The sequence below is a fragment of the Rhinolophus hipposideros genome (genome assembly GCF_964194185.1).
Source record: "Rhinolophus hipposideros genome assembly, chromosome: 19".
Lineage (NCBI taxonomy): Eukaryota > Metazoa > Chordata > Mammalia > Chiroptera > Rhinolophidae > Rhinolophus > Rhinolophus hipposideros.
The window spans coordinates 24,112,391-24,379,904 of NC_138065.1; the positions used below are offsets into that span (position 1 = coordinate 24,112,391).

Below are 267,514 nucleotides of genomic sequence, written 5' to 3' on the forward strand. Positions count from 1 at the left end.
CTAGAATGTTCTTCATAATACTTGCAGGTTCCACCTGGTCTTAGCACAAGGGTCATCTCTGCAAAGTGGCCTTTCTAAAATGCCTCCCACCCTGCACTGTCCTTTATTTCTTTCATAGCACTTACCACTATCTGAAATTATCTTGTATATTTATTTTTTAAGACCTGTTTACTTGTCATTTTACAATTGCTAGAATATACATTCTAAGAGAACAGAGCTTTCCTTATCTGCTTTGTTCACAAATGTATCTCCAGATCCTAAAATAGAGCCTGCTCCACAGCAAGCGCTGACTAAATGTTTTTTGATTGAGTGACTTACTATATGTATGAAGCATTATGCTGGATCTGGGATCAGAGAGGATCCCTACAGAGTCACACCCTACAGAGTGACTTCACATACTATATGCTTTCCTGTTCCTTATCTCTATTCCCTTCCAACTCCCATGAGCAAGGATCCTGACAGTTTTGTTCACTGTTTATACCCTCTGCCTTGCACAGTGCCTGGTACCTACAGGTTTTTTAAGAGAATGACTGAGATCATGAATTTGTGATGACTCTGATTACACAGTGTTGAATGGTTTCCCAGCAGGTCCCTGGAGCCAAGGTAAAGTATAGAAAATGTAAATACTTGATTACATCTAGCATAAGGATATTTAAGAGTTGAAATTAATAATTGGAGAGTCATGAAAGGAATGGACATTGCAGTGTAGACTTCTTCCTTCTGGCTTCACATTTTTAATAAAAAGCTTAGATGCCTCTTTTATAAGTGATAGTACAGTTATAAAAGTTTTCATTGTAGTAATTTTTGAAGAAACAAAATCAACCAACGGACACATCATTTTCTTATCCCATTCTTTACAACATAAATCCTAATTAGCATTTATTTTTTCTTATTACAATGCTAAGGAATCATTCACATTTCCCTCTAGAGCAATGCAGATTTACTTATTACTTTTCCTTGTATATAGTGTCTTGGAGAGTCCATTACTGATTGTAAAAGCCTGGAGTGGAACTTCCCTATAGGTAATTCCATCACCAGTCAGCTAAAGACCAATAAAGTTGCAGGAAACAATCAAGTGCACCCAACTAAGTCACAGACAGTAAACATTGTCTGAATAATTCCCCTATCCCATTTCATCCTGGCCTTGGCTCTGCATGAAGCCTACCAGCTAATCCCAGCAGTCCACATCTAGGGTCCCATAGAAATTTTATGGAAAGTCTGATTACCTAATTCTGAGTCAACCAAGGTGACTGACCCCATTGGTGGTAGCCTAGCTTCTCAATGTAATTGGAGGATTAGGATTTTTTGTTTTGGTGAAAGAGGAATAAATAGCTTACTATTTACATTTTCATTTGTCATCTATTCTCCTTTCTGATGATATTTTATTGTGGGAAACAAAGAAAATAGGTTCCATATTGGATACCATGATCAAGATGTTTACATTTTGCAATGGTTAACACTAGGAAGAATATTTTTAAAATCCACTTGGCCTCAAATGTAGTAGGAAAGTAAATCATTAAAACTTTATCTCTCCCCTCATAATGTTGCAGCACTCAGGAAATATTACACTCAGCCTTTTTGGCTAGGTTCATCATGGCAAGGAATACCATCTCCTTTTGCAAGTGAAGAGACAGAGTTGTAAACAAGTGGCCTTGCCCAAGGGCATAGAGTCACAATCAGAATTAGAATTTAAGCCATCTGCAAAAACTTACACAATTAAAACCAATATTCTAGAATTGCTGTCTGTCAGGAATTTTGCTCATAGCCTGCCATAACCTTAATTCTAATTACTATTACCATAGAATTTTGGAATTTGAAAGAAAAGGGGCCTTCATTTCACCCAGTTCAACTCCTCACTTTACAGATGAAAAAACAAAGGCCAGTAAGAGGAAAGCACTTGCCTAGGATGGTCGGTCACTACTTGGTGATAGTGCCAGACCTGTAATCAAAACTTTTGGGGTTTCCAGACTCCCAAAAGAAGTTTCCACCATATTACCCAAAACTTTCAAAGTCTGTGCTGAAGCCTGAAGAGCACTGAACTCCCACCACTTGTCCCATTCAGTGGGGATGGGTGAACTCATTTTTTTGGCCGTTAGGCTGAAGCAAAACACAACAGCTCGGCTCTGACTGTAGACACTTACCCAGGATAGGAAGTTCTGTGATCCAGGCAGTCAAGGATGAGTTTGAGAGCACCTCTCCCACTTCTCCATTCTCTAGCCATAGAATAATGGCTTCTGTGGTTAACATTCAAAAAAAAAAAAGAATAAATTTGTTTATCCTGGTTGTTCCAGGAACTCGGCAATCTAGCCAGTGCTTACTAAATATGATTTTAAGGAACTTAAACCTCTCAACCCTACTTGAATGTGTGTCTGTTTTGCTTTTGGTGGGGAAAAAAAGAAGCAATTCTCTCAGTATGTGTCTTGAGGATAAGTGGGAGACAGATGTGTGAGAGGAGAGGGCCTCCATATTAGAGGCATGGTGAGTGCCAGGGCTGGCAGATGAATGAGCAGGTGTAGACTGGGGCACCTACCTGGTGAAACTTGAATAGCTAGTTTGGTTTAAGGAGTGTAGACTTGGGAGTAGTATATTAGAAGTTCTGAGCAGGGCTGTAACATATATTGAAGATGTGTTTTAAAATGAGTCAGTCAGTAGCATGTGTGATAGATGGGCAGGGAGAGAGTGTGGTGGGAGAGACCAACAGTATGGCAGTCCAAGAAGGAACATTTAGAGTGCCTCTCCACTTCACCTCTTAATTTGTAAGCCAAAATTGGAAACCTCACACAATTATTGCAGCCTCCCTGCCCCTGTTCCAGGACAAACACTGGCTTCTGCTCCCATCTTTTGTCAACAATAATATAAATGGAGCCACTTTAAAATGGAATGTTAAAACAGGGCAAAATAACCTCTGGGCTGGGCCTAAAGCAATCTTGTGCCCCAAAGAACTGTTTGCAAAGGTAATAAGAAAGCAGTTATTATGAATACCAGACTGAAAATTAAAAAAAAAAATTGTTTAGAATTAGCGTCACTGGTAGATTATCTGTACCTGTAGAATGTCTTCCTTCTATTGAGGTGTTTGCTCTCCTTCCCTTTCTCATAAATACCCATTGCCTTTGTCTCCTAATCTGAACATTATTTGGGCTTCTGCCTAAAACATTATGCCCAAATAGTTATCCTTATTGATCCCAAACAAATGCTTGTTGCCTTTCGTTTTGAAAGGCCTTTTTATTTTCAGATTAGCACTTTGATATTTGCTCCTTTTCTCACCATCCAAAGACCACCTTGCTCAACGCTCTCCCCACTGCAGCAGTATCCAACCTCCTCATGCTAGACCTCAGCCAGACTCCACAGAAAGGCCTTATTTTCTGCCTCTTACCATCATCTCCAAACCTTTCTAAGCTCTTTGACTTGATAGGGCAGGCTGACACCACAGGAGCAATGCGTTATAAGGACAGAGTGGAGAGCCTGTAGGGCTGTGGGGAAACTATGGTCAGTGACCAGTCAGAAACCTGGGAGACACAGACACAGTGGTAAAGGCAAAACAGTCAGAAATGAGAGTTTAGTTTTTATGTTCAGTTTCTCAAAATCCGTTCGGCTCTCCCTCTGCAATATTATCAGATCTGGCTCTTTTATTTTCCTTCCTTGTCTTAGGCCATGCAGCAGCCTTAACCATCTTGCAGCTGCTTGGCCAGTTTCTTCATCTTTAATCTATTTCTGTCTTCCCGTTATCTGACACTGAGAATCTCCCTCAGATGGCATTTTAATCACATTACTAAGCCTTAAAGCTATACTTGCTCCTTCCTAATTGCTTGTTTCAAATTAAAGCTCTTACTAATAGAAGAGTCAGAAGGAACATCAGAGATACTTCAAACATTGTACAGATAATGAAACTGAGACTCACAGAGATTAAGATGTTTTTTCACAGTTCTCTTAGGCTTTCAAGCACTACACTCTTTGTAAATTGCTCTTTCCAACTTACAATTCAAACAAAATCCTACCCTCTTGTGCCAAATCTATTCATAACACCCTTCCAGTCCACAACCCAGTATCCTTTAAAAATCGCCCATTTCATCTTCTAAAACCTGTCATGATGAACCTGCCTGACACCATGAGTCACTCCAGGAATCTGAATGGTTGGGCAGCTGGATTTTGTTATCTACAACAGAGCAGGACGCAGGGCCTCCTGCAGGGCCGGGCAGCCCCCAGGACTGCAGCTCCATGAAAGCCTTCCACCTCATCCTTCCTGCCTCAGCATGGAAGCATCTGATTGTTGGTAGTGAGTGAAACACTGCTAAGATTTGCTCTCTTGCGCACACACACACTCCTACACATATACATGTACATAGAGGCATATAATGGATAATGTATATATTGCGTTACGTATATAAAAGACAAAACTTCTTATGCCAGGTATAGGAATTTCACTATATTCATTTTTCTTAAGTTCATGTCACCCAAATGCAATGTATGAGACATGTACATAGCATGTTACTTCATTTTCCCTGTTCTCTGAAGTCCTTTCTCCTTCTTTTTCTGTGTCATTCTTTCCAAATTTCAATCTCTCAAATTTTATCCCTCTTACGTTTCATTTTTCCCTACGAATCCTAGGTCTACATTGAAAGTTCTGCTCTGGGAATTTCTGGAGTGGTATCATCAATGATTTGGTAAAACTCCAAGATTAAGTGTGGCATAGAATTTAGCTGGAGGTAGGTGAAGAGAGGAAGGGGCCATTCAGCCAGGGCAAGGAGGACCGAGGAGCACTATGCCATGAATCGCAATGGGCCACTCAAGCACATGGGATATGCATGGGCCTCAGAGCCCCGTTTGCGGGGAGAACCAAGAACACCTGCCGGTTACTAGAACGGGGAAAACTCACCACATTGCCATACTGCTTATTTTGCACACGTTTAAGGACTACCAAAAAGGAGGGAAAGCAGAAAGTAAACATTGGTAGACTAGGGAATAGGAAATAAAGGGTGACTGGACTTCAAGACAGCCTGAGGGGTGAGACAACACCCATTTCCACTTGCCTAGAGGGACTCTGGGTCCTTGTCATTTTACCTGTGGCCCATCTCCACTGACAGCTGGGACTGCTATTTTATTTTTGAAATTCAGCTGTTCCTTTGCCAGTCTTTACACAGCATTTTCGGCATGTTCTGAAGCATGACTCATGCTACTCTCCAAAGGCCAAACCACTTCAGGATTCTGTTCCATCAGTACTCTGCTTCCTGATCTACTGGATATTCTCAGACCAAGGTGCAAGATTAAGACCACAGGCAATTTGAGAAGGCAGGAATTCCAGCCAAGACATTGGCATAAACCACTAGAGACTACATGAGAGGCCTAAGGGACAAAGGGAAGGAGATTAAAAACAAAACTGCTAAAGTTTTACTTAATCTAAAAGAGCCTATTGATTAGATAGCATCATTCCTTCTGCTAACAAGTGTGACTAAAATGTGTGCTATGCCTGTGGTTCACTACAAGCCCAGGCCTCAGGGAGAGAAGGAAGGGAAGAAGGGAGGGACGCTCTAAAGCATCTTGAAGGGTAAATATTAACTTTAGGATTCAGGTGCTACTGGAGATGATTTCATTTGAACAAGTAATTTTTATCATCAATCTATTCATTAATTACTATTAAAGGGTACACCTTGCAGACTCAAACCTTTGCACTAAATAATTGTGACTTTATTATTTTTCTTCACAAAATACAAAGCTTTGCACCACAGTCGTGTTCTAAAACAAGAAAATCCCAAAGTTTTCATTGGGGGGTAGGAGTGATTTATATATAGGATATTAAATTTATAAACATTCTTAATATTAAATAAAATTGTCTTGTCAAAGTAATGCCAATCTTGTAGAAAATGTAGATTATTGCTTAGAACTTGCATATACTTTAAAATGGCACACATACAAATATAGTATACAACATTTCAAAATATTAAGGGAATTACCTAAAGATATATATTAATCCTTCCACATAAAGCACAACCAGAAACCAAAATAAAGAATATAAGCTGCTATTTTAATTGCTTATAAATCTGAGTAACACTGATTTGTAAACTACCAAGGCTCACATTTTGTAAAGAAAACAAAAATTCTTTAAGCCTTCTGGAAACAAATTAGGTGTGTTCTCAAAATGTTAAATGTCTTTTGAAAGACTTCCAAAATCTTTATGACAATTAAATATTAATGTTATATATTCTCAGGGAAAAAAATGTGTATATATCACTCTAACTATTGCATGTACTTCAGTTTTCAAGTAACTTTTTCAAATGAAATCTATGTCTGAAAGTTATTATAAATTCTGATAATTACGACAAAATCTTCTAACTCATCCTAGTTACAAGTTAGTAAGAGAATATTATCTATGCAAAAAATCCTTGGAAGTAGACATAATCATACTAGAAGCCAACCAAGCAAGAAATGAAAATACATAGCATATTTTATTTAGTTATTTTTAGGCTTCATTAACCATGAAGTAGCAAACAACTTAATGCACACTTCATTACAGAAAAAATTACATAAAGATATAAAGAAATAAATATACAGATGATATTAACAACTTTTTATCCAGAGGTATTATATTTATATATTTAAGATTTAGAAATATTTCTCATTGGTTTTGGTCTTAAATAATACGGCCTGATATTAAAACTGTCTACTCCTCAGAGGAAATCAGTATAAACATTTTCAACGAAAACACACCAATCTTTAGCAGCTGCCTTTAGTTCTTCCCTGCTTTCCAAAGTACCTTCTGGTAAGGGTATGACTTACTATCAAAGCTAGTGGAGGCAGTTTGAGGTCTGGACTAGAAAGGCCTGGGGCTCAAGTCCATGGGTGTTGTACTTCAGAAATATACCCTGAGTAAGCCACTTGCTGGCAAGCTTGTTTTTAAAAGAAACATGACCATAACTAAGTTGGCTTGATTAAAGAGCAGGGCTCAATAACACTGCCACAGACCAGCACCCACTCCTTGTAACATCCTCAGCACAGCCACCTCAGTTCCTCCTTTTCCTGTCATGAGGTCTAAGGAAAAACATTTAGATAACTTATACACCTACAATGAATCCCCAGCTGAAACATGTTATAAAGCTCTTATTGCTAAACTAGTTTAAGAAAAAAGAAATACTGCAGGTGTTACTCAACAAAACCATAACATTATTAGCTTTGTTTCATGTTGTAAACAAGTATTTTAAATGCTAAATGGCTTCCTGAAGCCTCTTAATAAATTATGGTTTGATCGCTATTTAAACTTACTTCAATGCTTTTTTTCAATGAAAGAACCTACTTGTAAACTTTTAAATTTGCCACAATAGATGGGGAAGCTTACAGGTATGGGGAAGCGTCAAAAATTGACATAGAAAGGTGTTGGCATAAAGAAGGGAGGTGCTGATGAAATGTTTAGGGTATTAGGAGGAAGAGATGGAAGGGTTGGAAGGATTCAGAGGGATAACTTCTAGATTGAAGGAGCATCATGGCTTTTAAAGGAAAATCAATCATGGTGTCTCCTCCAACACAACGTCCTGTTGGCTTTTCATTGTTCTCATACATACCACATGTAATTCGTGTCAGGACTCTCTCTCAAGTAGTTTTAGTGTCTGTCGTCGACCAGCTGTGGTTAAGGCTAGAAAGGTATGTGTGCACCCCAGGCCCCTCCAAGTAGGAGGGGTCTCACTACTGTGCTGGTACCTGTTAAAAAACACTGTGCCACATTTCTGATAAAATTATATGAGTTTGCTTCTTATGGAATCCAAAACACATAAATACATAGTCTTCTATGAAGTATAACTGATTATGTCAACAATTACATGGACTTTTCAGTTTCATGTCACAGACTCAACCACTTAAAGCCAATTCAAACATAAATTTACATATTTGGAGTTAAGAGTAACCTAGAAACTGAAACTTGTGCAAACATTTATTTTAATAGTGTCTTTGGGACATGTTTATTTCCCTTAAAAATGAAACAGAACAAACATGAATATTACAACATACTTTCCCTATATATCTCCATGAGAAGAATATTTCTAAACACATGATAACAAATGGTGTGACCAACAGTTAAGCTGGCTCTTCACAGCAGTAAAGAACCATTCTCCAGAGAAAGTGTACAATTTAAAAACTAACACTTTAGCAAAAGTTTGATTTGAGTCAAATAGATTATTAAAATTTAGAAAAGAATTAGATAATAACACCGATAAACTAGGCAATTTTTAAAAGTAGATCTTTACAACAGTAGTGGGTCATTCATAGTATATCAGTCACTCTTAGGAATGGTAAAGACATTATTATTTTTCTTAACACAGGGCTAGTCCATAAAATATAAAATAACAAAATTAAACAATGGAATAAAACTGGTATTTCAACTTACTATAAGGTATCAAGACACAATTTAAGCAGGAGTTAATTTCTTTGTACTCATATGTAATTCCATTTTGAGTTTTAAATAAATGCAAACATTACTCATTAAAAAGATTTTAGACATGAAAATGCAAATTCTATAAACTCAAGCTCATAATTTTTAAATTCTCCCGAATAAAATATCTAATGCAAAATCTATATTACATGCTCTTCAGTTGATCTTCAATCACTTTCAAAATTTTGTAAGAATATTTACTTTCTAGACTACTACACATTCAAAGAGTATCTTTATAGTTAAGGTTGTCACTAATCTTTTTCTACAAAAATGGATTTGCTTAAAAATTTGTACCAATTTATTTTCTATAAATATTTTAAGAGTTGTTAAATCACAATGCCAAATAGAATCATTTAAATTAATCCATAAAGTCAAAATGTTTAATATGTAAAATGGCTAGCAAAAGGTTGTCGTTTAATAAATGAAAAATTCATTGTTTAATAAATGATATGTTCCATCTTTAATTACTTGTATCTTGGGGAGGTGGATACAGTCATCGAACAGCAAAATACAGCTCCTGCAAAGATCTGACTTAAAGTATTATGGCAGTTTGTAATGTCTTTTCCATTTCATGCCTGTTGTAGGAGGAAATACTAGTATGTAGAATCTACTTTTGGGTATTGAATCTGGATGCTGAATGGATTGTCATGGAGCCAGCACAAAATAAGAATTGCTGACTTAGGGAGTAACAAACTTTAGTTCAAAACATTGATATTTTAAATATACTAATTTAGTGAGCAGCTATACTAATGAAAGATGCTGTCAACAAAAGTAAAAATGAAGTTTTAAGCATGAAATAACAACTATAAAAACTGAAACTGCTATATGGAAACTCACTAAACTTCATTTTGACGATGGGTTTAAAATCTGTGTTCAGAAACTATAGAAGTATTCAGTCACAAATATTTATTTCAAGTTTTATTTCTTTCTAAAGGAATGAATTTCCAAAATAGTTTCTAATATAAATGTTTTCCTTTTAAAAAGCGAGTTTTCTTGCATTAGAGCAAGAAAAGAAGAAGATGCTTTTATACCCGTCTAAACAACTAATACATGCGTAAGTGCCTATAAATTGGAAGGCACTACATTTAGTAACAAATTATCAATGTAATATTAGTAGCTTTAAAAAAATACCAATATTTCACATTACTTTAAGTCTTTCAAAAATAGGTGTATCTAATATGAGCCAATCAATCTCATTTTATCATTTGGTTATCGACTGAAATTTCAATTACCTTCTTTAAATGTTCTAAAACTTAATTGGGCTCTATCTGCATTGGACAGCCAAATCAAATCAAAAGTCTTGAAATATCTGGGCAGTCTCTCTTCATCCTCATAACATGAGCAATGAAAATGAGTTAAACATTCTCATACAAACTGAGAAAGTGAATGGATCTTTTGGTTTGGGTTCAATTAAATTCAAGTATTCACCACCGGTTAATTTTGTTTTCCTTAGGTAAAAACAATCATTAAAGTCAAGTACTTGCGAAAAACAAGTAAATGCAATAATAGCTAACTATATAATTCTATATTCAGGTTACAAGAAACAAAGCAAAAGCAAAAGCAAACACACACACACACACACACACACACACACACACACATACACGCATACAGCTAGAACCACCATTGATCGTCATGTAAGACAATAATATTGGTAACCAGAATAGTTAAATTATCTGGGTTTTTTCCCTGTAGCCATTCAAGCACTCAAAACGTTGACTAAGCAAGCATGGGTGTAAACTCTGAGTAAAATATGAATACTGATTTCTTTTTTTTTTTGTAGTTTCGGTCTCATCAAGAGACCTATTTTAGGAGTATGATAAATACATATTATATAAGACTTTGGTACTGATGATGTTGGGTTTTGAACTCAGGGCACGTTTTGCAAATAGAAATATTTTTCATAGAAAAGCTACAAGGGAAACAGAGATAGCAATGTTAAAGCTTTTTCTTAATTGATTCCTCCTATTAGCCTTAATCATCTATAAAATGCATTTTTAGGTGGAATTCATCTATTAAGGAGCTCTATAAGATCTGTCTTAAGCCTTACTGTAAGCTAAAAAGGCAATGATTTGATAAAATGCTAAAAAAAGAAATACTAAAGTGATGTTTGAAAAATCAAAAAATGCAGAAAGTATTTTCCATGACTGAACTAATTAAATATGCCCAAAGTAAGTAAAATGCTTCATCATTAACAGATAATAGCACACCTAAGTGCAAAATACATCACTTTTAATAGCCTAAGAACATTTCAACAATCTAGAAATTAAACCCTACACAGGCAATGACAGCCATAATACGAAATAAGTACAGTACAACAAAATGTTGAGAGCTATTTACAAATTTAAAAGTAGTTCCGATTCTTTCAGCAAAATTGGTAACATAAAACCAAGTGTGCCAAACTGGCATAGTCATCTTTCCACAGAGAAAAATCCCAATGCAGGTTAATAGATTTCTGAAAAGATTCCCCATTATATTTATAACTTTTAATTTAATCCTTTAAGATTTTATCCATGCTTATAAAGCAGAAGAAAATTGGGAAAGAAAACTTGGGATAAAGATGAAATTTTAGTTTCTCTTTTCTAAATGTTAAAAAAAAAGAAGACACGGAAACCCTGGAAAACAAGTATAATTAATAAAGGAACACAAGAACATGCCAAGAATTCATCCTATCAGTAGATATAATACAGGTAGTAATGAAGTATGCTTGTCAATAGCCCACTTTTAGTCAAGTTTTCCATTCTGAACACTGTTTTTGGCTTTCTCTTGACTGATGAGAGAGATGACTTTGATGCACCCCTTTGTAATTTTGATCATCCACATGACATTCATCACATCCAAAACAACACAAGTAGATATCCAGGAACACTGGATTAAAAATCCAAGCCTCATGTAGGCCTCTGTTCCTAACACAGAATAAATGTAGCCATAGAAAAGAGGTATGGAAAAAATCCGCACAATGAAGAACACCACCGTCATGAGTATTCCATTGATGACGTTAGCCTTGGAAAATTTGGGATACTTCAGAGCTTCAAAGAACCACCTGGACAAAAATGAAAGAAACGTCACATTTACTCTGCATCTATGAGAATTTACCATTTTAACATAGTTTTTAAAATTCAGTGAACATCCCCCTAAGATTTATATGAAGAGGCCAAGGACATACATAGAAATAATTTTAGATGTATGTGAATTCAAAAGTTAGTGTATTTCCAAGTTGTCAGCTGGAAGGCATAGAAACAATGGTTCCCAGGGGCACTGAGCGAACCCAGGGCCCAGATCTTAGTTTCTAACACCATTCTCCAATAAAAGAAACCAGGGCTCCTTGAGAAATGGGAGATTCTAGGGCTGGCACAGAGAATATACAATACTAATTTAGAGTAATTTTTAGCGCCAAAAAGCAAGAAAATGCTCAAAAAACAAAATGATGAAGTTATGTCAAAGGGATGCAGAAGCCAACTGAAAGAGCTCCCAAAAGCAAAAACTGTAACAATCTGAATAACCAAATAAATAATGCAGTACTGGATTATAACCCAAAGTATAACATAAATATCCATGAAAGCATAGCAATATAAATGAATGAATGAAAGAATGAATGAATGAGAGAAGAGACAAATATCCTCTCCAGAATAACTGCAAATAGTTTGTGTAGATATTGTACCCTCAAAGAGGTGAAGCATAACTCCCACTCCTCAAGACGGGGCTATGAATAATAACTTCCTTCCAAAAGAGTTCAGTATAGAAGCCAGGTGGGTTGGAAAGAGTAATTAAAATTAAGAAATCTGACAAACCGTGCCTCAGCCACATGAACAAGGTAAACTTCAACAGTGACAAGTCATGTTTACAGCACGCAGTCCTGATATAATGTGATGAAAACAGCACTCTATTTTGTGGTTTTCTCCAAAAACTGCATAACCTGAGTCTAATCATGAGAAAAATACCAGACAAACCCAAATTAAGAAATATTCTACAAAACACCTGACCAGTACTCCTCAAAACTGACAATCACCAAAAATAATGAAAGTCTGAGAAATTGTCACAACCAAAAGGAATCTAAAGAAATATGACAACTAAATGTAATGTAGTGTCTGGATGGAATCCTGAAACAGAAAAAAAAGACATTAGGTAAAAATGAAGGAAATCTGAGATTCTAGATGGAAGGTTTAAGATGGCGGATTCGGTAAATGTTATGCCTGCTGCCTCCCAGGATCACATCAAAATTACTACTAAGTTATAGAATGGCCAACCTCAAGAATCATGTGAAGAACAGCTGAACAGAACCACTATAACTAAGGATACAAAGAGGCCACATTGAGACTTGTAGGATGGGCAGAGACATGAAATGGGCTGACCCCAAACCCACAAATAATGGTTGAACACCAGGGGGGACACATTGGTGGTAAAGGTGCCCCCTGAAGAGGGACGGATCCCAGCCCCACACTTGGCTCACCAGTCCAGGGGTCCTGTGCCAGGAAGAGGAGTTCCCACAACATCTGGCAGTGAAAATCAACAAGGACTCTATCCAACCCAGTGAGACCAAAGGTGGCTGGAAACTGAGGCATCCTCTTAAAAAGCCTGCATACACACTTACTCGCTTGCAAACACTCACCTTGGCTCCAGTGAAGGGGTGGCAAAAGAGGCACCAGAGACATACAGAGAAAGACTGAGTTGTGTAGCTCAGGGCGAGGGCAGGAGGGACAGCTGCCTTTGTCCCTGTGTGGAGCCTGCCTCAGATGTAGCCTATAGAAGGGCACCATCTTTTCTATATTGAACCCTCCCACAAACCTGAGACCACTTTAGTCTGGTAAAATCCACATGTGCACACCGCCTTGGAGATGCCCTGCTCGAGGTGCATTGCTGGTGGCACTCTCAGCTCCTTTGCAGCTGGCTTTACCACACAAGTTATGGAAGCCTTTTACAGTAGTTGACAGCCTACAGCAGCCTGGAAAACTTTTGGTAGTGGGCAGTCAACCAGAACTTGTACTACAGCCTCTCTTGGGAAGCTCTCGGCAATCTGTGGGAACAAGGTGAGCGGTGGTTGGCTGCAGTGTTCTCAGGGCATTTTGCAAAGTAGTCACAGGCCCAGCACCGGCACAAGAACTGAAGTTGCATTAATTGTAAAAACAACTGGCCATGCCTCGTGACTCCCTGGGAACCTACCTCACCTAGGTAGTATTGCACCACCGGAGACACTTTCAACAGAGGGTCAACAGGCTCAGCCCACACACCTAAGGATGCTCTTTCAACAGCTGAAACTTATGGGAAGCTGGTAGATTGCAATAGGCCTAGGGGTCCCTAGGCATTTTGCTAAGCTGCCCCAGGCCCAATACTGATGGCAGCCAGCCTCAATTCAAAGCAAGGCCATCCCCAGATGTCCCCAGGTCCAGCACAGGCAGTAACCAACTACATATAGCTTTGTAGGTCCTACCAGGTAGTCTAGGGCTGGTCACAGGCAAGGCTGAAATTGGCCTGCATGGGAGCCCCTCCCATAAAACACCAAAAACAACATACCCAGAGGCCAGCTTCAGACCACATTAGAGCACTACCTGGTTAGTCTTATATGTGGCACACCCAAAGGGCGGTTGCAACAGGCATGAGAGCCCACTGGGATGTATCCCCTTCTGAGGGGTCAGCCCCACAGAACAGTTCATACACTGTGGGCATAGCCAATCCTCACTCAGTCAGCCTGGCAGTCAATCCCACACACTGATACACCAAAAGCAATCAAAGCTCAGTTACAACAAGAAAACACACACAAGGGACACTCCCAGAAAACACGCATAGGTGATCACGGAAACTGCACCACTGGACCACATAGGACACCTACTACATAAGACCACCCAGGGAAGACTGAGAGACAAAGGAGACCTACCTAATATATAGAAGCAAACACGAACAGGCAGCCAGAATTAGGAAACAAAGAAACATGTCTTAAAAAACAAAAAAAAAAACAAAAAAAAAAAACAGGCAAAACCTCCAGAAAAAAAACTGAATGAAATGGAGCCAACCAACCTACCAGGGACAGAGTTTAAAACACTGGCTATAAGAATACTTAAAGAACTTAGTAAGAACTTCAACAGAGATAGTAAGCATAAAAAAAGACAATAGAAACCATATAAAAGGCCAGTCAGGAGTAAAGAATACAATAACTAAGATTAAGAATACACTAGAAGGAATCAATAGCAGATCAGATGAAGCAGAGGATCAAATCAGCGATTTAGAAGACAAGGTAGGAGAAAATGAAAATCGGAGGAATAAAAATAAAATAGAATTTTAAAAAAGATAGCTTAAGGAGCTTCTGCAACAACATCAAGCATAACATTCACATCGTAAGAGTACCAGAAGTAGAAGAAAGGAAGCAACAAAACAAGAACCTACTTGAAGAAATAATGACGGAAAACTTCCCTAACCTGGTGAAGGAAATAGACATACAAGCCCAGGAAGCACAGAGAGCCCAAACAAGATGAAGCCAGACAGGTTCATACCAAGACACATAATAAAATGGCAAAGATTAAAGACAGAGAGGAGAAGGGGTAAAAATGGCGGCGTGAGGTGAGCCTCTGTAGCGCACCCCTGGAATTTACAGCAAATCGGACAACAATAACTCCACAAAGTACTCCCTGAACAGCAGACAGACAAGACGAAGAGGCCCACTACTGAATTCACCTCCAGGTGGGTGAATCGCGCGAGTTGGGGAGGAGGGAGAGGAGAAGTGCGTAGACGGAGCCGCGCCAGCACAGGACACAGACCTAGCTCAATGCTCGGTGCTCACTGCATCCCGGATCGTCCGCAGCTGCGGAAAGGGAAAGACTTGGACTGCTAGGGCTCCGCTTACGGCCCACAGGGCTGAAGGGGCAGCATACAAAACACCTGAACCCAACGCTCGCTCACGGCAGATCTCGAAGCAAAGACAGAGGATAGAGGGCTGAAATCGGTGGTTTAAGCCCTCACTGCCGAGTGGAGAACGGAAGCCTTAGGCACAGAAGGAGCCGCCCCTCCCTACCCTCCCAGAGCTCGCCCCGCCCCCACCTGCCCGGTACTAGAAGCGATAAAGTAGCAGTGTCAGATCAAAGGACAGAATATTTGCTGCTCCGAGAACTGTGGACCGCAGACACAGATTCGCAGCTCAACTAGTTCCGGCAAAGGGGAGGGAGCTGTGGAAGCAGGACTGGCTGTGGTGGTGGTCGCCACCATTGCTCTGGGCCACCTCTCACAACTCACCCCGCCCCTGGCCCCACCTATATGGGCGGATCCCTGCAGGAGTAAACAGAACTGCTGAAACAAACAGGCTCTGAATCTGGTACAGAAAGAGCTTTGGAACTTCAAAAGCTCTTCGCATATCTATCAACCTGTTGCAGAAGCCACTCCTGTAGATGTCTAGGAAGAGAAATAGTAAATCAGTGATTGCCATGAATAACCAAGGCAACAAGATAGCTCAGAAAGAAAGTGAAAAGTCTCCAGAAAAGGAACTTAGAGATATGGAAATATGTGATTTAAATGACAGAGAATTCAAGATTGCAATTCTGAAAAAACTGAACGAGATGCAAGAAAACACAGAAGGCAGTTTAATGAACTCAGAAACACAATCAAAGAACACCATAAGCATTTTACAAAAGAGATTAAATTTTGAAAAAGAACCAAATAGAATTTCTGGAGATTAAGAACTCAATGGAAGAAATTAACAATAAAATATCCAGCTTAGGTAGTAGAGTTGACCAGGTGGAGGAAAGAATCAGTGACATCGAAGATAGGAACCTGGAATTTACACAGATGGAAGAAGAAAGAGACTTGAGACTTAAAAGAAATGAAAGAACTCTACAAGAACTTTCTGACTCCGTCAGAAGGAGCAATATGAGAATAATGGGCATACCAGAAAGAGAAGAAAGAGAGAAGGGAACAGAGAATATATTCAAACAAATCGTCGATGAGAACTTCCCAAACTTGTGGAAAGAACTGGATCCTCAAATCCAAGAAGCAAATAGAACACCTAATTACCTCAAAATGGCACACATACAAATATAGTATACAACATTTCAAAATATTAAGGGAATTACCTAAAGATATATATTAATCCTTCCACATAAAGCACAACCAGAAACCAAAATAAAGAATATAAGCTGCTATTTTAATTGCAGAAAGGCAGTTTAATGAACTCAGAAACACAATCAAAGAACACCATGAGCATTTTACAAAAGAGATTGAAATTTTGAAAAAGAACCAAATAGAATTTCTGGCGATTAAGAATTCAAAAGAAGAAATTAACAATAAAATATCCAGCTTAGGTAGTAGAGTTGACCAGATGGAGGAAAGAATCAGTGACATCGAAGATAGGAACCTGGAATTTACACAGATGGAAGAAAAAAGAGACTTGAGACTTAAAAGAAATGAAAGAACAAGAACTTTCTGACTCCATCAGAAAGAGCAATATAAGAATAATGGTCATACCAGTAGGAGAAGAAAGAGGGAAGGGAACAGAGAATATATTCAAACAAATTGTTAATGAAAACTTCCCAAACTTGTGGAAAGAACTGGATCCTCGAATCCAAGAAGCAAATAGAACACCTAATTACCTGAATCCCAACAGGCCTTCACCAAGGCACATTGTATTCAAGCTGTCTAAAATCAGTGACAAAGAAAGAATCCTCAGCAGCCAGGGAAAAGAAGACAAAGGAAAGCCCATTATATTATCATCATATTTTTCAGCAGAAACTCTACAAGCTAGGAGGGAATGGAACCAAATATTCAAATTATTGAAAGAGAGAAATTATGAGCCAAGAATAATATATCCAGCAAAGATCTCCTTTAGATATGAAGGAGGAATAAAGACCTTTCCAGACATCCAGAAGCTGAGGGAATTTTCTAATACACGACCTGCACTACAAGAAATACTAAAGGAGGCTATTAGACCACCATCAACAGGGACAACTTGTGGCCACCGAGACATAAAAAGGGGAAGCGTAAAGGCCTGAACTGGAATATGGGAATAGAGAAAGTAAGTGTACTGTAAAAACTGGAATACTCTAAATATCAAACTTTCTTTTACATAAACTTAAGGGTAACCACTCAAAAATCATCCAGAACTGAAATATATACTGTAATAAAAGAAGAAACAGAGGGAAACATCATAGAATACCGCCACACAGAAATAATAGACAACAAGAAAAAGGCAAAGAAACAATGGAGACACAGCCTTACCAGAAAACTAAAGATAGAATGACAGGAAATCCTCACATATCAATAATCACCCTAAATGTAAATGGACTGAACTCACCAATAAAGAGACACAGAATAGCAGATTGCATCAAAAAACTAAACCCAACCATATGCTGCCTACAAGAGACACATCTCAGCTACAAGGACAAGCATAGACTCAAAGTGAAAGGGTGGAAATGGACACTCCAAGCAAATGGTACCCAGAGAAAATCAGGTGTAGCCATAATGATTTCCAATGAAACAGACTTCAGGGTGAAAAAGATAACAAGAGACAAAGATGGACATTTCATAATGCTAAAGGGGACTATACAACAAGAAGACATAACAGTCATCAATATTTATGCCCCCAATCAGGGAGCACCGAAATATACCAAGCAACTACTAACAGAACTAAAGGGAGAAATTGACCAAAACACAATTATACTAGGGGACTTAAATACATCATTGACAGCTATGGATAGATCATCCAAACAGAAAATAAATAACGAAATAGCAGCCCTAAATGACACATTAGATGAAATGGACATAATTGACATATATAGAGCACTTCATCCTAAAACATCAGACTATACATTCTTTTCTAGTGTACATGGAACATTCTCAAGGATAGACCATATATTGGGGCATAAAAGCAGCCTCAGCAAATTTAAGAAGATTGAAATCATACCAAGCATATTCTCTGATCACAAAGCTTTGAAATTGGATATCAACTGCAAAAAGAAAGCAGGAAAAAACACAAATACATGGAGATTAAACAGCATACTTTTAAAGAACGACTGGGTCAAAGAAGAAATTAGAGGAGAGCTCAAAACATACATAGAAACAAATGACAATGAAAATACATCCTACCAAAATTTTTGGGATGCCACGAAAGCAGTTTTAAGAGGGAAATTTAGTTCATGACAGGCCTATCTCAAGAAACAAGAAAAATCGCACATAAATAACCTCATGTTACACCTTAAAGAACTAGAAAAAGAAGAACAAGCGAAACCCAAGGTCAGCAGAAGAAAGGAAATAACAAAAATCAGAGCAGAACTAAATGAAATAGAGAACAAACAGACAATAGAAAAAATTAATGTGACAAACAGCTGATTCTTTGAAAAGATTAACAAAATCGACAAACCCTTGGCTAGACTCACTAAGATAAGAAGAGAGAAGACACTAATTAACAAAATTAAAAATGAAAAGGGGGAAGTTATCACGGACACCACAGAAATACAAAGGTTTATCCAAGAATACTATGAAGGACTATATGCCACCAAATTTAATAACTTAGAAGAAATGGACAAGTTCTTAGAAACATATGGCCTTCCAAGGCTGAATCATGAAGAACTGGAAAATCTAAACAGGCCGATCACCAGTAACAAAATTGAATCAGTCATCAAAAACCTTCCCAAAATCAAGTCCTGGACCAGACGGCTTCACTAACGAATTCTACCAAACCTTCAAAGAGGATCTAATACCAATCCTGCTCAAACTCTTCCAAAAAATTGAAGAAGAGTCAGTACTCCCTAACTCATTTTATGAGGCCAACATTACCCTGATACCAAAACCTGGTAAGGACAACACAAAAAAAGAAAACTACAGACCAATATCTCTGATGAATACAGATGCTAAAATCCTAAACAAAGTTCTAGCAAATCGAAAACAACAACGCATTAAAAAGATTATTCATCATGACCAAGTGGGGTTCATCCCCGGGGCACAAGGATGGTTCAACATCCGCAAATCCATCAATGTGATACATCACATAAACAAAATAAAGGACAAAAATCATATGATTCTATCAATTGATGCAGAAAAAGCATTTGATAAGATACAACATCCATTTATGATTAAAACACTTACTAAAATTGGTATAGAAGGAAAATACCTCAACATAATAAAGGCCATATACGACAAGCCCTCAGCTAATCTCATAATTAATGGTGAAAAGCTGAAGCCCTTTGCTCTACATTCAGGAACACAACAAGGTTGTCCCCTATCACCTCTGCTTTTCAACATAGTGTTGGAAGTCCTCGCCAGAGCTATCAGGAAAGAGAAAGAAATAAAAGGCATCCAAATTGGGAATGAAGAAGTTAAATTGTCACTCTTTGCAGATGACATGATGCTATATATAGAAAACCCTAAAGACTCCACCAAAAAGCTATTAGAAACAATCAATGAATACAGTAAAGTTGCTGGCTACAAAATCAACGCACAAAAGTCCATTGATTTCCTATATACCAACAATGAAATCTCAGAAAAAGAGATAGAAAAAACAATTCCTTTTGCAATTGCAGCAAAAAGAATAAAATACCTAGGAATAAACTTAACCAAGGATGTGAAGGATTTATATGCTGAAAACTATAAGACATTTTTGAAAGAAATTGAAGAAGACACAAAGAAATGGAAAGACATTCCATGCTCATGGATTGGAATAATCAACATAGTTAAAATGGCCATATTACCCAAAGCCATATACAGATTTAATGCAATCCCCATCAAAATCCCAATGGCATTTTTTAAAGAAATAGAACAAAAAATCATCAGATTTGTTTGGAACCACAAAAGACTCCGAATAGCCAAAGCAATATTTAAAAAAAGAACAATACTGGAGGTATCACACTCCCTGATTTTTGCTTGTACTACAGGGTTACAATAATCAAAACAGCTTGGTATTGGCAGAAAAACAGACAGGTAGACCAATGGAATAGAATTGAGAACCCAGAAATAAAACCACATAAATATGGACAGATAATTTTTGACAAAGAAGCTAAAAACATACAATGGAGGAAACACAGCCTCTTCAATAAATGGTGCTGGCAGAATTGGATAGCTATGTGCAAAAGAATGAAACTGGACTGTTATCTGTCACCATGTACCAAAATTAACTCAAAATGGATCAAAGACTTAAGCATAAGACCTGACACAATAAACTGCATTGAAGAAAACATAGGTGCTAAACTTATGGACCTTGGGTTCAAAGAGCATTTTATAAATTTGACTACAAAGGCAATGGAAATAAAAACTAAAATAAACGAATGGGATTACATGAAACTGAAAAGCTTTTGCACAGCAAAAGAAACTATTGACAAAATAATGAGGCAACCAACTGAATGGGAGAAGATTTTCGCAAACAGTGCCTCTGATAAGAAGCTAATATCCAAAATATACAAGGAACTCATGAAACTCAACAACAAAAAAACAAACAACCCAATTGAAAAATGGACAGAGGACCTGAAGAGACATTTCTCCAAAGAGGATATACAAATGGCAAATAGACATATGAAAAAATGCTCAACATCGCTAATCATCAGAGAAATGCAAATGAAAACCACAATGAGATATCACCTCACCCCAGTCAGAATGGCTTTCATCAACAAGACAAATAGTAACAAGTGTTGGAGAGGCTGTGGAGAAAAAGGAACTCTCATACACTGTTGGTGGGAATGCAGATTGGTGCAGCCGGTATGGAAGGCAGTGTGGAGGTTCCTCAAAAAATTACGAATAGAATTACCATAGGACCCAGTAATCGCTCTCCTGGGTATCTACCGAAAAAATCTGAAAGCATTTCTCTATAGAGACACGTGTACTCCAATGTTCATTGCAGCTTTGTTTACGGTGGCCACGACATGGAAACAACCAAAATGTCCTTCGATAGATGAATGGATAAAGAAGTTGTACATATACACAATGGAATACTATTCGGCGTTAAGGAAAGATGATATAGGAGCATTTGTGACAACATGGATGGATCTTGAGAGTATAATGCTAAGTGAAATAAGTCAGACAGAAAAAGCAGAGAACCCTATGATTTCACTGATATGTGGTATATAAACCAAAAACAACAAAAGAACAAGACAAACAAATGAGAAAGAAAAACTCACAGACACAGACAATAATTTAGTGGTTACCAGAGGGTAAGGGGGTGGGGGGTGGGTGATGAGGGTAAGGGGGATCAAATATATGGTGATGGAAGGAGAACTGACTCTGGGTGGTGAACACACAATGGGATTTATAGATGATATAAAACAGAATTGTACACCTGAAATCTATGTAAATTTACTAACAACTGTCACCCCAATAAAGTTAATTAATTAAAAAAAAAGACAAAGAGAGAATACCAAAACCAAGATAAAAACAACTGGTTACTTAGAAGGGAGCTTCCATAAGACTGTCAGCTGATTTGTCAACAGAAACTTTGCAAGCCCGAAGGGAGTGGCAGGAAATATTCAAAGTAATGAAAAACTAGGGCCTACAACCAAGATTACTCTACCCCTCAAGGTTGTCATTTAAAATTGTAGGACAAATCATGAGCTTCCCAGACAAGAAAATGCTAAAGGATTTCATTACCATCAAGCCAGTATTACAAGAAATGTTAATAGGACTTCTTTAACAAGAATAAGAGGAAAAAATAGATAAAAATATGAATAAAATGGCTATAAATATGTACCTATCAATAATCACTTTAAATGTAAATTTACTAAATGCTCCAATGTATACAAGAGACTCACCTCAGATCGAAAGACACACATAGACTGAAAGTAAAGGGATGGAAAAAAATATTTCAAGCAAATGGCAATGAGAAAAACCTGGGGTAGCGATATTTATATCAGACCAAACAGACTTTAAAAACAAAACTATATGGATGACATAGGAATGGCGGCAGCAAGGTGGGCTTTTTGAGTTCTCCTCCGGAACTTACCACAAACTGAACATCTATAACCCACCAAAGGACTCTCTGTCATCACACAGAACAGCTAAGAGACTTGCATGAGGATTTCCTTGAAGGTGGGCAAACCCAGCGAGCAGGGGAAGAGGGAAGGGAGCAAGGGAAGGGAGCAGTGTGGAGACGCAGCCCACATTTGCGGGGGGATATGGGGTCGGGGGGATATTGGGGGGTTTCAGGTCTCAGACCAGAGATTGCAGCAGCTGGGCTCTCTCCCTGTTTCCTACAGCTGATCTCTCCTGCTGAGAGGTCAGTGTATCCAGCTTGTGGGGCAATAACCAGCTTGTGAGACCTCCAGCTGGGCCCTAGGTCAGACAAAAAGCAAACTCCACACCCGGTTCCCTCCTCCCACTCTCCCAATCCTACCCTCACCCTTTCAGAGTCTTAAACTGGTCCTTGAACAGAGGAGTAGTGTCAGATTACAGAGGAGCCATAGCGCTCAGGATCTGGAAAAAGCCCAGGTTTGCAGCTGTGACCTAGGGAAGAGGCCAGGCTGGGAGACAGAAGACTCCTCCCTCCCCAGTCCCCACCTTTTCTGGTCTGCCTGCAGCAGGGCAATAATAGCTGCCTAGACACACCCAGGGGTCAGCAGCAGGGGTGAGAGGCAGCTCTGGGCTTTCGGCAGCTCTGGGCTTTCAGCAGCTCAGAAATCTCACACCCCCACACTGTCTGATGGGAGAAGTGCCCTAAGACTCAAGAGACCTGGGCACAGGAAATAAACCCACCTCCAAGTGGCTGGTTGTGATGCTCTCAGCACATTTGTGCAGGAAAGAGCAGAAACTGCACTGACTTTGTAAAAACTGCCAGCCATACCCCATAGCCCCACTCATCTAGAACTGCATTGCCAGGTTCACTCTGGACCTGGTGGCTGGCTCTGCCTCCACAAGACGCAGAGGAGTTTTTGTGCAGCAGAGTAGAACTTGGAGATAGCTTGGTGGGCTCAAGCCAAGACTGCCACTGCATTTTTTCCTTCTCTCTCTTTTTTGTTGTTTTAGTATTACTATCATTTTTAACACACACACACACACACACACACACACACAAACACACATTTTCCCCTTTCTCTCTTTTTTCTTTTCCTTGCCCTACTTTTCCTCCCTCTTTCCATTTTTCTGTATCAATTTTTTGTTTGTTTTTTCTTTTTGTTTGATATTTTAGCCTGTGTTGCATGTTATCAGTTGTTTTTACATGTGAGTATATTTCATTTTTTTCTTTGTTGTTGTGCTTGTTGATTTGTTTTGCTCTGAAATTGCCCTATACCAGGGCCCAGATCGAGAGGCACAGGATTCAGCACACCCAGAGGCCAACTCCAGACCAAACCAGAGTATTGACCTTCAAGTAACACACCCAGATGGAATTCTCTACAGGCACAAGCGCCCATAGAGGCCAAGCCTCATCTGAGGGGTCAAGCCTCACACAGCAGCTCATCCACTGTGGGCATAGCCAATTCTCACAACTAGTCAGCCTAGGAGTCATCCCAACTACTGACAAGCCAAAAGCAATTAAAGTTCAACCTTAATGGGAGAATACACACAATACAAGGGTCACCTCTGGAGCACATGCATAGGAGAAAAGGGAAGCGGTGCAAGTCAAATATAAAGGACACGTACTACATAAAACCACCCAGCAAAGACTGAGAAGCCTAGGGGATCCACCTAATACATCGAAGCAAACACAATGAGTCACCCAGAATGGGGAAACAAAGAACATGTCCCAAATAAAAGAACAGAAGAAACCTCTAGAACTGGAACCAAATGAAATAGAGGTAACCAACCTATCAGAGACAGAGTTTAGAACACTGATGATAAGAATGTTTAAGGAGCTTAGTGACGACAAAAAGAAGAAAAATCATAAAGAACAAGTTAGAACTAAAGAATACAATAACTGAAATAAAAAACACATTTGAAGGAATTACCAGCAGGTTAGATGAGGCAGAATATCGAATCAGAGATTCCGAAGACAAGTTAGCAGAGATCACCCAAGAGGAACAACAAAAAGAAAAAAGAATAAAAAACAATGAAAATGGTTTAAGAGACCTGTGGGATAACATCAAGCACAACAACATGCACATCGTAGGAATACCACAATATTCGAAGAGAGGGAGCAAGGCATCGAGAACATATTTGAAGTAATAATGACCAAAAACTTCCCTAACCTGGTGAAGGAAATCGACCTACAAGCCCAGGAAGTGCAGAGAGTTCCAACCAAGATGAACCCAAACAGGTCAACACCAAGACACAGTATAGTTAAAATGGCAAAGGCTAAAGACAAAGAGAGAATCCTAAAAGAAGCAAGAGAAAGACAGTGGGTTACATAAAAGGGAACTCCTATAAGACTATCAAATGACTTTTCTGCAGAAACTTTTCAGGCCAGAAGGGAGTGGCAGGAGGTATTCAAACTGATGGAAAACAAAGGCCTACAACCTAGATTGCTTTATCCAGCATGGCTATCATTTAAAATTGAAGGAGAGATAAAGAGCTTCCCAGAAAAGAATAAGCTAAAGGAATTCATTACCACCAAGCCAGCAATGCAGGAAATGTTAAAAGGGCTTCTGTAAACAGAAGAAAGATAAAAACAATCTAACTAATGAAGACCAGAAATTCAAATAACAAAATGGCAATAACTATGTACCTATCTATCAATAATCACTTTAAATGTAAATGGATTAAAGGCTCCAATCAAAAGACATAGGGTGACTGAGTGGATAAGAAAGCAAGACCCTTGTATATGCTGTATACAAGAGACTCACCTCAGATCAAAAGACACACACAGGCTGAAAGTGAAGAGTTGGAGTAAGATATTTCATGCAAATGGAAATGAGAAAAAATCTGAGGTAGCAATACTTATATACTTATATCTAAAGACAGAATAGACTTTAAAATGAAGAATATATTAAAAGACAAAGATGGGCACCACATAATAACAAAGGGATATATCCAACAAGAGTACATAGCCCTAGTAAACATCTATGCACCCAACATAGGAGCACCTAAATATATAAAACAGATATTGACTGACATCAAGACAGAGATCGACAGTAACATTATCATAGTAGCAGACTTCAACACACTACTGACAACAAGGGATAGGTCCTCCAGATGGAAAATAAAAATGGAAACAGTAGCCTTAAATGACACATTGAACCAGTTGGATTTAATCAATATTTTCAGAGCATTTCACCCCAAAGCTGCAGAATACACATTCTTCTCAAGAGCACGTGGAACATTTTCCAAGATACATCAAATGTTAGGCCACAAAACAAGTCTCAATAAATTTAAGAAAATTGAAATCATATGTACTGTCTTCCCTGACCAGAGTGCTGTATTAGAAATCAATTACAAGAAAAAAAAAACTGAAAGACACACAAATACATGGAGACTGAATAACATGTTACTAAATAATGAAGAGGTCAACAATGAGATCAAGGAAAAAAATCAAAAGATATCATGAGACAAAAATGAAAACACAATGACCCAAAAATCTATGGAATGCAGCAAAAGCAGTCCTAAGAGGGAAATTCATAGCAATGCAGGCCTACCTAAAGAAACAAGAAAAATCACAAATCAACAGTTTATACTTACACTTAAGGGATCTGGAAAAAGAGCAGCGAAATAAGCCCAAAGGGAGTACAAGGAAGGAGATAATAAGGATCAGAGTGGAAATAAATGAAATAGAGAGCAAAAAGACAATACAAAAGATCAATGAAACCAAGAGCTGGTTTTTTTTGAGAAGACAAACAAAATTGACAAACCTTTAGCCAGACTCATCAAAAGAGAGAAAGAGGATCCAAATTAATAAAATCAAAAATGAAAGAGGAGAAGTGACGACACCACACAAATACAAAAAATAATTTAAGAAATTACTATGAGCAGCTATAGGCCAACAAATTAGACAATCTGGAAGAAATGGGTAATTTTCTAGAAACATGCAACCTCCCAAGGAAACTCAAGAAGAAACAGAAAACCTGAATAGACTGATTACTACCAGGGAAATTGAATCGATAATCAACAAGCTCCCAACAAACAAAAGCCCTGCACCAGATGCCTTTACAGGTGAATTTTACAAAACATTCAAAAAAGAATTATCACCTATTCTCCTCAAACTATTCCAAAAAATCCAGAAAGAGGGAAGGCTCCCAAACACTTTTTACAAGGCCACTATCACACTGATCCCAAAATCAGACAAAGACATTACAAAAAAATAAAACTACAGGCCAATATCCCTAATGAACATAGATGCAAAAATCTTCAACAAAATATTAGCAAACAGAATTCAGCAATACATTAAAAAGATCATATACCATGATCAAGTGGAATTCATTCCTGCCTATGCAAGTTTGGTTCAACATCCACAAATCAATTAATGTGATACACCACATTAACAAAATGAAAATAAAAATCATATGATCATATCAATAGATGCAGAAAAAGCATATGACAAAATCCAGCAACCATTTATGATAAAAACTCTTAAGAAAGTGGGAATAGAGGGACCATATCTCAACATAATAAAGACCATATATGCTAAACCCACAGCTAACATCATATTCAATGGGGAAAAGCCAAAACCATTCCCCTCAAGGTCAGGAACAAGGCAAGGTTGCCAACTTTCACCACTTCTATTCAGCATAGTTCTGCAAGTTCTAGCCACAGCTATCAGACAAGAAAAAAAATAAAATAAAAGGCACCCAAATTGGTAAGAGGAAGTAAAATTGACACTATATGCAGATGACACAATACTATATATAGACAACCTCAAAGACTCCACCAAAAACTACTAGAACTGATAAATGAATTTAGTACAGTATCAGGATACAAAATTAATATTCAGAAATCAGTTGCATTTGTATATACCAATAATAAACTATCAGAAGGAGAAATTAAGGAAACAGTCCCATTTACAATTGCTTCAAAGACTATAAAATATTTAGGAATAAATTTAGCCAAAGAAGTAAAAGACCTGTACTCAGAAAATTATAAAACACTGAAAAGAGAAATTAAAGAAGATACAAATAGATGGAAATACATACCATGCTCATGGATAGGAAGAATTAATATAGTTAAAGTGTCCATACTGCCTAAGGTAATATACAGATTCAATGCAATTCCTATCAAACTACTAAGGATATTTTTCACAGAAATAGAACATATAATCCTAAAATTTATAAAAGACCCCAGATAGCCTCGACAATCTTGAAAAATATGAACAAAGTGGGAGGTATCACGATACCTGACATCAAATTATACTACAAGGCTATAGTAATTAAAACAGCATGATACTGGCATAAAAACAGACATGTAGATCAATGGAACAGAACAGAGAGCCCAGAAATAAATCCATGCCTATATGGCATTTAATCTACGACAATGGAAGCAAGAATGTACAGTGGGGTAAAGTCCATTTGGGTCATTGTGTTTTCATTTTTGTCTATTCAATAAATGGTGCTGGGAAACCTGGACAGACACATGTGAAAAAATGAAGCTGGACCACCTCCTTACACCGTATACAAAAATAAATTCAAAACAGATTAAAGACTTAAATGTAACATCTGAAACCATAAAACTCCTAGAAGAAAATATAGGAAGAAATGTTGCAGACATTACCCTTAGTAATATTTTTACTGCTATATTCCCTCAGGCAAGGGAAGTAAGCGAAAAAATAAACATATGGGATTATGTAAAACTAAAAAGCTTTTTCACAGCAAAGGAAACCATAAGATATTTGTCAATAATATATCTGATAAGGGGTTAATATCCAAAATTTATTAAAAAACTCATTCGACTCAACACCAAAAAATCAAACAACCCAATTAAAAAATGGGCAGAGGACATGAAGAGACATTTTTCTAAAGAGGACATACAGATGGCCAGTAGACATATGAAAAGATGTTCAACATCATTAAAAAATCATCAAAGAAATGCAAATAAAAACCACAATGAGATATTACCTCACACCCATCAGAATGGCTATCATCAATAAATCAAAACAATAAGTGCTGGCAAGGATGTGGAGAAAATGGATCCCTTGTGCACCGCTGATGGGATTGCAAATTGATGCAGCCACTATGCAAAAATAGTATGGAGGTTCCTCCAAAAATTAAAAATAAAACTACCTCATGACCCAGCAATTCCACTCCTGGGTATTCATCCAAAGAAATCCAAAACAGTAATTCCAAAAGCTATATGCACCCCTATGTTTACTGCAGCACTATGCACAATAGCCAAGATATGGAAACAACTGAAATGCCCATCAACAGACAATTGGATAAAGAAATTGTGATACTTTTATACAGTGGAGTATTATTCTGCCATAAAAAAGAATGAAATCTTATCATTTGCAACAACATGGATAGACCTAGAAGGTGTTATGCTAAGTGAAAGAAGTCAGACTGAGAAAGACAAATACCATATGATCTCACTTACATGTGGTATCTGAAAAACAGAACAAATGAACAAACAAAACAGAAACAGACTCACAGATACAGAGAACAAACTGATGGCTGCTAGAATGGGAGGTTTGGGGGGGATGGGTGAGAATGGTGAAGGGATTAGGAAGTTCAAATTGATAAATACAAAATAGTCACAGGGACATGAAAAACAGTATGGGAAATATAGTTAATGTGGTAAAAACTATGTATAGTGTCAGTGGGAACTAGATTTATCAAGGGAATCATTTCATAAATTATATAAATGCCTAACCACTACATTCTACACCTGAAATTAATATAATGTTGAATGTCAACTATAATTTTAAAAATATACAGTCATAGGGAATATAGTCAAAGGTATTGTAATCGCTATGTATAGTGTCAGATGGGTATTTGTTGGGATTATCACTGTGAGGTATATAAATGTCTAATCGCTATGTTGTTTTGTACACCTGAAACTAATTAAAAAAAAAACTAAGGAAATCTGAATACAGTATAGACTTTAGTTAATAATAATGTATCAATACTGGTTCATTAATTGTGACAAATGTAAAATGCTAACAACAGGGGAAGCTGGGGGTGGGCTCTAATGGAGCTCTCAAAATCATCCTTGCAACTTTTCTGTAAATCAAAAACTAATTTCAAAAGTTTATTTTTAAAATATTCAGTGAGTAACTGTTCTACTTTTCTCTCTTTAAAAAAGACTGTCTTGCCTAATTTTACCTCATTATTTTGGAGCTTAAATTGTAAATATAGTAAAATATATCCATAAATCGACAGGGATATATGGGTGGGAACTGAGTTATCTGGCTTCAGGACGAGGACTGGAGGAGCTGCTTTCTCCTGGACAGAGGATTGCCAGAAGCCACTGTTTCTTTATTGAGCCCATGACTTTCCAGTGTGCAGATGCAGGCAGCCACCATATCTGAGTCTCCATCAAGCTGACTAACTCCGTTTGTTCACCACACCCTGGTGATTTGAGGCCCTAACTCATGCAACTAACACCCAAGATTCCAGTGGTTTTTTCTTATAATCTGCCTGCCTTGGCTCATGCTGCAGACTTTCCTAGGGTCTCTCAAAGGTTCACAGAACCCAGACAAGGGGCATCTGACTTGAGCATGTCCTGTACCTCTGGCTGAGCAGCCCTAAGCTCGGCACTAGGGGCGGCCAGCCTTGGTACGAGCCTTTGCCTCTTGAGGTGCATGCAAGCACAGCAAGGGCAGTGGGCATCTGCAGATTTCTTTCTGGCTCCTGCCATAAGGTCCTGGGTAGGGCACAGGCTGCAGCTGAACTTCACCTATAGCAGGTACCCTCCCAGGTGTCCCTGGGGCCGGTGCCCACAGTGGCCAGCTTTGTAACAAACTGGAGCATCACCTAGCCAACTCCAAGGACAACACACCCAAGGGGCAGATTGGGAAGGCACCAGAGCCCAGCAGAAGTGGATCCTTCTCTTAAGGGTCAGCCCCCAGCACCACAGCTTCTCAACTATAGTCACAGCCAGTCCTCAAAACCAATAAGCCCACGGGTCACTCCCTCCCATTGACATGCAAACAGCAACCAAGTCTCAACTTCAAGAGGGAGGCACACACAACCTACACAAGAGATACACCTGCAGTGCATAGCTCAAGTGACCAGGAAGACTGTGCCACTGAGCCCCACAGCACACCTACTATATAAGGCCACTCTACTAAGACTTGGAGACATAGCAGCCCTACCTAATACATAGAAACAACCACAGGGAGGCAGCCAAAATGGGGAGACAAAGAAACATATCACAAATAAAAAAAACAGGACAAAGCTCCAAAAAAAGAACAAAACAAAATGGAGACAGGTAATCTACCAGATGCAGAGTTCCAAACACTGATTATAAGGATGCTTAATGATCTCAGAAGGAACTTCAACAGAGAGATAAGTAGCACAAAAATGGAGATAGAAAACATAAAAAAAGACCAATCAGAAATAAATAATACAATAATGGAAATGAAGAATATATTACAGTGAATCAACAGTAGATTATATGCAGCAGAGGATCAAATCAGCAATTTAGAAGATAAGGTATCAGAAAACACCCAATCAGAACAGCATAAGGAAAAAAATAATTCAAAAAATTGAGGAGTTTAAGAGCCTCTGGGACAACCTCAAGCGTACCAATATTTGCATTATAGGGGTACTAGAAGGAGAAGAGAGAGAGCAAGGAATTAAAAACCTATTTGAAGAAATAATGACGGAAAAATTCCCTAAGCTGGCAAAGGAAATAGGTATTCAAGCCCAGGAAGCATAAAGAGTCCCAAACAAGATGAACGCAAAGTGGCCAATACCAAGACACATCATAATTGAAAGGTTAAAGACAAAGTGAGAATCTCAAAAGCAACAAGAGAAAAGCAGTTAGTTACCTACAAGAGAGTTCCCATAAAACCATCAGCTAATTTCTCAACAGAAACTTTACAGGACAGAAGGGATTGACAAGAAATATTCAAAGTTGAGAGTGAGGTTACATAAATGGCCGCGTGAGAAGTGCTTCTTGAAATTTCCCTGGAAGTTACAACAAATTGAACAGCTATGATTCAACAGTGATTCCCTGAGCAACACACAAGAACATCTGAGAGATCCATGCATCAAATCACCTGAAGGTGGACAAATCAGACAAACAGGGGAAGAGGGAAAATGAAAGTGCAGAAACACGGACCCCAGGATGCAGACTGGAGCTTACTGTGGTCCCTAGAGAGGAAAGATGCAGGCTGCAGGTACCCACCCTGTGGCCCACAAACCTGAGGGATCAGCATATAATACGGCTGAACCCAGAGCTCGTGGCAGAGACCTTGGAGCAAAGACTGAATACAGAAGGCTGAGAACAGTATTTTAAGCCCTCACTGCCAGGCAGAAAACAGAAAACAAAGACAAGGAGCCTGGCCGACAAAACCCCCTCTTTACCCCGGCCCCCAGAGATCACCCTACCCGCCTCCCTCCCAGTGTTAGAAGCAGGTTCCAGAAGAAATGGTAGCAGCGTCAGATTGAAGAGCTGAATATCTACAGCCCTAAAACTGGACAGCCACTCCTGCAGCCACAGACTCACAGCGCAACTACTTCCAATGAAAGAGAAAGAACTGTAGGGGAAAGGCAGCTATGGGCTGGTAGTTGCCATTGCTCAGAGCCACAAACACCAGCAGCTTTTTGTAGCTTACCCTGCCCCCATCTTTCTGGGCGGATCACTCTGGGGGCAACCAGAGCTGCTGACACACACAGACTCTGAATCGGGCTGCAGGAGCAGCACTGGGATTTCAGAAGCTCAGAACTCTATCACCCTCCACATCCTCCCATGGAGGCAGTGCCCTGAGACCCCACCATCTCTTCACAGAGGAGAAGGCCCCCATTCAGGGAAACCCCAATCGTGTGAGAAGCCAGAATAGTGCAAGAGAAAATATAACGCTATAGCATGAGAGAAAATAAACGGCTGCAGCAGCAGAGAAAATAAGATAGTCCAGCAACACCTACAGGAAAGAAAAAGAAAGACCTCTTCATATCAACCTGCTCCAGAACCCACTACTGTAGATGCCCAAGAAGAGAAATAATAATTCATTAATTGCCATGAAATATCAAGGTAACAAGGCAGCTCAGAAAGAAAATGAAAACTCCAGAAAATTAACTTAAAGACATGGAAACATGTGATTTAAATGACAGAGAATTCAAGGTTTCAGTTCTGAAAAAATTCACAAGATTTAAGAAAACACACATAGGCAGGTTAATGAACTCAGAAAAACAATCAAAGAACAAAATGACCCTTTTACCAAAGAGACTGAAATTTTAAACAAGAACCAAATATAAATTCTGGAGATAAAGAACTCAATAAAAGAAAGGAAGAATAAAAAAGAAACTGAGGTAATAGAGCTGACCAGACGGAAAAAAGAATTCGTAATAGGAAAGATAGAAATCTGGAAATGACACAGATGGAACAAGATAGAGACTTGAGAGTTACAAAAAATGGAAGAACTCTACAAGAACTTTCTGACTCCACCAGAAAGAGCAAGATAAGAATAATGGGTAACCAGAAGGAAAAGAGAGAAAGAAGGGAACAGAGAGTATATTCAAACAGTCAAAGAGAACTTCCCAAACTTATGGGAAAAAACTGGATCCTCAAATCTAAGAAGCAAACAGAACACCTAATTACCTCAATCCCAACAGGCCTTCTCCAAGGGACATTATTGAAGATGTCGAGAATTAATGACAAAGAAAGAATTCTCAAGACAGCCAGGGAAAAGAAGATTGGGTAACCTAAAAAAGAAAGCCCATTAGATTATCACCAGATTTTTTCAGCAGAAACTCGACAAGCCAGGAGGGAGTGCAATCAAATATTCAAACTATTTTTGAAAGAGAGAAATGAGCCAAGAATAATGTACCCAGCAAATATATCCTTTAGATATGAAGGAGGAATAAAGATCTTTCCAGATATACAGAAGCTGAGGGAATTTTTTTAACACATGACATGCATTACAAATATACTGAAGAAGGCTATTTGACCAGAAACAAAAAATCGTAAGAATACAAAACCATGAGCAGTATTATGAACAGACAGACAGAAGCAGGAAATGGCAACCACTGCACAAAATAGGGCACTATACACTTAAACAAAACATAAAGGGCAAAGAAGAAAAAATTTAAAAAGAAAAGGAAAAAGAAGAAAAAGACAACTTGCTACTGCAACTCAGAAATCAACTCACAGCATAACTAGGGATAACAAAAACATAAAAGGGGCGAGAGTAAAGATCTGAACCTCCAAAGGGGAACGGGGCAAAGAAGCATGCTGAAGAAAAAGGACTACTGTATATATGAAACTTTCTTTTACATAAACTTAATGGTAACCACTCAAAAACAATCCAGAAGATATATGACATAAAAAAGAAGACATGGAGGAAAGAATCATAGAATACCACCACACTGAAATAACAGACAGCAACAAAAAGGCAAAGAAACAATGCAGACACCGAGCCACCAGAAAACAAAAGATAGGATGATAGGAAATCCTCATATATCAATAATTGCCCTAAATGTAAATGGACTGAACTCACCAACAAAACGGCACAGAGGAGCAGACTGGATCAAAAACAAAACCCAACCATATGCTGTCTCCAGCATCTCAGCTACAAGAACAAATACAGACTCAAAATGAATGGGTGGAAATTGATACTTCAAGTAAATAGTATCCAGAGAAAATCAGGTATAGTCATACTTGTATCAGATGAAACAGACTTCAGGATAAAACAAGGTAACAACAGACAAAGATGGACATTACATAATGATAAAGGGGACAATACAACAAGTAGACATAACACTCATCAATATGTATGCCCCGAATCAGGGAGCACCGAAATATAAAACAATTATTAACAGAACTAAAGAGAGAAATAGACCAAAACACAATTATAGTAGGGGACCTAAATACATCACGGACAGCTATGGATAGATCATCCATACAGAAAATAAGGAAGAAAATATCAGCCCTAAATGACACCTTAGACCAAATGGATGAAATTGATATTTACAGAGCCCTTCATCCTAGAACATCGGACTATACATTCTTTTCTAGTGTACACGGAACATTCTCAAGGATAGACCATATATTAGGACATAAAACTAGCCTCAGCAAATTACAAAAGACTTAAATCATACCAAGCATATTCTCTGATCAGAATGCTTTGAAATTAGATATCAACTGCAATAAGAAAGCGGGAAAAACAACAAATATGTGTAGATGAAACAACATGCTATTAAAGAACAAGTTAGTCAAAGAAGAAATAAGAGGAGAGATCAAAAGATACATAGAAACAAATGACAATGAAAATACATCCTGTCAGAAATTATTGGGATGCAGTGAAAGCAATAATAAGAGGGAAGTTTACATCATTATAGGCCTATCTCAACAAACAAGAAAAATCCCAGATAAACGACCTAACATTAGAAAAAAGAAAAAAAGAATAAAGAAGAACAAATGAAACCCAAAGTCAGCAGAAAGAAGGAAATAATAAAAATCAGAGCAGAACTAAATGAAATAGAGAACAAAAATACAACAGAAAAAATATTAATGCAAGAAAGAACTGATTCTTTGAAAAGATTTTAAAAATTGACAAACCCTTGGCTAGACTCACTAAGATAAAAAGAGAAAAGACACAAATAAACAAATCAGAAACGAAAGAGAAGTTACCACCGGACTACAGAAACACAAAGGATCATTCAAGAATACTATGAAGGATTATGTGTCATCAAATTCAATAACCTAGAAGAAATGGACAAATTCTTAGAAGCATATAGTCTTCCTAGGATTTATCACGAAGAACTGGAAAATCTAAATAGACCCATCAACATTGGGAAATTGATCAGTAATCCGAAACCTTCCCAAAAGCAAAAGTCTAAAATCTAGCAAAAGTCGGGGACCAGATGGCTTCATTAGTGAACTCTACCAAACATTCAATGAGGATCTAACACCTGTCCTCCTTAAACTCTTCCAAAACATTGAAGAAGAGGCAATACTTACTAACTCATTTTATGTGGTCAACATTACCCTGATACCAAAACCTGGTAAGGATAACACACACAAAAAAAAATTACAGACCAGTATCTCTGATGAATACAGATGCAAAAATCCTAAACAAAATTCAAGCAAATTGACTACAACAATACATTAAAAAGACTATACATCATGATCAAGTAGGGTTCATCCCAGGGGCACAAGGATGGTTCTACATATACAAGTCGATCAATGTGATACACCACATAAACAAACTAAGAGATAAAAATCATATGATTATATCAATAGAGACAGAAAAAGCATTTGACAAGATACAACACCCATTTATGATTAAAACACTTAATAAAATCAGTATACAAGGAAAATACTTCAACATAATGAAGGCCATATATGACAAACCCTCAGCTACTATCATAATTAAAAATGGAAAAAAAAAAGAAGTCTTTTGTTCTACATTCAGAAACAAGACAGGGCTGCCCCCTATCATCACTGTTATTCAACATAGTATTGCAAGTCCTAGCCACTTTTGCAGATGACATGATTCTTTATATAGAAAACACTAAAGACTCCACCAAAAAGCTATTAGAAACAATAAACAAATACAGTAAAGTTGCTGGCTACGAAATCAATGTACAAGAATCCACTGTATTCCAATATACTAACAATGAAATCTCAAAAATTAAACAAAAAAAATTCCTTTTGCAACTGCAACAAAAAAAATAAAATATCTAGTAATAAACATAACAAAGGATGTGAAGGACCTATACACTTAAAACTAACAGACAATTTTAAAAGAAACTTAAGAAGAAACAAAAAAAATGGAGAGACATTCCATGTTCGTGGATTAAAAGAATCAACAATGTTAAAATGGCCACATTACCCAAAGCAATATACAGATTTAACACAATCCCAATGGCTTGGAATCACATAAAATCCCAATGGCATGGAATCACAAAAGACCCCAAATAGCCAAAGCAATCCTAAATAAAAGAACAAGGCTGGAGGTATCACACACCCTGTCTTCAGTTTGTACTACACAGCAACAATAATCAAAACAGCATGATATTGGCAGAAAAACAGACAAGTAGACCAATGGAACAGAATTGAAAATGCAGAAATAAACCCACATAAATATGGACAGATAATTTTAAACAAAGGAGCCAAAAACATACAATGGAGAAAAAAAAAAGTCTCTTCGATAAATGGTACTGGGAAAATTGGAAAGCCACATCGTGCAAAAGAATGAAACTAAACTGCTATCTGTCCCCATGTACCAAAATTAACTCAAAATGGATCAAAGTCCTAAACATAAGACCTGAAACAATAAACTACATAGAAGAAAGCTTAGGTACTAAATTAATGGACCTTGGGTTCAAAGAGGATTTCATGAATTCAACCTCAAAGGCAAGAGAAGTAAAAGCTAAAATAAATGAATGAGATTATATCAAACTAAAAAACTTCTGCACAGCAAAAGAAACCATCAACAAAACAAAGAGGCAACTAAGCAAATGGGAGAAGATATTTGCAAACAACACCTCTGATAAGGGGCTAACATCCAAAATATACAAGGAACTCATACAACTGAACAACAAAAAGACAAACAATCCAATTAAAAAATGCGCAAAGGACATGAACAAAAACTGCTCCCAACAAAACATACAGCCAACAAATACATGAAAAAATATTCAACTTCACAAGGTATTAGGGATATGCAGATCAAAACCACAATGAGATATCACCTACCACCTGTTAGAATGGCTATCATCAACAAGACAAATAATAACAAGTGTTAGAGAGGCTTGGAGAAAAAAGAACCCTCACACACTTTTGGTGGGAATGTAAAGTGGTACAGCAGCTATGGAAAACAGTATGGCGGTTCTTCAAAATATTAAGAATATAATTACCATAAGACACAGCAATCCCTCTCCTGGATATCTATCCAGAAAATCTGAAAATATTTATCTGTAAAGATATTCAAAATATCAAGAATAGATTTCAAATTCTATTCTTAATTAGATATTCAAATAAAGATATTCAAAATATTAAGAATAGAATTACCAAAGACCCAGCAATACCTCTCCTAGGTATCTATCCAGAAATTCTGAAAACATTTATCTGTAAAGATATATGTACTCCGATGTTCATTTCAGCATTATTTACGGTGGCCAAGATGTGGAAACAATCAAAGTGTCCTTCGATAGATGAATGGATAAAGAAGATGTGGTATATATACAAAATGGAATGCTACTCTGCCATAAAGAAAGATGAAATAGTGCCATTTGCAACAACATGGATGCATCCTGAGATTATTATGCTGAGTGAAATAAGTCAGACAGAAAAAGTCGAGAACCACATGACTTCACTCATATGTGGCATACAAAACTGAAGGAAACAAAGGAACAAGACAAACAAATAAAGACACAAAAACTCATACACATTTAGCGGTTACCAGAGGGTAAGAGGGGGAGAGGGGATGGTAGAAGAGGGTAAAGGGGATCAAATATACGGTGATGTAAGGAGAATTGACTCTGGCTGGTGAACACAATGCAATATATAGATGATGTATTATAGAATTGTGCACTTGAAACCTATGTAGTTTTGTTGACTATTGTCACCCCAATAAATTTTAATTTAAAAAATATTTAAAGTGATGAAAAGCAAAAACCTACAACCAAGATTACCCAGAAAAGCTATCATTTAGAATTGAAGGACAGATAGAGCTTCCCAGACAAGAAAAAGCTAAAGGAGTTCATCACCACCAAACCACTATTACAAGGAATCTTAGGTGAATTGTTTTAAGATGGAAAAAAAAAAAGAAAAGGAAAATCAAAAGTATGAATAACAAAATGGAAATAACTACATACCTATCAACAATTACTTTCAATGTAAATGGATTAAATGTTCCAATCAAAAGATAGGGGAGCTGAATGGATAAAAAAAAAACAAAAAAAAACAAGACCCTTCCATACTGTGTTTCCCCGAAAATAAAACCTAGTCAGACAATCAGCTCTAATGCATCTTTTGGAGCAAAAATTAATATAAGACTCGGTATTATGTTACATATTATATTATATCAGCCCTGGTCTTACATTATAGTAAAATAAGACTGGGCCTTATATTAATTTTTGCTCCAAAAGACACATTAGAACTGATTGTCCGGCTAGGTCTTTTTTGGGGGGAAACAGGGTACTGCCTACAAGAGACTCACAGAGTCTCTTTGTGTGAAAGACACACAGAGGCTGAAAGTAAAGGGATTGGAAAAAGATATTTCAAGAAATTGGAAACAAACAAACAAAAAAGCTGGGGTAGGAATACTTATACTAGACAAAATAGACTTTAAAACAAAGACTTTAAAACAAGGGACAAAGAAGTACCTAGTACTCCCACTTCTGGGTATTTATCTGAACAAACCCAAAATGCTCCTTCGAGGGGACACGCTCATCCATATGTTCATTGCAGCATTATTTATATAAACCAAGATATGAAGGCAACCTGGTGTCCCTGAATGGATGAATGGATAAAGAAGTGGTACATATATACAATGGAATATTAGTCAGCCGTAAAAAAAAACAAAAAAAACAAAATCTTGTCATCTGTGATAATATATATGGACCTACAGGGTATTGTGCTGAGTGTAGTAAGTCAGACAGTGAAAGACAAATGTCATATGATTTCACTTGGAAGTGGTATCTAAAGAACAAAACAAACAAATAAACAAAACGGTAAAAAGTAAAACAGAAACAAACTCATAGATACAGAGAACATTTTGACGGTTGCCAGGTGGGAGGGGTAAGGAGTGGGTGAAAGAGGAAGGAATTAAGAAGAACAAATTGGTTGTTACACAGTAGTCATGGGGATGTAGGGTATAGCATAAGGAATATAATCCGTAATATTGTAATAACTATGTATGATGTCAGATGGGTAGTAGATCTATGGGGTGATAGATGGGAGGGGGATTAGGTGCAGGGTGAAAAAGGTAAAGGGGTTAAGAAATACAAACTGGTAGTTACAAAATAGTCATGGGAATGTAAACTATAGGGAATATAACCAATAATATGGTAATAACTATGCATAGTGACAGGTGGGTACTACTCAGGCTGATCACTTCCTAAATTACATAAATGTCTAACCACTATTCTGTACACCTGAAACTAATATAATATTGAATGTCAACAGTAATTGAAAAATTTTTAAAGGGGGAAAAAATAAAGAATAAGAGGTTCAAAGTTCTAGAGATAAAACAAGTAAGTCTTGGGGATGTAACATGCAGCATAGAAAATATAGTCAATATTGTGACAGCATGGTGCAGTGTCAGATGGTTGCTGGACTTATCATTATGATTACTTCTTAGCATAGGGAGTATAAGGAATAACATGGTAATAACTATGTATAGTGCTAGGTGGGTACCGCTGAATAACTATGCTGTGCACCTGAAACTAATATAGTATTGTATGTTAGCGATATTTTAATAAAAATCTTTTTTAAAATAAAGGTGCTTTGGAAACTATACAATCTCTGTAACAACTAATAGACTCTGTCTTTGCAGTATAAAAGAATTCACGGTAAACAGGTGAACGTGGCGGTGCACCAATAAAGCTTTTATTTAAAAAAGGCAGAGAGTTTGACCCTCAAACCTTAGTTTTCTGACACACACACCCACCCACACACTCTGTCCAAAAGAATTTTCTGCAACAATGAAGATGCTAGAAATGTGCCACATGGGGCTGTGAAGCACTTAAATGCTACAAGTAAGACCGAGAAACTGAATTTTTAATTGATCTAATTAAATTCAGTGTAAGTAGTCACATGTGGCTTGTGGCTACTCTACTGGGCAGTACAGGGTTAGAGGCTGGTACAGCAGTTTAGGCAAGAGATGATGAACAAGGGCACTGACAGTAGAGTTGGAAAGGAGGAGGCACAGGCAAGAAATATTTAAGAGGTAATATGGTAGGACCTGATGATGACCAAATACAGGTGAGGGAGAAACAGTCAAAGATGATTCCACCTGTCAAGCAGGCATAAGTGAGAGAACAGCTGAGCCACATGCTAAACAAGGGAATACAGAGGGAAATATGGTGCATTCTATTTTAGACATATTGAATTTGATGTGCCACCTGGGAGGAGAAAATAAAGAAGCAGGTAATATTAAATATGCTCTCTTTATAGAGAAAGTAACTTGCAATATAGGGATGTTAAATAATTTATCCAAGGTCAGAGTAAGGAAGTAGAAAGGTAGAATTGCAACTTGAGTCTATCTGATTCTAAAATTCATGCAAAGTCCAAACCAAAATGAGCAAACAGGTAAGAGCTGAAACCATGAAAGTAGAGCTTGCTCAGGGAAAAGCACAGAGTAGATCAGTGTGAACAGAAGAGAGCCTTGGGGAACACCAGCCTTTGTGGAACTGCTTCTTACAAAGAAGACAGAATAGTCAGAGAAATACGAGAGTGTAGGGTCATGAAAGGAAAGGGAGTTAGGTATTAGAAGAGGAGGTGATCAACAGCAGCAAGTCCACAGAAACACAAGAAGACAGGCACCAAAAAGAATTCACTTGTGCCACTAATGAAACATTTCCAGCAAAATGACAGAGGAGGAAATTTAATTTTAATGGGTTAAAGGGCAAAAAAATAGGACAAAATAAAGAAAGCAAATATAAACCATGCACTTCCATGGTTTACAGTGCTGTACATGGTGACAATAATTCATATCACATGTTTATTTTTATATAGTAGCTTTAGGATTTGGGGGGGGGGGAAATAATTTCCCCAGACTAAAAATAAATGGCACAAGTTTAAAGTAATTAATGATATTAGTAACCTACCGCTGATTCACAAAGGGGCTGGAAAATTCTGCGAGTAAGCGGAAATTCCCAATGTATCCCAGCACGCCATCTCTCTGGGTGTTGAACATAAAACACAATGTCAGGGATAACGTTCTCATCAAGATTTCCAAATATTGAAAAACCATTCAATAGCTTCTCAGCATAAAATAACAATTAACATCAAAATAGACCAAGTCTGCTAAACTTATTTTTTCTTTACGAGAATTTAGAAATGTCACTAGAATTCTACAATATTTTTCAAAGACAAAAGTGTGTTGTATACTTATATTCACTTATGCATATACTGTTCACTTATAAAAACAGATTTTAAGCAATTATGTTATGCTGAACTAAGGAATTCAGAGTACCATCAATCTAGAAATGAGATTTGTGAACAAAATCCACCCTACATTTAATAACTATTTGCTTAACTTTAATCATTCAAGGTTTTTGACTATTTACTTACATGACAAGAGTTGAGGTTTAAGCTAACAAGATTAGATTGCCAAATCAGACTCATGAGAAACAGTGATCTTACTTACCTAGTATTAAGCTTTAATAAACATTACAAGGATAGAGGCTATCAAATAATTCAGAGGAAGGGGAGAGAGGTCTGGGACATCAAGGGGACTTTGGGGTCAGTAATTGGCAAGCCAGGTCCTTCCTGTGTTGAACAAGAGGCTCTGGCACAGAAGATATGAAGGATCTACTAAGTGAGGTTCACAAGCTTCCTCACACAGCATGAGAGGGTGACTTATAACCCTAGAAAGTTCTACAGCCTGCATGACATTCTCCAAGAGCCACGCCTCAGATATCCTGGGTTCTCCTTACTGTAGGGAAGCGTTAGCCAGGGACATCCTAAGGGAATGTCAGAGTTAAGATCACTTCCTCCTAACAAACGCCAGTACTACTGACCCAAAAGTCCCGTTGACAAGAAGATTAGACCGGAATTACTTGCCTTCTTTTCTTCCCCTCCCTTCTCCCAAAGAAGTGAACGGATTTGCAGGCCAGCTGCTTTCACCCCTTCCTTCCACAGTTACTTAAGAAGTTGGTGACATAACTTGGCTTATTCTTACTTGCCCATTGCCTAGCTCTCCAGGATCAGAATTAAATCAAATCATTTCAACAAAACAGTTGAATGACAGAATCTCAGAACTTTAAAGATGATGTAGTGCAAGCTCCTACTCAAAGTGTCTACTTTGTATGTCTATCTGATTGAAGATATCTTAGGATAGAAGAACGACTTTAAAAGGCCATTGTTAAGATCTTCTATTCACTGGGGATGTCTCTTCTGTAAAACAGAAGTCTCCCCAACCTCTCTTTACCATTCCATTGGTCCTAGTTCCAACATCTCAATTAATCCAAAATAAGTCTACTCTCTCTTCCACTTAACAGTCCTTCCACATTTCCAAGGACATTTCAAAGCCATGATATATCCTACAACTTATCTTTTCTAGGCTGACCTTTGTGGGTCCTTTAATTGTTTGTTTGTTATAGGATAGTTACCTAATCTAATCTCCCCTCTACAGTTATCTGGCAGTCGGGACTCCAGCACATGCAAGTTTAGGGACTGCAGATGATGATGATTTTGGATATGGTCTAACCAGGAAAACTGTCATTTTGTTTACTACTGTACCTTCCCTAATAGTCTAAATTTGAAAACAGCTTCTTTTTTTAGCATATGTGACATGCTATTGGTGCAAGCTATATACCGTTTTTCCCCGAAAACAAGACCTAGCCAGACCATCAGCTCTAATGCATCTTTTGGTGCAAACATTAATATAAGACCCGGTCTTATATAAGACCCAGTCATATTGTATTATATAAGACCGGGTGTTATGTTATGTTATGTTATGTTATATTATATTATATTATATGTGTATTATATTATATAATAATATAACATAATACATTATATATTATGTTATGTTATGTTATGTTATGTTATATTATGTATTGTATTATAGTAAAATAAGACCAGGTCTTACATTAATTTTTGTTCCAAAAGACGCATTACAGCTGATGGGACCAGGCTAGGTCTTATTTTCAGGGAAGCACGGTATAACCTATAAATACCCAATAATACCCTAAAGTCAAAAGAATCTTACTTTCCAATTTTTCAACTACACTATCCTCAAGATTTAAGCATACATTTAAAACTCACAGGTAACTTACCTCTACTCTTCATTTGAAGTCTTATTTAGTTGCAATTAGAAAATCTTTTAAGGAAAAAAGCTTACTACAAACAACTTAAATCGTTGCACAAGTATCAAAGTGCTTTCCAAATACCAGTTTTTATTATATAAATGATAAAAATACTAAAAGTCCATACAAAATAATAATTATTACAGTTGTTGATGTTACTATTATTATTATTATTTTGTTAGCCTTATTTAAAATGCACAAAGTGGCCTGGGAATTCACTCATGGAAAAAAAATTTTCTTATATTCAGATCAATAAATGAAATAGGATCACTATATCTATAAACAATTATTATTTCATAATTTTTTTTATTTTGTTTCCCTATAACAGATTCACTTTAATTACATAAATTTATTTCATACCATTCATTTATTTCATAAAATATAACACAAGAAGACATATCAAAAAGCAACCATCTCTAGAAAAAAAGTTGCAGTTAATTTTTTAGTCAACTTTATGAAATAAGGCAAAAGATGAGTTCTTTTTTAAAAATCCAGCATGTACTTGCTGATTTATTTATAAAGGCATAAAAGTCCAAAGAGAAAACAGTATTCATCCCACATGATTAAATATTCAACTTGCCAATCCGTGCACTTGCCAAACCTGTGATTTCAGTGGCCAAGAGCAAAGAGCAGGTCATAGTATATTTACAAATGCATTTAAGTGACCTGTTATCTTTCACTAGCTTGTATTATTTTCATAGTGCAATGATTGCTTGTGACTTGTGTTCAGAGAACATATTTCTAAACAGCAGCATGACGTTAAACTCACATGGGTGCTCACACACATTCTTCCCAGAGTTAACCAGTATTTTATTAGTCAGTTTCCATGTCTTTTTAGCAAAAGTTTTAGGAAACAAAATGCTTGTATACCAAATACTGAAGACATAGTTTAAAAAGTACAAGTCTGTATTTTATAACTACCTACCTTTACTCTATTAAAATACAAAAAAGACAAAGAAATAAACAGTAGGAAAGGCCAGTAAAAATAGCCTATTGCTTCAGAAAAATAAAATGATTATAGATAACTTTCAGGATACATGAGCACTTATTTATAACATTAAAACCAGCATAGTTTTTAAAACATTTATATTGTGCTATTTAGATTTATGACTTCAAATGAGTGATACAGAGAGATGCTTTGACATATCTGATTTTTGCAGAAATATTGCCAAATACATGTCTTATTCACCAGGTATCTTTGTGTGGGTCAACATAAGAAAAATAGAAGAATATTATTAATACACATTTATATGAATTTTTTTAATCCTCCATATAGTCACAAATGTCCAGTAACATAAGGATTTTAGTAATACCAACTAAGAAAAAAAGGCAGTGATTACATTTAAGTTTTAAAAGACAGAAAACATCAAATGGTATACCATATCTATTACATAAAATTTATACTATCCTTGTTTACATATATCAATTATTTCTAAAAATCTATCTTGGGCTTGTTGGTATATCTAGATTGAAAAATAATTCATTATGAAGCCTAACAAACATGTACGGGATATAAAATTGCTAATTTACAAATGTATAGAAAAAGTAATTTTAGATATAGAATTTAATAGGTAGTACTGCCAGAGATTTGCTGTGAGTACCCTGTGTTAGCCCAGTCATAAAATTCTGATGAAGTCTCTGAGCAAATTTCCACACTGCTCTCACAACACCTAAGTTTAATTATGCATGCACATGGAATTATACATGGAATTGAACAGAAAAATTTTACCTGGATGTACAGGACTCTATACCTAGTTCTGGCTAGACACAGGTTCAATCATAAATGATCTAGAAAGACAAATATCAATAGCTACAGGGTCCTAAAGGTTTTAAGTGAAAATTCAAGAAATTAGGGTCATCTGCCTTTCTCAAAGTTTATGAATTCAAATAGACACACTAAAACAGACACCCAAGTAAAGTTATTACTTTTGTTAACAAATAAGATAGCATATCACAAGAGGGACTCTGAATAAATTTTCAGTTGATCTTGAAAAATTGATAATTTTATGTTTAGATTTATGTCAACCCTTAAGTAATTCCTCCCACTCTTGTCTGCCTGTTAGGCTGTTGTAAAACCCGGCACTTACCAGTATAAAAAAGTAGGCATACAGCGCTGTGCAATGGTGAATTATAAAATATTTGTCACCAATCACTTTCCAATACAAAATGAGAATCAACAAATCTGTAAAAAAGAAATATACGTTAAGTTTTTACACAGGAAGAAAGTTGCATTGTTGTTGTTTTTTTTTTTATGTGTATTTAACTCTCTCTCCTGACAATTTGTCACAGTACACTCTGAGCCCACAGCATTTTGTTTATACCTCAGTTGTCCAATTACCCAGTTTACCATAAAGTATCAGCTTGTTTATAACTGTCTCCCCACTCTACTGTAACTCCTCCAGAATGAGGACCAGTGTGGGCATCTATCACAGTGACTGGCATGTAGCTATGTAATATATTTGTTGAAAGAATAAATGAATAACATGTTTCCAGGGTTTAGTAAAGTGAAAACTTTACTGAATAAAAATAATTTTAAAATAAGTTTAAATTACTGATTTCCATCACTACAATAATTCAAATAGATGTGATGGTCACAGAAAAGGTAAATAATGACCAACTCATTTGTAACACAAATTCAACATAAAGTATTTAAAAATTAACAAAGGACGTGATTAAATATTACTTCAAAATAGCAAAAGCCATCAAGAATAATGACTGTTAAAAAGACACACCAAAGAAAGAGGTCAAGGCATCAATTTTCTTTAAAAGATTCTGAATCTAAACACCATGGTTCAGAAAATAATTTTGTTTAATAAAACAGAAACTTTTCAAAATGTTAACACAACTATTTTCTTTACCCAATAGTTAAACATGAAATTTAGACATGGAAACAAATGGCTATCATGTATGGAAACTAGGGGAAAACTGAGGTTTTATGGGGTCGGAGATTATAAAGTATGGAAATCTTTTATAAAAAATAAAAAGGTACTAATATAAAACTAGATCTAATATAAAACTAGAACTATTTATAAAGAGAAAAGAAATCATCAGATTACAAATTTTAAAGAGAAAATAAATAGCACAAATGTGGAAATCAAGAAAATATAACACTATTAGCAATTAACTGCCTGGTACTCCTGTTAGGTAGATTTTCCCTACACATTTTTGCTGTGTACTTTTTAGTCACCAATTATTATGGTAATGATCTTGTAATATTTTCCAAAGAGAGAATAAATAGAATTCACTTTTCATTCAGCTTAATTTAAGTTTAAGTTTTAAACTTAAACTTAAGCTTAATTTAATTTAAGTTTTAAAAGAGAGAAAACATCAAGTTTAGAAAAGTTCAGAACTCTTATTTTTAAGTGTTTTGGATCTTATCTTATTTTGGGAAACCTTTACCAAGTTTCTTTCCTACAAAATTTCCTGGGTAGTGACGACTCTCTGAATTGACAATGTTCATTAACCAGTGTGTGAGATATATTATAAATTTTGTGTTATCCTTGTCAATGACAGCATTATGTGACAAATGAGCAAATTTTTTTCAATGTGTCTACATGATTCACTCTTCTTTCAATTGGGCCATCAGATAATAGCCTATTCATTATTTCTCTTCAAAATTTATTTCTTCCTTTTAATGAATTACATGTTTTGGTATAATCTAATATTTTAATCACTTCTTGATGGCAGAAAATTTTCGATTGAGTCCATTACCCATCTTTATCAATTTTGCTTCATATTCCATTATTTTTATTTGGATTTTCTTTCAGCTATTTATTAAATTTGAAAATTATAAAATAGGTCTCCCTATATAAATGCCCAAGTAAGAGATCTGTTATTTTTCTCTTATTTTATGAAGACAGTCCAAAATATCTTTTCAAAAAGCAATTTAAATGGCATATGCTCAACTTAACTTCCCCTTTGTCTAGTTGTATCAAAGGCTATTCCAACCGTATCCAACAGAAGAGGAAATGTGACAGGGAAATGTGGAGAAGAGTCTGTGACCTTAACTAATTATGGCTAAAATAGTTTGCTTTTGCAAATTTCACCAAAACAATACAAAACCATGGCCATGGGAACACATTTCAAAGTCAATTGAAGCTTAAACTTCATTAGCTTCACAGTAATTCCACCTGAGAGGCTCGTTAGGCCAAAATGAACCATCGCTATTAAAAACTGTCCAGGCCCCACTCTGCAGCTCTGATCTTCAACAAGAACCAGAGAGCCAACAGGAAAATGTTTCATGTTCTACGATCACAGCAAGCATTTATTCCCACTGCATGGGTCCTAAAAGCTACTTCTCAAATAAATAAACCAAAAGCATAGACTGTATATTCCTTGCATAATTCCACGAATAACTTAGAAACAGTGAACAACATATCACATACCAGAAATGAGGTAGCCTGAAGAAACAGCAATATTCACTTTTACAAGCGATGAATCACCCCTATAAATATTTTTAAAAAAGTATCTTTTTTAGCACATAGGTTATAGATGACAGCTACTTTTTTCTATTGAAATTTAAATATAATCAGAATGCTTTCCATAGATTCTCAAATGGTAAATTGTCATTTGCACAAGGTACTGTGTTAGCTATAATACTTGTACTTCTAATTGCATAAATAATAATTTCTTATATTTATTAGCTAAAAGTTTTAGGAAAATAGTTTTATCAAAAGACAACTTTTTATAAATGTGTTCTCATGTGATTTGTTTCAAATAGAATTCAAATAGAATTCCAGATGCTGATTTTTTTTTTTATTCCTTATTCTGAATCAGAGACTCAAATAACCTCAAGAAATTGTCTAGCCTGCCCCTGATTTGAGGCCATATACTATTATCATCATCACTCTACTGCATACTGGAGGGACTTGCTTGTTTTCATACATCAGTACATGTCAGGGTTGGAGCAAGACTGCTTAATCCTGATGTTTTGACCCCTCCACAAATCAAGATCCTGCACCTTAGCCCTACTAATGCTCTTCACTCCAAGAAACAAATACAAATTATCAGTCCTTTATCATCTGATTTATGATGTGAACTACTGGTGAAATGAACAGAAAACAAAATTGATAACAGCTAAACTACAAATGAAAAGACTCAGCAGAAGTTATATTTTCTTTATAAATTCTGATCTGCAAATATGATCCTGGAAAATTGGACCTGGAACAAATTATGTCATCAAAGAAAATGTAAAAATATCAAAAATTATAATAGGTAAAAGATTGATATGGACAAAAACTGACCAATAAATCAAATCTTTGTTATAAAATTTACTTTCCAAAAGAACTGGTTCTATTAACAATCATGTTAGTAAAATAAGAATATGAAAAGAACAAAGATAAAAATTGTTTGGGTAGATTATATAAAAACTTGGTCAAGGAATTAAATTCACTAAATAGATTCACTTTGAAAAATATCTTCCCAATGAAAATTGATCAATACTGGTATAATTCTAATGGGCTTTATTCCATACTTATGAATGAAAAACATCAAAACATTATTGCAGTCAAACAAAGATGGTCCAAGTCCTGGTTAAATTGCCCCACATCCCCATGCAGCGCTTTCTCAAAACATACCTCATTTCTCAAACTAAGATGAACCCAGGAAATACAGTTTGTAAAATTTCTGCCATTGGAATGACATTTAAATTTTTCAGAAAGCACCGTGTTACAAATTATCCTATTATTGATGAACACAGTTATCATTAGTACTTCAAATTTTATGTAGTACTAAATTCGTCTTACATGGACATCTATAAGACTAATTTTCTTATCTTTGGTATCAAATGATGGGTCAAAATCAAACATAAATTGGAAGACTGAGTCTTAAGTAGATGTTATTCAAGTTGACTATCCTACCTCAATAATAACTTATTTTTGCCAGTGGTTATCATAACTTGGTTTTACTAACACAGTATAAACATTTACTTCATCGTATTTTCCTTGTTTTGGATAACAACAGCAATACTAAGGCAAAACAACCCTTATTATTTGCATTCAAATCTAAAATCATTTTAATGCACCTTGCTGAAATACGTTTATATACAAGCATTTCAATAAATCATACACCATCAATGTTTTCTACTTTAAAGTGATGTTCTTATTAATAATTAATATTAAAATGTAAATCAAATTGAATATATTGGAAAGAAACAGCTTACCAAAGTGGATCAGCAATTGTAGCCTCATCAAACAAAAAAATGTAAAGGCCAAAAACCCCAACCAACAAAGAATGGCATGTAGATCCTACCCTGAAATGAAATGAAATGAAATGAAATGAAATGCACACAAGAATTTCAGATTCTTTGCAATAAACTTTAATTCTGACAAAATGTCTAACATTCTGAAGAAGTTAAATCTGGAAGCATTTAAATACAGGAATATAACACATCTGAGAGTATGTATAATATGAAATTGCCATTTAGAAATCCAAGGGCCACAAGTTTACTTTGGAATTAATAATAAGAAAAATACCCAGGTCTACAATTTCCTGCTAGAAAATTGGTGAATCACTTAATTGGTTTAAAATTCTGAAACAGAAGCATCTCTCATGATGGAGTTGAGCTTTGTGCAAACAGATGGTGACTGGTAAGCCCACCACCCTACACTCTGCTCAGATAGAGCTCCCTCCCCAGCACTATCACTGTGTGATTTGGTTCCTGCTCCAATCAGAAATGACTTCCAAATCTTCGGGCCTCAAGCAACTCCATGTCCTGAATCAGAATTGGAATGGACCATGAAACACACATTCACCTGAATTATTGCACTCGATTCTTGTAACAAATCTATGACAAAGCTAGGGCAACTATTATTAGTGTCTCTTCATCATTAATATAAAAGCACTTCTAAATAGAAAAACTGAGGACCATGAATGTACACAGAAAATCTGTTTTTAAAAGAAATGCTCAAGTGAAAGCAAAAGGTTCACAACATCCAGGTCAAATTTTTCTTTTATGGAAGGAATAAGATTTAGATGAAAAATATCAGTTTCTATGAACATCTCTTGCTAATAATTTAATGACTCAATCAATATCCAAGCTCTGTGATATGACCTAAAGAACGGTATATAGGATACTCTATATTTATTCACACACAAAAAAGTATACAAGTAATGAAGTTTCTTTTCTCTTCATTAGAATAAAGGAATAGCAAATTTCCTCTTTAGAAATTAATGGTGTGTAATGAATTTCTCTCTATAATATGAAACCAAATCTTTAAAAGTGAAATGTATCAACTAATATAAAGTTTGATATTAGAAAATCTTATTGTAACTTGAAATATCAATGCACTTGATCTAATAGATAATGTGGTCCTAAATAGCTGTGTCAAGTTCAATCAAATCATATTTTAAATGATCAAAGATTCACGCTGATATAAAGGCATTGACAACGAATCCTTTGTAATACAAAAAAATCATTTTGAAGTGTGAATAATTAACCCAATTTATCTGGTTTACAAGCCTGGAATTTTCATGCCAAGTAACCCTGTATCCCATTTGAATACATATGGGATAAAACTGCAAGATCCTTTATCTCAAATAGAATACTCCATCTAAATAATGATAATACCAGTTGTGTGTTGCCATTCAAAAATTCTTTGAAAAGAAAAAACATAACCTCTCACAAACCTGTTTCAGTGTTTAATAACCTTACATCAAAAAGTTTCCTTTTGGAAAAAATCTAACTTTTTGTTCCTGATGCTCAGGCCTCAAATTCCCTTCTCTGTTGAGACATTATATGGTTAATGGAAAGAATTACAACCCTCGGTGATGGAAATGGGATATAATTCAAGAGAGAAAAATTAAATATAGTTGGATCAAATTGCTCCCACTACCATGAACAGGAGAAGCAAACACTCTGTGCTTACATACTATTCTGTATTAAAAGTCTATTTGTTTAGCAACTTCTGTTAGTAAAAATTCCATCTTTCGTTCTTTAAAATCAGGTTCCTGACAAAGTGAAATATAGATGCCTTAGTGTCTAAAAAGAAAAACTATGATGCTACCTAAGATAAAATACTTCAATTTTTTTCCAAAAGAGGGTTAAAAAGAAAACGTTTGTGCTTATAAAAAGATAGTGCTTTATTTTTAAGGAAATAATGACCATTTTAGAATAGCAATTTAATCATTCACAAGTAGTATGAGTATTACCAATAAAAACCAGATAGTTCAAACAGACAAAACAGTTCAATTTTGGAAAAGTTGATTTAAAAATTAAGAGTATTTCAACACAATAGGACTTCCTATACCGTAGGAAAGCAAGTAGATATAAGAAAAAAAATTTTAATTATGATATAAATAACACCTATAAATATATGTGTTTTCAGAAAAGGAACCATTAAGTATAGCAATTTCTTACTTATAATTAATTAAACTGCTATCTCTCAGGTATGAATTTTCCAGTGAGTTTTTTCTTCCTGTTATTTTTCTACTAGATGACTTGGACTACTCATTATTCAGAGACCTTCCTGACTGCTAGGAAGAATTATATGTGTTATGCTGATCTGTTTAAAGAATGGAGGCTGGATTTCAAGACAGATATGTGTACTTTGCTCAAAAGCAGCAAGTTTTTTTTCCTTCTTTGCACTCACCACCTCACAGTTTAAGTCCCATTTAAACCCAGCTGATGTGAGAAATAGGAGTAAATTTGAGGGACAGAAAAGGAGAGAGAGAACACTACTTGAATAGCATAATGAATCTTATATAATCCCAGACTCCTTTTTCAAATGGGAACTCAGTTTCCCAAATGGGGATTCCATGCATTACAGAATGGCAGTGATAAGACTAAATAATGCATAGTATTTTTTCGTTTCATCATTTCATTTCATTTTCATCTTTGCTCCTATTTCTCTGTGCCCTCTCTATTTCTTTGGCTTGCAACTCTTCAAGATTCAAATGCCTTTACCTCCTCAAACCACAGTGAAAATAGTTCAAAATTTAGCCACAGAAAATGTATTGCCCCATGTCTCTTCCTTCTCTTTCCCACTAGTCTATCTATCTTCATATTAGAAAGGTTTTTTAAAATAATGTTTAGTACCTTTAATATCCGACATTTGATCTTTGTGCTACTCTTAAGACAAATCATGCCTCTTATTTTTCAAATATACATGGAGAAAGAATTCTCACTTTTTGGATGAAAAGAGCTGTATCATGTATGAACAAGACAAATCAGTGTAAGATGCTGAAGAAAATAACTAAGGTCTTAGTCACAGTCTGAATTATAAAAGTAGACACTTGCAAAACAATTTGCCCCCCCAAAAAAGGGGGGGTTTTCAGGTTAAATATGACCATGCTCAAATAAATACTTAGACTTTGACAGAAGGTCTTTAATTTTAAAAGAAAATTTCAATGAAAACTGATTATAGTAACTTTAGAGACCTGCTGAATTCATTTTATAGTTAACATTAACTTTAAATAATGACAACAAAAAGTATTCCCATAGCTGTTCCAATTCACTGAGGTTTGAAAATGCACAACGATGTCTGGGCACCTGAAAGGCTCTAAAGTCAGTGAGGCAGTCATCAGAGTCATTTTGTGTTTGAAATCCTGTGAGAGATTAAGGAGTTGCAAACACACAAAAATGTGCAAACCAACTAATTAAAAGTATCACAATCTTCTATATCGTTACATGTCTCATTCATTTTCTATTTAAAAAAAAAATCTAAGAAGCAATTTTTACTTTAGGATTGTATAATCAAAAAATAGATTCTGGAAGGCTCTGAATTGTAATGAAAAGTTCATTAAAAGAGAGACACAGATGTGCTAATCATACACCATGTTCTCTGATATGTGGCGTTTAACTGCTCCGGTTGGGCTAAGCCAGCCAACGCTATATATAGGCTCCTCAGAGCCCCAACTAATGTTTACGTCTGTTATCATTTCCAAAGACCATGTGTTTGTTGTCATAAATATTGCAGAGAAGAATGCAAAACAGCACTCTTCCACAGTCAGCTAAAATCTAGTTAACCTTCCCACACTTCCCCAGAAAGTGGAATAACTTTTTCCTACCATCTTTCAATATAAAAGCTTTTAAATTTTTCTTGTGTGAGATTTATATACTTGTCTTTTCTTTCATTGCTAAGGTCAAATAAAAAAATTGATGTTAGATTTTGTAAGGTCCTAAATGAAAAACTTTTGGGAAGTATTTTAAATCATTTAATTTCATAAAACTAGCTTTTTAAAAAAATCAATTACATTTTCATAAGCTTTACCTTGAGTTCCATTCAATCTTCTTTTCGAAGCTGAGACGGTTAAAACCTGGAGAAACTTTTGCTGAAAACCAGTAACTTATAAAGTGGAAAAGAAGCTGAAAAGCGAAAAAGCTGGTAAAAACAGTGCTGATGACCAGTTTGGTATTGGTGTCCATATTTCTTCAATCTGTTAAGAGAAATAAGGGCTATAAATTGCTTTAAATTGCTCATGATAAGCTTAAATTAATTTTTTATATTAAAAGAGTGTGGTTGTATTTTTACTAATTTATTTTAATTTAGCACAAATGTAAGAATACAAAGAAACTATAAGAATTTTGAGCCTGTAGTAATGATTTGTCATATATCTTATATTTGTATTTAAAATAAAAGAGGGAAAAAATCTATTATCTTAAAGATCTCAATGTTATAAATTTCAGGAGACAAATTTAACATCATGCTATTCAAAATGATCTGAGTCTTAGAGTTTAATATTATGAGGGAATTTCAAGTGCTGTAACTGCAGGTATTCTTTTAGTAATATTTTTAATTAAACTAAGGCCAAATTACTTAATTTCTCTATAACTCAACTTCTTCATTTATGAAATGAGAGTTGGTTAGATAATTTCTGACAAACAATTAAGCAATAATAGAACTAACATTATCTGCAATAGCAAAACAAAATAATTACATAATAAAAACTAATTGTACAGTGGAACAAACACTACAATTTAAATCTTAAGGAGAATAATACCATCTTGGAAAATAACCGCACTACTGTTCTGTTACTGTTTAAATCAGTATTTAATTTTAAAACAATATTCTGTAATCACACATATCCTTGGACCAAAACTCCTCCATGGATTTTTATCTCAAAAATAAAAGATTTTTATAAAAGAGCTTCAGGTTTTAAGGATTAGAGTTAGCAAATAGTAATATGCATACATGTACATTCACAGTATGTTTTCTGTCTTATTGAGCTGAACTTTATTTTGCTCCTAAAAATCTTAGGAACATTTAGGCCAAAAAAGGACATTAAAGCATTTGCTCATATCCAGCAAATTCATTTCTATGGCTTCTTCTTTGATAGAGCTAATCCTCAAATGAAAAGGAAATGAATCAATAGACATTTCCAGCTTCCCAATGTGAAAAATAAGGTCACCTACTGAAGCCAATTCACTAGAAAAACAGCCAAGTCACTGGCTGTACAAGCGATACCCTCACTTCATTCCCTTCCAACCAGGATATCATATTAAGAATCAGTCCCTCACAGGGGCCCTTCTGAAAGAATTTATGTGTCTGTAATGAATTCGTTCCTCATTCTTTTTTTTCTGGTGTGTGTGCTCAGCAAAAAATATTGATATTACAATTCTTCTCTGTGAGATTCCATTAACTTTACTGCTCATTTACTTTTTTTCTTAATTTAACATGTGTTTATTGGGCATTAAAATTTTTAGTCTGTGGTCTTTTAGTTTAATATTAACCAAATAATACATAAAAGTAAATTTTGTACATAAATTAAACATCATTATGATTTTCTAAGTGAGATGGAAAAGTGATGTTTTTCTAGGATTGAAGCAAATAGGGGTCAAATAATAGATAGGTTAGATAGATAGATAGATAGATAGATAGATAGATAGATAGATAGATAGATGAGAGAGAGAGAGAGAGAGAGAGAGACAGAGAGAGAGAGACAGAGAGAGAGAAATGAAGCAAGCAAACAAGCAAATAGGGATCTGCAGGCCATGTAGTAGAGAGTCTAACCTTATATACAGGGGGTGCCAAAAAATGTATACAAGTGGACACTTTGGTCAAAGTTGCTCAAGCAGTAGTTTGCCATCATCAGAAGTGTCTGGACAGTGATGGTAACGACTTTGAGAACCTTGTGTAATTGCAGAAGTCAAACGTGACTTGTATTCATCTTCTGTTATCAGTATATATTGAGTATTACAATTCTAATACAGTTTTCCTTTCTTAAAATGTGTATACATTTTTTGGCACCCTCTGTATGGTTAGATAAATAACATGAATAATCTTAAATATGATGACAGTTTGCCCTGGAGGGGTTGGCATGTTTCCTGTGGGTCCTGGAGGGTGGCCGGGCATGAGCTGTTCATTTACTTTTATTAAAATTAAACATATATAATAAAGCATTTATTTTATGAATGGTTGCTAAAAGTTCTGTCATAAAACTCAGTAGGAATCATGCAACATTAACGATTTTATAAATTGTTAATTTAACCAATACATTTAAAAAAGCACACCATTAAAAAATTTATCATTTATTTTAAAAAGCTAGTTTTTATTAAGTCTTTGTTATACTGGATATTTGATGTTTTCAACAGACTTACTGTCAGTTAACTGGAGTCTATCAGGTATATGTTGAGCATTTTCTTTTGCAAAAAAAATGTTCCATTTAAAACTAAAGAGCTCCATAAAGTCAAGTTGTGTCTTCCATTAAAGGCTCAACAGGCAGAAGTTAATTAAATCATTCTACTCCCAGCTTTGCTTCCTATTAAGCAGCTGCTTGCTTCATCGGTCATGCCAAATCAAGTACTATTCTAGGGATATTTTACAAATTTCCTCAGAAAACCCAGGCTTCTGGTAGGTAGCAATTGTCCCTATTCATTCACTGAATCATGCAAGATGGTAAAATAGGTAAAACCAAACAATGATCATGACTCACATAGATTAAGGGCCTTTGAGAGTTTGGTAATTATTAAATACAGGAACACACAGTAAAAGTAGAAAAGTATTAGATTTAGTTTATATACCTCCACATGTGGCTAGTAGTTAGCAGAGACTGGGATACTGTCCCAGAAAGGCTGAGCCAAACTTAAGAGGAAAATATTTCTGTGGCAATTTACAAGGCGAGTGTCCAGACATGAGCCTTCAAAAGAATTAGCCCTTCTTGATTCAAAAGAATTGTGGACACCAAAGAAACTCTTCCAGAGACCTCTTGAATACACCGTTTGTATATCCCCCAAGATTGTTTCCATAGACTTGAATTCAAGCTGGTTTCTTAGTAAAGAAGAACATAAAAAGGTCTGAAGTACACCTCTCCGCCATCAGCTTATGAGACCCCTCCTCCAGCAGGAGGATTCTCCCAGAGGCAGGGCCACCAGAAATAGCACAGCCAGGCTAATTCAGTCTTCCTTCAACCAACAGTACATCCAACATCTGTCACATGTACACCATGAGCCAAGTGCTATGCAGAAATTCAGCATATAAAATGAGGGACGTGCCTGACCACTGCAATGTACACCTGAAGCTGACGCTGAATAATAATGAATGTCAACGATAATTTTATATACAAACACACATACGCAGACACACACACACATAGGATGTGGAGTACAGCATAAGGAATAGTCAGTGGAACTATAACAGCTATATACGACATCAGAGGAGTAGTAGGTTGGGGGAGAAGGGTTATCACTTTTTGAGAGATATAAATGTCTAATGATTACATTGTTTTGTACACCTGAAACTAATAAAAAAAAATAATAAATAAAATAAAATAAAATGAAGGACGTGCTTATGAACTAGTAGCAAAGCAAAGAAACAGATCACCACTATATATAAAGTGGTAAATTCAGGGTGCCAAAGGGCACTCCCTGCTTTCCAGGGAGTAAATACCTAGCAGAGAGGACACGCAAACAATGAGGAGACACTGGCGGTATTCAAGGTGAACCAAGAGGACATCTTTTTGAGCTGAAGCCCGAAGGACTCAGTTCCATCATCTGAGTCTAGAACTACGAACCTGGGAACACAACTATGACTCTCATTTCCCTGTGCTTGTTACTCCCTTGTCAGAACAGGGATTCCTTAGGGAGCATGTCAGAATCACTAATGTCAGTTCCATACACACGCACAACTGTATCCCTTCATGCTCTATAGTTTCAGGTGAGAACTACGCTGTCCTGTTTAGCAGTAAAAGACCTTTAAAAGAGGGAAAAGTCTTGTGTGGTTTGTTGTCTTTAAGGGCAGCAAGAAAGTGAAAAGCTGGGAAGAATGTCCTACTCATGCTTAGCACTCCTTTCCCATCCCTGGTAAGATCCCTTTCCTACTCCCCACATTGACTGCAAACACTCACAACTCTCAAAGCTCCAGTGCCCTCTCCCTTACAATAGAGATTTCTTCCCATTGCATCAAAATATGGAGGCTATCGGGCATGAATGCTCTCAACGTAGCAATGTTGACTACCCCCTGCCACCCTGACCCAGAATCTCTTCTCTGAACACTATGGGCTCTGCCTGGGCATGTGCCACACACCTTCAACACAGCTTCAGTCATATGCAACCGGACCCCACCTCCCCCAGCACATAGTCTGGACAGTCAGCTACCCTCTGGATGGCTCCATATGGGAATCCTGGAGGCCCTACAGGCTCTACATGACCCTAGCCAGTCCTTTCCCCAGGGCTCCATACCACAGAGAATGACACTATCATCCACAACACTTCACCATCTTCCAGTCTAGAACAGCTCAGTCACCCTGGACTCCTTCCCATCCCTCACTCCCACTGCCAAATCCTGGTGGACTGAAGAATCCCAAATGAAGGATAACTTGAATACAAGGAAGTTCTGAAAGTTTCTCATGATAGCCTTATGGATACTACAAAGAAATGTGACTGGATAACAAAATTAGGTAAATCCAGAGCTTGTTGGAAAACTAAAAGCAGCATGTAGATCAATGATCTAAAGTAGACTTCAGAAATATTTCCTGCTGTCCCATAAGGACCTCTGTTTTTGGTCTGCTTCAGTAATATTTTTATAAATATTTATATTTTTACTCAATCTACATATAAAACAGAGCTGGGAAAGATAGGTAGTGTAATAGGTTAACAGAATCAGATTTAAAATTATCTTCATTAGCTGAAATAATGCATCCCAATCAGAAAGATATGATAGGAACAAATTTTTAACAGTCAATATTACACACACACACACACACACACACACACACACACACACACACCACGGGAAACCTTAGTGTGTGGAAGTGTACCTTTGGATCAAGGCACATATCAGTCCCACTTTCCTCTAAATTAATTATATACCAAAGTACCTTTAGAGTACTGTAACTAAGATGGTGATTTTTAGAAACCATACCCTATTGTAACGTTAGCTTGGGAACAAGATTACTTAGAGAGGACTTGAGAGCATTCTTCTAACATCTAAAGATCTGTTATGGAAAAGTGAAAGAGGGAACTTAATTCTGCCTTCCCCAAAATGGCGCAAATGGGCAAAAATTACAGGGAGGAAAGAGTTCAGCTTAATTTAAGGAAGAACCTCCTAAAAATTTACAAGTATCCAGCATCTACCACAGAAGTGGTAAAAGGAACACTAGAAGGGTTGGTCCACACAGGGGGTGGGTGCTGATCTAACATTCAGAGTAAGACTCTGAGATTCTAGGACTGACCTTAATTTTGGCATCTCAAGAGGCAATTTTGTGTCAAATACTACATTTAGCTTCTCAACAGTCTGTCCTTTATGCTTAAAAAAATCAAAATTTCACATGTAAGAAAACATTAAGTACCTATAACATGGTGGGAAGTACACAGGCTTAGTCACAGTCTTGAGTTTGAATCTCAGTTCCACCACTTGCTGGCTGTGTGACATGGGACTAATAAGTTACCTTAACTGAACCCCAGTTTTCTCACCTGCTGAATGGAGATAACAACAGTACAAACATGACATGGTGGTCACAGGGAATAACCTATATAATGTGTTGGGCCCTTAGAACAGTAACTGTCATAAGATGTGCATTCAGTAAGTTTCTGCTTCCACCATCATCCATCTCCAGCAGCACACAGGACACGTGATTTCTGGGTCTGTCATCACTCTAGCCAAGGAGAACAAAATCATTCTCTGGCCACTAGGCCCTAAGCCCCTAACTAATCTCTGTTTACGTTAGCCAACATCCAAATGTCGGCAGCCTCCATGCAGAAATCTATCCTCTACCATCCCTGTCATCATCCCAAGTTCCTTCCCAGTCACTGGACCTAGCCCAGCCCCCCTCCACCTCCAAACCCTTCCACTAGGTCCCCTGGAATTGCTGTGCCACACCCAGTAAACAGTACTGGGCAGGCAGGGGTTCCCTAGTCCTCTCACACTGAAGAGTCAGGAGGTGGTCCTATATCCTCTTTGCTCCTCAGGGTCTCCTTCAGGCCTTACACCTCCATTCCCTCACCCCCAGTAATGTTTTTGCCTTGCTATTGAGTTATACCACCCTCTTCCTCTCCTCACTGGTATCATATTCCAACTTCTCAAACACATCTTCCCACCCAAAGACTTAGACCCTCATTCACTGATGTCCTCAAGCCCTGCCATCATCCTGAGTGATTTCCTACCTATGTAGAAGGCCCAGGTTTCCTTAACAACTCAGTCCTTTTATCTTGATCTGGAACGGCTCCTCTTCCCTGTCATCTCAACCACCCATGGACCTTTACTCACTCGTCATTTTTCTGCCTCCAAAATAACATTTCAAGTATTCCCTTTGTTGACCTTTACTTCAAGTGTGCTCAGTATTACATCATTCTCAAGTCCACTGACCTCTCAGCTTTTCCCCAATTCATTAGCCCTTTCCTCATTTTTTGCTTCCTTCTGTAATCAGCTTAAATCCTAGAGGCCATCATTTCAACAACACTCTCAGTACTAACACCCTACCTTCCCTTTTCCACTGCCAAAAGCTGGCAAAACACCAACCCCGGATATGCCCAACTATTTACTCCACAACGAGCCCTGAACAATCAGAGCACTGTTGGAAAAAGTCATGGACCAGAAGAGGGAGTTTGGCGAGTGTGAAATTACAGAGGGATCACACAGCCCTCAACACTGCCCTGTATTCTACATCCTTGCAGAGTCCAACCAGTCCTTTCACGCTCTACGACTAATTTTCCAAATTGTCCCTAACTTTTTGAACCTCCAACCATCCACCCCCATTCTCCACAGAACCCCACTTCACAAAAAAGTAGAAGCCAACACATGAAAATTCTCAGTATCTCACTGTCAACCACAGATGACCTGCACCTTCAAGCATCTGCTGTCCCACTCAGACAACCTCTCACCCATCATTTTTGGCTCCTTTAGGAATTTTTTGCTCCCCATTATCCCTTATTGTCTCCTGACCTAGATTTTCTATTTGCTTTTAACCAGGCTTAAGTTCCCAGTAAAAACAAAAATCAAGAGAGCCACCACGTCTTCTTCAAGAGTATAGTGTGCTCTCTTTGTCCTCTCTCCCTCTGTCTCTCTCTCCCTCTCCTGCCCACCCTCTTTAAGGAAAAAGTTCCTATGGTTTATCCATACCATCATCATTTCTCAGCTCTCTCCTCCTTCAGCGCACTGCATTGTTGTCCCCACCCTCATCACTGCCCTGAAGTAGCTACTGCTAAAGTCAGCGACAACCTGTACGCATGGTCTTCATGTTTCCTCACCTCTCGCAACATGGGCACTACTGACCTTTTCTCCTTGGAGCACCTTCTTCCTCATGCCTCCGTGACACCATACTGCTTCCTCTGCCCGCCACTAAATGACAGAATTCCCTAAGGCTTGGTCCCAGACCCTCTTCTCTTACTTGTTCCCTGTGTGATTTCACCTATACCTGTGGCTTCAGTTACCACCTATATGCAGAACCATCTCAAGTTTAAACCGCCATCCCAGATCTCCCCTCTGAGCTCCTGACCTGTACAGCCAACTGCCTACTTGTCAGTACTACCCAGCATTTCAAAGGCATCTCAAACCAAACTCATGGCCTGACCCCTAAACTTGGACTTTGCTTGCGGCACTCCAGCTAATGACTTCTTTCTGTCCCTTAAAGATGCCATGTTCCCTCCATCTACAAGGCCTTTGCATAGCCTGTTCCCCCACTCTTACCCCTGTCTCTCCACATCTCATGCTTCTTCAGCTCTAGGTCAATTCTCACTTACTCAGGGAAGCCTATGCTCTGAGCTCCATCAACAGGTCAATTCCCCCCTTATGAGTGCTCATAGTATTGTGTCCCCCTCCTTTACAGCTGAAATTTAACTGGATGTCTCCTCTAGCCTTTGGGTGCTAAGCACACAATGGAGTATACAGATATAGTACTATAAAGTTGTACACCTGAAATTTATATAATGTTATTAACGAATGTTACCCCAATATATTTAATTTTAAAATAAAATAAAAACCAAAAGCATTTTTAAATTTAAAAAAATAATAAATGGATAACTCCTTCCCCCAGTGAAACATGAGCCCCACGAGGATAGAGAGATTTCCCTTTCTCCATGTGTCCCACATGTAACACAGTGCCTGCATACAGTATATGCTCATTAAAAGTCTATTGAACAAAATAGTGACAGTAATAGACATTCATATTCTTACATGTGCTTTCCATTCAACTCATCAGTTACGGGTCCCTCATCTTACCAGTATAATCCGAATATTGGAATAAAGAATTTTCTAGATTGAAAACCCTAGTATTACAGCATTGTGGATGAAAAGGGGGTTCTGTGAAAAATAACCTGACAGGATAATCTGACCATAGATTCCTAACTGGCAGGTCATGGTGGGCAGTCACACTCCAGGGATGTAACTTTTTAGTAAAGGTTTATCTTTGCCGTAAGCAAGCCCTGTCCATTGTTTCTGTGCATACAGGTTAACACTTAACCACCCTCTAGGGGCCACATAATCTTGTTAACTATTTTATAATCTAATTCCTACCTGGCTTTCTCCCACCTCCATGTAATCTTCCTTACTTTCCCTCCTTAATTCCAAATGTATAAAAGAAAACTGCAAAACTGTCATTCACCAGAGCATTTGAGAGCTTGCTTCCTGGCAATTGTCATCAGTTTGACTCAAATAAAATCTTATAAAAGTTCTTTAGAGGCTTCAACATTCCTATGTTAACAGCATGAAAACATACTGACTTCAAGAAAATTCTTACCTCTAAATGCCCCAAGGCAAAGAGCATCAATATTATACATGGACTAGTATTGACTACGATGTCTTAGTCTGTTTGCACTGCTGTAACAAAATATCACAGATTGGGTGGCTTAACGTCATCAGAAATCTATTGCCCACAGTTCTGGAGCCTGGAAGTCTGAGGTCAGGGTACCAGAATAGGTGGGTGAGGGCCCTCTTCCACGTGGCAGAAGGGGCTGGGGAGCTCTGTAGAATCTCTTTTACAAAAGCACTAACCCCATTAGTGAGAGCTCCACCCTCAAGATCTAATTACCTCCCAAAGGCCCCACTAACTAATGCCACCACGTTTTGGGGGTCAGGATTTCAACATATGAATTTGGGGGATAGGGGCAGACTCAAACATCCAGACCATAGCAACATATTTGATTTGACTATCCCAAACTCTTACAACACATAGTATGCATTTCAAAGTTTTCATGAGTATATGTAATTGTAATCTGCTCTGTATTTTCATACTCTTACCAAGTACAGAAGTACTTATTGATTGATTTATCTACGTCAGCAGCCCAAACACATTTAACAAGTCTCTACTTGCAAACTGTGAATCATTTGTAAGTAAACATATGACTGTAGAAGATATTTACCAAACCAAACAAACAAAAACCCTATCAAAAAAGAAGCATATCTGCCCCCCCCCACACACACACACACCCATTCTGAGTTTTGTCTGCATTTCCATATGGGTGGTACATTGCAATTATCTGTCTAAATACTCTTACATGTCAATAATTAACCAGAGACATTGAAACACCTTAATAAAGATTTACAATCACACTCCCTACGTTTGACATTTCATTCATATGAAAATTGTTAAGCCTCTAATGAAATGCATTCAACGCTCTCAGCTAACTGCAATTACAGTTTTTGTTTTTCACTGCTGTTTTTTTTTTTTAATTCTGCATTGAGAGCTATAGTTTTTTTAAAGTTAGGAAAATTATATGCAGAAAACACCACCTCTTTTTCTTTTCTGAGTATCAAGGTCAAGAAACATTAGCCTTAGTGTGAAAGTCTATAGGAAGCCAGCTGCATAAAAGTCAGCCTAACTTCTAAAAATCTTCCACGACTCACAGTACTGCTCTTTAAGTGGGACAATGGGAAGAAAACGAAGACTAAACCAGGAAAGGCTAAGGAACCCTGATTAAGTTACATTCCCTTTCTTAAATAGATGATATTATTTAAGATTTCACAAGGAATTGCTCGTAACTATAGAAAAGATACCTCTATGGTTCCTCCCTGGCAGTTAAGAGACACTAAACTTCAAATAAGGGTATCCTTCATATTTTTCCCATTCCTTCAACCTTTTCTCTCCAAGAGCAGAATTCAAGCTAAAGAGAAACTGTTGGATTCTGCCAGTTACAGACCCTGGCAACTGACACTTCCCAGAAACAATATTTTTGGATTATAAATTATATAAATTATATAAAATTTATTATATAAATTATATAAAAATTTAGATGTTTTAGTAATAAAGTATAAAACACTTGGGGCTGGGTGAAAAAGGTGAAGGGATTAAGAAATACAAACTGGTAGTTACAAAATAGTCACAAGGATGTAAAGTACAGCATAGAGAATATAGTCAATAATGTTGCAACAACTATATATAGTGCCAGGTGCGTACTAATCGGGTGATCACTGCATAAATTACATAAATGTCTCACCACTATGCTGTACAGCTGAAGCTAATATAAAATAATATTGAATGTCAACTATAACTTAAAAAAAGAATTTAAAAAAAAAGAATAAAATATTTAAAGTTGAATGTTCATACAGTTCTAATTGGTCTTTGTTTTTCCCAGAATTCAATATAATAGTTACAATCACAGGATGTCAGGCCATGAAGGAGGCTAAACTGTTCCCCAACCTGGCTCTGTACCAGTCACCCACCCCCAGCAGGAAGTATCCACCCTCAGGGACGGTAGGGTGGCCCGTTCTTGCTGTCACAACTCGGAGAACTATTTTGAAAGTTAATTCATATTGCTGCAGATCTCTTTAATCCAAGATTTCCCAAGATCTTTCATATTCCTATCTGACACAATACTTTCCCCCCAAACACAATACTTTCTCAGTATATATTCTGCTTATTCCTGTCAGTGAAGAAGATTCCGTAGTCTTCCTTTCTATAGTTTGTTTTCTGGGGGGAAATAGTTTTCTTGATATTTTCACATAACCAAGAATCCCCACCAGAAGATTCTGACATAGCAAGGGTCGGGGTTATTCCATCTCCTGAAACTTCCCTGAGAATTCCTGCTCTTTCAAGAAATAATTTCTCCCCTGGTTATCAGGGGGTCCTTCTTGTCTCCAAATAGTCACACTTGATCAGTAATCCCTTCCATTATAGGTATTTTTAATTAGAATTTTAACAAGATTTTTATTTTTATTTTCCTAGTCCAGATTTATTTAGTTTTTACATGTTCTAGCTATTATCTTAAAATTTAATTTAATTTAATATAGTTAATCTATGTCATGTCAACTTTGTCTGTCTTATTTGAAATGTTTTATTTCATTTTACACTGACTATCTGACTTTGGATTTGTTTTTATAATGCCTGACAAGAAGTGTGGCTACAAGGGAACTGACAGTGGAAAAAGGCCTCCTTCCCCAACTTCCCCTACTGCTCTGCTGCTTCCCAACTCCCAACCCACTAAAAAATTCTCCCCTTAGGAAATTCTGGAGTTCACTCTGTACGGAATTCAGGCTCAGAGTACAGATGGCATATTTTATTTACTTGATAAATGTTGCTTCCTAGCATCTCGCCCTACTTAAACTGTTATAAAGAAGTCTTTGTTTTTGAAACCCATGAGTCCCAGTGACAGCCACTGGATTTTGGATAAACCAGAATGTCTCCAGCCAGGAGACAAGAGTCATTGGAAGGTCACACAAATACAGAACCTGACACAGTACAAAATAAGGGGTTGGAAGCTTAGACAATTTGAAGGCCCATCTTTAAGAAAATCAACATTTCAATGCAACACCCTCTCTGAACTCAGAAGGGGTCTCTGTGAGTGAGGGGCCCTGATGCAGAAGCAGGGACTGGGTGGTGCCACCTCGCCTGGGGGATCAGGAGGAGAAATGAGATTCTGCCCAACTTCTGATGAATTAGTTTCCATAGCCCTGCTCTTCCCTTGCTGAAGGGATCACAGAAAGAGCCTTTTGGCTTGGGACATCTCTTGGCTTTCTGCCAACACTGTGAAATCAAGGAAAAGCTAGACAGAGAAAGATTGAAAAATATGTTTTGTTTTTTTAAAGGAATCAGTGGGACACCTGCCAAGCAACCTAGGAAGTCAGAACCTACAGAGACAAAGAGGTCCTTCTTGTCTCCAAATAGTCAATCTGATTACCGCTGAGAAAGGGCCTACAATGCAGGCAAGTGGTTGAGGCAGGCCTTTGCTGGCCTGCCTTCATTTCTCTCGTTTGCCTGCTCCCCACAGGAAACGAGAGTACTTAATAGGTTATAGGGGCTAAATAACAACTGAGTAAATCTCTCCCTCCTGTTAAGTTCTTAAGACAAATTCCATTCAGGTAGCGAGAGACTAGAATCAAATCCTAGTCCCAGTATTTACGAAGTGGCATTGGGCAAGAAGAACATGACCTCTCTATGGTCTCATGACCTCAAGGTCTATGAAATGGGGATAAAAAGGCCTACGGTACAAGATGGTTTTGTGGCTTAAATGAGATGAGTTAAACGCACCTAGCACAGTAGCTACTGTGATAAATCATTTAATGGCCATAATTTTTTTTGCAATAGGACACTGCCACTCCTGTCATCCAGAGGTGAAGTCCATGTCTCTGCCCCCCAGGAATGTGGGTTGGCCTTGCCACCTGCTGATAAATAGAATACACCAGAAGAGAGGCTACACAGTTCTGAGGCTAGGAAAAGGAGTTAAGGAAGGCCTCAAAAGACCTTGTAGCATCTGCCTTTCATTCTCCTTTAGTGTTGCCTTGAGACTGTCATGTAAAGAAACTGTCTCATCTACTGAAGGATAAGAAGCCATATGGAGAACTGAGGCTGCCCAGCTGACACACTCAATCCCAACTGAGGCAACACTCAATCCCAACTACTGTGTTTCCCCGAAAATAAGACCTAGCCGGACCATCAGCTGCACCAAAAGAAGCATTAGAGCTGATGGTCTGGCTAGATCTTATTTTCGGGGAAATAGGGTACCAGCCACATTGGCAAGCCATCTTGCATCTTTCAGCCCAGTTGACCCTCCAGCTGAATGCAGCCACATGAGTGAGCCTATAACCAAATGAATAACTGCCTAGCCACCCACAGAATCATAAGAATTAATAAATCATGGTTTTAAGCCACTAGATTTTGGCACAGTTTGTTATTCAGCAATAGATCAAAACACCACTCAATAAAGGATAGTGCTTATGATTACTACCTTCCCTTTCCTAAGCAAGAAATGTTATACCTACCTCTCTGATGGCAAGTCATAGAGGGATAGGACAGTCTGTATCTAGAGCAACGTGATCACCTCTCTCCTTTTAACCTTTGACCTAGAACCCCTGAAGCTTATCTGCACCTATGATCTGACGGGGGAATTTGGTGGCTTAAATGAGAAGACAGCAAGGAGTTTTAAATTTTTCTAGGTGGCCCTTAGCTTTATACCTAAGGGACACTTAAAACTCTACCCAAGGTATCTTGAAAGTGGTTTCCCTTCTGATCTCCTCCCATAAGGCTGCCATTGCCTCAAATTGATTCTAATTGCACTATTTTCCAATAAACATGGTACTTGTCTACCTGATTCAGTATCTGGTTTGACTCAATTAGGTAAACAAAAAATCTAAACACACTGACATACATGTTTCCTTGAACCATTTCACAGGCTAGTGAAGTGATGTGTAAATCATATCAGATATGGCTTTGGGTGGTCTCAAGTTTAACATTTACTATAAACTTCATGTTTCAACTCATGGTAAATCCTATAAAAGTACCTAAGCTTAACCCATAGACTTGGTAATAAAGAACTGTCCGGGGCATTGTTCCCAAGGCAAGACTTAAATGGATGTGGTCATAGAAGCTCAGATTCAGCGGCTCATGGGAGTCGAACGTTTTCCCAGATTTATGAAATTGGGTCAAGCAACCCCAGCCAATAGACCCCTAAGTCCTGGTAACACTCTCACATTCTACAACCTATTAACAATTTTAAGCTTGGAAAGACTTCTTGGAATGGTAGCTCTGACCCTTTCTAACTTGTGGAGTTAATTGATCCATGTGAACAAGTACCATCCTTTCTGCATAGACCAAGTGCAGAGTTTTGTTCTTTTTTTTTTTTTTTTTAAGGAAAATACTTTGTTCAGTCATTATTATAGTTCTAATACATTAATGCCTTCTACACAGCCTCACTTCTTGGTTTGTTAGTTGCAAGGCTAGTATCCTTGGGCAAATATCCCATTAAAAATCTACTTACAAAAATCCCATTAAAATGATATATTCTGTATTACCTAGGGGGAAGAAAGTGTCCAAAACCAGTATCAGATCGCTCTTTACATTGGTCATGTAACCCTTTAGGTCCTCATAAAGCTATTTCTGATTTAAACACATGAACTTACACCTCAGCCTAATCTGAGCAGTGCCAAGGCATAACACCCCTAGCCAGTAACAAGGAACATAATGTGAAATGGTTCAGAAAGCAAAGGCACTAGAATTACTGTACTTTACTAGGAGTGTCATTGAGAATGCTGGCCATTGTAAATGCAGTGTTTTCTTGATGAAAATCCAAAGGAGAAATTTCTCCCCACTCCTAGAATCAGGACTAGATGGGTTTCTCCAATTTGGTTTCTCTTCTGGACATCTTGAAGCATGTGATGGATTGTTGGCCTCTTCTCTTTGGCTGCTAGAAATCTTATCACCAGCACTTCCAGGAAGAAGATAACAGTACTTCAGAGTACACTAACCAAACTCACTCCTACCTCCATCTTATTTTCCTTTGATGGAGGAAAATAAGAGTATATTTTTTCTACCCTAAATTTACTTTACTTGTCACACTGTATGCATCTTTGTAAGCCATTCCAAATTGGTTTTGGAACAAAGTAGAATATAAATAAAACTAAAGATAGTATTGTCAGCGTGTATGCTTCATCCCCCTACTCTAGACAGGAACCTCTTTATAACAACAGCTGCACATTACCACACTTTGAAATTCCTACTGTCTAGTGCTGTTTTTACTACTGAGTGAATATTTGGGGAATTAAATGATAGAATATGCAAATCTTGATAGCACTATGTTACCTGAATTTTAAAATAAGCAGTCTACTATGTTATCTTTTATCTTCAAAATAAATTCCCATACATGTGAAGGGATGCATGTACATGGGTGTTTACTACAGCTTTATTAGAAGAAACCCGAAGGTCCAATGATAAGCAAATGGTTAAATATATCCATACAGCTACACCATCACAGGTTATACAGACATTTAAATGAACAAGCCGATACAGAAGAATGCCCATCACATACTGTGGAGTGAAAAAAACACAGTAGGCTGTGAAATCATAAATTTTTCATAAATACATAACTGGACACATATTGGCATTTGTAGAGAAAAAGATCGGAAGGGCTATACCCCCCAAACTGGTAACTGATTGTGTTTGGGAGTGATACTGAAGAAGATGGGAGTTGAGGGAAGAGTATTGGTTGTTTGTAATGTTATTTATAGAGAGCAAGTTTCATTTTTGTAATTTAAAAATTAAAAAACACTGAAGAAAACATTTAGAGACTTGAGGCTATAAAGCATTCTCAAGTCCTCAAAAAATGGCCAATGCCTTAAGAGTTTGGTTCAGAGATACTAAGCTAGGATATACTCTGAGCAGTTTTGCCTTCCCTTCAGACAACTCAGCCTCCCATCCTACAACCTTTATCTTGCCATGATTCTTCCACAAAGCATGTAAGAAACTGATCTGCTACATAACGCTCCTGCAGGTTTTTAAAATATGAAAAGGCCAAGAATCTTTCTCAACTGGAGCACAGCTGTAGTCTTTATAAGTCTTTAAAATAGCATATAACAAATTATAAAGCATTTCAATTCATAATTGTCTCACTATTTTTATGTTTTAGAGCAAAATAGTTTACTGAGCAAGACTAGTTTAGGAAATTATGTCCCTAAAATGTAACACTTTGTAAATGGTTTTTTAAATTTTTCATCAAATGAAAATTCCTTCTTCCACCTATTCCACAAATAAATACCAAATAGAGAGAAGTTTTCTATGCCTCAAAATGTACTGTTTAAAAGTTTTTAAGGCCTATTTGGAGAAAGCTAATTAAATTGACAAGATCGTTTCTCCATGTCCCCAAAATTTAAAAGTTAAGTCAAAACAAATGTATGAACCCATCAATGTACAGTTATTTCTAGGGTGGACACAGCAAGATGCAGTGGACACTAATACAGCACAGGCTGAGATCCAAACATGGGCTCCTTAGGAATAAGCAGGCATACACCATAAGTCCAGGGCTCAAGATAACATCAGAGAAAACAGAGGTGAAAGTAGCAGATAGAGATCAGAGAGTTGAGGAGAGTAAAGTTAAACCCTGAAAACATCAGCTAAGGTAAGAAAATCAGACAAGGAAGGGATGGGTCAATGGGAGAATCCAACTAGGTCAGCATGTGGATGATAAAAGCAAGCAGTAACCAAGCAACTGGGTGAACTCTGATACCTGTGTACATTTTCCTCCAGGCTTTGTTGTTCTTGCCCACGGGTGAGTGTGCTAGGTGTAGGAGTCAGATATTAATTGTTATAAAAAGGAAACTAAAGGCCTGCAGATAAACTCTAGCCTCGATTAACTCCAGTGCACAAATACTAGAATTCACTCAAAGATGCTGAGTGCTGCCTCACCTATTTCTCCAAGAAGCTTTTTTGGCAATCTCAAAATCTATGAGTGATGATTCCAGTTTGATTGTAGCTCTTGAAATAGATGTCTAAGTAAGCCTTGACAATCCAATCCTTATATAAAATGTAATGAGAATACTATGCTTTTCCAGTTCCCTGTGAGGCAAGCAACCAACTTCCTAACAAGTATGATCAGCAAATGGGCTTTGGAAACAACACATTCCACCCTTTTCTTCTGCACAAACTTCTCAAAGCTGGACGGGAAGCTATGAGCCACCCCCCACCAACCCACTCTGCACCAGGAGCCCCTTTGCTCCCAATCCGGCTGATAAAAGTAGATGTGGCCTACATCCATCAGCCAATTTGTCCTGGGTCTCAATATAAAAATGCATTTTGTCCTGTGATGTAATCCAAAAATGTCTGAAACACTGCTTTAGACAAGCTTTATCCACCTTCTACTCAGACCACCCCATCGCTGTTGGTCCCACTGCTCAGCGACTCCTTTCCTCATGTTGGCTCAAGCTCTGAACAGATTTCCAGCTGCCTTATTCATCAACCGTTTTCACAAACCTAAGCCTTTTACAGTGATTACAAGCTTCTTCTCATGAGTCCACAGGACTGCCTTCTCCTTGAATAGACCAATGTTCTAAGCAAAAAAAAAAAAAGAAAAAAAATCCTTTGCTATTCCTGTCTTCTTTTAAGGTCTGGGAATTGCTTGTAGCACATCCAACTGTCTCACTATGAATAACAAAACTCAGAGCCGTAGGATTCCATTTCTTTGTGAACTACCTTTCATCTCCAACAAGAAAAAACACCACCAAAGTCACTCTGAAATGCCTCAGATTCTCTTACACAAGATTTTCTTGCTTTTACGATGTAACGCATTCTCAGGGATAACACATTCAGTGTCTGGTACCCATACCAGGTGAACACAGCTCATCCCTAATGCTGACCTAAAGTCTGTTTCCCATCATGTTTCCCTCCACCTCATCCTGGTATACTCCTCCTCTCACAAGGCAAATGGAAAGAGGGAAAGCACAACACGGTGAGGGTATGAGTGTAGAGGAATCCTTTCCTCCGCAGAGGACAAGGGTACAAGCTGTCCAGCACAACTCCGCCCCAGTCCTGCCTGCCCTTTTTCAGTTGCCCGCAATTCTCACCCAATTAATTCACTATCTTCCTCTACAGGGAAAAAGAAATAGTTCTCTGTATCTTCTTATGGACTTTTCTCAGCCATCTTCATCTATAAATATAGGACAATAATTTGAGAAAAAGGGTGTGGGGACACACCAGCATCTGAAGGATTCTTAGGAAGTAAACTGCTCAGTTCCACCTCCCCTACATAGAATGCCAGCTTTGAGGGAGGGACATAAATGCTGGATCTCTTTTCCGAGTCCTCCATCCCCTCCCAAGTCACCACTTTCGCCTCCCCACTCCTATGCTGGGAACTCTTAATCAGTCTAGCACCGAGTTAGATTTCTGATAGCTACTTGCTCCCAAGGCCTCCGTTTACCTTGATAATCAAATCTCTCCAATAGAGATTCTAGAAAACGAAGGAAAAAGTAGGCCACCTCTCACAGCCATACTCCAGGGTCCATTCAGAAGATCCCATTTCTTTGAAGTTTGCTATAAAGTTTCAGCCCCTTGATACTGCCATTCCTAGGTACTCCAAGTACATGCTTTTAACTGCAGAGTCACTATTCTTTCCAACATGGTAAAGAAGGCTTAGAGTGAAAGGAATAGGAATAGCTCACAGCGCAAATAATTCTGACTGGCTGAGCAGCTGGGTATGAGACATCCAGCTCTAGACAGATAAAACTCATACAAGATCACACAGTAAAGATTCGAACTCTGGAGGGAGGTAATGTGGCCGAAGAAGTTGCAGGGATAGGGAAAAAGAAGCACCCTCAAAATAGAGTATCCTATGGATCATTTGATGGCGCAGGAAGGAGGGGCAAATACACTAAAATCTGGGATTCCTCCTGCCATTGTTTCCAATCTTCTAGCTGACAGGGATACACTTTTCTCATTTAGTTTCACCCATAGAATTTAAGGAAAAGACAAACAAGGGGAATACATTCTCTAGTTGACATATAGCACAGATGAAAGAGAAATGGTATTCTCCACGGTTATTACCTTAACTGACTACACAAAGAGGACGCTGCAGCCTGATCTATATTATGTGCTCACACAGCAGTATCTCTTAAAACACACACAATCCAAGATCCATTCTTCTCAACTCAATTTATGACTGAGTAAAATTTTACTAAAATGGAAGCTTTTTTTTCCTACTGCACACATCAACTCCTAACATCCACACAAACTTTTCCATCTTGTCCCCAACTGCTATCAGATTAATTTAAACACAGTTAAAGATCACTTTTGGAGAACAATTTTATAATTTCACATAAAAGTGTGCACCACATTAACACTCAGATGTGCACAACTAAGAAAACACTGGCCAGTAACAGCTACCCTTTCATGAACTTAGATAAAAACTCAAAGTTTTCATCGAGTTTGTCCTACCTTCTTGGGGCTGTACGAAAAGGCTAGCATTATGGATCCCATTTCATGGCCAGGTAAACCGAGGCGCTTAGTTTAATCAACTTGCCCGGTGTGACAATGGTAGAGCTGGAAACAGAAACCTAATGTGTCAGCCTCGGACTCTGCGCCCAGTCCCTTTGCACTAGACTCTTTAGTGCGCGGTGGCTAAAAATGAGACCCACTTGAGCACTGCCACGGTGAATAAAAGCTTCCTGTTTTATTTAGTAGGTAGAGATAGAGGAGGGAGACTTACCCACTTGATGCACCTGACTGTGTACTGGCTTCTACCAAGAAGGCTTTCCCTGATGCCCAAAGCACCCGTCCGTTTGAGCTGAGACCCAGGAGGCACTCCAGGCAACCCGGGAACCGCGAGTGGGACTCACGGAGGCGTCCGGGCAGGCGGGGGCTGCGGGCCAGGACCCCACCTGAGCAGGAGGCGGGCCAGAAGATGCTGAGCCGCCGCACGCACCTGCCGGAGCCGCCGCACGCACCTGCGGGCGCCGCCGCAGCCCCACGCTCTTGGAACGCCCCCGGCCTCTAGAGCCCTGGCCGCACTAGGCCCGGGCGGAGACCCGCGGGGCCAAATGTACTCGCCCTCTTCCCAAAGCCCTGAAAACGGCGTCACTTGTGCCGCGTCCCGGGGCGACTAGCGTGCGCACGGCGGCTGCGTGCGGTCGAGTTCCAGGAGTCCGGTCCTCCGGCCAGGCCCAAGGGCTGGCGCCGGCCAGAGCCCGCCCGCGAGATGCTCGGCGGAGCCGGAGAGACGTCCCGGGGATGCAGCTGCCGCCGCGCCCGGACTGCGGGCTCGGGTTACCGCAGCGCGGCTCCTTAAAGGGGCCGCGGCGGACCCCGCTCCCGCTCCGGCTCGGCGCGGCTTCGAGCCCCTGCCAGAGTGGGCGGGGCCCCGAGGCCCGCGGCCCGCGCTGGGCCGATTTTGGGGGGCTGGAACCTGGGTCCCGGGAAGGACTCAGAAACGAGAGCCGCCGTGGCGGGCCGTGGAGATCCTAGAAAAGCACCCTCACCCGGGAAAGAGCGGACGGTGCCTGGCTGTACAAAGCGAGTAACAGCCCGCAAGTGGGGACCGGCCTGAGTCTGTTTCCACAGCGGTCAGTACCTGGACTCGCCACGTCACCAGAATTCCTTTCAGGTTATGAGTTTACATGCTGCCTTAAATTTCCAAATCCTGCCCAAAAGAAGCGTATGGTTTCATCATCAGAAAGGAGAGGACGGCGCAATTACTGATTTTTCCGGACACGTCTGACTTGGCCAAAGGCCGTCCCGCCGCGTTCTTGCTTGGGGCTGCATGTGCCTTCTACAGCGGATAGGGGGCGTGTGCGCAAGCGGCACGTTCTCCGAGCAGCCTCCTCAGAGGGCCTGAAAACACCGTGGAGAACGCACCAGCACTGGGTCTACACTTGGAGCCCCTCTGCTGTCAGGGTGGGGAAGTAGGATTTGAATTTGTGGTGCTAGCTCTGAAGTTCAAGTTGCCCAGAGCATAAAGTTTCCCATTAAATAGTAGCTCTTCTGACGGGCTAAATATACGCTCAAAAACGTCCAAGTGTTCTGGATCAACAAGATAAAGTTGTTTTTTAATAAAACAAAATAATGAAGAGGTATAGTTAGGCTGTCATAATTTACAAAAAGTGATTACAAGTCCTTTTTTGGAAAGAGGTAAATTCTAGGTAATTATTTAGTAAACACCACTATTAACGTAGGACAGTTATTTGTAAGAAATGTCTATCAATAAAGCTAATATATCTTACCTAATACATACCCAGGGTACCAAAAAATGTATACAAGTGGACACTTTGGTCAATGTTGCTCAAACAGTAGTTCGCCGTAATCAGAAGTGTCTGGACACTGATGGTAACCACTTTGAGCACCTCTTGTAATTGAAGAAGTCAAATGTGACTTGTATTCATCTTTCATTATTGGTATATATTGAGTATTACCATTTTAATAGTTTTTCCCTTTCTTAAAATGTGTATACATTTTTTTGGCACCCTCTGTGTATTACTCATACATGCACACATACACACTTTAGCTAATTGAACCTCACTGGGCTCAATTTCTTCATCTGTAAAATGGGGATAATAATGCATAGTTACCTCTGAAGACCCCAGTCTTGGCAAGTGGATTTCAGCCTGACTTAGAAAAGACAAAACCCTATAGTCAAGCAAGAAGGAAAATCTTGCAGCCCCCCCCTAAAAGTGCATGCTCCCCTTTTTCTCCCCAAGACTCTAAGGACACACCAGGGCACAGGTGTCCTTTGACCACAACGTGCACAGTCCTTGACAAGTTTGGTTTGCCCCATACCTGCCTTATGCACTTATGTAGCTACTTCATAACTCTCCGTGGGCAGGGCAGTTGTATATGCACAACTGTAGGGTCAGCCCTGCAAGTACAGATTGCACATATCACCTCAGGAACACGCATCAAGACTACCTCCTCCACACTTGCACCTATGCTTATCTCCAGGGGCTGGCATTTGCTCTGTTTTTCCCTAATTGCACCATCATTATCTTTGATATGCATATTCTCTAACACCCACAGCAGTTGTCAAGGCCAAGTAAACCCACAGAAATCCAGTATACTCATGTTCCACACTATTCCTTCAGGTTAGTCTTCTACAAATGCATCATCAAATCCTCAGGGTTGTTTTGAAATTATACAGAGCATGTAAGTGAATACATCAAGGACAAAGCCTGAGAGATAGGAAAGGAATTCAGTAAATATTAGTTGAATTTTGAAAATTTTAAATTAATCAAAACTCAATGACCTTAGGAGGTAGAAGAATATAACAACTGCATACTTGCCCTTAATATTTTAATACAGCTTAACTTTTTAAATATCCATTTCATTATTCACATTTAAATCTTTAAAAAATTTTAATTTTGTTTTATCAGTACTCCCTTTCCAAGGACAGTTCCCCCGATTCTGTATTTACTATCTGAAGTTTTTCTGCATTTTAAATGTATCTAAAAAAAATTGCACTTTTATATTTTTTGTTCATTAAAACAGTCAAAGAAACAGTTCAGAGAAAATAAATTATACATCCATGCTCAAAGAGAAAAAAATACAAAAATTCTTTTGAGGCAAATTTCTTCATAAATTTGCTTCCAAAAATTCCTGAACTTCTAAACAGAGATAATTGTTTGGGAAACTGAAACCAAAAGCTGCTTCTTTCTCAACAGGATAATTAAAGCATTTTAGAAAACTGCCTCAATTCTCCAATCTTCTCCATTAGTGAAGAGATAACCAAAATGACACCAAAACATTTTGATAAGAAAAGTTGACTTAGTCACAAATGAATAACCTCAGATATGACTTTTTTCTTTATTGGTAGTTATAGTGTATCAAGAATTTTTTGTAAGGTTTTTTGAATATGTAAAAGTACTTTCATTTGTTTTTCAGAATTTTTCAAGAAGAAACTATTTCAGGATATTAACAGTGGTTATCTCTGAGTGGGTGAGATTCTATGTCTTTTGTGTTCTTTTTGCTTATCTTATTTTGTGTGATTTTTTTCCTATAACATAATTTAATATAAATTATTATAAATTCTAAAGAAAGTATAATTAATGTATAAATTATGAAAATATAATTTTTATTTTTAATGAAAGTAATACAGTAAGTGAAAATTCAAGTGAACATATGAACTATCCTAAAAATAATTAAAAAGAAAAATCAAGAACAATTTTTCATGACATTATTTTTAATATACAAACATTTTTCTCTTATATGTCCCAAATTGATCTCCTAATGTTACTATAACTGTTGTTCATGCAATAATGTTACTATAAACCAACCCACTCCATACATTTAAATTATGTTCATCACTAACTGAAATTTCTGTTTTAGACACTCAATATGAGAAGTTAGAAGTATCAAGAATGACAGTTACGATTATTATTTATATAGAAAAGAAATACGCTGCATTCAGATCTTCCACTTAATCTTGAGGCCTGTATTCTTTGCATTTTAGTAAAAACAAAACATTTTTGCCTCTAGTAATTAACAGTTTTAAAAAATTACTCATTGCCATTTCTTTTCAAAATATTTTTGTTATATTTTGCAATATACTAAGAAGCTTTTTATTTTAAAAAGAAGACAATCTAGTTTTAATTTTTCTAAAAAAAAAATCATCTTGTGGGGATTTATTTTCCACGATGAAAAGTATGGTTCTAGTCTCAGATTTTAAAATTTTCCTTGATAGAAACTACCAGGTAGATTCTCAGCTGGTCTGACCAAGACCCCTGAGCGCCAGCCATATTCCCCCACACAGCCCCATTTCCTCTCCAGCAAGATGAAAGAAACTATCATGAACCAGGCGAAACTTGCCAAACTGCAGGCCAAGTGCACATTGATAGGAAAGGAACTGCTCACAGAAAGAAGGTGATTCACAGAACAGCTACATCAAATGATAAAAAACTTCAGTTCTCCTTAAATAAGTTAGGGGGTAAACAATATCTCTGGTATTCAAGAGGGGAAAACGTTCACAAACCAAGGAACAGTGATCCACTTTCACAACCCTAAAGTTCAAGCCTGTTTGGCAGCAAACACTTTTCACCATCACAGGCCATGCTGAAACCAAGCAGCTGACAGAAATGCTACTTTAACCAGCTCGGTGCACACTGTCTGACTAGTTCAAGGAGACTGGTCCAAGCTCTGCCCGAACAATCTGTGGATGGAAAAGCACCACTTGCTTCCGGAGAGGATGATGATGATAAAGTTCCAGATCTTGTGTAGAATTTTGATGAAACTTCCAAGAATGAAGCAAACTGAATTGAGTCAACTTCTGAAGAAGATAAAACTTGAAGTTACTGGGAGCTGCTACTTTATATTATGACTGCTTTTTAAAATTTTGTTTATGGATCTGATAAAATCTCCATCTCTAATATTTTTAAGCTCAAGCCCCTTGGACACTGCAGCTCTTTTCAGTTTTTGCTTAGACACAAATCATTCTTTACAGCTAATTAAGGTGAAGAGGCTAGGGAATAAAGTTTGAAACAAAGGTTAATAAAGTTCTTTGCCTAGTAAAAGAAAGAAAATACCAGGTAAAAAATAATTTTTGGAAGACTGTTACAATTAAATGTCTTCCAACTTTGTCAAATATATCCCATAATAAAATGTGGACTATCCCAAAATGCTAACATATTGTTTAATAGCCAAAAAGTAGGGAGAAATGGATTGTGGGGTAAGGAAAAGTTTAACTATTAATACTACGTAGGCATAACATTAAAAACTATAATATCAATAATGGAAAGACCATCAGGATAAGAAAATTTAACTTAATCTATGAATTCTCCCAATCAAATACAAATCAAGCATTTCACAATATACATACCAAATTAAAATGAAGTGTCAGAATTTTTTTGCATAGAAATGACTTGATATAGATATGAAATTCACTTTTTCTCTAAACATTTAGAGACAGAAATTGGGGTCTTCAAAATCTGGACCTTTGGCATAACCAGTTTGCATATGAAATATTATTAGCAGTGGTTCTCTATCTCTCTGCATGGCTACATGACCCCCCAAGCACCACCAAGGACTGGGAGTCACCTTTGACTCCTTTCTTGGCCAACAGAAGCATTCTGTGTTGGATCAAAGCTACCACCTCCAACTAGTCTTCTTTGCTCCAGTCTTGTTCCCACATCTAATTTACCTCTCTTGCTGTCATTAGTCAGAAAACAATAAATACTTTCTGAATTTAGAAATAAATGAAATCACATGTTCATCCAAAGTTCAGCTTTCTTGAACAAGTGCCTAATTATCAAAGCCCACCACCAGTAGAAGAGACAACATTATTATGGTACATCAGAGTCCAAAACAGTTGAAAGTCTCCAAACTGTTCTGGGTGTTAGATCAATGAACACACCTGGATTTCAAGTTGCTTGAAGACAAGGTTCCTATCTTATATACCTTTGCACGTTACACTACACCCTGCCAAGTGGGTGCTCTGCATCTATTCTCCCCACACGTATTTTTCCCACTTTTCTTAGCTTGTCAAGAAACTCATTCAAGAGTTTGAAGTTCTATGGCTAGGGGAGAGTCTTAACTGATACCCTACATTCCAGAGAGGAAAAGAGCGAAAGAATGATATATTTCCCCTCATTTTTTTATCCAAAGCAATTACGTGAAGTTAATAAAAGGGAATCAAGTGAGTTCAAGAACTGCTTTGCCTTTCCTTTTAGAGATCCTCAGAAGAACTGCCCTCTGGTTTGTACAGCAAATCCTGTACCAGATGACATTTTAAAAATTATCAGGATTTGACTTTTAACAGTTTTATGCACACAGAAAGAGAAAGTAGTCCTAATGTTCATTGCAGAAAGGGAAAAGTAGTCCTAATGTTCATTGCAGAGGTAAAAGGCACTCAGTTTCAATTCACTTTGTCTTAATCCAAATTGTTAATTCTTTCAACAAAGAATGCAAATTCTAAGAGCATCATGGGAAACTTTTAAAACAATTGCATAAGTTCTGATTGATAGCCATACAAAAAATTTTTGGACTATAAGTAAATATAACCAACAGCTAAAAACATTCAACATTTGTTATATTGATTTGAAAGGGGGAGGGAACAAATACAGTAGTCCCCTTTATCCACAGTTTCATTTTCCGCAGTTTGTTGCCCGCAATCAACCACAGTTCAAAAATATTAAGTGGAAAATTCCAGAAATAAACAATTCATAAGTTTTAAATTGCATGCTGTTCTGAGTAGCTTGATGAAATCTTACAAGTCTCATTCTGTCCCACCCTGGACATGATTTATCCCTTTGCCCAGGATATCCATACTGTATACATACCCACCCATCAGTCACTTAATAGCTGTCTCAGTTACCAGATCATCTATCTCAATATCACAATGCTTGTATTCAAGTAACCCTTATTTTACTTACTAATGTCTCATTCGCCTCACTTCATCTCATCACATAGGTATTCTAACATCTCACATCACAAGGTGAGTACACTACAATAAAATATTTTGAGGGAGAAACCACATTCACATAAATTTTTATTACAGTATATTTTATAATTGGTTTAATTTGTTATTGTCATTAATCTCTTACTGTGCCTAATTTATAATTAAACTTCATCATAGTTATGTTTATATAGGAAAAAAACCTAGTATATATATAGTGTTGGGTACTATCCACAGTTTCAGGTATCCACTGAGGGTCTTGGGACATATCCCCCCACAGATAAGGGGGCACTTCTAAAGAGCTAAAGTTCAAAACCACATGTCTCCTAAATAATTTAGATATGGTTTTTTGTAGATCTGTCATTCTTTGGTTTGTGGTGACCATTATAACAATAAAAAAAAATCGTTCTTTGAATTTGGAAGTCAGTATAAAAATACAAAGAGTTAACTCACTGATAGCCCTGTTAACGTCATCACTCTGAACTCAAAATTCAGCTCTTCCACTAGCTTCTATAGAAAATTATTTCCAGAATTTCATGATTTCCCCCAACTTTACATAAGATGAAGGGTTTCCCGAGAAGTTGAGTGACCAGCTATGTTCCTCTTTCTCTTCTCCCATACATGGGAATTAAATGTGTGTCTACTGTTGCTTGAACTTCTTGGAGTTTCACTGCTTACCTAAAGTAGTTCTTCCAAACAAATACAGCACTATCTCTAATATAAGTCCTGGGAAAAAATTTCTTTAACTTGATTCACCTCCTTTGCTCTCATTCCTCAATGAGCTCTTGCATTCTCTTAGCCCTTGATCTTTTTATCTCCAAGTTTTGATGACTCCTTGCACCTAACATAGGGGATTTTCTGCTTTAAATATGACCACTAAATTTTGCAATTAACCTTTTGCTCCACCCATTCCAGTTAATGGCCTCATCCAATTTGAACCTGATCTCAGCTTTGGCTTAACTCTGTCCTCCCTATTTCCCCAATATACCAAGGAATATCTGATACCAACTCCACTTATACAATAGCTGTTTAAAACTCCCTTTCTTGAGCTCCAGATCTATATTCCCAATATTCTACTATGTGTTTGCAGGTTCTTCAAATACAATAAAGTGTAACTCATTATCCATCCCCCATCTTCTTTCTCACTTTTCTCCATTTATAGAGCCATCATGCCTCTAATCACCCAACCCATCAATTTTCCTAGACTCCTCCCTTTTGCTTAGCCTTTCTGTATCCAAGTAGACACCAAATTCTGTCAATTCTACTCCTTAAAGATCTTTCACATATTTACCTCCTCTACTTTTCCCTTTCACTCACCAAGTTTAAGCCCATATACGTGCTTTAACTTGGTGTCTCTCCGACATGTTTCCTCTTTGAGCTTTTATACACAATGTATCAGGATAATAATTTCCTTCCTATCTTCTCCCAGTGCTTAGTACCATATGTTTCACACACAACCAAATATCAATATTTATTAATATTCATTAATTATAGAAGAGACTTCGAATCCTTGTGACTGCACATCTTTCCTTTCCTGATTATTCATAGACTGCCTCTCTCTCCAACCTATGTTTCTTAGGATTTTTCTAACCAACTGTTGATTATCTTCTTATCCTTTTACCTCCAATCAAAGTTTGCTATTATTCTTTATTGCCTATCAAATAAATGCATGGCATTCAAGTCCTGCATTCTAGCTCAGACTTACCTTTCCAGGTTTATCATTCATATTCTGCCTCTCACGTTCTTTGCTCAATCTAGCAAATTTCAACCACAAGTTATTCCAAAACAAAATGCTATGCATTGTCCTGCATCCTTGCTATTTATTACTCATGCTGCTTCAAAACACAGAATATCTTTCCTTCATCTTTCCCTGTCAAAAACTTTGCTAGTTTTGAGGCCCTGATCGAATGCCACTTTCTTCATAAAACTTAGATTCCTCCAGACAGAATTTCTCTCTTCCTCTTCTCTCCTTCTTTGAAATTTAGTTTATAAATTGCTTTGTACAAGTATTTTATTTCTCCTACTGAAAAAGTACTATCATAGAGTCTTTCAAAGCAGTACTTTTCAGACCACCTGCAACAGAATAACTGGAGTTTTGTTGAAAACAAAATAAAACCCTAGAATACGATATTCTTGAGGTAGAACTCAGAAACTCATTTTAAAAGCAAGCTCCTCAGTAAAGGACATAGAGTTAAAGACCCTTGTGCTGAAGAAATAGGCCTTTAAATTAGTCAGACTGGGAGTTGCATTTTAGTTATATTTCTGTTAAAAATAATTTTCAGAAAAAGCTAAAATCATGGCTCTGGATAGGAAAAAAAAAAAGTTAAACATTTTATTTAACTCATTCAATACAGGAACCAGGCAGAACCAAGAAGATGTTATAATCTGTTCAAAAGAGAATCTGAAAAACATACATTTACATAGAGTTGTAAAATGGCTCAAAGAGGTCGGAGGGATAGATGGGGGGAGGGGGTTCACAGTGTGAGGGATATAAATGATGAACGTCTAAGTATTACCTTGTCTTGTACACCTGAAACTAATGAATAAAAATAAAATAAAATAAAATGGCTCAAAGATGATGAAATGTGACAATTCTGAATTATCTAATTCAGAATAAATGTACAATAGATCAAAGATAGTGAAAGGCAGGAGTCAGATGACCTAGAAGTCGTCCTCTAGGCAATGCATATTTTTCTACTGAAACACAAATATTTTTCTATAGCTTACTAGTTATGTGACTTTGAGTATGTTACTTAACTCTTTGAGCCTCAGTTACTTTATCTGTAAAATGGTAACAAAATTTCATAATTTTAAAAAGTTGTAATGGAGATAATACTTATCTAATAGAGCTGTTATGAGAATTAAATGAGTTCATGAGTGCCAAAAGCTTAGGACAGTGTTGGGCATATGATACTCGATCAATATTACCCAATAGTAGTAGTACTAGTGGTATAATGGTAGTAGTACTACTAACTATAAATTCCTTGAGACTCATTCTTGTTTATCAATGAAGGTACTCATTCAGTCAATCAACCAATGTGGGTCAAATACCTATTTGCGCTAGGTTTGGGTGGGTAATAAAACATACTTGTCTCCAAGGAGTCCAGGCTATTTGAGGAGATGAGACCTTCACGTCAGTTTCTAAGTTGCTCTCCTAGGTATGCCCTTCTGCTCTGAGTTTAAGTAAGGAGACTAAAAAGGAATATCTTCTCATTGATGACAGGGATTGGTGAGGCAGGAAGACAGCAGGATACCACCCTATCTTAGTGGTACAAGACATATACCACAGGTTCTACAATTCTCATCTTCTAATCTAGGGAATTAACAAAATGCTGGATGCTATAGATCTTTTAATTGTCTTAATTTTTTCTATTATTTAACTACAAGGTATAGATCTCTTAGTTCACACACAACTTCTATCACTGTAAACCAGCTTGTATGTTTTAAAAAAAAGATCTCAAGCAGGATGCTTTATACTGTTGCCAGACCCTCTTCTGTGATGGGTAATGCATTTGATTGTTTGCAATTTTGTTTTTAAAAATTTTATCACATGGCTTTTTGCCAAATAAAAAAAATAAATATTGATTCTGGTGAAGATGGTGGAGTAGGTAAAAATTGTGCTCGCATCCTCTCATGACTGTAGTCACACAACAGCCTAGCCAACTGTCCCCCCGTGTCTTTCCTTAAGGAAAGAAGAGTCTGTGAGACTGTGCCTTTCTGGGACTCTGTTCCATTCTTGTGTTTACACCTTCTTTCTCTCTGTCTGGTCCCAAAAGATGGTTTGCAGCCAAAGACGGGTAAGATATCTCACGAGAGATACAACCTAAGCCAGGCGGAACCGAGAGGGGAACCCCAATGAGCTGCCTTAGAAAAATATAGAAAGGGGCCTTGCGGCCCCTTCCCCCTGCCTGGGAAAAGCTGTTGCAGGCTCTGGCTTTTCCCTTGCACCTGTTTGTGAGAGAAGTCATGAGGACAATAAAGATCAGTTCTCTCCACTTATCTCAACGGAGCTGTTACAATATGACAGACTTGACCCTGAGAGGGTACATACCTTAAGTAAGATATCATGGGACCTTGTGCTTCGGCTGTTTACAGACAAAGGGTGATTGGGATCAATATTTTTCTGCTATGATGTATGAGTCTCACAGACCATGTAAGAAACAATGTTACTTTCTTGTATTTGTATACCTATCAATAAAAACCTTCAGTTGGCCTTATTCTGGGCTCCAGTCCTCTGAGACTGAGAGACCCCTGGCCTTCGGAGAGATTTAACTGCATTAAGTCTCTGTTTCTTTCTTTCTTAAAAACTTAACGCCCCTTCTCGCACCTTCACTGCCGTGTTGAGCTGGATGCGACACATGACCACATCAAAATTACAACTAAACTACAGAACAACTACCATGTTTCCCAAAAAATAAGACCTAGCTGGCTCAACAGCTCTAATACGTCTTTTGGAGCAAAAATTAATAAAAGAACTGGTCTTATTTTACTATAAAACAGGGTTAATATAATATAATATAATATAATATAATATAATATAATATAATACAATATAATACCAGGCCTTATATTAATTTTTTGCTCCAAAAGACGCATTAGAGCTGATGGTCTGGCTAGATCTTATTTTCAGGGAAACATGGCATTATGAGAATCACCTGAGGTCTAGCTAAACAGAAGTCGCACAACTAAGAACATACAGAAGAAGCCACTTTAAGACTGTTAGAAGGGGCAGTGACACCAATCAGGCTGTTCACACACCCATGTGTCAGTTAAATTTGGGGAGGGATATGTTGGTGGTGGAAGTCCCCCCAGAGGAGGAGTCCCAGCCAACACCAGACTCCCCAGCCCAGAGTTCCAGTGGCAAGGAGAGAAGTCCCCATAACTTCTGACTGTGAACACTAGCGCAGATTTGGCTGAGTGAGACAGAGGGCTGCTGGAGCCCCACGACTTCTCTTAAAGGACCCATGCATGTACTTACTTGCTGATGCATTCACTCACTCTGAGCTCCAGCTCTGGGGTAACAGCTTGTAAGGCATCAGGGACATATGGAGAGGAACAGAATTGTCTGGCTCAGGGTAAGGGCTAAAGGGGCAGCTTTCTTCCAGACAGAAATACTGGCAGAAGCCCGTTTCTTTGTTGAGCCCTCCCCCTTCCCAGAATGCAGACCCAAGTGGCCACCATATCTGAGTCTCCATCAATTTGGCTAAAAATGTTTGACACGCCCTGGTGATTCCCTGAGACCCCACCCCCACCCAACTTTCAGGGCCACCCAAGATACTTACAGTAGTGTTTCCATACAAATTGCCTGTCTTGGCTCATGCTGAAGACTTTCCTACCATCTCTCAAAGGTTCACAAATCCCAAACAAGCAGCATCTGACCTCGGCATGCCCCATACCTCTTGCTAAGCATCCCCAAGGTTGCCACTGGTAGCCGCCACCCTCATTAAAAGTTTAGCCTCTCTCAAGAACCTCCAAGCCTATCATGGGTGGAAGACATCTGCATATCACTTTGTGGCTCATACCAGTAGCTCTGGGCAGAGCACAGGTGGAAACTGAACTTGACCTGTGGTGGGGCCCCTCCCAGGAGGTCCAGCATGCATGATGGCCAGCTTTGGACCATGCCAGAGCACCACCAGGCCACTTCCACATATGACACAGCTAAAGAGCAAACTGGGCAGGCACCAGAGCCCTGCGAAAGTGAATCCTGCTCTGTAGGGTCAGCCCCTGCACAACAGCTCCTCCACTGAAGTCACGGCTAGTCCTCACAAACAATCAGCCCGAGAGCCAATCTCTCCCATTGATGTGCAAACAGCACCCAAGGCTCAACTACAACAGGAGGGCACACACACCACACATAAGGGACATACCTGGAGCAACCAGCTCTGGTGACCAGGGACACTGTGCCACTAGGACCCACGGGACACCAACTACATAAGTCCACTCTACTAAGACCGGAGGCATATCAGCCCTACCTAATACATACAAACAAACACAGGGAGGTAGCCAAAATGGGGAGACAAAAAAACATGTCCCAAATAAAAGAACAGCACAAAGCTCTGGAAAAAGGACTAATCCAAATGAAGACAAGCAATCTACCAGATGCAGAGTTCAAAACACTGGTTATCAGGATGCTGAATGATCTCAGGGAGCACTTCAACAAAGAGATAGGAAACATAAAAATGGGGATAGAAAACATAAGAAAGAACCAGTCAGAAATGAAGAATACAATAACTGAAATGAAGAATACATTAGAGGGAAACAACCATAGATTAGATGAAGCAGAGGATCGAATCAGCAAATTAGAAGATAAGGTAGCAGAAAATACCCAAACAGAACAGGAGAAAGAAAAAAAAAATCCAAAATCACGAGGATAGTTTAAGGTGCCTCTGGGACATCATCAAGCGTACCAACATTCACATCATAGGAGTACCCGAAGCAGAATAGAGAGAGCAAGAAATTGAAAACATATTTGAAGAAATAATAATGGAAAACTATACTAACCTGGGAAAAAAACAGATATACAAGCTCAGGAAGCACAGAGTCCCAAACAAGATGAATCCAAACAGGCCCACACCAAGACATATCATAATAAAATGCTGAAGGTTAAAGAGAAAGAATCTTAAAAGCAGCAAGAGAAAAGCAATTAGTTACCTACAGTGGAGCACCCATAAGTCTCTCACCTGATGTCTCAACAGAAACTTTGCAGGCTAGAAGAAATGGGCAGGAAATATTCAAAGTGATGAAAAGCAAGGACCGACAATCAAGATTACTCTACGCAGCAAAGCTCTCTTTTATAATTGAAGGACAGGTAAAGAGTTTCCCAGACAAGAAAAAGCTAAAGGAGTTCATAACCACCAAATTAGTATTACAAGAAATATTAAAGGGACTTCTTTAAGAAGAAAATATTAAAAATGTGAATAATAATATGGCAATGCTACACATCAATCAACAATTATTTTCTTTTATTAAAAATTTATTGGGGGGACAATTGTTAGTAAAATTACATAGATTTCAGGTGTACAATTCTGTATTACATCATCTATAAATCCCATTGTGTGTTCACCACCCAGAGTCAGTTCTCCTTCCATCACCATATATTTGACCCCCTTACCCTCATCTCCCACCCTCCACCACCCTTACCCTCTGATAACCACTAAATTATTGTCTGTGTCTATGAGTTTCATTTCTCATGTTTGTATTGTTCTTTTGTTGTTTTTCGTCTACATACCACATATCAGTGAAATCATATGGTTCTCAGCTTTTTCTGTCTAACTATTTTACATTAGCATTATACTCTCCAGATCCATCATGTTGTCACAAATGTTCCTATATCATCTTTTCTTACGGCCGAATAGCATTCCATTGTATATATATACCACAACTTCTTTTTTTTTTAATTAAATTTATTGGGGTGACAATTGTTAGTAAATTTACATAGATTTGAGGTGTACAATTCTGTATTACATTGTCTATAAATCCCATTGTGTGTTCACCACCCAGAGTCAGTTCTCCTTCCATTACCATATATTTGATCCCCTTTACCCTCATCACCCACCCCCCACCCCCTTACCCTCTGGTAACCACTAAATTATTGTCTGTGTCTATGAGTTTTTGTTTCTCATTTGTTTGTCTTGTTCTTTTTGGTTTATATACCACATATCAGTGAAATCATAGGGTTCTCTGCTTTTTCTGTCTGATTTATTTCACTTAGCATTATACTCTCAAGATCTATCCATGTTGTCACAAATGCTCCTATATCATCTTTCCTTAACGCCGAATAGTATTCCATTGTGTATATGTACCACAACTTCTTTATCCATTCATCTATCAAAGGACATTTTGCTTGTTTCCATGTCTTGGCCACCATAAACAAAGCTGCAATGAACATTGGAGCACACGTGTCTTTACGTATAAATGTTTTCAGATTTTTGGGGTAGATACCCAGGAGAGGGATTGCTGGGTCATATGGTAATTCTATTCGTAATTTTTTGAGGAACCTTCACACTCCTTCCATAACAGCTGCACCAGTCTGAATTCCCACCAACAGTGTATGGGTTCCTTTTTATCCACAGCCTCTCCAATATTTGTTACTATTTGTCTTGTTAATGATAGCCATTCTGACTGTGGTGAGGTGATACCTCATTGTGGTTTTTATTTGCATTTCTCTGATGGTTAGTGATGTTGAGCATTTTTTCATATGTCTATTTGCCATTTATATGTCCTCTTTGGAGAAATGTCTCTTCAGGTCCTCTGCACATTTTTCAATTGGGTTTTTTGTTTTTTTGTTGTTGAGTTTCATGAGTTCCTTGTATATTTTGGATATTAGCCCCTTATCGGAAGCACTGTTTGCGAAAATCTTCTCCCATTCAGTTGGTTGCCTCTTTATTTTGTCGATAGTTTCTTTTGCTGTGCAGAAGCTTTTAAGTTTGATATAGTGCCATTCATTTATTTTAGCTTTTACTTCCCTTGCCTTTGGAGTCAAATTCATAAAATGCTCTTTGAACCCAAGGTCCATAAGTTTAGTACCTATGTTTTCTTCTATGCAGTTTATTGTTTCAGGTCTTATGCTTAAGTCTTTGATCCATTTTGAATTAATTTTGGTACATGGTAAGAGATAGCAGTCCAGTTTCATTCTTTTGCACGTGGCTATCCAATTCTCCCAGCACCGTTTATTGAAGAGGCTGTCTTTCCTCCATTGTATGTTTTTAGATGCTTTGTCAAAAATTATCTGTCCATATTTATGTGGTTTTATATCTGGGTTCTCAATTCAATTCCATTGGTCTATGTGTTTGTTTTTCTGCCAATACCATGCTGTTTTGATTATTGTAGCCCTGTAGTACAAGCTAAAGTCAGGGAGTGTGATACCTCCAGTATTGTTCTTTTTCCTTAAGATTGTTTTGGCTATTCGGCATCTTTTGTGGTTCCAAATAAATCTCATGATTTTTCGTTCTATTTCTTTAAAAAATGCCATTGGGATTCTGATGGGGATTGCATTAAATCTGTATATTGCTTTGCATTAAATCTGTAATATTAAATCTGTAATATACAGATTTAATGCAATCCACATCAAAATGGCCATTTTAACTATGTTGATTCTTCCAATCCATGAGCACAGAATGTGTTTCCATTTCTTTGTGTCTTCTTTAATTTCTTTTAAAAATGTCTTATAGTTTTCAGCATATAGGTCTTTCACATCGTTGGTTAAGTTTATTCCTAGGTATTTTATGCTTTTTGCTGCAATTGCAAAAGGAATGCTTTTTGTATTTATTTTACTGAGATTTCATTGTTAGTACATAGGAATGCAATGGACTTCTGTACGTTGATTTTGTAGCCGGCACCTTTACTGTATTCGTTGATTGTTTCTAATAGCTTTTTGGTGGAGTCTTTAGGGTTTTCTATATATAGCATCATGTCATCTGCAAAGAGTGACAATTTAACTTCTTCATTCCCAATTTGGATGCCTTTTATTTCTTTCTCTTGCCTGACTGCTCTGGTGAGGACTTCCAACACTATGTTGAAAAGCAGAGGTGATAGGGGACAGCCGTGTCGTGTTTCTGAACATAGAGCAAAGCGCTTCATATTTTCACCATTAATTATGAGATTAGCTGAGGGTTTGTCATATATGGCCTTTATTGTGTTAAGGTTATTTTCTTCTATACCTATTTTATTAAGAATTTTAATCATAAATGGATGTTGGATCTTGTCAAATGCTTTTTCTGCAATTGATATAATCATATGATTTTGTCCTTTATTTTGTTTATGTGATGTATCACATTGATAGATTGCCGGGTGTTGAACCATCCTTGTGTCCAGGGGATGAACCACACTTGGTCGTGATGAATAATCTTTTTAATGCATTGTTGTATTCAATTTGCTAGAATTTTGTTTAGGATTTTGCATATGTATTCATCAGAGATAGTGGTCTGTAGTTTTCTTTTTTTGTGTTGTCCTCACCAGGTTTTAGTATCAGGGTAATGTTGACCTCATAAAATGACTTAGGGAGTATTGTCTCTTCTTCAATTTTTTGGAAGAGTTTGAGCAGGATTGGTATTAGATCCTCTTTGAAGGTTTGGTAGATTTCATTAGTGAAGCCATCTGGTCCAGGACTTTTGCTTTTGGGAAGGTTTTGGATGACTGATTCAATTTGGTTACTAGAGATCGGTCTGTTTAGATTTTCCAGTTCTTCATGGTTCAGCCTAGGAAGGCAATATGTTTCTGAGAATTGTCCATTTCCTCTAGGTTATTGAATTCGGTGGCATATAGTCCTTCATAGTATTCTTGGATGATCCTTTGTATTTCTGTGGTGTCTGTGATAACTTCCTCTTTTTCATTTCTGATTTTGTTAATTAGTGTCTTCTCTCTTTTTATCTTAGTGAGTCTAGCCAAGGGTTTGTCAATTTTGTTAATCTTTTCAAAGAACCAGCTCTTTGTCACATTAATTTTTTTCTATTGTCTTTTTCTTCTGTATTTCATTTACTTCTGCTCTGATTTTTGTTATTTCCTTTCTTCTGCTGACCTTGGGTTTCACTTGTTCTTCTTTTTCTAGTTCTTTAAGGTGTAACATGAAGTTATTTATCTGAGATTTTTCTTGTTTCTTGTGATAGGCCTGTCATGAAGTAAATTTCCCTCTTAAAACTGCTTTGGCTGCATCCCAAAAATTTGGTACAATGTATTTTCATTCTCATTTGTTTCTATGTATCTTTTGATCTCTCCTCTAATTTCTTCTTTCACCTAGTCATTCTTTAAAAGCATGTTGTTTAATTTCCATGTATTTGTGTTGTTTCCTGCTTTCTTTTTGCAGTTGACATCCAACTTCAAAGCCTCGTGATCAGACAATATGCTTGGTACGATTTCAATCTTCTTAAATTTGCTGAGACTGATTTTATGTCCCAATATATGGTCTATACTTGAGAATATTCCATGTACACTAGAAAAAAATGTATTGTCTCATGTTTTAGGATGAAGTGCTCATGTTTTAGCACTATGTTTTAGCACTAAAAATTTATAGTTTTAGCACCATACATTTAGAAAAAAATGTATAGTCTCATGTTTTAGGATGAAGTGCTCCATATATGTCAATTATGTCCATTTAATCTAATGTGTCATATAGGGCTGCTATTTTGTTATCGATTTTCTGATCTATCCATAGCTGTCAATGATGTATTTAAGTCCCCTAGTATAATTGTGTTTTGGTCAATTTCTCCCTTTAGTTCTGGTACTAGTTGCTTGGTATATTTCGGTGCTCCCTTACTGGGGGCATAAATATTGATTACTGTTATATTTTCTTGTTGTATAGTCCACTTTAACATTATGAAATGTCCATCTTTGTCTCTTGTTACCTTTTTCACCATGAAGTCTGTTTCATCTGATATCATTATGGCTACACCTGATTTTCTCTGGGTAGCATTTGCTTGGAGTGTCAATTTCCACCCTTTCACTTTGAGTCTATGCTTGTCCTTGTAGCTGAGAAGTGTTTCTTTGAGACAGCATATGGTTGGGTTTAGTTTTTTGATCCAATCTGCTACTCTGTGCCTTTTTATTGGTGAGTTCAGTCCATTTACGTTTAAGGTGATTATTGATACGTGAGGATTTCCTGTCATTCTATCTTTAGTTTTCTGGTAAGGCTGTGACTCCTTTGTTTCTTTGCCTTTTTGTTGTTGTCTATTATTTCTGTGTGGTGGTATTCTACGATGTTTCCCTCTGTTTCTTCTTTTATTACAGTATGTATTTGAGTTCTGGATTTTTTTTGAGTCGTTACCCTTAAGTTTATGTAAAAGAAAGTTAGATATTTAGAGTATTCCATTTTATTCAGCACGTTTACTGTCTCCATTCCCATATTACAGTTCAGACCTTTACTCTCCCCCTTTTTAAGTTTTGGTTGCCACAAATTGTCCCTGTTGATGGGGATCGTACAGGCTCCTTTAGTGTTTCCTGTAGTGCAGATTGTGTATTAGAAAATTCCCTCAGCTTCTGTATGTCTGGAAAGATCTTTATTCCTCCTTCATATCTAAAGGATATCTTTGCTGGATATATTATTCTTGGCTCATGATTTCTCTCTTTCAATAGTTTGAATATTTGGTTCCACTCCCTCCCGACTTGTAGAGTTTCTGCTGAAAAATCTGATGATAATCTAATGGGCTTTCCTTTGTAGGTTACCGTCTTCTTTTCCCTGGCTGCCTTGAGGATTCTTTCTTTGGCGTTGATTTTAGACAGCTTCAATACAATGTGCCTTGCAGAAGGCCTGTTGGGATTGAGGTAATTAGGTGTTGTATTTGCTTCTTGGATTCGAGGATCCAGTTTTGTCCACAAGTGTGGGATGTTCTCATCAACAATTTGTTTGAATATATCCTCTGTTCCCTTCTCTCTTTCTTCTCCTTCTGGTATGCCCATTATTCTTATATTGCTCTTTCTGATGGAGTCAGAAAGTTCTTGTAGAGTTCTTTCATTTCTTTTAAGTCTCAAGTCTCTTTCTTCTTCCATCTGCGTCATTTCCAGGTTTCTATCTTTGATGTCACTGATTCTTTCCTCCATCTGGTCAACTCTACTACCTAAGCTGGATATTTTATTGTTAATTTCTTCTATTGAGTTCTTAATCTCCAGAAATTCTGTTTGGTTCTATTTTAAAATTTCAATCTCTTTCGTAAAATGCTCATGTCCTTTGATTGTGTTTCTCAGTTCATTAAACTGCCTTTATGTGTTTTCTTGCATCTCATTGAGTTTTTTTCAGAATTGCAATCTTGAATTCTCTGTCATTTAAGTCACATATTTCCATATCTTTAAGTTCCTTTTCCGGAGACTTTTCACTTTCTTTCTGAGCTATCTTGTTGCCTTGGTTATTCATGGCAATTACTGATTTATGATTTATTATTTCTCTTCCTAGACATCCATAGGAATGGCTTCTGCAACAGGTTGACAGAAAGAGGTTTTTATTTTGTTTTCCAGTACTTGTTGGTAGAATATTTTATTTTCTCTCCTATTGCAGCCTTTTTTCTCTCTCTCACATGGTAGTGCTATGTTTTCTCTGCACTATTCCAGCTTCTCACACAACGGGGGGGGGATTCCCTGGGAGACGGGCTTCTCCTCTGTTAATAGTTCGCCTGGGTCACAGGGTGCAGTGTCCGTGTGGGTATGCAGAGAGCTTTTGACGTTCCAAAGCTTTTCATGCACCAGATTCAGAGCCTGTGTGTTTCAGCAGTTCTGTTTACTCCTGCAGGGATCTTCCCAGATAGATGGGGCCAGGGGCAGGGTGAGTTGTGAGAGGTGGCCCAGAGCAATGGTGGCAACCACCACCACAGCCGGTCTGCTTCCACAGCTCCCTCCCCTTTGCCGGAACTAGTTGGGCTACAAATCTGTGTCTGCAGTCCACAGTTCTCAGAACTGCAAATATTCTGTTCTTTTGATCTGACACTGCTATTGTTCTGCTTCTAGCACCGGGCAGGTGGGAGCGAGGGAGCTCTGGGAGGGTAAAGAGGGGGCAGCTAGTCTCAATGCCTACAGGCTTCGGTTCTCTGCTTGGCAGTGAGGGCTTAAACCACTGTTTTCAGCCTTCTTCCCTCAGTCTTTTCTCTGAGGTCTCTGCTGTGAGCGTTGGGTCAGCCATGTTATATGCTGTCCCCTCAGCCATGTGGGCCATAAACAGAGCCCTAGCAGTCCGAGTTCTTCCCTCTCCCACAGCTGTGGTAGTTCTGGGATGCAGCGAGCTCAGAGCACTGAGCTAGGTCTGCGTGGGTCCTGTACCTGCACAGCTCCGTCTCCGCACTTCTCCAGTTCCGCTTCCCCCAGTTTCGCGATTTGCCCACCTCTAGGTGAATTCAGTAGTGGGCCTCTTCGTCTTGCCTGTCTGCTGTGCAGGGAGTCCTTTTTGGAGTTATAATTGTTCAATGAGTTGTAAATTCCAGCGGATATTTACAGAGGCTCACCTCACACAGCCATTTTGATGACGCCCGGAGAGATTCTCATAACAATTATTTTCAATGTAAATGGATTATAAGTTACAATCAGAAGACATAGCATAGCCGAAAGGATAAGAAAACAAGACCTTTTCATATGCTGTCTACAAGAGACTCAGTTCAGATCAAAAGACACCCACAGAGTGAAAGTAAAGGGATGGAAAATATATTTCATGGAAATAGAAACAAACAAACAAGCAAAGCTTGTGTAGTCATACTTATACCAGACAAAATGGACTTTAAAACAAAGGATATAGCAAGAGACAAAGAAGGATCCAATAACCCCACTTGTGGGTATTCATCTGAAGAAACCCAAAACAGTAGTTTGAAGGGACATGTTCATCCATATATTTATTGTAGCATTATCTACAATAGCCAAGATATGGAAGAATGAATAAAGAAGACGTAGTACATATATACAATGGAATATTACTCAGCCATAAAAAAAATAACCTCTTGCCTTTTGCAACAACAGAGATGGACCTAGAGGATATTGTGCTGAGTGGAGTAAGTCAGACAGAGAAAAACAAATGCCATATGATTTCACTTGTGAAATCTAAAGAACAAAATAAATGAACAAACAAACAGAAACAGACTCATAGATACAGAGAACATTTTGATGGTTGCCAGAATAGAGGGGGGTTGGTGGGCAGGGTGAAAAAATAAAGGGATTAAGAAATACAAATTGGTAGTTACAAAATAGTCATTTCGATGTAAAGTCCGGCGTAAAGAATATAGTCACCATCATTGTAATAACTATGTGTGGTATCAGATGGCTACTAGAATTATTGGGGTGATCACTTTGTAAGTTATATAAATGTCTAATCACTATGGTGTACACCTGAAACTAATATAATATTGTACGTCAACTGTGATTGAAAAATTAAAAATTATTTTAAAATATTCCAGTTGGGGGAATAATAATTGCATGGAATATAAGTGAAAATAGAGGTATGTAAGCACAACTGACAAAATGGCTAACCATATGTAGAATGTACAGATTGCTTCCAGAAAAGCATTGTAAAGGTGAATCTGAGCTGAATCTTGAAGGGTGAGAAGGAAATCACTAAGGAAGTACAAGGTGCTAACAATTATTGTACTAGATCATTATATATGTTAATCCTATTTAAATTGTACAAGAGTTGTATAATAGCTCTTCTAATGGCGTACATACTATCTGTCATCATGTTTTAAATAACCATCATTATCCTATTTCATGAAGGAGAAAAAACCTGAGGTTTATCAAAATCAAGTTACTTCCCCCAAATGATACAACCAGTGAGTGGCAAAGCGACAATTGATCCCAAGTAACCTGTTTCCAATATATAGGAAATATCATCTCAATTTATGAATAGGAGAATCAAAACCCAAAGAGATGAGGAGATCTCCCAGGAGAGACTGATTAGAAATTGGGTCTCTGATTTTAAAGCCCAGACAGATGGGGAGGAATAGCACAGGAAAATGAGGGAGAACATGCAAAACCTGGCAGCATGGAGAAGCGTGGTATGTTCCCAGGAAATGGGAATGTTTGGATCCCAATCTGCATTTATGGAAACAGAAACAGAAGACAAGGTCACTGAAGTAGGCAAGGGATTGTGAAAACTAAATTATGCCAAAGTAAATATTGCAGACTCTGTGCAGGAGGACATAAGAAAACAATAAAGGGTTTTAAGCAAGGGAATGAGATCAAAGATTTCGAAATTGGAGGCAGGGCAGCCAGTTATGAGACAGCAAAGGCTAGAGTTATGATCAAGAGTTTTGAAGTCAGACAAACTGCCACTCCTCATGACCTAAGGAAAGAGAATCTCTTTGAGCCAGAGTCTTCTCATCTGGAAAATGAATATAATAGGGTCATTATGAGGCTTAAATGAAAGGACGGAGACAGGCACCTGCTACTGTACTTCAGATAGAGCAGACACCCTATAAATGATGGCAGTGGTATTAACAGTAGTGTATTGCCATTTTTTGATGTGATACAAGTACACTGAGAATTAGGTTATGTCTTTTTGAAGGAAGAACATGTTAAATATACATGCTAATGCTTTTTCCTAGGTTATTTAGAAATAAACAATGCTGCTTGACTTATTCAGACACAGTAGATTGATATGTATTGAAACAACAAAATCCCAGGAACACAAAGAGAAGCAGATTTCAGGAATGGCATGAGGTGAAGGGTTAAGTTTATCCAACATTTGTTGTGTCCTTACTGTGTGTCTAACACTATTAAGTGCTACATATATGAAAGTAGTTAACACACAATCTCCTTTCACAAAGAGTCAAAAATCTACAATATAGCTCTTTGGGTTGATTTTCTTTATTCTAGATCCCGGGCCTCCTCTCTTATTTACAACCTCATACTTACCCCTTAGGTCTGATAGTCACACTACTCTTGTGGAAGTGATCTTGGTTTCCCTATTTTATTATCCATTCCGCAACCCTACCCAACTTCCCTTGGACTGCTTCCTTTCCTGGCTACTCCAGCCAAATGAGTGGATTACACCTTGTCTGATCCAAATCTGTCCTCAGTACCATACCCCGGTTCAAATACACCTTGCTACGATAGTGAAGTTAAACCAATTCTCTCAAGAGCTAGTACTAGAATTCTTCTCAGAGGAAAACAACTTGATGAGTCATTGCTCCAAAAACAATAATAGCCAGCAACTGCTGCCACTGGAGTTCTGGTAGGGAGAATGGAAACTTAAGTTTAAGAAGTAGCCACGTCATCAGAGATTGCTATCAAAAATATTTGTCAGTAAGTTAACAAGCCTATTTGTAACAAATTGAGAAGGCACTAACAATAAATAGAACTTCTAATGTTGATGAAAGATGAACAGGATACTAAGTAAATTATGGAGACACTGAAAAACCAGGTTAAAGGGCACAACAAAAGCTCTATATCCACTGTTGTAAAGTGTATTCATATATTATTTATACAAAACTTCTAAGAGAAAATAACACTAACTTTAAGTAGCACATCTGTAAATTTTATTCTTCTTATCCCCTTCTTAAAGTAACATATTTTCTGCATTAAGTATCTTTCCTAAGTAACATCACTAGATTCCCGAAGCCACTAGATGGCCACTGTACGTCCACAGAAAGTCAAATCAAAGTAACAGCGGCATTGATTTAGCGTGGTAAAGACTCAATTTCCTTACCTACAAAATGGGGGTAATAATAGTACTTAAGTTCATAAGATGGTTGTGAGAAATAATTGAGGAAGTACATAAATACCTCCTAAATGGTAGATGGCATGTATTATTATGTATGTGAATTTTACAGGAGGTTTGCCATGTGTTTTCTTCATATCAAGTTCAGGTACAGGGTATAGTCAGATAAGAGTGAAAATACAATTTGTGTGTTTTTATCAAGGACAAAAAGTTCTCTGGCGGCAGAAAAGAATTTGAGAAAGATATAGAAAAGGGGGGGCAGATGTACAATGTAAAAGAAAAGACAGACTTGATGGAGGTGCTAGGCTAAGGCTTTCGGGGGAGCGAGGGGATGAAGAGGGTATGAGGAGAAAATTAATCCAACAGATTTCAAAGACAAGCAGCATTTAGTGCAGAAATAGAATTTTTCTTACTTGCTGTATAAATCTAAGACTGAAGAAATAGGAACTTTGAAAATTAAAGGAGCTACTACTGTTGTAGTTGTCATTAATGAAACAGTATAATGTAGTATGACACCATGATAATCTGGGGATATATTTTAAAATAAGATTTTTATGTCTTATTATATTTGAAACTAATCAGATATTTTGAGTGTACAGAGCTAGGGAAAGGGATTTATAAACATATCTGGAGAGCTATACCTAAGATAAATGGACATGAAATGACAGAATAAAATTAGTGTCTAGTAACTTCACTGTAAACTCATCTCAAGGCTTGAATCAAGAGTGGTTTATATGTACATATGTACATACAGAGAGACACAGATATACATACTGAAGTAGGATAATTAAGTTCGCAAACTTTCCACCATCTAAGGTGAAAAGTTCGCAAACTTAGTTGTTGGACCATGTATGTCTATCTATCTAATCTGGTATCCTTTTAGAATGTACTTGGAAAAAAGCTAGAAAACAAAAAAGCAATTCTTGACTGGCATGTGAAAAAAGCCACTTTTTCAAAATCCCTTTCCTCTTACTTAGTTTAATTTTATAAAAGTCAGACAAAGTAAATAATGTATTTCTATTTTGCTATCTTTAATGTCTAGCACAGTAGCCGGTGTAAATATACAATAAATACTTTTAATGATACTGTAGAAGGTAAGAGTGAGTTTTTTTGAATCTTGACTACCATTTGCTGGCTTTGTGAAAAAGAGCAAATGATGTGATTGACCTCTCTGTACCTTAACATCTTCATTTGTAAAATGGGGGTCATTATAATGTCTACTCCATAGGGTTGCTGTGAGAACTAATGAGTTAATTCATGTTTTGAGTGTCTGGCATAGAGTAAGCACATAGTAAATGCCAATTAAGTGTTCAATAATTGACTTAGCCTTCAAGGGTTAGCGTTTAAGGCAGGGGTGTCCAAACTGCAGCCCAAGGGCCAACTGCGGCCCAAGGGCCAACTGCGGCCCGCGATCCATTTTTAATTGGCCCGCAGCAAATTCCAAAAATATATTTAGTTTACTTAAATAAACCAGGTGAGGCAATATATACCTCACCTCAAGTGAGTGGCCCGGCTGTTTGTGTATTTTACCGCATATGGCCCTTGGTGAAAAACGCTGAAAAATGTTTGGACATCCCTGGTTTAAGGAGTCCTAGGAACTGGCTTCATCCAGGAAAAGGTTATGACTTAAACATATATTAGTATATTTAACAAGGAAAAAAGAAGTCTTGCCTGTAACTAAGATTATTTGGGCTGTACTGGGACAATTTCTGTCACCATCCTACTCAACCTTCCAGAAGATCTTAAATGGTAAGGCGTACAACCAGCAGTCCTGGTGCCCACAGATCTGTCTCCGGTCAGGCTAAGAACTCCTCCTTCCAGCTTTACCCTACCTTGTCATGGGTGAACATAATGCTGACCAAACTGGCCTCCCTGGCTCTTGCTGAAAAGCTTCAGTCTTCTTTATCCTTACTTTATTGCCCTCATTAGGATTGAAGATTGTTGAACTGTGGTGAGAAGGGGCCTAGCTGCCAGGATATCTAGCAGCTCACACTCCAAGGCAGCCCATGAAAGCGTGCGTTGGGTGCTTTTCTTTCTCTAGGAGGCCCTGTTAAGAGGTATGTGGTTCACATAGTCAAGCTCATTGTTAAGTCACTGGTTGGGTGTTAACTGTTACTGCCTATCAGTGTACCCCCAGTGCTTAGCCCAGTGTGGAGCACATAATAGATACTAGAACTGAACTGAAATGAATTGAGAAACTTCTCTCTAATGTATTCACCTTCTCTCTCTAACGTATTCACCTCATCTCTATTTATTTCAATCCCCAGAAGCTCTAAGATCAGTCATTATCATACTGATGCTTACCTCCATATCACTTACAGACACCCTCTAGTCTGACTCAACCCCCATTGTCACCACCCTTCAAACCCTTTCATTGCACACTTTGGACCTTCCGATCTGCAAACTTCCACTATACCTTCAACTTCTTTTAGAATGTCTTGTCCACTTCCCTGCACTCTCCCAAACTTCTTCAGTATGTCTCTCAAATAGAGGCCACTTGTTTCTCACCCCCTACAGGAGGTGGGGATGGCATCCCTTTTATTATCTATCACTGTTTCCAGATCCTTTCTCCTTCTTTCAAAAACTCCAGTTCCTTGGAAGTTCTTGTCATGCAGTTGTACCACCTGTATAATTGTCCCCAATGGGATATAGATGGCATACTCGGGTAAATTTGAGGATGATTTAATGAAGGGATTATTTACAAAGGTGTGAATGAGGTAGGAAACGCATGAGGGATAGTGCAGTAACTCAGTGCAAGTAATAGTGGAATTGCTATCACCCCTTGGCCTGGAGGAATAAGAAACAGGAGCTCTGGGACCCAGAGGAGAGATGTATACAGAAGGCCACGCCGAAGAGCAGAGACCTTCAGTTCAAGGGCACAGCCTCCCTCCATCAGATCTGCTGAGGATCCCCATTGGCCAAACCCAATCAGAGCCAGAGAGCAAAGAAACCTGCTGATTTAATCCATAGGTTTCAGTTCCCATGGCACTGAGTGGGTTGGAGAAGCATGGACCTAAGGGACAAATGGAAAATACCCAGTTTGTACCCAATGCCCTTTGTGGTTGCTGTCATCTTCCAACCTTTTACTCTTTGAAAACTTGAGCTCCTAGCACATTTTCTTCCTGTCCACATCTTTGTAACTTCTACACCCATGTGGTTGTCTCCACCCATGATCTTTTACATCTATGCCTATAGTTATACCCTAAATACTACCAGTAATAACACAATATTGACTTCAGGCATCCCACTCTCAGACTACCACCTCTTATCTCTATAGTTCACTAACTAGTTTTTTCAATGCAGTTTTTCAACCTTCTTTAGGCCTCCAGTTCATTGATCTTACACTCTTCCACTATTCATCCACTCTGCCACCTCCACTCTACTGTCTTTACTTTCCACTATATGCAGAGGAAATTCCTTGGACCTCACTACCTTGAAAAGAAACTTCTCTCTCTAATGTATTAACCTTAAAAAATAAGTCACTAGCTACTGTCAAAAATCTAACTCTGTTTAAATCCAATTATGTGCCTTGGAACTAGGGGGAAAAGACACAAAATTCCACTGAATAATTTCTATATTTGACATCATAAGCTTCAAATGGGCATTCCAGTCTACCCAGGAATCCTACGCTGATCCTGGCGCATCTGCCAATTACTCTTCAAGGTGAATTATTTCACACATTCTTTCTCCCAAAGCTTCTTATACTCTACCCTCCAGTCTCCACACCTACTCACTAGCAATTATACAAACCTCACAGGATCTGCATCCATATGCCTGCCTTTCCCCCTCTTACCATGTAATAAGGATCCCTTCTCCTATCAAAGCCCAATCCCTCCCCTTGTACCCTAGATTACAACCCTTTTCATTTTTTGAAGAAATTTGTTACTATTTTTTATTCCTTCTTTTTGTATCAATTTTCCTCTACTAAATCATTTCTAACATCAGACAAATAGGTTAAGTGACTCCCATCTTAAAAAATAAGTTTCCTTGATTTCAAATTCTCCTCCATTTCCCATCTAATTCATCCATTCCCCTTGGAAGAAAAACTTGAAATGACTGCCTACAGAGACTAGCTTTCTTCACGTCTTGTTCTCTCTTCTGCCTTCCACAACCACCATTCAGTAGAAATGCTGCTTTTGTTTTGATCCCCAGTGATGTATTTGTTCCCAAGTCACCTGATCCAACTTATCAGCAGCATATGACATAGCTGGCTACACTCCCATTCTTGAATCATTTTCCTGTCTTGTTTTTTGCGGACACCATTCTTTCCTGATTTTCCTCCTATCTCCGTGGCTTTTCCTTCTCCATCTTCTTTGCTGGCTCAATTTCCTTTACTAGACCTCAAAATGTTAATCATCACAGACTCTTCTCTATCCTGAGCTGTCCAATACAGTAGTCACCAGCTATTGTCTAAACTTAATTTAAATGAAATTAAAATTCAGTTCCTCAGCTTCCCTAGCCACATTTCAAATGCTCACTAGGCACTTGTGGAGAGTGGGGAGCATGGACATAAAACATTTCCATCATCACAGAAAGTTCTCTTGAACAGCACTGACCGGGACACCCTCCCTAGGTAATCTCACCCAGTCCCGTGGCTTTAAATATCATTTATATGCTGAGTTCTAAATTTAAACCTCTAGCTCTGACCCAAGTTTCAGTTTTGTACACGAAACTCCCTATTTGACATAACCACTTGGATTTCTAAAAGGCTATTCAAACTAACATCCAAAACAGAACTCTTTTATTTTCACCCTCTTCACCCCTTTCTCTACTCACAAAAGCTTGTTTCTTTTCCTGTCTGTCTATTCTTAGCAAATGACACCATCCAACCAGTTTTGAAGCCAAAAATCTAGGAGCCATCTTGATTCCCAATATCTAATCCATCGTGACTCTATCCATAAAATACATTTCAAATCTACTGCCATCTACATGCACTGTCATCTTCCCAGTCTAAGGTTCTTGTCTGAGTGACTGTCCTACTCATACAAGATACCCTGCACCAAAACCCAGCACATAGCAAGTGCTCATTAAAAATATTGAGTAAATTAACAAGCACAATCCTACTGAATAGTGCAAAATAATTTAAACTTGTAAAATATTCATGAATAATAGCTATTTGCCATAGAAACGTTAGGAAATAGATTTAAGAAGATAATAAAAATCACTTTCCAGACCGACTTTACATATGATTGCTTATGGCTCAATACCATTATTCATTTTGTCAATTATTATTTTTCATGCTTTTCACATGGGGATATTATTTTTCATACCCCGATGCATCTGTTATCTGCATTGTCAGTGCAACTTAACTCCCAAAGAGAAATTTTAGTTGTTGCTCCTTCTTTCTCAGCCTTCCTTGCCTTTCCTGATTAATCTAGTACAGCTTCTGGACTTTTTTATTATCTATATGTTCCATCCCAGTCACAGCCAAGGACTCAGCTCACTTGATAGACATTTGTTCAGGAGTTCCCAACTTTGTTCCTGTCCTTGTCTATCACATAGCTCCTCCCTGCAGTCCTCGACTTCCTTGTCAACAGTCTGACCCTAGCCTTAATCCAAAATAACTCAACCCATAACTGCAAACAACGCCTGCTACTTTAATTCTCTGTATTTGCTGGCAGCCTCTAAATCTTGGTCACCCCCATTCATTACAGCTGCAAGCCAAGCCTGGTCAAACAGATTTTTCCTACAGATACAGGTAATTACAGTAGTGAGGTAATAGGGCAATGAGGGATGCAAGGGTGTCTTCTGGGGTCTGGAGCCTAGTAATTTTAATATGCCCGACATCTGTATTGCCTGTGTATGTCAGTTTACAAAGCCATCTCAGACACATTATCTCCACAGCAATCCAAACGCTATTATTTGTCTACACCCTTTGGTTGACAGGGTGAGAGCCCTGAATTCAATTTTTGGTACTAAGGTACCTTTTACAGGTAAACACTTTCAGTAAATGTGTGCATGTGCAATGGAAACATTTCCCTTAGCATTTAAAAAAAAAAAGAAAAAGAAAAAAAGCGATTAATGCCAGTATGCCAAGGGCCTTAGGTGGAATTCACAAAGTGGGCAGCGCTGGAACACCTATTAACGTGGAAGTTCTAAGATCTTTCGGGCGCACAACTGGCCTGAATTCATCACGGGCGTCAATCCAACTTCTCCAGTGTTTAACTTCCGGAATTTCAGCTTTCGCTGGGGGCGGTACCCGCGTAGAGTCCAAAGCCTTCAAGACCAGGACTTCCGCCTCTGACCCTGAACCCCGCCCAGCGCAAACAAGCCCCGTCCAGCAAGACGTTGGATATGCTGTGTGTGTCTCCTCAGCGCCCGTAGTTCTTGAACTTTAACCCCTCCTTTGGGCCGGTGCTGTGGGCTAGCACGCATGCGTTGTTCCTTTGAATGGCGAGCGCCCTTATTCTGGTAGCGACTGCAGGGGTGGTCGCAGTGCTCCTGGCACTGCGGCTATGGGTCGTGCTTCATTCCCGGGTAGTTGTGCCCCGGGAATCTCTCAGTCTCATGGCGGTAGTCGGATCCGGTAAGTATCGGGGCGGACACTGTTGAGCTGGGGTCGAGCACTACAAACCCCAGAGTACACCGCGACTCTGTTCCCTGGTTTTCTTAGCGCTCTGTGCATCAATTGCATGCTGAGATTTGTAGTTTCTTTGCGTTACCGGAATCTGCCGGCCCAGCCAGACAAAATGCTGATCTCCAGGTCAAGTCTTTAGTGACAAATAAGTAATTTGCACTTGTTTGTAATTAAGCTTCTCTTCAGCGTATATTTTTCTAACAAATTGTTAGTGAACAGAGAGGACGCAGAAGCCTTTTCATGCTAACATGCAATTTACCTGAATAAAAATTGCTATTTTGCATTATTAACCTAGGCATTTTGTATGTAGTTTAAGAATCATGAAAGCTACATGATAAATGAGGCAGGGTGAATTATTATTATTTGTAAATATACATGTACAAAATCCACAAGGATAAAAATTATCTGCTAAACATAGGACAACCCACACTTGAGGATATTGTGTCAGGGTGTGAACAGCAGGCTGGCCTATCAGGTAATACCAACTAAACAGAGTCCACCAGCTTTGTAGGCGCTAGTGAAAATTTTAAATGACAGTTCGGGCAGAGCTAGACATTATATGCTGTGTACATTTAGAAATGCCAGGAAATTGAATCCAGATAGAATAATATTTATAGTATGAGCAAATGTTCTAAACTTATATTCAAGTATAATTCATTACTTTATTCATTTAACATATTTTGAGCCGTAGGAGAGGCCGGGCACTAAGCTGAGCTCTGGACATAACAAAGCTGACTTAATTTTACTTGCCATGGACTGCTGACTATGTCCCAAGCAGTGTGACAGTTATGAGATACAGCAGTGAATGAAATGGAGAATATAGAAAAACTACCAAAACAAAATGGGTACTTGCCACAATGAGATAAGAAATAGATTGCGTACTATGAGGTAGGGAGAGGGAGTTTCATTTTAGACAGAATTGTCAGAGAAAGCCTCCCTGGGGCGATGACAGATATCCAACAGCAAGGAGGCCAGAGTGGCTGGAATATACTGAGTAATGGGGGGAAAGGTAGATGAGGTCCAAGAGGAAACAGATTATAAGAAGCCTTTTGTTCCATATGAGAAGGGAAGCCATTGGAGGTCAGTAATTAAGCAGAGGTCAGTAATTTGATCAGCTCTTTTTAATAGGTTTACATTTGATGCTGTGTTGAGAACAGACTAAAGTGGACACTTGAATAGACAAGTGGAGTTGGGACAAAAGACCAGGAAGCTATGGTCATAATCCAAGGGGAGTGATGTGGCTTGGAGCAGGGTGTGGTAGTAAAGGAGGTGGTGAGAAGTGATTTGATTTTGGATATATTTTAAGGTAGAACTGAGATTTCATTCCCAAAGAATAAATATTAATACAAATAAAATTCAAGACAAAGCCCATCATTTTAATGACTTTATTCATAGCAAGTTTAAATTTCAAGCAATGTATCCAGCGAGGGTTTCCATTCAAAATAAAATCTGTTAAAGCAGGTTTAATGATGTTTTAATTGCAGTGGAAGATACTGTCGATATTCATTGTTCCAGCTGTAAAAAGAAGTACATACTTGGCAAACCACCACACTTTTTCAAGGCTAAAGCAAAAATACTAAAATGAGTATAAATCAGATGTGTAATTACTTGCCCCAGATAAGAAGATGGGAGACAAGTTACAAAATTAAAGTATGATTCTAATTCCTGAAACTCACACTTTATGCTGATTTTATTTCTATGCCTAATTTTCTAGAATCTAGAGAGGAATACTTCCCTTTCTACTATAAGAAAATATATGCATTGGGAAAAATCACATGTTTACTTTGTTTGATTATCCTTCTATTTTCTCACTGTGTCACTATTGAAAATTTCTTTCAACCATAAGGGAACTGAGGAGGTGAGGGGCAGAGCTTCGTAGGTAGGGGGAACAGTGTGACCAAAGGCAAGGAGGAGATAACAAGTAAATGAAACTAAATATATGATAGACCTCATTGATAAAGAGTTTGATTATTTTGCTTCAGTGGCATATACAGAGGATGCCAAAAAAATGTATACACATTTTAAGAAAGGAAAAAAGCTGTATTAAAATTGTAATACTCAATATATACTGATAACAAAAAATGAATACAAATCGTGTATATATATTTTTGGCACCACCGGTAGTTAATGTGATAGGTAGATGTCTTTTTGGGTTTGTGTTCCTTGAAGGAAACCTCAATGAACACAGTTGTTGTTTTTTAATTCGTGGTTTTGCAATTAAAGTATTAAAATTTAGGAGATTGTATAATTTCAGAAATCGAACATATAGTTGTTTGGTGAAGCTGGTAAATGTTTGAGGGCTTGCGATGTGCTAACCTCCGTAAATGGAGCTAGGGTTACAATGGTAAAAGAGGTCTTCCTTAGGAAGACCTGAGCCCTGCAGGTAAGTGCTCACGCCTCCCTGACATTACTTCTCAACACAGAAACCTTCAGCGACTGTCTTCCCATTTTTTCAACCTACTTTCCTAACATTACTGCACCCTCGTCTTCACAGTAGTCCCACCATCCCTTGAACGTGCCTCTCAGATCTTGCCATCTCATGGCCTAATAATCCCACCTTTGCCCAATGGCCTTCCTACTCCTATCTATCCATTAGCTTCATTTTTAAGTCATCTCAGCCTTTACCAGGGATCTTCCCTATCCCTATGGCATTGGTTTTTCATAACCATTTGCTTCCCTCCACCACCCCGCTTTAAATTTACTTATTGTGTTGCATCACTCTTTATATGTCTGTATGTCCTGCCCCTCTCCCACCAAACTTCTTGATAACAGGAGCTGTCTTATACTTCTTTGTACCTTCCTTAGCACCTACTGCTAGTGCTGATTTTATTTTTATACATTTGTTATACTCTTTCCTATATAAAATAAAAGTAGTATTTATACAAAAGCATAGATTATTGTTTACAATTGTTCCTTCTGCCTTTTGAGAAATACACAAAACATAACAGTATAACATAATCAAATAGATATGTCCATTATGGGTTTCTTAATCTATGGCCTTCCAATATTTTTTCCAGGTGGGCACACCACTGAGATCCTGAGGCTGCTTGAGCATTTGTCCAGTGCTTACTCCCCTAGACATTACATCATTGCTGACACTGATGAAATGAGTGTCCAGAAAATAAGTTATTTTGAATTATATCGGGCTGATAGAGACCCCAGTACCATGGTAAGTGAAAATTTCTATTTCTAAAAAAGTTACAAGTTGTATATCAAATTTAACTGTATCTAGAAACAATCTCATGGCACTTCACCACTCAAGGAAGTCAAATGTTTATTGCTGACGAAATATATTTTCTTCACTACCAAAAGATAAGCATTTCTTTAAAATAAATCTTCACATAAAAATGGTTGCTTAATTTCTTATATTTTATTTTTTTAAATAGAGAAAATTATTTTTCAGTTAATTCCAACTGTGAAGATTGTTTTATTTATACTTACATACATAAAGCATCCAGTTCATGTGCTTTTTGGCTCTTTATTGATTTATTGCATTTTATAATTTGATTTATCTATAGCTACCTCTTATTCTTCAAATCGTATTTGTATCTGTCTTTAGAACTACCTCTCTATCCTCAGTTGCTGACTTCATTTTAGCATTTTAGTTAGAATTTGGGGTAAAAGAAAAAAAGTGAAACTTTTTTTTTTTTTTTTTTTTTAGTTTCAGGTGTACAAGACAAGGTAATATTTAGACGTTCATCATTTATATCCCTCACACTGTGAACCCTCCTCCCCCATCCATTATCCCTCCGACCTCACACCAAGCCATCACATTATATATATAAAATTATAGTTGGCATGAAACTTTCTTTATCGAGGAAGGAAACTAGAGCTGTTCTTGTATAGTCATTTCCACCCATCCCTCTCTCTCTGTCCCGCCATGGGGCTGCAACGGGTAGTTCAGTGACTTGACTCAGGCTGCTCAAAGTGTTTCTTGGGCATTTTGGACTTGGAGAACCAGAGAACGGAGGCAGTCTTTCTTCAGGGGCAAACTCTGTAAATGATAAAACTTGAGCACCTGGCAGTCATGTCTTCACCTAGTGTATAAAGACAGACTACAGATAGAGAAAAGGATGAAGTTAAGAATCAAATGAAGTTAAGAATCAAATGGGAAACCATTTGGTGAGTCTTATCTTCAGTGACTCCAGAGGCCAGCTGCATCTGCGTGGGTTCTGGCTTGGTGGTTCTTACCTGTCTTAGAAAACAGGATCCACTAACACAGCCGCTTCCACACCCCCCTCATTCCTCCTCCTGCTTCCCCCAACCTTTTAAAGCTTGTTTTAGTTGAGTCTTGTTCACTTGTAAACATGATCCCTAACTAAAACACTATTAAAATGTATTTTTGGAGAATCCATGTCAGACGGGATCGGAATCTGCTGCTATATTCAGTCATAGCAAAATGTATGGTATGTTTTCTCTGTGTGGAAGAAAAAAAAAACAAATGCTTCTTATCTGTGTTAGAAATGAGTACTATAATAGTTTCCTAGGGCTGCTATAACAAAGTACCACAAACTTTGTGGCTTAAGACAACCCAAATTTATTTCCTGACAGTTTTGAAAGCTAGAAGTCTGAAATCCAGGCATCAGCAGGGCCGTGCTCTCTCTGAAGGCTCCAGGGGAAAATTCTTCCTTGCCTCTTCCAGCTTCTGATGGTTGCTGGTAGTCCTTGGCCTTCCTTGGCATTCCAATCTCTGCCTTCATGGCCACAGGGCCATTTCTGTGTCTCTGTCTTCACACGCCCTTCTTGTAAGGACATCAGTCATTGGATTTTGGGCCCACCCTAATCCAATATGACCTCCGACTAACTTGATAACATCTACAAGACCCTCATTTCCAAATAAGGTCACATTCACAGGTTCCAGGTGGACATGAATTTTTGGAGGACACTATTCCTCCATGTGTGCCAGTAATTGATCCTTCCAATAATGTGTGAGACAGATAATAGTATCCTCATTTTACAAATGAGAAAATTGAGCCTCAGAGATGGAAATAATTGGTCATAGTCCCGCCAAATATGTGGCACGTACCTAAACATGTCTTCTCCAAAGCCTGTACTTTTTCTACACAGGCCACTCTGCCTCAATTCAAAAAACTAAGTGAGAAAAGAATGCTTTAGGAATTTATATCCAAGAGATCAGAAACTAAAAGTCATTTAACCTCTTATCTTAGAGTATATATGAGAATTGGTGGGAATTTTGGAGAAAATGATAGTGATTTTTCACATGAGAGATATATATATAGTATTATAATTTAGCGGTGGTATGGACTACTTACCAAAATATAAAGGTCAAATAATTACAAAATTCTTATTGCTTCCAGCATAATGAACATGCATCTTTGTTTTTGCCCAATTGTTAGTATGTGTTTTTTTCTTTCTGAAGTAGTATCCCGTTTGGAGGCTCCAGTTTTAATTCAGCATACATACTGACTATTTCCCCTAGGTCCATATGAATTGTTTATTTGCTGAATTATTTCATGGTTTAGTGAAACATTTAGAAGATTGTTATATACTGTGGATCAATGCCACTTTAGAACCCAGTAGTTGGGTTTGCTTCACTTTAATAAAAAAAGACAAAGATTTGGGGTTTTTTAAATGCCTTTTTTTTTTTTTAAATTATCAAAGTGGCACAGTGTACACCAAGCATCTCTCTTTTACTTCCTTCCTTCATCAGTTAATTTACTGGTGGGGCAGTGCAACCTCTGTTAGAGAAAAAACACTGTTCTGTACCTGAAAGGTTGTCTCATGACTCTGAAGCTGGAAGACTTTCTGCAGAGATACAGAGGAGAGCCATTGAGGGCGGTAGCGTGAATATGCCTGTTGTCCTTTCTGCTGGCAACACCTGTGTGCCACAGTTCAGAGAGAAGAGATGGTGAAGACTCCTTCCCACCATGCCTTGCTAAAGAGAGGAATCCACTTAGTCTTTCTGCACTACAGCTTAGGGAAGTTGTACCTGCAGGCCCCCTGGCCTGTATCTTCTTCCATGGAGCTAACAACACTAGGTAGAGGAGAGTCTTGCTGAAGAAATCAATACTAATCAATACATTTGCTAGCAGAGCACTCATCATCCAAAAATACAAATAACTGAGCTCTGTATTGTCTAGTACAGCAGCCACCAGTACTGGCCCAGCACCATTTATCAAATAAATAGTCCTTCTCCCATTGATCTGTAGTGCTACCACTATTACATCAAGTTTTTTCTTTGTTAGTTGGTTTGTCTATCCCTGCACTAATATCAAGCTCCCTTAGTCTTAGTCTTCAGAAGTCTCTTATTCTTCTTACGTTTTAATGTAAGTTGTTGAATTAACTTTGACAAGTTCACAAAAGAACCCTGTTATTATTTTTATTTGAATTAGATTGAATCAATACATCATTTTTTAGGAGAACTTGCACCTATATGATATCTTCCTATCCAGGAACATCATTTCTCTCTCTCCATTATTTAGATCTCCTTTAGTGTTTTTCAGTAAAATTTCTAGTTTTCTTACTAAGAATCTTGCATATCTTTTGTTGTTTTTATTTCTAGGTACCTTGTATTTTATCGTCATAAGTAATATATCTTTCAATGATATTTCCTGTATTATGATATATAGAGATACAATTGGTATTTGTATAGTGATTGTAGAAGAATTAATTAGATTGCTACACTCTAATTAATTCTGATAATTTGTATACTTTTGTGTTATCTATGAAGATAACCTCATCATCTTCAAATAGTAACAATTGTGATTTTCTTTCTAATCCTACACCTTTTATTTCTTTTGCTCATTTTGTTGTTAAAACTTCCAGAACGATAACAAGTAGAAGCAGTCGTCCTTGGATTCTATGATTTAAAAAATTTGCCAAGAGTTTTATTTTAAATCAGATCGGTTGTTAGTTTTTTGTCAAATGTGTTTTCTGCATCAGAGGTGGTCATATAGTTTTTCCAATTATATCTGTTTATGTGGGCAATTATATGGTACGAACTATTATTGAATTCCTGGAATAAACCCAGATTGTTCATAATGTGTTATATTTTAATACATTCCTGTATTTTTGTTTACAAACATATTGCTTAGGATTTCTTCATTGATGTTTATGAGTGAGATTGCCGTGTACTTTTTCTTCATTGATGTTTATGAGTGAGATTGCCATGTACTTTCTCTATTCTTTATTTTTGGTATTAAGCTTACTCTAATCTCATATGCGAGTAGAGTGTACACAGTTTTTTGTTCTTGGAAAGACTTTGTATAAGTATGGAATTAATTTTTAAGTTTTGTAGAACTTTTCTATAATACCACCTGGCCCTGATGTGTTCTTTTTGTTACGGTTTTAGGACACTTCAGACTTTTGGTTCCTTAGGTCAGTGTTGCTAAGATATTTTTCTAGGAGCATGTCTTTTTTTTTGGGGGGGGGATATTACACATATGTTGACATAGCTATTTTCATAATGTTCTCTTACCATTTCTGAAAACGGTGCTATAATGCATGCATAGTTCTATCTTTCTATTTTTACTTTTCGGTGTGTCATTGTGTTTTAGGTATGTTTTTTATATATGATTGCAGCACCATTTTTTTTATTAAACTTTATTGGGGTGACAAAGGTCAACAAAAGTACATAGGTTTCAAGTGTACAATTCTGTAATACATCATCTATATATTGCATTATGTGTTTACCACTCAGAGTCAATTCTCCTTCCATCACCATATATTTGACCCCCTTTATTCTTTTTTACCATTACCCCATCCCCCCCTTACCGTCAGGTTATCACTAAACTGTAGTCTGTGTGTATGAGTTTTTGTTTCTTTCTTTGTCTTGTTACTTTATTGCTTTCAGTTTTATATCCCACATATAAGTGCAGTCATAGGTTCTCGACTTTTTCTGTCTGACTTATTTCACTTAGCATAACAATCTCAAGATCCATCCATATTGTCACAAATGGCAGTATTTCGTCTTTTCTTATGGCCATGTAGTATTCCATTGTGTATATATACCACATCTTTTTTATCTAATCATCTATCGAAGGACACTTTGCTTGTTTCCATGTCTTGGCCACCATAAATAAAAGTGTAGTGAATATCGGAGTACATATATCTTTACCGATAAATGTTTTCAGATTTTTTGGATAGACACCCAGGAGGGAGATTGCTGGGTCATATGGTAATTCTGTTCTTAATTTTTTGAGGAACCTCCATACTTTTTTCCATAGAGGCCGTACCAGTTTACATTCCCATAGCATATGAGGGTTCCTTTTTCTCCACAGCTTCTCCAACACTTATTATTTGTCTTGTTGATGATAGCCATTATAACAGGTGTGAGGTGATATCTCATTGTGGTTTTGATTTGCATTTTCCTAATAGCTAGAGAAGTTGAACATTTTTTCATATCTCTGTTGGCCATTTGTATGTCTTCTTGGGAGAAGTTTCTGTTCATGTCCACTGCCCATATTTTAATTAGATTGTCTTTTTGTTGTTGAGTTGTATGAGTTCCTTATATATTTTGCGTATTAGCTCCTTATCGGAGGCGTTGTTTGCAAATACCTTCTCCCATTTGGGTGGCTGCCTCTTTTTTTGTCAGATGGATTCTTTTGCTGTGCAGAAGCTTTTTTGTTTGATATAATCCCATTCATTTATTTTAGCTTTTACTTCTCTTGCCTTTGAGATTAAATTCATAAAATCCTCCTTGAACCCAAGTCCTTAAGTTTAGTACCTGTGCTTTTTTCTGTGCAGTTTATTGTTTCAGGTCTTATGTGTAGGACTTTGATCCATTTTGAGTTAATTTTGGTACATGTTGACAGATAGCACTCTAGTTTCATTCTTTTGCACGTGGCTATCCAATTCTCCCAGCACCATTTATTGAAGAGGCTTTCTTTTCTCCATTGTGTGTTTTGGCTCCTTTGGTGAAAATTATCTGTCCATATTTATGTGAGTTTATTTCTGGGTTTTCAGTTCTATTCCATTAATCTGTATGTCTGATTTTCTGCCAATACAATGCTGTTTTGATTATTGTTGCCCGGTAGTACAAGCTGAAGTCAGGGAGTGTAAGACCTTCAGCCTTGTTCTTTTTTCTTCAGATTGCTTTTGCTATTCGGGGTCTTTTGTGATTCCATACAAATCTGATGGTTTTTTGTTCTACTTCTTTAAAAAATGCCATTGGGATTTTGATGGGGATTGCATTAAATCTGTGTATTGCTTTGGGTAATATGGCCATTTTAACTATGTTGAATCTTCTGATCCATGGACATGGATTATATTTCCATTTCTTTGTGTTTTCTTCAGTTCCTTTTAAAAACATCTTATAGTTTTCGATGTATAGGTCCTTCACATCCTTTGTTAAGTTTATTCCTAGGTATTTTATTCTTTTTGTTTAATTGCAAAAGGAATTGTGTGTTTTTTAATTACTTTTCCTGAGATTTCATTGTTAGTATATAGGAATGCAATGGATTTTTGTACATTGATTTTGTAGCCAGCAACTTTACTGTATTTGTTTATTCTTTCTAATAGCTTTTTGGTGGAGTATTTAGGATTTCCTATATGAAGAATCATGTCATCTGCAAAAAGTGATAATTTAACTTCTTCATTCCCAATTTGGATGCCTTTTATGTCTTATTTTGCCTGATTGCTCTGGCTAGGACTTCCAATACTGTGTTGAAAAGCAGAGGTGATAGGGGGCAACCATGTCTTGTTCCTGAACATAGAGCAAAAGGCTTCAGTTTTTCACCATTAATCATGATATTAGCTGAGGATTTGTCATATATGGCCTTTATTATGTTAAGGTATTTTCCTTCTATACCCATTTTATTGAGTGTTTTAATCATAATTGAATGTTGTATCTTGTTAAATGCTTTTACTGTATCTGTTGATATAATCATATGATTTTTATCATTTATTTTGTTTATGTGGTTATCATATTGATCAATTTCCATTTGTTGAACCATCCTTGTGCCTCTGTGATGAACAAACCCAACTTGATCATGATGTATAATCTTTTTAATGTATTGTTGTAGTCAATTTGCTAGAATTTTGTTTAGGATTTTTGCATCTGTGTTCATCAGATATATTGGTCCATTAATTTTCTTTCTTTGTGTTATTCCTACCAGGTTGTGGTATCAGGGTACTGTTTACCTTATAAAATGAGTTAGGAAGTATTAACCTCTTCTTCAATGTTTTGAAAGAGTTTAAGGAGGACAGCTGTTAGATTCTCTTTGAAGGTTTGGTAGAGTTCACTAGTGAAGCCATTGGTCCTGGACTTATTCTTTTGGAAAGGTTTTGGATGACTGGTTCAATTTCCTTACTGTTGATCAGTCTATTTAGATTTTCCAGTTCTTCATGATTCATCCTATGAAAGCTATGTGTTTCTGAGAACTTGTCCATTTAGTGTAGGTTATTAAATTTGGTGGCATATCATCCTTCGTTTTATTCTTGGCTTGTCCTTTGTGTTTCTGTGGTCCCATGGTAACTACTCTTTCATTTCTGATTTTGTTTATTTGTGTCTTTTCTCTTTTTATCTTAGTGAGTCTAGCCAAGGGTTTGTCAATTTTATTAATGTTTTCAAAGAATCAGCTATTTGTTGCATTAATTTTTTAATTTTTTTATTAGTTTCAGGTGCACAAAACAATGTAATAGTTAGACATTTATCATTTATATCCCTCACACTGTGACAACCCCCATCCCCCCATCCATTGTCCCTCTGACATCGCACACAGCCATTACATTTCCACTATCTACATTCCTAATGCTACATTCCACTTCTTGTAACTATATACATGCATAATATACAAACTTGTAGTTGACATTCATTATTGTTCAGCTTCAGCTTCAGGTGTACAGTGCAGTGATCAGGCATCTACATCTTCCCTGAGATGGTCTCCCTAACGAGACAAGTGTCCATCAGATACCTTACAAAATCTTTACAACATTATTGATTGCATTCCCAAATTGACTTTCGTAACCCTGTGGCAATCTTGTGGTTACTGACTGTGCTTTCTAATCCCCTTACCATCCTCATTATCCCCACTGCCCTCCCATCTAGCAACCCTCAGTTTTTCCTCTATGTCTCTGAAACTGTTTCTGATTAGTTCATTCATTTATTCTTTTCTTTAGATTCTACATATAAGTGAGATCATACGGTATTTGTCTTTCTCTGTCTGACTTATTTCATTTAACATAATGTTCTCTAGGTCCATCCATGTTGTTGCAAATGGTAAGATTTCTTTATTCTTTATGGCTGCATAATACTCTGTTGTATAAATGTACCACAATTTCTTAATTCAGTCGTCTACCGATGGGCGTTTCAGTTGTTTCCATGTCTTGGCAATTGTGTATAGTGCTGCAATAAACATAGGGGTGCATAAACTTTTTTGAGTTAGAGTTTTGTATTTCTCCAGATAGATACCTAGGAGTGGAATTGCTGGATCATAAGGTAGTTCCATTTTCAACTTTTTGAGATACCTCCATACTGTTTTCCATAGAGGCTGCACCATTCTGCAATCCCACCAACAGTGCACAAGGGTTCCCTTTTTTCCACATCCTCATCAGCACTTGTTGTTTGTTGATTTATTGATGATAGCCATTTTGACTGGGATGAGGTGGTATCTCATTGTGGTTTTTATTTTCATTTCTCTGATGGTTAGTGAGGTTGAACATTTTTTCATATGTCTGTTTGCCGTCTGTATGTCCTTTTTAGAAAAATGTCTCTTCATGTCCTCTGCCCATTTTTTAATTGGAGTGTTTGTTTTTTTGGAGTTGAATGAGGTTTTTAGAAATTTGGGATATTAACCCCTTATCGCATATATCATTGGCAAATATCTTTTCCCATTCAGTAGGATCCTTTTTTGTTTTATTGATGGTTTCCTTTGCTGTGAAAAAACTTTTTAGTTTGATGTAATCTCACATGTTTATTTTTTCTCTTACTTCCCTTGCCCGAGGGGATATATCAGTAAATATCTTACTCCGGGTAATGTCTGTAAAGTTTCTTCATATATTTTCTTCTAGGAAATTTTTTTTTTAATTAATTTTATTGGGGTGACAATTGTTAGTAAATTTACATAGATTTCAGGTGTACAATTCTGTATTACATCGTCTATAAATCCCATTGTGTGTTCACCACCCAGAGTCAGTTCTCCTTCCATCACCATATATTTGATCCCCTTTACCCTCATCACCCACCCCCCACCCCCTTACCCTCTGGTAACCACTAAATTATTGTCTGTGTCTATGAGTTTTTGTTTCTCATTTGTCTTGTTCTTTTTGGTTTATATACCACATATCAGTGAAATCATAGGGTTCTCTGCTTTTTCTGTCTGACTTGTTTCACTTAGCATTATTTTCTCGAGATCCATCCATGTTGTCACAAATGTTCCTATATCATCTTTCCTTAACGCCGAATAGTATTCCATTGTGTATATGTACCACAACTTCTTTATCCATTCATCTATCGAAGGACATTTTGGTTGTTTCCATGTCTTGGCCACCGTAAACAAAGCTGCAATGAACATTGGCGTACACGTGTCTCTATAGAGAAATGCTTTTATATTTCTGGGGTAGATACCCAGGAGAGCGATTGCTGGGTCATATGGTAATTCTATTCGTAATTTCTTGAGGAACCTCCACACTGCCTTCCATAGCGGCTGCACCAGTCTGCATTCCCACCAACAGTGTATGAGAGTTCCTTTTTCTCCACAGCCTCTCCAACACTTGTTACTATTTGTTTTGTTGATGAAAGCCATTCTGACTGGGGTGAGGTGATATCTCATTGTGGTTTTCATTTGCATTTCTCTGATGATTAGCGATGTTGAGCATTTTTTCATATGTCTATTTGCCATTTGTATATCCTCTTTGGAGAAATGTCTCTTCAGGTCCTCTGTCCATTTTTCAATTGGGTTGTTTGTTTTTTTGTTGTTGAGTTTCATGAGTTCCTTGTATATTTTGGATATTAGCCCCTTATCAGAGGAACTGTTTGCGAAAATCTTCTCCCATTCAGTTGGTTGCCTCATTATTTTGTCAATAGTTTCTTTTGCTGTGCAGAAGCTTTTCAGTTTCATATCCCATTTGTTTATTTTAGTTTTTACTTCCATTGCCTTTGGAGTCAAATTCATAACATGCTCTTTGAACCCAAGGTCCATAAGTTTAGTACCTATGTTTTCTTTAATGCAGTTTATTGTGTCAGGTCTTATGCTTAAGTCTTTGATCCATTTTGAATTAATTTTGGTACATGGTGACAGATAGCAGTCCAGTTTCATTCTTTTGCACGTAGCTATCCAATTCTGCCAGCACCATTTATTGAAGAGGCTGTCTTTCCTCCATCGTATGTTTTTAGCTTCTTTGTCAAAAATTATCTGTCCATATTTATGTGGTTTTATTTCTGGGTTCTCAATTCTATTCCATTGGTCTATGTGTCTGTTTTTCCGCCAATACCAAGCTGTTTTGATTATTGTAGCCCTGTAGTACAAGGAAAAATCAGGGAGTGTGATACCTCCAGTATTGTTCTTTTTTTTTAATATTGCTTTGGCTATTCGGGGTCTTTTGTGGTTCCAAACAAATCTGATGATTTTTTGTTCTATTTCTTTAAAAAATGCCATTGGGATTTTAATGGGGATTGCATTAAATCTGTATATGGCTTTGGGTAATATGGCCATTTTAACTATGTTGATTCTTCCAATCCATGAGCACGGAATGTCTTTCCATTTCTTTGTGTCTTCTTCAATTTCTTTCAAAAATGTCTTATAGTTTTCAGCATATAAATCCTTCACATCCTTGGTTAAGTTTATTCCTAGGTATTTTATTCTTTTTGCTGCAATTGCAAAAGGAATTGTTTTTTCTATCTCTTTTTCTGAGATTTCATTGTTGGTATATAGGAAAGCAATGGACTTTTGTACGTTGATTTTGTAGCCAGCAACTTTATTGTATTCATTGATTGTTTCTAATAGCTTTTTGGTGGAGTCTTTAGGGTTTTCTATGTATAGCATCATGTCATCTGCAAAAAGTGACAATTTAACTTCTTCATTCCCAATTTGGATGCCTTTTATTTCTTTCTCTTGCCTGATAGCTCTGGCGAGGACTTCCAACACTATGTTGAAAAGCAGAGGTGATAGGGGACAACCTTGTCGTGTTCCTGAACGTAGAGCAAAGGGCTTCAGCTTTTCACCATTAATTATGAGGTTAGCTGAGGGCTTGTCGTATATGGCCTTTATTATGTTGAGGTATTTTCCTTCTATACCAATTTTAGTAAGTGTTTTAATCATAAATGGATGTTGTATCTTATCAAATGCTTTTTCTGCATCAATTGATAGAATCATATGATTTTTGTCCTTTATTTTGTTTATGTGATGTATCACATTGATGGATTTGCGAATGTTGAACCATCCTTGTGCCCCGGGGATGAACCCCACTTGGTCGTGATGAATAATCTTTTTAATGCATTGTTGTATTCGATTTGCTAGAATTTTGTTTAGGATTTTAGCATCTGTATTCATCAGAGATATAGGTCTGTAGTTTTCTTTTTTTGTGTTGTCCTTACCAGGTTTTGGTATCAGGGTAATGTTGGCCTCATAAAATGAGTTAGGGAGTACTGACTCTTCTTCAATTTTTTGGAAGAGTTTGAGCAGGATTGGTATTAGATCCTCTTTGAAGGTTTGGTAGAATTCACTGGTGAAGCCATCTGGTCCAGGACTTTTGATTTTGGGAAGGTTTTTGATGACTGATTCAATTTCCTTACTGGTGATCGGCCTGTTAAGATTTTCCAATTCTTCACGATTCAGCCTTGGAAGGCTATATGTTTCTAAGAACTTGTCCATTTCTTCTAAGTTATTAAATTTGGTGGCATATAGTCCTTCATAGTATTCTTGGATAATCCTTTGTATTTCTGTGGTGTCCGTGATAACTTCCCCTTTTTCATTTCTGATTTTGTTAATTAGTGTCTTCTCTCTTTTTATCTTAGTGAGTCTAGCCAAGGGTTTGTCGATTTTGTTAATCTTTTCAAAGAACCATCTTTTTGTCACATTAATTTTTTCTATTGTCTTTTTGTTCTCTATTTCATTTAGTTCTGCTCTGGTTTTTGTTATTTCCTTTCTTCTGCTGACCTTGGGTTTCGCTTGTTCTTCTTTTTCTAGTTTTTTAAGGTGTAACATGAGGTTATTTATTTGGGATTTTTCTTGTTTCTTGAGATAGGCCTGTAATGATATAAATTTCCCTCTTAATACTGCTTTCGCGGCATCCCAAAAATTTTGTTAGGATGTATTTTCATTGTCATTTGTTTCTATGTATCTTTTGAGCTCTCCTCTAATTTCTTCTTTGACCCAGTCGTTCTTTAAAAGTATGTTGTTTAATCTCCGTGTATTTGTGTTTTTTCCTGCTTTCTTTTTGCAGTTGATATCCAATTTCAAAGCTTTGTGATCAGAGAATATGCTTGGTATGATTTCAATCTTCTTAAATTTGCTGAGGCTGATTTTGTGTCCCAATATATGGTCTATCCTTGAGAATGTTCCATGTACACTAGAAAAGAATGTATAGTCTGATGTTTTAGGATGAAGTGCTCTATATATGTCAATTATGTCCAAGTCATCTAATGTGTCATTTAGGGCTGCGATTTCGTTATTTATCTTCTGTTTGGATGATCTATCCATAGCTGTCAATGATGTATTTAAGTCCCCTAATATAATTGTGTTTTGGTCAATTTCTCCTTTTAGTTCTGTTAGTAGTTGCTTGGTATATTTCGGTGCTCCCTGATTGGGGGCATAAATATTGATGACTGTTATGTCTTCTTGTTGTATAGTCCCCTTTACCATTATGAAATGTCCATCTTTGTCTCTTGTTATCTTTTTCACCCTGAAGTCTGTTTCATCGGAAATCATTATGGCTACACCTGATTTTTTCTGGGTACCATTTGCTTGAAGTGTCAATTTCCACCCTTTCACTTTGAGTCTATGCTTGTCCTTGTAGCTGAGATGTGTCTCTTGTAGGCAGCATATGGTTGGGTTTAGTTTTTTGATCCAATCTGCTACTCTGTGTCTTTTTATTGGTGAGTTCAGTCCATTTACATTTAGGGTGATTATTGATATGTGAGGATTTCCTGTCATTCTGTCTTTAGTTTTCTGGTAAGGCTGTGTCTCCATTGTTTCTTTGCCTTTTTGTTGTTGTCTGTTATTTCTGTGTGGTAGTATTCTATGATGTTTCCCTCTGTTTCTTCTGTTATTACAGTATATATTTCAGATTTGGATGTTTTTTGAGTGGTTACCCTTGAGTTTATGTAAAAGAAAGTTTGATATTTAGAGTATTCCAGTTTCTTCAGTCCGCTTACTTTCTCTATTCCCATATTCCAGTTCAGGCCTTTACGCTCCCCCTTTTTATGTTTCGGTTGCCACAAGTTGTCCCTGTTGATGGTGGTCTAATAGCCTCCTTTAGTATTTCTTGTAGTGCAGGTCGTGTATTAGAAAATTCCCTCAGCTTCTGGATGTCTGGAAAGATCTTTATTCCTCCTTCATATCTAAAGGAGATCTTTGCTGGATATATTATTCTTGGCTCATGATTTCTCTCTTTCAATAGTTTGAATATTTGGTTCCATTCCCTCCTAGCTTGTAGAGTTTCTGCTGAAAAATCTGATGATAGTCTAATGGGCTTTCCTTTGTAAGTTACCGTCTTCTTTTCCCTGGCTGCCTTGAGGATTCTTTCTTTATCATTGATTTTAGACAGCTTCAATACAATGTGCCTTGGTGAAGGCCTGTTGGGATTGAGGTAATTAGGTGTTCTATTTGCTTCTTGGATTCGAGGATCCAGTTCTGTCCACAAGTTTGGGAAGTTCTCATCGACGATTTGTTTGAATATATTCTCTGTTCCCTTCCCTCTTTCTTCTCCTTCTGGTATGCCCATTATTCTTATATTGCTCTTTCTGATGGAGTCAGAAAGTTCTTGTAGAGTTCTTTCATTTCTTTTAAGTCTCAAGTCTCTTTCTTCTTCCCTCTGTGTAAATTCCAGGTTCCTATCTTCGATGTCACTGATTCTTTCCTCCATCTGGTCAACTCTACTACCTAAGCTGGATATTTTATTGTTAATTTCTTCTATTGAGTTCTTAATCTCCAGAAATTCTATTTGGTTCTTTTTCAAGATTTCAATCTCTTTTGTAAAATGCTCATGGTGTTCTTTGATTGTGTTTCTGAGTTCATTAAACTGCCTTTCTGTGTTTTCTTGCATCTCGTTCAGTTTTTGCAGAATTGCGATCTTGAATTCTCTGTCATTTAAATCACAAAGGTCCATATCTCTAAGTTCCTTTTCTGGAGACTTTTCACTTTCTTTCTGAGCTATCTTGTTGCCTTGGTTATTCATGGCAATCACTGATTTACTATTTCTCTTCCTAGACATCTATAGGAGTGTCTTCTGCAACAGGTTGATAGGTATGCGAAGAGCTTTTGGAGTTCCAAAGCTCTTTCTGCACCAGATTCAGAGCCCGTTTGTTTCAGCAGTTCTGTTTACTCCTGCAGGGATCCGCCCAGATGGGTGGGGCTAGGGGCGGGGTGAGTTGTGAGAGGTGGCCAGAGCAATGGCGGCGACCACCACCACAGCCAGTCCTGCTTCCACAGCTCCCTCCCCTTTGCCGGAACTAGTTGAGCTGCGAATCTGTGTCTGCGGTCCACAGTTCTCGGAGCAGCAAATATTCTGTCCTTTGATCCGACACTGCTACTTTATCGCTTCTAGCACCGGGCAGGTGGGGGCGGGGCGAGCTGTGGGAGGGTAGGGAGGGGGTGGCTAGTCTCTGTGCCTAAGGCTTCCGTTCTCCGCTCGGCAGTGAGGGCTTAAACCACTGATTTCAGCCCTCTTCCCTCAGTCTTTGCTCCGAGGTCTGCCGTGAGCGAGCGTTGGGTTCAGCGGTTTTGTATGCTGCCCCCTCAGCCCTGTGGGCCGTAAGCGGAGCCCTAGCAGTCCGAGTCCTTCCCTCTCCCACAGAGGCGGTAGTTCCGGGAGCAGCGGGCTCCAAGCACTGAGCTAGGTCTGTGTCCTGCGCCCGCGCGGCTCCGTCTCCGCACTTCTCCTCTCCCTCCTCCCCCGCTCGCGCGATTCACCCACCTGGAGGTGAATTCAGTAGTCGGCCTCTTCGTCTTGCCTGTCTGCTGTGCAAGGAGTCCTTTGTGGAGTTATTGTTGTCCGATTCGTTGTAAATTCCAGGGGAGCGTTACAGAGGCTCACCTCACGCCGCCATTTTTTTTTCCATCTCTCTTCCAGGAATTTTAAGGTTTCAGATCTTACATTTAAGTCTTTATGACATTTTGAATTTATTCTTTTATATGGTGTAAGGAGGTGGTCCAGCTTCATTTTTTTTGCATGTGTCTGTCCAGGTTTCCCAGCACCATTTATTGAATAGACTGTCTTTACCCCACCGTACATTCTTGCTTCCATTGTAGTAGATTAAATGACCATATAGGCATGGATTTATTTCTGGGCTCTCTATTCTGTTCCATTGATCTATGTGTCTGGTTTTATGCCAGTACCATGCTGTTTTGATTACTGTCGTCTTGTAGTATAATTTGATGTCAGGTGTCGTGATACCTCCCACTTTGTTCTTATTTCTCAAGATTGCTGGGGCTATCCAGGGTCTTTTATGCTTCCATACAAATTTTAGGATTATATGTTCTATTTCTGTGAAAAATGTCCTTGGTAGTTTGATAGGGATTGCGTTGATTATGTATGTTGCCTTAAGCAGTGTGAACATTTTAACTGTATTAATTCTTCCTATCCATGAACATGGTATGTGTTTCCTTCTATTTGTATCTTCTTTACTTTCTTTCTTCAGTGTCTTATACTTTTCTGAGTACAGATCTTTTACTTGTTGGTTAAATTTATTACCAGGTATTTTATAGTCTTTCAAGTTATTGTAAATTACTTGATTGTTTTCTTTTTTTTTTAATTAATTTTATTGGGGTGACAATTGTTAGTAAATTTACATAGATTTCAGGTGTACAATTGATTGTTTTCTTAATTTCTCCTTCTGATATTTTATTATTAGTATATACAAATGCAACTCATTTCTGAATATTAATTTTGTATCCTGCTACTTTACTAAATTCATCTATCAGATTTAATAGTTTCTTGGTGGAGTCTTTAGGGTTCTCTATATATAGTATCATGTCATCTGCATATAATGACAATATTACTTCCTCGTTACCAATTTGGATGCCTTTTATTTCTTTTTCTTGTCTGATTGCTGTGGCTAGAACTTCCAGCACTATGTTGAATAGAAGTGGAGAAAGTGGGCAACCTTGCCTTGTTCCTTATCTTAAGGGGAATGGTTTTAGCTTTTCCCCATTGAGTATGATGTTAGCTGTGAGTTTATCATATATAGCCTTTATTATGTTGAGGTATGATTCTTCTATTCCCACTTTCTTAAGAGTTTTTATCATAAATGGCTGCTGGATTTTGTCAAATGCTTTTTCTGCATCTATTGATATGATCATATGATTTTTATTTTTCATTTTGTTAATGTGGTGTATCACATTAAATGATTTGCGGATGTTGAACCGCCTTGCATACCAGGAATGAATCCCACTTGATCATGGTGTATGAGCTTTTTAATGTATTGCTGAATTCTGTTCACTAATATTTTGTTGAGGATTTTTGCATCTATGTTCATTAGGGTTATTGGTCTGTCTTTTTTTTTTTTTTTTTTGTAGTGTCTTTGTCTGATTTGGGGACAGGGTGATAGTGGCCTCATAAAAAGTGTTTGAGAGTCTTCCATCCTTCTGGATTTTTTGGAAGAGCTTGAGGAGAATAGGTGATAATTCTTTTTTGAATGTTTTGTGAAATTCACCTGTAAAGGCATCTGGTCCAGGGCTTTTTTTAGTTGGGAGCTTGTTGATTACTGATTCAATTTCCCTGGTGGAAATCAGTCTATTCAGGTTTTCCATTTCTTCTTGAGTTAGCCTTGGAAGATTGTATGCTTCTAGAAAATTGTCCATTTCTTCCAGATTGTTGGTATATAGATTTGTTGGTATATAGTTGCTTATAGTAATTTCTTTAAATTTTTTGTATATCTTTGGTGTCTGTTATCTCTTTCATTTCTGATTTTATTAATTTGAGTCCTTTTTTTTGTGATGAGTCTGGCTAAAGGTTTGTCAATTTTGTTTATCTTCTCTAAAAACCAACTCTTGGATTCGTTGATCTTTTGTATTGTTTTCCTGGTTTCTATTTCATTTATTTCCGCTCTGATCTTTATTATCTCCTTCCTTGCACTCCCTTGGGCTTATTTTGCTGTTCTTTTCCCAGATCCCTTAAGTGTGAAGGTAAACTGTTGATTCTTGTTTCTTTAGGTAGGTCTGCAATGCTATGAATTTCCTTCTTAGGACTGCTTTTGCTGCATCCCATAGATTTTGGGTCGTGTTTTCGTTTTCCTTTGTCTCGAGATATCGTTTGATTCCTTTGTTGATCTCATGGTTGACCCATTCATTATTTAGTAACATGTTATTCAGCCTCCATGAAATTGGTGTGTCTTCCAGTTTTTTTCCTTTAGGTCATTTCTAATTTCATGGCACTGTGGTCAGAGAAGACAATTGGTATGATTTCAATTTTCTCAAATTTATCAAGACTTGTTTTGTGGCCTAACATGTGGTCTGTCTTGGAAAATGTTCCATGTGCACTTGAGAAGAACGTGTGTCCTGCAGCTTTGGGGTGAAATGCTCTGAAAATATCAATTAAATCCAAGTGGTCCAATGTGTCATTTAAGGCCGTTGTTTCCATATTGATTTTCTGTCTGGAAGACCTGTCCCTTGTTGTCAGAGGTGTGTTGAAGTCCCCTACTATGATAGTGTTACTGTTTATCTCTGTCTTTATGTCAGTCAATATCTGTTTTATATATTTAGGTGCTCCTATGTTGGGTGCATAGATTTTTACTAGGGTTATGACGTCTTGTCAGATCGATCCCTTTATTATTATATAGTGCCCATCTTTGTCTTTTAATATATTCTTCATTTTAAAGTCTATTTTGTAAGATATAAGTATTGCAACTCCAGATTTTTTCTCATTTCCATTCACGTGAAATATCTTACTCCAACCCTTCACTTTCAGTCTGTGTGTGTCTTTTGATCTGAGGTGAGTCTCTTGTATACAGCATATACAAGGGTTTTGCTTTCTTACCCACTCAGCCACCCTATGTCTTTTGGAGCATTTAATCCGTTTACATTTAAAGTGATTATTGATAGGTACATAGTTGTTCCATTTTTTAAATTTGTAGTTAGTTTTTATCTTTCTTCTGTTTACAGAAGCCCTATTAATATTTCCTGTAAGCCCTATTAATATTTCCTGTAATACTGGCTTGGTGTTAATAAATTCCTTTAGCTTATTCGTTTCTGATAAGCTCTTTATCTCTCCTTCAATTTTAAATGATAGCCTTGCTGGATAAAGCAATCTGGGTGTAGACCTTTGTTTTCCATCATTTTGAGTACCTCCTGCTACTCCCTCCAGGCCTGCAATGTTTCTGTAGAAAAGTCATTTGATGGTCTTATAGGAGTTCCCTTGTACGCAACCCGCTGTCTTTCACTTGCTGCTTTTGGGATTCTCTCTTTGTCTTTAACCTTTACCATTTTAACTATAATGTGTCTTGGTGTGGACCTGTTTGGGTTTATCCTGGTTGGAACTCTCTGCACTTCCTGGGCTTGTATGTTGGTTTCCTTCATCAGGTTAGGGAAGTTTTCGGACATTATTACTTCAAATATGTTCTCAATCCCTTGCTTCCTCTCTTCATGTTCTGGTATTCCTATGATGCACATGTTTTTGCGCTTGATGATATCCCAGAGGTCTCTTAAACCATCTTCATTGTTTTTTCTTTTTTTTTCTTTTTGTTGTTCCGTTTGGGTGATCTCTGCTAACTTGTCTTCTAAGTCGCTGATTTGATCCTCTGCTTCATCTAACCTGCTGGTAATTCCTTCAAGTGTGTTCTTTATTTCAGTTATTGTATTCTTTAGTTCTAACTGGTTGTTCATTATGATTTCTCTGTCCTCCTTTATATGTCACTAAGCCTCTTAAACATTCTTATCGTCAGTGTTCTGAATTCTGTCTCTAATAGGTTGGTTACCTCTATTTCATTTGGTTCCAATTCTGGAGGTTTCTTCTGTTCTTTTATTTGGGACGTTTCTTTGTTTCCCCATTCTGGCTGACTCTGTGTTTGCCTCGATGAATTAGGTAGATCTCTTAGGGTTCTTAGTTTTTGCTGGATTATCTTATGTAGTATGTGTCCTTTATATTTCTGATTTGCACCACTTCCTTCTTCTCCTCTGTGTGTGCTCCAAAGGTGACTCTTGTGTTGTGTATATTGTCCTGTTAATGTTGATCTTTAATGCTTTTAGCTTGTGTGTAGGTGGGATTGACTGCTAGGCTGACTAGTTGTGAAACTTAGCTCTCCCCGCAGCAGGATGTTCTGTTGCGTGAGGGTTGACCACTTAAATGAGGCTTGGCCTCTATGGGCTCTTGTGCCTGTAGATAATTCACTCTGTGTGTTTCACTTGTAGGTCAAACCTTGTAGTATTCTGGTTTGGTCTGGAGTTGGCCTCTGGGTGTGTTGAATCTTGTGCCTCTTGAGCTGGGTCCTGGTGTAGGGCAATTTCAGAACAAAGCAAATCACCAAGCACACAATAACAACAAAGAAAAAATCAAATACATTCACATGTAAAAACAACCGATAACCCACACTCAATACAGGCAAAAATATCAAAGATATAAAAACAAAACAAAACAAAAAAAGCGGCGTCAGTCTTGGCTTAAGCCCACCAAGTAGTCTCCAGATTATCCTCTGATGTACCAAAGATTCCTCTGCATATTGTGCATGCGGAGCCGGTCACCTGGTACCCAGAGTGATCTTGGACTACAGATTTAGATGAGTGGGGCTAAGGGGTCTGGATGGTAATTTCTACAAACTCAGTGCTGTTTCTGCTCTTGCCTGCACATATGCGCACTGAGAGTAACACCACCAGCCCTGTACCCAGTTCTCCTGGGTCTTAGGGCACTTCTTCCATGTGCGTGTGTATATGTGGTGGGCGGGAGATTTCTGAGCTGCGAAAGCCCAAAGCTGCATCTGCCACCTACTGCTGATCCCTGGGAGTGTCTCCTCAGTTGTAATTGCCCTGCTCTAGGCAAGCCAGAAAGAGTGGGGGATAGGGATGGAGGGGTCTTTTCTCTCCCAGCCCAGCAATGTCACATTCTTCCTGCAGGCCAGAAAAGGTGAGGCCTGGGGATGGAGGGGTCTTCTCTCTCCCAGTCTAGCAGTCTCACACTCTTCCCGCAGGCCAGAAAAGGTCGGGGCTGGGGATGGAAGGGTCTTCTCTCTCCCAGCCCAGTAGTATCACACTCTTCGGAGCCTCTTCCCTGGGTCAGAGCTGCATGCCAGATCTTCCCAGATCCTGAGCACTATGGCTCCTCTGTAATCTGACACTACTCCTCAGTTCAGTGGCCAGCTTAAGTCTCTGGAAAGGCGGTGTTAGGATTGGGAGAGTTTGGCAAGATGCCCAGGTATGCAGTTTATGTCCTTTGTCCGACCTAGGGCCCAGTTGGAGGTCTCAGCTGAGGTTACTTCCTCAAATGCTGGATATGCTGCCCTCTCTGCCGGAGAGATCAGTTGTGGGACGCAGTGAGAGAGCCCACCTCCTGGCTCTTGTGGTCTCTGTTCTGTCCTGAAATCCCCTCCATCTCCACCACAGATGTGGGCAACATCTCCACTCCACTCCCTTCCCTCTTCTCCTGCTCGCCCAATTTGCCCAATTTCAAGTAATCCTCGTACGAGTCTCTTAGCTGTTCTGTGTGATGAGCAGAGTCCTTTGATGTGTTATAGATGTTCAGTTTGTGATAAGCTCCGGAGGAGAACTCAAGAAGTCTGCCTCGCTGCTACCATTCCTATGATGTCACTCTGTTTCATTAAATTTTTCTGTTGTCTTTCTGTTTTCTATGTTTCATTTTGCTCTACTTTGATTTTTTTATTATTTCCTTCCTTCTGCTGCGTTTCATTTGTTCTTCTTTTTCTAGTTCTTTAAGGTGTAATGCTAGGTTGTTTATCTGGGATTTTTCTTGTGTTTTAAGCTAGACCTGTAATGGTATAAATTTCGCTCTTGTTATTGCTTTTGGTGCATCGCAATAATTTTGATAGGATGTATTTTCATTCCCATTTGTTTCTGTGTATCTTTTGATCTCTCTTATTTCTTCTTTGACCCATTCTTTCTTTAATTGCCTGTTATTTAATCTGCACATATTTCTGTTGTTTCCTGCTTTCTTTTTGTAATTGATATCCAATTTCAAAGTCTTGTGATCAGAGAATATACTTGGTGTGATTTCAATCTTCTTAAATTTGTTGAGGCTAGTTTTATGTCCAATATATGTCAAGTCTTTATGTCAAGTCTTCAGAATGTTCCATTTACACTAGAAAATAATGCATAGTCTGATGTCCTAAGATGAACAGCTTTATAAATACCAATTTCATCCATTTGGTCTAAGGTGTCAGTTACGGCTGATATTTCCTTCCTTATTTTGCGTTTGGATGATCTATCCATAGCTGTCAATGATATATACTTCTCCTGTTGTAATCGTGTTTTGGTCAGTTTCTCCCTTTAGTTCTATTAGTAGTTGCTTTGTATATTTCAGTGCTCCCCAATTGGGGGCATATACGCAGTCTGACAATTAAGTTTGTGCACTTGTTGCAATGATGTTGCTAACCTTTTTTGATATCAGAGGGATTATTCATTATGAATTTGTACCAACTGGACAAACAGTTAATCAAGTTTACTAATTGGAAGTGCTGAAAAAGCTGCATGAAAAAAACTACCAGAACTTTTCGCCAACAATTCATGGCTCTTGCATCATGACAATGCACCAGCTCACATGGCACTGTCTGTGAGGAAGTTTTTAGCCAGTAAACAAATAACTGTATTGGAACAGCCTCCCTACTCAACTGATTTGGTCCTCGTGACTTCTTTCTTTACCCGAAGATAAAGGAAATATTGAAAGGAAGACATTTTGATGATATTCAGGACATCAAGGGTAATACAATGACAGCTCTGAGGGCCATTCCAGCAAAAGAGTTCCAAAATTTCTTTGAAGGGTAGACTAGGCACTGGCATTGGTGCATAGCTTTCCAAGAGGAGTACTTTGAAGGTGACCATAGTGATATTCAACAATGAGGTGTGTAGCACTTTTTCTAGGATGAGTTCGCGAACCTAATTGCCTGACCTCGTATATTGGTAAATGTTATGTCTTGTTGTATTGCCTCCTTTATTATTATGAAATGTCCATCTTTGTCTCTTGTTACCTTCTTTATCCTGAAGTCTGTTTCATTTGATATAAGAATGGCTATACCTACTTTTCTCTGGCTACCACTTGCTTGAGTATCAATTTCCATCCTTTCACTTTGAATCTATATTTGTTCTTGTAGCTGAGATGCATCTCCTGGAGGCTACATATGGTTGGGTTTTGTTTTTTGATCCAGTCTGCTACTCTGTCTTTTTATTGGTGAGTTCAGTCCATTTTCATTTAGGGTAATTATTGATATTTGAGGATTTCCTATCCTATCTTTTGTTCTCTGGTGGCTCGGTGTCTGTATTGTTTCTTTGCCTTTTTGTTGCTGTCTCTTGTTTCAGTGTGGTGGTATTCTATGATTCTTTTCACTGTGTCTTCTTTGTTTATGTTATATATCTCAGTTCTGGACCTTTTTTTTTTTTTGAGTGGTTACCATTAAGTGTATGTAAAAGAAAGTTTCATATATACGGTATCCTTTTTTTTCAGCATGCTTCTTTGCCATATTCCCCTTTGAAGGTTCAGATCTTCACTCTCTCCCCTTTTATGTTTTTGTAGTCACAAGTTATCCCTAGTTATGCTGTGAGTTGATTTCTGAGTTGCAGTAGCAAGCTATCTTTTTCTTCTTTTTCCTTTTCTTTTTAAATTTTTTTTTCTTTACCCTTTATGTTTTGTTTAAGTGTATAGTGCCCTATTTTGTGCAGTGGTTGCCATTTCCTGGTTCTGTCTGTAATACAGCTCATGGTTTTGTATTCTTTTGATTTTTTTTGTTTCAGGTCAAATAGCCTCCTTCAGTATATTTGTACAGCAGGTTGTGTGTTACCGTAGAAAAGTCCCTCAGCTTCTGTATGTCTGGAAAGATCTTTATTCCTCCTTCATATCTGAAGGATATCTTTGCTGGATATATAATTCATGGTTCTTAATTTCTCTCTTTCAATAGTTTGAATATTTGATTCCACTCCCTCCTGGCTTATAGAGTTTCTGCTGAAAAATCTGGTGGTAATCTAAAGAGGTTTCCTTTTTAGCTTACTCAATCGTCTTTTCCCTGGCTGCCTTGAGAATTCTTTGTCATTAATTTTTTACAGCTTCAAAAAATGTCCCTTGGAGAAGGCCTGTTGGGATTAAGGGACTTAGGTGTTCTGTTTGCTGCTTAGATTCGAGGATCCAGTTCTTTCTACAGGATTGAAAAGTTCTCATCGACTATTAGTTTGAATATAAACTCTGTTCCCTTTTCCCTCTCTTCTTTTTCTGGTATACCCATTATTCTTTTGTTGCTCTTTCTGATAAAGTCTGAAAATGCATGTAGAGTTCTTTCATTTCTTTTAACTCACAAGTCTGTCTCTTCTTCCGTCTGTGTCATTTCCAGATTTCTGTTTTCGATATCACTAATTCTTTCCTCCATCTGGTCAGCTCTATTACCTCAGCTGTCTTTTTCATTCTTCCTTTCTTTTATTGAGTTCTTCATCTCCAGAATTTCTATTTGGTTCTTTTTAAAATTTCAGTCTTTTTGTAAAATGTTCATTTTGTTCTTTAATTGTGTTTCTTAGTTCATTAAATTGCCTGCTGTGTTTTCATGCATCTTGTTGAGTTCTTTCAGAACTGAAATCTTGAGTTCTGTGTCATTTACATCACATATTTCCGTGTCTTTACGTTCATTTTCTGGAGAATTTTCATTTTCTTTCTGAGCGCCTTGTTATGTTGGTTATTCATGGCAATTAATGAATTATTATTTCTCTTCCTGGGCACCTATAGGTGTGGATTCTGCAGCAGGTTGATATGAAGAGGTCTTTCTTTTTCTTTCCAGTGTATGTTGCTGGAACGTTTTATTTTCTCCTGTTGCAGCCTTTTATTTTCTCTCATGGTATAGCATTATATTTTCTCTTGCACTGTTCCAGCTTCTCACACGATTGGAGGTTCCCTGGATGGTGGGCTTCTCCTCTGTGAGCAGGTCCCCTGCGTCTCAGGATGGATGTAGAGGACAATAAAATTCTGAGCTTCTGAAATCCCAATATTGCTCCTCAGCCCAATGTGGAGCCTGTGTGTCTCAGCTTCTCTGGAAGGATCCACCCAGAAAGTTGGGGGTGGGGTGGTCTATGAGAAAGGTAGCTGGTCCTTTGTGGCTCTGAGCAATGGCAACTGCAGCCCATAACTGTGTTGCTCCTATGGTTGTTTCCCTTTCACCAGAATTAGTTGTGCTGTGAGTCTGTGACTGCAGGACCGTCACTCCAGTTCTCAGGGCTGTAGATATCCTGTTGTTTAATCTGACACTGCTACTATTTCTTCTGGAGCCTGCTTCTAACACGGGTACAGTAGGGGGTGGGGTGAGCCCTGGGAGCGGGGAGATGAAAGCTGGCCAGGCTCTGTGCCTTTCTTTTCTGTTTTCTGCCTGGCAGTGAGGACTTAGACCGCCATTCTCACCCTTCTGTATTCGGTTTTTGCTCCAAGGTCTCTGCTGCGAGCGCTGGGTTCAGCCATATTATATGCTGATCCATCAGGTAGGACTGTGGGCCACAGGTGGTGTGACTGCACCCTGAATTCTTTCCTTTCCCGGGACCACAGGAAACTCCGGAGTGCATCCTGCAGCCCTGTTGCCAACATCTCCACACTTCCCTCTTCCTTCCTCCCCTGCTCATCCAATTTGTCCACCTTCAGATGATTCAATTTGCAGGTCTCTCAGACATGCTTTGTGTAGGGCAGGGAATCCTTTGTTGAATTGTAGCTGTTCGGTATGTTGTAACTTCCAGGGAAGATTTCAAGAAGCACTCCTCATGCCGCCATTTCTGTGACATCACTACAGCACAATTGTAAAAGTTCAAAACCAAAAATCATTGCCTTTTAACTAGCATGTTTGCTATGCCTGACCCTGCTTAGCTTCCGAGATCAAACGAGATCAGATGAGATGGCCATAGACTAAATGAGCTTTCTTTATCCTCCCTTTTTTCTTCTGTAATGGAATGCAAATTATTTTGTTCTCTTAGACATTATCCTTAGATTGTTCACATGATTACCTAATTTAAAATAAAAACCTTAGTATCCCCATCCTCCTACTGAAAAGCAAAATCTTTAAAACGTTTTCAACCTCCTCCCATGTTGTATATATTGTTTAGTATATTTTGGTTCTACTTTGTTTTTATTGCGTCTGAGTTACTTATTACTACTGTGTTTCCCTGAAAATAAGACCTAGCCAGACCATCAGCTCTAATGCATCTTTTGGAGCAAAAATTAATATTAAGACTGGTTATTATATTATAAGACCCAGTCTTATATTAAAGTAAGACCGGGTCTTACATTAAGGTAAAACTGGGTCTTATATTCATTTTTGCTCCAATAGACGCATTAGAGCTGATGGTTTAGCTAGGTCTTACCGTGTTTCCCCCAAAATAAGACCTAGCCGGACCATCAGCTCTAATGCGTCTTTTGGAGCAAAAGTTAATATAAGACTTGGTAAAATACTACTATATTATATTGTATTGTATTATACTATACCTGGCATTATATTATGTTATAATGTAGTATTATGTTATGTTGTATTATATAAGACAGGTCTTATATTAAAATAAGACCAGGTCTTGTATTAATTTTGGCTCCAAGAGACACATTAGAGCTTATGGTCCGGCTAGGTCTTATTTTCGGGGAAACATGGTATTATGGTTTTATACAGTCAGCATTTATTTAGGTTTATATAGCATTTTCTTTGCTTATCCTTGCTACTCCTTCTGTTTGAATCCAATGTCTTTCTTCTAGAAGTATATCTTTTATTAATTCTTTCATGGAATGTTTGTAAGTGATTTATTCTTTCCATATTTTTTGTTTGTCTGCAAATATGTTTTGGTTTTGCCCTTCCTCTGATTGCATTCTGCATTTCTTTAAATAATTGTTTTTAGTTTTCAATTACAGTTGACATACAATATTATATTAGCTTCAGCTGTACAACATAGTGATTAGACATTTAACTTACGAACTGATTACCCCAATAATTCTAGTACCCATTTTACACCACACATAGTTATTACAATGTTATTGACTATATTCCTTATGCTGGACTTTATATCCCAATGACTATTTACAAATTGTAACTACCAATTTGTATTTCTTAATCCCTAGACCTTTTTCACCCTGCCCACCAATCCCCCTCTATTCTTGCAACCATTAAAATGTTCTCTGTGTCTGTGAGTCTGTTTCTGTTTGTTCGTTAATTTTGTTCTTTATGTTTCACATAAGTGAAATCATATGGCATTTGTCTTTTTCTGTCTGACTCTGTAACTATGAGTCTATTTCTGTTTGATCATTTATTTTGTTCTTTATATTTCACATAAGTCAAATCATGCGGCATCTGTCTTTCTCTGTCTGACTTACTCTACTCTGCACAGTAACCTCTAAGTCCATCCCTGTTGTTGCAGAAGGCAAGATTTTATTTATTTTATGGCTGAGTAATATTTCATTGTGTTTAAGTACCACGTCTTCTTTATCCATTCTTCCATATCTTGGCTATTGTAAATAATGCAGCAATAAACATATGGATGCACATGTCCCTTCAAAGTACTATTTTGGGTTTCTTCAGATGAATACCCAGAAGTGGGGTTACTGAGTTCTTCTTTGTCTCTTGTTATAGCTTTTGTTTTAAAGTTTATTTTGTCTGGTATAAGTATTGCTACACCAGATTTGCTTGTTTGTTTGTTTCTATTTTCATGATACATCTTTTTCCATCTCTTTACTTTCAGCCTATGGGTGTCTTTCGATCTGAAGTGAGTCTCTTGAGGAAACAGATGTAAGGGTCTTGTTTTCTTATCATTTTGGCTACCTTACATCTTTTGATGTAGGCCTGTGTGGGTTCATCTTGTTTGGGGCTGCACTTCCTGGGGTTGTATGTCTATTTCTTTCAACAGGTTGGGAAAGTTTTCCACTATTGTTTCTTCAAATGTGTTTTCAGTTCTTTGCCCTGGCTCTTGTCCTTCTGGTACCCCTATGACACAAATGTTGTTATGCTTGATTTTGTCACAGAGGCCTCTTAAACTGTCCTCATTTGTTTTAGTTTGTTTGTTTTTGTTTTATTGTTTTTAGATTCTTTTTCCTTTTTCCTGTTCTGTTTGGGCATTTTCTGCTACCTCATCTTCCAAATCGCTGATTTATTCCTTGTCTTAATGTAATCTATGGTTGATTCCCTCTAATGTATTCTTCATTTTAGTTATTGTATTCTTTATTCCTGACTGGTTCTTTTTTATGTTTACTATCTCTTTGTTGAAGTTCTCACTGAGATTGTTGAGTATCCTTATAACCAGTTTTGAACTCTGCATCTGGTAGATTGCTTGTCTCCCTTTGGTTTAGTCCTTTTTCTGGAGCTTTGTGCTCTTCTTTCATTTGGAACATGTTTCTTTGCCTCCCCATTTTGGTGACCTCCCTGTGTTTTTGTGTGTTAGGTAGAGTTGCTATGTCTTCCAGTCTTTAGTAGAGTGGCCTTATGTAGTAAGTGTCTTGTGGAGCCTGGTGTCCCAGTCTCCCTGGTCACCTGAGCCGGGTGCTCCACATGTGTCTTTGGTGTGGGTTTTGTGTGCCCTCCTGTTGTAGTTGAGCCTTGTTGCTGTTTGCACATCAGTGTGAGGGATTGACCCTCAGGCTGATTGGTTATGAGGACTGGCCATGACTACAGTGGATGATCTTTTGTACAGGGTCAAAAGATCCTATGTGACCCTGTGGAGCAGGATTCACTTTAAGCAAGGCTCTGGTACCTGCCACGTCTGCTCTTTGTGTTTGTCTTTGTGTGGAAGTGGTAGGCTGGTGCTCTGGTATGATCTGAAATGAGGTACTACCATGTTTCCCTGAAAATAAGACCTAGCCAGACAATGAATGCTAATGCATCTTTTGAAGCAAAAATTAATATGATACTCGGTCTCATTTTACTATAATATAAGACCAGGTCTTATAAGATATAAATCTGGGTCTTATATTAATTTTTGCTCCAAAAGACGTGTTAGAGCTGATTGGCTGGCCTATGTCTTATTTTCAGGGAAACAGGGTAAGTGTGTTGTGTCTAGAGCCTCTTGGGAGGGGCTCTGTTGCAGACCAAGGTCAGCCTCCACCTGTTTCCTGCCTGGGCCACTTGGTATGAGCTACGAAGTGATCTGCAGATGATTGTCACTTGTACTGGGCTTGGAGGTACCTGGGAGAAGCTAAGCTGAGAACTAAGGCTGGCTGCTGATAGTGCCAACCTTGCAGCTGCTTAGCAAGAAGTACAGGGCACACTAAGGTCAGATACTGCTTGTTTGGGGTTTGTGAACCTTTGAGAGATTTTTAGGAAAGCCTCCAGCATGAACTGAGACAGATAATTTATGTGGAAAAGCCACTGGAAGCAGCTTGGTATGCCTGCAATTTGAGTGGGGCAGGGTCTCGGAATCATCAGGGCTGGGAAAATGGTGTTAGCTAGGTTGATAGAGACTCAGATATGGCAGCCACCTAAGTCTGTGCCCTGAGAGTGGTGAAGGCTCAACAAAGAAATAGTGGTGCCTGCCAGCACTTATGTCTGGAAGAAAGCTGCCCCTCCAGCCATCACGCAGAAACCAGACAATTCAGTTCCTCCCCGTATGTCCCTAGTTCCTTTCCAGGTGCTGCCCCAGTGCTGGAGCTCAGAGTACGTGAATATGCCAGTGAGTAAGTTTGTGTGAGGGCTTTTAAGAGGAGTGCCTTGGACTGCAGCCACCCTGTGTCTCACTTAGCCACAATCTCCACTGGTTTTCATAGCCAGAAGTTATGGGAACTTCTCTTCCCGGCACTGAAACCCTGGGTTGTGGAGCCTGCTGTGGGGCTAGGACACCTCGCCTCTCCAGGGGATACCTTCAAAGCCAAGATATCCCTCCCAATTTTTAACTGCCACACACAGGTGTGGGACCATCCCGTTCTACATCTCTGCCCCTCCTACCAGTCTCAAGGTGGCTTCTTCTGTATGTCCTTAGTTGTAGGACTTCTGTTCAGCTAGACACAATTCTCAGTGATGGTTGTTATGTAATGTAGTTGTAATTTTGATATGGTCGTGAGAGGGGGCAAGTACAGTGATTATATATTCCACCATCTGTTTTTGTCAGGCAGATATATACCAGAGCAGGTATTCCAGGGCAGTAGTAAGATGATGACACCTTGATATGTAGGGCAGTGACAGGGGTGATTATGTCTGGACCACTCAGGATTTTCCAGGCATCCTCCCCGTGGCTCAGAGACCCTGGCAGGGTGATGGTTATGGGACTTTAGGGGTCGCGTGGGACACATATGCTGCCTGTGAGAGTAAAGTCCACATAGGATGCGAGCATGCCAGCCAGCTCCTGGCCCTCGATTGCATTCTGCATTTAGAATTCTTGGTTGAACTTTTTACATCCTAAATATGAATTTAGCATTCAATTATTTAACAAATATTTATTGATTAACTACCTACCGTGTTTCCCCGAAAATAAGACCTAGCCGGACAATCAGCACTAATGTGTCTGATTGAAGCAAAAATTAATATAAGACCCAGTATATATTACATTGTATTATATTAGACCCAGGCTTATATTATATAATATGTTATATTATATATATTTTACTGTAAGTAAAATAAGACTGGGTCTTATATTAATTTTTGCTCCAAAAGACATGTTTGTCCGGCTAGGTCTTATTTTGGGGGAAACACGGTAGTAAGTGCTAGTAATACAATTGTGAATAAAACAATGCCCTCATAGTGCCTATGTTTCAATGGGGGCTGATAAAAAAGTAAAATATATAGTGCGTTAGTGATAAATGCTAAGGAGAGGAATAAAGCAGGGAAAGGGAATAAGGAGTATTTGGGGGAGGGATGGTTAAAGGGAGGTTGCAATTTTAGGTAGACTGACCAAGAAAGGTGGCATTTGAACAAAGACCTGAAGGAAGTGAGCTATCTGGGAATGGGAATTCTTGGCGAAGAAACAATAACTACAAATAAGGCCCGGAGGTAGAGCTGTGCCTGGCATGTTTGTGAAATAGTAGGAAGATTGGTGTGGCCAAAGCAAAGTGAGTAAGGGAGAGCTGAATAAGTTATGAGGCCACAGAGGTCAAGATGGGGATGTTGGGGTCAGATATTTTAAGGCCTTGTGCTCCATTTTCAGTGTCAGATTTTTTTCCCTTTAAGTGAAATGGGGAGCCGTCGGGAGGTTTTAGGTAGAGGAGTGATGTGGTCTGAGTTAGATTCTATTAATAATAGGATCATTTTGGCTGATGAATGACGTAAAAGGGAGAAGGGCAGAAGCAAGGAAAGGAGTTTGGAGGATATTGCAGTAATCCAAATGAGAGAGCAGTGTGGAGTGGACGAAGATGGCAGTAGGAGATTTGATAGGTAGTGGTCAGATTGTGGATGTATTCTGAAAGTAGAGCTAATAGGATTTGCTGGCAAATAAGACATGGGTGTGGGAAAAAGATGAGTGGAGGATAACATACAGATGTTTGACCTGAGCTACCAGAAAAATGGAGTTGCCATTTATTTACATGAGGGAGATTACATGAGGGAGAAGGAATGTCAGTATGGGATGTCTGTAAGCAAGATGTTGACTATGTAGTTTGGTCTATGACTCTGAAGTTAAAGAGGAAAGTCTGGTCTGGGATGTAAAGTTTTGAGTCGTCTGTGTTTACATGATGGTACTTAAAATAAGAAACTGGGTGAGATCACCCAGGGTTTGAGTATAGTTAAGAAATAGAAGAGGACTAGGCACTGAGCCCCAAGCAATCTAACTTTCACATATAGGAGAGCTGTTACTGTGGAAACATCAGCTGGCAGCCTGTCTTTTGAACCTGTAGGGATGATCAAACCCCAACCCTAGGTAGCTGGCGTGTCTTCCTCCCCAACCTTCGGTGCTACAAGCTGTCCGATCCCTTATTTTTTTTTTTTGTTTCTGGCAAGTAGGGATTTCCCTTCTTCCAAGTTCAGAAAAAAGAATATTTTGTTATATTTCTTACAGTATTTTAATCTGTTTATAGAAGGTAGGTTTTCAGGCTAGTTTATATCACCTACCAAAACCAAAGTCAAATTCATATTCTAATTAAAGTGAGAGTTTTAACATATCTTCTGTGTAGATACTTTTTCTAGGCTGGTTATATAAATAGCGCCCCCACCCAACACACACAGTTTCCTCAGTTTTTCTTCTCTGATGTAACTGTACCAACAGAAGTTTCCTCCCTACAGATAATACTCCATTGGTTAAGGGCTTTGACTGTCTCTTTATGATTTAATTTTTTCAGACTTCTTAAATGAACCAGGAAATCTGTACCATTTTCAGGCATTGACAGTAATGGCACTCTGCGCCTGGGCACTTGCGTGAGAGGGCGCCGATTCATACATGGTTCTGGGGAGAAGCCCAAAATCACACTGTCAATACAAGCCTGCTCTTCCAAAAACGTAAAGACCTTCCCAGAAATCAGAAGATAATAATTACCAGTTGTTAATCACATACCCAAGTAGCATAGGAACTTTCTGTTGTTTAGTTTATAACATCCTGATAGGAAATTATTCAGTACATTTCTAAATGGTTTTTTTGCTAGTTTATAGAAAAAGTATTTAAATGCTGGTATTTACCCACTTATGCTGCATGTAAATATACAGCATATTTTAAGCTAAATTTTGAATTAATGTAATTTTGTTAATTCGGTGGTGGAGATGACCTACTTTTGTTGCAGAAACTCCATTCAAATTACTCCTGATTCCTAAGATTCAGTGTAATTTTTTAATAGTATTTAAAATGTTTAGGTACGTAATTCACTTTATTTGTAAGTACACAAGAGTGAAAAGAAGTCATTATTCCTGTATACTTTTAAACTCTACTATTAGCCTGTGTTTCTCTGAGTGGTTTCATTAGCTTCTTAAGAGAAACAGGCTTCCCTTGGGAGAAGTGTCTCAATCCCACTCAAATAAAGCAACTGAAATTAGAAAGGTAAGTAGTGGAAAGCTAAAGAGGAAAAAAAAGCAAAAAAAAAAAAATGTTTAGCTGTGAAATTACTTATGTGAAAAAGCATCTTGAAAAACCTTCCAGAGAAATGTAATTTCCCCTGGGATTAGTTCTAAAGTAAAGAGTAGCTAAAGTAATATCTTTCAGAAAATTGGATAGCAGCCTCTCCAAATAGAACCAGAGCTGTATCATATCATGGTACGTGAAGAGTCAAACTAGAGCTTTCTTCCTAGAGAGCAGCAGTCCCCTTGTTGGCTGTGTGTCAGCAAGGACATCCCCCTGCAAGACATGCGAGGAAACAAGGTTCAGGGCAGTGCACTGTGGATGTAGGGTCATCCTTTTACTTCCCCGTCTGACCCTTATCTGTTAACCACCTCTCTTGACAAGCATTATTCTTTATAACTCCTGTTACAGCACAGGTTGGCACCTTAAGATCATATCACTAAAGAAAAAAGCTCACCTGAAACTGATAAAAACAGACATTAAAAAAAAAATTCAAATGAGATCATGTATATATAAAAGTACACTGAAGTCTGATCCTATCAAAAAGAAAAAAGAAAAGAAAAAAAAAGCTTAGTGACTCTTGAGTAAAACATTTTTAAACATTAAAGAGTGGGCTTGCTTCATATGTAAAACAATAGAAGTTGGTAAAAACGGATTTGATGGGTCAAAAATTAAAGCCAACTTTCTTTACTTCCAGGTCACTTCATTAGATTTCCCACTACTCTATAATTAAGCTTATAATGTTTTACCAAAAGAGATTATTTGTTTATTAATTTATTCAAAAAATATTATGAGTGCCGATTCTGTATGAGACAGTATGCTTATGTAAATATTTCAGCAAATTTTTATTGAAATGTCCCAGAATTAACTACGGCAGGATTGTAAGTGGTTATATTTGTTTCTTTACTGTTTTCTCTCCAAATTTCATTTATTTTGTTGTTGTTGTTGTTCCTTAATTTAAAAACTATTCTTTACAGTAAGAAGTATGTAAAGTAAAAAGTGGAATTTCCCTGTCACCACCCTAATCCCACTCTCTAGTGGTGAACATTGTACCAGCTTTGCTGATATAACTTTTTCCCTTGTTATACAAGGTCTGACAATTAAATCCGTGAACTTGCCACTGTGCACTTACAGTGGCAGCACTGTACAAACAGCTCAGTGAGGTTTCATAACCTTGGTATATCAGTGTCTCACAGCTGTGTTCTTGTCGACATGTGGCGGTGTCTTGCCAAGTTGGCGTTCATTATTGTTGAGTGTTTGTGTGCCGTCACGAGTGTCTGAGCTTGAATTAGAGCAAAGTTAAACAAACATTAAATTTCTTGTTAAACTTGGCAAGACTAGGAGTGAAATCAGGGACATGTTAGTCCAAGTTTATGGGGATAATGTCATGAAGAAAATGGCAGTGTACAATGGATTAAACATTTTTCTGAGGGGAGAGAATGCGTCACTGATGAAGAGAGGTTGAGGCAGCTAATAATGAGCAGAATCGACGAAAACATTGCAAAAATTCATTGCATTGTGCATCAAAATCATCGGCTGACCGTGAGAAGCATAGCAGACCAAGTAAACATCAATAGAAAAACAGGAAAATCTTAACTGAAAATCTTGGTATGACTGTAGCGGGCATAAGAAAGATGTGTGCAAAAATGTTCCCGAAGGAGCTCTTGCATCACGACAATGCACCAGCTCCCACGTCACTGTCTGTGAGGGGTTTTTAGCCAGTAAACCAATAACTGTATTGGAACATCCTCCCTACTCACCTGATCTGGCCCCCAATGACTTCTTTCTTTATCCAAAGATAAAGGGAATATTGAAAGGAAGACATTTTGATGATATTCAGGACATCAAGGGTCATACGACAATGGCTCTGATGGCCATTCCAAAAAGAGTTCCAAAATTGCTTTGAAGGGTGGATTAGGCGCTGGCATTAGGGCGTTGGGGAGTTACTCAAAGGTGAACGTGGTGATATTCAGCAGTGAGGTACGTAGCGCCTTTTCTAGGATGAGTTCGTGAACTTAATTGTCGACCTTTCGTAAAGCTTGTTAGAAGGTGATCAGTGCTATTGGAGGATTACTCAGGGATAGAAGGAAAAAGTTGTAACTGCTTATAGGGCCTTGAAGAAGATGGGGACCCTGTGAGAAGAGTGTTTCAGGCAAAGAGTATTGTCTCTGGAAAAGCCACAAGAGTAGGGCATTCCTGGATGTTGGGGGAATAGCTGAGAGTCCTGGTGGCTGGAGCACAGTGACTGGAGGGAGAGACACTAGAGAGGAGATGGGAGGGTGGTCAGGGGCCAGACGATACAAGCATACCTGGTTTTGTTGTACTTTGCTTTATTATGCTTCAGAGATGCGAGGTGTTGCATTTTTACAAACTGAAGGCAAGACCCTGCACCAGCGAAAACATTGCAACTTGCTTTATTGCAATACTCACTTTATTGCAGTGGCCTGGAAGCGATCCCACAATATCTCTGAGATATGGCTATATAGGGCCTTGGAGGCCATTGTAAGGACTTCCTCTCTTACTCTAAGGAAAATTGGGAGCTGTTGGAAGATTTTGCTCAGAGGAGTGACATGGGCTAACTACTGTTTTAAATAGTCCACTCTGGTTGCTGCAAATAGACTGTAGGGGACAAGGGTGAAACCGGGGAGACCAGTTCAGAGGCTGTTGAAGCAATCTAAGCAAGAGATCATGTGGCTTGCACCAGTAGGGATAGGAATAGAGGGAAGTAGTTGGATTCTGGATGTTTTTTGACAGTAAAGTTAATAGGAATTCTTGACTTGTTGGATGTAAAGAAAAGAGAAGTCAAGCAGAACTTCAAAGCTTTTGGTCTGAGCAATTGTAAGAATGGAGTTGCCATCACTGACCTTGGGAGCATCCCTGTCTGCAAGTGTCATTATAAATAATATTTCATTCCTCCCAAATAAATCAATAGTCTCTGCATTAGCTAAAGGATCCTGGACACAACCTGGGACTCAGAGAGGATGCCCAGGCCCTCCCTGCACTGATTCTGAACCATTTCCGAAGTCCTGCCTACTTGCTCTCTCTCTCTCCCTTTTTTCTCTCCCCTCTTCCTCTCTTTCCCCTTTCCTTCACTCTCTCTTCTCCCTCTCTCTCCCCCTCTCCCATCGCAGGAAAGTCTTTCAAGCTTCAGAAATGATCCTGCAGAGTTCTTCTGGATTTTGAAGGATTTCTATTAATGTACTCTCCTCTGCTGCTTCTCCAGCCCATGTCAGTCATCCCCACTTGCAGCCACAAGGTGGCAGTGCACCGCTGAACATTGAACTGTTGGGAACTGCCTAACTTCAGCAGAGGCAGGAGAGGGCTGAACTTCAGAATGGCTGACAGAGTGGAGATTTCTAGTATATGTAAAAACTGATCTGGCATGGGAAAAATGAGGAGAGATTGTCTCCACTCCTTTTTTAGAAACATCATCTATCCTTGATGGGGATGGTTTTGAAAGGGCTCCATATGGCTTTAGAGCAGTCTTTCCACTTAGGATAATGTTTTTATTTAAAGACTTTATTTACCAAATACTTTGCTGAGATTGCAGTACTGCTGTATTTGTTTTATGTTCTTCTTTGTTTGAGATAGTAGAACAGCTCCCTAGGAGTTTTGCCTTCCCAAAAGTAAAATCCTTGAGAATCAAGTGGTTGTTGGTTGAGTAGTTTCTGTGTGCAAAATTTGGACTAATTTTATAAGGAATAAAAATAAGGAAAGGAAGTGCCCTTTAGCCTCAAGAAGTTTTTTGTTCAGTTAAAGAGGCAAAAGCACAAATACTGGAAACCTTAGAACTTAATAAAAGTTATTGCTGGGCAGTGCCTGTGAGAGAAAATAAAAGCAGCAGGTACTGCTGGAGCCTGGAGTGCAGGGTGCAGCTGAAAAGAGGCCTCTTATTTGAAGGCTGCCTTACAGACCAGTTAGACTCCCAGACTCTCTACCCTACCCTGCTAAAAAACCCAAGATTTAACCACTGTAAAGGTTGAACTAAAGAGGTTTTGACTTTGGGAACACGAAGCCAAACTGTGGATGGGGTAAGACATTGCCCTAAAAACAGAAGGCTTGGGGAGGGAATAACTACCCTTTGTCCCCTCAACACACATCACTTAGATCTCCTTTTCTGATTAGTTCCCAGAATGCTGCACTTTATCCCCCCAGGCAGGAGACGGAAGATTAGCTCTGAAGAAACTGATTTACTCAGAAGCATAGAATTATAGATTCTGATACTTAGGATTTCTCCCAGTGAAATCATCAAGTCCTGTTTTACTCTCCACGTGACAAACTTCTCAAGCGTTCAGAATGACAGTGGAACAGTGTCCTCAAACTGATTCCCATAGACCGTTTCTCAGAGGATGTGCTCCACCTCTGGAACGTAAGAAGGAGGAAAACTTTGGTCCTGGAATCTGGGCTCCATCCCCAGAGAGAAGCGAGGGGAGTTCCAAGGATGGCAGTGAAGGGAGTTCTGGTGTGAAGTCCACAGCATACAACAGGCCTACAGTGGATCAAGGGGACAGAGAGCTCCAAAAGAGATGACACCAAGAAAGCAATGATATGTTTGACCAAACTGAGAGTACTATAGGGAACTTCAAAACCATGTATATATATTGCTTTGATTAAAAAAAAAAAAAAAAAACAAGTGCTTTGAATGCAGGGGAGGGATAAATCTCTGGGCTAGAGTGTTGGGGTGGGGGTGCTGGCTTCTCCAAAAAGGTAGGGAAATACGAAGAGGGGAAGACAGCACGGGAAAAAGTAAGGAAGTTGGAAAGTGCAAGACGTACACATAGAGGGTGTGTTTTGACATGAATCGTGACAGAAAATTGGGAAAGAAGTCCTCCAAATTACAAGACAAATTATTTCAGTTTTAGAAAACTGAGGTCATCTTAGAGTGTTTTCAGTTGAGGAAAGGATTTAAGTGAGCTAATATATTTCAAGGCTGTACAGAGAGGGTAAAGGAAACATTACTAAAATGTGGATAACGGATGATTTTTGTTTTTGTCTTTGAACATGTCCTGTATTTTCTAAGATTACAATTAGAAAACAAAGTTATTTTTAAAAAAAGGTAAGAAGAGATAAAAAGTCCCAGTGGAAATAATAACCTACTGATATGAAATATTTATTTTCTAAATAACCCAAATACAAATCATAAACACTAATATTTTGGGACTAGTCTGCTTGTATTTGAAAGCACATTAGTTTTTCTGTTACTTTAACAAATAGGCATTCTTTTGAATTGCATCTCTTAGCCCATATACATGTCTGTATCAGTGACAGTTTAGTGACTGCAAGATTTATCTCAGTCAGTACCTCTGAAATTAATAGGACATGCTTGCTTTTATTTAACAACACCTATTATTTTCCACAAGGTGGGGTGCTAACTTCATACAGTGAACTAAGACAGTATATAACTGCTGACACTTTTAACGCTAATGCATTGGGTATCTCTCATAATTCCCAAACAATTCTAAAAGAAATGTGTGTAAACTATATAATTGCAATTGTTTTATTTTAGTTTCTAAGTTATGTATTACAACTCATGGTTTAACAATTACATTTTTAGAGTATGACTAATGTGTTTATGTATTTTTCCCCTTTATAATGGACCTTAACTGTATTCAATTATAGGTAAAGGTAAACAAAAATACTTCTAATTTAGAAGATCACTCTTAAGTGAATAGCTGAATAAGAAAATATTTGTAATTTTTTGCAAATAGAGATCCTGATGTGTCTATTTCAGTGAATAAATGATTACTTTGAAAACAGTACTACATCAGATAGATGTATACATGGTTCTAAAGTGTTTTACATCATTTACTCTTTTAAATTCCTTCCTAATTCTTAATTATTGCATCCTCCATCTCTACAAGAAAGGTAAGTTAGATTAAACCTTTTTTGAATCAGATTTTGAATCGATGGAATTGAAATAACTGTGATTAACATTGCAGTTTTCCTGTGTCAGTGAAACTCATATGGGATACTTACAACATGCAGAGCTACTGCAAAAGCCTCACCTTAACCCTAAACTGGCTTCATATTTTTGCACTAGACCATTTAAGGGAGAAGAAAGTCTCTTACAGCATACAGGAGAGAGAGAGAGAGAGAGAGAGAGAGAGAGAGAGAGAGAGAGAGAGAGAGAATTTGAAGCTTCTTTTCCCTAGAAGTCCCAGTAAACATCTCCTGCCTAATGGTCTCCAATTAGGTTGTTGCCCATCGTTCAGCCAATCTTTGTGGCGAGGGGTGAGGGTTATTCCTTGTTGCTTAAGCCATACCCAGCCTACTCTTGGAACTAGACGTTGGGGGTAAAGGAAACCAGACTGAAATCCCACCAAAAACATCTGGCTGAGAATTTGAGAGGAGTGGATTGTCCAAAGGAAAATTGGGCTATTGTGAACAAACGAAGGGGACAATAGAAGACTGGGAAGAAGACAACTAATATTAATTATGAAGGACTGTAGAAATTTGGGGGGCCAGAATCCCATAATTGTTTCCAGAATAAATGACTTTTTTTTTATTTTCCTGAAGCCTGAGGCAAGGAAGGGCTTCTCAAGGTAAAGTGAGGAGTGGCTGCAAGCCTTGGGGAGATGGGGAAAAGGGCCTAGAGCAGCAGTCTCGTTTGTCTTTGACAAGTCAGACTTGAGAGCCAGTTGTAGAGTCACTGTGACTAGTTGGAGATTCCTGATCACCGAGACCTCTTTACTTCACAGTGACAGACTGTGGTCCAGAGAGATGGACTCAATCAAGGTGACAAGGCTGATTATCAGCAGGACCCAGTCTGGAACCAATAGCTTCTTCACTCCTTCATGGCATTTCATCAGCTCCATGAAGTGAGCAGCTACCAAATATTTGACAGACATGCATATGAAAACATTTTTGGTGTGGTAGATTATGGTCAAACTGATTTCAGATTGATTGGTTGAACCATCCAACATACTTTGAATACATATTGTACTTTGCATTATTGAAAAAAAGTTATGTAAGCTGAAATCATTTTTGGTTGAATGAAGTTTTACCATTTTAGTTTTGTTTCCAAGATTCTGCAGTATTGTGGCATTCATTAAATAATAAACACATTGTACGTTTTAGTGTGTGGTAAAAGCAGAGTGACTTCATAGACCACTTGATCTGCTCTGTTGTGGTTTGTGATGCCATCTGGATTCCTTGGTGGAATTATTCCCATCTAAATCACTATAAACTTCTATGTAGTTTATCACAAATCTAAAGCCAGGTATGTTTGTGATTATTAGCAGTGATGTAATTCTGAAAGATACTTTAAAAGTTACAAGTTGTCATTACTATTAGAATTTAACTCTGTTTCACATAATTTCAGACAAACTAGAAGCCTGAAAAAATTCATTTTTCCACTTTATATTTTTATTCTTAAACATTCTACCGTTGTTGTCTATCTTGCTACTTAATTATGCAGCAATCAAGTATGTGTGTGGAACCCTGGAAGACTCTGTAGGCATACTTAGTACTGTCCCAGCCCCTTCTTAATTAGGAAGCTCAGATAGATAGATAGAAAGGGTGTTTCACTAACTATATACCATGTTTCCCCAAAAATAAAACCGGGTCTTATATTAAGGTTTGCTCCAAAAGACACGTTAGGGCATATGTTCAGGGGATGTCATCCTGAAAAATCATGCTAGGGCTTATTTTCCGGTTGGGTCTTATTTTCGGGGAAACATGGTAGTGGAGAGAGAATAAGAGCAAGAGAGTCTCATTTCTTTATCTTTTATATTATTGCCCATTGTGTGAAAGGGACTGGATCACTTCATAAGACATTCACGCACTGCGAGATACACATTGAGCTGCACAGAAAGAAAGGACTCAAGGAAAACTTACTTTCTAGGATTGTATAACTGACTTGGCTGCCAGGTAGGAGCAGTAGCAAAGCAGCAGAACTTGCCAGGAGGGACTTGGGGCCTAAGGTTCAAAAGAAATGTCTGCATATTTCTAAGGCCCTAGGTTTTTATTCTGGTTTTTACCCTAGAAAGGCATGGGAGAGAGCCATTGGTTACATTCGTAAGTGGGGTTGACATGCCAAACCTACAGTGCAGAACAGAGCACAAAGAACAAATAGGCAGGAGAAGGCAGGGAGCGAGTTCAGTTTCCATAGAGCCAGGGAAAGACACTAAGCTCTAGGGGTTGGAGGCTGTAGGTATGTAGGGTAGGTGAGTTGAAAAACAAAAAGGAAAAGGAAATGGGTCAGGATGGGTAGCTGCATACACACACACACACACACACACACACACACACACAACACACGTGTACGCGCATGCACACATGTATACTGGGGATGCCAAAAAAATGTATACACATGACTTGTATTTGTCATTTGTTATTGGTATGTATTGAGTATTACAATTTTAATACAGTGTTTTCCTTTCCTAAAATGTGTATACGTTTTTTTTGGCACCCTCTGTATATATGCAACAGGAGGCAGGGAGCACAGCTCCGTAGGAAGCTGGTTCAGCTAACTGTGTATTGGGGAAGGTAAGATCCTTGGTAGTGCACCAGAGATTCAAGAATAACCCATAGAAGGTTGGGTCAGGAGCATATTTCAGAACACATGGAAGACCTGGGTTCAAGTCCTGACTGTACCACATTTGAGTTCTGTCACCTTGGGGAAGTTCAGATTCCTCATTTGTGAAGTGAGGGGGTAGGACTGTTTGTCTCTTACCGTCCTGAGATGTTATGAGGTAAAGAGTCAGCATCTTCCCAGCACAGTCCACAGACTAGACTCCTAGAAACTGTAATGATAGTCATTTATCTATTCAGCAAGCACTGACTGAGCACCTATCATGTGTAAAACACCATTCTGCATACTGAGATTACAGGAATGAACATGATGAAATCCTTTCTTGTCATAGAGCTTGTATTCTTGGGAGAGAGGCAGACAAACACATAAATGAACAACTAATTTGAGGTGCTAATAATTGCTATGCAGATGGTAAAATAACACAGTGTGGTAGAGAATGACCATGTATTGGGGGAAGGGGCTGGTGGAGAAAACTGGATCCTCTCAGGAGATAATGTTCAAGCAACACCTGATTTGGAGGAAGGAAATAAGTGTTGAGACAGTCTGGGGCGGGCAAAGCAGACTGCTCAGAATGAACAGAAAAGGTGCTCAAGAAGGAATGGGTTTAACACATTCATGGAGCAGAAAGAAGATCTGTGTGACTGGAGTGAGTGAGCAAGGAACGACTAGAGCTGGAAGCCAGCACCAGGTTGGTTCCATGGGGCGTTGAAGGCAATTGTAAGGAACTTGAATTTTTTGTTTTAAAGATTTTATTGGGGAAGGAAAACAGGACTTTATTGGAGAACAGTGTGTACTTCCAGGACTTTTTTCCAAGTCAAATTGTCCTTTCAGTCTTAGTTGTGGAGGGTGTTGTTCAGCTTCAAGTTGTTGCTCCAGGTCCAGTTGCCGTTGCTAGTTGCAGGGGTGCAGCCCACCATCCCTTGCAGGAGTCGAACCGGCAACCTTGTGGTTGAGAGGATGCACTCCAACCAACTGCGCCATCCAGGAGCTCAGCGGCAACTTAGCTGAAGGTGCCGTGTTCAATCTTAGTTGCAGAGGGTGGAGCCCACCATCCCTTGCGGGACTTGAGGAGTTGAACTGGCAACCTTGTGGTTGAGAGCCCACTGGCTCATGTGGGAATCGAACCGGCAGCCTTCGGAGTTAGGAGCACGGAGCTCTAACCGCCTGAGCCACTGGCCCGGCCCCAGGAACTTGAATTTTATCCCAAGTGCATTGGTAAGCCCTTGGAGGGTTTTAAGGAGGAGAATGAAAGGAAAGTTCTTCTGTGCATTATTAAAAGATTGCTCTGGAGAGTCCATAGAGAATAAAGGGTAGAGGAACAAGAGGAGAAGTAGAGCCAAGTTAAGGGGCTACTGTAGTCATGGTGAAGATGGCGATGGCTTGGACCATGGGAGTAGCAGGCGCGTTTTGAATAGGTGGGTAGATGTGAAATGTAAGTAGAGGTTTTAGAAGAAGGAAATATGGGATAGTTCCCCCATCCTTGTCCCTGCCAACCGCAACATAAATCTTCATATCTATGCAGGAAATCTATTTATGATAGAATCTACTGTTCATTTGTCAGTTTCTGGCTTGGGAATGCAGGAATAAGAAGTTTAGGTGGCAAATATGATAGTTCAATTTGAGTTGTTATATACGAAAGCCTAGTTAATAGAAGAACAATAAAAAAATATTTGTACTTCTCAGCCCCAGGAGAATGGATTGAGAGCCAGTTTGGCAGCCCACAGTGTCCCTAAAAGGAAGAACTTTCCCTGTGTCTCTATAAGAATTCAGGAGAAGACTGACGATGCTTGTCATGTGGTCACTCTGAACCAAATGTTTGTTCTGGAGATAAGGGTAAAATGATGAATGAAGCAGTCTTTATGTCCTGCATCCCATAATAGGACATAAAAGAGAGTCAGGGACAGTTTCCTCAAGGCAAAGGTACAGAGTAACAAAAACGTCTATAAAGATACCTTCGTTTGGATTTCTCTAGATGCCACAACACCTGGGAATGACTGGGCCAGAATCATAACCAGTCCTGATTATAGCTGAAACTCTGTACTATTCCTTTGTCTTCAAAGGAACTTTTGCTAAGACCAAAATACAAACAGCCTATTGATAATTTTTTCATTGACTTTTATATATTTGATTATTTTCAAAAACTATATAAAGTAATAAAAACTCTTAAGATTTTGCCACAGCCTGGCTCTTAGTATTTCCTTTAGGTGACATAGGACATCAAATACCCCAGCACCAACTTCTGAGTGTGAAGCATAATCCGCGAGTCCTGTGCCTATCAAGATGGCCCCAGGTTCCCGTCCATTTGCCTGCACATCTTATTGAATCCAAATATGTTTTGAACACAAGTTCACAGACCCTGATCTGAAATCCTAAAAAGCTCTGAAAACTGAAAGAAAAAATTCCAAGTTCGTCACAAGTTTATTTTGCGAGCACAATCTGATTTGAATTGGTGTGAGGCTTATAGTCTTCATCTCACTTAGTGTGAATAATCATGTTTTGCTGCAAAAATATTAATATGTTTGGTTGGTTCCCCAAAACTCAAAGGGGATATTATGTAATATGTGGTATATGTACCATATTATCCATTCAAAACACTTCTGACTCACATGGTTTTTGATAAGGAACTTTGGCTGTATAGTACTATTTGCATATTACATGTTTTTCAATTAATAATCTCCACAAACTAGGCAAGCACAAACCTCAAACAAAAGTCCTTACAATTTGTCCTCGCTCTGTTACTGCTCCCTGTATAGTCTTATAGTTTGAGAACTATTCAGTATTATTTTCTAGTTCAACATTTAGTACCTTAATACTAATCCTGAAGGAAAAACAACATTGATTTAATAAATAATTAATAAATAAAAATAGTGTATACCATATTGAGCCCAGATCTCTCCTTCTCCACTGTTATAACATAGAATGAAGAGGAAATAACCTTTATCTTCATATGTGAAACAGAGTGGTCACATGTGCTGAGTACACTCATGCCCCCCTGGAGCATAACAGAAGCTTCCAGACACAATTTCATGCCTTTTTCCAAATGCTATAAAATTTAGGACCAGTAGTTCTGTGTATTCACTAGTTTAGGAAAAGCTTTTCTATTTTCAAGGAACATATTGTTCCTCCAAGCCAAAGTGGGGATGGGGAGGGGAATATAGTAAATATTCAATCCTTTACTCTCTGACTTAATCTGTATGGTAGTCAGGATCCAAGAAACCCCCAGTCATTCTTATCTCCTGCTATTCAAGCCCTCATGTAGTCGCTTCCGTATCAAATAGGATTGACCTATTTAACCAGTAAGATTTTTTAAGAAATGACGAAGTATGACTTTTGAGGTTAGGTCATGAAAGACATTGCAGTTTCTGCCTTGCCCCTCTAGGATCACTTGCTTTTGAGGAGGGTAGTTGCTGTGTAATGAGAACACTTAAGTAGCCCTATGGAAAGGTCCATGTGGCAAAGAAGTAAGGCATTCTGTCAGAAACCAGCATTAAATTGCCAACCTTGTGAGTGAGCCACCTGCAGCCGCAGACCAGCCTTCAGATGACTGAAGCTCCATTCAACACCTTGATTTCAATTTCATGAGAAACCCCATACCAGAATAATCCAGCTAAGCCACTCCTGGATTCCTAACCCCCAGAAACTGTGAGAAACAAGTATTCGTTGTTTTAAGCTGCTAAGTGTTGGGGTAATCTGTTATTCAGGAAAAGATAACAAATACACCTGGAACTTTGATTCAAGGAAGAAACATTGGTTTCTCTGATTATGAAAGTAATAATACATGCTTGTTTCAAATTTCAAACATAGATATATGTTACCTGGAAAATGAAAATATCCTATAATATCACCCACTTTACAATTTGTGGCAAATAGTCCTAGATTTTTCTGCATGAAAATACTAGTATGTATACATATGTGTATACAAACACACGCGGGTGTGTGATTTGTTAATACACATTGGCTCCTCTTAAACATACTGTCCTGCAACTTGCATATTCACTTTAACCATGTGCCTTGGCACATCTTTCATATATGTTCATATAAATCTATGTTACTTTTAAAATATCTCCATGTATTTTATTGTATGAACTTCTCCATTCCCTATTAGAGGATACTTAGGCGGTTTCCAATTTCCACAAATACAAACAGTGGTATAGTGGATAGCATGTGGGTAAATCCGGGGTTATATTTCTGGAAGCAAAAATGCTGGACCCAAAGCAGACACGTTTAAAATGCTGATAGATCTTTCCAGATTGCCCTCCCAAAAAGTTATACCAATGTATTTGCCCAGGGAATGTAAATGTCTATTTCCCTACACCCTCCACAACACTGGGTATCCACAATCTTTGTCAATCAGGTAGGTGAAAAATGACTCATTGCTTTATTTTGTATTTAACTGTTAACAATCTTTTCATATGTTTATTGGCTGTTTGTATTTCTGTTTAGGACTATCAGTCCATATTCTTTGCCCATCTTGGTACTAGGTTATTGGTCTTATATATTGATTTGCAAGAACTCTGTAGATCAACATGTTAAGCATTTGCCTAAAACATATTTTATAGAAAATTTTCCCCAACTTATTGTCAAAACTGACTTTAACATTTTGAATCATATTTTGGAACTTTTCTGTCATAACTCAATAATGTCTGTTGTATAAAACGTGAAAAAGGCTTTATAACTCAGTTTAAAAATAGCTAGATTGAAAATTTTAAATAATCAAGAAAGCACTTCCTATTATACCAGTGTTAACTGTTACTATGTTTAACTTTGGTATCAGCAGCCTAGTTGATTTGAATTTTTATTATTTCCTTCTAGTTTCCCAAATATTTTATCCACCGTATTCCCAGAAGCCGTGAGGTGCAGCAGTCCTGGCTGTCCGCAATGCTCACTACCTTGTATGCCTCGTGGCTCTCCTTTCCCCTGACTTACCGAGTAAAGCCCGATTTGGTATGTATGACCATCGCTCCTGTGGACTGTTCTTTAGTAACAGGACATATTGGTTTTTTAGACAGCTACCATTTATAAGTGTGCCAGTTACAATACTAGACCTTTTACTAAACATATGCTAAAATGTATCACTTAAAAGCACTTTGATGAAAGAGGGGAGAAATTTGTCTTCCCTATCTAGCTATAAGTTGAACTCAAAATGTGCCCCTTTGTCCTCCTGGTCTCATGACACTAACAGAGCAGTATCTTTAACTAATTTGTGCTCCTATTCACCTGTGATTCCTGAGCCAACATCATGTGTTTGTCAGCGTGAGAAGAGCCAATTTTTCATTCCTTTTCAATACTCTTCTTGTTTTTGTCAAGACTCTGTTACCAAATATGGTTTGCAGTGAGCAGAAGGTCATACACACTCAAGTTTTTATAGGAAACTAATACGGAAAATAGAAATATGAAAACTTAATTAGTGCACTGTGTGCAACCCTACCTTCCTTATCTATAAAGGTCTTAAGTTCTCTGTGGTCTTTAGGAGGAAGTTCTATTATTAAATTCTAAATGCACTTCAGCAGACAATGGAGAGCAGTGGATATGTTATCACAGTAGTGTACACAGTTCTTAAATAATACTCTCATTCCTATTTAAGGCAGAATTCATTAATCAGCATAGCCTGAAAGGAAATCCTTTACTTGCTTTCCATGTACATGAGTTTGGGCACAGTGGATATTGTTCTCATGAATAGATGAATAGAAATTCACTTAGCTACAGTGATTTTGAAGGATCTCTATAATTTTGGTCATTACCTTTCACCAGCTGGATGGCAATTCAAGTCCCTCCGTTGGATGAGAATTTGAAATCTACATTTTCTACATGAGTAGCTTAGGTTGATTTTAAAAGAAATAATTTTACACAGTGAAATGCACAGATCTTAAGTGTATAGTTTGATCACATCTCTATCAAGATATAGAATGTTTCCTTGACCCCAGAAGTTGTTCTCCTGCCCCTTCCCAGTCAGCCTCTAGCCCCAAGTAACCACTTTCTGATTTCTGTCACCATAGATTAATTTTGCTTATATTTATTTTTAAATTTTTGACAAAATAAATTTATCTCAGTCTCCAAACACATTTGTAGTGTGTGGAATTCAGATGTTTCCTTAAAGGATCACTATTGTCCTGAAAGGTTTATTTATTTCTAAAACTCAGGAGACAAAATCAAAGGGAGAAAAGGGGTCTTCATATTTTAAGCTGGAAACTTCAAGTTTACATTTACCAAATCACTAGAGGCATGGCCACTTTCACTGGCAACAGCTAGGTTGAGTATGATGACTTTAGGACTCTATGGTGTTAAGGCTCCCTGTGTGGAGTCCTTCTCCTGTGCAGCCAGCAGGCAGGCGCCGTCTTTCCTATGTTGAACCCTTCCCCCATGCAAATCTGAATCTGAATTGGACTGGTGAGCTCCACCCTGGTGGCTTGGGACCCCGCCACACCCAACTCACCCAAAGCTGGAGACACTTCCTGGTAGAGCAACCAGCCCCACCCACATTGCACACTTTCTTGGACAATTATTGTGTTTACAGGCCCCAGGTGGCTGGTGGCTGGTCTCTGTGGACTCTGAGACTTGTGCTGAGTAGCTCCAGGTTCAGCACTGACACCAAACCATAATCTACATTAATCTGGTGAGCAGTCATTCCACCTTGGTGACTCCCTGAGACCCTGTCTCACCCAACTCATATACCACATGAGGATTTTTCAGCTAAACCTTATCAGAGTCAGCAGGCGGCAGCAGGCCTAGGGGGAAAGGAGGGTTCTGGCTTTTTGTAGAGCTACCCCAGGCTCAGTACTAGTAGCAGCCTTCCTTGGTTCACTGCATGACCTCTCCCACGTGCCTCCAGGTTTTGCACAGGCAGCGACCAATGGTGGATCACTTTGTAGCTCCTACCAGGTAGACCCTGGCTGGTCACAAGCAGTGGGTGACCTGGGCCTGCAACAGAGCCCTCCCAAGAGGCCCAAAACCAACATACTTGGAGGTTGGCTTCAGACCATAGCAGAGCACCACCCAATTAGCCCCACAGGCAGCACACACAAAGAGTGGTGTTGGCAGGCACCAGATCCTGCTAAGGTGAATCCCATTCCATTGGGTCCACCCCCACATAGCAGTCTATGAGCTGTGGATGTGGCCAAACCCCACAGCCAGTCTGCCTGAGAGTCAGTCTCACCCACTGATGTGTCAATAGCAAGCAAAGCTCAACTACGACAGAAGGGCACATACAACCCACACAAGGGACACTCCTGGAGCACCCAGCGCAAGTGACCAGGGAGACTATGCCACTGGGCCCCAAAAGGCACCTACAACATAAGGCCATCTGGCCAATACTAGGAGATATAGCAGATCAATACATAGAAACAAACACAGAGAGGCAGCCAAAATGGGGAAACAAAGAAATACATCCCAAATGAAAGAACAAGAGAATACTCCAGAAGAAGAACTAAATGAATGGAGGCAAACAACCTACCAAATACAGAGTTCAAAACAGTGGTTATAAGGATGTTCAAGGAACTTACTGAGAACTTCAACAAAGATCAAGAATAAAAAGGGACATGGAAACCATAAAAAAGAATCAGTCAGCAGTGAAGAATACAGTAACAAATGAAGAATTCGCTAGAAGGAATAACCAGCAGACTAGATAAAACAGAGACTCGAATCAGTGAATTAGAACACAAAAATAGCAGAAAACATCCAATCAGAACAGCAAAAAGAATCCAAAAAAATGAGGATAGCTTAAGAGACCTCTGGGACAACATCAAGTGTAACAACATTCTCATCATAGGGGTAACAGTAGGAGAAGACAGAGAGCAAGGAATTGAGAACCTGTTTGAAGAAATAATGACTGAAAACTTTTCTAACCTGGTGAAGGAAAATGACATACAAGCCCAGGAAGCACAGAGAGTCCCAAACAAGATGAACCTAAAAAGGCACACACCAAGACACATTATAATTAAAATGGCAAGAGTTAAAGACAGAGAATCCTCAAAACAGCAAGAGAAAGGCAACTAGTTACTTATAAGGAGTTCCCATGAGACTGTCAGCAAAAACTTTGCAGAACAGAAGGCAGTGGCAGGAAATATTCAAAGTGATGAAAAGCAAGGACCTACAGCCAAGAGTACTCTATCCAGCAAGGCTATCATTTAAAATCTAAGGACGGATAAAGAACTTCCTAGATAAGAAAAAGCTAAAGTAATACCAAATAATTATTACAAGGAATGCGAGAGAGACTTCTTGAAGGAGAAGAAGGAAGAGAGGGAGGGGGAGGAGACAACGAAGAAGATATATGAATAAAATGTCAATAATTACATATCTGTCAACAATTATTTTCAATGTAAATGGATTAAATGCCCCAATCAATAGACATAGGATGGCTGGATGGATAAAAAAACAAAATCCTTACATATGCTGCCTGCAAGAGACTCACTTCAGATTGAAAGACACACACACACTGAAAGTAAAGAGATAGAAAAAGATATTTTGTGAAAATGGAGACAAACAAAAATGCTGGGGCAGGAAAACTTATACCAGACAAAATAGATTTTAAAACAAAGGTTGTAACAAGAGACAAAGAAGGACCTAATAATCCCACTTCAGGGTATTTATCCGAAGAAATCCAAAATGCTACTTCAAGGGGACATGTGCATTGTTTACAATGGCCAAGATGTGGAGGCAGCCTGGGTTCCATCAATATATGAATGCATAAAGAGAATATGGTACATACTCGTATATACAATCGAATATTGCTTGGCCATGGAAGGGAAGTGCTCTTGCCATCTGCAGCAGCATGGTTGACCCTGGAGGGTATTGTGCTGAGTGGAATGTCAAACAGAGAAAACAGATACAATGTGATTTCACTTGTATGTGGAATCAAAAGAACAAAGTAAACTACAAAACAGAAATAAACTTACGGATACAGAGAACATTTTGATGGTTTCCAAATGGGAGGGGTTTGGGATAGTGGGTGAAAAGGGGAAGGGATTAAGAAGTACAAATTGGATGTTACAATGTGGTGATGGGTATGTAGGGTATCGCATAATGTAGTCAATAATATTGTAATAACTATGTGTGGTGTCAGGTGGTTATTAGATTTATCATGGTGATAGATGGGAAGACGGCTGGGAGCAGGGTGAAAAAGGAAAAGGGATTAAGAAGTACAAATTGGTAGTTAAGACATAGTCATAGGGTTATAAAGCATACGGAATATAGTCAATAATATGGTAATAACTATGTATAGTGAGAGGTGGGTACTAGACTAGTCAGGCGGATCACTTCTTAAATTATACAAATGTCTAACCACTATTTTGTACACCTGAAATTAATGTAAAATAATATTGAATATCAATCGTAATTGAAAAATTTAAAAAGAGGGGAAAGGTAAAGAGAAATAAGTGGTCCAAAATTCCAGATATAAAACAGGTAAGTCATGGGAATGTAATGTACAGCATAGGAAATAAAGTCATTAATATTGTGATAGTGTGGTATAGTGTCAGGTGGTTGCTGGACTTACCATGGTGACCACTTCTTTGGGCATATAATGTTGAATAACTATGGTGTACACCTAAAACTAATATAATATTGTATGTTGTATATTTTTAATAAAAATCTTTCTTAAAAAGAGATTGTAATCTCCTGTGAGACCAGTAACCAAAAAAACATGTAACCAAAAACAGATCAGTGGTTGCCAGTGTCAGGGATTGGGGAAAGAATTGACTACTAAAGGACTTGAAGGAACTTTTTTGAGTAAGAAACTGCTCTCTATCTTGATTGTGGCAATGGTGGTGGTTACTTAATTGTATGCATTTTTCAAACTCAGACGTGTACACTAAAAGATAAATTTTACTGTATGTAAATTACATCTCAATCAATATGAATTTTTTAAAAAGTGGATTAAAATATGTGTAATTGCCAAAAGCATCAAAACATTTGGCTTTCCATAGCCTTATATACGGCATTTAATGATCTTTGAGTAAAAGTGATTAGGTGAGTCGTTTCTCCCTGCTTTCTTGACACTGAATCACTTCAGTGTTTATAAGGCCTAGAGAAGTGGAACAAATATTTAAATTGAGTTGACAGCATTTGTCTAAAGTTTCTGGCATAAAATTCAGCACCTTTCTATTAAAAATCTGGGTCAGGGAGCAGCAGAAGCAGCCAAAAATGGCATATTTCATCAAATGAACTGAGCTTTCTGGTCATTTCAGTCTCCTATTATTTTTTGTTTATCTCTGTAACCTTGGAAGCAAGTGAATAGTTAAATTTGGAATGCTATATTATGTGTTTGATTTGTAGGTGAATCTATTGTCATTGAAGTGGTAGCTATTAAAAGTATTATCTCAAGTGCCTGCTGTGTGCTACTTTTCACTTGGATATCTAATAGGCATCTCAGTCTTTTTTGGTTCAAAATAGTAGATATTTCCTCCTCTTCCCCAGCTTGGTAGATTTGCCTGAGTCAGGTGTCCAGTAGACATCATTGATTCCTCTGTCCCACACCTTATTTCGCATGTTCAGTAGGCAAGTCCTGCCAACCATGTCTTCAGAATTTGTCACCCAGTCTGCCCATTTCTGCCCATATTATCTACCACCTTGCCATCCAAGCCCCTAGTGCATGTCTCCTAATTTGTCTGGCTGTAGAAGGAAGTTCATGATGCTCTGCAACTTTTTCACCACTTAACAACCAATGTTGTTTTTCAAAAATGTAAATTAGGTTCTGTTACTTCACACTTAACATCCTCTAGTGGCTTTCTGTGCTCTTAGAATAAAGTCCAAACTTCTTAGTGACCTGCACACTCCAGTCCCAACTTGCTTCTTTGACGTCTTCTCCTTTCTTCCCCTAGTTAACTATGTGAGAGCCAGAACTGCCTTTTTTTAAAAAAAACAAACCTAGCTGATTCATATCTCAGAGGCTTTGTACTTGTTGACCCCTGTGCTTGGGACTCTGACCTTGATCTAAACATGACTAGCTCTGAACTCAGGTGTTACCTCCTCACAAAGACCGACCCTGACTACTGGCACTTCGTCCAGCTCAGCTTCATCCCCCTCATACTGCCCTGCTTTAATTTCTTTATAGTACTGATCCCAATAAAAAAAATTATCTTTCCACACGCTTGTTTATTTTCATTCTGTAAGAACTGTGACTGCCTGTTTCACTGTACTTATGCCATAGTGCCAGACCCATGGTAGCCTCTCAATATATATCCTTAATGAATATTCCAGTCACTGTGCTGGTTACTCAGTACAAGCATGAGTGAAACATGGGCCCTGCATTCGAAGAGCTTACACTCTGGTGGAGACAACAAATGGGAAAGTAATTATAACACAGTATGTCAAGTGCCTTAATGGTGGGAAGTGAAAATCACTCTGGGAGTATTACAAGAAGTCAACAGTTCATATATTCACAGATATTTCTTGAGGACCCTGCTCTGTGACAGGATTTATAGTATATTTGAGAGATATAAAAGTCAGCACCGTAGATGGCAATCTTGCCCACAGCTGGGTGGTTACATGTGATAGATCCTCTGTGCAGAGTTGGGTAAGGTTCAGAGTGGAGATAACGTTTAAGCAAAGATGGGTAAGAGTTGATCAGTCAGAAAAGAGAAAAAGGTCATTTTAACAAGAGTGCACATTAGTAAGTCCATTGAATAAGAGTCACATAATGTACATAAAGTTGAAATATTTAAACTATGCTTTTATTAATTAGAATTTTACATAGAATATTTTAATGTTATAAGAAATTAATGGGACCTGGAACTTGAAATGCCAGTGCAGTGATAAGGTAGTCATTTTTTTTAAGGCTAAATATATAAGTACTGTTAAGATGACATATTTGGCTTTTTTTCTGTAATCCCCACAGACTTCTTTTCATTAAAATCCAATGGAAGTTAATGGAAATGGCCACTTCAACATTTTATTGATTATCATTTTGATTCATGTGAATGGATCCATCTAAAAGTCATATGTTTAAAATCTTTTAGAAAAATAACATTTATTGAACGTTTCCTATGTGTCAGGCACAATTTCAGTACTTTACATATATTAACTCATTTAATTCTCCTAACAGTCCTCTGACATAGTACTGTGTTCCTCCTTTCTATAGATGAGAAGCTCAAAGTTCAGAGAAGTCTAAGTACCACAGTCACAGAGCTAGTCAGTGTAGCATAACTCCAGTTCTCTTTAGAAATGCATCAGATTCTTCCAGTAATTAGCTAACTTGCTCAATTAAAAACTTAACTAGTACTTTTGTAACATCTGCATTGTGGCAGGCATTGAAAGTGATGAATGAAATATAGCCAATGTCCTCAAGAAGCTTAATATGTAGTTAGCTTCAAGAAAAATAGAGTCAAGAAACAACAAACAACAGGTAGACATGAAATGGAGAGTAATTCTGTTGGGGAAAAAACCAAGTACATTTCTATAATATAATACATCATCTACATATCACATTGTGTGCTCACCACCCAGAGTCAGTTCTTCCATCACCATGTATTTGATGTAATTTTACTAACTATTGTCACCCCAATAAATTTAATTTAAAAACTATTTAAATCAGAAATAGTTCTTTCATCTCTGCAGCCTACAGCTTGTTCTGCTACTTGAGAGCCTTTTAAAAAGCATTTGAATACATCCTTTTTAAGCATTTTTTTTATTTGAAATAACTGTAGCTCCTAAGACGTTGCAGAAATAGTACAAAGAGTTCCATGTACCCCTCAACCCAGCTTCCCCTAATGGTGATGTCTTATATAACTTGTATAATATCAAAACCAGAAAATTGATATTAGCACAATACTGTTAACTAGACTTACAGGTCTTATAGTTTTCATCATTTTTATTATGTATTCATGTGTTATTGTCTGTGTGAGTTTATGTATAGTTCTACGCTGTTTTATTCATTTATTTATCTATGTAACCACCACCCAAATCAGTATATATAGCTGTCCCATCAACCACAAAGGAACTCCCTTGTGCTACCTGTCCCACGGCAACCAATAATCTGTTTTCCATCTCTATAGTTTCAAGATTGTTCTATAAATGGAATCATGCAGTATGGAACCTTTTGAACTTGCCTTCTTTTTTTTTTGCTAACTATAATATACTTGAGATCCATTCAGTTTTTTGCATGTATCAATAATTCCTTTTTATTGCTCAATGGGATTCCAGTGTATGGATGTATCAGTTTGTTTAACCACTCACCCATTGAAGGACATTTGAATTATCTGCAGTTTTTTGCTGCTATGAGTAAAGTTTCTATGAACATTCATGTACAGGTTTTTGCATAAACATGTTTTCGTTTCTCTGGGTAAATACCCAAGAATAAGATTACTGGGTCTGATAGAAAGTTCAAGTTTAGTTTTATAAGTAACTGTCCAACTATTTTCCATTGTGGCTGTCAAAATATTTTCCATTGTGGCTATACCATTTTATATCTCACCAATACCATATGAGAGCACCAGTTTCTCTGCATTTTTTCTAAGCAAAAGTTTTTACTTTTGATAAAATCTAATTTATCAGTTTTTTTCTTTAATGGATCATACTGCTGTTGTCATGTCTAGAACTCTTCACTTAGCCCTAGATCCCAAAGATTTCCTCATGCAAGATTTTAGATTCTTCTAAAAGTTCTATAGTTTTATGTTTTTCATTTAAATCCATGAATCATTTTGACATAAGATGTGAGGTTTAGATGGAGGCTCATTTTGCCTATCAACGCCCCAGCACAATTTGTTTAAAAAATGCTTACCTTTCTTTACTCAATTGCTTTTGCCCCTTTGTCAAAAATCAATTGTAAATTTAAAAAAAAAAAAATTGGTCAGGTGTATTTGTGTTGATCTACTCCTGGAATCTTTGCTCGATTGATCTCAGTGCCTGTCCCTCTACCGGTACCACACTGTCGTGATCGTTACAGCTATATATACTAAGTCTGAACTTCCAGAGTGGTATCTCCCACTTTATTCTTCTTTTTCAAAATTGTTTTAGCTATCCTAGTTCCTTTGCTTTGTCATGTAATTTTTAGAATAAGTTTCTCTACATGTACAACAAAATTTTGTTTTTGGTAGGAAGTGCATTGTATTTATGTGAGGTCTGACAATTAGGTTTGCAAACTTGTTGCAGCGATGTTGCTAACCTTTTTTGATACCAGAGGGATTATTCATTATGAATTTGTACCAACTGGACAAACAGTTAACCAAGTTTACTAATTGGAAGTACTGAAAAGGCTGCGTGAAAAAGTTAGACGACCTGAACTTTTTGCCAACAATTCATGGCTCTTGCATCACAACCATGCTCCAGGTCACATGGCACTGGCTGTAAGGGAGTTTTCAGCCAGTAAACAAATAACTGTATTGGAACACCCTCCCTACTCACCTGATCTGCCCCCCAATGACTTCTTTCTTTACCCAAAGGTAAAGGAAATATTGAAAGGAAAGCATTTTGATGACATTCAGGACATCAAGGGGGTCATACAACAACAGCTCTGATGGCCATTCCAGAAAAAAAGTTCCAAAATTGCTTTGAAGGGTAGACGAGGCACTGGCATTGGTACATAGCTTTCCAAGGGGAATACTTTGAAGGTGACCATAGTGATATTCAGCAATGAGGTATGTAGCACTTTTTCTAGGATGAGTTCGCTAACTTAATTGTCACACTGCTTCTGTTAGTTTGGGGGAGTTTGACCTCTTTACTATATTGAATCTTCCAATCCATGGATAGGTATGTCTATCTATTTATTTAGATTTCCTTTTATTTCTTTCATCAATGTTTTGTAATTTTCAGTATATAGATCATGTACATTTTTTTAAATTGGTACCTTGATATTTCACTTCTTTGGATCTGTTATAAATTATAAATAGTATTGTGTTGTTAACTTTGGTTTCTACATGTTGCTAATATATAAAAATACAATTTGATCTTTGTTTTTTAATCTTATATCTTGTGATCTTGCCGACCTCACTTATTAAATCTAGGAGTTTTTAAAATAGATTTCCTAGGATATTTTACATAGAAAATCATGTCTTCTCTAAACAGGGAAAGTTTTATTTCTTCTCTTCCAACCAGTGTATCATTTGTTTCCTTTTCTTGCTTTATTGCACTGACTAGGACTTCTAGAATAAGAGTGATGAGAGCAGACATTTTTGTCTTGTTCCCAATTTTAAGGGAAAAGTGTTCATTCTTTCACCACTAAGTGTGATGCTGCCATAAGTTTTTTTAGTGGATGCTCTTTGTCAACTTGAGAAAGTTTGCCTTCTGTATTAGGATTATCCAGAATGGATAGAATAAGATTTTATTCGGTCTTTTTGTTCTATTTAGGTCTTCAGTTGATTAAACAAAGCTCACCATCCTAGGGAGAGCAGTCTGCTTTCCTCAGTTTATAAATGGTAATCTCATCCAAAACACCTTCACAGACGTACCCATATTAATGTTTGATCAACTTCTGGGCACCCTGTGGTCCAATCAAGTTGTTACATAAAATTAACCATCTCAATCTCTGTTCCTAATTGGCTGAGAGTTTTTTCGTTAATGAGTGTTGGATTTTGTCACATGCATTTTTTTGTATCAATTAATATGACTATGTGATTTTTTTTCTGTAACCTATTGATATGGTGCATTATACTGATTGAGTTTCAAGTATTGAAATAGCCTTGCACTCCTGAATTAAATCCCACTGGGTCATGGTGTATAATTTTAATATAGAGATGGACTAGTTTGCCAGTAATTTGTTGTGAATTTTTATGACAACATTCATGAGGGATATTCATCTTTACCTTTCTGTTTTGGGCTTTTTTTTTTCCTCATTTTGCTGTTGAGGTAATACTGGCCTTATGAAATGATTGGAAAGTGTTTCACTCTGTTTTCTGGAGGAGATAGTTTAGAATTGACGTTAATTCTCCTTTGAATGTTTGGTAAAATTCTTCAGTGAAATCATCTGGTCCTGGATATTTCTTTTTCAGAAGCTTTTTAGTTAAAGATTACATTTCTTTAATTGTTTTCGTATTATTCAGGTTATCTGTCTCATAGTGAGTGAATTTTGATAGTTTGTAGTTTTAAAGGAGTTGTTCCATTTCATCTAAATTGTCAAGTTTATGTGTGCCGAGTTGTTTGTAGTGTTTCCTTATTATCCTTTTATACAGCTTTAGGATCTGTAGTTATATGCTTTGTTTCATCCCTTATACTGGCAATGTGTGTCTTCTCTCTTTTTATATTTGTTAATCTTATTAGAGACACCAGTTTTACTAATCTTTTCCAAGTATCAGCTTTTTGTTTCATTTATTTTCTCTGCTCTCATGTTTAGTATTTCCTTTCTTCTGATTGCTTTGGGTTCAGTTTGCTCTTGTTTTTCTAGTTTCTTAAAGTAGGGGCTTAGATTATTAATTTAAGATCTTTCCTCTTTTCTAATGTAAGCATTTAGTACTATAAATTTTCTTCTCAGCACGGTTTTAGCTTTATCCTACAAATGTTATGTTCTATTTTCATTTGGTTCTAAGTATTTTTTATGTCTTTTGAGGCTTCCTCTTTGACACACGTATTATTTAGAATGCTTTGTTTAATTTTCAAGTATTTAGAAAATTTTTTTCTTGTTATTCTCTTATTGATTTCTATTTTTAATTCCATTATGGTCAGGGAACATACTCTGTTTTTAAGTATGTTGAGGTTTGTTTTATGAACCAGGATATGGTCTATCTCGGTAAATATTCCATGAGTATTTGAAAAGAATGTGTGTTCTGCTTTGTTGTGTGGAGTGTTGTAAAATTGTCTGTTAGATTCTATTAGTTGATCATGTTGTTGACTTCTTCTATATCTTTGCTGATTTTCTATCTGATATAGTTCCATTGAGATAGCAGCCAAGAGACATGGAACACTTTGGTAGCCCTTCTAAAACCATGTCTGAATAGTCCCCCTGATTTTGGCCCTTCATAATCTGCTCTATGCCCTTTTCCCCCTAGTGTAACATACACATTGATCCCATAGTAATATGAATTTTAACTACTCCTTGTAGTTCACTGTTTTGCATCTGGAATCCAAAGATTTCTTCACTGTTGTGTCTTCTTTAGTTTTTCCAAAAAGTAAGTCTTTGAGTTAGTCTTTGAATGAGTAGGCTGATCTCGCACTTTCTTGAAAATATACCCCTGAGGCAACATGAGTTTGTTTCAATGAGAAGAGAAAATTTAATTTGTGAGGTTGTTGGTCATTAAACTAAAGTACAAGGACTGCTTATATTGGTGGGGGGAAAATCTGTAAAGTTCTCGAGGGTAAAGGCCATGTATTTTTGTGGTTCCCATGGCCCTTCCTAGAGAAGTGCCTTTCACATATTTTTGGAATGACTTAAAAATAAATGAATGAATCCTGGACGATGTGAGTCATCACAAAAACAAAGACGCCCGCTCCCTAAACTGGTGCTCTTCTCAGGCTTCATGAAGACTGAAAAGCTAGAAGGGTTTTCTGAGTCTGCAGTGTTTATTACTGGCTTCATTCCAACCTGGCTGTAGTTAAATGAAATACTCAAACAAAGAGCTCTACATATAAAAATGAAACCTAATTTAATTTTAATCAAGTGAAAAATAAATTTCATATTCTACATATATAACAAATTGGAAATAAATGAACCATTTCAGCCTAATACTCTACCTCTTTGCCTAAAGCTGAAGCTGATTTAACTCAACAAGACAAATTTAGATTTATTTATTACATGTACACTCATGTTCTATATGAAAGAAGAGTATTATTTTACTTAGTCATTTTTTTCCATGTTTCATACCCAGTTTGAACTGTGAAATGTCTAAGTTCATGGCAATAGCAAGTTGGTGACATGGATAGTGGGTTATTGTCTATAAGTGGAATACTGTGATTTATTTTTAGTTAGGCATTTTCTGTGGTGAGCCACAAACTGGGTGGAACCAGGATCACCATGTTGGCATAGTATATATACTTTTTATTGGTCTATTGATTGACATGTCTTTAAAACATGAAGAAGAGTCAATTAGGTCTCATTGAACAGGGGATAGCTGTCAGGATCTCTCTTCTTCCCAAACTGCACATACACTGAAGCAACCATGTCTAAGGGACCTGCAGTTGGCATTGATCTCGGTACCACCTATTCTTGTGTGAGTGCCTTCCAGCATGGAAAAGTGGAAATAATTGCCAATAATCAGGGAAACCAAACCACCCCAAGTTGTGTCACCTTACTGATACCGAAGGATTGATCAGTGATGCTGCAAAGAAGCAAGTTGCAATGAATCCCAACAACATGGTTTTTTATGCCAAATGCCTCATTGGTCATAGATTTAATGATGCTGTTGTTCAGTCCTATGTGAAGTATTGGCCCTTCATGGTGGTGAATGATGCTGGCAGGCCCAAGGTTCGAGTAAAATATAATGGAGAGGCAAAAAGTTTCTATCCAGAGGAAGTATCATCTATGGTTTTGATGAAGATGAAGGAAATTGCAGAAGCCTGCCTTGGGAAGACCATTGCTATCATCACAGTACCTGCTTACTTCAATAACTCTCAGTGTCAGGCTACTAAAAATGCTGGAACTTTTGCTTGTCTCAATGTACTTAGAATCATCACTGAGCCAAAAACTGCTGCTATTGCTCATGGCTTAGACGAAAAGGTTGCAGCTGAAAGAAATGTGCTGATCTTGCACTTGGGAGGTAGCATTTTTGATGTGTCAATTCTCACAATTGAAGATGGAATCTTTGAGATCACGTCTATAGCTTGTGATACCTGCTTAGGTGGAGAAAACTTTAACAACTGAATGGTCAGCCATTTTATTACAGGGTTCAAGCAGAAGCATAAGAAGGATATCAATAAGAACAAGAACGTCCAAGTTACTCTCTCTTCCAGCACTCAGTATTGAGACTGATTCGCTTTATGAAGGAATTGACTTTAATACCTCTATCACTCATGCCTGAATCGAACAACTGAATGGTGACCTTCAGTATAGTCACCTTCAATGCTTCAGGTCTATAGGACCCTGTAGCACCCTGGGTCCTATAGAGGAAGCCCTTTGGGATGCCAAGCTCAACAAGTCCTGGGGCAGCCAGTTGGCTCAGTTGACGAGAGCACAGTGCTCATAACACAGGTCGCCAGTTCAATTCCCACATGGACCATTGAGCTGCGCCTTCCATAACTAGCCGTTGTGAAAACAACGACTTGACTTGGAGCTGAGCTGCCGGTGGGCGGCCAGTTGGCTCAGTTGATTAAAGCACAATGCTTATAACACCCAGGTCACCAGTTCGATTCCCACATGGGCCAGTGAGCTAGGCTGTCCACAACTAGATTGAAAAGAAAAAAAAACTCCACAACTAGATTAAAAACAACTTGACTTGGAATTGAGCTGCACCCTCCACAATTAGATTGAAAAAAAAGAACGACTTGACTTGGAGCTGATGGGTCCTGGAAAAACACTCTGTTTCCCAATATCCCCCAGTAAAAATATTTTTTTTTAAATTGTGTTTAAAAAAAAAAAAACAATTCTGCATTACATCATCTATAAATCACATTGTGTGTTCACCACCCAGAGTCAGTTCTCCTTCCATCACCATATATTTGATCCCCCTTACCCTCATCTACCACTCCCCTCCCCCTTTACCTTCTGGTAACCACTAAATTATTGTCTGTGTCTATGAGTTTTTGTTTCTCATTTGCTTCTCTTGTTCTTTTGTTGTTTTTGGTTTATATACCACACATCAGTGAAATCATATGGTTCTCTACTTTTTCTTTCTGACTTATTTCGCTTAGCATTATAATCTCAAGATCCATCCATGTTGTCACAAATGGTCCTATTTCATCTGAAAACAACAGAGGAACTAGACAAACAAATAAAAAACAAAAACCCATAGACACAAACAATAATTTAGTGATTACCAGAGGGTAGGGAGGGAGGAGGTGTGGGATGAGGGTAAACGGGATCAAGTATATGGTGATGGAAGGAGAACTGACTCTGGGTCGTGAACACACAATGTGATATATAGATGATGTATTACAGAATTGTACACCTGAAACCTAGATAGCTGTACTAACCATTGTCACCCTAGTAAACTTTAATTTAAAAAGAAAACACCCAGACCCATGATGTTGTCCTCGTAGATGGTTCTATCCATATCCCCGAGGTTCAGAAACACCTACAGGCCTTGTTCAATAGGAAAGAGTTGAATAAGAGCATCAATCCTGATGAGTTTATTGCTTATGGTGCAGCTGTCCAGGCAGTCATGTTATCTGGAGACAAATCTAAAAACATTCATGATATTCTACTGTTGGATGTCACTTCTCTTTCTCTTGGCATGGAAACTATTGTTGGAGTCATGACTGTCCTCATCAAGTGCAATACTACCATTCCTACCAAACAGACAACAGACCTTCACTACCTCCTCGGACATCCATTCTGGTGCACTCATTCAGGTTTATGAAGGTGAGTGGACCATAACCAAAGATAACAATTTGCTTGGCAAGTTTGAACTCACAGGAATACCTCCTGCATCTTGTGGTGTTCCTCAGACTGAGGTCACTTTTGATATGGCATTCTCAATGTCTCTTCTGTTGATAAGAGTACAGGAAACGAGAACAAGATTACCACCCCTAACAATAAGGATCATCTGAGCAAGGAAAACATCAAGCACGTGGTCCAGGAAGCTGAAAAGTACAAAGCTGAAGATGAAAAGCAGAGGGACAAGGTGTCTTCCCAGAATTCACTTGAATTCTATATATTCAACATGAAAGCAACTGTTGAAGATGCAAAACTTCAAGTCAAGATCAATAATGAGGACTAACAAAAGATTTTTATTTTATTTTTTTTTTAGTTTCAGATGTACAAAGCAACATAATGATTAGACATTTACATATCTCACAGTGATAACTCCAAGTCTACTACCCATCTGACATACATTGCTATTACAATACCACTGACTATATTCCCTATGCTGTACTTTATATCCCATGACTGTGTATTGTTTTAATTTTAGTTGACATTCAATATTATTTTATGTTAGTTTCAAGGGTACAGCACAGTGGATAGGCATTTATATAATTTATGAAGTCATACTCCCAGTGAGTCTAGTACCCATCTTACACCATACATAGTTTTAACAACATTATTGACCATATTCCCCATAATGTATTTCACATCCCCATGACTATTATATGACTACCAATTTGTTCTTCTTAATCCCTTCACCATTCTCACCCATCCCCCTAACACCCTCCCATCTAGCAACCATCAGTTTGTTCTATCAATGAGTCTATTTGTTTTGTTTGTTTGTTTATTCTGTTCTTTAGATTCTACATATTGGTGAGATCATATGGTATTTGTCTTTCTCGGTCTGACTTATTTCACATAGCATATTTATACTCTAGGTCTATCCATGATGTTGAAAATGGTAAAATTTCATTCTTTTTTATTCTATTGTATAAATGTACCACAATTTTTATATCCTGTTGTCTATTGATGGGCATTTCAGTTGTTTCCGTATCTTGGCTATTATGAATAGCACTTCACTGAACATAGAGGGACGCATATATATTTTTGAATAAGTATTTTGGATTTTGGAAAAATCCAAGGAGTGGAATTGCGGAGTCATAAAGTAGTTCCATTTTTAATTCTTTGAGGAACCTCCATACTGTTTTCCATAGTGGCTGCACCAATCTGCAATCCCACCAACAGTGCACAAGGATTCCCTTTTCACGACATCCTCACCAACACTTGTTTGTTGATTTATTGATGATAGCCATTTTGACAGGAGTAAGGTGGTATCCCATTGTTTTTTATTTGCATTTGTCTGAAGATCACTGACATTGAGCGTCTTTTCATATGTCTATTGACCATCTGTATGTCCTCTTTTTTTTTTTTTAACACTTTCTGCGTTTTGACAGACATCGTGTCCATGCCCTCTGTGGATAATCACAAGGGGCCCCTCCAGGTTTCCACTTTTTCTGTTTTTAAGATTTTATTGGGGATGGATAACAGGACTTTATTGGGGAACAGTGTGTATTTCCAGGACTTCATTAGGGAACAGTGTGTTTTTCTCAGGACTCATCAGCTCCAAGTCAAGTCGTTGTCCTTCAGTTTAGTTGTGCAGGGCAAAGCTCAACTCCAAGTCCGGTTGCCATTTTCAGTCTTAGTTGCAGGGGGCACAGCCCACCAACCCTTGCAGGAGTTGAACCAGCAACCTTGTAGTTGAAAGCTCACACTCCAACCAACTGAGCTGTCTGGCTGCCTGGGAGCTCAGTGGCAGCTCAGAGGCAGCTTGTTATCTTCATTCTAGTTGTGGAGGGCATAGCTCGCTGGCCATGTGGGAATCGAACCAGCAACCCTGTTGTTCAGAGCTCATGCTCTATCCAACTGAGCCATCTGGCCACCCTGCATGTCCTCTTTAGAGAAATGTCTCTTCATCCCCTCTGCCCATTTTTTAATTGGGTTGTTTGTTTTGTTGATATTGAGTTGTATGAGTTTTTTATAAATTTTGGATATTAACCCCCTATCAGATGTATCATTGGCAAATATCTTCCCCATTCGGTAGGATGTCTTTTTGTTTTGTTGATGGTTTCATTTACTGTGAAAAGCATTTAATTTGATGTAGTCACATTTGTTTGTTTTTTTCTTTTGCTTCCCTTACCCGAGGAGATATATCAGTAAAAATATTGCTAAGGGTAATGTCTCAGAATTTACTGCCTAATTTTTCTTTTACGAGTTTTGTGAATTCAGGTCTTACATATTTAAGTCTTTAATCCATTTTTAGTTTATTGTTGTATATGGCATAAGAAGATGGTCCAATTTAATTTTTTGTATGTATCTGTCCAGTTTTCCCAGCACCATTTATTTAATACACTGTCTTTTACCCAATGTATGTTCTTGCTGCCTTTGTCATAGATTAAATAACCATATAGGCATGGATTTATTTCTGGGCTCTCTATTCTGTCCCATTGATCTATGTGTCTGTTTTTATACCAATAACATGTTGTTTTGATTACTATGGCTTTGTAATATAATTTGACACCAAATAGCTTGATACCTCCAGCTTTATTCTTTCTCAGGATTGCTGTGGCTATCTGAGGTCTTTTATGGTTCCATATAAATGTATAGGATTATTTGTTCTATTTCTGTGAAAAATGCCATTGGTATTTTAGGATTCCATTGAATCTATAGGTTGCTTTGGGTGGTATGGACATTTTCACTATGTTAATTTTTCCTATCCATTAGCATGGTATATGCTTCCATTTATTTGTATCTTCTTTAATTTCTCTCTTCAATGTCTCATAATTTTCTGAGTACCAGCCTTTTGCTTCCTGGGTTAAATTTATTCCTAAGTATTTTTTTAAATGTAATTGCAAATGGGATTGTTTTGTTAACTTCTCTTTGTGATAGTTTGTTATTAGTATATAAAAATACAACTGATTTCTGAATATTAATTGTGTATCGTGCTACTTTACCGAATTCATTTTCAGGTCTAATAGATTTTTGGTGGAATCCTTGGGGTTCTTTATATATAGATATCATCTGCAAATAATAACAGTTTTATTTCCTCCTTTCCCGTATGGATGCCTTTTCTTTCTTTTTTTCTTTTCTTTTTTCTTTTTTTTTTTTTTTGTCTGATTTCTGTGGCTAGGTGTTCCAGTACCATGCTGAATAAAAGTGGTGAAAGTGGGCAGCCTTATTTTGTTCCTGATCTTTCTTTTTTTAAGATTTTTATTAAAATGTAGGTAACATACAACATTATATTAGTTTCAGATGTACATCATAATTATTCAACAGTACCCAACTAGTACCATACAGAGTTATTACCATATTATTGATTACATTTCCTGTGCTAAATAAGTGATCACCATAAGTCCAGCAAACATCTGACATTGTATCACGCAATGACAATATTATTGATCTTCCCTTTTTAAATTTTTCAATTAGAGTTGACATTCAATATTATTTTATATTAGTTTAAGTGCATAGAATATTGGTTAGACATTTATATAATTTTGGAAGTGATCCCCTGACTAGTACTACCTGGCACTATGCATAGTTATTACCCAGTTATTAATTATATTCCCTATACTTTACATCCCCATATCTATTTCATATCTACCAGTTTGTATTTCTTAATCCCTTCACCTTTTTCACCCTGCCTCCAAGTCCCCTCCCATCTATCACCCCACAGATCTAATACCCATCTGACACTATGCATAAGTTATTACAACGTTATTGATTATATTCCTTATGCTATACTGTACAGTACCCTCTAGGTCCATCCATGTTGTTGCAGATGGCAAGATTTCCTTCTTTTTTACACCTGAGTAATATTCCATTGTATGTATGTACCACCTCTTCTTTATCAATTCATCCATTCAGGGATACCCAGATTGCCTTGGCTTATGTAAGTAATGCTGCAATGAACATATGAATGAGCACATCCTCTCAAAGTAGCATTTTGGGTTCGTTTGGATAAATACCCAGAAGTGGGATTACTACGTCCTTTTTTGTCTCTTGTAATAGCCTTTGTTTTTTAAGTCTATTTTGTCTGGTATAAGTATTGATACCCCAGCTCTTCTTTGTTTCTCTGCTTCTATTTTCATGAAATATCTGTTTCCATCCCTTTATTTTTAGTCTGTATATGTCTCAATCGTGAAGTGCATCTCTTGTAGGCAGCATATGTAAAGGTCTTGTTTTGTTATCCATCCAGCCCCCCTATCTTTTGATTGGAGCATTTAATCCACTTACATTGAAAGTAATTGTTTATAGGTGTATAGTTACTGCCATTTTATTCATATTTTGGTGGGTTTTTTTGTCTAAAAGAAGTCCCTCTAAGATTCCTTGTAATACGGGTTTGTTGGTGGTGAACTCCTTTAGCTTTTTCTTGCTGGGAAGCTCTTTATCTGTATTTTGATTGTAAATGATAGTTTTGCTTGGTAGAGTAATCTTTGTTGCAGGTCCTTGCTTTTTATCACTTTCAATATTCCTTGCCAATCCCTTCTGGCCTGCAAAGTTTCTGTTGAGAAATCAGCTGACAGTCCTATGGGGGCTCCCTTGTAGGTAACTAACTGCTTTTCTCTTGCTGCTTTTAAGATTCTCTCTTTATCTTTAACCTTTGGCATTTTAATTATGATGTGTCTTGCTGTTTGCCTTTTTTGGTTCATCTTGTTTGGGACTCTCTGTGCTTCCTGGATTTTTATGTCTATTTCCTTCATCAGGTTAGGGAAGTTTTCTATCATTCTTTTTTCAAATAGGTTTTCAATTCCGTGCTCCCTCTTCTTCTGGTACCCCTGTGATACCAATGTTGATAGGCTCGATATTGTCCTAGAGGCCCTTAAACTCTCCTCAGTGTTTTGGATTCTTTTTTCTTTTTGCTGTTCTGATTGGGTGTTTTTGCTACCTTATCTTCTACATCACTGGTTCAGTCCTCTGCTTCATCTAATCTACTGTTGATTCCCTTTAATGTATTCTTCACTTCCATTATTGTATTCTTTATTTCTGACTGTTCTGTTTCATGTTTTCTATCTCCATTTTTATGTTTCCTGTCTCTTTGTTGAAGTTCTCCCTGAGATAATTGGGCACCCTTATAACCAGTGTTTGGAACTCTGTCTGGTAGATTGCTTGTCTCCATTTTGTTTAGTTCTTTCTCTGAAGTTTTGTTCTGTTCTTTTGTCTGGGACATGTTTATTTGTCTCTCCATTTTGGCTGCCTCCCTATGTTTATTTCTATGTGTATGTATTAGATAGGGCTGCTATGTCTTCTGGTCTTAGTAGATTGGCCTTCTATAGTAGATGTACTGTGGGGCTCAGTGGTGCAGTCTTCCTGGTCATTTGAGCCACGCACTCCAGGTGTGTCCCTTGTGTGGGTTGTGTGTGCCCTGCTCTTGTAGTTGAGCCTTGGTTGCTATTTACACATCAGTGGGAGGGACTGACCCTCAGGCTCATTGGTTGTGAGAACTGGCTGAGACCACAGTTGTGGTTCAGGGGCTGACCGTATAAAGCTGGATTTACCTCAGCAGGGCTCTAGTACCACCCAATCCACCCCTAGTGTGTGTCATTCTTGGAGGCAGCTGGGTGATGCTCCAAATGTTTTAAAACTGGCCACTGGGAGTGCCAACCCCAGGACCACCTTGGAGGGGATCCACTGCAGGTCAAGTTCAGCCGCAGACCATGCCCCACCCAGGGCCACCCGGCAGGAGCTACAAAGAAATCCTCAAATGGTTGCTGCCTGTGCCATGCTTGGAAGTGCCTTGAGAGGCCAAGCTGCAAACCAAGGCCAGATGCCTCTAGTGCTGGGCTTAGGGTTGCTCTCCCAGAAGTTTGGGACACGCTCAAGCCTGATGTTGCTTGTCTGGGTTCCGCAAACCTTTGAGAGACCCTAGGAAAGTCTGCAGCATGAGCTAAGGCAGGCACTTTGTAAGAAAAAGCCCTGGAAGTGGCTTGGGTATGCCTGAAAGTTGGGCAGGGTCACGGATCACCAGGGCATGGCAAAGGAACAGCATTGGCCAGCTTGATGGAGATTCAGATATGGGGGCTGCTTACATATATATGCTGTGAAGAGGGAGGGCTCAACAAAGAAACTATGGCCTCTGCCAGCTCCTCCATCCATGAGAAAGCTACCTCTCTGGGCCCCATCCTAAGCCAGACAAACTGAGTTCCCCACCATTTGTCTTGGCTGCTTCTCCAGCTGCTGCCCCAGCTCTGGCACTCAGAGCCAGTGATTCCATCGTTGAGTAAGTCCTTGCACAGTATTTTTAAGAGGATCGGCTGGGACTTCAGCTGCCCTCCGTCTCTCTCTCTCACAATATCCATTGGTTTTCACAACCAGAAATTATGGGGACTTCTCTCCCTGGCTTATTCTCTCCCTGGCTTCTCTCCCTGGGCTGGGACCTCTTACTTCTCCAGGGAGGGACCTCCATGGCCGAGATATCTCTCCCAATTTTTAATGGTCACACATGGGTGTGGGACCAGCCCGTTCCACGTTTCTGCCCCTCCTGCCAGTCTCAAGATGGCTTCTTCTGCAAGTCCTTAGTTGTAGGGCCTCAGTTCAGCAAGATTTTAGGTGATTCTCAATGATGTTTGTTTTGTCATTTAGTTGTAGTTTTGATGTCGTCGTGAGAAAAGGTAAACACAGTGTTTACCTATTGCACCATCTTGACTCGAACTCTCCTGTTATAAATAAGTTTTTAAAATTCTCTTTATACTTTCTGTAAGCTCCTGAGGTGATGGCTGAGCTTGGTCCCACACCTGCAAATCCTCTTCTCAGAGCACATGGGGCTATGTCCTAGCCGCCTCCACAGTGGAGCAGAAGTATCCTGTTGAGTGTCCATAGTAGTTGCCAGCACGGTCACCAAGTTTCACAGAACCCGCATCCCACAGCACTTCACAGTACCCAACTCCACCACGAAAACCACAATCTAGACACTCTAGTTTCTGATCTTAAAGAGAATGCGTTTAGCTTTTCCCCATTGAGTACAGTGTTAGCTATGGAATTGTCATATATGGCCTTTATTATGTTGACCTGTGTTCCCTCTATTCCCACTTTGCTGAGAATTTTTATCATAAATGAATGCTGGATTTTGTCAAATGCTTTTTCTGCATCAATTGATATGACCATATGATTTTTATTTTTCATTTTGTTTATGCGGTGTATCATGTTGATTCACTTGAAGATATTGAACCAACCTTGCATACCAGCAATAAATCTCACTTGATGGTGATGTATGATCTTTTTAACATATTGCTGAATTCGGTTTGCTGAATTTTGTTGAGCATTTTTGAATCTATGTTCATTAGGGACATCAGTCTATAGTTTTCTTTTTTTGTAAAGTCTTTGGTTTTGGAATTAGGGTAATGGTGGCCTGGTACAATGAGCTTGTGAGCCTTCCCTCCTCTTGAACTTTTCAGAATAGTTTGAGAAGACTAGGTATCAATTCTTTTTTGAATGTTTGGTAAAATTCCCATGTGAAGCCATATGATCCAGGACTTTTGTTTGTTGGGAGCTTGTTGATTACTGATTCAATTTCATTGGTAGTAATCAGTCTGTTCATATTTTCTGCTTTTACTTGATTCAGCATTAGAGGATTACATGCTCGTAGGAAATTACCCATTTCTTTCAGATTGTCCAAATTGTTGGTGTATAGTTGCTTGTAGTATTTTCTTAAAAGTGTTTGTATTTCTGTGGTGTTGGTTGTGACTTCTGATTTTATTTATTTGGGACCTCTTTCTTTTTTTCTTGATGAGTCTGATTAAAGGTTTGTCAATTTTGTTTATCTTTTCAAAGAACCAATTCTTGGTTTCATTGATCTTTTGTACAATTTCTTTTTTAGCCTCAATTTTGTTCATTTTCACTCTGATCTTTATTATTTCCTTCCTTATACTCACTTTAGTCTTTGTTTGCTGTTCTTTTTCCAGTTCCCTTAGACATAGAGTTAAAGTGTTTATTTGAGAATTTTCTTGTTTCTTGAGGTAGGCATGCATTGCTCTGAATTTCCCTCTTAGAACTGCTTTTGCTGTAACCCATAAATTTGGGGTCATTGTGTTTTCGTTTTTGTTTGTCTCAAGGTATCTTTTGATTTCTTCCTTGATCTCAGTATTGACCCAGTCATTATTTAGTAGCATGTTATTTAGCCTAGTTTCATACTATTGTGGTCAGAGAAGACACTTGACATGATTTCAATCTTCTTAAATTTATTGAGATTAGTTTTGTTGCCTAACATGTGATCTGTCTTGGAAAAATGTTCCATCTGCACTTGAAAAGAATGTATATTGTGCTGCCTAGGGGTGAGTGCTCTAAAAATATCAATTAAATCCATCTGGTCTAATGTGTCACATAAGGCCACTGTTTCCGTGTTGATTTTCTACCTGGAAGATCTGTCCATCGGTATCAGTGGGGTGTTAAAGTTTCCTACTATGATATGTTACTGTTGATCTCTGCCTTTATGTCAGTCAATATTTACTTTATATACTTAGGTGCTCCTATGTCAGGTCCATGAATGTTAATTAGGGTTATGTCCTTTTGTTGGATTGATCCCTTTATTATTATGTAATGTCCTTCCTTGTCTCCCATTATAGTCTTTGTTTTAAAGTGTAATTTGTCCGATATAATAAGTATTGCTACCCCAGCTTTTCTAAATTTCCATTTGCATGAAATATCTTTTTTCATCCCTTTACTTTCAGTCTCTGTGTGTCTTTCAATCTGAGTTAGGTCTCTGTAGACAGAATATACATGGGTCTTGTTTTCTTATCCATTCAGCTACCCTATGTCTTTTGATTGGCACATTTAATCCATTTACATTTAAAGTGATTATTGATAGATATATAGTTATTGCCAGTTTATTATTCATAGTTTTGATCTTCGTTCGTTTCTTTTTATCTTTTCTTTTCTGCTTAAAGAAGTCGTTTTAACATTTCTTGTGATACTGGCTTGGTGGTAATGAATTCCTTTAGCTTTTTCTTGTCTGGGAAGCTCTTTATGTCTCCTTTAATTTTGAATGCTAGCTGCGTAGAGGAATCTTGGTTGCAGGCCCTAGCTTTTCATCACTTTGAATATTTCCTGCAGCTCCCTTCTGGCCTGCAAAGTTTCTCTTGAGAAATTAGCTGATGGTCTTATGGGAGCGCTCTTGTAAGTAGTTACTATTCTTTCTCTTGGTGCTTTTAGGATTCTCACTTTGTCTTTAACCTTTGCCAGTTTAATTATGTTGTGTCTTGATGTGGGCCTGTTTGGGTTCATCTTGTTTGGGATTTTCTGGGCTTTCTCATCTTATAATCTGTTTCCTTCGCCAGGTTGGGGAAGTTTTTGGTCATTATTTCTTCAGATAGGTTCTCAATCCCCTTCTCCCTTTCTTCTCCTTCTGAAACTCCTATGATGTTTTGTTATGCTTGATGTTGTCCCACAGGTCCCTTAAACTATCTTTTTTTTTTAATTCTTTGTTTCATTTTGTTGTTCCAATTTGTTGTTTTCTACTACCTTGTTTTCTAAATCGCTGATTTGATCCTCTGCTTCATTTAGTCTGCTGGTGATTCCTTGTAGTACATTCTTTATTTATTATTGTGTTCTTCACTTCTGACTGGTTCTTTTTTATGGCTTCTATGTCCTTTTTTATGCTTGCTATCTCTGTTCAGGTTCTAAGTTCCTTGAGCATCCTTATAAACATTGTTTTGAACTCTATTTGGTAGGTTGTTTGCCTCCATTTTGTTTAGTTCTTTTTCTGGGGTTTTCTCCTTGTCTTTCATTTGGGATGTATTTTTTGTTTGTTTGTTTCCTCATTTTGGCTGCCTCTCTGTTGTTGTTCCTATGTATTGGACAGATCTGCTATGTTTCCAAGTCTTGTTCAGGTGGCCTTATGTCATAGGTGCCCTGTGGGGCCCAGTGGCACAGTCTCCATGGTCAACTGTGCAGGTGCTTTAGGAGTGTCCCTTGTGTGGATAGTGTGTTCCCTACTGTTATAGTTGAACCTTGATTGCTATTGGCACGTCTCAGGCTGACTATTTGTGGGGTTTGGCCTCATCCACTGCTTACAGGCTGCTATATGGGGGGCTGACCCCATGGAGTGGGATTTGCCCAAATGGGTTTTCGTGCCTGGCAAGACCACCTTTGGACTGTGCCTCTTGTTGAACTAATCAGGTAGTGCTCTGTAGTTATCTGAATTTGTCCACCGGGTGTTTTGGTTTCGGGGCCTCTGGTAGGTGCCCTGGTTCAGGCCAAGTTTAGCTGCTTCCTATGCCCAGCCTGGGTGCCTGGTAGCAGCTACAAAGTGATTTATGGTTGGTTGCTGCCTGTGCTGGACCTGAAGGCACATGGGAGAAGCCGCACTGCAAACTGAGATCAGCTGCCACCATTACTGGATCTGGGATAGCTTAGCAGAAAGCCCAGGGTAGGCCCCCGAAAGCATTTTGCCCCTGCCAGCTGCCCACATGGCTCAGCCACTGATCAAGCCTGGTGTAGTACATGAGATGGGTGAGGCAGGGTCTCAGGGAGCACCAGGTTGGGGCTAATGATGTTTACTAGGTTATTTCAGATTCAGGTTTGGCACCCTGCTGATTCTATGGCTATGCAAAAGGCCCAGAGCACACCGAGGCCAGTTGCTGACCTGGAGCCTGCCAACCCACCCAAGAGTTTTCCAAGAAATACTGCAGCGCCAGTCAGCTGTCCACCACTGAAAATGCCTCTGGCAGTGCACGAGTTGGGTTGGTCAGGGTCCCAGGGTGTCACCAGGGTGAAGCAAGTGGAGTTTGCCAGGCCAGTGCAGATTCAGGTTTGGCCTTGTGGGGGAAGGCTCAACATAGGAAAGATGGTGCCCACTCACCTGCTTTGCTGGAGGAGGGCTCAATACAGGGACATTTGAGGCTTTCCTCCATTCTAAAGTCATCCAACTCAGTGTCTTTCTCAGCTGGAGCCCAGGGTGAGTGCCTGTGAGGGCTCTTTAAGAGGACTCCTGTGCTTCCAGCAGCCTTCTTTCTTACCCTGATGGATGGAATCCCTATTGATTTTCACAGACAGATGTTGTGGGGGCTCTTCTTCCTGGCACTGGTGCTCCAGGCTGGGGAGCCCGGTGTGAGGCTGGGATCCCTCACTCTTCAGGGGCCACCTCTGTAGCTCAGCTATCCCTCCCAATTCTCAACCACCACAGTCAGGTGTGACACCAGCCGGTTTCCCATCTCTGCCCCTCCTCCCAGTCTCTACATGGCTTCTTCTTTGTATCTTTGATTATAGGACTTCTGCTCACCTAATCTTCAAGTGGTTCTCATGGGTGATTGTTCTATAATTTAATTGTAATTTTGAAGTGATCATGGGTGGAGGCTAGCACGTTTACCTACCCTGCCATCTTAACTGGGACCTGCTCCTTAAGCAGAATACAGTTGCTTTTTTTTTTAATTGAGTTGAAATTCACATAACATAAAGTTTAACATTTTAAAGTGTACACTTTGAGGAAAAACCTGATGGTTGCTAGATGGGAGGGGGTGAGGTTGGGGGAGAAGTTGAAGGGATTAGAAAGTACAAATTAGTAGTCACAATATAATCAATCACGGGGATTGGGGATATAATCAATAATGTTGTAAAGATTACGCAGCATACTAGATAGGTACTGGACTTACCAGGAGGATCACTTCATGGGTTGTGGGGATGCCTGACCACTGCACTATACACCTGAGGCTGAAGTAGATATATGTATATATAGTCACAGGATGTAAAGTAGAGCATTACAATACCATATAGTCAGTGGTATTGTAATAGCTCTATATATGATGTCAGAGGGATAGTAAATTGAGGGGGGTTATCAATTTATGAGGGGTATAAATGTCTAACTGTAACATTGCTTGTACACCTGAAAATAAATAAGTAAAGTGTACACTTCGGTGGCATTTATTACATTCACAGTGTTGTGCAGCCACTACCTATATTAAGTTTAAAACATTTTCACCAACAGTTGCTTTATTTTAATGCCTAAGTGTCACGGAACTACTTTGGGGTTTTTTACTTTAAAAATAAAAGGATTAAAACTTAGATAATGTTTTCTAACAGCTCTGGAGACAAAATGCCATCACAGTTTTGTCTTTTGAATTTCTCATTTTCTTCCCACAAGAAATTGGGTAAAATGTATCTTTTTAGGCTAGCATTTCCTCTTTGGGAATTTGCTTTTTGGTGGTATCTTTTTTTCCTGGCCTCCTGGTGTAATTCTTATTTTTTATACCATGAAAACAATGAAGCCTCCTGGTCATGGATTTCTTTTTCCAGTGTTAGACATAGACGTAAATGAAGCTAAGTCAGTGGCAGAAAGCTTATCAGTTCTCAACATAGAACGTGAGATTTGAGATTCCACTAATACCAGGACAGCACTTTCCCTGTTTCCCCGAACATAAGACCTAGCCAGACAATCAGCTCTAATGCGTCTTTTGGAGCAAAAATTAATATAAAACCCGGTATATTATATTATATATTATATTATACTATACTATATCATACTATATTATATTTTTATATTACCAGGTCATATAGTAAAATAAGACTGGGTCTTATATTAATTTTTGCTCCAAAAGACGCATTAGAGCTGATTGTCTGGCTAGGTCTTATATTCGGGGAAACACGGTTATAGGAGAGGTACACTAGTGTGTTTCACCTTCCACAGAGCCTTTGCCAAAGGGTCAAAAGGGCAAACTCTGATTTTCTCTATGACATATAGGCAAATAATTATAAAAATATTCTTCAAAAGGATCTTACAATCAGAGACAAGGAAACAATGATTACCATAGATTTACTAAAAGGACTGAGTAAAAACCTTACAATTTTCAAACATCGTGTGGCTTACATAAAAAGATACTTTAGCATTTAGAGGATTGAAAAGGGTCCAATTAAAAACAAGTTAACGAGCTGGTATTACACACCCTTAAGAATAGCAAGAAGTTCCCTCATGATAAGACCTTGGCATTACACAAAGAAAATATTGTGACTGATCATTTCTTTTTTTAAATGTGAACACCAGATTTATAAGTTTCATATGTTTATGATGTCAATATTTTCATATTTTGGAATTCTGCCATAAAGAATGAAATCTGTCATGAGATCAACTGTAGAATTGCAAAGCATAGCAAATTCCATTTGTTAGCAAAATGCTATTTTGCATTCTTGGTCTTCCTGATTTCACATTTATTTAAGCCATTTATACAAATCTTTGTCAAAGTATTTTTTTAGATGTTTACAGCTGACAGTTTGTGAAAACAGGTTTGCTATTATGGGTTAAATAATTACTTTTCTCTAAAGATAGGTGTTGCATGCTCAGATCAGTTGTGTCCACATCTTCAAAGCTCCAGGTACTATTTTTTTTTCCAAAAGATTTGCTTACACAAGACAGTATTTTGTAGATAAATCTTGTTAGCAGAAGCATTGCCCAGAGCTCAGGGGACTTGATCTGTTGCTGTTTTATTATTCCTAAACCAACTTTCCTGTTTCAGGTTTTCAAGGAGCCATAAATCCCTGTGAAGTCACACAGGAGAGAAAACTCCTCACTGCTCATGACCAATGGAGAACAGAATTAGGGAGCCGGGGGGCTTGGGAGTGGGTGGGGGTAGGGATTTCCCTCCCCTCTGTGGGAACTGGATGAGGCTCATGTACGGCAAACTTTGTTTCAGGTCACCCATGAAGACTGGAATTATATAGGTTTCACCAAGAATTCACCCTGAGTATTTGTTTTACATTTCTCTTGAAGTTTTCATAATTATTTGCTCTGGTTTGCATCCATTATACCTTAGTTGTGGCATGGTAGGAAAAAGAAATGCCATAGTGGGAATCAGGAGGTTTTGGTTTTTCTCTCAGCTTTGTCAGTAATTATGTGTGTGACTCAAAGCTAAGCAGTTAGTCTCTCTTGCTTAGCTTCTCATCCCTATCAAATGGGGATAATAAGAAGCCAGAGTAGAAGGAGCAGAGGTATCAGACCCACTTGTTCTTGAACAGGCCACCCCCTCTGTCAGGAAGATGATTCTCTACATTCAAAACCAGTAACTCCTGCTCACCTCCTGCCTGAATGACTTACGCTCCTTGGAGTTCCTGTACCTCATAGTATCTTAGATATAGTGGGTGCCCCCGAATATTTTTTAAATTATGACTTAGCCCTTAGAATCTTTCTGAGGTTCATTATGTTTTATTTAAGCACCTATCAACCATACACAGACATGCAAAAGCTTGGTTTTTCTTCTACCGCCTTTCCCTGTACATTGTCAGCGGTCTTCTTCTCTCTTCTGTGTCTTTTCATACTTGGACCATTTTTTCTCTTTCTTCCTCTCCCTCACTCTCACCTCTGTCCTCCTATCAGAATCCATGTTTAAGCCCATTTTCATCTTTGCCTTGATACCCTCTCCCATCTTACTTTCTTCAAGAAGGCTGGGAGTTTGACCCATTGACCTCCACTCCTTTCCAGTTGTCTTCATCAGCTTCTATTGCAGGAATTCTCCCCATAGATCTATTAGGAAATAGAACTTAATTTTCATTTTCAACAATTCTCTCAATTTTTTCTGTCTTTGAACCCAGCACACTTACCTTTGTTTTAAGGGCCTTCTTGTTTATTGACTACAGGAAGCAGATAGATGTTGACAAAAATTATAAGCTTTATAGGAGTTACATGCGTAAGAGCTTATGAATTACTAGCGAACTTTATTCAGATGCGAACTGGGTAAGATCTTTCTCAGTGCCTTTTCTTTGTCTATTTCAGTGACCCCCCTTTTTCTATTTCTGAGACTAGCAGTCACCAGGCCTTCTGCCTTCTCTTTTTTTATCAGCCTAATCAAGCATACTGATGATCCTTGGGCCACAAGTGGATAAAAAAGTGCCTTGTCTGATTCTCGTGGTCAGTATTTGGACTGCATAGTTGTTCAAGATGTTTCAAGTTGCACAAACCCGATGTTTCTGGGGTGGCTGGTTGGCTCAGTTCGTTAGAGCGTGGTGCTCTTACAAGGTTGCTGGTTCAATCCCCACATGGGCTACTGTGAGCCGCGCCCTCCACAACTAGATTGAAACAACTGCTTGACTTGGAGTTGATGGGTCCTGGAAAAACACACTTAAAAATAAATAAAAGTTTTTTTAAAAAAATAAACATATTTCTGGCTCTTTTTGAAAAATTAGAAGAGCAGCTGACTATAGGGCAGATGTCAGCCAGAGCTGAGGAGTGACTGCCCTGTCCAGGATACGTGCTCTCTGCAGTCTCTCATCTCTGTTTGTTCCATTTACGTAGGTTCCCTGAGTGGACAGTTTGTCTTCTCCTGAGGACCTTAATGGCAGTAGCAGTGCATAGGTGTGGCTTAAAGGCCTCACACATGCCATGGAGGACTAACTGCGGGCCATATAAGTGAAGGCCGTGGGCTTATGGTACACAGCTGCAAGATAAGCCTGCTACCCCTAGACCTTTCTTCTTTCAGGACCTGGAGCTACCACTGCTGTTTTGGCAGGATAATTAATATTTACTAGATTATTTGTATGTAGGTGGATTTCTATATAAAAAGATCAGTTTTTATTCTCATAGTCCCCATCCTCTTTTTATTAGAATAGTCATATTAGTGCTTTCCCTGGTGAGGAATACACTTGTATAGTTAGAATCATAAACTTATGCAGATAATACCTTAGCAATAATTTAATTCCACATCCTCCTTTTAAAGTTTAGATAATAAAACAGAGAGGGGAATGCCTAATCCAAAGTCTTAGAACTAAAACCAAAGCATGGACAAAAAACCCAGTTCTTCTCACTCCCAGCTACAAGCTCAGCCCTAGACCTCACTATAAATGAAACACCACTGAATTCTGTCCTCTCTAAGGGTAGTCAAGAGTATACTGTCTACACGGAATGGAGAAAATGGACTTGAACAGCATGCATACTGGGATTCAGAATCTAGGTCTGCCATTCTAATATTTGTGCATGCTTAAGTGAGCTATTTAACCTCCATGAACTTACTTTACTTCATCTGGAGAATAGGGACCATAATTCCTACTTCATAGTCTTCTGTGAACATGATTTAGTATGTGTATAAGGAGCCTCCATGGTAGGTTCCTACGTCGTCCTCTGCCACTCTGTCACCAGGTTAGATATTCTCTTCCAAAACTCGAGAGGCTAACAAGGAGTTAATAAATATTTTTAAACTTAGGCCAAAGAATGTCTGCACAGTGCCTAGCTTGGATTATGTTGTATGTCTGTTTCATGTCGATTTTCATGCCACAGTGAGCCTCTTCAGGCATGAAAACAACCAGGGATTATTTGATTCTCTGTTCTTTCTTTTTTGGCTCTCTTGTTGTGTTTTTATCACAGACTCTAGCCCTTCCAAGCGCATTCTTTTAGGATCTATCAATGATTCCCAGCTCTCTCCTGCTGGGCCACCATTCAAGGACATCCTTCTGAATCTGCCCCTCTCAGTCTTTATGGGCCTGCCTGATTCTCAGTTTTGCATTCATTTTCTCATCGTTTGGAAGCTTCTTCTGAGCTTTGTCTTACAATATCACTCCATCCAGATCTCTCCCTCCTGTGAACTTCTCTTGATCTAATAAGTTAGCATTTAATTTTTCTCTGATCATCTTACTTCCATTACTTTTCTCCTCCAAATTAGATCGTGAGCATCTTAAGGGTCAAAAATTAAGTCTTCTGGCTTTATTATTATCACCCACGTTGCTTAGCTGTGTGTCAGGTACTTAGAGAGGTCCTTGATTAATAACTGGATTGTAAGGAACTGGAACAAAAATTAGCAGCCCCTGTTCCCAGCTCCCCCCAGGGTGCTGCACTGCTTTCCTTCTCTGTCAGTTAAACATCTCCCTCAGCTACCACTCTCTTTTCCCTCAGATCGCACTGAGTGGTGAATAGAATTCAGGGGACCCTTGAACTGCCTCCTGGATTACCTTATTACTGTGACTCTCTCCATCCCCACAAGGTGGGTGTATCCTGTCCTTTTAGTTATAAAGAACGTGGGAACTTGGACCTCCCGTCTTCTAAGAGTGCTACAGCAAGTTTACAACTGTGCAAATCTCTCCTCAGATTGAAAAGAAAAATTAAAAAACATAACCAAGCCTTAGGGACTCAGGTTTTCCTCTGCTGCCATCCTGTCAAAATGCCCACTTGATTCTTAAGGAAATGTCATCATTGAATTATTTCTAATTTTTTGAGAGGACCTGCAACTCTCAGTGTAGAATTGCTTTCTGGTACCTTTTCCTACAACTATAAAACCTAGATATGAGAGCAGGATTTTACTGGTTATAATCTGAATCTCTATCCTTTGAAGTTATTCCTGGATGTTTTTTATTTTATAAACTTATTTACACATAAAAAATTATTTGTAAACAATTTTAAATAAATTATTCACAGATTCATTATTATTTTGCATTGAATAACTGCTGTGACTGAGACCTGAGTAGGCACCATGGAAGATGGAGATGACGATGAGACATGGATGGCATTTATGCTCACACGAGTCTAGGGATAAGCAAAGCCCCAAGTCCAAAGCCAGGAAGGAGGGATGATGTAGACTTGGAACTGAACCGACCTTCCTCAAGGTTTCAGACAGAAATACCAGTATGAGTATTTGGAGGTGAAAGCAGGTCAATGAGCCATTGTCCCCTTGTTCCAGGGGCACAAAATACATAGTGAAGAGAATGACATGAGGCTTCAGGATGTCTGACAGAACAGTTGATGAAGGCAGGAGCAGCAAATGTACTTCAAAGAGCCCAGAACAAATAGCCCTTAGGTCAGTTTTTAAATCAATAACAGATCGGGCAGTACAAGAGGAAGCCTGTTTTCCGGCCGAACAGTGGACAGTGTGAAAAGCCTAGGCTCCCACAGTCTCTGGGGAGTAATTAGAACTTGTTCAGTAATCAGCCAATTTGGATTTCTGAGAATGATTCTGAACACAAAATGATAAAAGTTGGGTAAACTAAATCATTGCTTCATAATCGAATAGCATAATTCAATTAGAGAAGCTGACAGAAATGCCAGAGGGATTTTTGGTTTTTTGGGTGGTTTTTGTTTTTTGGGTTTTTTTGTTTTTTGGAAAAGTGATTTAAAGGCAATGCTATTAAAATAAACATTGCTCATGGCTAAAAATACATGCAGAAGCATCTTATCTCACTGGGGACTGAAAATGATAGAATGTCGAAGTAGGAGTGTAGTCCCCATTAGATCAGTACGGTGATTTTGGAACTCTGAAGTAATTGTTTAATTTCTTTTGTCTATGTAGCCAGTGCAGATTTTGAGGATTATTTGTTTCAGTTGTTGGCAAAACACTGTAAATATCTAAATTCTGGTTGCTGTATTTTTATTATAAAATACAGGAAACATATTTCCATTAAAAGAAATAGAGGTTTAGAACATTTGTGACAACATGGATGGATCTTGAGAGTATAACGCTAAGTGAAATAAGTCAGACAGAAAAAGCAGAGAGCCCTATGATTTCACTGATATGTGGTATATAAACCAAAAACAACAAAAGAACAAGACAAACAAATGAGAAACAAAAACTCATAGACACAGACAATAGTTTAGTGGTTACCAGAGGGTAAGGGGGTTGGGGGAGGGAGATGAGGGTAAGGGGGATCAAATATATGGTGATGGAAGGAGAACTGACTCTGGGTGGTGAACACACAATGGGATTTATAGATGATGTAATACAGAATTGTACACCTGAAATTATGTAATTTCATTAACAATTGTCACCCCAATAAATTTAAAAAAAAAAAGAAAAAGAAATAGAGGTTTAGGATAAAATGTGAATAAACAATAGTTTTGGGTTAAATTCAAATACAACCTGTTGTTTATCCTGCACTGGAAAAAATGAGATAATTCTATATTCATACATACATAGCAATCCTAATAAGTGATGAGAGGGAAAGACTCTTCTAGATTGCTTTTTTGTTTGTTTTGTTTGTTGTTTAATCCACAGTGAAAAAACAACAAAGGCTTGACCAACATCTTACCAGGTTTTACTTTTTCCCGTAATATCACTTTTGATCTTTAAGGTTCCTTCCAGGTTTAACAGTCTTGGATTCACTGATTTCTAAAGTCATGTGCCAGGAAATTCCATACAAGCAGGGCTCCCTGGAACTATCCCTGTTGGCCCTAGACTCTAGGGCCTAGAGCATAGATGTTCTCAAGGGTGAACCCAGTACAAGATGACGTAGTGTGTGACTAAGCTGCAGAGCATTACTTGATTAGCAGTACCTCAGAACTTCCCCTAACTCTGGTAAGACAGCCTTGGTGACCACTAACTCTGGCATTTGTATTTCTTAGTAACAAATACAGGGGCTGAGGTGATCACATTGACAGGTATAAAAATGTTGAATCACTATATTGTACACCTGAAACTAATATAAGCAATATAAGATTGTATACCAACTATACTTATATACTTAAATAAAAAAGAAAAAATACAAGAAACAAAAACAAATATGGAGAACTAATTATTACTTAACGAGCAAGAAAATCCTACTGTGCTCTCCTACAATAACATGGTAACTGGCTCTAATAAGACAAAACAACTGTAAAATAGCTTATAAAAATTTAGTTCCTACTCTACTTCTCACTGAGTTGGATGGTATTACTTCCTTAAACTAGAGATTTTCTGGTTACCATGATATTCACTGAACGATCCAAATCATGTTTAAATGGAAGTTCATATGATAAAACAATAATTAAGTTAAATTTAGTTAAATGTTTCAGTTATTTTCACTTCTTATAACTTGTACTCATTACAAGTGAAGACTAAAGCACTTAATTTAGTTTTTGAATTTCAGTAATAAAGAATAATAAAGAATCTTAATTTTGTTTTATGTGGAAGGAACTGGGATCTTTAAGTTTCTTGGCTAATTTAGATGCCCCCACAATCCCGCATTTTTTTCTGAATTAGCTTTCTGATCATAGTGTGTCCAGATCAGCACACACTATTCTAAATATATGGTAAGAACAATTCCTCTTACTTTATTCAATTTCACTGTTTATATAATAAAGAGCTTTGTTTTTATTTCTGCTAGACCCTGTTGCAATTAGAACTTAATCTTCCAAATTTGTAGAACTTTTCATTAAATATGGAATGATATTCTGATATTTTTTCCCCTTCCAGTCAATAAAAGCTTTCTTTTCTTTGTAGAAGTTAGGAATAGAGAAAGTAACTAACTTTTCCTTGTGAAATTTTATAAATACGTAATTCACAAATGAGTAGTCACATGGCTAATGGAATTGTCGGTACACAATTTCTTGGTTTTTTTTCTCTTGCTTTGTAAGAAATAAATTTTATTTTTTAGAGTAGTTTTGGGTTTACAGCAAAATTCAGAAGGCACAGAGATTTCCCATGTACCTTCTGTCCCCATATATGCATAACCTCCCCCATTACCAACATCCCCTACTAGAGTGGTGCATGTGTTAAAATTGATGAACCTACATTGACACATCATTATTACTCAAAGTCTATCATTCACTCTTGGTGTTGTACATTCTATGGGTTTTTGACAAATGTATAATGACATGTATCCATTTTATCATAGCATTCAGAATGGTTTCACTGCCTTGAACATGTCTGTGCTCTGCTTGTTCATCCCTCCTTACCCTCTAACTTCTGGCAGCCACTGATCTTTTTCACTGTCTCCATAGTTTTGCCTTTTCCAGATGTCATAGTTGCAATCATACAGTATGTAGCTATTTCAGATTGGCTTCTTTCACTTAGTAATATACATTTAGTTTCCTTCATGTCTTTTCATGGTTTGATAGCTCATTTCTTTTGAGTGCTGAATAATATTCCATTGTCTGGGTAAACCAGACAGTTTAGTTATCCATTCACCTACTGAAGGACGTCTTGGATGCCTCCAAGTTTTAACAATTATGAATAAAGCTGCTATAAACATCTGTGTGCAGGTTTTGTGTGAATATAAGTTTTCAATTCCTTGGTTAAATATCAAGGAGCACAACTGCTGGATTGTATGATAAGAGTTTGCTTAGTTTTGTGATAACCTGCCAGACTGTTTTCCAAAGTGTCATTTTGCATTCTCATCAGCAATGGATGAGAGTTCCTCTTGCTCTACATCTTCATCAGCATTTGGTGTTGTCAATGTTCTTATGGGTATGTAGTGGTATCACACTGTTGTTTTCATTACCTTTTCCTAATGACATATGAGGTGGAGCATCTTTACGTATGCTTATTTGCCATCTGTATATCTTCTTTGATGAGGTGTCTATTAAGAGCTTTGGCCCATTTCTTCTTAATTAGTTTGTTTATCTTCTTATTGTTGAGTTTCAAAAGTTCTTTGTATATTAGGGATAACAGTCCTTTATCAGATGTGTCTTTTGCAAATATTTTCTCCCAGTCTGTGGGTTCTCTTTTCATTCTCTTGGCAATGTCTTTTGAAGAATAGATTTTTTTTAATGAAGTCCAGCTTATCAATTATTTATTTTATGGATCGTGCCTTTGGTGTTATATCTAAAAAGTCATCACCAAACCCAAGTTCATCTAGATTTTCTATGTTATCTGCTAGGAAATTCATAGTTTCGCATTTTACATTTCTGTCTGTGATCCATTTTTAATTAGTTTTTGTGAAGGGTATAAGGTCTGTGTCTAGATTTTTTTTTTTCATGTATACATTTAGTTGTTCCAACAGCATTTGTTTAAAAGACTATCTTTGCTCCATTGTGTTGCCTTTGCTCTTTTGTGAAATATAAATTAACATTTTGTGGCTCTATTTCTGGCTTTCTGTTCTGATCTTTTGATTTATTTGTCTGTTCTTTCACCAATAGCAAACTACCTGGATTACTGTTGCTTTATAGTAAGTCTTGATGGTGGGTAGGGTCAGCCCTCCAACTTGATTATTCTTCTTTAATATTGTTTTGGTTATTCTGTGTCTCTCACCTCTCCACACACAAGGCTTGACAAGTAAGTTTGCAAACTTGCCACAATGCACTTACATTGGCAGCACTGTACAAACAGCTCGGTAAAGTTTCATAACCTTGGTATATCAGTGTCTGACAGCTGTGTTTGTGTCGACATGTGGCAGTGTCTTGCTGAATGTCGTTCATTATTGCTGTTGCGTGTTTTAGTGTGCCGTCACGAGAGTGTCTGAGCTTGAATTAGAGCAACGTTAAACAAACATTAAATTTCTTGTTAAAGTTGGCAAGAGTGGAAGTGAAATCAGAGACATGTTAGTCCAAGTTTACAGGGATAGTGTCATGAAGAAAATGACAATGTAGAAATTGATTAAACATTTTTCTTAGGGGAGAAAATGTGTTACTGATGAAGAGAAGTCAGGGCAGCCAGTAATGAGCAGAACTGATAAAAACATTGCAAAAAGTTGTCAAATTGCATGTCAAAATTGTCGGCTCACTGAGAGAAGCATAGCAGATCAAGTTACTGAAAATCTTGCCATGAGAAAGGTATGTGCAAAAATGGTCCCGAAAGAGCTCACCAATGAACAAAAGGAAAAGAGAGTCGAAATTTGCCAAGACCTTTTGAAGACGCAAGATGATGTTTTGGGCCCTGTTATCACTGGTGATGAAACATGGGTATACCAATAAGACCCTGAAATAAAGCATCGAAGTGCACAATGGAAGTCAGCCAATTCTCCACGACCAAAAAAATTCCATCAGTGCAAATCAAGTGTCAAAACGATGTTGCTAACCTTTTTTGATATCAGAGGGAGTATTCATTACGAATTTGTACCAACTGGACAAACGGTTAACCAAGTTTACTATTTGGAAGTGCTGAAAAGGCTGCGTGAAAAAGTTAGACGAAAACGACCTGAACTTTTTGCCAACAATTCATGGCTCTTGCATCACAGCAATGTACCAGCATTCTGTGAGGCACTGTCTGGAGGGAGTTTTTGGCCAGTAAACAAATAACTATTGGAACACCCTTCCTACTCACCTGAGCTGACCCCGAGTGAATTCTTTCTTTCCTCGAAGATAACGGAAATATGAAAGAAAGACGTTTTGATGACATTTAGGACATCAAGGGTAGTACGATGACAGTTCTGATGGCTATTCCAGAAAAAGAGTTCCAAAATTGCTTTCAAGGGTGGACAAGGCACTGGTGTTGGTGCATAGCTTCCCAAGGGGAGTACTTCAAAGGTGATCACAGTGATATTCAGCAATGAGGTATGTAGCACTTTTTCTACGATGAGTTCATGAACTTAATTGTCAGACTTTAAAATCAACTTGTCAATATTGACACAATAATTTGCTGGGATTTTAACTGGGATTGCATTGAATCTATAGATCAAATTGGGAAGAACTGACATTTGATGATACTGAGTCTCCCTATCCATGAACGTGGAATATTTCTCTATTTATTTAGTTCTTTAATTTTGTTCATCAGTTTTGTAGTTTTCCTCATGCAGATCTTATACATATTCTGTTAGATTTATACCTAAATATTTTATTGTTTGGGGTGCTAATGTAAATGGTAATGTGTTTTTAATTTTAAATTCCAGTTGTTCAATAGGAAAGTAATTGACTTTAGTGTATTAACTGTATATCCTATAACTTTGCTATAATCACTTCTTAGTGCTAGGGATTTTTTGGTTAATTCATTCAGATTTTCTACATAAACAATCATGCCATTTGCAAGCAAAGACAGTTTTATTTTTTCCTTCCCATTCAGTACATCTTTTATTTCCTTATCTTATTACAATAGCTAGGATTTCTAGTACAGTGTTGAAAAGGAGTGATGAAAGGAGACATTCCTGCCTTGTTCTTGCTCTTAGTGGGAAAACTTCTAGTTTCTCACCATCAAGCATAATGTTAGCTTCAGTTTTTTTTGTAGAATTCCTTTACCAAATTGAGGAGGTTTCCCTGTCTTCCCTGTTTACTGAGAGTTTTTAATCATGAATAGATGTTAGATTTTATCAAATGTTTTTTCTCCATCTGTAATATGATCATGTGATTTTTCTTCTTTAGCCTATTGATGTGATATACTACATTAATTGATTTTTTAATGTTGAACCAGCCTTGCATACATGGAATAAATCCCACTTGATTGTGATATATATTTATTTTTAAAAATTGTTGGATTTGTCTATGAATTTGCCTATTCTAGGTATTTAATATTACTGGAATTATATAACATTTGTCATTTTGTGGTCTGGCTTATTTCATTTAGCATAATGTTTTCAGGAGTTATAGATACTGTATCACGTATCAGAATTTCATTCCTTTTTAAGACATGAGCCTTTTAGAGGCAAGAGCCACTCAAGTGATTGCAGGATTTCAGTCTCGGGCAAAAATGGGATGAAAAATCAGGAGCCTAGATGGAATTACTTGTGGTGGGGCTCAAACTAAAGTTCACTAGACAAACAGGAATTCAGGGGCTTTCCACATACACACCAGATCCAAGCCTAAGGAGAAATACTAATTCCAGTTGACAGGCCAAGCCCAGGAAAGGGTAGTGTACCTGCCAATATTGGTTAGATTGACTTGGGACATGGGCAGGGCCCAGTCTGTTAAGAGAAAAATATCTTCAGACAAGAAATGACTATAGGATGGTGATAAACAGATGTTATCAGCAAATAGAAATAATTGTTAATGTTTATTAGCCAGACCACATTTTTATTTAATCCTCAAAACAAAAACAAACTAGGAAAAAAACACTCTTTGAGATCAGAACTCTAGTTGAAAGTATTAAATATTCAGATTTAATATGCTTAAACAAAAAAAGAAAAGTTTTCAAGACTGGCAATACAATGATGAATGATTAAAACAGATCCTTTCCTGCTCCTTCTGCCATCCTGATCTCACTGTGTGCAGCAATAACATTTTCCCTTTTGAGGATATTAGGAAATATAGTTATATATTTTAGCTCTGGAAACTGCATTCAGTTCTAGGTACCACACTTTCAAAGGGCCACTGACAAATTGTAGCATGTGCAGATGGAAGTGCCCTAGATAGTGAGGGAATATGAAACCGAGTTATATGAGACACAGTTGGAGGAAGTAGGGAGATTTAGCCTAAAGAAGAAAAAAATAACCAAAAAGTATTACAGAGACCACAGTTTTCAGATTCTGGAAAAGATACTCCATAGGCTAGGAAGTCATCATGCTCTGCCCACTGGAGCCTCCTAGGACAAGGGCCATTGTGAGGGAGACACAGGAAGAACATCGAAAGGAACTTGACAAACGCCATGCCAAAAGGGATGGACATCGTTGGAGACAAATACCAAGCCTCACATCTCTGGAGCTATCCTAATGGAGGATGTCGGTCAGTGCTCACATCATGGTTCCTCCAGGGCTTCCCCAGATGGCCATAGCATCTCTTTCCCTTGTACTCTTACCTCTGAGGTGCTTCCATGGTTTCCCCTTGTAGTTCAGTTCCATTTATATATATGTCTGTCTCCCATGAGCAATTCTCAACCCTTTCAACCTAATGTATGCTTTTTGTGACACACATTTTATAACACACCCTTTCCTATCCTGAAATGAAATCCATAGTTAATACAAATTACCTATACAGCACAAAATTCCAAAAATGCAATATAATGCCCTCATTGTAAGGAAAAGAAAGTAGTTTGTAATCAAATGACATAGTTTACAATATCTCCAAGCATGACCACACCAGGAGACAGTCAAGGAGATAGATTTGCAAGGATAGGATAGCTACAATGCAGACTGATGCAGGTGCCTGGTACTGGTAACCCAAAAACTGGGTGGGTTTGCTATCTGTGATGTAATCTTCCTCTTTTTTTTTCCAATTTATAACTTAAAAAATTTTTTAAATATGTATAACAAATTTTGCCATTTAGCCATTTTTAAGTGTACTGTTCTGTGGCATTAAATATGTTCATATTGTTGTTCAACTGTCATCTACAGAACTTTTTCAATCCCCCAACTCATGATGTAATTTTTTTAAATGTTGAACAGCTCTTGGTAAAGGTCCAAACAAAACCAAGTACAGCCTTCTCTCAATTTTCATGGTACTATTTGGGAAAGTTCAGTGGATATATGAAACATTCCAAAACAATATTTTGTCTTTTTTTAAAAACAATTAGGTCTAAGCTCACATAATTATAAATGGATTACCAGCCATGTGGATGCCCGGTGGGACGCAGGGTAGCACTTTGTTGTATTAAACAGTCCCAAACATTGCATGACGTCTGCATCCATGGCCCTGTCCACTGAGTGCAAATAGCCCCCTCAGTCACTACAATAACCGGAAATCATCCTATTACTTCCCTGACACGTTGCCACCATTTGAAACCAGACAACATAGTATGCAAACTCTGTGAAGGCAAGACCCAGTTTTGCTCTCTTTATACTTCCTTAGTATCTGATACAAAAGGCACTAGGTGTTTATTAAAGCAGAGAATACAGTAGAGAATATGCCCAGAGAGCCCTCCAGCATCTGTAACTCAGCTTTTCCAAACCTGATCTAAGGCACATCTTCAGTATTTACAATAGTCTAAGAAGTTAGCAACTATGGATTCATGTTCCTCACTGCGCATATCCAGTAGGTTATCGGACCATATCTCTTCTGCCTTTCCCAGCTCTGGTGTCCTCTATTTCCCCTGCTCCAGACTCCCTTTATGCTTTCATCCAGGCTATTGTAATAGCTTTGTTTCCTGGCTTCCATGCTTCCCCCTTCACACACACAGTGTGCGAACGTTCCACAGACATGCCAAGCCTTCCATGCTTTAGTACTATCGCTCCTTTTGCCTAGAGTAATTAGTACCTGTTTCTCCTGGAAAAACTCCTCCTCGTGCATCAAGACACAGCTTAAATGTCTCCTCCTCAGCTCCCAGACCTGAGACAAAATTTCCCAGTCTGTGTCTCGGTTCATGTCTGTGGCATTTCTTGCGTTAAATTTTATTTGTATCCACATGCCTGTGGTCTTTGCCAGTCTGAGTTCCTTGAGTAGAAGCTAATTGCTCAGGCTTTGGAGTCAGTGGCTAGAGTTTGAATCCCACATGATTTTACGGTCCTGTGATCTTAGGCAAAATTCTTAATCTCTTCAAACCCCGGTTTTCTTATCTGTAAATGGAGATAATATAATACTTATAAGCTGTTTAAAAACATAATTTGAAATGTTAATCATCATTGTTGGCTTTGAATCTGTCCTACACCTCATAGTGAGCACAAAAGAGAAGATGCTGACCAGCAATTTTGAATGAAGTCCTGCTGGTATTATGAAATTCTGAGATTTTATTATTTAGTCACAAAAATGCACGTATATTTGGTAGTGACAGCCAATTTTGTCATGAATAAATTTATCCATGGAAAATATTCTTAAAAGAAAAAAGGGATATATTTTCCCTTCTAACTTTTCTAGGTGCATTGAAAAACATTCATTCTGAAACAGTGATGTAAAACCCTTGGAATTAAAAAATCTATGCCCACTGTGGAAAATTATGTGCCTAGAAACTCCTATGTTTGGAATTTTGATTTGTATCTTTCAAAGTGTGAAGTATGGAAAATGTCACCTTGCTTTCACTAATCTGGGATGATGACAAACGGAGCACCACCAGTGCTGTGGAACCAAACTCAGAAACTATCCTGCAATTGTCTCACTTTCAGATATAGATATAGATATATAGATAGATACACTCGTATACTCGTAGATAGATTCTGATTCAGCTTAGGGCTCATTGGTTTCCTTGCTTTAAAAAGTCTTCTTGTATATGTCTTAAGTGCTGTTTGCAATATAAAATTAAATCTTGAATTTTAAAACCTTCCATAGCTAATACTTTGCTAAATGTTTGAAGCCTGACATTAAATCTCCATGCACTGGAGCTCTCTGATTTCACTGTTTGCAGCTAGTAAATGTCACTCTAAACATTGTGGCTTTCACTCACACTTAAGAGCTTTCATCTGCAGTGGGTGTAGCATGTCAGGGCATTCTTTGTGTGCCACTCCAGTGAGGGGGGAAGAAGACTAAGCCTGGCCTTTAAACAGTGAAAAAAAACTGCTTGGAAGGCAAAGACGACCCTGTTTTTATATGGTGTTTGTGAACACGCATCCTGAATTCTACCAGATACTCTTAAAAAGCAACTATATTAGCTCTGTCAGAACAGGGTCCCCGCTGAGTTCATTTATGGTTGCCAGCCAAAAGCTCCCCCTCTTTTGTGACTGGAGGAGGGTAAAGAGAAGAGGTAGTAGATGCTGTCCTTCAGTTTCACTTTTGCCTGCAAGAGGAATCTTGGTATCTTCTGGCTCCCCAAACTGTTTTCAACCTGGGTGTTTTATTTCTTAGTGCCTGAAGGCTACGGGCACGCAGGTCGGCTCCCACTTTTTATCATCTCGATATGAGACAAAAAATCAGTTTAGGGCTATTTTCATGGCAAGTGATATACTCCTGTTCTTTTATCTGTCTCCCCTGTTCTTTGTTTGAACATACTTTTATTTCTAGTCCCTGCAGCCTTTCATCCTAGGATTTTTATGTTCTTTCTTCCCCTGCCTCCTTCCCATCCCTCAACCCCCTGAATCCCTGTTGGGCCTTCATCCTCCTCTTGGTCCCCAGTCCCTTTTGGGTACATCGTGCTGCATGCTCAGCCGCTGGCCTTTCTCCTCCCCTGCCTGTTACCTACACTGCTGGTGCCACCTCCTCTACTTCTCCACATCCTCCAGGTCCCTCCTCACGTACCTCGAGGGCTCAGTCAGTATTGGCCACTATATAGCACACATGCTAAACTCGTCCCTAGCCACTGTTGTAGACAAATAGATCATCAGCTACGTTCTTAGGCATACGTGCGTTTTTAAGGTGGTTAATGCCTACACCCACCAGTGCTTCCAGTTTCTGGCAGCCATACCGATACGTGAATTGAAGCCTAGAAATATAGAACATTCTACAAGAAGCACTGAAGTGGAATTTTCTGTCAGACATAGATGCAAGTCTTTTACTCTCTTGCTTTTTAGCTATGTGGTCTTGGACAAATTCATTTATTCATTTAACAAATATTTATATACTGTCTAAAATATGCCTTGTATTTGGCTTTTGGGGAGCCACTTACAATCCCTCTGTCTTTCTTATGTTCACAGCCAACTGAGAAATAAGACCTAGAAATCTAATTATTAGCTTTATCAACTGATAAACGTCAGATTGGAAGCTTCTGTATGCAGCCCCCGTGAGCTTACTAATACTTCTCCCCTAAATCAGCCTGTAGGCCTGCCTCTCTCTACTCTGCACACAATTCAAGGTTCAGACAGTAGATGCATGTTGAAGACAGACAAACTGAAAAAAAGGATGAAAAGCTCATGGGGCCTGGCCAGGCTGAGCACCGTCAGTCTGTTTCTCCTGTGCTCACTGGATGGGCAGGCGGCTTTTCCTCCGTGGGGAAGGGCAGAGGGAGAGGCTGAGAATAGACTCTACACTTCCTTCCTGGGACCTGGAAATTCCCTTCCCTGCAGGAATACTGGAGGGTTGAGTATCTCCCCTTAACTCTAAGGATTATATTTAACCAGCAATTACCATAGTAAAAATAAATAAATATTGCTGGTGTGAACAAAATCATCTGAAAATGGAATTAACAATGTAGAAGGGCCCTAAATTGGAGTCGGGAGGCCAACAGGGAAGTCAGACTCATGCACACCCGCAATCCAGATGAGATAGGAACTTTTGGACTTTCCTGCTTACCATAGAAGCACATCGTGGAACTTTGCCTCTCTGTTTATTTTGTTACAACTTATGGTTTTTTGCCTTAATAAGCTCTGGCTTTCGTTATCGTCCGTAGAGCACATTTCAGTTTTTCCCCTGAATCTGTGTCCCCCAGATTTGAATTCTTTAAGACCCCCAAATAAACCTTTGTTTCACTTGGCAGCTTCAGTTCTTCCTTGTTCGACACAGTTTACTTCCTCACCTGTAAAATATGGATAGTTATACCTATCTTTCATTGTGGCTGTGGAGACTAAAATGAAACGAGATACTATTTACAAAGATTCTGAGAACCTGTTAGCTGTCCTTCTTTGATGGGGACCAGCCTGAAATAGGATTGGTCATTCAGTAGCCTGATAAATCTCTGTTGCCCTCTCTTTCTCTTCTCTTTCTAAACCCCAGTTTGGTCATTTTACCCCTCCTCACTCACTTGAAAAAAAAAAAAAAAAAGTGGGAACACTGGTTCTAAAGCCTTTGATTTCCAGTAAGCATGGGTTGAACTAACCCACACTGACCAAATCTTGTCTAATTCTAGCTTGTGTTACAGAACTCATTAGTCTGTGCAAAGGAAGTATTTGGAACAATTAAGCCTACTTTAGAACTACAAAACCAGTTGTACCTGAAGGGTCAACGAAGTACAATATATGGCTACAAACAGCAGTTATTACATGAGAAATAGATGTCTTAATTCCTCACGTTTATTGCTGTTGTATTAACTTGAATGATACTCATGAGTTTCTCTATCACCATAGAAAATAATTCAGATAAGCCTTGAAACCATATGATGAAGAAAAGCAGTATAGATAATAGTGTGCTTTAGGAAAGAGCTTTTATTCAAGGTATTTGGACTGTTAGTTTGTTTTAGCATTTTTTTCTTTTTCGTTATTTTTTTTTACCTTTTTTTTTTAACCTTCTGTGACTTTTTTTTAAAAGACACCAGGAAGCCATTGACAATAAGTGATAACATGATCAGATTTGTATTTTAGGGAAAAGTCACACTATAACAGCACTATGGGGAGTAAAACTGAGGAAGAGGAGGGGAGACTAGAAAAACAGGTAGGAGGCTTTGGGGTAACCCATGAGAGGGAGATGGTCACACCAGGTAGTGTAGATCAAGAGCAGGACCCAGATTTAAGAGGCTTTAGGAGTAGAATTGGCAGGATTTGGCTGTGAGAAGGGGGAAAGAAAGAAATATATCAGATAAGGGGACTGTTTCCTAAAGTTAAAATAATATGATTTCAAATGGCAGTGCTGCCAGAGACCCTGTTCGCCAGGAGAATTAGTAGGTTAGCATGGGGAATCCAGCCAGTCTGGGAAAGAGAATTGGAGCCAAAAGAGAGATGGACTTGGGCCAGTAAGAAGGGCTGGACCAGTCCCCAAGAAGGGAGCTTGAGAGAGAACCCCAGCAGGTTAAAGCTGCAGGTCTGGTACAACACAGAGATTTGCCTTCCAATGACTGGAATGAGAGAAAGAGAAAGTGAGAGGAGGAAAAAGGGCAGAAAAAGAAGTCATTCGATGTGTTGGGGACACTTGGTTTCAAGAATGCCAGGGTGTCGTAGACTCTCCTGCTTCATTCAGTGAAGCACATGGAGCCTTAGTTCAGTTTTTCAAAAAAACAAAAACATCTAGCAAAAGTACTTCATTGGATATTAGCTAGATGTTTTTTATATTGTGGATTATATATTTTCTTTGGGTTTTATAAATTACATTCTTCTTTTACCTTAAATTGCCTGGATGGAGGAGACTTAATACTTGAGATAGGCTCTGTCCTTGTAGTCCATTTTTATAGGATGTTACAAGAACTTTTAGATTTTAAAACAAGGACCTATGAACAGGAAACAAGAAAAGATCAATGAGTACTCCTGCAAGGTAGAAGAGGAAGGGCAAAGAAAGGAGGATGACTTTACGGCTTTAGAACAGTCTATGGTGTTCTTCTGTCACCCTTTTATGTCTATGAGGTATGACAAGTTCGCGAACTCATCTTAGAAAGTGCTACCTACCTCATTGCTGAATATCACTATGGTTACCTTCGAAGTACTCCCCTTGGAAAGCTATGCACCGACGCCAGCACCTAGTCCACCCTTCAAAGCAATTTTGGAACTTTTTTTCTGGAATGGCCATCAGAGCTGTCGTCATTACCCTTGATGTCCTGAATGTCATCAAAATGTCTTCTTTTCAATATTATCTCTCTCTTCAGGTATAGAAGTCACTGGGGGCCAGATCAGATGAGTTGGAAGGGTGTTCCAATACAGTTATTTAATTACGGGCTAAAACCTCCCTCACAGACAGTGCAGTGTGAGCTGATGCATTGTCGTGATGCAAGAGCCATGAATTGTTGGGGAAAACTTCAGGTTGTTTTTGTCTAACTTTTTCACGCAGCCTTTTCAGCACTTCCAATTAGTAAACTTTGTTAATTGTTTGTCCAGTTGGTACAAATTCATAATGAATAATCCCTCTGATATCAAAAAAGGTTAGCAACAGCATTGCAACAAGTTGGCGAACTTAATTGTCAGGCTTGGTATATATTGTCTGAAGGTTTTTATTGATTGGACATAGTTCCCTTCAATACACGAGTGGCATAGTACCCAGGGCATAGTACCCTGTGCCCTTCATAGCGGAGAATTATTGGGCTTATCAATGGTAAACATACATTTTTTTAAGTTTTATAAGTGATTACATAAAACAATGAAAACCTATTTTTTCTATTGGTTTAAAGACTAAAGCTTTTCCCTCTATTTCATAGTTTTTAAAGACTCTCAGTATTGAAGCAGAGTTTTTAACTAATGACATGTTACAGAAGGTTATTGTTTATATTTGTAGAGGCAATGTACAAAACCGTTGTTTTAGCTGAGGTATTTTGTGATGTTAAACTGACTAGAGACCCAACAGTGAATCAGCAGTTTCTGCTGGCTCCCCAAAGACTTTTATTGTGCACCCATTTTGTGCCAAGCGCATGATAGGGACGGAATGCAATGCCACGTTTCTAGATTGTAGGCCCACTGATGGCTTATTCACCTTCCCTGGCCCTGTACCAAGAAATAATGCCTCAAAGGTGTTAACTCATTTAATCCTCACAACAATCCTGTAAGTTAGTTACCTGCCATATTATTCCCACTTTGCAGATAAGAAAACTGGAGCATAAGGAAGAAAAGCAACTTGGCCAAAGTCTGATGGCTGCTAAGCGGCAGAGACAGGTTTCTTACCCAAGTAGCTTGAGACGGCAGCATCCATACTCTGCTCATTACACTGTACTACCGTTCTCAGGACATAAATATTGAATTCATGAATACATTTCCTAATAAACTCATACAGATGAGACAACCCAGAGTGATGGACTAGTGGTAGTTATTAGAATTACAAAATGGATTTTAACATACTTCATAATAACAACAAATTTAAAGTTTGTGTCTGTCACATGTGTGAATGCCTTATTCCTGTTCCCCTCCAGAATTCCCCATTGCCACCATTTCCCCCAGCCAAAGGGAGCCTGGTTTTGGTTTCAGACACAGCTCTCTGTTTCAAAGACTCAAACCACTGTGGTCTGGCAGGAGGCTGAATGGAGCGACACAGCCAGTGGGAGTGTAAGTCATGAACAACAATAGACGAGTGGCATTAAAGGCTGCTCAGCACTTACTCTCCCAGGAAACGCTCTGTCAGACTCAGGAAGTGTGATTTAATCCTGGTTAAGATAATTCCATTTTATGCCCTAGAATAGTCTGTTCCTCTAACAGAATTTTATTTTCGATCTTGCCCTAGGAAGGCCTACCAATAAATAATGTAATGTACATTATTTGTCCAGTTAGCTGAACTACACAAAATAGGGATTTATTCTTCTGCCATTCCACCTCCTTTTCCCTTAAAAGACTCTTAAAAAAGGATCTGAGAACCTGCTGCCCCAACAGAAAATGCCTGGCTAGTGGCCCAGCAGTGCCCTCAGCAGGGGTTAGAGGAGGCGGGAAGACTAATTCAATCAAAAGAGTTACTGTTGATCTTGAAAGAACATCAGCCTACGGATGAAAAGGATTCTGCTTCCCCTTCAGCTCTAAGACCCATCTTTTCATATTTGTTGTGAGACAGCCCTAGGCAAAGAGACAGAAAAATAGCAAATATGCATGAGGGACTTGCTGAGTTCTGAGTGCTTTGCAGACTTTACCTCACTTAATCTTCACTGTAACACTACCACGTTTCCCCGAAAATAAGACCTAACCAGAAGATAAGCCCTAGCATGATTTTTCAGGATGACATCCCCTGAACATAAGCCCTCATGCGTCTTTTGGAACAAAAATTAATATAAGACCCGGTCTTATTTTCGGGGAAAGCATGGTATTGCAGGAAGCACTACTTAAATCCCTGTTTTACAGATGAGGAAACTGAGTTACAGAGAGGTGAAATAATTGGCTAAAGGTCACACAGGTAGGAAGTGGAGTCAGGATTTTCTCCCAGATAGCCTGGCCCCGGAGTCCATGCTCTCATTACTCCCCTTTCCTCTGACTATCAATTACCCTATCTTATTTAGACAGGAACTGTTATTTCAAGTAATAGAGGGCTTCATATTTGAATTAAAAAACCTGGAGGTTTGGCTGAGAATCTGTTATTTAATAATATTTGACTCTTGGTCAGGCAAGATGTTTCCCAGATTATCTGCTGGATCGAAACCTGTTACCCCCACCATTAAGATATTCTGGCAGAGGAGACACTCTGGTGCTACTGACAGACTGGGCCCCACTGCTAAGGCTCTTCTTGTCCAGCCCTCCCCCGCACTTCCCCCAAAGACCCAGTTTGTAATGCCAGGCAGCAAACCACTCCCCACATCCTCAGAGATGCTTCTTGAGCATGGGTGGGATGGGAAACCTTGGCAGCTAAGATAACTGTGAATGGCAGAGAATGTGCTGCCTGGCCGCCCGCCACCTCCCTTTTAATGTCCCTTTCTGTCCTCCCACCCCTCAGGTGCCTTCTCTCTATCCTGTCCTTATTCTCAGAATGCTGTCAACTAATCTTTTCTAAAACATTAACAAATAATAAAGGAGCTCATTTCTAATCCTTAATTAAGATAAGGCTCTTCCCAGGGATACTTGCTTTCTAAGAGATGACTAAATCTAGCCGACTGAGGAATGGGCATCCTGGCTGAGTTCCTCAATTTCAGGCAGTTCTCCCTGCTACTGGGAACCTCAGGCTCACTGAAAAGCACCTTCACACTAGTTCGTTGGTCTGCTTGTCCCCAAAGTGGTTTTGAGCAGGATGAGAGGAGTGGCCTTTGATGGGTCACCAGTACCCACTTCTCCTTCTCCCTGCTGCTTTCTCCCTTAGCACACAGACCCCTTTTGCAGGAATGAATCCAGGTGTGGTGCCATGTCTGAAGATAGCCAGCCCCTTTCCTATACTATAGAGCAGAGCTTTACAAGCTCTAGTTTGCACCAGAATCACTGAGGAGCTTGTTTAAAATGCGTATTCCTGGGCCCTGGACCCAGAGATTCTGATTTAGGATCTACATTTTTTTTTTTTTAAGTTTTGCCTTTTCCAGAATGTCATAGAGTTGGAATCCTAATAGTATGTAGCCTTTTTTTTTTTAATTTTATTGGGGAATATTGGGGAACAGTGTGTTTCTCAAGGGTCCATCAGCTCCAAGTTGTTGTCCTTCAATCTAGTTGTGGAGGGTGTAGCTCAGCTCCAAGTCCAGTCTCCGTTTTCAATCTTTAGTTGCAGGGGGCGCAGCCCACCATCCCATGGTGGGAATTGAACCGGCAACCTTGTTGTTGGGAGATCGCGCTCTAACCAACTGAGCCATCTGGCTACCCTTCTGGAAGCTCAGCAGCAGCTCGTTGTCTTCAATCTAGTCGTGGAGGGTGCAGCTCACTGGCCCATGTGGGAATCAAACCAGCAGCCCTATTGTTCAGAGCTCGCACTGTAACCAACTGAGCCATCAGGCCTCCCCAAGAGTACATTTTTGACAAGTACTCCCGAGTAAATGTGATGTAGAAGCCTGAGAAACACTAGCATAGAGTCACTTTGCTAGTTGCTGGTATAAAGGAGATCCTCTGAATGGAACTGGGATAAACTCATTGCTTCTCTCAGGTCCTATCAATGTTCCTGTCTTTTGAATTGTAATAGGAGGGAGTCATTAGTGCAGCCAAACATCTTTAACAAAACTCAGATAAGCTTGAAGGCAATAAAATCCTCAAAAAAATCACCCTGATTTTGACGAGCAGTATCTTCTGCTTCTCTGAGTCTGATGGAGTCAGGTGCACTAAAGCTAGGATTCTGATAAATGTGTGGTGAACAACTTTTAAACAGCTAGATGCACAAAGGGAAGCACGTGTTCTTTGGAGAACCTTGACAGCTCAGTCAAGGTGGAAGCCAAGCTTGGCTCCAGAGTTCCATGTTCTTTAACCACAACAATATACAAGTACTTAATGCATCTCAGTTTGTTGAATTCTATCTTCTTGCCTCTGTTTCTTTGTCTTTCTTTGAGAATATGGGTCTGTCTCTTACTCTTCTTATAAAGTATGTCCTTTTATGTATCCTTTTGACTCAGAATTAAGGAATCAGATAATCCTCTATAAAAATTCTTAAGCTTTTTTTTATACTGCAGAATTATCTGTGCATAAATTAAGGAAAGCTGCCAATTAGTTGTCAGTTCAGCAATCAGAAACTATACATAGGTCCATGTAAAAAAATTACAGAAGGATCACGTGGAAAAGACCAGTTAATCTACTTAAGAGGGCCTTGGCAGTCAGAGTTATGTAACTGTTTTGAATTCAAGCCAGTTTTTCCTGTTTAGAAAGGATATTCTCATTTTTTTAATGTTAACCATTTCCCCCATTTTATCTGCTGAAAAGTTTTTCTAATCCATTGTAGTCCAATGGCATGTTATATAGCCTGCTACTGATTTCTCTATTAAAGCTATAAAATATTAATAACAATTGCCAGAATTTCACCTCAATTAAACTCTCCATGTTATATCTACCCAGGAGCCTGCGTTGTCTTCAGCCAACTCCCAACTAATGCTGAATCTGGTCACAAGTACAGACCAAGTCACAGTGCCAGACCAGGAATGGACAGCAGAGCCCCAGACTCATCTTCTAAAAACTGGGTTTGAGTCTCAACTGTGTGAGCTTACATAGGTCACTTAATTTCTCTGTGCCTTCATGCGCTTGTCTAAAAAATAAGGATAACAGTGTCCAGCTAGAGGACTATTTATTATAAGGTTTAAGTGAGGTACTTATGCAAAATGCCACATTTGGGTTCTGTGCCTGGCAAGTAGTAGCTGCCCTGTAAATGTCAAGGTCTCTCCCTTCCTCCTCCAGCTAAGGGAAAAAGGTTTAACCACATGACTCTCAGAGGCTGCATCTAGCTCTGCAATCTGTGCCTCTGAGAGAGCCGCCGAGTACAGGGTGTGGGGAAAACAAAAGGGAAAAATACCGGATTACTAGGATTCAGACACCTCCGTGAAAACATTTCAGAGGGTTGAAAATACAATGAAAACAATAAAAGACCAAAAAGGCAGGAAATCGTCACCTTGACCGTTAGGTCCAGAGAACAGGAAAACTAAAAGATTCAATTTCGTCAGCTGAATGTAGAAGCAGCCAGGAAGGTTAGGAAAAACAATGTGTGGTTAGCCTGACCATGATCTTTACTGATGATGCAAAGCAGCCATGGCTTACCCATTCAGACAAAAGAAAATTTAAGTTTTATTTTTTTTGTGATGGAATATCGGGGCAAAGAAATGAAATACCAACTCTGCTTGGCACCGACAACCTCTGAGCTCTTTTGCCTGCTCTGCACTTATCGGAGGAGTAACCAAACCATGTGGAGTCTGGGGTCTGTAGGATCTTACTAACATGCACTGAAACTACAATTGGGAGGGGACATTGGAGCCTGATGTCTGTGTATCTCCGCCCCTACTTACCATCATTGTGGCTCAGGCCCAAATCAGAATGGTCACAAGAAAGTGGGAAGTCTGGTTTCCCACACAAGGGCAAAATAGCCAGCTCTTGTTTTGAAATGAACAAGATCAGGCTTATTTGTCACTGTATGGCCATTGACATTGAAGGCCATTTGGCCAATGGCTAAGTACGCTACAGAGGCTCAGCAGATACAGAGCAGGGAAGCTAGAGAATCCTCCAGTCATCCACCATTTGTGGACATCCAGAAAACACTGCTCCTGGAAGTCAGACTCCTTCTATCCTTTTTTTACATAAGTGTCACTTGGTGTGGATCATGCAAGGCAAAAAAGATGACTAGACAATAAAGACACCAAAACAGTGGGTTGGTTTATTCTTATAAGTTACCCTCTGAGAGGTTAAATCATGCCAGGTTAATGCCATGCCTGTGACAGAGTAAGGGACAAGACTGGTGCCCCCCAGTACTCTTAAGAGTTTGAAAAATGCCTCAAGTGTACTACTTCACTTTTGGAAGGATTATAATATTAATAGTAGCTACCATTTACTGAATTTTTACCATGGGCCAATGACTATGTTAAATGCTTTACATATATTATTTAATCCGACAGTAACGCTGTTAAGGAGATACTGATTTCCATGTTATATTTGTTTCTGGTTGGATTACCATTCCCCACTCCTGACGTTGTCTCCCTTATCACTGCAAGAAGGAGAATACGTTAGCACCGGTTGTGCACCTGCCCCAGGACCGTCAGGACCAGTCTCCTCTTGCACTACATCTGTGTTGACATCATTCACAAGAAGTTCAAACTCCCGTGACAAAGTTTCACCTGGACAGAACAGCTCTGTTAAATTGTCAAGTTCCCACTTCCCCCTAACCTCACAGACCGTCTCATTGGCTCTCGGTTACCTAGTCCACAGAATAGACACCATCCTCTTTCCTGCCTCTGCTCTAACCGATGGCCGGTTTACCTAAAACCCCTGCATGTCATCAGGTATGTGCTCATGAGTCACCTCCTCCCAGCTCTTCTTTGACCTCCTTGTCTTCCTGATCCCTTATTCTGCTTTAGATTCTGTGTCCATGTTGTTCTATATCTGTTATGTTCAGGAATGTAAACTTTGTGAGCACAGGGACTTCCGACTTTTGTTCACTAATACATCCTTACTACCCAGAACAGTACCTGGCGTATTATCTTTGCTCAATAAGTATTTCCTGAATCAATGAACCAGTTCATGACAGAGGAAACTGAGACATGGACTGGTTAGGTGATTTGTCCCTGGTGACCTTGCTGTCAAGCAGCCAGCCCAACTCTGTGTGATTGCAAAGCCCTGGCCTATGAACCATGTTGTTTCCCCTTTTGATGGATTATTTGAATGCAACATGAGCAAGAATCTTCTGGCTGAACTGGAGTACTCAGTGTTTGGGTGTCCATACATGGAACTTATCAAATGAACAAGACCTACAGGATCAAAGTGAACTGCTTCTTGTTTGATTACATCAGGAACAGTTTTGGGGGGGAGGGGTTGTTTTGTTTTATTTTGTTTTAGTTATCACCAAGCAAAATACAAGTAAGTGGCATTTGAGGAGCCAGCAGTAAATTCAGTATTTGTACAATATGTGTGCATTAGCCTATATAAAAACAATTTATAACTTGCCTTTTTCATATGGCTTAAAGGAAGATGAAAGCTATGTCTGGGTAAAGAGCAGTAGGGAAGTGGCTCGATGACTATGGCATGTTCATGCAGTGAAACACCTATGTAGAAACATGGAATGGAAGTAGTGATACAATTGGAAAAGTAGACCTCAAAAAGCTGTCTACACATTGATGACAACTCTGGAAATTCTCTGTGTGTTAGCAATAAAATTGTATGAGACTTTGAGGGTCATAAACAGTTGGTGATTGCAATGTTTAAGATTTGTTTGGTTATTTCATATTGGGCTTGATATTTAGCTATTTCTGTTTAATTCTTACTACTCAAATGATTAAATAGACATTAAAAAAAGAAGAGATACAGTGTACCATATGTGAGCCAAGCACATACGTCAGCACATCTGCGGCTCATCCTTTTCCTTCCTGCTGTCCACCTCCCCTAATGGCTGGCATCCAGCGCTGCCTTCCTCACACTTCCTGTCCTGACTCTAACCTCTGCTGTTACGGACCACCTGCCCTCCACCTGTACTTTCTTCCTTACCCTTGGTTACCCTCAGATGCTTCTCCATTCAGTTTTCTGAGGCTTTCGTCCCACTACTGTCGTCCTCCTCTATTGAATGAGGCCTTTTGTGTACCCTTTCCATTCACTGCAGCCCTCACCGGGCTCTTTTTCCTGCATAGTCCTCATCCATATTTCACTTCGTCTGCTTCCTGGACTCATTGTCCAGTACTGTTATCCCTGCCTGAGGAAATCCTATGACTGTTCCTTCTCTAACTCCGCATTTGCTGTTCTTAAAGTCTTTGTTCTTCCCATACCAGTTAGGGTTCTTGGTAACAAACCATAAAAATCCACTCTGGCTGACTGAAACGGAGAAAGAATTTAGTGAAAAGCTATTGACAGCTCTCAGAATTACCGGGAAAGCTAACGAAGTAGGGTTAGAAGACAGGGAAGGACAGGTGGGAGCTGAGCAGCTAGAAACATGGCCAAAATTCCATGGCCACAGAACAGGTTGGGGGGACACTGCTGCCACCACTACTGGACATTGAACACTGCAGCTGGCACCACTAGTACGGGATGCTGCCAGTGGCACCTTTGCCACTGAAGATTCTCCTTTTGCCTTGCTTCTCTGCATCATAGCTCCTGGTCAGATCTAGACAGAATATTCTGGCCAAGTCACTGGCCTAGTCACTAACCGCAAAGGGGACCTAGAAAGGAATATCTCACTTGTGCTGTGAGAGATAGGCTCTGCCTGCTGCCACAACTCACACAGTGGGAAATCACTCAGATAGATTCCAGGCAGGAACAAAAAAACAAAAGACCACATGGCCCATCCCCAATTCATGACAGTTGTTTTATTAAACTTTCTACAACTTCTTTAAGTCCTCGAAGCTGTTTCTTTTAACCTCTCACTCAGCAAGAACTCTGGAACACAGTTCAGTGCAAAATTAAAACCTTAGAGGTCAAAGATTTATATACAAAGATGTTCATAATAGCATGATTTAGAATAGCAAAAAAAAAAAAAAAGGAGTCAGCCTACATTTCCAAACAATAAGGAATAGTTAGATGAATTATGAGATACCTATGGGATTAAACATATGCAGTCATTAAAAATCATGAATTTTAAAAACTTTTTACAACACAAAAATATAACTAAAAAGAACTTTATAATATTTATGTATAAGTTCTCACAATTATGTACATGCATATATGAACATGTCTTCTGGTAAAATATAAATGTATATATATAAAGACATACATTGGAAGAGAATACACCAAAAGTTAACAGATTGATGGAAGGATTACTTTTTTCTTAATGCTTTTCTGGAGTTCTCACATTGAGCTGAAAAGTTAGTGATAATAGTTAAAAGAAAATCCACTGAGGGCAAAGTTTTGTCCTTTGTCATGTTCTCAGAAAGTACATTTTTTTCCAAATCAACCTTAAACTAAATACTCTGAATTCTTACTTTTTTCTCCTGATGTTGAAAGAACTCACCCTTTTCTATATAATCAATTCCTCCCTAACCACCCGTTTGTTCCACTGATCTTTATGTTCACATTATATAAACCTTTTCCCAGTCCTGTTTAGCTCATCCAGCTCCTACCTGAGCTCCTCTCCCCAACGTGTTCACTCATTCCTTGCCCTGTATTTTAGCTCAAAGATTCACTGAAATAGCCATCTTTGAGGTTTCCATTACTCCTCACCAAATCTGAAGATTTCTTCTCCACCTCTGTCTTTGCAGCTTTGTTGACTGCAAGAGACATTACTGATTATTTCATCATCTTTTACACACTTTGGAGCATAGCTAAGTCAGAGTGCCTTGTGGCTTTCTTGCACTCTTACGCACCTTACTTGATGTGGCTCCTTATTAAGCCTACAACCGTGCTCTTCTTCTTCCAGTGACTCCTGTTTCTGCACAGCAGGGTTGGCTCTCTTCCTCATATCCCCGGTAACCTGTCCACACAGTGGGGCCAGTGTACTATGAACAGAAGTTCTGATCTTGACAGAACAAGTGACCTCCACAGAGGCGACCTGCCCAGACCAGCTCTGCTTTGACAGTGGACTCCAGTTGTCTTCCATGGTCTTCCTTCATGGGCCCTAGCAGCTCAGGGGAGGGCGCCCAACCTTCCCTGGGGCCCTCTTACTACAGTTCATGAACTCTCTCCAGCCTCCACCTCTATCTCCACTAGCAAGAACCTATCCAGTACTCCAGTCTTCAGGCCAGTGCCTCAGAGTTGGACTCTGCTTCTCTGTCCAGTCTCTTCAGGTTGCAGCCCTAATTGGACTCTCCATCTGGTTTTCAGTCTCACCTTCACATGCTCTCTCTTGGATTATCCTCCACTTCATGGTCTCTGACCTTCAAACCAACCGAGATCTTGGCCCATATTCTGTATATAGGGTTCCTACTAGTTTAGGAGCTGAATTCAGATGACCTAAGTGAAATGTTTTTTCATAAATGCCGATGTTATACTTTAGCCAACAGGACTTGACCTGTGGTGACCCAATTCTATAGAACAATAACCGTCTTGTAACCATTCTTGATCCTTGATCTGGCTCGTCTACCCTCATGACTTCATATTTATGGTAGCCCTGACCTGTTTTGTTTTGTTGTTTTCTAGACCCATAATTTATATTATCTGTAGTACATCTCATGAACTGTCTGCTCTCAGAAAAGTTTATTGATTGATTTTTAATCCACCCAATAGGCATGTATTGAACACCTACCAGTTGGCACTCCAGGCGGTCAGTCAGAGACTAGTGAGAGAGTTAGACAAAATAAAGGGCTGTACCAGTTCAGGATGCTTCTGTTGCTAGTGACAGAAACCCCGATTGAAACTGGTTTAAGCAAGAATGTAATGTATTCCGGACAAGTCCAGCATTACATCTGGTTTCCGTCAGGCACAGCTGGGTCCATGTGTCTTAAATGCTGCCTTTGGGATCTGGCCTGTCTTCATCTCTCAGCTCCGCCCTGTTGTTTTCTGTGATGGCTTCATTCTCAAGCTCTCCACATGGCAGCAAGATAGATGTTAATAGTACCAGGCCCATGTCCTCCTAGATTCCGATACAGCAGAGAAAGCTGCCACACTCTCAGCAGCCCCAACAAATGTCCCACTTCGTCTGTGGTTTCTGAATGGATTGTGTTCTTCCCTGAACAAATGACTTTTGCCCTGGAATTCGATGCTTTGATGGGTCACACTGGAGTCATATGTCCTCTACTTATAGTTGGTTATGGAGTCAACTCTATGCCAGCACTTAAGCTCAGAGTGACGGATACAGTGGTTCCCCTGTGGAAAAAGCAAATTGATGTGGGACAGTAAAAAATTTTTTAAAATACTGTCAGTTATAGCCATGATGTTTATGATGAGTGTATGATAGAGTTACAAACAGGGTTAAGTCTGGCAAAGGGAGCATTTGACTCTGTGTACAACAGGGGAAAAAGGATTCTCTTACCTCTTGCTCCTTTCACTACTTCCTTTCCTTCCTTTTCCTTTTCAGCATAATTTAGTGAATGACTATTTTGTTCCAGGTACAGAGTATAGATTGTCCTAGAAGTTTACTCTGCCCATAAGGAGCTTACAAAGTAGTGAAGAAGAAAGATAGTAAGGGCAATACACCCACATTTATTGAGAATTTTTATTTTAAGAAATAGAAATATGCCCAGAAATAATTCCTTGCTTATATGGTCACTTAATCTATGACAAAGGAGTCAAGGATATACAATGGGATAAAGACAGTCTCTTCAGTAAGTGGTGTTGGGAAAACTGGACAGATATATGCAAAAAAAAAAGAAATTGGACCACTTTTTTATACCATATACAAAAATAAAATGGATTAAAGACTTAAATGTAAAACCTGAAACCATAAAACTCCTAGAAGAAAACGTAAGCAATAAACTCTGACATCACTCTCAGCAATTTTTTTTTTCTGGATATGTGTCCTCGGGTGAAGATAACAAAACAATTATTTTTTGAACAGTGAAGGAAACCATCAACAAAACAAAAAACCAGCCTACTGAATGGGAGAAGATATTTGGCAGTGATGCATCCAATAAGGTGTTCATATCCAAAATATATAAGAACTCATACAACACCAAAAAAAAATCCAAATAAAAAATGCGCAGAGGACCTAAATAAGCATTTCTCCAAAGAGGAAATATAGATGGTCAGCAAACATATGAAAAGATGCCCAACATCATTAACCACCAGGGACATGCAATTTAAAACGACAATGAGATATCACCTCATACCTGTCAGAATGGCTATTATCAATAAGTCAACAAATAACAACTGCTGGTGAGGATGTGGAGAAAAGGAAACCCTCATGCACTGTTGGTGGGAATGTAAATTAAGGCAGCCACTATGGAAAAAATTACGGAGTTTCCTCAAAAAATTAGAAATAGAGCTGCCGTACATTCCAGGAATTGCTCTTGGTATTTATCCAAAGGAAACAAAAACAGTAATTCAAAAAGATATATGCACCCTATTTCATTGCAGCATTACTAGTGATAGCCAATCTATGGAAGTAGTCTAGATGTCCATCAGTAGATGAATGGATAAAGAGGTTGTGGTACATATATACAATAGAATATTATTCGGCAATGAAAAAGAATACATCTTGGCATTTGCAGCCACATGAATGGACTTTGAGGGCATTATGCTGAGTGAAATAAGTCAGAGAAAGACTAATACCATATAATTTCACTTATATGTGGAATCTAAAAAAAAAACAACAAATGAATAAATAAAACAAAACAGACATATAGATAACAGAGAACAAGTTGATGGTTGCTACCGGAAGAGGGGGTGGGGGGATGGGAATAAAAATCAACAAGAACAAGTTGGTACCTGAGAAGACAATCACAGCTGATTTTAAATGTCTTCTATATATTTGTGTGACATTTAAGATCCACAAAGCAGTCAGAGAAGAGCAACACACACCCGTCTAGTGAAAGCTGGCTGAGCACGAGGCACTGTACTGACACCTTCTGTAGCACAGGGCAGGCTGCCCAAGCCCACAGGAGTTAAGTGATTTGCTCCAGTCACAGAGTTGGGGAGTAGGAGAGCCAACAACATGGGGAATAATTCAAGACTTAGAACAAAAAACAAAAATCCCCTCTAAGATGTGACTGTTTTTAGTGCCAGATGCCTTATTTATTCTGTATTTTAATTTGACCTTCAACTTTTTTTTTTAAGGTATTGTGTAACGGACCAGGAACATGTGTTCCTATCTGTATATCTGCCCTTCTCCTTGGGATACTAGGAATAAAGAAAGTGATCATTGTCTACGTGGAAAGCATCTGCCGAGTAGAACATTTATCCCTGTCCGGAAAGATTCTCTTTCACCTCTCCGATTACTTCATTGTTCAGTGGCCGACTCTTAAGGAGAAATATCCCAAATCTGTGTATCTTGGGCGAATTGTTTAATGAATGACAATTTACTTCTTTAGAATTCTGCAGTTAACAATATTTATTGTAAGTGGGGAGAAAAACCACGTTTCTTGTAAAGGCTTCTCAAAGTCCTGATAATTGTTGTTAGTCAAGAATAAAACGTGTAAATAACCCAGTGAAATAACTTATAAAACAAACATTAATAAACCATGAAGTATTTATGCCTCTGTGCGCCAAATTTGTGTATAAAAGTATCTATCACTGCCTGCAAGTTATCTTCTGACTTGTTTTAGTTATATTTTTCTAGAACTAAATACAGGATCTGTATGATTAGTAAAATTTCCTGGTTTTTTTTTTTTTCCAGTATTCTGCAATGTAAAAAGAAAAAGAAAGGTGTTTCTTAGTTTTTGTTCTAATACCACAGACTTTATTTCCTATATGGAAGCAGCAAAGTCCCTAGTGAGTCCTTTCAGCATAAAGGAAACAGTTATATTAAATTGGCTTCATGACAATTTACACTCCACATGCTTCCAAAACCTTGAGCATAAACCAGTGTCTTTTTTAATTCTTCAGTTTTGCTTTGTAAGTAGTTGGCCTTAGTCTAGACTATCTTTTTAAATCTCTTGTTTAATTGTTAAATTAAAAGGTGACCATTGCCATACTAATAACATGATTCTCTTTATCAGGTATCAAACTGAAAACAAGTTTGAGACATTTAGGCTTGGTAGAGCATATATTTACTAAACGTTTTACTAAGTACTTGCTGTATGCCAGGTATTTTTCTAAGCACTTTTCAAATATTTACTCATTTAATCCTAATAACAACTCGTTGAATTAGGGACTATTTTTATCCCCATTTTACAGATGCCTTGTCCAGGATTACATGACTAGTAAGTGGCAAAGCCAGGATTCAAGCTCAGGCAGCCTAGCATGAGAGGAAAGTCAGTTTTGTGGGCATGTGGCCTGTGCAGTCCCATGGGGACCCACACTTAGGAGAACCCTACACTTTGTTTAATATTCTGCTGTCACGCTCTTGAATTTCTTAACATATCTTGAACCAGGGACCTCACACATCACTTAGCTGGTCCTGCTTGAGCACCTGTGCTCCTAATGATGCCGTGTCAACTACAACAGAAGGACAACACCTAGTGCAGGACCTGGCCCAGGTAGCTCCTCAGTAAACAGGAAGCCCATGCCCCTCCCTTGAAGCTCTGCTCCTTTAACAAGGCAACAAACAATGAAAAGACCTCTTGCAGTATTTGAATTTTTAATTTTCTCTTTTTAAATCTTTTTTATAAGTATGATATAAATCTAATAAGGAAATGGGAAGAGGTTAATGAAGAGATTGATTTTTAATGAAAAGAGCCATGGTCACGCAAGATGATGTAAAATTAAAATGCTGAGGCTGATCTAGCCTTTCTTGTTCTTTTAGAAATCTTCTTTGAATAAAGGAAGCACATCTGTCAGCAGGACATTTTCTTAGGTTTTTGGTTGGAGGAACACATGGCAGAAAACTCTCAGAATAGTGAAAGCACTTTGCTGTCTGTATTCAGCAGCCATGAATGTGTTCATTTGGCTGTTTGGGCAGCCAAATGGTAGTTATCATGCTTTGGCTTCACTTCTCAAATCTCAGGCACTGGCTCTGTTTCCATGGACAAAAGGCCTGGAACGTCAGACAGCGTATTTGTGTGGTTCAACCATGAGCTGAGGTAAAATAAGCCTCTACTTTTCGATAGAGAAAGTGATGTTTTTAGGGACAGCAGCACATGCATTTTATTCATCTTTGAAATTTTCTCTGGTCTGTACTTTGTTTCTAAGTGGCACTAGATAAATAGTGGATGAGTGAAATTGGACTGCATTGAGTACAATTAATGCCTGTCTGTGCTCCAGGGCAGCCTTCCCAGGGCCCCCGAGGTAATCCTGCTGCAGAGGCTCCTGTCGGGCCAGAGCTCACAATGCTTAGGCAATAGAGAATTGTAGAAAAGATGCCATGATTTTTTCCAGAAATATATGTCCCAGATGTTTTACAGAGCCTTAACTCAGACAGTGGTTAGTTAGCCTGGAAAGTGAGAGAAAGAATCTGTGTGTTACATCATTAAAAATTTTAAAATAAATACCTCTGGGTTCAGGCTGCTGTGAATACATTCAGAGCCAGGCTGAGGCACATGTTACCACACCTTCTTGCTCAGTTTTAGATTATTTGGTAAATAAGCGCACACTCTGCTGTATGTTGTTATGGCTAATTTGAGTCCTCCATGTCACGTTAGTAAAAGGAATTGGTTTGAAATTATAGCAGGGGTTACAGTTTCCCTGGTGTGCATGTCTGTGGCATTGAGAAAGATAGTACTGCAGTCTCAACTCAAACTGAAGATCAGTAGCTACTTGTCCTTCCCACTTTCTCTGGAAACGCTCTGGAATGCAGCTTTTACTGGAAGAGTCTGTACATGAAAAATTAATTGCATCAGTTTTTAAATTAGAGGCAGGGAAACCACACATCCTGCCCACACCTACTTCCCTGAAAGATTTTTATCTACAGGCCCCTACAGGGCCTCGGTGGTTTGCCAGGTCAGAAAGTCTTCACTGCTTCAAATAGGACATCCAAAAATCATCACAGGAAGCTTTAGCCTGGAATGAAAAGTGCTATGGAATCATGTCAACAAGAGGAATGCTGTACAATTTTAAAACTGAATAGCAAGAGGTCCTTGCTAGAGATGACCCAAGCCTCCCCTCATAAAAGCAACTTGAAGCACATTTTTATTTGGCCTTCCAAAGAGAGATTAAAATTGGGAAATGTACTACCCCATATTTGCAGTTCTTTAGGTTAAATCAGGGCTTTATTTCTTCTGAAAAGCTCCACCTCACCAAAAGGAGTTTGATAGCAACATAATAAGCATATTTTATCCACAATAATAACATCATTGTGAGTGTAAAATAAGATCGTCCTTCTCCATTCAGCTCAGTTTTGGGGGCCTTGTGGAGTTTCTTCCCCAGATTTCAGCTCTGACACACAATGAGCAGACTCCCAGATTTCCTTGTCTGTACTGAACTTTCTTCTGTCAGGGCCCATCTCTCTAGCACTCTAAAAACAAATTGTCTAGGGAGATTCAAGATGGTGGATTAGATAAATACTGTGCCTGCTGCCTCCCAGGATCACACCAAAATTGCAAATAAATTATAGAACGATTAACCTTAAGAATCATCTGGACACGAGCTGAACAGAACTCCTGTAAATAAGGATATAAAGAAGAGACCACATCAAGACTGGTGGGAGGGGTGGAGACGCAAAATGGGCTGACCCAAACCCACAGAGAGGTTGAACATTGGGAGGGTCAACTCCGTGGCCGAGGACCCCCTCCCCCTTCCGTGAAGAGGAAGGGGACTCCCCAGCCCCACACCGGGTTCCCCAGCTCAGGGGTCCTGGGCTGGGAAGAGGAGTTCCCACTGCCTCTGGCAGTGAAAATCAGCTAGAACTATGTATGTCTGCCCTTCCTGGTGGCTGGAATTACAAGGTGGCTGGAATTACAAGGTGGCTAGAATTCCAAATGCTCTCATGTAGAACTGGCACATTTGCTGGTGGGCATTCACCTGGTCTCTGGTGGAGTAGGTAGCAGCTCGGGAGATCCAGGGATGTGTGGGAAAGGACTGAACTGAATGCCTTTGTCCCAGTAATGTGGGGGACCCTGTGTGGAGCCTGCACACGTGTGGTTTACAGGGGGATCAGGCACCATCTTTTCAGGGTTTTATGCCCTCCCCCAAATGGCCAAGCCTGACACCACATTGGTCTGGTAGAATCCACGCATGCGCACTGCCTTGATGACGCCTGGGTTCCCGCCCTCCACACAGCTGGTGCTATGTCGCCCGGAAATTCCTATCTGCCAGGCTGCTGGCCCCACCCATCGGGCTTCGGATTAAAGCAGGCAGAGAGCCTGTGGCAGCCCAGGAAGCATTTGCTGGAGGGTATTAAGCCATGACCTGCGCCGGCCCGCAGCACAGACTGGAGGTGGTGGCAGACCTTAGACAAGCAGTGGCTGGCTGTAGTGTTCTTGGGGGATTTTTGTAGGGTGATCCTGGGCCCAGCACTGGTGTGGAAGCTGAGACTGTGCTGAATTTGTAAGCCTGTGGCAGCCCAGGAAGCATTTGCTGGAGGGTATTAAGCCATGACCTGCGCCGGCCCGCAGCACAGACTGGAGGTGGTGGCAGACCTTAGACAAGCAGTGGCTGGCTGTAGTGTTCTTGGGGGATTTTTGTAGGGTGATCCTGGGCCCAGCACTGGTGTGGAAGCTGAGACTGTGCTGAATTTGTAGAAACTACCAACGACACCCCTTAGCTCCCTAGAATCCCACACCACCCACCTAGAGCTGCATTGCCAGGGGCACTCTGGGCACCTAGGCGGCCACCCTGCCCCCTCAAGCCACGGAGGAGGTTTTTTACAGCAACAGACAATCCACAATGGCCTGGGGAGATTTTGGTGGTGGATAGTGACCCAAAAACTGCACTGAAGCCACTCGGGAACAGCTCTCAGGAATCAGTGGTGTGCTGCAGTGTTCTTGAGGCACTGGGCAAGGTGGTCACAGGCTGGGCTCTGGAGTAAGAACTGAATCGGCATTAACTGTAAAAACCACCAGTCACATCTCGTGACTCCCTTGAACTCCACCCCACCCAGCTAGTGCTGCATTGCCAAAGGCACTCTCAACACTGGGTCAACCGGTCTGGCATGCACACCTAAGGAGCCTCTCTCAACAGCTGGGCCTTACGGGCAGCTGGTGGGTGGCAATAGGCCTAGAGGACCCTGGGCCTTTTGCTAAGCTGCCTCAGGCACACTATTGGTGGAAGCCAGCCTCAGTTCACAACAGAGCCATCCATGGTGTGGTTGGCTGCTGTGTGTGCTGGACTCAGGGCCACATGCCTCTAGGTCCAGCACACACAGCAGCCAACCACATATGGCTTGGAGGGACCTACCAGGTAGCCACAGGCCAGTAACAGGCAAGGTTAAAATTGCCCTGCACAGGAGCCCCTCTACAAAAGATACCAGAAACAACACACCCAGAGGCTGCTTCAGACCACACCGGAGCACTACCTGGTTAGCAGCACACCTAAAGGGGGGGTCTCAACAGGCACAAGAGCCTGCAGAGGCAAAGCCTCCTCTGAGGTGTCAGCCCCCAGACAGCAGCTCATACACTGTGGGTGAAGCTGGTCCTCACAGGTGGTCAGTCTGGGAGTCGTTCCCACCCACTGATGCACCAAAAGCAATCAAGGTTCAACTACAGCAGGAGAACACACACAACACACAAGGGACACTCCTGGAACAATGCACAGCAGATTAGGGAGATTGCACAATTCGAGTACACATGACACATACTACATAAGGCCACCCAGCAAAGACTAAGACATAGGAGAGCTACCTGATACATAGAAGCAAACACAGAACGGCAGCCTGAATGAGAAACAAAAAAACATGTCCCAAATAAAACAATAGGAGAAACCTCCAGAAACAGAACTAAATGAAATGGAGACAACCTACCAGAGACAGAGTTTAAAATACTGATTATAAGAATGCTTAAGGAACTTAGTGAGAATTTTAACAAAGAGATAGCAAGCATAAAGAAGGACATAGAAACCATGAAAAAGAGCCAGTCAGAAATAATGAATACAATAACTGAAATGAAAAAGATACACTAGAAGGAGCCACCAGCAGATTAGATGAAGCAGAGGATCAAATCAGTGATTTAGAATACAAAGTAGCAGAAAACACCCACTCAGAACAACAACAACAAAGAGGAATAAAAAACAAGATAGTATAAGGGACCTGTGGGACAACAGCAAGTGTAACATTAGCATCACAGGAGTACCAGAAGGAGAAGAGAGGGAGCAAGGGACTGAGAACATAATTGAAGAAATAATGATGGAAAATTTCCGTAACCTGGTGAAGGAAATTGACATACAAACTCAGGAAGTGCAGAGAGTCCCAAACAAGATGAACCCATATAGGCACACACCAAGACACATAGTTAAAATGGCAAAGTTTAGAGTCGCCCGTGACGTGCCATCTCTGCCCTCCACCTCTTTTCGCTCCTACCTGTCTGCCGCCGCCGCCATGGCCCAAGCTGATATTGCACTGATTGGACTGGCTGTCATGGGCCAGAACTTAATTTTGAACATGAATGATCACGACTTTGTGGTCTGTGCTTTTAATAGGACAGTCTCCAAAGTTGATGATTTCTTGGCCAACGAGGCAAAGGGAACCAAAGTGGTTGGTGCTCACTCCTTGGAGGAGATGGTCTCCAAGCTGAGGAAATCTCGGCGGATCATACTGCTTGTGAAGGCTGGTCAAGCTGTTGACGATTTCATCCAAAAATTGGTCCCATTATTGGAGATTGGTGACATCATCATCGATGGAGGAAATTCTGAATACGGGGACACTACAAGACAATGTCGAGACCTCAAGGCCAAGGGAATCTGGTTTGTGGGGAGCGGAGTTAGCGGTGGAGAGGAAGGGGCCCAGTATGGCCCATCACTTATGCCAGGAGGGAACAAAGAAGCCTGGCCCCACATCAAGACAATCTTCCAGGGCATCGCGGCCAAAGTAGGAACTGGAGAACCCTGCTGTGACTGGGTGGGAGAGGAGGGAGCAGGACACTTCGTGAAGATGGTGCATAATGGGATAGAGTATGGTGACATGCAGCTCATCTGCGAGGCCTACCATCTGATGAAAGACGTTCTGGGCATGGAGCATGATGAGATGGCAAAGGCATTTGAGGAATGGAATAAGACAGAGCTAGACTCATTCTTGATTGAAATCACAGCCAATATCCTCAAGTTCCAAGACAGTGACGGCACACACCTGCTGCCAGAGATCAGGGACAGCGCGGGGCAGAAGGGCATGGGGAAGTGGACGGCCATCTCAGCTCTGGAGTACGGCATGCCCGTCACCCTCATCGGAGAAGCGGTCTTTGCCCTCTGCTTATCATCTCTGAAGGACGAGAGGATTCAAGCTAGCAAAAAGCTGAAGTTGTCCTCAAAAGGTCCAGTTTAAAGGTGATAAGTCATTCCTGGAGGACATTCTAAAGGCCCTCTATGCTTCCAAGATCATCTCTTACGCTCAAGGCTTTATGCTGCTGAGAAAGGCAGCTACTGAATTTGGCTGGACCCTCAACTATGGTGGCATTGCCTTGATGTGGAGGGGGGGGCTGCATCATCCGAAGCGTATTCCTAGGAAAGATCAAAGATGCATTTGATCGAACCCAGAACTTCAGAACCTACTACTAGATGACTTGTTTAAGTCAGCAGTCGAAAACTGCCCGGAGTCCTGGCGGCGGGCAGTCAGTACTGGTGTCCAGGCGGGCATCCCCATGCCCTGCTTCACCACTGCTCTTTCCTTCTATGATGGGTACAGACACGAGATGCTGCCAGCCAACCTGATCCAGGCTCAGCGGGATTACTTTGGGGCCCACACCTATGAACTCTTGGCCAAACCAGGGAAGTTTATCCACACTAACTGGACCGGCCATGGCAGCAGTGTGTCTTCCTCTTCATACAATGCCTAGTCGCGCTCACCGTGTTAACCCACCCCAATTCCATAGACGGGACATTCCATTTGCCACACAACACTGCTTACATGGCCCTTTGCCCTACTTTCTGCTCTGATCTTTTAAAACAAAGTGTCGGAAGAGACTCCCGAAAAGTCACCTTACCTGTGAAGTAGTTCTGTGAGACCCACCGTGGGCTCTGTCCTTGCCTTTAAGGACTGGCCAGGAATTAATGTGCAACAGTGCAAATCAGTTCCTGACGCAGTGACTTTCCACATGTCCCATGTCCCGTGGATTAGGGAGGCATCTAAGTTTCCCCTGATGGAGGCAGCAGCTCTTAACCACGTAGGAGGGAAGGGCTTTCTTTGGAAATTGATCAGACTGGAACCTTTGTATCATGCAGCTGAATTCCTTTTTTCCTTTACTTAATAAAAACTACATTATATTTTTTTTAAAAAATGGCAAAGTTTAAAGACGAAAAGAAAATCCGAAAAGCAAAAAGAGAAAGACAACTAGTTACTCACAAGGGAGCTCCCATAAAACTGTCAGCTGATTTTTCTACAGAAACTTTGCAAGCCAGAAGGGAGTGGCATTCCTATTCAAAGTGATGAAAAACAAGGGCCTACAACCAAGACGACTCTACCCAGCAACACTATCATTTAAAATTGAAGTAAAGATAAAGAGCTTTCTAGATAAGAAAAAGTTAAAAGAATTCATTACCACCATGCCAGTATTGCAAGAACTGTTAAAAGGACCTCTTTAAGTAGAGAAGAAAGGATAAAAACAAACAAAGTAACAAAGACCAAAAAATACGAGTAATAAAATGGCAATAACTATGTACCTATCAATAATCACTTTAAATGTAAATGGAGTAAATGCTCCAATCTGAGTGGATAAGCAAACAAGACCCATGCATATGCTGTCTACAAGAGACCCACATCAGACAGAAAGACATACACAGACTAAAAGTAAAGGGATGGAAAAAGATATTTCACACAAATGGAAATGAGAAAAAAATCTGGAGTAACAATACTTATATTGGACAAAATAGACTTCAAAATGAAGACTATAATAAAAGACAGAAAAGGACATTACATAATAATAAAGGGATCAATCCAACAAGAGGACATAACCCTAATGAACATCTATGCACCCAACATAGGAGCACCTAAATATAAAACAAATATTGACCAATATAAAGGCAGAAATCAACAATAACACAATCATAGTAGGAGACTTTAACACCCCACTCACACCAATGGACAGATCCTCCAGACAGAAATTCAGTACAGAAACAGTGATCTTAAATGACGCTTTAGACCCAATGGTTTAATTGATATTTTTAGAGCATTTCTCCCCAAAGCAGCAGAATATACATTCTTTTCAAGTGCACATGGAACATTTTTCCAAAATAGACCACATATTAGGCAACAGTCTCAGTAAATTTAAAAAGATTGAAATCATATCAAGTGTCTTCTCTGACCACGGTGCTATGAAACTAAAAACCAATTACAAGGAAAAAACTGAAAAACACAAATACATGGAGACTGAATAACATACTACTAAATAATGAATGGGTCAACAATGAGATCAAAGATGAAATGAAAAGATACCTTGAGACAAACAAAAGTGAAAACACAACAACCCAAAATCTATAGGATGCAGCAAAAGCACTTCCAAGAGGGAAATTCATAGCAATGCAGGCCTACCTAAAGAAACAAGAAAAATCTCACGTCAACAGTCTATCTTTACACCTAAGAAAACTGTAAAAAAGAACAGCAAATTGAGCTCAAAGTGAGTGCAAGGAGGAAATAATAAAAGTCGGAGTGGAAATAAAATAGAGAATAAAACAACAATACAAAAGATCAGTGAAACCAATAGCTGGTTTTTTGAAAAAAGAAACAAAATTGGCAAACCTTTAACCAGACTCATCAAGGAAAAAAGAGAGTATCCAAATAAATAAAATCAGCAGTGAAAGAAGAGAAGTGACCAGAGACACCACAGAAATACAAAATAGTTTAAGAAAACACTGTGAGTAACTGTATGTCAACAAAGTAGACAAACTGGAAGAAATGGATAAATTCCCAGAAACATACAATCTTCCAAGGCTGAATCCAGAAGAAACAGAAAATCTGAACAGACAAAATACTACCGAAAAAATTGAATCAGTAATCAACAAGCTCCCAGTAAACAAAAGTCCTGGACCAGATGGATTCACGGGTGAATTTTACCAAACACTCAAAACAGAATTAACACCTGTTCTCAAACTATTTCAAAAAAATCCAGGAGAAGGGAAAGCTCCCAAGCTCATTTTACGAGGCCACTATTACCCTGATTCCAAAAAACAGATAAAGACATTACCAAAAAAGAAAAGTATAGGCTGATATCCTTAATGGACATAGATGCAAAATTCCTTAACTGAATTCAGCAATACATTAAGAAGATTATTCCAGTGGGATTCATTTGTGCAAGATTGGTTCAATATCCACAAATCAATTAATGTGATACATCACATAAACAAAATGAAAAATAAAAATTATATGGTCATATCAATAGATGCAGAAAAAGCATGTGACAAAAGCCAGCATCCATGTATGATAAAAACTCTCAGCAAAGTGGGAATAGAAGGAATATATATCAACATAATAAATGCTCTATATGACAAACCCACAGCTAACATCATACTCAATGGGGAAAAGCTAAAAGCATTCTGCTTAAGATCAGGAATAAGACAAGGATATCCACTTTTATTCATTATAGTACTAAAAGTCCTAGCCACAGCAATCAGACATACATACATACATACATACATACATACATACATACATACATAAATGGCATCCAAATTGGAAAGGAAGTAAAACTGGCATGATTTGTAGATGACATGATATAGAGAACCCCAAAGGTTCCATAAAAAAACTATTAGAACTGATAATTGAATTTAGAAAAGTAGGATACAAAATTAATCTTCAGAAATTGGTTTCATTTTTTACACCAGTAACAAAGTATCAGAAAGAGAAATTAAGGAAACAATTCCATTTACAATTGCATCAAAAAAATATAAAATACTTAGGAATAAATTTAACCAAAGAAGTAAAAGACCTGTACTCAGAAAATTATGACACGGAAGAGAGAAATTAAAGAAGATACAAATAAATGGAAAGGTATACCATGCTCCATGGATAGGAAGAATTAATATAGTTAAAATGTTTATACTACCCAAAACAATATATAGATTCCACACAATCCCTATCAAAATACCAATGACATTTTTCACAGAACTAACTAGAACAAATAATTTTAAAATTTATATGGAAGCATAAAAGACCCTAAATAGCCATGGTAATCCTGAGAAATAAGAACAAAGTGAGAGGTATCATGTTACCTGATATCAAATCATACTTCAATGCTATAGTAATCAATACAACATGTTATTCTCATAAAAACAGACACATAGAACAATGGAACAGAATAGAGAACCCAGAAATAAGTCCATACCTATATGGCCATTTATGACAAAGGAAGCAAGAATTTACATTGAGGTAAAGATAGTCTACTTAATAAATGGTTTTAGGAAAATTGGACAGCTATATGCAAAAAATGAAATTAGACCAACTTCTTACACCATATACAACAATAAACTCAAAATGGATTAAAGACTTAAATGTGAGACCCGAAACTATTAAACTCCTAGAAGAAAATATAGGAAGCAAACTTGCAGACATTATCCTTAGTAATATTTTTACTGATACATCCCCTTAGGCAAGGGAAGTGAAAAAAAATGAGTGGGACTATATCAAACTAAAATGTTTTTTTCACGGCAAAGGAAACCATCAGTAAAACAAAAAGACATCCTACAGAATAGGAGAAGATGTTTGCCAATGATACATCTGATAAAGGGTTAACATCCAAAATTTATTTAAGGAAAAAAAAAAAGCATACAACTCAACACCAAAAAAGCAAACATCCGAATTAAAAAATGGGCAGAGGATATGAAGAGATATTTCTCTAAAGCGGATATACAGATGGCCAATAGACAAATGCAAACATCATGTGATCCTCAGTCACTCAGAGAAATGCAAATAAAAACCACAGAGAGATACCACCTCACTCCTGCCAGAATGGCTATCATCAATAAATCAACAAACAACAAGTGTTGGCAAGGATGTGGAGAAAAGGGAACCCTTGTATACTGTTAATGAGATTGCAAATTGGTGCAGCCATTATGGAAAACAATATGAGGGTCCTCGAAAATTAAAAATAGAACGACGTTGTAACCCAGCAATTCCACTCCTGGGTATTTATCCAAAAAATCCAAAACAGTAATTCAAAAAGATATATACACCCCTATGTTTATTGCCACGCTATTCACAATAGCCAAGATATGGAAACAACAGAAATGCCCATCAATAGACGATTGGTTAAAGAAATTGTGGTACATTTATACAATGGAGTATTACTCTGCCATAAAAAAGAATGAAATCTTACTATTTGCAATAACATAGATGGACTTAGAGAATATTATGCTAAGTGAAATAAGTCAGAGTGAGAAAAACAAATACCGTATGATCTCGCTTATATGTGGAATCTAAAAAAACAGAACAAATGAGCAAACAAAACAGAAATTACACTCAGAAATATAGAGAAAAAATGATGGTTGCTAATGGGGGGGGGGGAATGGGGAAAGAAGGTGAAGGGATTCGAAAGTACAAATTAATAGTCACAAAATAGTCATGGGAAAATATAATCAATAATGTATAGATTAGGTAGTGTCCCGGATGGGTACTGAACTTACCGTGGGGAATACTTCATAGATTAGTAGATGCGTGATCACCTGAAGCTGATGTAGAATAATATGAAATGTCAACTATAATTAAATATATATACAGAGGGTGCCAAAAAATGTATACACTTTAAGAAAGGAAAAAACTATTAAAATGGTAATATAATGAATGACAATGGCATTCATTTGATTAATGCCATCTTTTGAGCAAATGTCATACTACACATTGCTGCTGCAATTCAACTCAACTTCCAAAAGTAACAGCATCTCTTAAAATGTGTACAGTTTTGGATATATATATATATATATATATATATATATATATATATATATATATATCACAGTTTGTGACATATAGCATAGGGAATATAGTCAATGGTACAGTGACAGCTATATAGTATGTCAGAGGGGTAGTAGACTGGGAGAGGGGTTATCATGTTGTGAAATGGTATAAATGTCTAATCCTTATGTTGTTTTATACACCTGAAACTAATAATAAAAAATAATAATAAAATTAAAAACAAATTGTCTACACTTGTGTTCTTATTGCCAACTCACTTCAAACATGGATTTGACATTGCTGTTCCTTTTCCCTCCATGGTAATTAACTGATGCCATCCTCTATCATATCTATCAAACAACAAACTTGGGAATACTTTTTGCTTTTTACTCTCTTTCTTTAATCCACATATAATGGATATGAACAGCTATGTTGAGTTTAAAATAAAAAGTGCTACATAAGAAATGGGCAGACTGCTGAGATAAGAATAAGGTGCTGAGTTCTCTAGGTAGGGATCAGAAAAACCTCTCTAAGAAAGCGACATTTTAGCTGAGATCTGAAGGTTATTGCCTTAAATATCTGTCCTTCTTGTTCCAGTTTTCCTCTCACCTTACATTTACCTCTCCCACAAAATCTTCCCCGTTTCCCATAGCCTGGTTTCAGCCACTTCTTCCCTAAACACCTCTGTGACATAGCCACCCATACCTAAGGTTAGTGATGAAATACATACCATCATATTGCAATACTTTGTACATAGAAACACCTGTGGGATTTCTGGTCAAGATGGCAGGGTAACTAAATGCTGTGCTTGCCTCCTCACGACCCCATCAAAATTACAACTACAGAACAACGACCATTGATAATATCCTGAAGTCTAGATGAACAGAAGTCCTGCAACTAAGGTCATACAGAAGAAGCCACGTGGAGACTGGTAGGAAGGGTGGAGACTTGAAACTGGATAGTCCCACACCCATGTGTGGCAATAAAAATTGGAAGTGATATCTCAGCTTTGAAGGTACCCACTGAGGAGTAAGTGGTCCCATCCCAACACCAGTCCAGGATTCCAGTGTCCAAAACTTCTGGCTGTGAAAACCAGCAGAGATTGTGGCTAAGTGAAATGGAAGGTGGCTGGAGTCCCATGCACTCCTTTAAAAGGGCCTGCACATGGATTTACTTGCCGACGGACTAACTTGTTCTGAGCTCTAGCACTGGGGCAGCAGCTCCAGGGACAGACACCAGGGACATATGGGAAGGAACTGAGTTGTCTGCCTTCAGGGCGAGGGCTGGAGGAGCCAGGTTTCTTCCAGACAGAAGTGCTAGAGGTGCCATTGTTCCTTTGTTGAGCCCTCCCCCATCCCGGGTGCAGACAAAGGCAGCCACCCTATCTGAGTCTCCATCAACCTGGCTAACACTGCACGTTTGTCCTGCCCTGGTGATTCCCTGAGCCTCTGTCCCGCCCAACTTGTGAGCCCACCCAAGCCGCTTCCAGTGGCTTTTCCATACAAATGGCCTGTCTTGGCTCATACTGCAGACTTTCCTCAAATCCCTCTACGGTTCACAAACACCAAACAAGAAGCATGTGACTTTGGAGTGCCCCGAGACTCTTGCTAAGCAGCCCCAAGCCTGGCACTAGGATTAGCCAGCCTCGGTTCACAGCTTAGCTTCTCCCAGGCACTTCCAAGTCCAGCACAAGTGACAACCATCTTCAAATCACACCAAGTGGCCCTGAGCTGGTCACAGTCAACAGCTGACCTTGGCCTGCAACAGAGCCCCTCCCAAGTGGCCAGTCTCAAAACCAATCAGCCTGAGGGCCAATTCTTCCCACTGGTGTGCAAAAAGCAACCAAGGCTCAATTGCAACAGGAGGACACACAACCCACAAAAGGGACATACCTGGAGCACCCAGTTCAGGTGACCAGAGAGACTGGGCCACTGGACCCCACAGGACACCTACTACATAAGGCCACTCTACCAAGACTAGGAGACATAGCAGCTTTACCTTACACATAGAAACAAACACAGGGAGGCAGCCAAAAAGAGGAGACAAAGAAACCTGTCCCAAATGAAAGAACAGAACAAAGCTCCAGAAAAAGAACTAAACAAAATGGAGACAAGCAATCTGCCAGATGCAGGGTTCAAAACTGCTTATAAGAAGGCTCAATGATCTCAGTGAGAACTTCAACAAAGAGATAGGAAACATAAAAATGGAGATAGAAAACATAAAAAAGAACCAGTCAGAAATGAAGAATTCAATAACTGAAATGAAGAATACATTAGAGGGAATCAACAGCAGATTAGATGAAGCAGTGGATCAGATCAGCAATTTGGAAGATAAGGTAGCAGAAAAGACCCAAACAGAATAGGAAAAAGAAAAATAGGAATCAAAAAAAAAAAAAAAGCAAAAAGTGAGGGCAGTTTAAGGCACCTCTGGGACAACATCAAGTGTAACAACATTCACATCATAGGGGTACCAGAAGGAGAAGAGACAGATTAAGGAATTGAAAACGTATTTGAAGAAATAATGACAGGAATCTGATGAAGGAAATAGATATACAAGCCCAGGAAGCACAGAGAGTCCCAAACAAGATGAAATGAAAGAGGCAAACACCAAGAAACATCATAATTAAAATGCCAAAAGTTAAAGACAAAGAATCTTAAAAGCAGCAAGAGAAAAAACAGTTAGTTAAATACAAGGGATCTCCCATAAGACTGTCAGCTGATTTCTCAACATGCAAGCCAGAGAGGATTGGCACAAAATATTTAAAGTGATGAAAAGTGAGGACCTATAACCAAGATTACTGTAGCCAGCAAAGCTTAGAATCGAAGAACAGATAAAGAGCTTCTCAGACAAGAAAAAGCTAAAAGAATTCATCATCGCTAAACTATAGTCTTAAAAGAAATGTTAAAAGGATTTCTTTAAGAAGAATAAGAAAAAAATTAAAACTATGAATAATGAAATGGCAATAACTACATATCTATCAACAATTAAATGTAAATGGATTAAATGCTCCAATCAAAAGATGTAGGGTGGATGAATGGATAAGAAAACAAAACCCTTAAATACGCTGCCTACAAGAGACTCACTTCAGATTGAAAGACACACACAGACTGGAAAAAGTTATTTCATGAAAATGGAAATTGTAAAACAAAAAACAAAAAAACTGGTGTGGCAATACTTATACCAGACAAAATAGACTTTAAAACAAAGGCTATAACAAGAGACAAAGAAAGACCCAGTAATCCCACTTCTTCGTATTTATCCAAAGAAACACTAAACACTGCTTCAAAGGGACATGTGCATCCGTATGTTCATTGCAGCGTTGTTTACAAAGGCCAAGACGTGGAGCCAGCCTGCGTGTCCATCAGTGGATGAATGGATAAGGAAGAGGCAGTACATATATACAATGGCATATTTATTACTCAGTGATAAAAAAAGAATGAAGTCTTGCCATTTGCAACCTGGATGGACCTAGAAGGTATACTGAGTGGATTTAAGTCAGACAGAGAAAGACAAATACCATATGAGCTCATTTATATATGGAGTCTAAAGAACAGGATAAATGAACAATCAAAACAGAAACAAACTCATAGATACAGAGAGCATTTTGATGGTTGCCAGATAGGGGATATTGGGGGATGTGTGAAGGGGGGACGGGATTAAGAGGTACAAATTTGTAGTTACAAAATAGTCATGCGGATGTAGAGTATAACATGGGGAATATAGTCAGTAGTATTATAATTATGTATGGTGTCAAAAGGTTACTAGATTTATTGGATCACTTTATGAGTTGTATAAATGTCTAATCATTTTGTTGTACACCTGAAACAAATATAATATTGTATGTCAACTGTAATTGAAAAATAAAAAAAATATTCAAACAACAAAAATAAAAAGAAAAGAAACACCTATGGAAGGAAGAAATGATTTTGCTAATTATTTCTTTGTATTTGCCTTATACTATTTTTGTTTCCTTGTTTCACCCTTGGTCAGAACTACCAAAGTTCTAGACAAAATGTACGCATTAAGTAAACATGACTTCTCATACCTTCTGACTTTTCTAGTCCTACTTAGTTAGAACAATGGTTCTCATTTAGAACAATGGTTCTCAAACTTTTTAGTCTCAAGAACTTATTACACTCTTAAAAATTATGGAAGACCCCCAACGAACTTTTGTTTATGTGGGCTATGTTTGCCAATTAAATATAATAGAAATTTAAATAAAAATAGAGACTAAAACAGAAATGTTTTAAACACAAGAATACAGAAGGACACATTCCATGAGCCATAAAAACAATGATATCACATATCAGGTAAAATTTAGAAAATATAAAATCATGAGAGAATGAGCAGGAAAAAGGCAAGTTACATCTTAGTGTTATTATGAAAATAGTTTTGACCTCATGGAGCCCTGGAAAGGCCTTGAGAGCCCCAAGGAGTCCCTGGGCCACATTTTGAGAACTGCTGCTCTACATAATGGCACATCAATGACTTCATCTCATCCAGCAGCCTTTAGTCAGTCAATGGTCTGTGTATTAGTTTTCTTTTGCTGTGTAACAAATTGCCACAAACTTAGTGCCTTAAAACAATACTTATTGTCTCATAGTTCTGTAGGTAAACTCATGCAGGCAGGGCTTTGCTTGTCCTCCACTCAGTCGCACAGGCTGTAATCAAAGTGACTGCCAGGGCTATTTTCTGATCTGGAACTCTGGATCCTCTTCCAAGCTCATCCAGGTTGTCATAAGCAGAATTCAGTTCCTTACTATTGTGGGACTTGTAGTGACCTGTTTCTTAAAGGTCAACAGGAGAATCTCTACTAGTGCTGTTGTCTCTTTCAAGGACTCACACAATTGGGTCAGACACACCTAGGATAAAATCCCTTTTAATTAACTCATATTTAACTGATTAGGGATTATAATTACGTCTGCAAAATTCCTTTGCCATATTAGTCACGCCAAGAATATCAGGGGCGTGACATCCCATGATACTCAGAGGTCCCATCCATACCTCAGGATAGGGGATTATAAGGGTGTGTACATTACGAGGTGGGATTTGGGGGGCCGTCTTAGAATTCTGCCAACCGCAATCTGCCAGGGGTTTTTGTTTTGTGTTGAGAAACAATTTTTTTAACCTTTCACTTAGACCACCAAACTGCTGCCTTGGTATCCAAGTTCTCTCTCTCTCTCTTTTTTTAATATGGGAAATGTATGTCTTCCACACTCCATCCTTTTTCTAGCAAGTTATTTGGTACCTCGGTTTGTTTACTTGTCAAATAGACATAAGAATGGTGTCTGCTTATAGAGTGGTGAGCGTCAAAGTAGATGATACGTGTACTGCCATTAGCTCAGAGCCTGACACACAGTAAGCATTCAGTAACCTTATGTCTACAAGTAATCAAGAGGACATCCTTGGTGTGGAAGTGGCCTGAAGGACAGCTTTCCTTAAACTAAGTGCAGCAACTACTTCTACCCTGTAGGATAGCTGTAATCACAAAAAGTGGAAAATAAAAAGTGTAGTCAAAGGTTTAAAGAAATTGGAATCCTCACACATTGCTGATGGAAACATAGAATGGTTCAGTAGCTGTGAAAAACAGTTTGGCAGTTCTTTAAGAAAATTAAACATAAAGCTACCATATAACCCAGCAATTCCATTCCTAGGTATATACGCCAGAGAATTAAAAACATATGTTCTCACAAAAATGTGTACACAAATGTTCATACCGGTATTATTCATAATAGTCAAAAAGTGGAAACAACGCAGATGTCCACCAAATGATGAATGGATTAACAAAATGTGATTTATCCATACAATGGAATATTATTCAGTCACAAAAAGAAATGAAGTACTAATACATGACATGCTGTGACCTGGGTGAAGGAATCTTGAAAACATGCTCAGTGAAAGAAGCCGGTCTTAAAAGACCATATATTGTCTGATTCCATTTATTCGAAATTTTCAAAATTGGGAAATCCATAGAGAGAAAATAGATTCATTGTTGCTAGGGGCTGTAAGGGAGATAGGGGATGACTCATAATGGGTATGGGATTTATTTTGGGGGTGATGAAAATGTTCTGGAATTAGATAGTGATGATGGTTGTGAATATTCTAAAAACTACTGAATTACTCATATACACTTTAAATGGGTGAATCTTATGTGAATTATTTCACAATGGAAATAAAAACTGAATTACTCATATACACTTTAAATGGGTGAATCCTATGTGAATTATTTCACAATGAAAATAAAAACTGTCATAGTAAAGGACTCTATCCATGTATATCCATATATATGAGTATTTGTGGGTGTATATATAGCTGACAGAAGACAAAACAATAAACTAAGCACAGCAGTCCGGAAGCTGCTACAAGGAGTGTGTTCACTGTGATTCCATCTGCCCACAGCCAGAGACTAACAAAGATGGAAGGTGCTGGAGACAGCATGGCTTTGGGGGATGAGCTGAATAAGACCTGGATGCCAAGAGTCTAGTGAGGGGGCCTGGAACAGAAGATGGCAGCATGAAATAACTGCCTCCCACAGCCCTCACCCAAGATGCCTCATTAAAGGGCCTCACTCCAGCAAAGAGCCAAGATGACTGAGCTGAATTGTATTTTCCAGAGATGACCATCTGTGTACTCTTCTGCAGTATGACCCGGCCACTTCCCCATCAAGAGGAGGAGTCAGGGTGCTCCCCCTGGAAACTGCCCCAAGCGTCCTGCCCTACCACTAGAATGCAGCAAGAGGGGGAAATGGTGTTCTGACTTGGTCTCTTGAAATGCTTACCTTTGGGATGCCCCCTCAGAATCCAGCCATGCTGAGAGAAGCCCAAACCACCCAGAGAGCCCACGTGTAGGTGTTCCAGTTCACAGCTGCCTCTGAGGACAGACTTTGAATCATCTCAGGCCAGGTGCTTGATGTGGGAGTGGAGAAGCCTCCACACAATGGAGCTGTCATGGGCGTCACCCCCAGCCTTGCTGGTCCTCTCAGCTGGCAGACAACATGGAGCAGAAAAAAGCCCTCCCTTCTCTGCCCTGAATTTCTGATCCACAGAGTCCATGAGCAGAATTAAATAGTTGCTATTTTCCACACTAAGTTTGGGGGGAATTTGTTACAAAGCAGCAGGTAACTAGAACAATAACCTTTCTAAGGAGCTGGTGCCTCCAAACTTTGGTTACTTTGGCTTAGGAGAGGAAATGATTTCTGGCCCCCAAGGCAAAAGGAGGAAACTGTATTCCTACATTGTGGATAGGAAAAGGCTTTTTTTCTCTTGCTCCTTGGCTAGCATGTAGCAGTGAAACAGAAACCAGTGGATTCTGTTAAATCTTTTAACCATATGCAGATGAATAAGCAAATGGTTGGACTTGATTCCTAATCTCTTTTCCTTTCCTGTATAACTGAGGGAGTATTTTTCCCACTCTAATAAACTTTAGCATTAAACAGAAGTCATGTGTCACATACATGACGATTAGGAGCAAGAATGTAGAAAAGGAGATAGCTGCTGAGCTGGAAGGCTTAATTAATAGTCACGCCATTCAACTGAAAATAAGAACAATGTTTCTGGCAGGGAAATGTGAAATCTTTTTTCTGTCTAACTTGGAATCCTTACCCCACCCGAGTCTATTTAGGATAACGATTTAAAATTCAATGACTATAAAGAGAACTTTTTAAAGTTTTCAGTTGAGCTCTAGTGATTGAAGTACAATAATCCTTCCATGACGTCCATCAGGGCCACACACACACCCCCAACCCCCATCCCTGGGTCCTCATGTGAATTGCCAAAGTCCAGAGTATGCAAACTGAGACCAGTGCTGGAATCAAACCCAGCAGCAGCAGCTGCAGGGAGGCAGGGGTCTGGACCCACAGTCATAAAAAAAAAAAAAAAAAAAAAAAAGGAAAAGAAGTTTCATTCTTCAAAGAAAAGGGAAGGGAAACAAGACTTTTATGTAAATACCATATACAGAGTTGGCAGAAATTCAGCAAGGAATAAAAACTATCTAAAATGTTCCCTTATTCAGTTCTAGCCTGGCAGACAAATTAAAAGAGGCTCTGTTTTCAAGCTGATTGGCTCTGCATTTTCTGGATCTCTAAACTGTGCGAGGTCTCTAGAAAGGCCCAAGATTTGGTCTCCACTCTCCACTCAAACAAGCTGAGTCTAAAGAGCTAGGTGGAGAAAGAGCTTAAAGTGTTTAACAAAATCTTTTAGAAAACAAAGTATTTGTGGATAAAATGATAAAAGATCTGAGATTTGATTCAGAAATCATTGCCAAGGGAAGGAAGGGGAATTTATAGGTGACACTAGATGTCCTGTACATGATTGCTATGAAAGCTGTGGGGGGCGGGGAGTGAGGGAGTGGGGACAGGGGGTACACAGGGCATCATTATACCAAAATCTCATCATATTATTTCCTCTACTTTTGCATATGTTTGAGCTTTTCCATAATTAAAAGTTTTAAAAATATAGATCATGTAAGAATTCTTCATTTGCTCAAAAGCCAAAGAATGTGTTGATTATAGATAAAATGAAATAAACTAGCTTTTAAAATGAGCACAAGGAAGGAAATTTTAAAGTTACTTTTATTTCATGCTTAACTCATGAAAAACAATTCAGTCTGCAAACCTAATTCCTGAACCTGAATAGGTATTTCTGACCTAAGATATTAAGTCCGAACCTTTCAAAACCCTGCTATCAAGTACAAAATGTCACCTTCTTCTTTATCCATGTCCCGGCTGTGCTCCTCATTGTTCAGTAAATATTTGAGGTGTTCCAACATCAACCTGACAAGACCTTCACAGGAGGTTTAAGGGCACTGACTCCCATGGAGTCCTCCCCTTCTCCAAGGACACATCCTCTGCCCCTTTTCAAAAGATTGCAGTAGCACAAGTCACCTCTGTGGACCATGAATATAAAAGTGGGTGCTGACCGCAAACTCTTTGTGCTGCTGAAGAAACTGCAGTGTGGAGCAGAGTTTTATTCCACGCTTTTCCCTTTCATGCTGCCACCCAACAAAATCTGCAGACTCTGTAGATCCCTGCGGCTTTGAAGAGACACAGACAGTCCTGTCTTCCACCAGTTCAGTGGCTTTTCTGCTCCATGCTACATTATTGGTGCCAACTCAGAATGTGGCAGAGAGCAGTGTTGGCAAAGCCTCATCCAGAAAAATTACCATGGGAAGTTGATTCAACAGAAAAATATTTGATACAAGAGTATGACACTTAAGCCTAAGATTTCATTTTTTGTTCTGAACTTCTGACTCCAGCTGCTAGTCCAACCACGGAATATCAAGAAGTCACCTTAACTAGATTTTAACCCTCTTAAACAAGTGTTTTTTGTTGATTTCCTTTAAACTGTAAAACCAGGAAATGACTTTTAATATATTAAGACCCACTCCTTTCCTCGAAGGTCATCCTGAAGCACAGAAATAACTAAACGTACTTTCAATTATTATTCATAATGAAGCATCCAGCAAATTATAGGTAATTTGAGAAAGCAAATTTCTGAACAAAGCTATAAAAATATTCTTACAGTATTTTTAGAAGGCATAATTTGATGTACTTAATACCAAGTCGTCAATTTAGTTATGTTTTGGATACTAACCACAAATATCTAGTTAATAATAATGATAGCAGCTACCAGTACTGAGTGCTCAGTATGTGCCAGACACGATTCTTCATTGCTTACATGAATTTGCTCACTTGAGCCTCAATAACCCGATGAAGTAGGAAGTAGTCTTATTGCTTCCTTACAGATGAGGAAACTGAGGTACGGAGAGGTTAGTAAGCTTAGAACAGAGATTATACACAAAAGAGTAAATCCAAGTACTACTTATAATAGAAAAGAATGGAAACAACCTAAATAGAAAAGTGTTTAATAGAGTATGATGTGTCCACATAACGGACTGTCATCCTGTCATTAAAAGTAGTGTTGTTGGGGAGAACTTAACGGCATAGAAACATGCTGAAAATGTTATATTAAATCATTTTAATGATGGAAATAAGTGTTATAAGCATAATTTGAAAATATATGTAAATACATGCAAAGTTTTAAAAGGGCTAAAATCACATAAAATGTTTAAAATGGATATCTCTGAGTTAAGGAATCATGTATAAAAGTTCTCTAATTTTTTAAATTTTATTTTGGTGATGTTCTACATAATGAAAGAAAATAAGTTTTTAAAAAACTGTGAGCCATTAGTTAAGGGAACTTAAAAAAGGGAAACATTATTCATTAGTGTCATCTAAGAAATACCATATTGGCAAGTGTATCACATAATAATAGAAATAATTACTGAATTAACATGTCCAAAACTTATTCTTCTATTTGCAGCTTTCACAACATCTCACTCGATCCTGCAAAGGCACTGAGAGGTAAACAGACTTAGCTCCCATTTTTCAGATGATGAAAATAACTCAGAGAGGCTGTGATTATTCTAAGGCTCTGCAGATGGCACAGCGTGAAGTCAGGTGAAGTCTTGGATGCGCAGACACAGTGCAAGACCTGAACACAGGCGCAGTGTGTGGACAGAGTCAGGACTGTGTTACGCTGCTCATGCTGGGACTTGTTAACATCAGATGGATCAAGTACGGCCGCAGCCTAAGGAAGCCTCTCACCAGTTTACCTGAAGGTCAGGGAAATAGGGATCAGGAGATCTGAGTTCTAGTCTTGGTTCTGCCATTAATTAGGTCTGTGGGCAAATCCTTTGACCTCTCTGGGCTCCTATTTGTTCATCAAGATACAACACAAACGTAATTCTGCTTCCTAAGCCCAGTGCTGGTCCTGGAGACCAGGGGTCTGCGCTATCACATCCAAAATCCCCCATGTATGATTCCAAAGACTCTGAATGTTAATTTCTACTGAAGATGAGGGGGAGGAGGATGACATCACATATCACCAGCAAAACATCCGTACAGTTTCCTTTAAACACTTCTCTTTTCCCCCAAATTTTCTCCTACTACCAAATGCCCAAATTCTTTTTCTGTTTTCTTTTCCCTTAAGAAACAAAACAAAAACCAAAAACTTTTTGCCCCTTCCTTTCTTAAGTGACACTCTTCAAGATTTCTCCCTATTCCAAGTCTGTTTTCATTCGGCAGATATTTATGACATGCCTATTATTACACAGGACTATTCTTGGTGCTGAAGGATACAGGAGTGTACTTTATATTCCCTCCCTTTCTTATAGAGAGTAATCTACGGTAACTGGATTCTTAAATTTGCGTCCAGCCAAAAGCAGCCTATGGGGGAATAGGGAGGATCACTAATCATATTTTAGGAACACTAATCATATTTTTAGTGTTATAAATAATATGAGAGGTGAGTACTGCTTGCTTTCAAAGGACTTCCCAGCTCTATTTTTAAAAATAATTCTATGATTCTATGAAATTAAATTTGTAATAGTGTCTCCTTCAAAGGCATTGATAATTGTAACAAGCATTTATTGGGTACTAACTGTCCCTTAGCACTAATTACCTTACATTGAACCCTCACAGCCCAGTGAACTATAGGTACTTATTATTATGTCTCTTTTCTCAACGAAGAAACTGAGGTTTAGAGACATTTCATAACTCATCTGAAGTCAAACAGCCACCAGGTAGCAGCTCCACGATTCAGACTCAGGTGTGCCTACCTCAAGAGTGCTTTTAGTCTCTGTGCTCTCTGTACCATCTCCCCTTCCTGGTCTTCTTCTACCCAAAGCATGGTATCACTGAGAGTGTTAACATGGTATTAGAATCTATTTTCCTCTGTCATTTTTGCCATGTCTTTGTCCTAGTCTGTTTGAGCTGCTATGACATATATATTGTGTTTCCCCGAAAATAAGACCTAGCTGGGCCATCAGTCTCCAATAATGTGACTTTTGGAGCAAAAATTAATATAAGATCTGGTATTGTATTATTTATATTATATTATATTATACTATATTATATTAATCATGTTATGTTATGTTATGTTATGTTGTTATGTTAAAGACCCGGTCTTATAGTAATAAGACCGGGTCTTATAGTAATTATTTCTCCAAAAGAAACATTAGAGCTGATGGTCTGGCTAGGTCTTATTTGCAGGGAAACATGGTACCACAAACTGGGTGGCTTATAAACAACAGAAATTTATTTTTCACACTTCTGGAGCCTGAGAAAGCCAAGGTCAAAGCGCTAACAGATTCGGTGTTTGGTGATGACCCCCTTCCTGGTTCACAGATGGCTGTCTTCTGCCTGTAATTGCACATGGCAGAAGAGGCAAGAGAGCTCTCTAGGGCCTCTTTATAAGATCGATAACCTCATTCGGGAGGACTCCACCCTCATGATCTAATCAGTTACCAAAGGCCTTTCTCTGATGGAAAATACTCCATTCATGATGCTGGTTACAGAATTATCTAGTCTGCCTCTCAGCATGCTTTAAAGTCATGGGCTCAATAAAGCCACTCCCGACCCCTAATATGGAGTCTCTTTTCTCTTCCTCTTTAGTTATACATGTTTCCATGTACTCTATGTTGCAAATTATTACTATAACCTCCTGTCTGTTACAGTTTCTTTTTAAACAAAGTCTTCTTAGAAGACTGCCTTACTGTGTAGATCAGTGCAAACCCCTGGAGGGATTCATAAAGAACTAGGACAGGTTTTTATTTCTGTCCTAAAAACAACGGGGTAAGTGGCAGCCTGTCTTTGTGAGCTGCCAACATGTTCTTCCTATCGACATTGGCAAAAGTGATCTGGTTTGAGCAACAGAAATCATTGAATTACAAGCATTAGTGATTTTTGTGGAGGTTCTAACTTGATTGTCAGTTGAGACAATTTTGATTCAGTGTCAGGGATTTTAAGAATTTGTTGCTTCTTCTATTGTCTAACAGCATTTTAGAGGTGAATGTCCACATAATTAAAGTATCTAAGGGCCACCACATGAGTCTTGGCTTACATAGAATGCCGAATGTATAGATTTAAGGCAAAACATGTTAAAAGGCATTTTTCAGTTATGAGAAGAAAACAAGTCAGTTACACAATGGAAGCATTTCCTAACTTTTTCCTCTACTATTCCAGAGAGCAGTACTGTTGTCTAACACTCAGTTTTATTCAACCAAGCCTGTTAAGATTTTTTTTCCATACGTTTACTGGATTGTAAATGGCAGTTAATCTATACTACACACAAATTATGCATTAGGTATATTTGGAATACTAAGGGTCTGCCTTACCACTATTAGTTATATATCCCGTAATCATACATCCAATATTTTTTTGAATTTTTTCCCCAAAAAACTAAGCCAGGGATATTTAAAGTGGGGTCCATGGAAATGTTCTCAAACTTGGTGATTTATTTATGCATTGTCTGCAAAGATAGGCCATAGTTTTCGTTAGCTTCTCTGCAACCTTTCTTCTGCCCCCAAAAAGGATATGAAACTTACACTTAAGATCCTGAGGCTTTTAAAAGATATATTTATTTATTTTGAAATCTTCGTTTCAATCTGAGGCTTGAAATTTAATGGACAAATGAACAATTTATTTTCCTCCTGTGCCTATTCAATCATCTCATTCCTCCAAAAATGAATGGCGTGTGTGTGTGTGTGTGTGTGTGTGTGTGTGTGTGTGTGTGTAAAGCCTTCTCTGGGGAGTGCGGCAGCAGAATGCAAGAAAAAGAGGGGAAAAAGAGTCGTGGATTTTTAAATTTTTGTTAGAAAATGATTTTTTGTTCTTTTTACAGGAATCTGCCCTGCATTTTCTCTCCTGCTCTCTCCTGCTCTCTTGGCTGTTGTTATTGTGATTTAGTAGGCTTCTCTGTGAATTCTTCTGTGCATGATTGTAAGTTACTACGTTCTATTTAGCTAGAAGAGCCGGCAGAGCAAATTTGTGTCCTGTTGTAAATTAAGTGATGTGATAACACATGCGTAGTGGTTAGACTGACATGCCGAATAAATCCGATGTAATTCTTTGAATATAAGTTTGAGATATAAAATAAGCCATTGTAGGGTCGAAACAAAAGACAGAACCATAAGAGTAGCAGTTTGCCAAAGTACAAATAAACAAATTCTGCTTGCAGTCAGCAAAAGGAAAATAATTTCAATTGGAAATTTTATTTTCTTCTAAAAAGAAGTTAATAACTCAGATATGAAAACATGGAATTTAGCGGTAGAAAATTTGTATGTGGACATTCTCACTTTTTTTTTTGAACAGGTGAAGACACAGGACCAAAGACGCAGAGCTGGCTGTTCACAAATGCTCTAAGGAAAACTTGGGTATTGTAACTCCCAAGCCTACTTTCCACCTCATTTAGTTTTTCTAAAAAAACTAAAGTGAAAACAATTGACTTGACTTACCATACAGTACTATTAAAGAATACACAGTCAAAACACATTTATGATAACTGGAACTCAGATAATGGCATGACAACTACCCTGAGAGCTGAAAAGATACTATCACTAAATAACTCATAACAAGAACATAACATAGAGATGAGGTTGACCTTTGTCATTCTGGTTCTTAGGCCAGAAACCAGTTTTTAAAATTGACTTCATTAAAATCATTTTCTTCTTTTAAAGAAATTATACTTACTCTGTGGAGGAAATAAAATTAGGAAAGTAAAGGACACTAATTTTTTTTAGTGTATGAATTTCTGTGAATTTGAATTTTCTCCCTGATTACTTGTATAATTTAAGTTAAAAAATAAATAAATAAGAATCCTACACCCTGAGGTGTTCACTTGTTGTGCTATGGCTCCAATGTGTTCATCTACAGATCTAAAGCTAGCAGTTGTCTGTTTTCAATGCTTAGCCTATCAGTGGAATTCAAAAGAAAAGGAAAAAGACCTCGGCCTATTTGTGGAGCAAGTCAGTTATGGTTCCTTTTTTCTGTGCCTTCAAAAAAGAATGAAGACCAAAAAGTTGAATGAAATAGAGTTTATAACTGGAAGAAACTTTGGCATCATTTGGGCCAAACTGCAACTTACTAGACATGAGAAGTGACCTCTAAAGACTCCCAGAGTTAGTACAGCTTGTAAATAAGACCTCGAGGTCTAAATCTAGGCCTTCGATCTCCCACTGACCTTCACATTACCACTTTATTCATTCTTATAATAGGACAATCCTGGGCAGAAGTCATCTGACTTTACTTCCCATTGGTTTTCTGCAGTTCACACTGGGTTATCCAATAAGGAAGTCATCCTTCATTGTGTCTATGTATGTCATCTTCATAGGGTGCAAGTGTCTGAGTCAGAACCTGGCCTACAATATTTCAAGCACTCTGCTGGATACGACAGACATTAGCACATTTACTCTTCAGGACAACCCTGCAAGGAGAGCTGCCACTCTCCTTCTCTTCTATGTGAGGAAACAACTCAAAGCGGTGAGAAAACTTGCCTGAAGTAGGTAGGTGGTAGGTGGTGGGGCTAAGATTTCAACCTACACTTGTGTGATTCCAGAACTCATTGGAAACACTATTGGGTAGAATTATGCTTTATTCTTCTTTGTTTTCCTGACAGGTGCCAGCATATTGCTATACAAATACTGGGTACTCAAAAAATGCTTTTTAAAAGAATGAACAAATGATAGATTTAAGAACAAAACATAAGAACTTCTAACAATGTTGTTGTCAACATTTCAGATATGAGGTGTGATCAAACAATACGGTGAGTGTTTAATTTAAAAAATGTATTACAGTAAAAGACACATTGCCCTTAATCCCCCATAAAATACTCCTCCTCGCTTCGAACACACTTATCCCATCCTTCTTGCCACTTTCTGAAGCAGTTCTGGAAGTCCTCTTTCGTGAGTCTCTTTAGTTGGACTGTTATGGCGGCCTCAATGTCCTGAATCCATTCAAAACATTTACCTTTCAGGGTCATTTTGACTTTGGGGAAGAGCCAGGAGTTGCACGGTGCCAGATCCAGTGAATAAGGTGGATGAGGACACACTGTAATGTTTTTGTTTGACACAAATTGCCGTATTCCAGAAGCGATGTGTGACACGGAGCCTTTCTGTTGTGATCACAAAATACAGTGAATGCTGCTGCAGTGTGCCATCCAACCCAAAGGCAGGGATCTTCAATATGGGAAGCAGTGCGTCGAACCTTAGTAACAGTGTGTGACAAGTTTCAACTTGATCTGTGAGATCTGTTGGGTGTGAGCTATGGTTGAGAGAAGGTGTGTTTTAAAGTGTGCCATAAATCGTCCATCATGACAATGCTCCGTGTTACACATTGCTTCTGGTATGCGGTGATTTCTGTCAAATAAAAACATTGCAATGTGTAGTCATCCACCTTATCCACCAGATTTGGCACGAAGCAACTTCTGGCTCTTCCCCAAAGTCAAAATGATTCAGGATATCGAGGCAGCCATGACAGCGCAACTCATGAAAGAGGACTTCCAGAACTGCTTCAGAAAGTGGCAAGAACAATGGGCTAAATATGTTCGAAGTGAGGGGGAGTATACTGAGGAGGATTAATGGCAATGTGTCTTTTACTGTAATAAATTTCTTTTATTTAACCATTCACCGTATTGTTTTGATCACATCTTGTATGTTGTGGAGGGAAAAGCAACCCACACAACCTAAAATTTGGCAACGCTCTAATTGATCAAATGTCTCTGTCTCTGTCTTCTGACAGGCGGTAGAACAGTGGTTGTACCCTGGGGCCCTGGACCCAGTCTGCCACATACCCTCACTTTGGGCAAGTTCCTGAGCTTCTTTGTGCCTCAGTTGTTTCATTTGTAAGGTGGGGCTTATAGTTTTGACTTCTTTATAGGGTTGTTTTGAAGATCAAATTAGTTAGTAGATGTAAAGAGCATTGTAATACACAGTAAACACTCAATGAGGAGCTTTATTAACTTAAATGTGTTTCTTCATAGCCCTTGTAAAATGCTCACCACCCTTTTGCAGTACAGCATTTCAATAAGGGCTGTGTACCCTGGATCTAGGGATATCTTTGTGTTCTTCTCCTGGAGGTTCCTGAGTGCAGACTGTGTTGACATTGCGTTATTCATATCTCCTGCTGCCTGTGCTGCAGTCAAGGCTTTTCAGCTCGGCCTTGGACACCCCTGGGGTTTGCTGCACTTCAGTGCATCTCAAAGTGTGATAACAGGAACTGAAATAGCAGAAACTGAAAGCAAAATAGATAATTCAGCTAAGAAATACTTGGCTGTTTTTCCCTTTGCTGCGTATTAAAAAAGAAGGTAAATTAGAAACCTATAAAACCTATGAAGTCCAGCAGGTTGCATTTCAGGTTTGTTCTTCTTTAATTTTCTAAATATCAGTGTAGAGTTTTCATTCCTTCAGAGCAGACATCTACCAAGTGTTTACTGTACTGTGACCCGATTCCCCAAGTAAATCTTGTGTCCATCCACGCTGAATTTTCTAGAACAATCCTAATTTTAAAGGTCGTTGGTGGTTTTTCAGGGAAATAAATTAACAGGGCAGGGTAGAAAAGCTTATGTCAGATCCTCTGGTCAGTTTTGTTTCGTATTTACTTTCAGCTGTGTTTCTGCTTACCCCAAGCTTAGGAGCCGCCTTATGAAAAAAGTCTCCAGAGTCCTGCAGGGCTGCTCAAGCCAGGGTCAGGATCACCAGCTGGTATGCTCTGTCTGCCTTTGGAAGAATAGATTTAAATATTAAATTTTTCATCTATAATTCTGCTCGTTCCTCTTTGGGATTGGCAATACTGCAAACTATTACTACGTTATATATTCTTGTAATGTTTGCTATTTTCGTATTTACAATGAGATGCTTCACTGTGAAAAACAGAAAAGAAAATAAAGTTTTTTAAGCTATTGATTTATTGCCACAAGTAAAATGGACATTCTCTTTTTAAGCAACCTAATAATAAGGAGTGTCACGCTCCAGGAAGCCAGAAATTATACACTCTGTGAGGACAGGAACTGTCTGCTGTTTTCCTCTTTGCATTCCCACAGAATCACTCGGTGAAGATCTGCACGGGACAGAAGTATTCTTTGAAACATCTTTACTTTCCCAAATAGGAAGACAGAACATCGTAGCTCACTTTTTTTTTTTATTGCTAAAGTTTTATTCTACCAAGCACATGATAAAAATAATGAAAGTTGCTTTCCCTCTTTTTCATCTTTACACAATTCCATCAAACCTCTATACCTCACCTATGGAAATGTATTTGCCTGTGGCTGCTGCTTTGCGTACCAGCCTTCATTGGTCATTTTGGGACATTGTTTCAAGAAGTGCCTCGGACTGACTGGTGAGTGGCACGGCCACTGCTGGCAGCAGCATCTTCACCATTTTGCTGCCTTTCCTTTTAAGGGTCTGACTGACAGCGTGGGCCTCTTCTACACACTGAGGGTCCTCTGCATCTTCGTGTTTGTTCTCTTTCTGGCCGGCTTTACTTACCAACCTCTTGCTTCCAGTGCCAAAGATAAAGAGAGTGGAACCAAAGGTAGCAATATATTCTCCTTTTTTTCCAGGAGAATGTTCAGTCCTCAAACGAAAAAAAAAATTATTTTGCCATCTTCAAAGTGACCCCTTATACAGTGTGGGCAGTTGGAATACCACTTGCACTTTTGGGATACTTTGTGCCTTAAGTTCACTTGGTGAGTATGCTTTTTGTTTGCTGGTAACAGATACTATTATTTCATACAGGAAAACTTAGAAAAGCAAGATAGATCAGGTTGAAGTTGGCTTTAAATGTTATGCTGGTTGTAATTCAGGACTCTTGAAGTTCAAGGCCCCTTAAGACAAGGTCAGCACATCCATCAGATCATTAAACAGAGGATATATTTCATGGTGTGCTTTCGTATTTTAAAAATCATCAAACCTGGTAGCAAATCTAGTAGCCTTACTTTGAAGTGTATCGGGCCACTTCCCTGGATCTACCACCATCTTATTGTGGGTTGGGGTGATGAGTATGTCTTTTTGTAGCTAAAAACATCCTAATTTCCTTGGTCTGAAAGGGTAGGGACTTGGCTATGGGTAGAACCATCTGCCACCTCAATTGGCTCCAGGCAAAATCCTCTAACCAGCTCAATTGGCTCAGGTAGAATAGTCTCCCAGTTCAATCCGACCTGCCCAACAGCCTGAGGGGAAATAGAGAGAAAGACAATGAACTCAAATAGGGTTTTTGGGTGCCAGGCCTATGTTTCTCATTGTCCCAGAATGCTGTCAGAAGTTCACTTTGGTTCTGAAGCTGCCACCAAACTTGGTGAAGAACAAAATTCAACAGTAAATTTGAAGATCTAATTGGCTTTATTAAGCGATTCATGAATCAGGCAGCATCCCATCCAGCAACTAGGAGGGCGCTTCCTGGAGCTCACTTTAAACATGCCAAAAATTATATATTACACAAATATACATATATACATATGGATTTACACAGATAAGGATTACTTACTTGATGAAAGGATCACCAGATCCCTATATATAGCAAATCTCCTCAGCAGGTTTAAAGTATAATTTAATTTACTTCATTTTTCCTATGAAATGGTGTGGGGACAGAGTCCCAGAGAACAGTTTCCAGGCTCTCGACCTCATATGGAAAGGTGCTGACTCGGGTAGTAGATGGCCATCAGCTGTGACTAGTTGGCCATCAGCTGTAACCAGTTAGCCATTGGCCACTAATATAACTACCATGGCTACGCTGGCAGGGGAATTGGTTAGTTGGCAGAGAAGCAGACAGCAGATTGCGGCTCCTACTTCCTGTGTCTCCAACCCAACCGCCAACGAGAATATAGTGGTATGACTCCCCTATATATGGCTCCGTTGGTGTTCCTTTTTGGCCTCACCATATCCTGCATTCTTATGTGGGGAGGGGGACCAGAGTTCCTGCATGACAGATGGTTGAATAGATTAAAAGAACTTTGGTAAAACAAACACCCTGGATTGGAATTCTGCTTCTACCTCTGACCTAATGTATGTTGCTGTTTATTTATTAGTTTTGCCTCTTTGTGTCTCAGTACCCCACTATAAAAAAAGAATACTTGGAAATGGTAAAGCTATCACATTAAAGCAACTGGTACGCTTCCAGGAGCCTAGATATAAATGACAGTAGCTGCTATTCTATTGTTGTTGTTGTTATTGTTCATTAAAGCTTTTCACAACATCCAGTGCATGAATTGAAGTACAATTATAATTACAGTGATAACCATAGACCTGAAAGTGCATCATGGAGGCTCACATTGAATTGGTATGAAAAAGAAAGCTTTTCATCCTTAATCCCAGCCAAGCAATAGAAATGCCTAGAGTCACAGCATTTCATGTTTGGAGCTGTAAGAGTACAGAGGCCCCCTTCACTTCCTTGTTTATGTGACTAGAGAAGGGCAAATCCCACCCTTCTCCAGACTTTCCAGAGTGCCCTTTCAAGGATCAGCTGGAAAAAAAAAAAAAAAAAGGCAGTTAAATTTGGGATCAAGGACTAGTAAGCTTGGATATTAGAATTGTAATAAGCCTAGACAGGGAAACTGTTAGAGGTTCAATTCAACAAAAACATCTAAACTTTCATTTTGATAAATAAACCGAGAACTGCAAGTGGTTCATTTTGATAAATAAACCAAGAACTACCTTACCACAGGGTAAGGTAGAAAATCTCCTCCTGAGGGCCTGCCTCTTCTCTGATTGAGTGGTGAGAGGTGCCTGAGGGACTGACAAGCCCAGGCTGAAAGCCTGGTTAACCCTCCAGCACTGCCAAACAGGGACAGGTTGGATTCATGTTTCCAACCCCCACTGAGCTTCAAGAAACAGTGACAGAAGAAAAAAGTGGAAGCAGGGAGGGAGGTAACAGACAGGTGTGTTTCTTGCTCCAGAATCTGGTCTCCAGCAGGTCTGGTTATATGTACACCAGCCAAATTTTGTCTGTTGGGTGGGCTTCCCTGTGGTCTGGGGGTGCAGTAGCCCTGGCCCTGTGCTAAGACCTTTGCAAGTCAACAGGCTTCCTCCTCATGCCACACCTGCCATGACCTCTTTTTCGATTCTTGTGCTCTGGTAGTGGATAAGGGGCCACAGGCTGCTGGGCACTCCCACCCTGACCCCCCACGTGAGAAAAATCTCCCTGTCCCCTCTTGTCCATGTAGTGAGTGTATAATTCAGAGACCAGAGAGACAGAGTGGCCTTCAGGGGAGGATACCCAGAAAACTAGCCCCTTCCTATTGGTCACAGGCAAACAAAGTGTTCAGATACTCCAGAACAGGAAAGTACAAGATGAACACAGCGTCAAAGTAGGACAGCATTTTCCTTTAAATGCACACGCACAGTTAGTGTACATGGAGATTATATATTAAGCGTTTGTTGAGATGTATGACACTGCAATTATCCTTCTTTGAATCCTTTACAATTCCTGCTGCAGTGCTATCTCCATAGTAGATGCTCAATTGATATTTGTTGAATAAATGACTACACAGCTGTTGAAATAAAGAGCCCTGAAATGGTGAGGGTGGGCTTTATGGACGAGGTAGTAAGTTACCTAGATCACTGTGGGGCGCTGGCTGGAATTTTGTTTATAATAAACCTTTTAAGTTCTTTTCAGACCTACACAACCTGTAGCAGTCAGTAATATTAAGGAGCAGTAAAAATTTCCTTCCACTTCTTTCTTATAAGATATGTTTTGGGCAGGGAAGACACTTAGCTTTTGGGTGATCTTTTTGCTGCTGCAGGTAAGGAAGTTAATTTTACTAGTTGATCCTTGAGTATAATGTCCCTTTTCAGTCCTGTGATTCTACTCTGCTTACAAGCTCCATCATAAGAACGAAGACATGAAAGCCACAATGATGAACACAACAGGGGTCAGGTGATGTCAGTCTAAGGGCCACTCACCACAAGAATAACTTCTGTTGAAGATGAATATGTGAGGCAGGCACCTTCATGACTATCTTCACTGTGCCTAATACTTGGTAAATCGTTTATCACAACTCAGCTGGCTATGTCCTTTCCAATCCAAACATGATAGATTATGGCATAAACATTATAGTTTATTCCCCATTGCTTCTGCAAATAATTCTTTATATCTCTGTTGAAAGTTTGATGTTTTCATCATATTTTGAAAATAATGTGTCTTCTTTACCAGAGTAGGAGTAGCCTATGAGTGAAAACAGAGAAATGGGAAATATGCCATTTCTTCATGGGTGGGTTGCTGTTCTCAACACATCTTGGTGTAAAGAAGTGTTAGCTGCTTGTGATGGTTAATTTTATGTGTCAATTTGGCTTGGTCACAGTGTCAAAATATGTGGTCAGACATTATTCTGGATGTTTCTGTGAGTGTGTTTTTGGCTGAGATTAACATTGAAATTGTTTGACTTTGATTAAAGCAGATTGTCCTCCATGATGTGGGTGGGCCTCATCCAATCAGTTGAAGACCTAAGTAGAACAATAATCTGACCTTGGGATTCCCCAAACACAAGGCAATCCTATGAGCAGGTGGCCTTTGGTCTTGTACTGCAACATCAGCTCTTCCTGGGTCTCCAGCCTGCTGTCCCACCCAGCATATTTTAGACTTGCTACACTCCGTAATCACATTAGCCAACTCCTTGTAATCAATTTTTCTCTATCTATATTGATATCTTGTGTATGTGTGTGTGTGTGTGTGTATGTATATATATACATATATATATACATATATATATATATATATATATATGGTTTCTGTTTTTATGAAGAACCCTGACTAACACAATGCCATAACAAATAATCCTGCACATATCAGTGGCTGAACACAATAGAATTGATGTCTTGCTCATGGATGGGTTTTCTTGTCAGGGAGCAGATGCTGGGTTTTCTTGTCAGGGAGCAGTTTTGAACCATGTGGTAATTCAGAGACCCAGAATTCTTTTAACCTATGATCCATTATCCTCCAGGCCCTCGGAGTTCTCTATGTCCAGCCAGCAGAAAGGAAAGTGTAGTTAGAGAAGGTCCATCTGCTTCTTAACCACCCCGACACACATCATTTTCACTCACTTTCTATTGCTGGGAACTAGTCACATGACTCTACTGAAAGGGATGGTTAATTTTGATATCCACTGACAAATACTGTGTGTTTTCAGAGTTAAATGCAAATGTATCATTTTGTAGATATGAGGTGTGATTAAAATATACAGTGAATACTGCTGCCGAGTGCCATCCAATGGAAAGGCAGGGATTATCAATATGGAAAGCAGTGTGTCGAACCCTAGTGACAATGTGTGACAAGTTTCAACTTGTTCTATGCAGTCAGTTGGGTGTGAGAGATGATTGAGAGAAGGTATGTTTTAAAGTGTGCTGTAAATCATCCTCCGTCATGACAATGCTCTGCGTCACACATCACTTCTGGTATATGGTAATTTCTGTCAAATAAAAACATTACGGTATGTCCTCATCCACCTTATTCACTGGATCTGACAACGAGTGACTTCTGGCTCTTCCCCAAAGTCAAAATGATTCAGGACATCAAGAAGGCAGACACAACAGAGCAGCTAAAGACACTCACGAAAGAGGACTTCCAGAACTACTTCAGAACATGGCAAGAATGATGGGATACATACTAAAAAAAATGACGGCGTGAGGTGAGCCTCTGTAGTGCTCCCCTGGAATTTACAACAAATCGGACAACAATAACTCCACAAAAGACTCCCTGCACAGCAGACAAGCAAGACGAAGAGGCCCTCTACTGAATTCACCTCCAGGTGGGTGAATTGCGCGAGCCGGGAAGGAGGGAGAGAAGTGCGGAGAGGGAGCCGCTTGGATGCAGAACGCAGACCTAGCTCAGTGCTCAGAGCTCGCTGCTCCCGGATCTACCGCAGCTGCGGGAGAGGGAAGGACTCGGACTGCTAGGGCTCCGCTTACGGCCCACAGGGCTGAGGGGGCAGCATATAGCACAGATGAACCCAACGCAATAAAGTAGCAGTGTCGGATCAAAGGACAGAATATTTGCTGCTCTGAGAACTGTGGACCGCAGACACAGATTCGCAGCTCAACTAGTTCCGGCAAAGGGGAGGGAGCTGTGGAAGCAGGACTGGCTGTGGTGGTGGTCGCCACCATTGCTCTTGGCCACCTCTCACAACTCACCCAGCCCCTGGCCCCACCTATCTGGGCGGATCCCTGCAGGAGTAAACAGAACTGCTGAAACATTCGGGCTCTGAATCTGGTGCAGAAAGAGCTTTGGAACTTCAAAAGCTATTCGCATACCTATCAACCTGTTGCAGAAGCCACTCCTGTAGATGTCTAGGAAGAGAAATAGTAAATCAGTGATTGCCGTGAATAACCAAGGCAACAAGATAGCTCAGAAAGAAAGTGAAAAGTCTCCAGAAAAGGAACTTAGAGATATGGAAATATGTGATTTAAATGACAGAGAATTCAAGATTGCAATTCTGAAAAAACTGAACGAGATGCAAAAAAACACAGAAGGCAGTTTAATGAACTCAGAAACACAATCAAAGAACACCATAAGCATTTTACAAAAGAGATTAAATTTTGAAAAAGAACCAAATAGAATTTCTGGAGATTAAGAACTCAATGGAAGAAATTAACAATAAAATATCCAGCTTAGGTAGTAGAGTTGACCAGGTGGAGGAAAGAATCAGTGACATCGAAGATAGGAACCTGGAATTTACACAGAGGGAAGAAGAAAGAGACTTGAGACTTAAAAGAAATGAAAGAACTCTACAAGAACTTTCTGACTCCGTCAGAAGGAGCAATATAAGAATAATGGGCATACCAGAAAGAGAAGAAAGAGAGAAGGGAACAGAGAATATATTCAAACAAATCGTCGATGAGAACTTCCCAAACTTGTGGAAAGAACTGGATCCTCAAATCCAAGAAGCAAATAGAACACCTAATTACCTCAATCCCAACAGGCCTTCTCCAAGACACATTGTATTGAAGCTGTCTAAAATCAATGACAAAGAAAGAATCCTCAAGGCAGCCAGGGAAAAGAAGACGGTAACTTACAAAGGAAAGCCCATTAGATTATCACCAGATTTTTCAGCAGAAACTCTACAAGCTAGGAGGGAATGGAACCAAATATTCAAACTACTGAAGGAGAGAAATTATGAGCCAAGAATAATATATCCAGCAAAGATCTCCTTTAGATATGAAGGAGGAATAAAGACCTTTCCAGACATCCAGAAGCTGAGGGAATTTTCTAATACACGACCTGCACTACAAGAAATACTAAAGGAGGCTATTCGACTACCATCGACAGGGACAACTTGTGGCAACCAAAACATAAAAAGGGGGAGAGTAAAGGCCTGAACTTGAATATGGGAATAGAGATAGTAAGCGTGCTGAAGAAAATGGAATACTCTAAATATCAAACTTTCTTTTACATAAACTTAAGGGTAACCACTCAAAAAACATCCAGAACTGAAATATATACTGTAATAAAAGAAGAAACAGAGGGAAACATCATAGAATACCACCACACAGAAATAACAGACAACAACAAAAAGGCAAAGAAACAATGGAGACACAGCCTTACCAGAAAACTAAAGATAGAATGACAGGAAATCCTCGCATATCAATAATCACCCTAAATGTAAATGGACTGAACTCACGCATAAAAAGGCACAGAGTAGCAGATTGGATCAAAAAACTAAACCCAACTATATGCTGTCACCAAGAGACACATCTCAGCTACAAGGACAAGCATAGACTCAAAGTGAAAGGGTGGAAATTGGCACTCCAAGCAAATGGTACCCAGAGAAAATCAAGTGTATCCATAATGATATCAGATGAAACAGACTTCAGGGTGAAAAAGATAACACGAGACAAAGATGGATATTTCATAATGGTAAAGGGGACTATACAACAAGAAGACATAACAGTTATCAATATTTATGCCCCCAATCAGGGAGCACCAAAATATACCAAGCAACTACTAAACAGAACTAAAGGGAGAAACTGACCAAAACACAATTATACTAGGGGACTTAAATACATCATTGACAGCTATGGATAGATCATCCAAACAGAACATAAATAACAAAATAGCAGCCCTAAGTGACACATTAGATGAAATGGACATAATTGACATATATAGAGCACTTCATTCTAAAACATCAGACTATACATTCTTTTCTAGTGTACATGGAACATTCTCAAGGATAGACCATATATTGGGACATAAAATCAGCCTCAGCAAATTTACTAAGATTGAAATCATACCAAGCATATTCTCTGATCACAAGGCTTTGAAATTGGCTATCAACTGCGACAAGAAAGCAGGAAAAAACACAAATACATGGAGATTAAACAACATACTTTTAAAGAACAACTGGGTCAAAGAAGAAAATAGAGGATAGATCAAAAGATACATAGAAACAAATGACAATGAAAATACATCCTAACAAAATTTTTGGGATGCCGCGAAAGCAGTGTTAAGAGGGAAATTTATATAATTACAGGCCTATCTCAAGAAACAAGAAAAATCCCAAATAAATAACCTCATGTTACACCTTAAAGAACTAGAAAAAGAAGAACAAGCGAAACCCAAGGTCAGCAGGAGAAAGGAGATAACAAAAATCAGAGCAGAACTAAATGAAATAGAGAAAAAAAAGACAATAGAAAAAATTAATGTGACAAAGAGCTGGTTCTTTGAAAAGATTAACAAAATTGTTAAACCGTTGGCTAGACTCACTAAGATAAAAAGAGAGAAGACACTAATTAACAAAATCAGAAATGAAAAAGGGGAAGTTATCACGGACACCACAGAAATACAAAGGATTATCCAAGAATACTATGACGGACTATATGCCACCAAATTCAATAACTTAGAAGAAATTTACAAGTTCTTAGAAACATATAGCCTTCCAAGGCTGAATCATGAAGAACTGGAAAATCTAAACAGGCCGATCACCAGTAATGAAATTGAATCAGTCATCAAAAACCTTCCCAAAATCAAAAGTCCTGGACCAGATGGCTTCACTAGTGAATTCTACCAAACCTTCAAAGAGGATCTAATACCAATCCTGCTCAAACTCTTCAAAAAATTGAACAAGAGACAGTACTCCCTAACTCATTTTATGAGGCCAACATTACCCTGATACCAAAACCTGGTAAGGACAACACAAAAAAAGAAAACTACAGACCAATATCTCTGATGAATACAGATGCTAAAATCCTAAACAAAATTCTAGCAAATCGAATACAACAATGCATTAAAAAGATTATTCATCACGATCAAGTGGGGTTCATCCCCGGGCACAAGGATGGTTCAACATTCGCAAATCCATCAATGTGATACATCACATAAACAAAATAAAGAGCAAAAATCATATGATTGTATCAATTGATGCAGAAAAAGCATTTGATAAAATACAACATCGATTTATGATTAAAACACTTACTAAAATTGGTATAGAAGGAAAATACCTCAACATAATAAAGGCCATATACGACAAGCCCTCAGCTAATCTCATAATTAATGGGGAAAAGCTGAAGCCCTTTGCTCTACGTTCAGGAACACGACAAGGTTGACCCCTATCACCTCTGCTTTTCGACATACTGTTGGAAGTCCTTGCCAGAGCCATCAGGCAAGAGAAAGAAATAAAAGGCATCCAAATTGGGAATGAAGAAGTTAAATTGTCACTCTTTGCAGATGACATGATGCTATATATAGAAAACCCTAAAGACTCCACCAAAAAGCTATTAGAAACAATCAATGAATACAATAAAGTTGCTGGCTACAAAATCAACGTACAAAAGTCCATTGCTTCCCGATATACCAACAATGAAATCTCAGAAAAAGAGATAGAAAAAACAATTCCTTTTGCAATTGCAGCAAAAAGAATAAAATACCTAGGAATAAACTTAACCAAGGATGTGAAGGATTTATATGCTGAAAACTATAAGACATTTTTAAAAGGAATTGAAGAAGACACAAAGAAATGGAAAGACATTCCGTGCTCATGGATTGGAAGAATCAACACAGTTAAAATGGCCATATTACCCAAAGCCATATACAGATTTAATGCAATCCCCATCAAAATCCCAATGGCATTTTTTAAAGAAATAGAACAAAAAATCATCAGATTTGTTTGGAACCACAAAAGACCCCGAATAGCCAAAGCAATATTTAAAAAAAAGAACGATACTGGAGGTATCACACTCCCTGATTTTTGCTTGTACTACAGGGCTACAATAATCAAAACAGCTTGGAATTGGTGGAAAAACAGACACATAGACCAATGGAATAGAATTGAGAACCCAGAAATAAAACCACCTTAATATGGACAGACAATTTTTGACAAAGAAGCTAAAAGCATACAATGTTGGAAAGACAGCCTCTTCAATAAATGGTGCTGGCAGAATTGGATAGCCACGTGCAAAAGAATGAAACTGGACTGCTATCTGTCACCATGTACCAACATTAATTCAAAATGGATCAAAGACCTAAGCATAAGACCTGACACAATAAACTGCATAGAAAAAAACATAGGTACTAAATTTATGGACCTTGGGTTCAAAGAGCATTTTATGAATTTGACTCCAAAGGCAATGGAAGTAAAACTAAAATAAACGAATGGGATTATATGAAACTGAAAAGCTTCTGCACAGCAAAAGAAACTATTGACAAAATAATGAGGCAACCAACTGAATGGGAGAAGATTTTTGCAAACAGTGCCTCTGATAAGGGTCTAATATCCAAAATATACAAGGAACACATGAAACTCAACAACAAAAAAACAAACAACCCAATTGAAAAATGGACAGAGGACCTGAAGATACATTTCTCTAAAGAGGATATACAAATGGCAAATAGACATATGAAAAAATGCTCAACATCGCTAATCATCAGACAAATGCAAATGAAAACCACAATGAGATATCACCTCACCCCAGTCAGAATGGCTTTCATCAACAAGACAAATAGTAACAAGTGTTGGAGAGGCTGTGGATAAAAAGTAACCCTCATACACTGTTGGTGGGAATGCAGACTGGTGCAGCCACTATGGAAGGCAGTGTGGAGGTTCCTCAAGAAATTACAAATAGAATTACCATATGACCCAGCAATCACTCTCCTGGGTATCTACCCAAAAAATCTGAAAACATTTCTCTATAAAGACACGTGTACTCCAATGTTCATTGTAGCTTTGTTTACGGTGGCCAAGACATGGAAACAACCAAAATGTCCTTCGATAGATGAATGGATAAAGAAGTTGTGGTATATATACACAATGGAATACTATTCAGAGTTAAGGAAAGATGATATAGGAGTATTTGTGACAACATGGATGGATCTTGAGAGTATAATGCTAAGTGAAATAAGTCAGACAGAAAAAGCAGAGAACCCTATGATTTCACTGATATGTGGTATATAAACCAAAAACAACAAAGGAACAATACAAACAAATGAGAAAGAAAAACTCATAGACACAGACAATAATTTAGTGGTTACCAGAGGGTAAGCGGGTGGGGGGTGGGTGATGAGGGTAAGGGGGATCAAATAAATGGTGATGGAAGGAGAATTGACTCTGGGTGGTGAACACACAATGGGATTTATAGATGATATAATACAGAATTGTACACCTGAAATCTATGTAAATTTACTAACAATTGTCACCCCAATAAATTCAACTAAAAAAAAAGTAAAAAAAAAAAAAGAATGATGGGATAAGCATGTTCGAAGCAAAAGGGGGGTATTTTGAGGAGAATTAATGTCAATGTGTCTTTTACTGTAATACATTTTTTTAAATTTAAACATTCACCGCATTGTTTGATCACCCCTCATATTTCTAGACTCATGCCTTCAGCATCAGTTTTGAAAGATACTCATTCAACAAGAGTTAGTTGAACACCTTCGATATTCCAGGCAGACACATAAAATTCTTTGGTTTAACTTAAATCCTGTTGTTATCATTATGATACCACAGAATGCAGATTACAGGCCCTGTTAGGCAAGCCTCTCCAACTCTCGTCTTATTTTCTGCTGAAGAATGTCAACAAAAGCATCTGTGTATGTCGTTGTGCTGGACTTTGCATCAGATGATCTAGTCAAGAGTATTGTTTTCCATCCCTTTGATAAAATGCAGGTTTCCCATTGAAAAAGCAAATTCTTCACTTAAAAAAAAAAACAAAAATGTTTAATAGAATGGAACTTCTTTCCAGCTGGTTAAATTTAGAACACTGGAAAATTTTTAATGCAAGACTCTTCTCCAAGTCTGGACTAGAGCATTTTCATTTGTGAGTGAATTGGATGCATTGGTATTTAACACATACCCGTTAAAACATTTGTCTACAGACACACACACTCAGTCAGGAGGCAAGCCCTCACTCATAGTTCTCCTCCTTTGCACAACAGTGGGTGAAGGCTGCTGCTGCTGACATCTCCTCCCTCTGAGTGCTGACAGATTTCAGAGAAGGGCCGTGCCATGATGGTTAGTATTTTCTTTTTTAAATCTCAAACTGAGACATTCCTATTCCCCTTGCAGGGCCACCCTTTCTGTTCTTTGAAATGATTTGGAAGTTCACAGTCTATAACTGGCAAAAATGATGGAGACAGATAGTAAATGCATCCAGCTGCAAAAGGAGGCAATGCATTACATCAAATAGACATTTATCTCCTGAGCATCAGTAGTGCAGGAACTCTGAATCAGGAACAAACATGAACTGTGGTCCTTGCCTTCAAGGAGCATATATAATTAGGTTGACTATCTTAGACAGGCTTTTTGGTGTCAAGGAAGAGAAGGCCACTTGGGCTGGCTGATGTAAAGCGAAGTACTTATTAAAAGCAAAGGAAGGAAAGCAACTGGGTGTCAACAAGAGACTAAAAGCAAGAAGTGGGTGCCAAGAAGAACCAGTGTGGCTGTGAGGACAGAGTCCCAGAGAGCAGTTTCCAGGCTCTCGGCCTCACATGGAAAGGTGCTGGCTCGGTTATTAGATGGCCATCAGCTATAATCAGATGGCCATCCGCTGTGTCTGATTGGCCATCAGCTGTAATCAGTTAGCCATTAGCCACTGATATAACTACCATGGCTACACTGGCAGGGGGGCTGGTTGGCAGAGAAGCGGACAGCAGGTTGTGGCTCCTGCTTCCTGTGTCTCCAACGAAGCAGCCAACGAGAATATAGTGGTATGACTCCCCTATGTGTGGCTCCGTTGGTGTTCCTTTTTTACCTCACCATATCCTGCGTTCTGGTGCGGGGAGCAGGACCAGAGACACTGCATGACAGTTGTTCTCCTGTCTGTTAGAGTTTTTAAGTCTCTCACCTCTGTGTTCTCTCTGAGCCTCTACTTCATGCTGACTCCCAGCTGACCAGCTGTGTGAGCTTGAGACTAGCTAAGACTGCTTGTAGCAGCCCTCCCCTTCTTCTATGAGAACAGAGGTTTAACTGGATATAAGGCTACTCATCTAAAGTCTACCCTTCCAAATCTCCCTTGCTGCTAATGATAGCCACTTATTAGGCGCTGGCCAATGCGATACAGACAAAAGTGATATGCACAACTTCCAGATAATGCCCTTAAACAGAAAAGAGTGAGCTCCTCTTTTCCTTTTCCCTCCTTGCTGCCTAGGTGTGGATAAAGGTAGCAGGAGCTGAAGCCATCGTCTTCAACCTAGAGATAGCTGTGGGCAGAGGATGGCAGAGCCACAAGCCAGGAGGAGCCTGGGTCTCCAGCCATGTGGAGACATCATATTAGCCCAGGAGTGACTAGGTTCAGACTTCCATAGGAAAAGGAATTAGTCTTCTATGTTGTTTATGCTGGGTCTTGTTTATATTGGGTCTTAATTAAAGAAGCCAGAAACTGTAACTTAACTAATATACCTACTTTCTTTGCTTTTCTATATATAAGATGGAAAATGACCACCTATTACCTCTAAATTTAGAAGACCTCAGTTGAAGTGACCAACCAAGCATCAAATACCCAGGAAAGAGGACTGACTACCCCATCTTGGTCTTCTAGTCAGCTAAATTGAGAGGGGTGAGTCAAAGAGTATGAGCCCAGCTTCTGGGGCTCACCCTTTGAGGGAACGAAACGGGAAGGGTCCTCAGCTGAGGGCCATCTACTGTATGGACCCAGGCTTCTGGACTGAGACTAACAAGTCCTAGAGGCATATATCTGTGTGGGGACAGAGCCAGGAATGCAGTTTCCAGGCTCTAGCCCTCACGTGGAAAAGTGCTCACTCAGGTAGTAAATGGTCATCAACTGTGATTGAATGGCCATCAGCTGTGGCTAGTTGGCCGTCAGCTGTAACCAGTGAGACATTGGTCACTAATATAACTGCCGTGCTACGCTAGCAGAAAATGGGGGCTGCCAAGAAGATGGTGGCTGAGCTAGCAAGAGCGAATTGCAGTTAGCACGGAGGATTGCAGCTAGCAAGTGAGGTTGGTTGGCAGAGAGAAGTGGACGGCAGGTTGCGGATAGTGTGGCTCCTGCTTCCTGTGTCTCCAACCCAGCTGCCAGCAAGACTATAATGGTATGACTCCCCTATCTATGGCTCCGTGGGTGTTCCTTTTTGGCCTTACCATGTCCTGTGTTCTTATGCGGGGAGCAGGAAACGAGACCTTGCATGACACCCTGCATGTCAATGTTATTTTAGAAATAATTGATAACACATAAAAGCAAAGCACATGCATTAAGTGGATTAGTGAGTGAGAAGGAGGTCTCAGAAATTTGAAAGGAAACCAACATCTCTCTCACAGTTAATCAGGTCTCCTGTGGATGTGAGGGTGGGCTGGCTAGCTTTGTCCCCCATGCAGATCTCCCAAAGCTGCTCATTCTGCCAAAGAAGATGACATCCCAAATAGAGAAGAAAGACTCTTCAGTCAAGTATATTCAAGGATCTGTGTTCTTCTGTTAGATCCTTGAATCAGACATAATTAATATGAGATGTTTTTAGTAGGTAGAGGAGTTTTAGATGAAAGAAAAAAAAATGTCAGACTGAAGATTAGCACTTTTGGGACATTGTAGGGTCATCCCCAGGAAATGAAATATACTAATTGTGGTGAAGAATGTTGTTCCTGTTGAGGGCAGATGATTCTTCACGTTCATCAACTCTCCCCTGCTTTTCCCGTGCATCCTGCACCCAGCAGTAGAGTGTAATTGTTAGTAGAATGGACTCTGGAGACCCCTGAGTGACCCCCTCTGGGCCACAGTTTCTTCACTTTCATCTGTAGAAGGAATATAATAGTACCCACCTCCCAGAGCTATGTGAAAAGTGCTCAAAACAGTGCCTAGCACAGAGTAAGTGCTATGGATGTTAGCTATCATTATCAATTAGCCTTCTAATAATCATTATTCTTTCAGTAAGCAAATAAATGCTTATGAAGCCCCTGCTTAGCACCGGGAATAAAAGACTCAGCTGAGTTAAGTAACTTGCCTGAAGTGAAGTCTTACAACTGAGAATTATTAATGCTAGGTTTGGACCAAGTGGGTCTGAATCCCCTCTTTCCAAAAAAGGGAGGGCTGTGAGAGAAATTCTTGTCAATTTCACCACACACCCTCCCTTTGTTCTTTCTTTCTTTTTCTTTCTTTTAATATGATCATCACAGATGTGAAAGAATTCATCTCTAGATTTGAGGAGCACGCAGTCTAGCAAAAGAGAACTAGACAATTATAACATAGTACAATAATTTCTATGACAGAGGTTATAAACTAAAAGTCATGGGAGCACAGAGTGGGTACTTAACCAGAGGGCGGGAGTGAGAGGAGGGTAGCAGGAAAGGCTTCCTAAAGGAGATGACTAAAGAACTTAGTGACAGAGCCAGGTAAAGCAGAATCAGACATATGGGAAAAGGCTTTCTGTTTTACTAAATTACTAAAAGCAGGTCATTACTTAGAACATAGAATGTGAAGATGAAATATGCAAGGCTCAGAGAGCTTTTTTTGTCCTGTCTTTTTGTTTCCCAAGCTAGTTATGTGACACATTCTTTGTGAAGAGGGCTTTGTAAACCTGAGATGTTTAGAGTTCACCCTGGAAGCACAGGTAGGTCCCACAATAGACGGACAAGACTGGGTATGCCGCTATCCCTGGCACATGTGTTTTCGGTTAAATCAAAGATATAAGAGCAAACCTCTTGGCTTTTCTGAATTAGTTTATATAGTAAAACCGAAGCAGGGGAAGCCATGACTTTGAAGGCACAGACTTTTGTCTTGCTCACTACTGTCTTTTTGTAGAGTCTAGGACAGAACCGGGCACACAGTGAATGCTCAATATTTGCTAACTCAATAAATTAGTTGGATGAAAAGATGTGTATATTTTAAGAGCACCATTCACCAGCCTTCATTTATCGTTTGTGGATTAATGTTGACTAGAACAGTATTTTTGGCTTACACCTAAAGGAGCTGAGAAGTTATCAAGTTATATATTAACCAATCTTCTGGATGGTTATATAAATGAGAAATGATTCAGCATTCCTCAGGAGGTGATACTGCATTTTAACTCATAAATAATAAGTGGCTTCCTGCTTTGTACTCAGAACTCAACTAGAATCCAGTAAGGAACTGATATGAAACATGACTTCTATCCCATGAATTTAAGATATAATAGAAAGATGGCAATAACACATGAAGAAGATCAGAATACGCCACCCAAAATATTGCTTTGGCATAAGGATTATTTTGAAGTGAAGGCAATTAAGAAACAGTAGGTACAGGAGGAACCTTATGGCCTCTCCTTTTCTGACTAAAATCAGGGCATAAATACCCTTTTATGTAGGTGTTGCCCTCCTCTCTCCCGTACCAGGAAGAAGAGGATTCTTAATCACTGGAGACTCTTATCACTGGAGTTTGCTAAACCCTATATCCATCTGTTTCCCCCCATATATCTATTTTCCCACAATTTACCATCACAAGAAGCCCAAACCCCCTTTCTTTTTCTTGTCACCTCTCCACAATTTATTGCCCTATGTTAAAATGGCATATAAGTTCTGAAACCTAACAACTTCTTTGGGTTTTCACTTCTATTGTGTGAAGTTCCCATGTGCATACATAATAAATCTTTTCTCCTATTAATCTATCTTTTGTCAGTTTAATTTGCAGACACCAGTTACAGAACTAAGATGGTAGAAGAAAAGGTTTTTTTCCTCCTATATACATGTGTGAAAGAAGGTCATCATTACCGAGGCGAATTGTGTGACAATGATTAGTGGTTTAATTCATACATGCAAAAATAAGAACACATGAGTAAATAAAGTGCAAGATAAATAATAATTAAGGGTTAGTTTTCTTTTTTAATTAAAATGTATTAGGGTGACAATGGTTAGTAAAATTACATAGGTTTCAAGTGTACAATACTGTAATACATCATCTATATAGTACATTGTGTGTTTACCACCCAGAGTCAGTTCTCCTTCCATCACCATATATTTGACCCCCTTTATCCTCTTCTACCATCCCTTTCCCCCTTGCCCTCTGGTAACCACTAACCTATTGTCTGTCTATGAGATTTTGTTTATTTATTTGTCTTATTCCTTTGTTGCTTTCAGTTTTATATCCCACATACCTGTGAAGTCATATGGTTCTCGAATGTTTCTGTCTGACTTATTTCGCATAGCATAATGATCTCAAGATCCATCCATGTCGCAAATGGCACTATCTCATCTTTTCTTATGGCAGAGTAGTATTCCATTGTACATATACCATATAGCACATTGTCTTTATCCAATCATCTATCGAAGGACACTTTGGTTATTTCCATGTCCTAGCCACTTTAAATAAAGCTGCAGTGAGCATTGGAACACGTATATCTTTACAAATAAATATTTTCAGATTTTTTGGAGGGTATATACACAGGAGAGGGATTGCTGGGTCACATGGTAATTCTATTCTTAATTTTTTGAGGAACCTTCACACTGCCTTCCAAAGCGACTGCATCAATCTACATTCCCACAAACAGTGTATGAGGGTTCCTTTTTCAACACAGCCTCTCCAACACTTATTATTTGTCTTGTTGATGATAGTCATTCTAACACGGGTTAGGTGATATCTCACTGTGGTTTTGGTTTGCATTTCTCTGAAGATTAGTGATGTTGAGCATCTTTTTATATGTCTATTGGCCATCTGTATGTCCTCTTTAGAGAAATGTCTATTCAGGTCCTCTGTCCATTTTTTAATTGGATTGTTTGTTTTTTTATTGTTGAGTTGTATGAGTTCCTTATATATTTTGGATATTAGCCCCTTATCAGAGAGTTGTTTGCAAATATCTTCTTTCATTTGGTTAGTTGCCTCTTTGTTTTGTCAATGGTTTCTTTTGCTGTGCAGAAGTTTTTAAGTTTGATATAGTCCCACTCATTTATTTTAGCTTTTACTTCCTTTGCCTTTGAGGTCAAATTCATAAAATCTTCTTTGAACCCAAGGTCCAAAAGGTTAGTACCTATGTTTTCTTCTATGCAGTTTATTGTGTCAGGTCTTATGTTTAGGTCTTTAATCCATTTTGAGTTAATTTTGGTACATGTTGACAAGATAGCAGTCTAGTTTCATTCTTTTGCACATGGCTTTCCAATTTTCCCAGTACCACTTATTGAAGAGGCTTTCTTTTCTCCATTGTGTTAAAATTATCTCCTTTGTTGAAAATTATCTGTCCATATTTATGTGGGTTTATTTCGGGGATTTCAATTCTACTCCATTGGTCTGTGTGTCTGTTTTTCTGTCAATACAATGCTGTTTTGATTATTGTAACCCTGTAGTACAAGCTGAAGTCAGGGAGTGTGATACATCAAGCATTATTCTTTTTGTCTTAGGATTGCTTTGGCTACTCAGGGTCTTTTGTGGTTCAATACAAATCTGATATTTTATTGTTCTATTTCTTTTAAAACTGCCATTGCAATTTTGATGGGGATTGCATTAAATCTCTATATTGCTTTGGGTAATATGGCCATTTTAACTATGTTGATTCTTCCAATCCATGAACATACAATGTCTTTCCATTTCTTTGTGTCTTCTTCAATTTCTTTTAAAAATGTCTTATAGTTTTCAGTGTATTGGTCCTTCACATCCTTTGTTCAGTTTATTCCTAGGTATTTTATTCTTTCTATTGCAATTACAAAAGGAATTCTTTTCTTTGCCTCTTTTTCTGAGATTTCATTGTTCGTATATGGGAATGCAATGGATTTTTGTACATTGACTTTGTAGCCAGCAACTTTACTGTATTTGTTTATTGTTTCTAATAGCTTTTTGGTGGAATCTTTAGGGTTTTCTATGTATAACATCATGTCATCTGGTAAAGGGGCAATTTAATTTCTTCATTCTCAATTCAGACACCTTTTATTTATTTCTCTTGCCTGATTGCTCTGACTAGGACTTCCAATACTATTTTGAAGAGAGGCGGTGACAGGGGACAACCCTGTCTTGTTCCTGAATGTAGAACAAAAGACTTCAGTTTTTCACCATTAATTATGAGATTAGCTGAGGTTTTGTCATATATGGCCTTTATTATGTAAGGGTATTTTCCTTCTATACCCATTTAATTAAGTGTTTTAATAATAAATGGATGTTGTATCTTGTCAAATGCTTTTTCTGCATCAATTGATATAATCATATGATTTTTGTCCTTTATTTTGTTTATGTGATATATCACATTGATCAGTTTGCATATGTTGAACCATCCTTGTGTCCCTGGGATGAACAAACCCTACTTGATCACGCTGTATAATCTTTTTAATGCATTGTTGTAGTCAATTTGCTGGAATTTTGTTTAGGATTTTAGTATCTGTATTCATCACATATGTTGGTGTGTAATTTTCTTTTTTTGTGTTATCCTTGTGTTTTGGTATCAGGGTAATGTTGGCCTCATAAAATGAGTTAGAGAGTATTGTCTGTTCTTCAAGTTTTGGAAGAGTTTGAGTAGGGTTGGTATTAGATCCTCTTTGAAGGTTTGGTAGAGTTCACTAGTGAAGCCATCTGGTCCTGGATTTTCGCTGTTGGGAAGGTTTTGGATGACTGATTCAATTTTGTTACTGTTCATCAGTCTATTTAGATTTTCTAGTTCTTTGTGATTCAGCCGAGGAAAGCTAAATGCTTCTATGAACTTGTTCATTTCTTCTATATTATTGAATTTGGTGGCATATAGTCCTTCATAGTATATTTGGATGGTCCTTTGTATTTCTGTGGTCCCATGGTAACTTCTCCTCTTTCATTTCTGATTTTATTTGTGTCTTTTCTCTTTTTATCTTAGTCTAACCAAAGGTTGTCAATTTTATTTATTTTTTCAAAGAACCAGCTCTTTGTCGCACTAATTTTTTCTATTATCTTTTTGTTCTCTATTTCATTTAGTTCTGCTCTGATTTTTATTATTTTCTTCCTTCTGCTGACTTTGGGTTTCATTTGTTCTTCTTTTTCTAGTTCTTTAAGGTGTGATGTGAGGTTGTTTATCTGGGATTTTTCTTCTTTCTTGAGATAGGCCTGTAATTATATAAATTTCCCTCTTATGACTTCTTTTGCTGCATTGCAATAATTTTGATAGGATGTATTTTCATTCTTATTTGTTTCTATATATCTTTTGATCTCTCCTCTTATTTCTTCTTTGACCCTTCTTTGTCATTCTTTAAAAGCATGTTGTTTAACATCCACGTATTTGTGGATTTTCCTGCTTTCTTTTTGCAGTTGATATCCCATTTCAAAGCCTTGTAATCAGAGAATATGTTTGGTATGATTTCAATCTTCTTAAATTTGTTGAGGCTAGGTTTATGTCCCAATATATGGTCTATCCTTGAGAATATTCTATGTACACAAGAAAAGAATGTATAGTCAGATGTTCTAGGATGAAGTGCTCTATAAATGTCAATTGTGTCCATTTTGTCTAATGTGTCATTTAGGGCTATTTCCTTATTTTCTGTTTGGATGATCTATCCATAACTGTCAATGATGTATTCAGGTCCCCTACTATAATTATGTTTTGGTCAATTTCTCCCTTTAGTTCGGTTAGTAGTTGCTTGGTATATTTCAGTTTTCCCTGATTGGGGGCATAGGAGGTCTGACAATTAAGGTCGCAAACTCATCCTAGAAATTGTGCCGAATACCTCATTGCTGAATATCTCTATGGGCACCTTCAAAGTACTCCCCTTGGGAAACTATGCACCAACGCCAGCACCTAGTCCACCCTTCAAAGCAATATTGGAACTTTTCCTGGAATAGCTATCATAGCTGTTGTCGTATTATCCTTGATGTACTGAATGTCATCAAAATGTCTTCCTTTCAATAGTTCCTTTATCTTTGGTTATAGAAAGAAGTCATTGGGGGCCAGATCGGGTGAGTAGGGAGGGTGTTCCAATACAGTTATTTGTTGACTGGCTAAAAACTCCCTCACAGACAGTGCCTCACAGGGAGCTGGTGTATTGTCATAATGCAAGAGCCATGAATTGTTGGGGAAAAGTTCAGGTCATTTTTGTCTAACTATTTCACACAGCCTTTTCAGCACTTCCAAAGAGTAAACTTGGTTAACTCTTTGTCCATTATTCATAATGAATAATCCCTCTGATATCAAAAAAGGTTAGCAACATTGTTTTGACTCTTGATTTGCACTTACGGAACTTTTTTGGTTGTGGAGAATTGGCTGACTTCCATTCTGCACTTTGACACTTTGTTTCAGCATCATATTAGTACACCCATGTTTCATAACCAGTGATAACACAGCCCAAAACATTGTCTTGCCTCTCCAAAAGGCCTTGACAAACTTCGACTCTTTTGCTTTTGTTCATTGGTGAGCTCCTTTGGGACCAGTTTTGCATACATCTTTCTCGTGCCAAGATTTTCAATTAAGATTTTCCTTACTTTTCTCTATTAATATTTACTTGGTCTGCTATGCTTCTCACAGTCAGCCAATGATTTTGATGCACAATTCAACGAATTTTTGCAGTGTTTTCATCAGTGCTGCTTGTTACTGGCCATCCTGACCTCTCTTCATCAGTGACGTATTCTCTCTCCTCAGAAAAACATTTAATCCATTTGTTCATTGCCATTTTCTTCATGGCATTATCTGCATAAACTTGGACTAACATGTCCCTGATTTCACTTCCACTCTTGCCAAGCTTAACAAGAAATTTAATATTTGTTTGTTGCTCTAATTCAGGGTCAGACATTCTTTTGACAGCACAGAAAAACACGCAACAACAATAATGAACACCACTCAGCAAGACACTGCCACACGTCGAGATGAACACAGCTGTGAGACACTAATATACCAAGGTTATAAAACCTCATCAAGCTATTTGTACAGTACTGCCAATGAAAGTAGATGGTGGCAAGTTTGCAAACCTAATTGTTAGAGCTCGTATGTTGCTCTTTCTGATGGAGTCAGAAAATTCTTGTAGAGTTCTTTCATTTCTTTTAACTCTCAAGTCTGTCTCTTCTTCCATCTGTGTCATCTCCAGATTTCTGTCTTTGAGGTCACTGATTCTTTCCTCCATCTGGTCAGCTCTATTACCTAAACTGGCTATTTCATTCTTCATTTCTTTTAGTGAGCTCTTAATCTCCAGAATTTCTACTTGGTTCTTTTTTAAAATTTCAATCCCTTTGGTAAAATGTTCATTTTGTTCTTTGATTGAGTTTCTGAGTTCAGTAAAGTGCCTGTCTGTGTTTTCTTGCATCTCTTTGAGTTCTTTCAGAACTGAAATGTTGAATTTGCTGTAATTTAAGTCACATATTTCCATGTCTTTAAGTTCATTTCCTGGAGAGTTTTCATTTTTTTCTGAGCTACCTTGTTACCTTAGTTATTCATGGCAATTAATGAATTATTATTTCTCATCCTGGGCATCTACAGGAGTGGGTTCTGCAATAGGTTGATAGGAAGAGGTCTTTCTTTTGCTTTCCAGTAGGTTTTGGTGGAATGTTTTATTTTCTTTCCTGCTGCAGCCTTTTATTCTCTCTCATGCTGTAGTGTTATATTTTCTCTTGTACTGTTCCAGCTTCTCACATGATGGGATTATTCCCTGAAAGGTGGGTTTCTCCTCTGTGTTCAGGTCACCTGGGTCTCAGGGTACCACCTCCATCGGGGGATATGGAAAGCAATAGATTCTGAGCTTCAGAAGTCCCAATGCTCCCCAGGCCCCCAATGCAGAGGCTGTGTGTCTCAGTGACTCTGGTTGCCCCTGCAGGGATCTGCACACATAGGTGGTGGTGGGGGAAGGGTAGGTTGTGAGAGGTGGCTCTGAGCAACTACCAGCTCATAGTTGTCTTGCCCTTACAGTTCTTTTCCTTTCACCAGAATTATTTGTGCTGTGAGTCTATGGCTGCGGGGCTGCAGTTCTCAGAGCTGTAAATACTGTTATTTAATCTGACACTTCTACCATTTCTTCCCGAATCTATTTCTAGCACTGGGAAGGTAGGGGTGGAGCAAGCTCTGGGAGGGTGTGGGGGGAGTCAGCCAGGCTCTGTGTTTATGTCTTCTGTCCTCTGCTTGGCAGTGAGGGCTTAAACCACCATTCTCACCTTTCCGCACTCAGTCTTTGCTCTGAGGTCTCTGCCAAGAGCATTGAATTCAGCCGTGTTATATGCTGATCCCTCAGGTGAGACTGTGGACCATCAGGGGAGTGCTAGCAGCCCAAATTCTTCCCTCTCCTAGGACTGCGGTAGCTCCGGAATGCAGGGAGCTGGGAGCTCTGAGGCCCAAGGCCCACGTCTCTGCACTTCCCCTTTCCCTTCTTCCCCGCTCACCCCTTTTGCCCATCTTTAGATGATTCAATTTGTGGGTCTCTCAGCCATGCCTGTATGCCACAAAGGGAACCCTTTGTTGAATTATAGCTGTTCAATTCGTTATAAATTTCCAGGGAGATTTCAAGAAGCACTCTTCACACTGCCATTTCTGTGACATCAAATGAGAGTTAGTTTTTAATAAAGCAAGTGTAGTTTCATCTTGGGAACATAACTTTAAAATAATATATTATCATTTAAATCTCACAAAACCATATGAGGTAAGTATCCCTTTTTTTCCTGTATAAGTTTCAATAAGACAGTAATAAAATCAAGCAATTAAAAGGCAAATTTTAACAGCTGAAATTGATTTTTTATTTGTAATAATGCCTATAAGTGATATCCACAAAGCAGTTTCCTTGAAAACTTTTTGTAAAAAGACTAAGTAAGACCAAAATATCTTTTTAATCTGTAATCATGATCCAAGCATTGTAAAATGCAAAGTTGGAAAAAGAAGTGGACTCTAGTAAAGTGGCCAATTCTAAACACAGAAAAGAAGTGGAAATTTTTTTTCATATTAGTTGACTGTCCCCCAAGTAATAAGCATTTCAGTTGAACAAGCATTAAAATATAATACGTGGTTATTTATCTAGAATGGCTGGAAAATTGGCCCACCTACTTAATTTTAATTTTTTGCATGAATTATCAGATGTATCACTCAATAATTTATATTTTTAAGTCACCTCAATACCTAACTTCTCTAGGCTCATTTTAATCTCTTGTTAATTCAGAAAACAAGCACAGAAGGATTTTTCAGGACCTCAGATCATCGCTGTTACTTCTGTAAGGCCAAATTTTTTACAGCCTTTGATACCTTGCTTGACCTGGCCTCTGCCTAGCTGTCC

General features: G+C 38.6%; 3 protein-coding genes and 2 pseudogenes across 11 annotated transcripts; 4 read left to right on the forward strand and 1 right to left on the reverse strand.

The window, feature by feature from the left end:
• Positions 1 to 7,914: 7,914 nt before the first annotated feature.
• On the reverse strand, positions 7,915 to 103,124 carry LOC308487842 (TLC domain-containing protein 4-like). 7 transcript variants are annotated; one of them, XM_081026614.1, is made up of 7 exons: positions 102,983 to 103,124; positions 53,517 to 53,682; positions 49,469 to 49,558; positions 47,694 to 47,752; positions 45,396 to 45,490; positions 41,104 to 41,177; positions 7,915 to 11,456 (listed from the first exon to the last, which is right to left on the reverse strand). In XM_081026614.1, exons 2-7 carry the CDS (start codon positions 53,669 to 53,671, stop codon positions 11,138 to 11,140), a joined length of 792 nt encoding a protein of 263 aa, XP_080882740.1. In that variant the 5' UTR covers positions 53,672 to 53,682; positions 102,983 to 103,124; the 3' UTR covers positions 7,915 to 11,137. The 7 variants fall into 7 exon arrangements, with proteins under 7 accessions (XP_080882740.1, XP_080882738.1, XP_080882742.1 ...); XM_081026612.1 differs by lacking the exon at positions 102,983 to 103,124 and adding an exon at positions 73,940 to 74,144; XM_081026616.1 differs by lacking the exon at positions 102,983 to 103,124 and adding an exon at positions 73,848 to 74,110.
• Positions 77,129 to 77,607, forward strand: LOC308487845 (transcription factor BTF3-like; annotated as a pseudogene). Its single transcript has one exon. The product of its transcript is annotated as a transcription factor BTF3-like (transcript).
• ALG14 (ALG14 UDP-N-acetylglucosaminyltransferase subunit) lies at positions 103,116 to 212,795 on the forward strand. The gene is made up of 4 exons (XM_081026619.1): positions 103,116 to 103,386; positions 106,455 to 106,606; positions 151,954 to 152,085; positions 212,378 to 212,795. The coding sequence occupies exons 1-4, from the start codon at positions 103,251 to 103,253 to the stop codon at positions 212,606 to 212,608; spliced, it is 651 nt and encodes a 216-aa protein (XP_080882745.1). The 5' UTR covers positions 103,116 to 103,250; the 3' UTR covers positions 212,609 to 212,795.
• On the forward strand, positions 165,159 to 167,873 carry LOC308487570 (heat shock cognate 71 kDa protein-like; annotated as a pseudogene). The gene is made up of 2 exons: positions 165,159 to 166,151; positions 167,172 to 167,873. The product of its transcript is annotated as a heat shock cognate 71 kDa protein-like (transcript).
• A 5,009-nt stretch (positions 212,796 to 217,804) lies between the features above and the next one.
• LOC308487811 (6-phosphogluconate dehydrogenase, decarboxylating-like) lies at positions 217,805 to 220,116 on the forward strand (the record flags this gene model as incomplete). Its single annotated transcript, XM_081026554.1, is given in 4 exon segments — positions 217,805 to 219,581; positions 219,583 to 219,753; positions 219,755 to 219,806; positions 219,809 to 220,116. Coding segments are annotated over 4 exon segments (1,641 nt in total). The 5' UTR covers positions 217,805 to 218,471.
• Between the last annotated feature and the right edge of the window lie 47,398 nt (positions 220,117 to 267,514).

Coding starts and splice junctions, on each gene's coding strand:
- LOC308487842 (XM_081026614.1), bottom strand. CDS start 53,671: ATGGACACCAATACCAAACTGGTCATCAGCACTGTTTTTACCAGCTTT. Junction 49,559..53,516: donor AAGATTGAATGGAACTCAAG/GTAAAGCTTATG, acceptor ATTTCATTTCAG/GGTAGGATCTACATGCCATT. Junction 45,491..47,693: donor TTCAGGCTACCTCATTTCTG/GTATGTGATATG, acceptor TCTTTTTTACAG/ATTTGTTGATTCTCATTTTG.
- ALG14 (XM_081026619.1), top strand. CDS start 103,251: ATGGCGAGCGCCCTTATTCTGGTAGCGACTGCAGGGGTGGTCGCAGTG. Junction 106,607..151,953: donor ATAGAGACCCCAGTACCATG/GTAAGTGAAAAT, acceptor ATTTCCTTCTAG/TTTCCCAAATATTTTATCCA. Junction 152,086..212,377: donor ACCGAGTAAAGCCCGATTTG/GTATGTATGACC, acceptor TTTTTTTTTAAG/GTATTGTGTAACGGACCAGG.